General features: G+C 44.0%; 10 protein-coding genes and 1 long non-coding RNA gene across 19 annotated transcripts in view; 5 read left to right on the forward strand and 6 right to left on the reverse strand.

Moving 5' to 3' along the window:
* The window catches only part of dusp8a (dual specificity phosphatase 8a), a 46,291-nt gene extending 32,759 nt beyond the window's left edge, over positions 1 to 13,532 (forward strand). For 2 of the 4 annotated variants that reach the window (XM_030095565.1, XM_030095566.1), the window contains exons 4-7: positions 8,372 to 8,538; positions 8,652 to 8,811; positions 9,482 to 9,605; positions 9,872 to 11,102. In XM_030095565.1, the coding sequence (XP_029951425.1) occupies positions 8,372 to 8,538; positions 8,652 to 8,811; positions 9,482 to 9,605; positions 9,872 to 11,102 (1,682 nt within the window). Of the gene's footprint in view, positions 1 to 2,223; positions 3,063 to 8,371; positions 8,539 to 8,651; positions 8,812 to 9,481; positions 9,606 to 9,871 lie in introns of those variants that run through there. The other 2 variants (XM_030095568.1, XM_030095564.1) reach the window with 2 other exon arrangements.
* A 15,758-nt stretch (positions 13,533 to 29,290) lies between these two features.
* On the forward strand, positions 29,291 to 89,277 carry mob2a (MOB kinase activator 2a). Of its 4 annotated transcripts, none has more exons than XM_030095577.1 (5): positions 29,291 to 29,790; positions 82,104 to 82,264; positions 83,792 to 83,885; positions 86,636 to 86,760; positions 87,555 to 89,277. In XM_030095577.1, the coding sequence occupies exons 1-5, from the start codon at positions 29,774 to 29,776 to the stop codon at positions 87,866 to 87,868; spliced, it is 711 nt and encodes a 236-aa protein (XP_029951437.1). In that variant the 5' UTR covers positions 29,291 to 29,773; the 3' UTR covers positions 87,869 to 89,277. The 4 variants fall into 4 exon arrangements, with proteins under 4 accessions (XP_029951437.1, XP_029951436.1, XP_029951435.1 ...); XM_030095576.1 differs by lacking the exon at positions 29,291 to 29,790 and adding an exon at positions 53,834 to 53,999; XM_030095575.1 differs by lacking the exon at positions 29,291 to 29,790 and adding an exon at positions 56,709 to 57,067.
* Positions 61,088 to 62,545, reverse strand: LOC115391363 (uncharacterized). The gene is made up of 3 exons (XR_003931765.1): positions 62,459 to 62,545; positions 62,040 to 62,378; positions 61,088 to 61,793 (listed from the first exon to the last, which is right to left on the reverse strand). It is a non-coding gene; the product is annotated as an uncharacterized LOC115391363 (long non-coding RNA).
* Positions 89,278 to 90,435: 1,158 nt separating the features above from the next.
* kcnj11 (potassium inwardly rectifying channel subfamily J member 11) lies at positions 90,436 to 92,332 on the reverse strand. Its single transcript, XM_030095572.1, has one exon. The coding sequence runs from the start codon at positions 91,981 to 91,983 to the stop codon at positions 90,817 to 90,819; it is 1,167 nt and encodes a 388-aa protein (XP_029951432.1). The 5' UTR covers positions 91,984 to 92,332; the 3' UTR covers positions 90,436 to 90,816.
* Positions 92,333 to 92,875: 543 nt separating this feature from the next.
* Positions 92,876 to 150,609, reverse strand: abcc8 (ATP-binding cassette, sub-family C (CFTR/MRP), member 8). Its single transcript, XM_030095828.1, has 40 exons — positions 150,589 to 150,609; positions 147,409 to 147,571; positions 144,888 to 145,029; positions 142,339 to 142,460; positions 140,283 to 140,449; positions 137,704 to 137,946; positions 134,800 to 134,988; positions 133,379 to 133,543; positions 132,600 to 132,755; positions 127,988 to 128,122; positions 126,754 to 126,916; positions 125,787 to 125,827; positions 125,209 to 125,354; positions 121,747 to 121,861; positions 121,435 to 121,554; positions 120,304 to 120,376; positions 120,083 to 120,188; positions 114,232 to 114,264; positions 113,322 to 113,330; positions 112,770 to 112,796; positions 112,340 to 112,438; positions 109,704 to 109,788; positions 109,310 to 109,390; positions 108,743 to 108,880; positions 108,452 to 108,577; positions 108,136 to 108,232; positions 106,099 to 106,349; positions 102,972 to 103,138; positions 102,325 to 102,552; positions 100,878 to 100,970; positions 99,545 to 99,647; positions 99,135 to 99,248; positions 98,009 to 98,129; positions 97,463 to 97,593; positions 97,304 to 97,382; positions 97,055 to 97,163; positions 96,379 to 96,482; positions 94,773 to 94,906; positions 94,060 to 94,122; positions 92,876 to 93,112 (listed from the first exon to the last, which is right to left on the reverse strand). The coding sequence occupies exons 1-40, from the start codon at positions 150,607 to 150,609 to the stop codon at positions 92,975 to 92,977; spliced, it is 4,797 nt and encodes a 1,598-aa protein (XP_029951688.1). The 3' UTR covers positions 92,876 to 92,974.
* Positions 150,610 to 152,790: 2,181 nt separating this feature from the next.
* ush1c (Usher syndrome 1C) lies at positions 152,791 to 175,888 on the reverse strand. Of its 2 annotated transcripts, none has more exons than XM_030095825.1 (20): positions 175,791 to 175,888; positions 173,985 to 174,052; positions 172,325 to 172,468; positions 172,072 to 172,210; positions 170,809 to 170,917; positions 170,391 to 170,415; positions 169,553 to 169,610; positions 169,274 to 169,462; positions 169,130 to 169,189; positions 166,855 to 166,911; positions 164,411 to 164,553; positions 162,433 to 162,498; positions 162,188 to 162,345; positions 161,998 to 162,062; positions 156,085 to 156,126; positions 155,604 to 155,657; positions 155,402 to 155,501; positions 154,252 to 154,361; positions 154,081 to 154,136; positions 152,791 to 153,022 (listed from the first exon to the last, which is right to left on the reverse strand). In XM_030095825.1, exons 1-20 carry the CDS (start codon positions 175,824 to 175,826, stop codon positions 153,010 to 153,012), a joined length of 1,692 nt encoding a protein of 563 aa, XP_029951685.1. In that variant the 5' UTR covers positions 175,827 to 175,888; the 3' UTR covers positions 152,791 to 153,009. The 2 variants fall into 2 exon arrangements, with proteins under 2 accessions (XP_029951685.1, XP_029951686.1); XM_030095826.1 differs by lacking the exon at positions 152,791 to 153,022 and adding an exon at positions 153,843 to 153,933.
* Positions 175,889 to 177,615: 1,727 nt separating this feature from the next.
* On the forward strand, positions 177,616 to 182,706 carry ccdc77 (coiled-coil domain containing 77). Its single transcript, XM_030096422.1, has 12 exons — positions 177,616 to 177,666; positions 178,758 to 178,806; positions 179,159 to 179,339; positions 179,436 to 179,578; positions 179,773 to 179,869; positions 180,031 to 180,124; positions 180,307 to 180,398; positions 180,510 to 180,658; positions 180,818 to 181,088; positions 181,827 to 181,952; positions 182,048 to 182,200; positions 182,332 to 182,706. Exons 2-12 carry the CDS (start codon positions 178,772 to 178,774, stop codon positions 182,476 to 182,478), a joined length of 1,488 nt encoding a protein of 495 aa, XP_029952282.1. The 5' UTR covers positions 177,616 to 177,666; positions 178,758 to 178,771; the 3' UTR covers positions 182,479 to 182,706.
* Positions 182,707 to 183,656: 950 nt separating this feature from the next.
* Positions 183,657 to 187,837, forward strand: hdhd5 (haloacid dehalogenase like hydrolase domain containing 5). The gene is made up of 8 exons (XM_030096071.1): positions 183,657 to 183,915; positions 184,821 to 185,024; positions 185,112 to 185,224; positions 185,840 to 185,933; positions 186,012 to 186,045; positions 186,372 to 186,546; positions 186,631 to 186,819; positions 186,955 to 187,837. Exons 1-8 carry the CDS (start codon positions 183,805 to 183,807, stop codon positions 187,307 to 187,309), a joined length of 1,275 nt encoding a protein of 424 aa, XP_029951931.1. The 5' UTR covers positions 183,657 to 183,804; the 3' UTR covers positions 187,310 to 187,837.
* Positions 187,838 to 188,740: 903 nt separating this feature from the next.
* Positions 188,741 to 191,856, reverse strand: rab19 (RAB19, member RAS oncogene family). Its single transcript, XM_030097242.1, has 4 exons — positions 191,795 to 191,856; positions 191,049 to 191,237; positions 190,579 to 190,762; positions 188,741 to 189,609 (listed from the first exon to the last, which is right to left on the reverse strand). Exons 1-4 carry the CDS (start codon positions 191,843 to 191,845, stop codon positions 189,335 to 189,337), a joined length of 699 nt encoding a protein of 232 aa, XP_029953102.1. The 5' UTR covers positions 191,846 to 191,856; the 3' UTR covers positions 188,741 to 189,334.
* A 1,359-nt stretch (positions 191,857 to 193,215) lies between these two features.
* On the reverse strand, positions 193,216 to 196,145 carry ccdc34 (coiled-coil domain containing 34). 2 transcript variants are annotated; one of them, XM_030096406.1, is made up of 7 exons: positions 196,021 to 196,064; positions 195,261 to 195,482; positions 195,030 to 195,174; positions 194,825 to 194,932; positions 194,045 to 194,203; positions 193,819 to 193,948; positions 193,216 to 193,713 (listed from the first exon to the last, which is right to left on the reverse strand). In XM_030096406.1, the coding sequence occupies exons 1-7, from the start codon at positions 196,053 to 196,055 to the stop codon at positions 193,511 to 193,513; spliced, it is 1,002 nt and encodes a 333-aa protein (XP_029952266.1). In that variant the 5' UTR covers positions 196,056 to 196,064; the 3' UTR covers positions 193,216 to 193,510. The 2 variants fall into 2 exon arrangements, with proteins under 2 accessions (XP_029952266.1, XP_029952267.1); XM_030096407.1 differs by having other exon boundaries at positions 193,511 to 193,713; positions 195,261 to 195,498; positions 196,021 to 196,145.
* Positions 196,146 to 198,073: 1,928 nt separating this feature from the next.
* Positions 198,074 to 202,285, forward strand: slc15a5 (solute carrier family 15 member 5). Its single transcript, XM_030096824.1, is given in 10 exon segments — positions 198,074 to 198,422; positions 198,512 to 198,734; positions 199,234 to 199,403; positions 199,474 to 199,694; positions 200,036 to 200,226; positions 200,332 to 200,362; positions 200,365 to 200,563; positions 201,631 to 201,762; positions 201,848 to 201,956; positions 202,156 to 202,285. Coding segments are annotated over 10 exon segments (1,755 nt in total).
* The last annotated feature ends 918 nt before the right edge of the window (positions 202,286 to 203,203 follow it).

Here is a 203,203-nt window from a genome sequence, read left to right on the forward strand (position 1 = left end):
ATCTCTGAGGGCTTCGGGGTTGGAGAAGCGGTCTGCTCTGGTCCCTGAGTCCTCCTTCGGCTTCACACACCTTCTTCCTTCTCTCTTTCTACCTTATACCACTGTCTCATCCGCCTGCTTTGGCCCAGTGTCTTTCTGTGTGTGTGTGTGTAAACTGTGCGTTGTCCCGGTAACAACCCCTGTACTATAAAAGCATGCACTAAATCTAAACGGGGATGTCAGAGGAGGGGGTGCCCGGAGTGACCGTCCCACCTATTTCTGTCGCAGCAGGGCGCACATGTGCAGTCAATAAAAAAGGCCTGGCTGTCATTTATAGCATCTTGGCTGTAATCCTCTAATTAACACACCTACTATTCTGAGCCTTGTTACCCTGCTGAGGACTACAGGAGGCGGAGAGGAGTTTAAAGAGAGTCCCAGTCTGCCGTTTGCTTGAAGTCCCACCATTAAAACATCAGCAAGCAGCTACTTTGTTTTGTTGCTCTTGGCGCGAGCCACTGCGGGCTCGCAGGTGTTAGGAAGTGTCTCAAAACTGTTTTATGGCTTCGAGCCACACAGATAGAACAACGGAGCCAAGGCGTGGGTTCGAACCGGGGTGCCGATCGCTGCGTTTGAAGTGCAGGGAACCCAGCTGACCACTGCGGAGTGCCACACCTGCTCCGAGCGGCTGTAAAACGCTCAAAAATGTGCGTTCGTGTCTCGTTGTGGTGAGATAGCCTTCCAAAAAAAAAAAAAACTCCCCAAAAAAACCAATGTCTGCATTTTTCACAAAGCTCATCATGAGGCGAGGTGACCCGCTTCCTCCCGCTCCCTGTCCCGCTGTTGAACGGGGGGGTGACGTAAGGCTGTTCTCACCCGTCTGTGATCATTCAGGGGTCGACAGTGATGAGATGAGGTCAGTCAGCATGCAGCTGGCCCCCTCGCTACACATCTTGTATAAGCTTATTTGCTTTTTCTTGAATCTTGGGCAGTGACTTTATCCACTGGAAGCGCGTCTGACCTGGTTTGAATTTAATCGGTGAACCGTGGGGTCTCATTCTGAGCCCAGACAGACAGCAGCCACACCGGGTAATCTGACTGTCCTGCTCAGGGAAGGCGCTACTTTACTATTAATTTAAAAACTCAAATTAGAATAGCCATAATAATGGCTAAACAGGACCTTAATTGCAGTTATTTGTGCCGATTTAACATTCTACCAAAGAATTTACACAAATGTAATAGATGTCCACATCGGCTGAAGCTGCACTCGTTCACATTCAGTCTCCTGCCGTACTTTTATCCTGCACTGCTTTATTTCCATAGGCGGACTTGTGGCCTACATGTTTGGCATTCCATAGTAAAGTACCAGGAGCCTGTGGCCTGTCAAACGGATGATGGCCGCCGACCGCAAACTCGTTTGGGCTTCTCATCACCTCCAGTCCTCCCTTCCTCTTTTGTCTGCTTTCATTTCATTTTCTCCCCCACTTCTGCTGCACACTCTCTGGCTTTGGTCCTCTGCTCCCCTCCTCTCCTTGCCGGCCTTTACATCCTCAGAGATGAGAACACGGTGTCCAAACACAGGCGCGTTGGACGCGAAGCAGCCCAGGAAACGTTCACATTCCCCTCACCTTCAGACACAACTCAGCTGTCAACACACTGGCACGGTCTTAATCCCCCCTGCACTAAGTGTAAGATGCTTAGTAGCTACAGTACATTTAAGGCAATCAACTAACTGTCGGCTTTTTCTTACTGAGGCTACATTCTAGCTTTCTGTAGTGCATAGAGAAAATCATATTGATTCATTCTTTTAAATGATTTAATGCGATAACGGTGTTTCTAATTATAACATTCAATCCGTCTCGTTTGTGAGCCGAGAGGACACAATGACACCATCTTTCGTCATGCACCTCAACACAAGCCTCTTTTTGTGAGTCAAGTATTGTCCTTTCTACTCTGTAATTAAGCGCACAAACACTAATTGGGCTCGCAGCGAAGCGTATGTCACCGCTCGCGGCCTGATTGCCGCGTCTTCGCCTCCATCCTGTGCTGATAGAGGCCAGCTTCGGAGCTAGGCCCCTGAGGTGGCCGCATATTTGCTGGGTGAGTAAGGAATGTGGTTACATGCCTTAGACATTAGCTATGACGGAACGCTGGCTCCACAAGAGAGGGAGGTAGCAGGAGGAGGAGGAGGAGGAGGAGGGAGGGAGGGAGCGAGGGAGGGAGGGTAGAGTCTGAGCTCACGGCAAGTGAGCTCATTCACCCCCAGAGCTCGAGGAGAGAGTGCAGCTCCGTCATCGTCTTTTCAGAGAGCGAGAGAGAGAGAGAGAGAGAGAGAGAGAGAGGAGGGCGGGAGGGAGAGGGAGGAGTGTAAGCCAGTGACTGAGCGAATGAGCGACGCTGAGAGTGGAGCAGCACAACAATAGTGGGCTGCTCTTCTGGCTGTGGACTCACAGAGACAGAGCGAGCGCTGAGAGACACACACTGACGCTCTGTAAACCAGCTGCAGGCAGATTACAGCTGGCGTTTACATACAGCCGTTAAAGACTACTCACTTTTGTTTTCCCTCTCGCTCGCCCTGCGGACACCATTCTTCTGCGGACACCACAGAATTACCAAATATTGACGCAGGAGCATTTTGCCGTTGCATGGGATTTTTGGCCATATGCTGACTTGAGGAACATGTCTCCGGACATTTTGGACTAGTTTTTGTTGTACTTGGTCCATTCTGTTTTTGGTGAATCGTCTGGACACAGGGACAATTAAACTTGACCAGAGTGGAGTTTTGTGGACTTTGTGGATTTTTCTTTTTTTTTAGACTCAAGGGCTCACCTCAGGCTCCCCTCAGTGGAGCGCACATCTGCTTGTCTCTTCTGACTTCTGATCTTTTTGACTGGAGTCGCTCCATCTCTGAAGGCAGGAGCGTCAGAACATTTCCAGCATCGTTGTCAGACAGAGTGCGTTCTGGGGGATGCCTCTGGATGTGGTGATCGCCCCAGCGGAGGACTGTTTTTGGCCGGACCTGCAGGACACAGACATGAGGCTGAAGATCAGGGTCCGCCGTATGAAGGAGGGGAGAGAGCTCCGAGGTGTGTATCCACCTGGACCAGAAGGGATGTTTGATTTGTGTGTGTGTGTGTGTGTGTGTGTGTGTGTGAGTTCTCGGTGTGCAAGTTAATGAAGCTAGAACATCTTCGAGCAACATGTTGGGGATGAAGGCCTGTTTGTTGCATGTATGCAACAGAACATGGAGAATGAGTTCTGATTTTCAGTCGTGTAAACACAAAAGGCTGGACTTGCAGCATGCAGAGTGTGTGCAAGAGGAAGATCCTCTCTATCTGTTAGCGTGCTGCACATGAATACAAAAAAGACAGTGGACTCTCAGGTATTGATGTATTCCAGGCCAGGCTTGCCGCAAATAAAAGATAGATGTGAAGTGAATTTTAAGGGTCTGTACTGGATCGATAGCGAGATCCACATCGTTGGAGAACAAGCCGAAACCGCTAATTGTCTCCCTACCTTTTTGTTTATGCAGTTGATTTGTTTAGAGGGACAGAATAGGAAGAAGGGGGATTAAGAGGATGACATCATGAAGACGAGGAGCGATGAAGAGGAAAGAGAGGAGAGAAAAAGGGCTCAGGGGGGGAAGAATGAGAGCCGTGACCCACGGTATGACATAGTGCTCATGCTCTCTCAGCCTGTGGTCATTCAGATGTAAAAACTATCACAAAGCCTCTTTCTCTTTCTCTTTCTTCTCCTCTGCTCTTGGCTTTTCTCTCTCACTCTTGCTTGCTTTTCTTTCTGCAGAATGGTGTCTTGTGGAGATTATGTTATCAATATGTGTGCAGTGTGCACTGCAGGTGTTTAACATAACACCTTTTCACAGAGCGGTGAGGCAATGCAGGGCAACGGGTCTCCGGCACAAAGTCTTTTTGTACAACACGGACTCATGCATGCTGCACAAAACAGTTATGGTCACTTTGCTGGTCTGCGGCGGAGTATGGATGCGAAAGTAATAAAAGTTTCAGTGTAATATGCAGATTTGGCGGGTTTAAAGCAGTGTGCACAGCAGCTCTCCACACCTGCCAGCCTTCACACTGCTCCTGCACATGTGCTCTTTATCTCCACACTCTCAGCACACTCTCTGGAGTTCGCTGCTGGAAGTGTAAAATTCATAGGCTGACAAAAAAAAGAGAGAAAAAAAAATCACACATTTGCCATCAGCAAATGAAAATAGATGTGTGTGTCACAGGTACTCCGCCACTTTAACACATCTCTGTGGAAATAGACTTGCGAATGCAGACTAAATTATAGACGGGAATTATTGTCCCGTATTGCAATATTATCACGGCACTGCTGAAACGGCAGTTGATCAAAGTGACATGTTCCTGCTATCTGCTCGCCGAGATAGAGGAACAATAAACAGTTTAACCGTCAGCGGAGATGGCGTGTTAATCATACAGTCTGTCATAAAGATGACGTCCTGCGTGAAAAGCACTGACCTCATCCAGTTAATCTACACATTTCTGACAGATGCGGCCCGCTCTTCCCGCTAAAACACACACATACACACACACACACACACACACTCGGGCTGCTTCTTCAGGCTCCAGCGCAGCCTTTGTGGGGCTGAGTGGGACATGTGTGCAATGATGTCATGTTGGGGTGGTTGGTGGTGGAAGGGGAGCCACATTGAGATGCTAATGTCCCTCATAGTGGAGGGGACAGCTGGAGGGGCACAGAGGATGGCGTCATGTCTCCCCTGATATGAACCACGGAGGGGTGTGGGGCAGTCATTCAGGCAGATCAATGCCCCCGGGCTCTGTGTGTGTGTGTGTGTGTGTGTGTGTGTGTGTGTGTGTGTGTGTGTGTGTGTGTGTGTGTGTGTGTGTGTGTGTGTGTGTGTGTGTGTGTGTGTGTGTGTGTGTGTGTGTGTGTGTGTGCATCCCCTCTCTCCATTAACAGACGAGTTAAAGAGGGCAACTGAAAGCTCCGCACACACAGAGGCGAGAGGAAGGGGGGGGGCAGCGTTCGTATTGACAAGGCAGTCAATTGTACCAACAGCAGTGATGTAACAGCGCAGCTTCCATTAACCATAACTGTGGGGCAGGTGGTGTCCAGCGTCTCCCATCCCTCCACCCCCAGCCCATCCTCACCAGCTCCACGCAGCTCACTTCCACATCTGTGGGATAGAAAACCTACTTCTCCAAACCGAGATGTGGATCTTGGGTCAGATGTAGGAAATGAGTGACGAGGCGGAGATGGAACAAAGAAGGCCTGCGTACTCGGCTCTGACGGGGCAAGAGGGGAAAATGAGCAGTTGCATAAACCATGAAGTGGGCAGAGAAAAACGGAAAAAGGAAGTCAGCGCTGGCCTCAGTTGCCGATGGCGACACAGTGCCCTCTTTCCCGGTTGTGCGTGTTTTCCTTCGTTCTTTTTTTAATAGTTTGTGTTACTCACATCCCGTCCAAGTACATTTTCATGACCTCATTTTAATGTGTGACTAAAAGGTAATTTTTTTACTTTGCAGAGAATCCAATAATTGTCCTGATTATATCTCGATTGTTTAGTTTTTAAAATGTTTGTGTCCCTAATGTATGTTGTTTACACTCAATCTGAACAGATCGAGTTTGTCATGGAGAACTGAAGACACCAGAAAGCATTCAAACAGAAACAGACTCAGAACAAGTAATTGATTCTTGAAATATCTGATCAACTTTTTTTTTTTTTTTTTTTTATGTTAAACTAATCTGTGCTGCTCCAGTTTCTGAACAAAAGCTGCAGTCATCTCAGCTTATCTTTAGAGTCATGTTAGTCTGCTGGTTATCTGCACTGGAGCTGACTTCATCGCTCCCATTTCACTTTCCTGATGTCATCTTCATGGACAGCTGCCCCGCTCTGTGTGTGTGTGTGTGTGTGTGTGTGTGTGTGTGTCATGGGGTATTTTCAATGACCTCAGCGTGAGTGTATGGCGTCCTCATGCGTGTGCGCCGTGTCCTCAGATCGGAATGGACGGATGTGGATTTTTTTTTTGTGCGGTCACGTCTCTTTTAGTGTGTGTCATCTCTTCTTGACAGCATTTGGCGGGACAACTGTTGTAAACATCTCTGCTCTTGCTTGTTGCCGTGGCAGCCTTAAGTGGAGCCCCGGTCAGGTGATGAGGTGACGGTAACGCTCCGTCTCCGCCGCCCTGACGGTCGTCCATTCGACCACGTGAAGCTTTGACCACAGGGTGTTTATAATTGATGCAATGTTGCTGTAATGTAATCGCTCTCTGGAAGAAGCGGGCAGACACACTCGGGCCTGCTCTCTGGTCTGGAGGCTCGGTGTCGCTCTGTACCCGTAACCCCGTCCTCGCTGCTCCTCGCTGTTTATTTAACTTCAGATGAGGTCAGACACCGGAGTCATGGCGGTATGGCTGTTTAATAGAGGCACACATGACATCAAAGAGGAGAATATTTTTAGTAGTGTTTTCATTCATGCACTCGGACACACTTTCTCCCCCTTGTGTTACACAAACACACCGTCTCCGCTGTGGAACGTCCTGTCTTCTGTCCTTCTAACAACTCTCTAACAATGTCCTCTCACAGAAAGGGAAATGGTTTCTGCATGATGTGAGGCTTTTCCTGTTGATTTAACTGTCTCCAGGAACTTCCTCACACAGATACAGTATATACTATACGTAGCACTCCTGTGAAAGTGTGTGTGTGTGTGTGTACTTTCTCCAAAGGCAGCAGCCTGGGAACAGAGGAGCCAGGAAGAAACCCTTCAAAGAATCCTTCCTCGCTCTGTTTTATCAATCAGTAATGCTGTAGCATTACCTATAGGATCACTTAAAGACGGCGTGGAAACTGTGCTGGGTCTTAAAGCCAAGTGTGAACTACAGATGTCTGCTTAATCCTCCGAGGAAGCCAAAAACGTTTAGCTCATGGAGCCTCTCCTTTGCATTAAGCTTTCCCTCCTGTATCCTGCAAGTTATCTGATCGCTCTCTCCGCATCCATCCCTCCGTCGCCCTCCACTCCACCCCCCATGTCGAACACTGATGTCATCGCTCCGCCGGTTGCCATTAATAGCTGGAAACAGACGGGCCTTCTTCGCTTTGCTCTTAAAGGGACAGCGCACCCAGAATAGCACTGGGTCATGAGGATGCACCCAGCCAGCTTGCATGTTGGGAAATTGCTCCAAATACCAAAACTGCTCACGTCTTGCGCAACTTTTTAAATTTGTGCATCTCTCGAATATATATCCTTCATCTGCACACTGTGTGTGTGTGTGTGTGTGTGTGTGTGTGTGTGTGTGTGTGTGTGTGTGTGTGTGTGTGTGTGTGTGCGTGTTGGCCAGTTGTTGCTACTTGAGTAGTGCTGCTGGGTGTGTGTTTCAGCAGAAAGCCTGCACTGTGGTGTGTGTGCTACTTTAGAACAGTGATGTCATGTCTCACTCACTCTCACTCCGTGTGTGAGTGCATGTGCGTGTGTGTGTGTGTGTGAGTGTATGTAGTTGTGCGCGCCAGATTGGGTCAGGCAGTACTGACCCTAGATTTGGTTCTAATCTCCTTTCTGGGGCTCAGTGTTTCCTTGAAGCACTGCCCTCCTTTACCCAGGCTCCTTCACCCACTCCTCGCCCCCCTCTCCTCCTCCACCCTGCAGTTATACAACTGCGGTCTTGCAGAGTAATGATGGGTGAGAGTATTTATGTTTGTGTGCTGAGCGAATGGGGAATTAAAGACGGCGAGAGTGAATACTGCACACATGTTGACAGCAAGGTTGTGTGAGAATATCTTTTATCTTCAAGCTTGTTAATATGTCAGTGTTTGTGCGAGTGTGTGTGTGCATTTGTCCGTGTGAGTGTGTGTGTGTGTGTGTGTGTGTGTGCAGTGTGCGGTTGTCGGGGGGGATGTTACTGGGGCCTCTGTCCTGGCCCTGCACCTGTGGCCTCTCTCATTCCCTCAGCCTGACGCAATGCTCTGCTACAGGACATGAGCTCATGCAGGAAACAGAGCCACACACACACACACACACACACACACACACACACACACACACACACACACACACACACACACACACACACACACACACGCACGCATACACATTTGCCAAATGGGGAGCCGCCTGCCTCTTAAAGGGCCAGACACACATTCCTGGCCGCCCAGCAGTTAACCTTACTCGCACACAGAAGAACAGAGAGCCTCTTTTTTTTTTTGCTTCTGTTGCACTAATGGGGCCCAGACGCTGTACCCCAGATTCACCTCTGACAGCCCATCAGCCGTCCGTCTCCCCTGCTAATGGTGCTGCAATGTTCACCGGCATGTTTGCAGTGTGTTGTTTGACTACTTTGTGGAAAAACCATTAGAGTAGCTAACCGGTTTTCTTTTTTTCTCTCCTCTTGCCCCGCAGGAGGATTTGCAGCTTTCTCCTCCTGTTTCCCCGGCCTGTGCGAGGGGAAGCCTGCTACTGCTCTTCCTATGAGCTTGTCCCAGCCCTGTTTGCCCGTGGCGAATGTAGGGCCCACTCGCATCCTGCCGCACCTCTACCTGGGATCACAGAAAGACGTCCTCAACAAGGTATAATTTCATTTTTTTCTTTTTATGACCCCCTCTATAAAAGGCTGCTGACTTGTTGGTGTTACCAAGCAACAAAACATAACAGTGGAGTCCTTTTATCTCCACCTCTGCAGGACCTGATGGCGCAGAATGGTATCACGTATGTGCTGAATGCCAGCAACACCTGCCCCAAGCCAGACTTCATCAGCGAGAGCCATTTCATGCGCATCCCAGTAAATGACAACTACTGCGAGAAGCTGCTCCCTTGGCTGGACAAAACCAACGAATTCATAGGTAAGTAATGGAAACGCGTCTTGAAAAAGGGCTTTGCATTAGCATTTACCCCACCACAAAACACTATTTAGTTCCAGTTCACAGGGATTCTCAGTGAAAACACATAAGTTTTGCATTTTTCTTTCATAAAAGTTTCTACATGCACACAACCACTTTTTCTGCCGTCTACATGGAGATGGAGTGTGACAGAAAAGTTGCATTTACACAATGACAGAGTCGGAGCATTGTTATAAACTTTCACCTTTGAAGTCATTTCCAAAAAAGTTAATTTTTTCAGTGTTTCTGAGCAGTGATATTGTGTCGACGGACACCAAACCACAACAAAACTTTTGTATTTTCACTTGAAAACATTGTGTAAACTGAGTCTTAATCAGGAAGTGAATTCATTTCAAGCTATGTGTCTCAAGAATGCCATGACATTTAATACATCACATCCGCACATTATTACAGTTAGAAAGCATTCACGTGCAGCTTTGGTAACACTAGCATTAGGTATAACAAGTATATTCAGGTGGATGCTTTTACTCTTCCGGGTAACGGCACTTTGTTTTCAATAGGCACTCATTGTCTTTGAAGAATTTCCTCCACAGAGCACATCTGTCAGGGATCTGCAGTGTTGTGTTTTTGTGTACGGTATATTCATACTTGTCCATTTCCCTCCTCCCAACAGACAAAGCTAAGGTGTCAAACTGCAGAGTCATTGTGCACTGCCTGGCTGGAATCTCGCGTTCAGCAACCATCGCCATTGCATACATCATGAAGACAATGGGCTTGTCATCAGATGATGCCTACAGGTACGTTTGCTCCTCCCGTCCACCACCAGCTGAGCTAAGGTGTCAGTCCCACTCATGAGAAATGAAACGTTCAGATGGCTGCCAGGTAACACAGTCTGTACGAAAGGCTTTGTTTTGCCCTGTCAGGACAACACTGGGACAGTTTTGTGTGTTGTCCATCAGTTGAGCGATTTGCTCTCTATTTGTAGGTCATTCAGAGGTATTCTTGTGGATTTGAATTCCATTTCTTTTGAATTGCTCACTAAAACCTGTTCTCCTTGTGGCAGGTTTGTTAAGGACAGAAGACCATCCATATCCCCCAACTTTAACTTCCTGGGTCAGCTGCTGGAGTTCGAGAAAGGCCTGCGGCTACTGCAGGCTTTGACTTCTAATGAAGAGCTGTCTGAAAACAACACCAAGCAAAGCTCGGAGCTCAACGGGGTCAACGCCGGTTTAGAGATGAACGGCCACCACAGCAACTATGACTCATCTGTGGCGGACGCGCACATCCCACCAGAACCCAAGCTGCCGTCGCCCACCTCCCTCCAGCAGGGCTTCAACGGCCTGCACCTCTCTGCAGAGAGGATCATGGACACGAACCGCCTCAAACGCTCCTTCTCCCTGGACATTAAGTCCGTCTACTCTCCCAACAGTCCCCACTGCCCCAGCATGGCACCCACGCACTCTGAAGACGTCCCCAAACTGTGCAAGCTTGATAGTCCGGGAACAGGCACCTCCAACGGGGTCTGCTCTCAGTCTCCCGTCCTAGACAGCCCCGGGTCCTCCGACTCGCCGTTCCCCTCACCGGGCAGCGGGGGCAGCATAGGGGGCCTGGGGCTCGGGGGAAGTGAAGGAGTCCATCGGTCTGGTTCTTCCTCATCCAGACCACGGAGAAAAACCAAGCACAGCTGCAACAGTTCCCCAGTCCACTCCCATACACACCAACCTCCTCAGTCCCTCAACTTGTCGATGGACCACAAGAGCCCCGGCATGGACGAAAACCTGAAGGGCTCCTTGCTCCTTTCGCTCCCCTCCCTACCCACTGTAGGGTCCGGCGCCATGTGGACCAAACACAGAGACACTGTCCAGGCCACCACTCCAGTCACTCCAGTCACCCCAACCACAGATGCTCCCTGGCACTTTGGGGTGGAGGAAGGTCGTGAGGGAGAGATGGAGCTGGGAGGAGGAGACGGAGGGAGAGAGGAGTCGTCGGTGAGGTTCGGGAGCAGCTCGGCTTACGTCGCATTCGGGTGCAGTGAGGGCGTGCGGTTACGAGAAAAATCCCAGAGAGAGAAGCCCTCTGCACCTCAGACACAGAGAGACCGTCGGGACTCGACGTCGCCCCCGACGGGGAGCTCGAACAACAGCGGGACGGCATCAGAAAAGCAGTTCAAGCGACGCAGCTGTCAGATGGAGTTCGAGGAGGGCATCTCCGAGACGAGGTCCCGAGAAGAACTGGGTAAGATCGGGAAGCAGTCGAGCTTCTCCGGGAGCATGGAGATCATCGAGGTGTCCTGACAAATAATGGACATGATCAACACTGTCCCATGGGGACAAAAATGGACCTGGTTAGAGGGAGTGCAAGAAGAGGACATATGAGGGGAAGCAGAAGAAGTTTGTCACGCTCTCCTCACAGACAGTGTTAAAGACTCCTGCTGAGAGAAGGACAAAGACGACCTGAGAGTTCACGTCAGGAGGCTAGCAAGCGAACTAGCATTCGCACCTGGACAGACAGACCCTCGGTTGTGGTGCTTTGAAGAAGACGTGTGGGGCAGGGGGAGGCAAAGAGGGGGGACTGTAGGTACCGAAACTCTTTATGTTAATGAGCTCTGTCACGGATAAAAAGAAAACAACCCAAGGCACATGTCATGTTGCATCCTTAATATATAGAAATCCCTCATTTCGACAGAGTTCAGATGAAAACCGCTTGCCTGTGGTCAAATGTAGTGTGCTTCAGTGGGTGTATAGCTTGTGATTTGAACCGAGCCCTGTGTTTTTCTCCCAAAGCTTCACCCTCAGTGTCAGAAAAGCCTGAGAACCTCGCACGGCTACACCTGCCCCCCACCCCCCAACTCCCACGATCCTGTTTCCCAGCAGCTCCGCCTGCTACAGACTCTGAACATCAACAGCAGTAATGGAGTCCTTTATCGGCACCGTCTCCTCGCATCACTACAGCACAACGCAGAGAGATCCCAAGGACTTCACGAATCGGCGGTACTGCATCCAAACAATGAAGGACCCTCATCTTTTTTTGTTGATGACTTTAAGTTGAAGACTCTCAGCGATGGGCAGTGTTCCCCCGTAAAGCACAGTGTGTCTTTCCTGACTTTGGCGCCCTTGTTTCCAGTGTTAATGGGACTGAGGTCTTGGGATGCTGACGAGGGTCTGCTCCATTCACCCCTCAGCTCCCCTCTGGACCTCCACGAAGCCCCCCCCCCCCCCCCCCACTGCTCCCAGTCACCTCCTAAGGTCACCACTGAGCATGCACCTGAAAGGCTGACTGCAGACAGACGAATACTATATATACAATATGAATATATATAGCAATTTTAATGGACTTCTGTTCAGTTATAGTTTTAATTTATTGTATTTGTTCATTCTGGTAATGAGAAATAATATAATGTTTTGTGGATTTATTTCTTTTTTTTTCCCCTTTTGTTGAATTATTATTATTATTATTTGCTGTATGGTATTTATGAACACACACTCATACAAATACACACATTCGACAAATTCAAGCAAGCAATATGTGCTGTTCCTTCTTGGGGGAGAGTGATGTATGACTTTGAAATGCACTTTTCTGCTTTCTGGTAACAAAGTACAAATATCATTCACACGACACTAAAAGGTTAGTCTTGCCTCAGTTTAGAGGATCATGGGAGATCTTTGGGACAGGATCTCGGTTTGGCTCGACCACAGTGTGAGTTCAAGGATTTACCACAACTGAGGGCTCAAGCGGCGACTGTTTAGTGTTTGACTGTGCGCAGAGGAAGCCGGAGTGGCCACACACTCTGATCACTCATATACAGTGAAGCATTTTCTGCCTGTTCCACGAGGGCTCCTGTAACAACAGCTATATGCAAACAGACACACTCTTTCGGTCAGCATCACAGCGCGTCCCACCAAAGCTGAAACCCATACACACACACACACACACACACACACACTCATACAGTATGCACTTACTTCCATCCACACAGGCCCGACACACACCCTTTTGTTCATTCTCAGGGGATCTTTCAGTGAGCCAAGCCCACCACAGGGTACACAGCTGCTGGTACATCAGCACAATGCATGTCCATAAAGCTTCTGCGCTTTCGTTTTTTTTTTCTTTTCTTTTCTTCTTATTTTCCAAAGCTTTGATTAAAAACAGCATAACAAAATGGAAAGAATTAAAAAAAAAAAAGAGGATTCACATAATGAGGTGAAAAAGAAATGAAAACTTTGCTCTCCTGGTGCGAGATGGTTATTTATTTATGATGTAAAATGTGTTCATCTTTTCCTTTGACCCCGGATTAGCTTTACTCTCTGCCGATCTCTGACATTGACCTTATGCTGCTGCAGCTCCAGTAAGTTCAGATAGACCCCCACATTGCCCCCGGAGGCTAAAGAGACCTCCTCCCTCCTCGATATCCCCCCATATATTTTTAAGAAATGTTGTTAGAATTATTTATAACATGTAACAGGAATGATGCAGGCTGTCCCATTTGCTAAAACTGTTGTCATTGAATTATTATTATTATTATTATTATTATTATTATTATTATTATTATGTGTAAATAGCAACGCATCTAAGAACACTGATGACTTTAGATGATGAGTTTTTAAAAGAAAATCCTGATACCTTAGGCTGCTTGATGCAAAAATACCTCAGGTTCTATTGAAAGGCTTTTCCTTCCCCTGTACATGTTTTGTGAAAATGAGACAAAAATACAGACATGACAAAATACAACCTCCTCTCTGCTTCTTCTTCTTCTCCTCCTTCCACAATTTCTTTTTTTTTCTACTTCTTCCCCACCCCCCACCCCCCCCGGTTGGACGATGATGTGGAGGGAATCCCACCCAACAGACCAAACACATTACGACATCCGGAGTCCTGCTGGAGTCTTCATATCGATTTTTGTGTTTAACAAACTCCACTCTAACCACACAACACTGCCTCATTGATTTTTTTTGTCTGGTCTCTCAGGCTGAGCCTATGGCATAAGGTTCCATATGCTGGTGGAACCGTGAATTATTTAACAGAGAAGATGCTTTCAGGAGACGTTTCTGGATATGTGGCCGTTTCGAGCCGAACACTGCTTTACAGAGCGGAGGGAGAAAATGAAAAATACTAATTTGGATATTGTGACAACTTCAAAGAGACACTGTTGCTAAAGCTCATAGAATGTACACTTTTCAGTTTAATTTGTAAAACTGTTTTACATATCAATTCAGTCAGGCTCTTTAATATTAACTTAGATTAGATTGTATCATCTTATATTTATTCATCCCAAAATGGGAAACTTCCATTGTCCCAGCAGCAAGTGGACACTAATTAAAATAATATGAAAAACAAATAATACAAAAAATGTCAACAAAAGACAAACTAACCGCGTCAGTATTTCAAAATAACATTAAAGTGAAAATGATTGCACAGAATATCTAAATGAATATTGAATATTGCAGGGTGCAGACAGAACAGTAATGGTCGTTAAAAAGTGCAGTGACTCACGTTGTCCAGGTTGCTGGTAGTTGTGGCATTGCTGAGAAACGTATCAATAATTAAACATTAAGACTGAATTTTTGTATACAGCTTTCCCAAAATTACCATGTCTTGTTTTTAAAAGGTGAAAAATAGCAAGAGTTTAATTTTTTTAATTTTTAGATCTTAAATAAAATTTTTTGTTAAAACATAGAGGGCCCAAAATATAGTTTACACAACACCAGGAACTCAATCAACCAGTAACATTTGGACCATTAGCGGGTTCAGTAGCGCCAAGCTGTGCTACATGCTACATGCGAAAGAGTCTCACACATCAGCGATGCTTCTCATGATTAAAATATGACCAACACACTCATGCACATGCACCTTGACTTTTAGTCTTAATAAAGATTTTTTGGGGGGTGAAATTCATCTCATGGATGCATAAAAACAATAATAAAGTGCTGGAAGTTTACACATACCTCACTGGAAATTGTGGGCCTGTGCCGGTCGACTTGCCTCTACAGTATTGAATCAACCTCAGGTACTGGAGACTCAACCGAGCCTCGTTTCACCAGGTAAGGTAATCAAGTAAACTGATTCTCCTTCATAACGACCCGATGATGCACGTCAGCGCCTCAAAAACTTGTGTTTTCAGTGGCTCTGAAGATAGTCGTCGTCTAAACAGACATCAATAGTGCAACAAAATTTTTCTTTTTTCACATCATTGTGTCCATCCAGATACACATAGTTAAAATGTGTTTATTTTCATTCATGATCGAGCCTCCAGGTTGGATCTCATGATATTTTTCAGGTGTTTGATGAGACGATGAGGAAGGGACCCATCGGACCACGTCATCCCGCACGTCCTTCCCTGTTCTCTCCCCGATTGACTCATTGTCTGACATTATTCCTCTGCTTCCTCTTCTCACACACACACACACACACACACACACACACACACACACAGTCTTGTATTTCTATCCTTGTGGGGACCGTCCATTGACTCCCATTCATGTCTAGCCCCTAACCCTGACCCTTACCCTAACCCTAACCCACACCACAACAAAGCCTAACCCTGAAGAAATGTTTTTGCACTTTTACTTTTTTCAGTAACAACAACATGGTCAAGAAAACACTGTTTCTCCTACTTAGGACCGGAAAAAGGTCCCCACAAGGCACGTCGTTCCACGTTTTGCTATCCTTGTGGGGACATTTGGCCCCGACAAGGATAGAAATACAAGAACACACACACACACACACACACACACACACACACACACACACACACACACACACAACAGTTTTTCAGGTCTGTCTGCACTCCACCTCTTCCTGATCCGAGCGGTGAGGGTGCGGTGTTTGCCGATGATGTGATGTGTTTGAACAGTGCTCACCTTCAGGCGATGAGGTAGTGGTGTGTGTGTGTGTGTGTGTGTGTATGTGTGTGTGAGAAAGACGAGGACAAAGAGAGTTATTTGCCTCCTGTGGGATACAGCATGTCGTCCAACGTAAAGAAGAGACAAACAGCCTCCAAAACCAGAGTGAGGGTCGATTCACAGCCTTTCCTTTGGGGGGGTTGAGGACAAACATAGTTTTGGTTTCATGATGTCATGGAGGAATTTTCCCCCTCAAACAAACATCCCTCAAACAAAGCATTCAGTTTAATGTTGACTGATGTGTTGTGATTTGGGGAAGAAATGAAACACACACTGACACACTGACAGCATTTTCAGTGAACACAGTAAAGTCTAAATGAGGCGTCATTTATATGACATCGTTTCAAGGGTGAACGCATCAATTTAGTGTAGTTCGTTTCACAAAAATGCTCACGTTTACACTGCAGCACTTTGAAAACGATGTTTGTTGAGACAGAAATGTTGATTACAATGTAGTTTTCATGTTGGGCCACTAGTAGGTGCTGTCGTTTGCTCTTGTAATGAAACTAGATGCACACAGAGAACAATACACTCGGAACATCAGGCAGCCAAGTTGGATTGTTATTCCAGATGAATTTCAAAACTAAAATTACCAGTTCAGGAGAGTCTGGACTGGAGTCATGACACTCTGGAGGCTAATACTGTTTGTTGGGAATTGTTTTACAAAAAGTTTCTTTTTCAGTTGCTCTGAAAACCGTCGTGGTGTGAATGGAACCCTGAGTGCTACACAAGACAGGCAGAGGTAATGACATTACCAGCATCCCCAGCTGTCTGTGTGCATGTGTGTGTGTGTTTGCATCTTCATTTTACTGCCATTGTGGGGATTCCCCTTGTGACAATGCCACTACGATACAACAATACGCAAGAAAACCCTTTTTTTTTTTCTTTTAATTTAAGCTCTTTTTGTCATTCTGCATGTGTGTGTGTGCGCGTCTGTGTAAGTCCAGGATCATAACAGAACAGATAATCCTTTCATAAGATGTGTGTGTTTGTTTTCCAAGGTGCCCTCAGCTTGCATTATATGGATCTGCAGCTCAGGTAACCTGCAGTCTGCAGTCTCTGCCCCGTTTGTGCTGCAGTCTGCACTTCAGGTTCGGTTTCTCATTGCCTGATGCGTTCAGGGCCCTGAAATAGCTCTTTGATTTCATCGTTTATCATTATTTCTTCTTCTTTTTTTTTCCTATCCTAACTGCCTTCTCAGTGCTTCTCAAGTTCAAGTAATGTTTGTTTAGCAAAACAAATATATGAGAGGATCAAGGCCCGACAGGCAGAAGGAAACAATGCAAATATGTGCACGTGGATACAAAGTGTGAGTGTGTGTGTGTCTGCACCCACTGACATCTATTTGCATTTAAAAACAAAAAAACTATTGAAATGTTTTTGTGTTTCTTTATTTGATTCTCTTGGAGCAAGATGGCCGCAGAAAACAGACCAATAGGATTCCATACCTTTATTGACCTGCAGGGTGGAAAATAAGAACACAAACTGTGGTGTAGTGATTAGCACTCATCGAAACATGTTCCCTGGTTTGAGTCTGAGTCTGAATCTGCCTTTCTGTTTTGAGTTTGTATGTTGGATTCAGAAAAACATGCATGCTCTGTTCACACACACAAAACTATGCCGTTAGCATGTTGGGCCACAAGTAGGTGCTGTTGGCTGCTTTTTGCAATGAAACCACTCATGCTCACAGAGAATAATAACATTAACAATGGGAGAACACGGACCTTCATATGAACCAAGTTGGATCGTTATTATGGTGACTGTCAACTCCGAAGCCAACAAGTCCACGCTTGAAGGTTTTGCAGCGCCTCCCTGTGGGTTTTCTCTGGTTTAGAGATGTGAATATTTCTGTTCTGTAAACTAGTAGAATGGACATAAAAGGATGGAAGGAAATTAAAATTCAATTTGAACCTCTAGAAATATCTAAGATGGCACTGATAGTGTTCTGAAATGTGTGTTAAATTAGGTTACAACAGTTGAATTTTACACACACATTGTTTTGGGGTTTTTTTTTTTTGAATGAACAATAGAAAACAGTAAGAATGTGTCTTTTTAAAATCCCCCTAGGGAAGTTATTTTTCTGTATTCAAAGCATCCCGAAGCTGAACTTCACTCACTGGGAGCTGCGGGCTGCCACAGTGCGGCTGAAGGTCCTGCCGTGGAATTCAAACCTGCGGCCCCGTGAGCGCCCGCTGGCCTCTCTGACCTCCGGACCACCGCTGGATCGGCGCTCGAGTTGACAGCACTCACCAGTGTTTGTGACTCAGACGGAATCCACGTCATCTTCACTCCCACAAACCCCGTTGTGTGACCCGCTGCGGCCCACATGAAAGACTCCGCAGAGATCCGTGCGTGCCTGTCTCCTGGAGCGCGCACGGGGTTCCGTGCATGTGTCTGTGAAGTCTGTCGCATTTTCTGCAGGCCACACATTGTGCGAACGGAGCACAACATCTGTACTGGTGCATGGACGTGTAAGTGTTTGTGTGTGGGAGTGTTGCAGTGTGTATCCTGCCTCTCACGGTGGCTGATGGGTACCAGACGGGCGCTGAGGGCCAGCCTGGCGCCGGCTCTCGGGCCCTTCTATATGGAAACAGTTAGGAGCCGTTGCGTCAGCAGCAGTCCGCGGCGCGCTTTCCCCGCTTTTCCATCCAAAGCGGACTCACACGCACATTTTTTTATTTTCTTACATGAAACATGCCCACTTTCTCTTCCTCTCTTTCTTCTCAGTGGGCTGCGCGCTTTAATCTCAAACACACATTCATTACAGACGATTGCTGCTCGAAAGTTACGTCAGCACAGCATTCCTCACTTTTCCACGCGTCACCAAAAGGATGACTGACTCCGAACAGCATTTCTTGCCCTTTTTTTTCCCATGGAAAACTCTTGTCCTTATATAACCCTGCAGTCTGGCAGTCTGCTCGTCCTACTATTCCTCTCCGTCTGACCCCCCCCCTAATTCCAATCCATCTCTCACGCAAGCCGAGCCGGCGGTGGTAGTCCCCCTCTCCACCATGCCAGACCTGAAAACAACCTTGGTTCTCACATATGTGTTCAATGTTCTCATCCTGCTGCTGCCCTCTCGCAGCATTCATAAATCCAGCTTCATTTCTCCATGAATTACAGCCTTCTGCAACCAAGCGAGCCGAATAAGTTGATGATCGGTTTCTGGAGCGACGGGCGTGTGCGTGATGTGAATGTTTGTGTGTGTGTGTGAGGCCTGCGGCGAGGAGGAATCCCTCTGCAGGCGCAGCAGGCCTCAGGTAATCTGCTTTAATGCAGTTAGTGTTGTCATGGCCACCTGTGCTTTGCACAGCGCGGCGTTACAGCAGGGCCGGAGGGGGGTGTCTAGACTGGCAAAACCGCGAGGAAACAAAGACGAGCCGCGCCGTCTGCAGCGCAACAGAAATGGGTCAGAGGAGCCAATCGGGGAACCACCTGCGTGAGGGGCTTCAAACCATTCCCATTTCTGAAAGAGCTGCAGAGCATTGGCGCACACACACAAACACACACAGGTGTTGTGTAACTGACTGCTGCCACCTACTGCTGCCTCCCAATCAAGCCCGTCCTCTCTCGTTCGTCCCCTGACAGGAAGGTGAGAGCAGATCGATATTTCTGTTCCACCAGCAGCAGATTGAATGTACCTCGGCCCGCCGGGCCTCAGGTTTCGCCTCGCTTCTGTTTTCAGGAATGAAATCAGACGAGAATGAGACAGAAAGTGAGAGTGTCTCCGTTCCCTGTGTGCTTGGGGGTGGGGGTGGGGGGTGGGGGGGGCCCCGGGGGGTGGGGGGTGGGGGGGGCCCCGGCCCGGCGGCCCCCTCGTCGCTGTCAATGAGCGTGTGGCTGGACGTCCAAAGTGCTGACCCAGCCGGCCGCTGCTGCTGACATCTGTCTCTGTCTTTCTAATGGTGGAACAAACTGCAACTCTCACTCTCTTTCTCTCTCGCTCTCTCTTTCACCGCATCAGCCCCATCAGCACTCTGCTCAGGTCCAAACCCCATCAGCGTGTCCACACACACACACGCACACTGTTCCTGCTACTGTAGTCAGCAGCACACGGCAGCAGTGCATATCCCATATCTCAGCATCTCCACCTCCAGAAACCACATCCTGGACCACCGCAGAGGAGACGGGGCTTCAGGTGGACGCGGTGCGGCTCACGCCGGTTCAGACCAGGCTGGTCAACTGTTCTAACAGCCTCACACACACACACACACTAATCTGTATTTACTGGTGAAAGTGGTTCTAGATGTGAATGACTATGTGATTATTCCACATCCTGTAGTGCAGGATTTATGATTTATTGATCCATCTGTCTATATCTAAAGTCAGGGATGTAGTGGTGTAGAGGTTAGCAGGCTCACCTCACAGCAGGTTTGAGTCCAGGTTTGGGTTTCAGGACCTTTCTGCGCTGTTTGCATGTTCTTCCTGTGTTTCCTTTCCTCTCGCAATCCAAAAACATGCGTTTGAGATGAATTGGTGTCTCTCAAGTATGAATCTGGCTTTTCCTGGATCAGACGAAAAACTCAAAAGGTTTTCCTTTGACACTGAAGAACATTTCTGTATCTTTAGGTCACATGTGGAAATTCGGGGGACTTTCACAGCAAGCTGGGACTTTCCCCCATATTTTTCTATACCTTTAAACATTATAATCAGAAAACTAAAGGCGCGCCCGCGCCACTTATACAAAACAATGCGCCTGCAGAGCTATAAAACTGTACAGATCAAGTCTGTGGAAACTGTGTGATCTCCTCGGCACACCTCCCTGAAGCTGCTTTTGAGGAACTTTTGATTTATTGCCCCCCTGCAGCCGTTACAAGGAAATTCCACCCTTGCTCCAGGGCATCACGCCTTGTGACTGAGGCTTATGAAAGCACTGTGATTTACCTTTGTGGAGCAGTGGTATGTCCAGTTTTACTTTAAGACCTGCGTGGAGTTTTTTATTTGTTTTTTGGGTTTTTTTTGTCAGTTTTGGTGTGTTCATTTAACATTCTGGCATTTTTAGTGCAGTTTATAAAATTGTGCCTAATGCTACTGCCGTATACGTTTTTCAGGACATTTCACGAAACTAAAATATGTTTCATGCCTCTGCTGTAAAGGGTTAAATTATATTTTATTGAAGCATTAAAGCCTGTCATTAAAAATATTCAAAAATAAATGTTTAAATAAATATGTAAACTCTACAAGGGTTAAAGAACCCAGAGCAACATAAACAAAGCTGTGATCATATAAATATTTGCATGTAGTATGGTCAAAGGGGATTTCTGCTGATTGCAAAAAAAAAATCTGAAATCTGTTTCTCCTGTAAACATTTGCCCATAATTAGACTGGCTGTTTGCAGGACTGGCTCAGCAGTCACATGATGACTTGTATGTTGCAGACACAAAAGCCGGAGCGGCTCGCTGCTGACACACCGTGTCTGTGGCCGCCTGTGTTATCATTTCTCCTCCCTCTGCCCATGACCTCACTGCCACATGCCAGCTATTTCTGTTGACTTGCTTCTGGCTCAAAGTGACTTCATGTCTGATTTGCTTGAAACAGAAAAAAATAAAAAAGAGGAGGAGGAGGAGGAGGAGGAGGAGGAGGAGAGCTGCATCTCTGTGTTCATGGAAAATCCACTGCTGCTGCAGCTGCTCTGGAGACTCTCTTTTCTTTTTTTTGGCTTCGATGCACCGGAGGCAAAACTGTGCAGAAAAGTGTCGGGCCTCCTCTCCAACTTCCCTTTTTCAAAACGTGGGTTTTATTGTTGTCTGTCGATCCCACCGTCCTGGTTTCACTCCGCTGTCAATGTTAAAATCACAACAAGACTGAATTTACTCTGTGTTCATCTGCTTTATGCTTATGGGAGCTGTGGAGCCAGGTAGGTCTGCAGACATGAGTAATGTGGCTGCGACTGACTCATTCACTAAGACATCAGCCGTCAGCGTGGAGCCAGCAATGACACAAGCACACACACACACACACACACATTATGCACTGGATCGACACTCACTGGCAGACAGACTTGGTGGTGCCGATGATCTGAAACCCAGTCATGCAAAACAGCGATTATCATCACCTTATTTTATGTCATCATTATGGAGAAACAGAAAATTAATCCATCAGTGATGAGATCAGTCTGCTGACAGTAAACATGTCTGCAGCACACACGCACGCACACACACACTTTTCAAGAGACTTTAGCTTTCATAACTTCCCAGATGTTTTACTGTAAATATGTTTTTTTTTTTCCATTTAATAACCACGTGCTGATTTGATCTCCTAATTTCTGGACTTTATTTTCAGAATTCTAACTAACAGATCGAAAGCTACCTGACTGCTAATATGGCGTTCATCGTTTCAGTGTTTCAGTCACTTTCAAATGTGAATCATGGGTTGTTATTTTTTAGGTTTTTTTTTTCGTAATTTTACTTTTTTTAAATATAATTTTGAATAAAACTGCTTTGCTCACTTTTTTCATATTTTATAGCCTAAAACTGATTTTTTTCAAAATGTCTTGCTGGATTTTTTGTTAAGTTGATGAGACAAAATGACCTTATATAATTGTTTCCTTACAGATATATGGGGTCTGATGAATTATTATAGTGAAATGTTGATTTATTTGCCAAAAGTACAAAAATTATGTGATTATGGTGTGAAGTCAAAATGTAACATTTGCTATCCACTCAAGAGGAAATTGATCCGTTTGTGGTCCCTGAACTAAAATGTCTTTGACACACCTGGTTTAATCGGTTATTCTGTGACTGTCATCAACTTTATGTTGGTTTAGGCGAGCAGATGCAGAGAAGCGCTGGAGTTATGGCGTACCTTTATTTGTTAGAAATGTTCCGTTAAAGTTGAAGAACAAACATCTCTTCAACTTACTGCTTAATTTACGTAAACACATCTACACACGATCCTCCTTGCATCTATTAAACATTTATTATTCATGCAGGAGTAATGTGAGGTGTCTCCATTTTAATGTCTCCTAATGGCTTTTTGAGTTACCGCTGCCAGCTATGAATAAATCATATCAGTCACTGAGCAGCACTGAGCTGATCTGTGTGTGTGTGTGTGTGTGTGTGTGTGTGTGAGAGAGACAATATTTCTTATTTTGTCCTTTAGAAGATAAATTAAAGTCTATTTGCATTCACGATCAATCCATTATCTACATATTGGACATAATGAAGTTATTGTTGAAGTTTACGCTGATGACAGTGTTATATATCTCATCAACAACTTTGCTGTGATCAGGATGAATATTTTAGCATAGAGACAATTTCTCCTTTATGAATTGGTTTCTTTTACTGAGATTGTCCTTTGTAATGTTTTGCTTTGTCATAATCCAATCAAAAAATGCATCTTTTTCCACCCAGAGGCACTGATACCCTTCACATGGTCGCTATGATAACCATTCTGGACTGAGACATAGTATTGTTGACATTGCAGTTATTTTATTAAAATTCCAGGTTTATCATGTGCTGTAAAAGGATACTTCAAATATCAGCCCTTATTATTCAATGGTTTGGCCCACTGCAGATCAAATTGCGCTGTATGTGGCCCCTGAAATGAAACGGGTTCAACATCTCTACTCAAGGCATGTGATCAGACAGTTTCCACATGCAACCTCCACACGCAAAGACCCCCGAGATTAAAACCCAGCAAATTCTGCTCATCACTACACCACTGTGCGGCCCTCAGTGCAGTCTGAGACAGTGACCTTGGACTTTGACTTTCAGCTTCTAAGTGTCAATCGATTAATTTTGGAATGAAAACAGAGTTTGAATGTCTGCATACTGTTTTCTGTGCACATGTGATTTTATTGCATAAACAAACAGCAGCGCCCACTAGCGACCCAGGAAGCTAACAACATTGTTTTCATCATTATCTCCGCCAAGGAGGTTATGTAATCACGTCGGTTTGTTGGTTTGTTGGCAACTTTACGGAAAAAGTAATGGACGGATTGCAATGAAACTTTGTGGAAAGGTGGGTCTTGGGCTAACTTAGAATCCACTAAATTTTGGTGATGATCCGGATCACTGTCTGGATCCAGGATTTTTTTAAAGGAGTCTTTATCATTGAGAGATAGGGCAGTCTTTGACGTAGTTGGACATAACTCAACAATAAATGACAAGGGGGCTTAGCAAAAAAATTACAGTGTAAGTTCTTCAATGACTCTAAGAGATATCAGCTGATGATCCAGATCGCGGAAGTATTCCGGATACCAGGATCCAGAACAGACAAAAATAGGGTGATTCCGGAGTGTCAGTCACTGTGAGGAAACACAGTGAGATATGAACATGCAGCAAACAGCTTTCTCCCATACATTGTTTGTGTTGGGGAGAAATAAAATGTTCTTTATTATATATGGTGTTCTTATTGTTGTTGGTGACTGATTTGAGCTGTGGCGGAGGTCTGCGCTCTCTGAGTGCCAAATTCTAGTTTCTGCTGTTTTCTGGTAAACTGACATCGTTTTCTAAAAGTTGCTGTTTGAACGCAGAACTTTTCTGAAACTGAAACATGACACTGATGTGATTTCACTTGAAACGTTTCCTCAGTGGAGTCCAGGACAGTTCAGAGGAATCAATGAACGGAACTTACTACAAAGGTGACTGTCGCAGTATTAAATTGTTGGACTTCATTCCAGACTGAAGTTTCTATTGTTGCTATCAGTCCAACTGGGCTGATGCTGAAGGGAGGACTGATGCGGATCTGGCTCATGTGCTGCGACGGCCTGGAATGGAAACATATCGACCCCTGGATGGCTGCGTATCGACGAGCGGATGGATTTCAGGAAGTGACCTTGGATAACTCAGACGAGTACCTGAGCAGAGAGCGGCTCATTTTCTCCCAGAGCACATCTCTGGCACCGGCTGCCTCTCTGAAGTCACACTGCGGCTCGTATCCCCTGTTCGAGGTAAATATGCTCCGCTGGACTGATCTGAGGACATCTGTAGACTGATCTCCTGTCTCTGCAGTCTTCCTGTGATGGCAACGTGATGCAACCTGTCGCAGGTCGTTTCCAGAAGGACATAGAAGATTAGGAGAAGATTCTGTCTCTGAGCATCTGCTCATGAGCCAGGCAAAGTCACATCTTAATCAGTGTCAACATTAAAACTGATCAAACAGATTGCATGTGGATATAGTCTCAGTAAATGATTCAAGTACAGAGAAGTCATTGTATGAAGATTCTTTCACCTTAGAGAACCTTTACATTGGATTTAGTGACACCAAGTGGCATTGTTTCTCACTACAACCAACACTTGCAGAAGAATAGGAGAATCTATGGCAACCACAAAAAGCACAGTTCCTCTAAGTTGGAAAATATCCAACATGCAAATCACAGTATAAAATACTGGGTTTGGTGTAGATGAAAAAAAGATGATACTTATCCATCATCTTTCGAACTTGCAATTTACTCTGCAACAGAAAATGACCCAAAACATTCAGCCAACGCATCTTCACCATAAAGAACTGGAGTTGTGCAGATGTTGGGATGGCCTCCCTCCACATGTCTCCCATTAACTCCACTGAGATTATGTAATCCTACAGATTGAACTGACTCATCCTGTCGACACTGAAGACGTGTGGTTTGTTCTCGAACCAAACATTCCTGCTCATTTAATTCATGAACCGTGTGTGCACGCATATTTGTATTTCTGGAGTTTCTTTCTTGTTGTTTGACATACTTTCTTTTTAGTTTGTGTTATGTAACATCAAGATGCCGGATTTGTGCAGTTTGGGAGTTTTCTCCTTTCTGTTTAAACAGTCTTCAATACGTTTTTGGATTCAGAAATATAAACTGGGAGTATCTTGAGGGATTTCAGCTGTTTTGGGAATGTCACACTGAATAATGCTGAGTAATGATTTCCCGCCTCTGTTCATTCACACTGTTTGTTGTTAATTGGAAATATTTAAACTCTGGGCACCTCTATTTTTGTACATTTTCTCACATTGCTGTGTGTGTGTGTGTGTGTGTGTGTGTGTGTGTGTGTGTGTGTGTGTGTGTGTGTGTGTGTGTGTGTGTGTGTGTGTGTGTGTGTGTGTGTGTGTGTGTGTGTGATGCATCTTTTAAACGCTGTGTCCTTGAGAGAAAGACATCTCCAGCCAAAGACCTTCAACCCTCTGATCCGCTCTGTGTGGAGGAGAGACTGGTTCACACCGCCCCCGTGTGGCTCTGGCTGGTATTACAGCAGAACACCAGCGTTCTGTCAATCATCCATAAAACTCCGCCCCCAGATGGAGCTGATTGGTCGCCTGCAGGGCGCCGGAGTGTCAAGGAGCCAATCAGCCGCCTCTGCCTCCTGTTAACAGGGCTCCTGTTCTGAATGCCCCCTCTGTCGCCTGTGATGCTGTTATTTATAGATGCAGGAGGATGCATAGTGAAGCATGGCAGAGGAAGAGGAGGAGGAAGAGCAGAGATATGCTCTAATGATCCCTCCTAGACAAATAGGGAGGAGGAGGAGGAGGAGAGGAGCCCAGTCTTTTCTTCTTCCCCAGAGCAAAGAACATATTGATCCCTTCTTTTTAAACAGCATCTGTCTGATCAGTGCGTTCCTGAAAGAGGGTGAAGGAGTAGAAGGAGAGGAGAGCAAGCTATTAACAGCAGTTTGATGGAAAATTCTAAAATCTGCTGAAAACACCACAGGCTTTCTGGGAAATTAATTTGCACACATCTAATTGAATATGACACCTTATTCTGCTGTAGTTTGTTAATTTGGCTCCTGTCTTACTGTGAGATAATTAAAAGTTCTTGCTCTGGCTCACTCATTCACAATGAATTGTCTCCACACATGAAATATCATACAGTTTTGTTCCTGCAGTTACACTGGTGCATTTTTTTTATATTTGAGAAAACATCCTGCACATTGCTGCATTCGCCCTATGAAACATCTTAAAAGAATTAGCTATTACATTGAATTATAAACAAAGAGTCTTCTCGGAAGGTTTCCATATGAAAAAAGGCTTAAATGTGTTTCCTTTGTATCAGAAATTGTGTAGAAACTCTTAAAATTATTAAGTTTTAAATGAACTGAACCAAAGAGTATGACCAATTTTTCAGTGAAAACGTTTCATTGCTCTATATCACATTTTTTTGTGATCAATCTCAACATGAACTATCCACACAAAACAAAAAACTGCCTCATTCACGCTCTGACCCGTCAGATAGAGCCCGGGTCCCAGCTGGCCACCAGCTCCCCGAAAACTAATTGTTAATTTTGGGGTGAAAATGGGGTTAGTGAGCACAAAGGCTTTGAATTAGAAAGAAGAACAGATGTGGTTCCTGAAGAGCTTATTGTAAAAATAACAAGGAAATTTGAATGAAGAATCAAGACAAATGACAAATATCTGTTAAAACAACAACAACAACAACAATAAACATTGTGAATCAGAAGCATGAAAGCAAGACAGATTAATAGGGATAAGGAAACATCACCTACAAAGAATCAGTGGCGAAAGATCATGGAAGAAATCTTCTTCATAGAAAAGGTAACATACTTACTCAGGCTTTTAGGAGCAAAACTGAAAAGAAAAAAAGGACTGTATGCAAGACATAAAATGGACAACAATTAAGCTATAGACAATAATAATAAACCTGTCGTTCAGACTCATAGCATGAGGGTATGTCTCAATCGGCACTGTTTGCTTGGTTTGTATTCTTGTTTGTATATGGAAAATATCTTATAATAAAGGTTTAAGTGGAGAAAAAAAAAAACAACAGGACCAAATGAATAGATCAAATAATCTGTTTTGCATTTATAAATCTGTGAAGAGCAGGCTGGTCCTGGCATTGTGCTCCTGTGTTTCTGGCCAGAGCAGCAGCAGAGCTGACAGTATATAATAATTTCTCCATTAATATGGTGTCCATTGTAAGTGCCCCTCCTGGGCAGGTTCACTGCACCTGGGTGCTTCTCTGTTGAGAAATAAGTCCTCCTGTGAGGTCTTTCTCTAGCCGTGTGAAAACAGCAGTCTGCTTCAAGCCCAGGATTTGAACAGATCTCCGTGGCATTTTAAAACAGAGCTTCTACGCCCATGTTTTGGTGTGTGGAGCTGGAGCCTATCTCAACCAGCAGCAGGCCAGAGGCTGGACACACCCTGCACAAGCCGACAGTCAGATTCAACATGCTGGAGTAAAGCTATGCAGCTGAAAGCTTTCCCTCACACTTTCCCTCACACTTTCCCTCACCTGTCTTCAGCTCACACCTCACTCAGTCACAAACAATATCTTTCTCCTATATTATGTCAATACTGATACTGATACTTACCCTGTGTCATATACAATTAAGCAGTCCAAACCCACACAAACAAGGATAGACTGAACAGGATATCAAGGGAGTTGTCAACCCGGCACCTCCCTTCTGTCAAGTTAGATCCAACACATCTCTGAAAGCCTCGATGAGGCTCCACTGGCAGCATGTCTCTTCTACCTGAAACACTCATCTCAAAGCCACAATAAAATAACGTTCACAAACTGATGCAGGAAGTTTCAATACTTTGGTTAAAACTGTTTAGAATATATAAGTTACACTGGCAAACTGTGCAAAAGCACAGTACGTAGGACTGATGTGACGTTTGTCCATTGGGTGAGTGGTGAGTGTGGCTCTCAAAGTTTTATTGATTTCAGTTCCACGACACGTGTAGTTCATATGACGTTTTGAGTGAAAATGCGTTGTTATATTTTCATTTTAGAAACGTTTTGCATTTACACGGCAACATTTTGAAAATGATGTTTGCTCAAACAAAAATTCAAAAAATACTGAAAATGATGTAGTTTTCATGCCAGCCAGGCCACTAGTAGGTGCTGTTGTTTGTACTAGTGCTGAAAAAAACCCATATAAATTGATAAATAGAGAGCAATAGCTATAAACATAAACAATGCCAAGCATATGGACATTCATATGGGAGGATGATCTAGTCGGCTTGTTGCAAAATACATTTTCGTGGCAACAGTTGATTATATCAAGGGTACTCTTTCGTGTTTTTGGTCACTACAAAATTGTGTTTCATTCTTCAAAAATTGTATTTCATGACCAGGGCTCAAATAACTATTTCATGGCCGCAAAAACTATTTCAGGGCACAAACGACATGTTCACAGCCACAAATAATTTCTTGTGGCATCAAAAGAGTATTTCATTACTACATTTTTCCTTTTCATGGACGGAAAATATTATTTCAGGCCACAAACTACTATTTTTTAGCCACAAAATACTATATTTTGGCCACAAAACAAATGTCTTTTTCACCCACAAAAATTGTGTTTCATGGGTACAAATGAGTACCATTTACAATTTCATAGACACAAATTGGTAATTCAGGCCAGGCCGACAATGACTATTTCGTGGCTATTGATTACTGATTTGATCTCCACGGAATAACAATGTGTGGCCACAAATTTAAGTTATATGTGAGGTGGAATTTGTGGGGCTCTGAAGATGTCCGTCTTTTTATTCAAAGCAGCTGATTTGACACTTTTATTCTCCTCTAAACTTGTCAACTACATCTCCCACTGCGTCTGCGGCCGCACGCGCTTTACGCGCAGCACAGACGGAGTGGGTCGGGTCTGTGTTTACTTCCGGACTCCGATTTAGACTTCGCTCAGAAAGCAGCGGCAGCGGCTCCAGTGGAGATCCAGGCTGGCAGCTAGCTCGGCAGCCGTACGGGGCTTCATGACAGAGGTTACCGGGTTGGACCAGCAGCGGCATCCGGACACCAGAGCCTCGCTCGGCGCCACAGTGCAGGCTGGACTCCGGGCGGACCCGCACCGCCCGCCGCCTCTCTCTCCGCTTCTCCTTCTGCTCAAAGTCACCCGATGCTGCGCTCCTGCTACCAGCTAACACACTGATCTGACTGCCACTTCATGATCCGAGGCTAGGGGATCAAAACAAGGACAATCGCTCAAAGTTTACGCCTCGTTCTGCGCGTGACCGGCCGGGATCCAGCCGCAGGGAGGGACGCGGGCCCCCGGTGGGGAAGAGCGACGGGACTCGGGAGCCGGGTGGTGGCTGGATAAACGAGGGGGTTGCCTCCAGCTCCTGGTGGATTTATCCCCTGCCAGCTAACGTTAGCTCCGCTAGCTCCAGACGGCACCATGGATTGGTTCATGGGGTGAGTACGAGACGGCTAGCGTGTAGCTCCAACATGACAGCTCGGCTGCGCCGTGTTTCCGCTGCTGGCTGCAGATTCTCCCCTCGGTGGGTGACACCGCCGGAGCCAGCCTCAAACAGGTGCACCGGGGGCTGGACCGCTCCGGTTTCCACTTTAGGACATAAATCTGGCAGGCAGCGGGTAGCATGTTGCTTAGCTTAGCACGGCTAGCTCGGTAGCCTCCTGCAGCGGGTCAGCAGCCGCATGAACAGCCGCGGCCGGACGGACGGACGGACGGAGGGACGCGGCTTCCCGGCGTCCGTCCAGCCCGGCGACAGCCACATTGTGTGTTGATAAAACCGGGGGAATTCTCACGGTAACGAGTCAGCCGGCTGTCAGGCGTGCTAACGCGGCTCTGAGTTTATTTCCAGTGCAAGGTGCGCTGGCCCGCTTCCACCCAAACTAATGCTGATGAGCAACCTTTGGCCCACAGCGAGCCCCACACGCACCCTCACGAGCACAAACACACCACTTCTGCTCAATTTAGAGAGTAAAGACACTGAAATGCAACATGCATGGATGGTAATTCACTCCTGTAGTTTACAGGACAATTTCACAGGGGGACACAAATGATACTGAATTACAGCATATCAGTGATAAATTCCGCACTGTGTCCTTATCGTGTTTGGGTTTTGCTTTTTTTCCTGAAGTGAATAACTAATACAGCAGAAATACTTCATTATCAGAGGACAATTCTTTTTAAAGCATTGTTGGAAAACTGAATTACTAGAAAAGAAAGTTGACAGGGCCAAATTATAGTAGGGTGAGGGTTGGGCTGTTAAACCCTGTAAGTACAGACTGTAAGATGACTCAGGTAAGCACTAAAAGGGTGAGCTTAATAGAAAACACAACAAACACAGTTTACTAAATGAATTATGTTCACATGATGGAACAATCTCCTGTGACTCTGTAGTGCTGGTATTGGACTGTTTACAGGACGTTTCAAGTCACAATGAACCGTTTCTTTTTTCATTCCAGACAAAATTTTTCAGTCCACACAGCGACATTTTGAAAATAATGTCCGTTTACATGGAAATGATAGGAATACTGAAAACGATAATCATGCTCTCGGAGAACATTAGGCTATAAACATGGACATGTGTATGGAAGGACGACCAAGTTGAACTGACATTCTGAGTGACTTTCAACTCTAAAACTAACAAGTCGCAGCAGAATACGGACTGTCTGGGAGTCATGACATTCTGGAGGGAAATGTCGTTATTGTCCGTTTACCGAGTACGTGCAGAAGAATTATTTTCTGCAGCCGTGGCGCTGAAGTGCAGCAACGTCATTCCTGCCGTCTGTATGGAGACGAGTCCTGACTGTTTCCAGAAAGTTGCATTTTTGCCCGTCTACACCACGAGGGAAGCATTCTTGAAAAGATCTACCTTGGGAACTGTTCTTAAGATGATTTATTTCCAGTATCTCTGAGGACTATTCCCAAAACTCAACCGAAGGGTTGCATTTTCAGAGGACAGCGCTCACCACCGCAGACTCATAGAACACCTTCAGCACGGTGCGGCAGGTGTTGAAAGACCTTAGATGCCTCGAAAAATAGAGACGATCTGACCAAGAGGCAGAGAGGAGACACAAAGAAAAACATAGACACCACTATAGACATACATGCAATAAAACTGTCACAGTCTTAAAAGAAAGAAAGATTGACAGTGTTTATATTAAGAAACAAATCGATTAAAAGCTAAAAGCAAAGTGCAGTGATCTGTGATTTGTGTTGTGAGTATTGAGAAGGGACAGCAGGCATGGAGGAGTTTTGTAAATGGAATGAAACCAGTCTGTCGGACTGTCCAGTTTATGATCGAATCCAGCAGCAGTGGTCAGTTCTGAACAGAGCTCCAGTCTCCAAGCAGCTCGCAGCATGGTGAAGAACATCCAGCATGTGAAGGAGAATTTCTGTGTCAGAGCTATAGATTACATCGCTGTAATCTTATGACTGGGAGGAATGTCATTTTGACCATAAGTTGTTAGGCAGTATGTGTAAAGGACCATTTGTTTCGGTAAAGAAAAGCAAAACAGGCTTTGACCTTGGTGAGCAGTTCACTCTTGATGACAGGCCGTGGACACATGCAGCGTCAATTCATGTGCTGAGTTCTGGTGTCATATAAAACCCCTCAAGCTATTTCGGCTCAATTATTGAGCTGAAAAAGCGCAATCATAATCCGAATAGGCTGCCAGGAATTGAGTAAAACTAAGTCAGCTTTGTCTGAGTGGAGGCCTCCAGTCTCAGACTTTTATGATGATAAATAAGCTCAGTGTACTTTCTGCCTTAATGTAGCCAGCAGCACCTGACTGACGCTGGTCAATGCAGTGGGTTATGGTTGTGTATTTTTAGCCGGGGGCTGTCCCGGTCATGAGTTTGAGTGAAGCTTGTGATCACCGCGTTGGACACCTGCTCTCAGGCCGCAGTTCAAAGTCATGATGGCTGTGTTCAGGATTACCCTGTGACTTCAGTGCAGAGAAGCATCAGAACTTCACAATGGCCCGGTTCACTGCTGCAGCACCCTGATGTTTCAATCCTGTGGATTTGTAATGCAAACTGAAGTGGAGACTTGTTTGCCTGTATGCAAAAAAGCAGGGGGACTCCACCAAGTTAAAGTTTAAGGTGTGTCTGCAGCTTGAAAGTGGAGGATGTTTTCACGGGTGTTTCTTCTCGTGACGTTTGGATGTTTTCCTGTGAGATAACAGCACGGCCTGCTTCAGCACCACCGAGATAAATCTTCTCCGAAAGACACACGAAGAACTAAGACTCCTGTGGTGAGCCGAGTCCTGACAATAATATGGGCTCCACTTCTGTATTTTTGGGGCATTTTGTAATTTTTGAAGATGGTTAAATGCACACCATCAACCACATATACAGGAAAAAGAGAAAAAGAAATGAAACTGCAAAGTGGTTATATTGCATGCAGTGTGCACAGTGATCTTTATCTGATTCACCACTTCTGGTTACATGTGGCTCCTGGTCTGTGCTGCAGCCAGGAAGTTTGTGCTCTCACCTTAGTATCACTGTGTTGAACGTCTTCCTCTTACTCATTTATGCCCACACATGTTTCGATGATTTTTCCAAAGCACATTTTCTGTCACACAGACATCACACACTCTGGGTGTACAAACACATTTTATTAGCATGTGTTTCTTGATTTATGCCTCAAACTGAAAGGATGCTGCAGATTTATCCGACCTGTTCAGTCTCCAAGAGGTTTGCTTTGCGTTCTGTTTGAACTTTTCTGGTTTTGCTAGCCCACTGGTCTCGGGTTACTTTGCCTCTCCCAGTTCAGAATGTGATTTTCAGGTCTTAACCTTCTCTTGGTTTTTTTTCTCCTCTGATCTGAAATGATAGTTTTTGACCCAGCAGCTGGTGCTGTCAGACCTGATCTGGTTTGCTTGGTGACCTGTCAGGAATTCAAGAGCGACACCCTGCTGCAGCTCGGCTCCAGAAGAGATGAACGACTTCATGAATTCATGAAGAATAGGAGGGTGACCGCTCACCTTTCTGTCAGGACTGGGACAGATATCATCAAATTGTCCATCTTTGGAAGGTTGTTGCGTCGTTTATGTGAGTTAACGCCCTTTCAGTGAGCCTGTATCATTTCCTCTGAGAAAAATGAGTCATAGCTAGTTATGGAAACTGAAGTCAGGTGATGAAAACATGCAAGTGGAGTCAGGTGTGTCTGAAACCGCTGCAGAACCGTCCTCGCTGATGGTATGTGTTGCAGGAATGCTCTGTGTGTAAGGTGTGTGTGTGTGAGCTGAATGCGTCCACAGAGGAGTCCATGAATGAGTTAACCAAGCATGTAATCACTCTGAATACGGACCCGTGGTGAAGAACGCCACAGCCAAGACCGACGGAAGTGAAGAGAGAGAGAGGTGTAGTGGTGAGGAAGTGTTGAGCCGTCTTAAAGGATGCAGGAATGGGAAGTGACGTACCTCCTATTTTTTAATAATGGTGGACAGGAAGGCTGTAGGCAGAGGATATGAACGTGTTTGATGAAATGCTTGATTGGAGAATCAGACGATGGGGGAAGGGGGAGTTTGACGGTATAGACAGGATGAAGCTCCACAGGGAATCCAGTGGAGCAGATGACAAACCCACGATGGCTTCCTAATGCTGAATAGATGGACTGAAGGAAGGAGATCAAGAGACGGCAGCTTTTCTCTTATCCAGTGGCTCCAGCAGCTACAGATAACACCCACTTCTGTTTTAGACACATGCTAGTGTATCACCTGTGTGTTTTGTGAACCAGTCTATCCGCCGGTGTGTCATTTTGGACGGAGTGCATCATTCCCGAGCCGAATGACCTCGTCTGTGAACGGCTGGAGTCAGACAGGACGTTAAATCACCGGGGAGATGCGCGTCGCCTAAATGTGTCTTTTCCTGCTGGGTGAAGTGGGCAGGCTTTGACAGATGTTTAATCCCTTTTTGCTTTTGAGTGATGGCATGGTAATGCTGAGCGAAGAGCGAGAGAATGGAAACTACAGCGGGCTAAGTGGAGCTCCGCTTTCGGCTGCCTGACCCGAACGGGAGTCAGGTTTAATGTACACTTAGCTCGCGCTGCATCACCTGGAACCTAATGGCGTGCAGGCAGCGTATCGGCGTTCAGCGCTAATGCAGGTCATAATAAGAAAGATTCCAGTAAGAAAGTGCATCAGTGTTGTGTCCCATCACTTAGTGGAGAACAATATTTAGACCTGATATTGGTTTTAACTGGAATCACCAACATATGTTGCTTCTGTATTTAATCTAAATTTTATAAAAAATTTCCATGCCAGTATTTGACTACAGGGAATATTTCTAGTCTGCACTCTCTATTGCACTTCTTTTAAGGGAAAACGTGTCACTTAGCTGATGCTGGCATGCTGTCTGTATATTTTTTGGTATTCCTGCCATTTCAGTGTAAACAGACGTCTTCAAATCATTGCCGTGTAAAAGCAAAACTTTTCTGAAACGAAAATCCAAATACGATGTTTTCACTTGAAATGATATGTAAACAGTTCCTAAGTAAACTTAAGACGGCCACAAGGCCCTTTTTATTGGTGGTGGAGATAAAATGAAGCTGGCTACTTTTCTCTTTCATTCATCCACTGTACTGCAAAAGTCCTAAAAACATAATTTATCGACTCATTTTTTTTCTGCATTTTCTTGAAATTTTAAACAGTCTAGGATTTCTGGGTAAAGAACTCTTAGAAGTTTGTTGGGTAAAGTGCACTCCTGAACTCTGTCTTGTTTTTGCTGAAACTGTCAAAAGATGAAAGCTGAGAGTGAAGACGCTGTCAGGCCATGGAAGGTAGAAAAGGGGAATTCACATGAGCCGCTTTATACTTTGAACTTCCTCTTCAGCGGGAAGCGTCTGTCTATTTGTGCCGGTCCGTCTCAGCACGGCGGCTCTCGTCCAAAATAGACGTGTCTTTAGTGTCTCTGCCTCTCTGTAGCGTGGTGTAGTTTTTGTCACGTTGCTTGTGGTTTTCTATTCTCGCCACCACTTCTCCACCTGAGGACCTTCTTTCTCATGACTTCAGCAGTCAGTAAACATGACACAGCTCCAAGACAAATGTCTGATGCAGTGAGTTTTTATGGCATCGTGTGGCAATAAAAAAAAAAAAAAGATTTGACTGGCAAAACAACCGAGAGAAGTCATCTGACTCTGCTGACGTTTTTCTACATAAGTCAGCATACAGAGACAATTGGGAGAAGTCAGAGGTTTAAAAAACAGGCGTCCCTTTTGGGCTTTTCTGGCTGAGTTTGCAGCCACAGTGCGAGATGTTCTTCCTGATTTGCCCAAATAAGTCTGTCAGGCATCAGCTGTGCTTGTCACATCTGAGGGAGCTGATGATAGATCAGCTGTTTTGTGTGTTTGGTGTCACTGAGCAGCTCAGTAAGGAGTCGCAAAAAGATCAGACCTTTTAAAATGACATTTTCCCATATCTTAAACCAACCGGGGCGTCGAACATGTCTCCCGTGGGGGTTAAGACAGTTTAATCTGGCTCTCGGGTTGATTTTTATAGAAATGTAAAAACAGCAGATGAACTTTGTTGGGCCACTGCCGGATGATTTTGTTTTTGTCATGGAATCGCTCACACATCACGCTGTAAACATTAACAATGGGAGAGTGTGGGCATTCGCATGGAGAGACGACCAAGTTGGACTGCTAGATCAGATGACTCTCGGCTACAAATCGACCAAGCGCCTGGAGAATATGGACTAGGAGTCACTCTGGAGGCTAACCGTGTTGTTGTCCGTCCACTGGTGCGTGCACAGAAGTATTTACTATGGCCGTGGTGTGCGCACGCAGTCACAGCGTTTCAGAGGAATTGTGTTTTAGGACATTGTTGGACGTATGTGTCCACAGAACTAAATCAAACCCATTATCAGCTCAATACGACATGTGATGCTACACCTAAACAGGACGTGCTTTGATGAGTTTCCCTCAATCTGAGTGCGTTTAAGTTGCCTTACCTTTAATCTCTGTCTCTATGTGCCTGCACATGTTTTTTTTTTTTCTCTAGATCAACAGTATCCTCATTCAACCCCGAGGACCTTCCCGTCCCTGCTGCTCACACACACACACACACACACACATATATATAAAAACACATCCACTCGACAGCGCGCTGTCTCGGCCCAGGTGGCTGCTTCCGCTGCTGGCGCCGCAGATGCGGCGCTGATAATAGGCTGTGACAGATGTGCAGACATCATCTTGAAGCGTTCACCTGCTGGAGAACAGAGGCGCTGTCACTACGGTGTCTGGTCTAGACCGGGCTGCAGTCTGACTTTGCTGTCGAGCTTTTCCACTCATCTGCATTGTTTCGCTGCTACGCTGTCGTGTTCTTCTGTATGATGCGAGCGCTGCGCGGCTCTCAGCCTCTCACCAGAAGTGTGTGCTTGAGAAGCAGCTTTTCCCTGTCTTGGAGCTGTTCCGCTGAAGGGAGCTTCTGTTGGCTTTCTGTGAATCGGAGTACATAAAGACCCGCTCTGTTAACAATCAATTTATTGTCTTCGGCAATGAGGTTGCTTTATGGCCTCGCAGCCAGGGCCAGACTTTTAAGACCATACATCGCTGCCAAAACTACAGTAGCAGTTACACTGGGCTGTTTTACAAATCCCGTCGTCTTTGTAGCAGTCCGCCTGTTTCTTGATAATGACACACATCAGTCATCCTGCAACAGTGACAGTGTTAGGTGCATGATTTATTCATAAATCACTTCAAAGGCACAACAAGCAAGCTTCTTTTTGTTTTTTTGTTTTAGAAAGCATGAACAAAGAAACTATCTTTTAGATATGATCGAAAACTGTTTTAACGTTCATTTTCTTACCTTTTTGCACGTTTACACTTTCTGCTTCCAAAGTTCTCATAGCTTTCTATCAGGAAAGAAGAGTATTATTAATACCTTTCTGAGCTGGTATTACACAGACAGTAATTCACTGTGGTAAAGTCGACAGGTTTCTCTTGTAAATTAGTCTTGAGCATAAAAAATGAGTTTATCTGTTGTAACAAGCAGCAAAGATATTGTCAGATGACATGATTGACTTAATTGGCCTCCACTGTGTTTCCCGGGGCTTAACTATAGTGCATGCCACACTGTGGTGTCCACGCTTAAGCAATACATTCAGCTTCAGAAGATAATGACAGCCATATTCCTCTTTTTTTTATATTGATACTGCAAAAAATATTTTTATCAATCCAGCGAAGCGGTCAGCATCTTTCAACATTTTTCCAGTGTGCAGTCGACGCTGGAGCTCGGCATCGAGCTTCACGCTCCTGTGCCATCGTGTGCTTCCATGTCGAGGTTTGTTTACTCCCCAAAAAGAACATTTTTATTCACTTTCAACAGCGTGGGTCACTGCCAGGCTCAGTTTGTCTCCCTTGCCCTCCTCCTCCTCCTTTTTAATTCTCTCCCGGGACGCTGATGTGCAGAGACGTTTGCGTGCCGGGCGTTCAGCCGGAGAGGGCGAGGCCGAGGGCGGCTCAGCCCCTCTCCAGCAGGGCGCTGGCAGCATCGAGAGCCGGGCACGTTCGAGGCAACGCTGTATGCTTAGTAATGTTGTGCGAGCTTCATCAGGGCTGTTTATGTGCGTTTGGTGAGGAAAGGGAGCTGGAAGGACAGAGTCTGAACAAACAAGTCTCCCCTCGTCTCCTCTCCTGACATCGGCCAGTTGTCTCTGCTCTCCGAGGTTACGGTGATATTGTGGGTCAACGGTCGTCGATTCCTCCTCCTCATCATCAGCAGAGCAGAAAAAATAAGAGAGCTACACCATCAGAGCTTTGCCTCACGGACTGGAGCTTCACAGAAAGGTGACACTGAGAAGTTGCTGATCGTGTTTATATTTGCGACACAGCTTTCTGGCCCAGAGCAAAGTCAGGAGTCAAAAAGGAAAATTTACACTCGGTTTGCTTTTGTCCTCACTGTTACTTATTTTTCAGATGTCTTGTGAAAGTTGCTTTGATGTATACTCTGCAGCATAACTTGATTAAAAATATCACGGGGGGAAAAAAGGTGAAAATTACAAATAAAAATGTCTGAAAACAGCTTGAAATGGAAAAACAGTCATAATATCTAAATGGGTGAAAAAAAATTGCTCAAACGGGTAAAAGTCTAGTTAAAATATCTGAAATGACTAAAATCACAGAAAATGAAAAAAAAAACTCAAAAATAAATTAATTTGCAATATAATTTATATAACAATGAAAAACAATAGTTACAGTGACTAAAACTTGGTTAAATCCACTTGAAATGGACATGCTGTGAAGATCTAACGTAACTACTTGTTGGAAAAGGGGCAGAAATGACTCTTGTGGTTATGAAGCTTGCAGACTCCCGGCCTCGGAAATACAGAAAGAAAGGAGATCAAATTGTGTGTTGTGCATCGGCACGGACAAATGAGGAGGATACGGCAGCATTGAACTGTGATTTGTCCCCTGACTGAGCTTTGGGCTCTCCATTCAGCCACAGTAACACAGCAGGGTTCGTTTTGGCTCAACCAAATGTGAGAAATGTGAAAAACGATGACCGGTTGTAACACCGCTGTTCTGAATGTTTACAGTCAACACAGAATCTTCATCTTTACATCATCTGATGGTGGACGTCGCGAGCCATCGTCCAACCATATTTGTGTGAATTGTAAGTGAGCCTCGCAGTCACAGTACTGTATCGTAGTGTTTCACGGCATCAGTGTGCATCATTGAGGGAGACATAAAGACTCTATTCAATTCCTTTTGAGGAGGAGAAAATGGCCTTGCCACACACACCACACACACACACAGTGTTATGTACACACTGCTGCACTCTGATTCGTCTCTTAAGACAGCACTCCACTTCCTCATCCTCCCTTCCTGGTCTCTGAGACTGGGACAGGGAGAGGCTCACAGATGATGCCAGAGTGACTCTGCAGTTTGTCGTCTACTGACTCTGCAGAAGTGGATCACCACCGAATCCTCCAAATGCACCAATGGCTGTATTGGGCAGGTTCCTTTTTCTTTTTCTTTTTTTTAAATGAAATGGGAACTCATCCAAAGTTTGCTGCTTTTCTGACCTTTCTGATGTTTCAGAAAAAGCCCCTGCACAGTGTTGTATTGAGTCCAGGTGCAAACAGAAAGAGGCTTCAGTGAAAGCAGCCTCAGTACCTGGAGCGAACCGGGCTTGTGGTGCTTTTCCACCCACTCACACGGGTCCCGACCTGCTCAGCAGCTTTCACAGAGTCAACTGCTCAGATTGACGTTTAACCAGCAATAACAAGTCGGATCAAAATCCGCTTTATGGGGAGTGTTTGTATGCTGAGAGGTTTGTTTTGCAACGGTTAACTCTTGAGTCATAAATTTGGTGACGTTGTGTTGTTCAGCTTCTTGTTGTGGCACCGTGCTGCAAATGTGTTTACTGCTTCATACTGCTCTGGGCAGCCCGACCACTGCACACCACTGGCACTGCCAACTAACGGAGAGAGAGAGAGAGAGCGAGCGAGAGAGACAGTCGAGGGAAATGAGAGGATGACACGGGGCAGGGACAGTCGTGACTAATCAGCTGCCCCCCGCCCCTCCAGCTCTTGTTATTGGTCACAGCGGGACGCCGTCTCTCCAAACATGTTGTTTAATTTCAGGACGCAGACCCAGGACCCGACTGGCTCCTCCTCGTGCAGCTCTGACGGGCCGCCACAGGCTTCCGAGCTGCTACTGTTCTGTCACACAGTATCATGGTCACGGGCCGCTGCCGGTCAGAGCTGTCTCAAGATTAGCTAAAATAACTGGAGCCCCCCTGCAGCAGGATTTAGGGTTGTTGACGTTGCGGTCCACCCACACAGGACGCCCTGCTCAGCCAATCGCTTTTCTTTTCTTTTTTTTCAACAAATTGAAGTCTGTCAGATTAGTTTGTGGATAAAAACAACATTATATAATACCTTTTTTCTGACTAGAATAATACAGCCCCACTGATGGTGGAAAAAAGTGTGCAGCCCAAAATCAAAGGTGAGAGTGGATCTGCTCATGTCTCAGGCGACGTTTACACAGCAGCGGTGGGTCGAGCTGCTGAAATCACAACGGAAAGGCTGTTTCTGCTGTTTTTGTGTAATCGGGCTCCGTAACACCGAAACTTTTGTGAAACAAAATCAAAAAATCAAAGCATTTTCATGGAAATGGGGCCTCTCTTGTTACATAACAGGCTAATTTGCATGCAGAGTCTGAACTACGCCTTATTAGCTGTCATTTGGGTGTGGTTGGAGTCTAATCTCAGATTAGCTACAGGGTTGGACTGGCTATCTGTCCATGGTTTGAAGATCGTTGACTGGATATGTAGGAGTCTAAATGCGTAATTTGTGTTAATGTGATTTTTTCCAAAAAGAAGTCATCCATGTTCTGCTCATGAGCTAAAAAGTCAAAAAACAGTATGGAATAGATTAGCACTATCCTGATTCCAAATTGTCCAGATTTCCTCTGGCCAGCAAGGAAGCAGAACACAGCCGAACATCCTGTCATTGAGTCCGTTAATGAAATCAAAAGTGAGGAAGTGCAATAAAATGAAAATGATGGGGAGCAGTGGAGCAGAGCATATTGAAAACATCAGAGAAAAGTAAAAAAGGAGGGCGGCTGATAAGGAGGAGAGCTGCATGAGAGGCTGGGAAGAGTGAGGGATGGAGGGTGCACGGGCGATAGGTGAGATATTGAGATAAATGCGGAGCGGCGACGGGGGTCAGGGAGCTAGATTAGAAACAGCAGAGGTCTGCAATAGAGGACAGAGAGGGAGATTTAGCGGCATGGGGCCCCGGCTGCCAGTGACAAGAGAGAGAAATGCAGTGTGGGTCAGAAAATGCTCGCAGACCGAGGAATAAAAATGCTTTGTGTGATTGGATTCCCCGCACCTGGAAACCAAGACGTTACTGAGTGTCGGTCGTCACTCAACCAGTGACGCCTCATTTGTCTTTGAGGAGAAAGTTCTTTAATGCGGGTGGGCTGAGGAGGAGAGTGGTTTACTCCCTCGGGAAGGTTTTCCGCTGAGTGACGAGCTGCTGAATCCGTGCAGCAGAGCCGGTGGGCTCCCGGTGTCGGTGTAAGCCAGCCAGATTTGTCCTTGGTGGCTGAGGCGAGGCCGCCAGGCTGGTCCGAGCTCTAATTGGATTAGAGATCTCCATGTTGCATCAGGCAAGGCAAGACAAGTTTACGCACACGCTTTAAAAGCTTGCGATGCCTCAGGAAGCCGGGTTCATCTCAGTACTCGAGGCTGCGCTCCTCCTCTGCCTCACTCTCTTTTTTTTCTTTCTTTGAAACTTTCCTCTCTCTGCTGTTTTTCTATATCCATGTTAAATCAGCGAGCCCCGCTTTCCCCCCTGGCTGTGATGTAGGTGTGTGTCATTTATTTTTTTGTGTTTGTGTACATGTATATGCCTCATCCCTGTGTCATGGATACTCACTGCAAATAGGATTACAGGAACTGAAGGGAAAAAAGGTGGGACGGTACAGTGATGTACAACATGACTGACGATGAAACTGTCCCACTTGGAGAAAGGACTGAGCACGCCACTCTTGACCTTTTCTCTATTGAGAGCTTCCTGTTTGGCAGCAGCGGTCAGGAAGTCGACGCTGGTGTCAGAGGTGGCGTGCATCCTGATAGAATCCTTTGTCGCACTTTATCTACAAAGAGCTTCCTTTTGCTTTACCGACATTTCTGTCATCTTAAGCCCTGTTTGCTCAACATTTCAAGTGAAAACTCATTTGTGCAATTTTGTTTCAGAAAATTTTTGCATTTATATGTTACATTTTTTAAAAAGGATTTCCGCTGATCTTTATTTTGGTAATGAAACCAAACACAGGCGATGGAGTGACCACCTGACTGAAATTCAACTGAAAGCCTTAGGGAGCAGGAATCTGATATGACCTCCATCATATGAGACTTTGAAAGCATCACAGTGAAGGAATCTTAAGAAGGAGCAGCAAGCAGGTGCGAGAAGCTTCCAGATGCATGAGGGAAAGGAATTCTGCAAATATTAGTGATTTGAAGCAGGGATTGTGCCTATTTTTTCTTTAGCTATTATGATTTTTATACATATTATGTTACAAACTTATTCTTAATTGCAAAAATTAATGGTTAAGAATTCAAATTTCTCACAGTTGAGCTTAGCACTCAAGCATTGAACACTGTATTCTGTGCCTGATCTTGCTCAGCATTGCAAGCACTAGCAACTAAATAAAACAAGTGTATCCCTCAGAGTCCGAACAGTTTGTCCTGCAAAAGCGGAAGATGTCTGCCTGAACAGGTTTTGGGCGTTTGTCATCACTGTAACACGCTCACAGGGTGTGTTGTCTTAATCGGAGCACTTAAAGCGATGAGATGGGAAAAGTAAAGCGGAGCCGTCCCACTCAGTGGCTGCGCCCTTTATCTTCTACACATGTTCCTGTGCGTGCATGTTCGTGCTTTGATACTGCACATGTGGACGCATTCGAGGCGATAAATTAAACAGCGGAGAAGCAGTCGGTGAGATTAGAGGGAGCCGGTGACAGAGCGGGCTTAATGGCTGACAGGCCAGCACCGGCAGCCATATGTTTCATATGTGTCCGCTGACAGCCCCGCCGTATGGCTCTGATCAGCCCATATGCTCCGTACGTCTCTGCGACTTGTGAGGGAGGGATGGGACAGCATGTGGACAGAGATAGAGGGAGGAGAGGAAGGCGTCGCTCTGATGTGTTCAGAAACAAAACCTCCAGCGATATCCGGCCGAGCGTGGGCCTCCGCTTTACGCTCTGACATGAAGGGTGCTGCGGATTAATGTCGGGTTCAGGCCTGACTTTAAGCATGTGCAAAACATGAACACGTGAAGCCGGGACTGTGTTAAAAGCCCGGGGTGCTTTATTTTTCTCAAAAAGCATGTTGAAGAGGAGGGAATTGTTTTGTAGGGAAGGTTTGACTTGGAACAAATACAAAAAGCGAGAGATGAGGAAGGGAGCTGCGTGGTGCGTGGGGGGGGGGGGGGGGTCGTCTGATTTCCGCTGCTGGGTTGGGGTCAGTGTATGGGAGCTGCTGACAAGGCCTCCGAGGAGTGGGGAAGAAGAGCTTAATGCTGGACACAACACACAAACACCAGTACCTGGCTCTGGAAGGCCTCTGATATCCCCCGGAGGAAGCAGGTCCGCGCAGACGCAGATAACGCCGATGGGCTGAGGGCGGCGCTGCGGAGCAGACACACTGTGTACGTACATCATTATAACACGGTTAGAGTTTGCATGCACAGCTGTCTGACACCGTGTCAACACACTGCTCTTTTCTTCTCCGCGGTGTTTCCCGGTCGCAGACCTGTAAAACATGACCTTTCCTCAAAGCCTTGTTAATCACCGGTGGTCTGCGAGCCGGGCGGCTTGTGATAAATGCTCACGCTGAGCCGAGAGTCTGTTAGCACAGGGAGCTCGCTGCCGTGCTAACGACCAACCGAGGTGGTGTTGAGGGGGGGGGTTTGCAACAGTTTAATCCTTTATCCTGAAGCAGAGCAGGGAGGAATTGACTCTCAACTCTAAAACTACCAAGTCCAGGAGAATGTGGCCCTCTGTGGCCTTCTTCACGTGACAACTTTTTTGCTTTTGCGCTGCCAGTTCCTACGATAAAGGCATTGAGAGTCAATGAATTCGCTTTCAAAACCGATCTCAGATTTTTCTCACAATTTTTCTAACCATGCAGAGCTACAGTTGTCAAGATTTTCTGTGGCAGATTGTTTGCTTCTTGTGGACTGGTTTTGGGCCACGAGCCTGATGTCTGCCCCCCGTGGTAAACGGTCAAACTACCTTTTAACTTTCTGTTTTTAAAGAAGCTCGTTGCTAAAATTTTGAAAACATATCGCTTATTCAATTAAAAGACACCCGTCTTTTTTTTCCCCTTTTGGATTTACTGGTGGTTCTTTAAGGAACGTAAATGAGGTTAAGTAATACTGAAATAGATACTCATGAAAATTCACAGTTCAACTGAAGAAATACCGATGTTTCGGTCTCTTTTGCCCTCTTTTTGTCTTCATCCTTCTTCTTTATCTCCAGTTTTGCCCGCACTTCATCATTTCCTGCTTGCCGTCTAACCGGCTCCCAGCAGTGAGTTCCTACCTGCTGGAGCTGCACCGGCCCAGTCATATATCAGGGGGAGTGTGCCGAGCGGAGCAGGCTACTACAGATTAGAGGCGAGAGGAGTGTACCGCTGATTTATCACCAGCCGTTAGCTGGTTAAATGAGGCTAAGTGAGCCAGCCAGTTCAGGGAGGTGAGATGGAAGAGATTAGCCTACATAAGAGCAGTGAAGGGAGAAGGTCTGCGCAGCTCGCCGCTGACTCCTGACCTCTCACATCTTTATGCATTTTCTCCCTTCTTATCGTCTCCCTTTCCTGCTCTTTATGGTAATGTGTACTATATCCGCAATATTCTTGAGTTGCGCATTAATCGGCAAATCTGCAGCAGCACATTTTTGCATGAAGACTTGTCGGCTTTGACATGAGATATTAGATTCTAGTTTTTTTTATGCAACCTTGTCATATAAGCTTCTTTATGGCTGTGCTATGAAGACAGCTGAGATACAATCTGTTTGGATTGTTTGTGCTTCTGTGACATTGCTGTAAATATGTCTGGAAAGCTTCACGTATTTTTTTTTTGGTTTGTTTTTTTAAGCTTGACTCTCACATGCACTTGTTCATAGAGATGAACACATTACACATTTGTTTGTAGCAAAGAAAATGGCTCAAATCAACATACACTTTTTATCTCCCATGTGAATATCCTTCATGAGAAGATCTCCCCTCAGTCCTAACCTTAAACCTGTCCAGATGGAAGGAAGCCCCCCCCCGCCCGGTTATCATCAGGCTCCCATTCTGTTTGTGACCTCCAGGACTTCAAATGTGCAACAGATCTGAATTAAAAGCAGTTCTATGTACGGCTCTGGAAAGACTAGACTGTTATATGTGTTAAAACTCTTCTGAGCTGGACAGCTACTCTGTATTTCTTTACTGAATCTTGGAATGATGCGTCAGTTTGCACGTTTGCTTCGCGTGTGTGCGCGTACGCGTGCAAGAGGCATTCCCCACATCCGTTTCCTCTCGTGGAAGAACAGTAGGTCAGGGGTTTGGTTCGCGCTCGCTCTGGTGAGTTCATGTGTTGCTCAGGGCCGGAGAGCAGGCGGCTGGGTGGGTGTGTGTGTGTGTGTGTGTGTGTCTGTGTGTGTGTGTGCTGCAAACACCCACAGATGGGAGGCTTCTCATGACCACGGGGGATTTCAAGTAACCTTGACAAAGTGGCAGCCATTCGCTGAAGTGGGCAAAGTATTATTTTGGTTACATCCCGCTGTGTGACGTTTGTGTGTGTGTGTTTTTAATTTTTTGGGTTCTTTTTTGGAGGGAGTGTTTTTGCAGTCAGCATTCTAATCCTTTAAATGTTGTTTTTGATAAACTGGGTAATCATTTCGCATTGCTGGCCCCCACAGTTTGGTTTTTTTCATGGCCGTTATCGGCACCGTGCCTGTGCGCGCCTGTATGAGCAGGGTGTGTGTCCTCGTGCACACCTGTATCCGTGCACATGTTTACACACGTCGTCATGTTTTGGCTCCGACTTGTCACCGCTTTATCTGCTCTGCTGCTGGCCGCCTCCGCCCGCTGCGAGCAGCTCCCCTTTCCTTCCCATTGTTCGCTCTCGGGGCGAGGACGCCGAGTGCGCAGCAGGAGCTCGCAGGAAGCCTCGAAAGGAAGTACTGAGATGCAGAAGCACAGGAAGCGTAGCGTACCTTGCGCGGTGGGCTTTGGTTTGCCTGTTGTACGGCGGCTGTAGCCACTTGTCTGTTCTTTTAAACCTTTCGGTTTCGTGCATCTCGCTCGGTCAACTTCCTTTAATCACTTTGCGTTGGCTGATCAAATAGAACCAACGGGACATGAAAAATTCACCTTTCCAAAAACAATGAATGTATGAAACTGAATTTTTGATTTTAACCGAGTGACGCTGCCTTATTGGGGTCGTCTGTCTGGACCTCGGCTCTCACAGCTGCAAAGGGAGCAGATGTGTTGGGAGGCGGTGGCAGGTCAGGGATGCCCTTTAAAAACTGGCCTGCCTAGAAACGGCAAACACGCACGCCCCTGCTCGCTGTTACATAACCCCCCAATACTTCAGCTTGGTGTCACTGAACGCGACTGAGAGCAGTGAACCGCTTCCAGGGTGAGGATTTAGCTACCTGAGCAAGGCCTGTTCCAGGCATTAGCTCACAGCTCAACTCCAGATGCTCCATTTGCTCAGCAAATGCTTTCAGTGGGGTTTTCTCACATCCATCAGTCTGAAGATTTAAATACATTAATGGTGGAATTTGGATCTGGAGTCCCTCACAGAGCCTCCTGCTCAGCTCCGTGTTAATATGGATCAGGGTTGAATTTACATGAGAGAATTGAGTTTTTTAGCCTACTGGCTCTCAAACTGCTTTTAGTTGCGTTATATGAAATAGAATTTGAACTGAAATACATCAAGCTGTAGGAGAAGGTTTGGTCGAGGTGTCTGAATTGATTCAAAACCTGTCTCTAAACCAAACTGTAATACATCTTTACAGTCTCCTATTATTTGTTGCATTGGATTGGGGCCGAGAGGCGAGTCTCTCTTAACCATCAGGCATGTTTTTTTGTTTTTTAACAATTGCATGTGTTACTGACACTTTTTTAAACTTTTGAATTTTTTGGACAAACAGTCTGAGCTTGGTGTAGGATGTGGGAACGTGCTGCTTTTTAAAATAAATGAAACAAGCATTGAGAATCAGAATGTGTGACTGACTGTGGAGTAAAGAGATCTTTGCAGCATGTTCTTCCACCACTTTATCCAACTTACAGTGGCTGTGCAAATTATGGACAATGACAGGATACACCCTGGACAGGTTGTCGGTCCATGACAGCACACACACACTCACACACACTTGACAATGAACTGGCTCTAGATGTTTTTGGAGGAAATTGGAGGAAACGCCCATACTGCCCGTAATCAAATGAAATGAGCATTGACGGTTCACAGACTTCCCTTGAACTTGATAACTGTGAGAAATGTGAGTCAGTAAGAACACAAATCTGCTCCTTTGCCTGTTCAGTCTCTTGCGTGCAAAGCCTGTAATTTCAGCATTAAACCTTTGTAAACTTTCCGGTTTGACCAGTTTACCACACATTTTTTTTTCAGTCCTTTATCTAAACACTGCTGTAAGTGAGCCTCAAGAAGTTCTCTACAGAGCGAACACGGTGACAGCTCTCTGCAGACATGTCTGGTTCACTGTTTTGACAAGATGGATGTATTGTGTATTTATTCCACAAGAGGGCAGCACGTCTCCAGTTTCCCTGACTGTCAGAGCAGTGGGCAGGAACGTGCTGCAGGATCAGAAGTGATCACTCATCAGCAGTTGTGTAACTTTGTTTGGTCAATCATATTGATCTCAGCAGGTCAGAAGAGTTCGCCGCGTCCCGGGAGAGGATGTAGCGAGCGCCGCCTGCTCAGCAGGTCTGATGGAGGAGTGACGAGGCAAGGAGGAAGCAATCCAGTAGAAACGCAGAAGTGGAGATAATCAGAGGGAGAACAAGAAACGGGGAGAGATCCAGTGGGCATGAAATCGGATCTGGTTGCATAATCCTGGCCCCGAGGCCTTCCCAGCATACACCGGGCTCTTTCGGCTCTTTCCAGTCCGGTATCACATGACCGCATTAAACCAGCAATACCAGTCGACCAGCAGCCAGAGGCAGCCGCAGATCGATAGTTCGGCTCCGCTTTTATGCCGAGGCTTGATGATGTAGATCATCATCCTGTTTTTGCTATGCTGTTTTTTCGAATAGCAGAATCACCTCTGAGTGTTTATTTTTCTCATTTAGATAGTAAAAATGCCTGAAGCTCCTGATATGATGCTCTGATCTGAGGAGAGAACCAAGCCCTTGTTTTTCCCTCGCCTCCCGTCTTTCATGCCCTCACCGTGCGTCACATACCAGCAATACCAGATGTCACCAAGGCAACGATGCACCCATTACACCGCCGTCCTCATTCATCCTTTCTTTATTTGTCAGATCTCTCCTCGCCTGCTCCCCTGCATCAGTTACAAAGCCTTTATTCACATGCCAGCAATACCAGCCTGCATACCAGACATCAGCACATCGCCGCTGCCTGCAGGTTTCCTGCGGTCCTTCTCTCACCGCCCGAGGAATGACAAAGTCAAGATGCTGGACTTTTCCTGTGAGCGCTGCGTCTTTCTGTTTCTGTCAGCAGGTGGCATCAGAGACCCGCCGTCATTGGCCCCATGCAGCGCTCACTGGTCCTGGAAGACTGTATTTAGACATTCAGTTTAACAATTCTTTAGAATTGGGAGCAAACTTACAAAATGCAGTGATATGGTGTGAAGACATGAAGGGAATGGCATCATTTTTGAAAAGCCTAGTTAGAAAGCATTTAGTGGAAAGAAGTGAAATCATGTTTTATTTAGAAAATCACACAATTAGTTGTCTTTGTGTTTTGGCCTTCCTTGTAGCAGTGCTCTTTTATATGATCAACCAACCTTAGTCAGTGTCCACAGAGTGAAGAAAGACTGTAGTGTGAAAAATTAAGCAAAAACTGAGTAATAATCTAACTGCTGGAAGTGACATGTCTTTTGAAAGTGGGCTCTGAGCCTGACATTCTCAAAATGCTTGAGAAGTGATGAATGTATGGGTTGGGCTGCGTTTCATTTCCCCTATCAGGTGGAATTTCAATTGGAAAGCGAACCTGTCTGGACATCGAAAGATAGTAATGTTTAGGCACCAATGGAAAAATAGAGATGTGAGATTTTCAAATTAAAGAACATGTCAACATCGCTGTCATTTTACTGGCTTTTTTTACACTTTAGCACCTGATCAGAACATTTCAATGAGAGCTATATGACATGTTCGAAGCTCCACATTCTGCAGGAATTCACTGTAAAGGTGTCCTGTATTCATTCCTTGAATGTTACAGATGGACACAGACTGACTGACGGCTCGCTGGCGTCGCCCAGCCGGCCCGTATATATAGGCCCTTTCATACTGCAGCCCTTGGCTTTGCCCCAGCTCACATATACCTCTGGCTGTGCTCTGTGTGTTTGTTTGTGTGATGAAACATATTTAGATGTGAACCCACGGGTGTGAGAGAGAGAGGAAAACGGTATGCGCTTGGTTTCTGGCAGCATAGCCTCCTGTACATTAAATTGCATAATATGCACACATGCCAGTGGTTTCATAAGCTCATCTTTCTTTTTTTTTTTTTTTTTTTTTTTTTTAGGGCAGTGCAGCAGGGTGTGGTGTATTTGTGAGAGAAGAAGTGTCTGTGTGTGTGTGCTTTCTGTATGTCTGTGGTGGAGGACGTGGCATTTACAGTAGCATGGCCTTTTCACTTAGACACGCAGAGTTGGTGCAGTGAGCCTTTAAGTGTGTGTGTGTGTGTGTGTGTGTGTGTGTGTGTGTGTGTGTGTGTGTGTGTGTGTGTGTGTGTGTGTGTGTTTCCATTTTGGTGTGTGCGACATGGTCCAGCGTTGGACTCTGTGTTATGTATTCCTGGAAAGCTTTAGAAGTCGTTGTGGAGGGGCCAGGGCTCTTCTACTGTGGCACCACAGCAAATGATGACTGTTTTCTGGAAGCTTCCCTGTTGTTGGACACAATACAGTGAAGGTTTATTAGCAAAAAAAAAAAAAAAAAAAAACCTTCCTTGGTGGCAACTCTCCAGCATCATTTGTGGACAAAACAGAAGAGACCTCTTCCGTTAACTAGCATCATTGATATCATTAGTATGCATGGACACGCATGAAAGTCGTTGTGAGTTTGCACTGGGAATAGGAATGTGGGGAGAATCTGGCTGGACGGACAGAGGAGGAGGAGAAAAGGTCCGAGAGAGGTCTGCATGGGAAAAGAGGCCTGAATGGGACTCGGAATTGCGAAACAGGCAAGAAATTAGCTTAATGAAGGGGCTGCGGAGAGAGCAATAAAATCAGGGGCAGTTAAGGTACAGCCAGTGAATGAGTGTTGGAAGGAGGAATAGATTAAGCATGAATAGGAGGAGGAAATAAAAGAAGGGGGTTGTTTTGAGCTGCATCAGTAAAAGTTAACAGTGCCCCTATAGCTGTACTCACTTTTTTCTTCTTTCTTTTTTACTTCAAGCCTCTGTCTCTGCCCCATATGCATCCCGTTTTCTCCCTCCTCCGCCTCTCATTCCTCCACTGTCTGTTTTGTAACTCTGCAGTGAACTAGTGGAGGAGCAGCAGTGAGATTGATCAGCACTTTCAGTGCCAGGCTGCTCTTACTGTAATAAATGAGCTGCGAGCCATGAAACCATCCCAGTTTGCTTTTTTTTTTGTTTAAAATTGAGAAGTCTCTCACACCACACTCCCATTATGTCATGCAGAAAACCCCCCGAATGCTTCTAAACTTAACTCGTCTGGATTCATTGTTTATTGCTTTAATCCCTCAAGATGCAGATCTACAAAAGTTAATGAGACAATTAATTTCATACTGCTGTAGGCAGGCATGTATGTCTGTCTCAGAATTTCTGATATTTTTTTTTCTCCTGTTTCGCCGTACTTGTAGCGATGCGGTTGTGGCTTCCAGACCAAAACAGTAAAAATGTTGGCTTTTGTTCCAGTTCAGTTCACTGTCAGACTAACATTCAGGCAGATTTAATGCACATTTCGCAGCAATGCTGGGGCTAGACTGAATGTTCCCTGGGGATTATTGTCGCGGTGTCTTTACCAGCTGAAAACTCACCAACAGCTTATAAAGTGTTTAAATACTGAAGATCTGCTGCAGAGAGACGGCGCTTCTGACTGGCTCAGTCAAAAGTGAGAAAGTTTGTTGTTTACACATCGACATTTTGAAAACTATGTCCATTTACCCTGAATGGAGGAAAAGCTGAAAACAATGTAGCGTGTTCATGGTGGGCCATGAGTGCATGCTGGTGGTTGTTTTTGTAATGAGACCACACACACACACACACCTGCACAGAGAACAATACACTCTAAACATTAGCAATGGTGGGTACACAATCATTGGTATGGACAGACAACAAAGTGGGATTGTTATTACGGGTGATTACAAGGCGGAAAATGTTGGGGGTTTTTTTCTCTGTGAAAGTGCCTGGAAATGACTGTGCTGTGTTTGGCGCTGTATAAATAAGGTTGAATTGAAAGTGGTCTGGGTGTAGTTTGGGATGAAACAGAGGTGGTTGGAGAAAGTCCTGAGGGAACGGGCATATGGGCCTTTTAGCTCTCGATAATTCTGTCAAAAACCCCAAGACTATTGAGACAAGATGATGGCTAAATGGAGGGAGGTTGTCGGTTCACTTCAAACTGCTTCTGAGCTTGTTTAGTTTGCATGAACCACGCCTACAGAGCAACTTCACCAGTGGTGGCAATGAGCAGACCAAACCTGTAATATATGAACATAACATCATTATTAATGAGAAATTTATTACGTTAGTCCAGTGTAAGATCCCCTCTTGTTGACCTTGCTGTACATTAAAGCTTTAGAGCCAACTCTCTATTAGTCACTCTGTCCCTTCCCATAGTTTTCTTTCCACCAGCTCCTCCCAGCCAAACCTGATCATTTGTTAAAGCCATCCACATCCAAACTTGACAAAACAAGAGCTTAGACTCGCCTTAAGCTGTTGTGAGTGCATACACAGACACATCAGCTGATGGTAAAGGCGATCCAGCCGGGGCGCCCACCTTTCCACCCCGAGGACACGCATAAACACTTGAGGCCACCTCGGAGGGAGGTGAGTGGACGCTGTACACAGATCACATGTTCGAGTCATTTCACTGTCACCTCTGCGTCTGCTCAAAGTCACTTTAACTTATCCGGGCTGTCAGGTCTCTGCATTTTAACATTCATGTGACTCATTCCATCGTCTCCCCTCGACATCGTCCTCAGGGAAGGCTTCTGATCAATTCCGACCCAGCGGATTTCATTCCTCAGCAATTTCATACCTGAATTCACCGCATTTTCATACAGAATGCCATGAAGGACATGGACACATGAGCCAATCTTCTTTAAAGCACATGGTAAATTATTTATGGTATCCTTCAAAATAGGTTGTCTAAGACCTGTAATCCAGGACTGAACTTGTCTGTAATTGGTAAGATAACTTCTTAGTACATGTTGCCTGACTGGCGGCTGGGGATGGAGGGGACAAAAAGCAAACAGAACAGATGTTGAAATCCACTTTAAGGACTTGACATTTAGCGAATTACTCATATTGAAGGTAATAAATGACCTGTATTGGCTGAAAATGTTGCACTGATAATTCTTGCTGTTGACTTGAGTGGGTTGACTAATCTGAGGGCTGAAACGTTTTCCAAGATCTCTGACCAGGTCCAGCCGACCTGATGAAGTTGCTTTGAGATTCCTCATACCTGAACAAATTAGAGTATCACTGGATGGTTTTTCATTTTACTTCTTGTTTGCATGTGATTTATGGTATTGTTTAAATCTGTAAGGTTACATTCTTGGTGCTTTTAAACCCACATATCAATCTGATAATTTTATACACTTTTATACAGTTATTCTCCTGGAACTTGGTAGTTTGAAACTTGAATTCGCCTGTAATAGTAGTCCAATTTGGTCGTCTGTCCGTGCTCTCGTTAACTATTATAGCATATTGTTCTCTGCACACACGTGGTTTGGACTGTATTTTGCTGGCTGAGGAGTGACTCGTTTATCAACTAGTGGCCACAAGCGGTACTACAAGCGCTCTGTCCAGACGTCAATTTTATTATTTATTTCTACTGTACTAAACTGTAGATGGTTTATTTTTTTCAGTTTTTACTTTTAGGAGTTTTTCCGTACAAATGGGAGTGTGTGTGCGCACGAGAAAGACGCGCGTAAGGGCCACTTTGGATTTAAATGGCATTAATGGATCCTCAGCCCTATTCTTAGCCTCAAATCTGTCTCACCCTTCAAGCGTTGACAAGAGCCGTGCCGGCGTCTGGTTTGTGTTGGAGCTTATGGAGGGACAGAAATGTGTATATATAGCTCCTCGGAGAGGAAACGCGATTGAAACATGAGAGGCGCGTGAATGGAGGAGAGCAGGAAGCTGCGCGCATCGATAACTGTCCTCCATAAAGACACCGCAGCTTACTCTTTTCCATTTATTTCTGTTTTTTTGGGGGGGCGGCGATTGGAGCCCGAGATGTAGGGAAAGATCCAGACGCGATGAAAGGAGAAGGCGCAAGTTTCTGATTAGTGTTTTTTTTTTTTTTTCCTTCGTGGTGAAATACAAGGAAAAGAAAAGGAAAAAAGAAAAACGCGCGGAGGTTGCGTCAGCGGGTCTGTGGACAAAGCCGAGCGGAATCCAGCGGCAGACTCCGGCTTCACATCACCTGGTTTCTCCCAACTCACACACGTTTCCCGCTGCCGTTCTTTTTTTTTTTTTTTTTTCTTTTTTAAATTTCATTTGCTTGAATGGTGTGAAGACTCGCTAACCCTGCCCCAAAGGAAACTAGGAGGAGGAGGCGGAGGAGGAGAGGAGAGGGTGGAGGTCTGAGGGGACAATCGGTGTTTGTGTGTGGAGAGATCTGCAAAGAAGCAACTCCGGTATTTTGTTCCGCATCTGTTTGGTCTGCAGTCCTCCTGAACACGCCGTCAATTCTGGATTTCTTTATCCGACTCCTCTCGTCCAGGATGCGCTTTAAAAGAAACGGCTCCTATACGCTAAATAGGTAAGACTGTGCGTAAAAATAATAGTAATAATAAAAAAAAGCGTGCGCGCGTGCAACTTGGTACAGTGTGTCCGTGTGGAGGAGTGTGTGAGGTGAGGACTGCACGTTTTCCTCCCATCCCTGTCTCATAAATCACTTTCTCTCTGAGATTATTCCCATAAAGGGTTTTTTTTATCCAGTTTGTTCTGTTTGCTTTCTGAAATGAGTATTACAACATGACGCTTTATCAGCCTCTTATTTATAAACTTTAAAAATAAAATGTAATTTTTCTCGATTTATAAGTATTTATGTAAAACAACAAAAATAAAAGAAACAAACTTAGCACTGATTTCCCTTGAAATCCACCCTGAAGTCTAGTACAGATCATGCCATCGGTTTCCTTGTGCCCTTTCACCATCGTTGCACCCACATGTAATCCAATCTGTGTGGCCGGATCAAGAGAAACCTGTCTGTCTTGCTTTTAGAGGTTGGGCTCTTTCTTTTGTCTCCCCCCCCCCCCCCTTCCCTTCAGGAAAAACGGTAGAAATTGTAACAACTTTCTTTGTCTCCCTCTCCCTCATTGTTTTATCGCCCATCTTGAAATTTCATCATGCTGTAACTCGATATGTGTTCAGCATCTTCTCCCCTCCTAACCCACTTTCTCGCTGCGACCTCCATTCATGTCCCAGTGTTTTTAAACCTGGTCACGAGTCCGGACTTTCCCCCCCCCGACTTGCTGCTCGTCTCTTTTTCTCACCACATTGTGTCTGTCTACTCAAGTCACAAGTTCATATGAAAAATAGCCTCTTTGTTTTCGTCTGATTCAACCTTGTTTCTTGCGGATGTCTTGTTTTTGTGCTCGGTCTGGATATTCACGATAAGACTCACGGGATTGAGGAAGTTTCCAACAGGACCCGCAATAAATCTGGCTATATTGTTGAAAGTGACAGTTTGATTTAATGGCAGTTTGGCTTCTTCCACCTTTCCTCCGACACTCCCCTTCCCGTCCTGCCTCGTTACAGAGCGCACGGCTTTCCGCTGTACTTGACACACACACACACACAAAAAGCCCACATCCTGATTCGCAGGTACCACAACACAAAGGGAGCTGGCGAGTGCCAAACTTGGCTGGCTGACTCCAGCGCAGGCTTGAAAATGTGAGAATTGTGTTATCGCTGCGTACGCCCTCTTCCTGCCCTTTGTTTTCCCACTTAGGAAGCGTGCGCAGATGTATATATAAAAGAAAGAAAGAGTGTACGACAACACACCTCTGTGATCATTAAGTGTACATGAGGGAGTCGTGTGTCGTCTGCTCCTTTGATGGTGTGTGTGTGTGTGTGTGTATGCAGGTGAGAGATGAGGTAATTACACAGTGGAAGAGGAGGCCTGTTAGCTGGAGCTCCTGGTGACGGTCTGCTGGGGAGCAGCACCAGGAGGAGAGGAGGAGGTGGTGGTGTGGAGGGATGACGTCAGTGGATGTAGAAGAGGTTCGCTGCTGCTGCTGCTGCTGCTGCAGTTCTTCTTTGTCGTCTACAAACAAACAGCAGCAAAGAAGTAGCAGAGAGAGTTCATTGTGTGTGTCGTCCTGCAGATTAGGTGAGGATTTCTACCTGCTCAGGTTACTTTTAATAAACATAACTCGTTTCAGTGCTGCTTTGATGAGTCAGCAAAAAAAAAAAAAAAGATGGCAAAACTGTCCCCTTTGCAGCTGTTACATAACCATGATCCTCTGAAGGTGACTGTCGCCTCTGCGTCTGTTATCTCCGTCTTTTATTCCTGGCAAGCTGCAGTGATTTGTTGTCACTGAGCAGCTGAGTGGAGTTAGCCTCTTTGACATTGAACGCCGGTGTTTGGCGGACCCGGACGCTGCCTTCTTCTCGCTCCGTTAATCCTGCACGTGTGTGTGTGTGTGTGTGTGTGTAGTCCGGCAGTCCCTGCGGCACACATCGATCAGCACACTGCAGTCTCTTGTTTTGATGCGTGAGGAGGTGAATAGCAACGAGCAACAGAAAGTGATTGCTTTCGTTTAACGATGCAGGGAAAAGAAAGAGAGAAGTAATGAGGCCTGTCACTCACTTTGCCCTTCACCTTATTTGCCCACACTACGAGCGAAACGCTCTGCAGTGATTGGCTCACTTCCTGGGGGCTTGTCTCCGCGCTCACCCCTCCCTCGCCAAAGCTCTGCATCATTTGAGTGAATGAAGAGTCACGGATATTAAATATGAGGCTGCGTACATCCTGTCCTGCATGCTTATTCATGCATCTCGCTCCACCTCAGTGTTGACAGTTAGCCACCTGCGTCCGCACCTCAGAGGTTGCTGTCGCCTGACATTCACAAGAATGGAGAGATCGTCAACTGGCTGCCCCAAAGAACTTTTGGAAGAGGTTCGACAGGATTTGTCTGAGACTCAGATTTAGCCAACAGGGCATGTTTGGTCTGTGACTGATGGGTGGAGATAAGGATGTTTAGTCCTTGTTTCGAATGTATACAGATGGCTTAGATTGCTGTCTCTCAGGGATTGCTTCCTTCCCTCTCTCTCTCTCTTTCTCTCTATGTCCCTTGCTGTCTCTCCCCCCTGCAGTCCACTCCGGACTGCCCAGCAGTCAGCAGTTTGTTTATGGGACTCTGTTTGCCAAGCTAATCTTCCCGCCTTTCAAGTGGGAGCCAGCAAGTGAGAGAGTGAGGGAGAGCGAGCGAGCGAGGGAGGGAGGTAGGTAGGGAGAGAGCGAGAGAGAGAGCAAGAGTGTGAAAGTGAGGCAGCCGAGTTGCAGTAGTTGGAAGGGAGAGAGAAAGAGAAGCATGCTCAGAGAAGTGTGTCTGCTTTTGTGAATGATTTCTCAGCCTGCGCCGCGCCGAGTGCGTCGTCCGCTGTTAAAGTCGAAGGTTGTTCAAGCGGACGTGTGATTACTGCTATGCCGGAGCCGAGAGCGTTGGTCCCGGTGGTGCACCTGTAGAAGAGTTTCCAAGACAGGGAGCGAGCACGAGAGGGGAAGGAGAAGGTGCTGCGGGTCGGAGCATCGTCACCTGGGCTCGGCTTCATCACCTGCTGGATGGGGGTTCTGGTGTGCTGCGACTGCTTCTTCTATAGGTAGCCCCTCCGTCGACCTCTCCCTGCTCTTCCCTGCTGCTTGTTGACATTGTGCAGGTCGTTAACTTTCCGCGACTTCCATTTTCAGACTCTCGCAGACTTCTCCCTCTGCTGCTCGTTTGGCTGGCTCTCTGTTTATTGTGCTGCGGTTGGCAGGAGACATTTGAGGACAGCGCTGGTGTAGCAGGCAGCGATTCTGCTGTAGTCAGACTCACGGGGCGTCTTGAATGGTGGGAGGAGCGGAGGAGGCAGCGAGCTGCGGACACAGGGATGGCGATGGCGTTCAGCCAACCTCCTATAGGTGACCGGGAAGGAGGAGGAGGAGGAGGAGTGTGAGATCTAGTTGGTTACTGGGCTTGTTTTGATGGTTGGTTAGTACTAGTTTGGAATGAAATGGATTGCAGCCAAAAGGCAGCTGGTGGGTCAAGCTTGCTCAACTTTTCGCTTCACCCTGCTGTGTGCCCCTTTATTTGGACACTGTGTTCTCTTAGAAAATGACAAGGACGTTTTTTTGTTTTTTTTTTGTTCCCCCCCCACTTTTTTCAGTGTTTGCTGCTTGCAGAGCATCAGATTTAACTCTGAGAGACTGAACTCTTTTTAATAAACGTGTACTTTTCCATTTGGCTCTCTACAGATCGGCCTGACGGAGCCGTCCTGTGTTCCAGCTTGTTGGTATAAAGACCTGACAGTGCTACTGGCATCCAGTTAGCTGTTTGTTATGCTTGGGAGAAAGGCTGAGATGATTTAGGTTCGGCGCTCTGGCTGCAGGGATCCGGTTCCCCTCTCTTGTGGTTGTGGGGTTATCCAGTCTGAGCGTGACTTAAATGCTGTAAAGACTCTAAATATAACTTTTTGGTCCTAAAGGAGCATTTTGAGGGCGAGGGTAAAATTGTAGCCTTAGCGTAGATGCACACAGCACAGCTGGACTGGATTAGGCCTCACTGTGATTCAAGACTTTGTTTACACTTCACTGCTACTCTTCGTATGAGGAACAGCCTGCCGTTTGTGTGTGTGTCCTGTAAATCTGAGGCTCCACATGTGTTAAACTCTCGCCGAAACACACACAGAAGCCTTGTGAAGGCAGGACCTGTGCCAGAAGTACTGGTGTTTATTTCTCCCCCAGCTGCAATCAAGGCAGGGGTGGGACCTGGACCGACCGTTCACGGGCTCATTAAGCCAGAAGGGCCGTCAGGTCTATTTTTAGCATTCCCCCCCTCCCTCGCCGTCCGCGTCGGGCCAATCAGATTGCGCGGCGGTGATGTTGCATGTCTTAATTGATGTGCGTCTGTGGAGGCACACCCATCCCAGCGGGTCCCTCGCTGACCTCGGCTCGGACCTGCCCTCCGCCTCCCGAGCTCCGGTGTTTCGGCTTTCAGCAGCGGCATTGTGGGGAACAGAAAGTGCTGCCAGCAGTGCGTCACGCTCGGCCAACTCCAGCGTCCATCATCCCGTTCTGAACAGACTGCCTTCGTAGGATGCAAAGTCAAATCAAATGAAGTTGAATTTCTTTCAGTGACTTTTTTCCTCAGAGGTGAGTCTGAGGAGAACTGACTGGACGTTTACATTGGCAATCCCAAATCTTTTAAAAAAAAATGCATTGATATAATTAAAACACACTTCAGTTGATTGCCATTTTGAAAGACTAATTAACCTTGTACCTACATGACAATTTAGCTTCTGTGTATAGAGGACTTTAGGTTCTTTGGAAATATCTTTCTGGTTATATTACAAAAACATGGAAACACAAACAGATTTTGAATTTAATGGCGTTTAATCAACTTTGCAACAGAATTTCCTTCCTGGTATTCTGAGATTGTAGCCTTGAATGAACTCAATGCTTGTGGAAGTGGGTGGATTAGATGTTTTTGTTGACATATTTACAAATCTGGTTGGGATTTAAATGTCAGCAATTCCATATAAAGACTAAACATATTCTTCTCAGAATAAATAGTCTGAAGTTGAAATGACTGTAGGCTGTCGTCTTTCACTGCCTGTGTGTGAAAAAGAAAGCAGAAATAGCTTGTTCTCCTTGTTTTATTGACTACTGTGACTGGATGGAACATAGGTTGTTAGAGCAGAATTGGAATTTCACATGCAGTGTAGAGATAGAAATATATGAAGAGTGTGAAACAGACAGAATTTAATTGCATTAAATACGGTTAAATAAGTGCTTTGGTTGACCTTGATTGGTCCATAGAAGGGCGAACACAAATAACAAATCCAATGCAAAAGAATATCCATCAGACATGCAGTACAACTCCTTTACTTTCATTTTTTTCATTAGATAAATATTCTGTTTTTTAGTGAAAAAAGGAAAAATCATATGCTCATAGTTTTAAAAAGTCAAAATTGATGCAAAATGTTAATTTTTTTTCAGAAATTTGGAAATGAACGTTTTTTTTTTTAGTCAAGTTTGAATTATATTGAAAATTGTGTGTAAAAACCAGGGTCCTTTCGTAAGATCATCTAACAAACCGCTTATTCTGCAAAGAGATCTAGTTGCATTGAGCGGGACTGTAGTGAGTTCACTGTGTGACCCTAAAGCTCAAACTTTCTTTATCAGGAGGCCTCTTGGGAAAGTTATTTGCACACTCGGTTTCAAATGGACTTTCAGCCTTGTGACGCCATTGAGAGTTATCTCCGGGGATGTGCAGTGTCACGTGTGAACTCATTTCCACACACACACACACACACACACACACAGGCGCACACCACACACAGACTCACGAGATCGATTTTCCAGGATCTCCTCCAGCAGCTGCTGCAGTCAGGGTTGAATCTTGGGTCAGGTTTTCATTCAGCTTCAGTCTACAGGGCATGTCAAGACTTTAAAATCTGGCCATCCCTCCTCCGTACACGTGTGCTGCATTATGGGGAAAAGGGCCCTATTTTCCACTCATTTATGGAGTTTAATGTTTCCAGAAGATATATTGTTGTTGACATATTGCTGGAAAGCAGCCATATTCAGACTCGCATATACACGAGCTCACAGCGGCCCAGTGAGTAAACTTTATCCTGTGTGGTGTAGAACAATAGCTGTGAGTGTGTTTCTTGAGCAGAGCAGGCTCTGCTCGCTGCCATGTGTGTCTCATTAGGCTATCTTTGGCCTGGCCGAGATGTGCAACGCCATTCTCCACAGATGAACCCCACACTCCCTCCTCTTCCAACTGAATCGTGCTCAAATCCTCCAGGAAAATTTGGCCACACGGCACAGCGGCAATGACTTATTGCAGAGAAATCTCCCTAAACCATTATCTATTAAAAGCGTTGCCTGGAGGAATTGGATGACATGATTTCCTGTGGTGACTCTGCTGTACAGTAGCGCTGATTTGTCATTCTGGCTGCAGAAAAATTGCTTAGACATGAAACCAAACTGCAACTTTGGCTTTTAAATTTTAAATGAATTATTGATGGTCTAATGAGGACCATTTTCTGGGAAGATGCTCTTTTATTAATATTTTCTTTACTGTCATTCCATTTAACCACTTATTTTCCTCGCGGCCTAACTTGTGGTTGTTGTGCACAACTCCATCCAAACAAAGCACATGTTGCATTTTGAGTTCAGCAGGATCTTTTACACTTCTGTCAACATCAATATAATGGACACTGATTCTAAGGTGCTCAGACATGTCCAACGTGAAGCCAGTTTTATGCATTCTGCTGCAAAATGCATTGAGATGTCAAAGTATACTGTTGCATTCTGCATCTTTTTTCTTTTAAACTCTTGGCTTTGAGGTTAGTTTGCATTTTCACAACAAGTAGCTTGTATTCATTGCAACATCACCAATTTCAGTGTTGTGTCTGCTACTCTTAACAAATTTGTCTTTAAAAAAAAAAAAATATATATATATATATGTATATATATGTATATATATATATGTGTGTGTATGTATGTATGTGTATATGTATGTATATGTATGTGTGTGTGTGTGTATATATATATATATATACATATATATATATGCATATCATTGTTTACTTCAAAATTTTCACAGTTTGCTTGGTTAAAATTTGGTGGAGTGGATTGCAGCCTCTTGCTGGCTGGATTTGGTCCATGAACCTTATGTTAGACACTTCTGTTTTGGATCTTTCAGTGCTTTTTCGATCTTGTGAATACCAAATAGCAATGCAGCATAAAAAGTTATGCAAGTACATTAAAGACATTTTTTCAAGCTCGTTATTTTTTTTTTTTTTTTTAAAGGACACCCAGAAATAATTGTCAGATAAAATACACATAAGTGCTAGCCATGCATACATGGGTTTTAGTCTATTCTTCTCTCTGAATGAGACTATTTGTGAAGTTTTAAATAATATAATCAGAAGTACAGTGACAGCCCTGTCAGATGTCTCCGTTTACTCAGCATGTGCTTCATCAGACTCTGGCAGGTCGGTCGGTGCACACGTTTCGACGTCCCTCAGTCTTGCTTTGACTTTCCCGACCGTCCTTCTCGACTTTCACCTGCCGTGGAGCCACTGCGGAGGGCAGACCTCACACACGAGGCCAGTTGCATAACGCAGACGGCTGTGTGTGTGTGTGTGTGTGTGTGTGTTTTCAGGAGCGTCCTCCTTCTGCTGGCTCAGGAGGCGGCAAAAGAGATGGCCTTGCACTAACCTCACCTCCGTATTTAGATCCTCCCAGTCAGCACAGCCACAGTCAGGCTCACAGACCAATAGAAAGAGCGCTTGATCTTGTCTTTAATTAAGCAACTTCCATCAACTGAAATCTCTGCAGGAGAGAAACAGAAATTAAACTCTGCAGACACACTGCACGCCGGATCTGCGCTGCATAGCTGAGCATTAGTTGCCTGTGTGTGGCTGCAGGTGCCCTGTAGGCATGGAAAAGTGTGTTCCAGCTGTGTGGTGGCCTCTTTGGAACCTGGTTAATGGTTTCATTGTGTTTCTTTATAGTTGGAAGGTCAGTCAGGTGGCAGGAGAAAGGGTTTAGACAGACTCCGTGATCGAAACAACACACCTGGGGGCTTTGTGTGGATTGTGAAGGTGGCAGAGAAACCGGTCGCCGCTGCAGCCCGTCGCTTTACCCGTTCAACCTCTGGGAAACCAGAGGCCCGCTTGAAGGGAGCCAGGAAGTGCTCGGGCGCCTCACTTCCTGTTTATCAAATCCCAGGCCAGGGTAAGAGGCGAGGGGAGGGGTGCCTAATTAAACAGAGAAAGATGGTGGTGAGTAGGTAATGTTTCCTCACACACACACTTGCCTGCATAGTTGTGTAATTAGCTGTGTGCTGCAGTGCTTCTGGAAGCTGTGCCCCCCATCATTTATTTCCGCTATCTACCGTCTGACATGGCGCTGTTACTGAGGACAGAGGGGAGAGGAAGTTATAAGTAGCCTCCAGAAAACCAGCTTTTTAAAGTGCAGATTGGAATATTTCTCACCTTTTTTAAAAAGTGCAGCTGGATCTCACTTACGTCACGTTGAGTCGTGAGTCACACACACGCCGAACTCCATCTCTGTGAGCCTATATTTAATCAGAGAGGAGCGGTGGTGAACGTGTGGCTCAGGAGCGGTGCTGCAGAGCGCTGACTGCAGCATTCGGAACATTTATTACCATCGCTTGGAGAACTCGGAGGCTCTCGGCCAAATGAGGACGGACCTCGAATACCCTTTTGTACCACTGGAAGCCTTCTGCAAGCTGCCTGCCAGCTCCGAGGCTCAATTACATTTAGGAATGAACCGATTACCAGTTTGATGATAAATCACAGTAGAATTTGACTTTTTAGTATCACCACTTAAAGATTACTGCGCAGCTTCAGCTTGAGTTAACAAATATCTTCCAGATGCAGCAACACGAGCCCGTTTTGTGCCAGTGGAAACAAGACAGAAGGCAGAAACTTCTCCTGGTGCAGGGAGAGGCAGGAACACACAAACATGCACAGGTCCTCGGCTTTAAGAGCCGGTCATCTCATCAGCTCATGAAAGGATGAGATTATATTGGTCTCGCCACAGCTCATCCGTTAACGCAGGATCTGTGTGGAGCGGAAGAAGACGCCATCATCGGCTCTCGTGTCCCTGCTCTCTCTGCTCCCGGGACATGTATTGATTTGACCTCTCCTGTGTGTCCTTTTTGTCCACATCTCTTTTATTTTGCTATTGTTAGGCTGGCAGCAGCTGCCTCCGCCCACTTCCCTCGCTTCCACACTGACGTACCATCTGTGAACCTCATTCCTGCATTGTGTTTGGTTCCATATGTGTTGAGAGGAATGGTTTTCTAACAGGAGAGGAGTAGAAGTTACACTGTGTGAACTTAAAGGTTCTTCCAGTGTCGGGGTTTGCATTGCTTAGTACTTTCTTTGGACCATCTGCAGGCTAACAGAAGGTGTACTGTAAATGTAAGTCTAACTGAGGTTTCGCTGTCATTCCAGTAATGCCCCTGAGGAGTGAAACGTGGTTGGCTCAGGAATTTCCAAAACATTTGCTGCCCTTGTCTTCTTTGTCTTGAATCTTCGTTCCTCAGTCTTAGGGCCTTTTTACATGACGTTTTCAAGTGAAAACATCAAACCTTCAGGGCATTTTGGAGCTCCATTTCCACCACAACAATGCTCTGAGCCACTGAAAACGCAATTTTTTTGGGAACGACTAACAAGGTAGAATTTTTTGAAAATGCTCTGATTTTGTTGTTGTGCAAATGTGTCAACTTTCTGAAAACGCTCAGGCCCTAGAAGTGCGACGTAAGACGAAGATAGCCCTATAAATGGCTCTATTACAAAACACCAACTTGTGTTTTGCTAACTACATCCTATTCATTATTTTTGTAATTGGACATCTTTTTCTAAATGTTGCCTTGTAAACCTGAAACTTTTCTGAAAGCACGCAAAAATGAACTTTGTGTAAATGAAGACCTAGTTTGCTGTGGCTGAGCACACAGTTTTCCTCTTGATTAACCTCCTGAGACTTAAACACACTGACACCTTTACATGATCCGCCGTCGTCGCTAATTACTGGAAAAAGAAGAAGAACTCGGGTGTGAAGAAAATGCGAACCTCAGCTCATGTGTGACATAACCGCTCTCTGATCGCCGCTGCCTTCTGTTTTCGAGCTGTTGCTATGGGTGGATGTCGCCGGTGCTTCCAGCACGCCTTGCCTTCCTTCCCAGCGTCCTCCTCGGAGAGATCAGACTTCCTCTCTGGTCTCACAAACACACTCCTGCATTAACTTAGTCTGTACAGCTTTAAGCCGATTCGAGGTTAACGAGAGTTCGAGACTCGCGGAGCACGGTGTCCTTCAGGGACGGCCGACTCGCTCGTGATCACCGTCACCATCGGAGCCCGTTGCTCTTTTGACCTCCATCACTATCGCCTCTCCTCTCCTCTCCTCACCTCTGTGCATGTGCCTGGGTGTGACTGCTTCCTGTGCCTTCATCACCCTCGGAGTTAATCAAAAGCACACAATGGAGCAGAGTTTCCTCTGCTATCAGATGGCGGGCCGATCTCGTCTAGTCATCAGGGAGGTGGGTTTTTTGTTTTGTTTTTCTTGCTCCTGACTGAATTTCTGAGCGAGGGAACAATCTTTCAATACTGAGGAAGCTTTTTTTGTTCTTTGCCGTTGCTTGTTTGTCGCCACATCCACAAATGATTACTGATTCAATGAGAAAGAATGGTCTATTGAACTGTCTCGTTTTCATGCAAGCACCTTGTGAACTTAAAGAGCGTGTGTGTGTGTGCGTGGAGCAGTATTGACTGTACTGTTCTGATAATGTCCTTGCTCTTTCCTCCTTTGCCCGTACAGCAGCTGATGTGATAAGCAGTGCTGCAGATGTGAGGAGGAAGGTTTTTTTTAAGGATTCTTGTGGTGACAACTTGAAAGATGCTCCTGAAATAACTGCGAAGCTGGCGGATATGTAATGTTTTCACACTCTCATTCGTAGAGGACAGACACAGAATCCAACTGTGTGGGATTTTCTCAAACGCCCACATCGTTTGTGGCTCTAATGGTCAACAGAGGACGTGAGTGATGCATTTGAAGATTCACTTCTGAGGACACAAACAAATGTAATGACAATTCCTTTTATTATAGTATTCAGTTTGAAATGCAAGCATGTGAGATTGAGGTAATGCTGCATTTGCTGCATTGGGTGGCAGTCTTGTGCTGCGAGTCCGATTCTCTTCATTCATCCACCTTTCTTTGTCCAATTTAAGGTGTCGGAGTCCTGGGGCTGATTCTGATTATTGGAAGAAGACAAGATGCACGCAGAGATATTCACACCTTAAAAATAACATTTAAAGTAAATCAAGTAAACCGACTTTAGAAGCCAGACTGCATCCCATTTGTCAGATATGTTGACATGCAGAGTGCATGGAAACATCATTTCCTGCACATGTCGATATTGAGCTGAAGATAAGTTTCCAAAAGTCTTTGCAAATAATGGTTCTCAGCAAGAGTGTTGAACATTACACCACCGTGCAGTCCAGCTCCTTTATTTTTACTGAGAGATCCAGCTTCTGTTGTTCAGCCTTCACTGCTACAAACACATTACTTGTATGGTTCATTCAGTAGTTTTAATCAATATGTGCTGATCTGTGTTGAAGAAAATACAAAAAAGTTGAAATGTTGATAGTTAAATAATTGTGTACAGATTTTTTAAAGTAGCAGACGCAACACAACACTGAGGCCTGAGCTGAGCGGTGATGTTAGCATTTGCCTCAATGCCTCAAAAAAGGAAACCTCAAAACATAGTTCAGAGAAATGACGAAGTATGAATCTGATCTCCGTGTTTACAGTCAGTAGCTCCAGTTCAGAGACTTTGGACCAGGTCAGCTTGTTCCACGTTCTCGGGGTTGAAGAACTGCAGTGACGTGAAATGCTAAATCAAACATGCCAGAGAGTCAGATGGAGCCGAACTCTGTCGGCTGAAATGAAAACCCTTCCTCTGGGAATGATCTCCCCCCTTCAGTACCCCCTGTTCTTTGTCTCACATCTGTTTATTGTTGTTTCTGTCTCACAGGTGGAGGGAATGCAGCGTTATGTAATACACCCAGCACACACACTGATGTCTGCTCAGAATAATGCACACGGCAGTGCGTTGATGCTATCAGCTGCTTTTTAAATCGTTATTCGAGCCGAGCGACGTTCAGCCTGCCCTTGGGGGTGCAGCTCAGTCAGTTATGTTTTTATTTTGTTGGAGTTCTCAGCATTTTTCACACAGCTGTCGCATAACATGTCTTCCACTCTGTGACAGATGACATGTAGAACATATAGATGAACACCTTTCTCGACATCAGTCGTGTAGTATGACTTCTGAGCACCCATTAAATATCCACCTTGAGAGAACATTGTGTGTGTGTGCGCGCGCGCGCGTGTATGTGGGGTCGGTTATATAACCTCCGTTGGGTGGTGTATGTCTGTTCACGGAAACGCTATAAGGTTACATGTGTCCACATTCCCTTCAGTCGGAAATCTGTGACTAAATGCCCTCACTTAGGAGGTAATGATCTGGATCAGGGCGGGCAGGCACAGACTTAGAGTAGAAATGAAGAAAAAAAACTTTGCTGGAAGCCCCCAACCCCGAACCCTCTGCCTTATCTCGACATCATTCGCAAGTAAGACTCCGTCTGCAGATTTCTGTGCTATTTTGGGTTTTGTCTAAGTTTGTGAACAGAGGCTACATCTGTACTCTGCTTCAGCAGGACTGTTGTTTCACCCTTTAAAGCCCCGTTTACACAACGTTTCAGAAAGGTTTTACTTTTACACAGCAACGTTTTGAAAACTATGTCCGTTTACATGGGAACATGTAGCAACGTCTTTGCCATCCACACAGGGCAGAGCTCCAGTGTTACCAGAAAGTTGTGTTTTTGCCCATTTACACAACAGCGGGGAGCCACTGGAACCATTCTAAAAAGTTGCATTTTCAAGTGAAAATGCCAAACTTTCATAGTTTTTTTTCAGTGTCCGTTTACATGAGCCACTGAAACCTTTAGCCGTATAAACAGGGCCTAAGAATCTTTCCCCTTCTGTCATGCAGCCGAGTGCTGATGCTCATGAAGGCAACTCATTTTGTTTTTTGTATTTAATAACTTTTCTCTCCTCTCGCACCATGAAAAGAGAGCCCTGTTCAGCCTGCAGCCGCGCGCTCTTTCCCGTCAGGCTCCACCCTGCGCACGTACATCCTGCGCAAACAGAGGCTACGCTGAGCCTTTTCCATGATGCTGTTTCTTCTCCGTCCAGCTCCCTGCACCTCATTCGGTACAGGGCACACACACACACACACACACACACACACACACACACAGAGCCCCTCTTGTGCTCCTATGCAAACAGTAGCCCATGTCTGACCGCACTGCTTCCCCTCTTTCTCCTTGCACCTCCTCTTTACGTCACAAACTGGCCCTCAAACTTTGCGTATCCCTGTTTAGTGGTTTTAGCACACAGTGCACCATGGCTACACACTTGTGTCCCACTCTTGACATATTTTTTTTTTTTTTTTTTTTACTCAACTCCAACAGTAGTGGAAAGAAAACTCTCATTAAGTTTTACGTTCTTTGAAGGATGCCGGCGTGCGTGTCACAAACGCAGCACACATGGCCGAGCATCCACACCCTTATTATAGATGCTAGAGTGGAAAAGTGGAATGGAAAGTTGTGTAAGTTTCAGACAGTATTTGCACTGAGAGGGCCTTTTTCCAGCGAAGGAAGAAGAATCCTTAGTGCAGCTTTCTATGCAGCTCACCTGCATTTGCTGGCAGTAGATGGCGGTGTTGATCTCACACCTGAGTCATATCTGTGTCTGAAACCAGGAATGTTCCTCTTCCACAAGCCAGACTCCGGTGCCAGAGCGGCCCACATGTTGTTGTGCTGCAGTGCAGCTCTAATCTGCAGGTAATGTTTTCGTTCGCTTCAGAAATGTTCAGAATTTTATCTCCAGTTTGGGAAATCAGTAAGTTTAGTTTGTGTGTGTCCAAACATCGGCGCCAAGGTCATCGTGCTCTTCCCAGGAAAAGACGCATTCTTGTCCTCTTTTGAAGATTAGGAGAGATGCAGTTTGATGTGTAAGGTTGTCGACTTTCTCAGATGTTTTTTTTTTTTCAGTTTTATCGTTCACACAACACACACACACACACACGCCTTTCATAAATCTTTACAGACCCTTTACAGACAGTTACAGGCTGTACTCACATTCCCTCCGAGCTTCAGGTTCCCTGACTGATGGCCGCCTCTCTCCACTGTGACAGCTCAGATTTGCTCCTGCTCTGTTTCACCCCGTGTCAGATGATTATTTTCACATTGACTGAGTGTTTGTTAACGGGAAGAAACAAAAACCTCGTCGCTCTTGCTCGTTTCACCTGCAGGCCTGAGGGTGTATTCATCCTGCGACTGTTATGAACACCTGCAATGCAGCAGCGTGTCACAGGTTACGCCGCAGATCACCTTGTGTCTCCTGCACCTGGTCCATTAATCCCTGACCTTTCACCCCCGCCAGGCCGTTGAACCTCATATCGGAGCAGACCTTGCACTTGAGCAGGAGGTGCATACCTGCTCTGTGTCTTCAGGCTCTTACACTTGACTGGCAGGTGTTTGGCCGCCGAAATGGCGAAATATGGGATGGATAGAGACTCTCCCTGGCGGAGGAATGTAGGGAGGAGGAGTGCGGCGGGCGGCCAGGGCATGCTGTGACAACCTCCCACACCTATCCAAACGCTCTCTCTCCTCCTCTCGTCCAAAGTTATGTTTGGCTTTCTTTTACGATGCTTCTTCAGTTGTTTATTACTTCCCCGATGCTCCCTCTCTCAACTAACCTCGGCCGACGCCTCCTTTCTTATCTTTTTCACCTCATCTTCGGTTCATCCAGGATCATTCCTCTTGACATGATCTACGTGGCACCCAGAGTGAGAATCATACATTTGTGGATCTTGTCTTTCTAATTTCCTTTCTTCTTTCTGTCAAAGCCCTCCCTGACCACATGCTTCTTTTTTTTCTACTTTTGAGATCACCTCAGTGCAATGAAGTTTGCAGACACATTTCACAATCTGGCTTAACTTGACTCCTAATTGGATTGAGGATGCGGCACAGATTAGTCATTCAGGTATTTTCCCTCGATCCCATAGCTGCCGTCAAATGGAGCATGAGGCTGACGACAAATGTGCCCACTCATGAAGAGCAAGCCTTTACCTCCCCAACCAGTAAAACCCCGTCAAATCAAACTGAGATCTGTAACTCAGATCCCATGTTCTTGACCTGTTTTAGTTCGCTCTCTGTGTTGCTCTCGCTTCCCAGCACTCCTCATGTCTCCTTTTGTTTAGCCAGGCTGTGTGTTCAGAGAGCGGCAGCATGTCTTTGCATGCAGCCCTTCCCCGTCAGGAATGCCGAGCAAAGGGAAAATGAGAAAGGGAGTGAACCAGCAAAGTGAGAAACGCTGTAAAAGTGGGACGGAGAGGATAACCAGAATGTAGTGCAGCTTGCAGAAGTTGACTTTACTGACTTTTAATGTCTTTTTTTAATGACTTTTGCTGTGTGCACTGCAGTGTATTCCATATTAGCAGTTATATAAGCGCGGTAATAAGAGCTGGCACTTCATGCACTGTGCATATGCCAATCTGACGGAGGTAGGCGTGAATACATTTTATAGAGAAATGAAAGGGTTCATGAAGTCTCTGCAGGCAGCTGCTACTTTTTCAACAGAGAGAAGGCTTCTGCAACTTTAGCAAGTTTGAAGCTGTCTATTCATCTATTTTTTTTTCTTGCACAGACAGACACCCTGAAGGTGTTAATGGTCTACAGTTTATTCATCGGTTGTCTCTCTACGGTGCTTTTTATTTACCTTTTTAGGAGGATAATGTGAAACCACTTTCTTTTTTTGTCATATTTATATTTTTGTAGCTAATCCAAAACAAACACAACACAAACACAGCTCTGTTTTGTCTAATTTAGGAATTTGATAACACGACCGAGTTCGCTGGGTTCAGCGTTCTGGCCCTGCTGACCTTTATCAGGGCCTATAGAAAAAGCCCACAGACTCTAAAGACCTTCAGTCTGCACTGTTTTCTCTGGCTAAGACCTTACCTAAACACACTACACACTCCCACACACCCAGAATGCAATGCCAACAGGTCTTGCGGAGTGACTTGGAGCTGCTTTGATTTGTATTTATTCGTTTGGGCCTGCCCACAGTTGGGTGCCTGGCCCGTCGGTCACCGGGATCGCGGCTCGGATTGGCCGGGTGGTCGCTCCGGCGGGGTCCTGGGCTGGGCTGTTGCCAGGGCCCAAGGCGCATCTGCTCCGGTTGTGACTCATGTGCTGCCGGCCTGAAATCAGTGTTTTCTTTGTCTTAAATGGGTGGAATGTCCACTGACTTTCAGACTCAACCTGTCGGTCCAGTCATCAATCTCTCAGCACTGAGTCCAACAGATTTTTGTCCAAAATGTTGAACTGCTCTAACGAATGGTGTCTGCCTGCTTTTTTTTCTAATAGTTTTAATTGTTCGTTTGATTGCTAGATACGAACTTCCTCGTTCGCTCATCAAATCAAAATGACAAGTCACCCTGCTTGGCAGCGTCTCCTAACTCGTGAGCTGTGACGTCAATGCCGCAACGATATGAATTTCTGCAATTCTTCTTTAACCGCAGTGCTTATTTTACTCGTCTTATCACCGGGCGCGATCAGTTATTGCTTTGTTTATCCACCTTTATTGTCATTCCTCTCCTTCATCAAAACAAGGCTAAACGTGTCGACACTGCCACGGCCAATGAGGTCAGTGTTTCCCTGAACTACATTTGTAACCTTTAGTAACCTCTCTTAATGCACACCATGCTTTGTAAATAGATATTTAGCTATCAGCTTTTGAAATGGTTTAAACATTTGAAGTTCAAGGTGATGTTAATGTAGAATCTAAAATGTTCATTCTGTGTTTTTTACTTTCATGGTCGCGCTCTCTCTCTTTCTTTTTTTTTTTTTTTTTTGGTATGGAAAAAAATCCTTAATTTTCTCCAGAGCATCTTATGTAACATTGGTTTTCTATTTTAATTGTAGCTCTAAGTGAGTTTAGCCCACAGAGAAATGAGTATGTAAGAGGAAAGCAGGTTTAAAACTTGGTCATACTTTCGAGCCGGGCTCACTGCGAGCAGCCGAGCGTACGTACTGTAGCTCCACTAATATGCTTCTTGAGGTAACATCTGGTTTGGTGACAACAGGCAGTAAAGGAGTGATGCTCTGTCTTGTCTGCTCTTTGGAAAGAAAACTGTCTCTGACGTCAGCGGAGAAGAAAGGGTAAACCTCAGACTGCCAGACGAAGGAATCCGGCCGTTATTTTCCGTGAACGTCAGACGTTGTATAAGAAAGGTCCGACTTGTTGCAAGCCGAGTGGCTTCATCTCTCGTCTCCACCTACAGACATAACCGGACAAACCACAATGCAGGTGTGACTGCGTCCTGCCCATTTCATGGAAGAATTGTTCATTTTTAGGTTCGACATCACCTGCTCTCTAAGGCTCACGCTTGAGTCGCTCCAGCACTTTGTTCATGTTAATTTAGCTGCGATTCCAGAGGCCCGGGCCAGGCTCCAGTGATCTTGAATGGATGTTTTCTATTTTCAGTGACCACACGGATCCAATAGTGAGGAGCAAATTAATGGAAAGTTCCCTGAGCATGGGATTTCCATTACAGCAACACTCTGTTTTCTCGGGCATGCATGTAGCCACCTTAACAGCAGTGTAAGACTGAGCCGAAGACACAGGCCTTGCGTTGGAATGGCACTGGACTTGGTGATAAATCGGGGTTTTCCATTTTACCATCGTTTGCTCCACAACCTCTTATCAGCTTGGTTAAAATTAGTCACATTTGCAAAGCACCAAGACTATCTGAACTCAAGATCGAGTGCGTCAGAGAAGGAACAACTTACATTCCCCGAGTAAACAAATAGGCGCTATCAGCAGCGACAAGACTCAGGAACTTGGCTCTGGTCTTCAGGAGTTGTAGCATTTGCAGTAATCACACTGTGCGCTCTGTTAACAGAGCTGTCCTACTAATTTATATCCTCCTCCCGTCTTTGATGACTGGCCTCGGCGACACACCTTTTTTTCCCCCTGTCCTTTTGCTGCTGTGAAAACATCTGCGATTCTGTCACATGGATCATCCCTGGAAGTTTGTTTTCACACACATTTAAAAAGACATTTTACACTGTATTTACGTATTAGTTGAATTCTTAAAATCAATTAATCAACATTCAGGCCTGTGTTAGTGGATTGGGGGGAAAAAAAAACATCTTCAAAATCACTGACAGCAAATTTATTCAACTAATAACTTTTTATGTAAGTAGTGCAAAAATAATTAGGATGTATTTCATCTTCTTGCCCAATTTTTCAGCCAGTTTTGAGTTGAATACATGGCATGCACTGAATATTTAAATTAAATCTTAAGAATGAGGACAAAAGTCCCAGAGAGAAACCTGCAGGAAGGAACAGAAAGCAGGGTTATTCAGTCAGAGGCCCTGTTTACTTGTTTCCAAGTGATAACGCAAAACTTGTGTGGCGTTTTGAGTGTCTGTTTACAGTTTCCTTTGACAAATGAGCTTCATAACATCGTCCCCACAAAACACCCCCCACATCTGGCTGTGTGCTTTTACCTCCCCCTCACTATTCTCACCTATCTGTACATACCCATGAATGCACACACTGCGCGTTCTTCCGCCCCGCCCTCCTGTTGCTCTGTTTTTTTTAATTCTTTATGGCCAGGGCCAGGCGGGCTGATGCTATAATTAGCACCAGGGGAACAGTCGGTGCCCCATTCTGGTCTCACTTTCCCTCTATTCGCTCACTGCTGGTACAGCGGCGGCCCCCTCACTGGGGCCCCTCGCTCGTACATCTCCACCCACCACACTCCAGTTCAGCGTGCACCGTGCACGACGACCGTCAGTCATGCAGGATGAGGGTGCAGACAGGCGCCCGTCTGACGCTCCGTCCATTGCGTCTTGCTGTTTTTTTTTTCTCTCGCTCTCTCTCTTTAGATATAGTTATCCTACATGAACTATTAACATATCTGAAAATCCACTTTTCCGCGCGCATATTTCACTCCACGTGCACAAAACACCTCAGTCTTTTATCTCAGTCACACGACCACTCGCTCTCAGCAGTGCACATAGCTCTACAGATTCCACAGATTACTGTGTTTTTGCTCGCATCTACGCTTCTGTGCTTCACTACAGCTCTTCTTCGTGTTATGCCTTATGTATACTGCTGCACTTAACTTTCCTTAAAATGTGTAAATAATGCATATTGAATTTAGTAGTTCTTCTTATTTTGGAATAAGAAATGTTCTGTTATGTATTATATTCCATAGATTTAGAATTAAAAGTGCTCTCTGTATTGTTATTGTCAGTCTGGTGACTAACCTGCCTGTTTCTCTTGTTCTTGTCTTTCCTTTTTTGTTGCATGTGAGCTGCTGAAAACTTGAATTTCCCTCAGAATTAGTAATGTATTTGTCTATCTATGCTGCAGCTTGCTGCTAACTTGTGGTGATAACGATGCAAGGAAGAGTGAGACGACATGAGACAAAGCAGAAGAGGCCAGAGAAATGTGTGAAGCCAGAATAAGACGGGATGTTTGTTGAGAGGCAGTAATTAGAGGGCAGGACAGCCAGGGAATGACAATTGGGTAATACTCGTAATCTTCTCACGAGTGGAGCGTCTTCAAGTAGTCACTTTTTGCTTCCCCTTGTTCATTTTGAGACGTTTTGTTTTTTGTAAGCAGTTTAATTTGAATTGATAATGTTCTCAGTCAAGTACATCTCAGCTTATTACTCAAAGTGATTGGCTAGAAACCATTCCACGCTTTTAACAAATGCTCTTTTCGCCTCTCAAACAGGCTTTGGCAGTCATGTTTAAACACGCCTGACTGCTGCCAGCCTGTCATAACTGGACTCCAGGTGAAGTTCAGAAACAACTGGAGGAATGTGGCCTCGCAGTCCGTACTGCGTGGCACCGGTTCTCAAACAGACGCTCCCTGACAAGACAGCCATACTTGTTTTTCTCACCGTGATAATTTAACGAGCCACTTTTATTGTTGATTTTATAGCCCTTCCGATTAGCCATCAAATTAAATACTCACTTCTACATTGTTACCAAATGATAAAATGATAAGAGTTCAAGCTTTTTGTCCTTTTTTTTTTTTTTTTTTGTACTTTTAATCTTGTAAACCCAATACGATCCAGTTTGACGACAGACTGGTAGTTCCTTTTTAAATCCCACATTGAAGCATCTTAAGTGTTACTTCAATCTATTTCAAAGCAAGTTTCATTATATAGATAAGGGATCTCAAATATAAGGCTTATTTTTTTGAGGAAATATAGACATTTTCTTCAAACTTACAGGTGATTATGATGCTATTTTACCAATCCGGCTCTCACGGGATGAAATGAGGCTGATGTGGCCCCTGAACTAAAATGTTTTTGACACTGCTACTGTCGATCAAACAAAATCCCCTTCTCCTTATCTTTACTCTTCAGGAAAAGCCCTATAAAAGATTCCCGGATCTCCTGAGCTCACGGTCTCGTCATTGTCGTCACAGGTGGAGGATTAAGCTCAGGTGGATGAGTTGTTGTCAAATGAAAATCCTTTACAGTGTGTTTGTCCACGTTGGGTGTTACTCACGTGTCTTAATGCATTGAGTTAATGAGTAATTTGAGATTTATTTGTTTTGAACTGCTGGAGTCAAGGTCATGCGTGTTTAGGCCTGTAATATTGCAGCAGGATTATAAAATGTAGCAACACCTTTGTTTCATTGTTATTAGCTTGACCACCTGTTGCTACATTGTAACTACACCGGAGGGGGGGGGGGGAAGACGCCCCATGGCACGTCCACATGGACAGACTGTGACGTCACAAGGGTCCGCCCACTCCGCGCTTTTGACGTCTCTGATTGGACGAAAGTCGACGGTGGGGGCGGGACTCTGAGTGTGTAGCGTTTTCTTTTTCCCCGGTACAGTGAGCCAGAGCTCCACACAGACGGAGCCGCGGCGGTGTTTCTTACTTTTTTTTTCCCTGCGCAGACCGAAGAGGAGACGCACCGACACGGCTGCTCTTCGTGCTTTAAGCTATGGTCGGAGATTATAGCTCCTTTTCTGGAGATAAGACGGATATGCACTCTCAGAGAAACTCCAAAAACGGACTAAGTTGCAAAATGGTGCTCCAGGCAGTCGGAAAAGTACTGAGGTAACGCTTGAATGTGACTACGTGTTTGCTGTGATTGAGTTTGCAATGCGTGTGTTTGTGAAACTTTTTACAACGAGTCTCGTTAAAGTCTTTAGGTTCTGGAACTTTTACGCGCCACGGATGAATGTCGCTCCTTGTTTTTACGCACGCGCTTACGCATGCCAATGTGGATTTCTCCGAGTCTTATTTACTTTTTTTTAATCGAACCTACTGTATTAATACAGACCTAAGATATTTCGCTGCTTAGTTTTGTATCCTAGAAGTTGACACCCCGCGCTGAGATGTGATTAATGCGTGTGTAAAGACGCTGTAACTCCAGTCCGTCCGTGCCTTTCTCTCTCTCTCTCTGCAGTAATTTCCAAAGTGCTGCGAGCCTCTTTGATTCCGGGGTCACAGCACATTACCAGCTGGGGGTGAAGGGGGCAGTGTAGCCTGAAAACCTCATTCCTCCTCCTGCAGATCTATCGCTCTTTAACAAGACTCAACAGGAGCAGGAGAAACGTGACACTGTCTCGTCATCTCGCCTCTTAAATTATTTAGGAGCCTGTAAGCTTGGAAACTTAAAGCGGAAATTATCTGAAAATCACCGAGTATTTGGTACTGAAAAGTAGGTAGTAATTAGTTCTCCTTGTTGCAATTGCACAAGAACAGCACAGGTATAATCAGACCTTTCATACCTTCTCAGTGTTATTTTGAATTAAAGAAATTAAGATGGGATCTGTCTGATTCAACTTCTGCTTAATTGTAACCTACATTGCTAAATTGTTTCTCTGTATTTACAGAGAATTTGACCCAAATCTGCTGTGTAAATACTTTGACCACTATCTAAGCACTATAATATCTTAATTCTTAAAGAATGCATGACCCAAATCGAGACAGCGAGTTAGTTTGACACACAGAATGAGATAAATGGCTAACCCAGTCTTGATTTATCCCCGCGAAGGTTGAAATTCTTGCAGAAGTATGTCAGATGAAGGCAGTCTTGGTTCACACTTGTGCCTTGTGCGTTTTTCCTAGTCTGTAAAGAAGACATCCAGCCATTATGAGTGTGTTCCTTCAGGCGACACACTGCCTTGTTAATGCTGTGACGTGAGCTTACCTTTCAAGTGTGGGGACAGAGGTGTATTTTTCATGCCGAAGCCCAAGGGGCAGATGCCTTACACCCGATTGTTTTTTTTTGTTTTTTTTTTCCTTTGTGAAATGTGAACAGTGATGGTGAAGATCTTTAGACCTGTTAGCAGACTTCAAACAGGGTGTAACGGCTGAAACGTGCAGTGTTTTTATGCAGTACTTTGTCGTGTCTATTGCAAGATTTGCGACGAGTCGAGACAAGTTACCTCCTTCCTGGAGAGCTCAGCCTCACTACTTAAGAAATCAGCTGGTCACCAAGGAGATACGCCGTAAATGTGTTTGCCTGCGAGGGACGAAGAGGTTTGCATTCATGAGGAAAAACTGAGCAAAAAACACTTCATCAAAGTTAACAAGGATGCATAGTTTGGAGTTTTATGAGTGTGTTGGCGGTGTTGTGGACCTGTTTATTGCTTCACTTTTAACCTGTTTCCTCCTCTAGTGAACGGCTGAATACCCTTGGCTTGGAAGCAGGAATGAATACTTATACTCGACAGCTTGGATGGCTTCCTCAGTCCCTGAGTTTGAACATGCAACCTTGTATAATCTTAACCGTGCTTTCTGAGCAGGGTCCCTCATCTTGTTTCACACCTCTCTTTGTTTTCCCAATCTGATTCAGGAGACAATCAGATGGACTGATTGGATCGATCAGAGTGCAGAGGAATCTCATTCAGCTCTCCGGTCATATTGTCTGTGTCGTTCACCGCTTATCACGCCGCATCAGTGTGAGGACTAACCTTCTGTCTGCAAAGGTTACATTTGCGAAGTGCTTAGCCAGCAGCTTGGCCTTATCTCGCCCACCCCGCTTCCTGTCACACGTGCGTGTTGTCATGTTGATGAGACCCCGTTGGGGTGCTGGTGGGGGGGCTCTTTGATATTCTCCAGCCACTGAATGGGATTTAGCACAGAATGAAAAGAGGAAGGAGGAGAAAGGGAAGAATTGCGCGAAGCAGCGTCCGTTGTTGAATTACCTTCCTCATATGAAGGCATGCACTAATGGTACTCTTCCCTTTTCCATCTGATTAAGTGGTGTCAGCTGCACTTTCTTTGTGTTTATTATGCCCTCCTTATCTCTTCGCCCCAGATCTGAGACTGATGAGCAGTTCTGAACATGCACAGAAGCTTCGGAGTGTTTAGGCTTCAGTCTTGAGCAATGCTCGTCTGAACCTCAGGGTTTTAGTCCATCCTTAGCTCTGTCTCTTTTTAGCCCCGTAATGGCTGCTGTGGTTTAACTCTGGTGAGCTCAGACTGCCTGCTTGTGGTTTTTTGGGAAAAAGCGTCTCTGAGTCTGTTCATTTTGGTTCCTGAAATAGATCAGCGGCCTTGGAGAAAAACGACAAAGTGTCTGTCCTTACCAAATTGAAGCGCTTCTTTCACTGCGAACTTGTTGTTTATCTTTTTATGACACTCATCAGTGTGAATCCCACAATCAGTTGACTAAAGAGTGACTGATGACATTAAACAGTATTTTCTTCTAAGCTGTCGGGTTTGTTTGCAGGTCAGCGTGCAGCTTGTTGCTTCTAATCTCATACAATACACCCATATAGACTATTTTCCAATAAAAACGTGTTGTTAAATGGTCAAGTGGTGATAAGACGAACATATATTCCTCACTTTTAAGCAGTATAACAAACAAAAATATGTTGAAAAATCTCATTCTTTATATATCCTAGTTTTTCTTTCTCCATAATCCAGTTTGGTCTTATAAAGCCTGCAGTGTATGTGAATCCTCAAACAGCTGCGTGGAGAAAGATGCTGGGTATATTGCTTGTGCTGCAGCAGATTGCAGTAACTGCATCCATATGCCAAGAGCTAGATTCCCCTGCAATCCAGAGCACCAATTCAAACCACCGTTGTGCAATGTTTGGCTCGGCAGGAGCTACAGGCTTCAGGGGAAAGTCATTACATGGAGCTTTGTGCAACAGGTTTTAAAGCTGAGTAGTGTTCACATCACACAAAATGTTTTGAAGTTTATGCAATCTTATCTCCAATTGTTGAAACGACCAATTATGGAAGAAACATTCAGAGAAGCTGTCTTCAGGAAGGAAACGGGGAGAGCTATTTAGTAGCTAATTGTAGCATTTTAGAGAGAGCGGTTCAGCTAATTCTCGAGCATAGCTCAGTAATGTGGCCCCATGTGATTCCATGATGAATTGAAAGCAGGTTCTGGAAAAGAGACAGCATTGTGGCGTACCTGCTCCTCCTTAGACGAAGCTTATTTTAGGAGCGAGTGCGTTCGGCGCTCACTTGGCCCGCAGTCAACCTAACATACAGCAGCTAATATTTGCACCAGTCCGAAGCCAAAGGGAAGTGTGTTTGAACAGTCTTGTGTGGACACACACGTGCTTACGCAAACAGAGCCTCTCAGACCAGACAGAACTTGCTTCTTCTGGATTTTCTCGTGGTGGAATTGGACTCGTGACACAGCTGTTGTGACCAGCTGGGCTCGGAAAGGGAAAGGGGGCCCACAGTCAGAGACCAGCGTCTGTGTGTGTGTGTGTGTGCTTGCTTGAAGGCACAGGTGTGTGTGTGAGAGAGACAGTGTGTCTGCTGATGTCTTCTAATGCTGTACAGGGGGGGGGGAGAGGTAGTTAAGTCGGTTGGACGGTGGGGGAGGTGGTGTTGCTAGGAAAAGGGAAAGCGGACGAGCGTCCGGCAGACGGAGCTGAACAGCTGTGTGGTCAGTCACTCCACGGCTTCACTGACCTCGCTGTCGCCCAGCTATACAGCCCTGATAAACCCAGTCAGGCCTTCACGCTCCTCCATGTCCTCCACTAGTAATTAGTGCATCCAAACACATCAGATGTCCACATTTATTGTTTGCGGTTTGTCATGTTTTGCTAATTTGGAGGAAAACCTTGTGGTGCCAGGCAGGCTGCCCCCCAACCCTCACCAGCCCCCCTCATCCCATGCCTGGAGACATGTTTCAGCTCTCCTCATCTCCTGACGCTCAGCCTGTCCTGATCTGTCCTGATCTGGTGAGGAGAAAAAGGCTTCTGCTGCCTTTTATGGCAAAGACTTGCCTTGGAGAACTTTACCAAGAACAGACAAAGTTGTGTGTGTGCGCGTGCGTATCTGTGTGTGTGTGTGTATGTGTGTTGTAGTGAAGATGGATTATGTACGTCTGAGGGGAGGAGTGCTGGCATAGAGGAAGTTTTCTTTCTCCTAAAATAAACTAATGGCTGCAGATTTTCACCTCCCCTTACCACACAAATGTTCACGAGAAGTGGAGGAGGCTTTTTTTTTAATGGAAAATGATGAAATTACAGAGAGAGGCAGGAAATAGCTGACTGTTTTCAGAATGATCCTTTCACAGGAGGTTGTTTTTTTTTTTTCCAGTGGCAGCTTTGCAAAGCCTTTGAAAAGTTGTGAGAGCTGACGGTATCTTTAAGATGAAGCCCCCTTTTTTTTTCCTCTTGTAAAGCTCTTTCGCATGACAGAACATGTAGCCTGCTGCTTAAAACCACACAGACCGCATGAATCTGTCCGTGCACTCATGAACGGTGGGAAGGGAGGAAGCAGACGGAGATAAGGAGAAATGAAAAATGTTATTAAGCAAACACATGAAGGAAATTATAAATGTACGAGGAAAGAAGGAGCGATAATTAAAGCACAGCTAATAGGTTGAGGGGTGGTGGAGTGGACTTCAGGGTCTTACACGTGTTTTCAAGTGAAAATGCAAAACCTTCATTGCGTTTTGGGTGTCCGTTTAGACAACAACGGTGTGCAGAGCTCCTGAAATGCGACTTTTGAAAATACTCCATCTTTATGTCAACTTGGGAAAATAATACTTTCTGAAAAAATGCTGCAGTGTCTCCATGTAGACGGCAGAAACGCTGCCCCCGTGCACGTGCACCACAGCTGTAGTAAATACCTCTTCACGTGTGTGGTCTCCCAGTCCATATTCTCCTGGGACGTGGCAGTTTTTAAGTTGACAGTCACCATAATATCAGTCCAGCCTGGTCATCTGGCTCAACATGCTAACTACAACACGGCCATTTCTGTTGAAACAGACATCTTTTTCTTTTACTTTTTCTTATACGAAAACATAAATGATGTGATTCACTTGAAACGTTGTTGTGGAAAAAGGCCCTAGTAAGTAAATGTTTGAACTGGTCATCTTGTGTCCACAAAGTGGAAAGAAATATCTGCAAGTCCAAAGTAGGGCATGTTTTAGTAAAGAAAATACGAGCGTGAGCAGAGGAACCGGCTGAAACAGAAAGTGCCCAGTCATTAATAATTAGCCAGTCGTGTGATCCGCGGTGTCCTTGATTTTTATGAGGCCAAAACAAGCTCAGGTGCTGCTTGTTAGGACCAACCAATCAGCTGGATGAATCATTACCCAGCGAATGTTGTTGTGTGTTGTTGTCTGCGTCTTCATTTGCTTCTTTATATCAGCAGATTGCGGCCAAGTAATCCGATAAATTAGACAGTCTTCATGAAGGATCTTAAATATTTACAAAGTAAAACGCTGTGGGCTCTTTTGGCATCTGCATGTTGACATGCCTTCCCTTGTTTGCAGAGAAGGAAAGCCGAGCGACGCTTCCAGGAGAAGGGAATTAAACTGCGCTCAGGGTTTTGAACAGAGTGATCTGGCCAGGAGGCCTCGTGCCTCACAGTCCTGTCATGTTTTGAAAGTGTTTATTAGTTCCCATGGATATCAGCTGGGCCTGTGTGGATCCATCCCTGCTCCTCATTCCTTTCTGCCCCGCAGCTCTTTTTTCCCCCTTTCCATTCTCTTTCTCCTTAACAGTCTTTCTCACATTTCGGATTCTCGTTTAATACCGTTGTGCTGCAGAAAAAGTGTCTCTTCTTCCAATAAACTCTGCGAGCACCTCGTGAAAGTGCAGAGGGATTTGACTGTTTATGATCCTTTGTGTTGAACGCTGTTACGGCAGCTTCCCTCCATCCAGGAGCTGCTGTCGCTCTGCGATGGGAGTGCAAATAGGAAGGAAAAGGGTGGAAAGAGAGCCAAGAACACATGGCTGGATCATTGTGTTTAGACAGAGGGTGTGGAGAGAGGAGGATGAGAACGGCGGAGCGAGTGCTACAGAGGCCGGAAATGAGATTTACCAAAAGCACAATAAATGAAGGGTGCAAAGTGAAACTCCCTTGTCCTGAAACAAACCCAAACAACAGGAGCGGAGCCAAGCTGGGAGCGGAATAATGTGGGGGGGAAAAAAAATTTGGGAACAGAAACGAAGCCGTTTGAGGGTGAAGAAATGTTTGAACAGAATACAAATGAAGTCCTGTGTTGTTTGTCCAAACTCTGAACATTTGAGAGGGGAGGTTTCATCAAGCTCTTTGACTTTTGACTCACACTGCGAGCACTGATGGACGGGGAGCAGGAGTCTGGGTGGGGGGGGGGGTTGGAGAACTGGAAGTGCAGGATGAGTGCGATATGACATCCCTGTGCTAAATCTAGCAGTGGAAGTAGGAGGCTCCGGGGACGGCTGTCTGCGTGGAAGCTATAGACTTAACACTGGGTCAGGGGTCGGCGCTCCAGGTCAGGTGCCACAACTGAGGCCTCTTTGTTTGGCCCGTTAAGAGTGTTAGTCAAGTTTGTAACTTTGAGAAAATGCAGCAAAGCGTTCAATGCATACCAAAGAAAGACCGTTTGGTTTTTTTTCTTTCTGTTCTTCGGTGGAATTTTACTGCAGATCCAACTTGTGCTGCTTTGTCATCCTCAGCGTTTGGCTCCCGTTGGCATTACTTGGAGACTCCCTGCTAATAGCGTCTTCTCTTTAACTCTGTGTTGCAGGAAGTCGAAGACGAAGCCAAATGGAAAGAAGCCTCCGGCAGAAGAGAAGAAGCAGTACCTGGAGCCGGAGTTCACAAAAATCCGAGTGGTGGACTTTGACCTCAAGGAACTGGTGGTGCTGCCCAGAGAGATAGACCTCAATGAATGGCTCGCCAGCAACAGTGAGTAACCTCAGAGACACAGCAACCGCTTCAGTTTATGAATGTTTCCTCAGGAAACATTCATAAATTGTCCAAGTCTGCACGCTCTCGTCATTAGTAGATAAAAAGATGTTCCAGCTGGCCGAGCCCCTGAACACGGCCCAGACCTGGCACGGCACCCAGACCGCTTCTTTAAACACCATCGCTCACCGGACGCTGGTTTCACTCTCACAGAGACGTGTCGTCGTCACGATGAGCATCGTTCCCGGAGTTCAGTAAACTGACTTCTTGATCGATCTCGAGGGGAGCCTTTATTTGGTCCGTCTCCTTGACTTTGTTTTGGTTACGTATCCAAATGAGCCAGGTGTTTGCAAGGCGAAGGGGAAAAAAAAAAAAAAAAGGAAAGGAAGGAATCTTCTTTGGTTTTTTTTATGTTAAGCCAATAGATCAAACATGGTTACATAAGAACAGACAGGACATGCTTCAGCATGCCGCTGTGTTTTCCAGCTGGACGTTGGAAGCCACGCTCTCCGGCTTGTATCAACTTGCACACAACTACTACTTAGGTTTTATTTTCTGGGAGCGAAGAAGAATAAAAAAGCTTTGAGGTCTCCATCAATTTGTGTTTCATTAACTCTGTCAATGATTAATGGAGTTGTTTCTGTCAGTACCACCAAAGAAGACGTTTGCTAAAATGAAAGGCTTTCTTTATGAGCAGAAACGGTGTGTGAGGTCCAGTGGGACAGGGCAGCAGTCAGACCCCGCCCTCACCTTTCAGTAGTTTGTGTTCTAGCCTAACAAACTGCAGGATAAGAAAAGTCTCAAAACCTCCCCCGTTCCTCCATAATTATTTCATGTGAACATTAAATGAAAGACACCTGATGTGTCCTTTATTCCGCTCCTTTCCGAGAACCGGAGTCATCAATTCAGAAAACGTTTTCCCCGCAATGACTCCACTTATTCTATGAGGTCAGTCACTGGTAATTATACAACAAAATGCTTATTTTTGAACACAATCATTAAACTTGATATCTTTAAGTGCGTCTGATTGTCAAAAGGTGAACATTTAGTGGTTTTCTTTCTACTTTGGTCAAAGATGACATGGCAATCAAAGGAATCTTGCCTGACCCAAAAGAAGCCTCACATCGTCATACTTCTTGCTTTCCACCCTAAGCAAACATTTTTCCGTGTTAAACGTGTGTTTTCTGAATAAAGAATACATTTAATTTGTTTTACAGTGGAAAAAGACAGCAAAGGAGTTGTTGAAAAACCTGTTTCACTTTGATGACAAACCTGCTGCCGCCTCCTTTCTGTTTTTCTTTTCCCAAGCCCGCTGAAGGATGACTTGGTGGATTATCGTGTGCATGTGACTGACTGTCCATTGATTCTTGTATAAACTGCAGCAGAAGCAGCGCATGTGTGACGACAAACAGGCCGCCTGTTGTTTGACCGTGCTGTGTGTTAGTCCCGTGAGGCAGGTGACCCAAAACACACATCCTGATCTGAGACTCATGTCTTTTTGTTTTTTTTTGTTTTTTCTCTCCCCAGCGACAACATTCTTCAATCTCATCAACCTGCAGTACAGCACCATCTCAGAGTTCTGCACTGGGGACACCTGTCAAGCCATGACGGCCTGCAACACGTAAGCTATCTCCCACCGCGCTGGTTTATTCATCGATCACCTGCCCGAGCGCCACTAGTTAATTCATCAGAAATCCGCCGTCCCGTTGGTTAATTCATCAAAGGTCAGCAGCGGCCCGCTTTCAGAGGACGCCACTGATGTCAAACAGGTTTTAATGAGCTTTTCAGGTTTAGTCTGTGTCCACATCTGTCAGATTTGGTCCTGGTAAAGGAAATCCTGGTCCTGCTGCTGAAACGGGATCGCAGCTATTTGCACTCCAAACATGCAAACAGAGCAGACTTGAGAATTAGGTCTCCGCACGCTGGCAAACAAACCAAACGAGCACCCGACAGTCGTTTTTTTTTTTTTTTTAAATGTGTCACGATTAGTTACCTTAAAAAAACATGTCTACCGTGTGATCGAGAGCCTACACAGCTTTGTAACCATCGGAGCACATTCATCCCTTGTTGACAGAGAAGGTGGCTTAACTGTCGGTGTTTAACTAACTAGTTTGCCCTGTCGGGCCGGGGTGACGTCTTTATATGTGAGCTCTTGTCTCTGAAGGCCGGAAAAACCAGTAGAGCCACGCATTAAGAAGTCACAACAGCGGCTCACCCCCGCACTCACTCCGGGCAAGACACACACACACAAAAAAAAAAAAAAATATCACGATGACTTCAATGACGAACAGCACGGCCGTTGACAAACCACAGTAATCTGACATTTTCTGCTGTGAGAAAGAGGCAAGTCACGAGTTCACCTCTCACTCAGCGGTGGATTTTTTTTCCCACTTCGGTCACCTCGGGCTGTAAACCCACGCCCTGAGAAATGAGGAAACGAAGTGCTTTTCCTGCTCTGAGACAGCAGCTCATCAACATGCTCTCGGCAGAAAGCAGCTCACGTCACGATCAATAGGAAAGAGTGGCTTTATAGTTTGATTCCCCTCCGGATATACTCGCCCACCATTCATGATTGTACCTTTCCTGGCCGCCCGCTGCCCACCCTGCACTCCGCCCTTTCCTGCCGGTGCAGAAGCTGGCACCGGCGCCCCCCTCTGTGGTGAAGAGCGGCTGAGCCACAGTCGCAGCAGCGCCGCTGCCCCTGCCCAGGGGCAGAACGCCGCTCTATTTCTGGAAGGAAAAGTTTCCATGAGCTACGAGGGGACGGAGCCATTTGGTAGCTATTTAGACCCGTTTTGCGGAGGCGGGTGGAGCGCAGCATTCATTAGCGTTGGCTTCTGAAACACACATTCTTTATGAAGTCAGTTTTTTTCTTTTTTACAAGTATTTTAAAGGCTGTTCTCTCTCTTGTCTTGTCTTGGGGTTGAAACCCTGCAGCAGGAACCGCGTCCAGCCTGAAAACAGGACTGGCTGCGATGGTTTGAGAAACAGACCTGGGAAATTGGCCAATGTTTTTATCTTGAAGACTTGAGCTTCTTCGTCAGGCCTCATTCACAAGACAATGTTTACATGGAAACGGCAGAAATGCTGAAAGTGATTCGATTAATGAGGAATGGAAATTCGTCTGGTCAGACGGCCGACTTGGATTTTTATAACAGTGACTGTCAGCTTAATAACTGACTACAGCCGTGGTGAGCATGAACAGTAGCAGCATTTTACGAAATGTGCGTTTTCACTTTGGGAGCCATCTTCAAAAATGTGTGACGCCCAAAACGTGACGGAAGTTTTCACTTGAAATTGTCTTGTAAATGGGACTTTAGAGCGTTTTCTAGTTTGTCCACAGACTTCCTTTGGAAACGGAGTGAAAGGTTGTAAGAGCTTAATAAAACGGCTAAAAGCATTATCTCATTAAACATGGATGATGTTTGGGTGGAACAATCATCTGTAAATTTCAAGTTATCACAGAAATGGACTCAAGCGACAATCTGTTCTCGTGATAGCTGAGCTGAAAGCTTTTCTTTATCAAAGTGGTGTTTGCAGCTGGACCTCAGGCTATATATGGTCTGACTGCATCAGTGAAGCCATTTTTGTAGTTTCTCTCCCACACACACACACACACACACACACACACACACAGTGTGAGTCAGTGTTGTGAGATTCTGTCCGGGTTGTGGTCTCTAACTCCCTCCTACACAGTCACTTATGTGGACTTTTTGGCATTCCTCAGAATTTGTAATGTCTGCCCCCCCCCCGGCGGCGGCCCAGACAGCGACACCTGCACACACGGCTTCCATCAGCGGCCATGACTCGGCTCTTTGTGTCTGATGTCCGCCCGCCGCTCCGTCATCTCCCTCTGAGGTGTCTGCTGACCTGCTAGCCCCTCCCCTTTGACCTTTTGCTAAATGCGTTTTCAAGCCTTCCACTTAGTTTTCGGCCGTCTGGGTCAGACCCCCTGGAAATGTTTGGCCAAGTCGGTGATCAGTGTCCCGCGAGCAGCAGGGACCGTGGTTCTATCAGGAAATGAAGCGCTCAGGGGCATCGCGGTGGGGCGGGGGGGGATCTTGTTTGGACGTGTAGACGCAGAGTTTGAAGCATCGCCGGATGTTTGATGCAGACGCTGAGTTATCATCAGGGTTTTTCCCAGAATGAGGCCACAGCAGGTGTCGTTCCAAAGGTCACTCTGTGTGCTGTTTTCTTGTTTTAGATTTTCCAGGAAACACTTCCTTGTGAGATAAAAACATTCCTCTCAATACAATCTTCACAAATGATCTCAGTGGTGTGATTTGACCTTTATCTGCTGTGTCTCCATTATTTGGAAACAAAACCAAGCGCTGACATTCTCTCTCTCTCTCTCTCTGTTTCTCCTTCTAGAATATACTACTGGTATGACGAGAGGGGGAAGAAGACGAAGTGCACTGCTCCACAATACGTCGACTTTGTTATGAGTCTTTGTCAGAAACTGGTTACAGATGAGGAAATCTTTCCCACTAAATACGGTGAGTGTGTTCAGGTCTGCGAGGCGCTGCGCTGCCCCCTGCTGGCTCAGCTGCAGACTTCATATTTTTAACTTCAATGCATGTAGGAAGTCATAGGACATATTATGAAAGACAGAGAGGAATCTGTGAGATTTTGGTTTATTTCACACTTTGCTACAGGCTCTTCTTTAAAGTTGATTTCTTTCTCAAAACTTTTTCAACATGCTTGAACCAAAATTCCTTTATATTTCTTTGATTGCAGAATAAATTCTCCAAAATGAAGTACACCACTTGAAGTTTGGTGTCGATGTTGTAAAATAATGTATTTGTTTATATTTTAATGCTGTATGACCTTAAATAATATTTGATTAAGTTAAAAACACTTAACTGTCTGTACATTATTCTAATTTTTTTAGAAAAGGGTAAAACATATCCCACATTTTCCTATATTATGCATTGTGTGAAATAGTTTGACAGTACATTGAAAAAACTACTTCAAAATTTGTTTTATTCCCAAAAAACTGCAAAAGCATTAAATTGAAGTTTACATTGTTTTATGAACAACCTCCAAAAAGCTTACTTTCTTAATGATTCTTATTTATATGCTTCACTACATTCTGTATAATTTATAGTCTAAACTTTCTACTTCAAATTGAAATGTGTCTATAAATAAGAATGAAATATAAAAATTCATGAATAAATGAACAGGAGTCACTCCTACTGACTCAGTTTACAGTAACATTTGAAAGAAGGAAGCTGCGTCTCCAGCGGTATGTTTCCTCTTCTTTAACTCCTCCCTCCTCTCACTCCTTCAGGCAAAGAGTTCCCCAACTCCTTCGAGTCCTTGGTAAAGAAGATCTGCCGGTACCTGTTCCACGTGCTGGCTCACCTCTACTGGGCGCACTTTAAAGAGACGGTGGCTCTGGACCTGCAGGGCCACTTGAACACTCTGTATGCACATTTCATCGTTTTCGTAAGGGAATTCAACCTGGTCGACCCCAAGGAGACCTGTATCATGGACGACCTGTCCGAAATCCTCTGCACCCCGGCGCCGCCGCCCGCCCCGGCCCCCTCCGCCCCGGCCTCCGCCCCCTCCCCCTCTTCACAAAACCACGTGACGGAGAGATGAGCGGGCGGCGGCGGCGACCAGAGCGCGGCCCCGGGGGTGATAGAAGATCAGATAGAGGAGAGCAGGACCGCCGGCCTGGCCCCCTTCCTCGGTGCGAGCAGGACTTCAGAGACCTTCCACTACCCTTATATTTCGCTACGACACCAACCGACCAGCTGGAAGGAAACGGGGGCGGGGTTAGGGTTTTCAGGGGGGGTTTGGGGTGGCGGGGAGGGGTTTGTCACGCCAGCAGGAATTGGCGTGTGCGTTCCTCCCACGGGCAAATCCCTCCCGTCTTCTCTGCAATTTAAACTAGGAACAAAAAAACGTATGTGTATGTTTTTTTTTTTTGTTTTGTTTTTAATTTTCTTTTTCTTTTCGTTGAAGTTTTATTCAGTTTTCGTTTTGTTTTTCTTGGGCGGGCGCGCGGCGTGTCTGGCGCCTCCCCCCCCCCTCTATCCTCTACCTAACATACAGTACAGGAAGGGGGCTCTGCTTTGCTTCAACCTACTATTGTACAGTGTTGTTAACGTGTGGAGAAAAGAGGCGCCTCCGCTTGGCCGCGGGCGCCGAGCGGGGGCCTCGTTACTGCCTGGCGGGGCGATATTAGCCGATCACTGTTTGGGTTGTTCGTGTCGGGGGCGGGTGATTAAAGCGCTTCCTACTCAGGACCTGAGAGAAAACGTCACTGCTGCCAGAGAGGAGTCGCCTCTCCTGCCGCGATCTGTCCCGTCAGCCTCACGTTCACAACAGACGAGCCGACCTGCAGAGGGCAGCAAACCAGGGAAGGAAATCTGACGATTGTATGTTTAGACGTTTGAATCTGATCAGAGAATGGATAGTTTGAGACAGACTGAGGCGACTGCGAGCTGTTTCCGCCGGTGCTCAGCCCCTCGAACCGCCGCCGTCACTCACTCCAGCAGCACAGGAGGACAAAGACATGAGGTAATGTCTGCAGGCCCGGCGAGGAGGAAGAGGGGGGGGGGGGGGGGGGGGGCACTGCGAAGCTGCTCTGCGAAGCTGCTCTGCTGTTTCACAGCCACCAGTACTCCCAGTGCAGAACTAAAACTCTTCAGTTTTATTTTTCACCAGCCCTTTAAAGACAAAATTTTTTTGTTTGCTTTTTAAAAAGATTATCAGAGGAAAGTTAGTTTGGGAAATGATAACAGCGATATCATTACACATGTATAGAAAAATGCACAGTCTGCTTGGACTTTACTGTACAAAGAATCACAAGCGGGTTCTGTCAGACATAGCCTCTGTATGGAGGAGGATTGGATTTATAATTCTCCTTTTTATTTATTTTAATTTTTTGCAGGGTTCTTCAGTTCTGGCTCTTGTTTTTATGTATTTTAATTATTAACTAAGTTAAAAGCAATTTAATATTTTAAGCTCTGCGGATTATAATCTAATAAAAGAGAGAAATTCCACTCGGACTCCGTGTCTTCTGTATGATGGTGTGGAAGAAGCGTGAAGCATGAAGGACAATGAGGTGGAGATGAATGTCACTTTTCATATGAGGCCAGATCCCGTGCCAACAATAAGATTTTGTTTCTGCTTGATCAGTCTGTGACCTCTAACCTTAATTTGCAAAACGTCTGCGTGTTTGAGATAAGTCATTTTTACAGCTTTGTAAAAGGTTTTTTTTTCTCATTTAATCCTCATAGTTTAACTTAAAATCCTTTTGGATGGTTCAAACAAAGAACATTTCAGACTGGTGCCTTAAGAAATGCTGGTCAATACTTTACTGACATGTTAATGAAACTGAGCCAAATGACGCCGGATGGAACTGCTGAATCAATCATTGCATTCATGTGAATGTAAACGTGGAAAGATTTTAAACCGATGCCAAAAGGCTTTTTATCAGTAGTTATTAACACCACTTTCTAAAATCACTGAGTGTTGACCGGCTACACCAGGGTCTCAAACAGAAGGTCTGTGGGCCAAAACCGGCCTGCTAGAGACTACAGTCCGGCCCGTCAAGTCACCATGCAAATGATAAAACTTTCAAACAAAACTTTCTTTTTTTGTAACTGAAATCCTGAAGATTGGCGGACAACACAACACTGAGCCCAGAGCTGAGATATCCATGATCTTGCCATTAAAGATATGATTTAATTGCTCAAAGTCACACTGTCAGGGTGAGTTTGTACGAATACTGACAATGCAACAGCTTTAGGACAAGATTTCAGGACATTTTACTGTATTTTCCACCAGATGGTCTCATCAAAATAAGCTTTTTTTGAAGCTGTGACCATTTTCAGAAGTAATTATTCGGTTTGATCAACATTTTTATCACGTATACTCTGCACCACAAGAAAGAATTTTTCAAATTTGACTACGTGGGTTATCATGGCACTATTTTACCAGTCCAGCCCACACAACATGAAACTCTTCTGCATGTGGATCCTGAACTAAAATGTGTTAGACTGCTCTGGACTAGACTTTGCACTAAAGAAAGACTGACTGCATGGTCTCAGTGTGTCAAAGAGGTTTTATTTCCTTTACTGCAGACATCAGCGCTTGTATTGAGTTACTGCCATCCAGGGGGCAAATCAACTACCCACAGCTCTGCGGTTCATCCCACAAATGCATGCCCCTTAAAAATGTGTCCCAGTCTGAAAGGAAGATAATCAAGCGATCTGATCAACCAGATTAATAATCTCTCAAAAGCAACTGTCCTCTACTAGTGAGTGGTTTACGGTTCCCCTTGAACATTTTTAACTTACAGTAAAAATACTTTAAATATTCACCTTTCTATTTCAGCTGCATGCAAGTCACTCGTTAAAAACGGAACACGGGTGGAGCATGCTGTTCACAGCCACGTGCACCTCAGTGCTTTGTTTCTTTGTGCTTCTTCATAACTGACCCTGAGTTTTAAAGCATGTTGATGCGCGCGCACACTTTAGGACTATTAATTACAGCTCACCTACTGCGTATAGTAACCATAAAACGATTAGAGGAGTCCTTCAGGGGCTCAGGCTGTCCATCCTGGACCTGCGGAGCACCGAGGCGCCGCGCCGCCTTCTCACGGACGGCCGCGCGGCGGCGCCGTCGTTCAGCTTGAAGCGCGCGAGCCCACCTGCCTCGTCCAGCGTCTTGGCGCTGCAGCACGGCGTCGGGACCTTCACCGTGTTTCCAAACTTGGAGTAATCCACCGCGTACATGCCGTCCTCCTCGGACACGGTGGGCACGAAGCGCTGCCCCCACAGGATCTCCTCCGACACGTACGAGGTCCGGGCCTGCGTGGTGATGCCGGTGGTCTCCACCACGCCCTCCAGCACCACCACCACCTCGAGGTCGTCGTGCAGCAGGTCGGAGGCCGACAGCTCGTACAGCGGGCTGGCCCTGTCGATCACGTGGCTGATGATGAGGGGGGACACCAGGAAGATGCCGTTGGTGCCCACCGGGTTGTCGATGTGGACGTCGATCTGGTCCAGAGGCACCACCTCGCCCTCCTGCGTGCTGCTCCGCCTCACCACCTGCATCCGCACGGTGGCGCTGATGATCATGCTCTTCCGCAGGTCCCCGATGCGGACCATGAAGCACAGCTTGTTGTTCCGGACCGAGATGACCGCGTGCTTGCTGAAGATGAGCGTCTCCGCGCGCCGGTGTGCCTGCGCCGTTTTCATGAAGATGCAGCCCAGCATGATGGCGTTGATCACCAGGCCGACGATGTTCTGCACGATCAGGATGATGATGGCGGAGACGCATTCCTCCGTGATCACCCGCCCCCCGAAGCCGATGGTCACCTGGACCTCTATGGAGAAGAGGAAGGCGGAGGAGAAGGAGTGGATGTCCATTACGCACGGCACAAAGTCGTCTCCTCGCTGATCCAGGTCGCCGTGCGCAAAGGCAACGAGCCACCAGACCATCCCGAACAGCAGCCAGCTGCACAGGAAGGACATGGTGAAAATGATGATGGTGTGGAACCATTTTAGATCCACCAGCGTTGTAAACACGTCCTGTAGGAATCGGCCCTGCTCCCGGATGTTGGTGTGCGCCACATTGCAGGTGCCGTTCTTGGCCACGAACCGAGCCTTCCGGGCTTTCGCCTTGAACTTGGGCTGCAGGACATCCTCGGCCAAACGTGTCAGCAAGTAATCCTCAGGAATGAGTCCTTTTCTGGACAACATAGCGCTCCCATACTACGAGCGCGCAGCCTCCAGCCTTGCAGGATATGTCCGGGCCTGGAAGGCGGCCGGTTCACCTTCCTCTGGATGTGGACGCGCACCACCGTCAGCTGCTCGGCAGCTCTCTGGCGCAGGGCTCGCGGCCGTGTCGTCCCCGCGTTTCTGGAGGTATGCGTGCTCCTCGTGTGCCCCCCTGGTCAGTCCCATGAGATGATTCTTCTTTCCAGCCCTGCAGCTGCCGCTGTCACTCACAGCGCCGACCGAGCGCACACGGCCGGTCCCACGCTGCTCAGCTTCTTTGTGAACCGACCCCCCGGCGCGTGTGCGCTCCCCACCTCACCGTGCGTAAAACCGATTCGCATGACGCATAAAGCGGACCTGTCCTCGGACGTTCCTTCTTCTTTCTCTCTCCTTTTTTTTTTTTTTTTTATTAAATCGCGTTTTTACGTCCGTGGCGCGCGGATGACCTCTCCGCCACAGCGACGCTCGGTAACGTGAGATGGAGACGTGGTGAGGTGGAGAGGCAGCTCCTCCCTCCCTCCCTCCTCCCTCTGCTGCCCTCACTGAGGGGATGCAGCCTCGAACCACAAACAGTGGTCATGAATCTCAGGTTTTCTGCAGATCAGGAAACTTCCGACACTTTTTTATTGCCTTTTTATAACTGTTATTATTGGATGCAGCAGTGACTAGGTTGGTAGAGTTGGGTCTTCTCTAAATCGGAAGGTTGCAGGTTTGATTCCATCTTCTCCCCCTTTCCAAATGCTGAAGAGACCTTGAGCAAGATAATGAACCGCTCCCAAAAGCACTATTTAACAATTATCCTCAGTCAGCAACTCCACACACACTTTCATGATAATTTATGTTTTATTAACAAAGATTTGACATTTTTTTTATGTACAAATATATTACAACATGATCAAAAAATAAAAAGAAATATATATCTCATGGGACAATTGCACTTCGAATGTCTTCCTTCTGCTTTCCTCTTCTTGTGCTACTTGTCTGCCCGGACAAACGAGGCGAAGACGCTGTCCTCCTTGTCCAGCAGGGCCTGGGGCGTGTCGTACTCCAGGATGATCCCGCGCTTCATCACAATCACCAGGTCGGCATTCAGGATGGTGTGGACGCGATGCTGCGCGGCGGAGGGCGAGAAAGTCGTTACTGCACTGGAAGACGGGACGCTGGGGCAACAAAAGCTTTATTGGTGCGTCGCTGCAAACGGATGCAAGTCAGAGGCTCAAAACTGTAAAAAGCCATCTTGATTTCGGCTGTGGTTCCTGCTCTAAATATCAAAGGCTCTGCAGCATTTTGTCTGTTCGCTTCACTTGGCATTGAAGTTTTAAAGTGTTTTAGCTTGACTGGTCCTCTTGAATAATAAATCAGAGTCGCAGCTCATTCAGATCTGCTGCTCAAAATTCTGCCACATGAACCCAGTTTCTGAGGTCTACGAAGGTCTGAAGGGTTCAGGCCCAAAGTACATTTCTGATCGGTTCTGTTCTGACCCATCACCTCAGGATCAAGAGCAAACGCACTTGTTTTTTGTCTGAACGAAGCGTGCAAATTCTGCTTTGAGTTTTTATGCATCAAATATTTAGAACAAGCTCGGAGAGAATTACAGAATGGCTCCAACTGTAGGACTTTCCGTTTGCTTCCCATTTTCTAAAACAACTTCTGATTTCATGCTGCTCTATATTTACTTTTTAGCTTTCATTTGGAGCCTATTCTGCATTGTTTCTCTCCTCATTCACCGTTTATTGTTCATAAACCCATTACTCTTCATACGAATTCGTCCCAACATAATGGAGAGCAGTTAAACCTGCTGAAATGTGACACACAAACTAAAGCAGCCTTTGCCTTTTGACCACGATGTAATTTAATAAGAACAAGTCAGACACTGGATCCGATTTATCCTCTCTGTGGTTTTTTTTTTTTAGCAGCGTCTGCACATATCTGCTGGAGATGACAAGAAAAGCCTCGGCAGCGCAGAACAAAGGTCGGCGCTCTCAGGAGGAGCTGCGCTGCTCTGCATGTTTCCGTAATTTGCCCGAAGCTCTGGCACAGAAAAGAGGAGATACTCACTGCTATGATAACGACCGTTCGGTCCGCGAACGCAGTCATCACCACTTTCTGCAGGATGCTCTCCTGTCGGGGGGACAGACACAAGTTTGTCAAGTATAAGTTCATCTGGAGTCAAAACCTCGTGTAAAACAAAGACATCTTGGTAGCCAGCTATAAAACCACCGAACCGTTTCATTCAGACTGCCTTGCTATTCGTCTTGTTCTCTATTAAAACCCTGACTGGGTTTCCTGGAGGGTTATTGTAAGCTTCCACCAGCACTTCTTCTTTGTGACCGATCTTTCAGGATCGGCTCTCAAGTGAAAAAGCTTTTCGCTGACACTCGCCTCGGGCTTTCACTGCGCTCAATATTCTCCTCCTATTTCAGTCTTTCTCCTTCAGACCTGCTTTCGCCTCCTCTGGTGCTCTTTTCAGGGCAGTTAAAGGTGAAATCTGCATTCAACCTGCCGAAACCATTCAGAGTAAATAGGATTTAGATTTCTGCCCTATCAGGATTGCTTGAGTATCACAGAAAAGCATTTCGAAGCGTTTTCTGTTGTGGATTCCTGATGCGAACAATCAAATTACCATTTTTATCCCACACAAGGTCAAAAACTGTCTCTGTCTCTGTCTGGCTCCTCCTACATATTAAAATAACATTGTGATTGCTTCGCCTCTCGTCATCCTCTCGCCACTATTCCACCGCGCTTGCCACCCCCCCTCGCCGCACACTGACCGTTGCCATGTCGATGGAGGCCGTGGCTTCGTCCATGATGAGGATGCTGCTCTTCCTGACGAAGGCTCTGGCCAGGCAGAACAGCTGTCTCTGACCCTGGCTGAAGTTCTCGCCTCCCTCGGTCACCACCGCATCTGAAAACACACATTTCACCAGTTTGACGACAACATGGTTGAATGACGCTGCAGTTTTTTTTTCCTTCTAGTTTCTTAAAACATGTTTTGATTTCAGATCCTTCTAAATATTCCTTTGCCCTTTCTTTTTTGTCTTTCAGCCAGTTTTGTTAAAACAGTGTTAAACGAAGCCCAGCGGCTGCAGAATTGCTGCTCTGTTACTTGAGTAAAAAGGAAAAGTCAATCAGCCATTAGCACTTCGTTTAAAGATCAATATGATTGATTATTGATTAGAAGTCGACTGGGCTGCTCTCCAGAGGTTCATTGTTGCTGCTTTAAGTCACATTGAGTCAATATTTCAGCGATGCATCCCATCATGCATTTCAAGTTTATGTTTGGGAACATTTACAGCATAAAACAGTATAAATCAAGGCGAACTGCTGAGTCCTGCAGGAACCTGCTTACAGGTGCTGGATGTTAATGTTAATAAAACATTTATAGGCTTTAAAGTGACGCACGTCCAGCGCTTTGAAAAGCATGGAGGATGAGACGCGATGGGAGAAGACAGAGCTGCAGCGTGAGAGCAATTATAGCTGGGGTGAACCCAGCGAGGCCGGAGATGTGTGTTTTCAGGACTGACTGTAACGAGGACACGTCGGAGGAGCTGACGCTCTGCCACCAAGCGCACATCCGGGAATGTCGTCAGGAAAGTAATATCCAGTCTGCGAAATGCTTTCCGGACTACGAGGCCTGTTAAAGTGGAGTCGTTTTACATTCAGACAACACCCCAGATGTACATTGAGCTCCATAAATACACCATTTCTGCAGTAAGAGCAGCTCTTCAGGCTCCATCAATGCAATTTCGTTAATGTAACAAATGGTTACCTTCACTAAATTAAAAGACAGACCTCATTAGCTGTCAGCTCCCGCTTGCAGTTTAACCATAAAATGAAGCAGCTCAGCTTCAGCGTGTCACACCTCAGTCTGAGCACATTTGTCAGTGTCACAAGCAGAAATCCATCAGCTGGACGGAGTCTGTTATTCCACCGATGTTTCAGATGCTTCGTCGCTCTTCTCTCCTCAGACTGCAGAGGCCGGCCGGGCGATAAAACTCAAACCAGCAGCAGCTAAAGTAAGACGAGGCCCTGTGCATCAGCATGCCAGGCATTCATCATGTATGTGGCCGGCTGAAGAGGCTCTCAGCTCATATCTGATGTGTGTGTGTGTGTGTGTGTGTGTGTGTGTGTGTGTGTGTGTGTGTGTGTGTGTGTGTGTGTGTGTGTGTGTTTGCTGCAGCCCGTCAGCTTTCCAGTGTCAGATCCACAACTCCAAGAGAGCTCAGAGGAGAAAAAAAACGACCATCGCACCGTTTCCCCGGGGAGTTAAAAATGAATGGTCATGCAACCCGATACAGCAGCCCGATCTGTGTGTGGAGACACTCGATCAGCCGACAGACGCGACGATCAGCGTGTGTGTGTGTGTAAAGGTCTCACCCAGGCCTCCTGGAAGAGACTTGACGACCGGCTTCAGCTGAGCGATCTCCAGAGCCTCCCACAGCATTTCATCTGTCGCCTTCATCTCTGGGTCCAGGTTAAACCTGGACACACACACACACACACACACAAAATTAATTTGACACGTTTTCTTGAAAAATGACTGGCATTCACAGATTTCCAGCCATCAACACGCCCTGGCCTGATGTGAAACTAACTGAGCCAGCATGCGGTGCGGTCAGGATGTCTTTGAAGTCGGGTCTCTTCTGGTTATGTTATGAATATTTCAGTAAATAGAGTGAAAGCCTGCGGGCCGGTGCAGTCGGTCAGCTCCTCCTTTCATCACTCTGTTCATCCAAATCACTGGAAACATGTATGGAAAACTAAATATTGACATTAAAACAGGAAATGAGTTTCCTAAACCAACATCTTTGTTGGATTCGTCCTCCTCTGTTGTTCTCCAGAGCTTTAATAGTCAGAGCTGCTGACGTCTAAAAATAAAGCTCTCCACTGGACTTTTCACAGGAATGTCCTCTTATCTAAAACCAGCTTGTCTTCTGTTCAAGGTCGGCGTGTCACCGTCTGCTCATCTCACTCTAAATGCTTTCCAGCGTTTCGCGGGACAGTGAGGGGAATTCAAAGTGCCGTGGCTCCGGCGGAGAGACGTTTACGGTACCGGATGGTGCCGCTGAACAGGAAGGGATCCTGCAGGATGATGGACAGCCGAGAGCGCAGCGTCTGCAGAGGGAGCTTCGAGATGTCGATGTTATCGATCACAATCCTGCCTGTTGGGAAGCAGATCGAAAGATGCAAAAAAAAAAAAAAAAAATCAAAAAAAAATCAGTTTTTCTGTTTTTGATTCACTTATAGCCTGTCATCTTTATTTCACATTATTCTGCGGAAAAATCAAGGTGTGAAATTTTACCCTCGAACATGTCGACCATACGAAAGAAGGCCAGGGAGAAGGAGGATTTTCCGCTGCCAGTCCTGCCACAGATCCCCACCTGAACTCAGACACATTTATTATGAACCACTGCACCAACACTCGGACCTGTGGCGTCTTCAGTGCGTTTGTTTCGCTCACCTTCTGCCCAGGGCTGACTTGTGCGTTGACGTTTTTCAGCACAGGCTTCAGCGAGGGGTCGTAGCGGACGCTCAGGTTCTGGATCTTGATCTCTCCCTGCCGGGGCCAGCCGTCAGGGACCTGAGACACGGCTGAGACACACGGAGACAAGGCGGGGGCGCCACTTTCAAGAAGACGGAAACGGAAAAAACACTAACGCTGTCTGCTTCTGATTTAAATTTCTAGTATGTGAAGTTTAGAGTTTCTTCCTTTTGTTTTTATGGAGTACAAACAAGAAAACAACTCTGGTTTAAAGTTAAAATAAACGCGCATGTGAGGTGGATTAAAAGGTGTTAATGCATGAAGTGATGTGTATAAAAAGCCGGGGAGGGATGAGGATCCGTTTCCCCGGCTGACAGTGATGCATGTGAAATAAATGTGAGTTAAGCCTGAACCTCGCCGCGTGCGAAGCAGGGCTGCCTGAGGAGAGGCCGGACGTGATTTTCCTCTGACCCCCTGCTGAGTCAGTGAAAGACGCCCCGGCCCGGGGCGAATGAGAGCACTCACTGAGCAGCCCTTCGTAATTCTCCGGTTCAGTTTTGAGCAGGCCGTTAATCCTCTTGACCGAGCCAAGCTGTACTTCCATGTCTGCCAGGTTGCGCACCATCCAGTTCATGTAGTTGGAGACCTGATACACGAGAGGAGGAGGGCAGTCAGAGCCGTGAGCCTGGAAACCCTTTCAGAAATGTAGACGGAGTCCATGAAGACGCATCTCGTACTGACAGCGTGTCTCCAGAGAGGGGAACAGTGTGTGTGTTTTTCAGTGTTTATCAATCCCATAAGGGAACCAACACAGGGAATATAATATAAGAGAAAGTTTAAATATCAGAAAAAGGACAGAATGAAAATTAAATAAGTGATGTTCAACACTAATTAATATATGAAAGGATTAAGGGTCGGTGAGTAACAAGCATTGAAAGAATGAGACTGACAGAAACATTTAAAAATAGAATTTTTAAAAATCTCACATGAAATCATTTGTATTCTCTGTCCCGGTCTTATCATCTCTATTGTGTCATTTTTCATTTGTGGCTGGTTAAATGTTGACAAATTTCTTAATATTAAGATTCTTATTGCCTTGTGTTAATGTATTTCTTTGTGATTCACTGTGAATTGCCTTGTGTCTGATTTAAATTTTTTTATTTTTTATCACGTGCACTCTCCGCCACAACAAAAAAAACTTTAAACTTTCAATTTAAAGGTTATTCTTAAAAACTGCTTGATACCCCTGTCCCAAACAAAACACTTTTATTACTCAAACAGCCTGCAAACGGGTCTCATCTCTGCTGTAAAATGTAAAGCTAAAAGGCTGAAGCAAACACAAAACGATCAACACAAAATCTCTTCTTAACTTTTTGGATTGATGCAATAAAGACTGAGCAGTGTGAACAGCTGAACATCCAGTTTTGGACAGAGCATAAGGTGTTAAGTGGTCTGCCTTTAAATAGCTTTAAATGATTGTGTGAAAGTTTTCATTCATTTGAGACACTTCATCACGAGGTGTGAGTGTTGCTGCTAAATTCACTGTTAATTGTTATATTCTGCATTTCAATACTGAGCTACCATTTATGCATATTTATGCGCATTTTCAGGATACACTGTGTTGGATATTACGCGACACGCAGACTCTCACCATGAGCGCGTAAGTCAGGCCGAGTCCCACCAGGCCGGTGGACAGCTGGTTGTAGAGCGAGTTGGTGATGGAGGCTACAGCTGCCACCAGCACCACGCAGGCCCCGATGTACTCCTGCAGGGAGACACAGGCGTCGCTTCAGAATAACACCCAGGGATTACTGTCGCTCCTCCTGCACGCGTGCACGCTCATAAACAAGCCAGGTTTTCATCTCCCGCCGCTTCGACGTGAGAGAAGACGAATGCGTGATCCATGAAACATCGCATGAAAGATTGAATGTGAAAGCTACAGTCAGAGATTCAGTGTTTGGAGCATCCCAACAGAGGGAGCAGTTACCCAGCAACGTGCACGTATCAGAGAAGCAGGTGTCCGACAGTCGGCCCCAGTTAGGAGAACAGATGATTCATTACCATGCGGACCTCCAGCCAGCGGTTGGCGGCGGTCAGGAAGAGGGAGGCGATGTTGTTGGCGTCGGTGAACTGCAGTAACCTCTGTCTGAACCTCGGCTCGTATCTGGCATCGCAAAAAAAGAAGAGAAAAGACTGTTGTTCATATTTCAGTGAAACACATGCATGTTGGAGCTAAACAGCTGCTTCTGTTTTCCTCTCAGACCGTTTCAGATTGTTTTAATACACCTCATATTAAGCCGTTTTGTCCCATTCATTTCTTCTCAATATTACAATAAAACAGTTTAAAGGTGCTGTAGGCAGGATTTTGCTAGTCAATGCTAATTTTTCTGTGCTTTCTTTGGATTAAATGTTAGAGTATCCATTGATAATCCTTTAGGAGTGTAGCATAATTGCACTACCACGAGAGCGCAGCGTTTCCATCTGTCTCTGTTCTGAGCTGAAAAGGAATCTCGACAGCTCCAGGTATCTTTGACCAATCAGAAGAGCCCCTGAGGCTCTAACCATGATTGGTAGAGGGGCGTTTGTCGCACGTTCTTGTGGGAGGGGCTTAACTTGTGTAAGGGCGTGATGTCAGAGAAAACAGGACAGGATTGGCTATGCTGGGTTTCAAATCACCATCTTAGATGGGTCAAATCGCCATCTTGCTTAGGTAACCCTAAGCAAGATGGAGGAGATGTCGAATCCTGCCTGCAGCACCTTTAAATGCAACTGAAGGCATTAAATTATAAAAAAAAGAGAGGGAGTGATAAAAATGGCACCGTTCTATAATGTGAAATCACTCATGTTAAATGAATTTTCACCTGCAATTTTGTTGTTTTGTATGGACTTGGAAGATGACACTTTTGAGTTTCTTGGCCTTTTTTTTTTATAGCTACTTTCATTTATCTTTTATTTACTGAATATACCATTTCAAAGGAAAATGCCTGTAATAATACTGTACATCCAAAATACTGAGTCAGTGTTGTGAGTTCTTACAATTTCCCATAAAGCAGCAGGTGAGCAGTTCCAAGCCTGCGCGCTCTCTCACTTGATGACTGCCAAACACTTTGGGATCAATACAAATTTTTAGTGAGACATTCTGAGTCTTGAAGCCAACAGATCTCAGACAACAACCTTGAATTTCAACCGACACCTCGTCCTGCCACAACTTGGAGGGATAAATACTGTCGCTCCTCGCTGCTTTCTGTGACTAAAATTCTCACAAATCCTCAATTCATTAAGATTTAATAGTTCCATGTTGTGACATAGTGTGATTCTAATTTAATCCATCTTCCAAAAAGCTCAAACCGAAGCTGCGCTGTTCTGAACGGGCAGATCAAACCTCCGCCTTTACCTGAGGGCCCGGATGGTGGTGAGGCCTTCCACTGTCTCGGAGAAGTGGGAGAGTAACGGCAGCTGGGTGCTGTCCTCCAGCTGCTGCAGGTCCCTGACCCAAGGAGGGAAAACGCAACATGGGAAAAGTTAACTCGACATCTAGCTGCTCCTTCAGCAGGGGAAAGAACAGAATGACATTAAAAATGCTATGGAAACGGAGGTCCGTAGTAATCCTCTAATGTAAGACTGTAGGTTTAGAGAGGTGTACATTTAGAACGTCTAAGTATCCATTTAGTAATGAAATGAAAAGTTATTTGAAGGTGAAAAGAAATTTCTGAATGCATTCGATCAATGGACGTGCTTGGTTTAGTAAAGATAACTGGAATGTTCCAGATGATGCTTCACCTCATTTGTTAATTCTATTTTATTAGAAATAGCAATAAAATTGCCATGTAAAACGCTTCTGACTACACAGCTTTTCTTTTCATTTTAAACTCAAACAATTGTCAAAAATGTGTATCTTTAGTTTCCAACCCTCGTTTACACGACATTTAGAGGGAAGATGTCTGAAAATGCGTTGTTGCATCATGTTTGTGTGTTCATTTTTGAAAAGTTTCACATTTAGATAGCAACACTTTGAAAACTGTCTGTTGACTCAGAAAAAAAAAAGGACTTTTTATTTTGGGCCACTAGTCAGTGCTGTGGCCTATTTCTGTTAGAAAACACACATACGCACACACACGTGCAAATAACAGAGAATATCACACTATAAACATTAACAGTGGGAGAACACAGACGTTTGTATGAACAGACAGTCAAGTTTTTTCGTTATAACAGTGAGTGTAAAAGATAAAATGACCAAATCCAGGAGAATCTGGACTGGGAGTCATGACACTCTGGAGGAAACATGTTGTTATTGTTTGGGCCAAATGATCACATGAATATATTTAAAAATAAGGAAAGTCAAAAATTCTACCTTTATTCTAGTGCTAGAAATACCAGCATATTCTGAAAATGTCTACATTTGAGGACCTTCTTCACAATTGATGATGAACTACTTGACATCTGTTTGGAAAAAAATAATAATAAAGCTGAATCTGTCACCAAAAAAAACAAAAAAAAACATTGCATTTGAGAACACAAGACGTGATCAAGACGGATCAAGGCCTGCTGTCAAACTAACAATGAGGCTTTGATGAAAATGTCATTTCATTGTAATAAAGTAGCTGGCTTCCAACGCCATGTTTGCCTCCCGGTTAAGACTTTGTAGATTTTCCTCTCGCCTTGAGTCCATGTTGGGACTCTGGGAGGTCTTTCTGTGCAAAACTGTCCAAAAACATGAGACTAATGTTGATCCCAAACTGCCTGCAGGTGTGAAAATGATTCATCATTCTTCACGCTGACGAGTGAATCTCAGAGCGTCTGGATTTGTCCCGGGTGCAGAGCTGCGAAATGACCCCGCTCACCTGGAGGCCACGCGGAAGTATTTCTGGATGAAGTAGCAGGTGACGGCCAGCGGCAGCAGGGCGATGAGGAAGACGGGCGTCACGTAGGAGATGACCCCCAGGGCGGAGACGCACAGCAGGGTGGAGCGGCTCAGGCACTCCAGCGTGGTGGGGATGTGCTGGTCGATGGTGTTGGTGTCCGTGGAAAACCTGTTGAGGATGCTGCCGAGCGGCGTCGTCTCAAACAGCCTGGAGGCGGATCAACGAAAACAGTGCTCTGTATTCACAATGACGTTTTGCTGCGAAATTGTTCTGTAGTATGATAAAAAAAAAAAAAACTGTTAAATAATACTAATGTCTTGATTACATAATGAATCAGTGTAGATTTTGGTTGAGAGTTTTTCATGTGGTTCATCAGCTCGTACAGCTGCGTGCAGACGGAGTGAGCACGTGTTGGACGTGGAGCGTCTCCAGGTGAGACGTGTCTCCTGGGACCCAGTTAAGGAAGGCAGATGGTGCTTTGAGTAATGAGGCGGGAAAAGGTGCTTTTACCAGAGGTTCCTCTTATAAATGATTTGTTTTAGTGCGCACAGGCGGCATAAGCACTTGTTTTCACATGTCACGAGGCAAAAGCTGCAGTACACACACACACACACACACACACACACCTCATGGGGGCCAGGATGATCTTGCTGAGCAGGTTGTGGTGGAGCTCCTTGGCCACTCTGAGCCCGGTCCACTCCACCGCCACAGAGGTGGCGAGACAGAGCACGATGCCGAGGCAGCACAGAACGCTGAACACCGACAGGTACCACGAGTGGCTGAAGCCACAGTCCTGCAACACAGACAGGGCGACTAAACACATGACTGCAGCGCTGTGTGTGTGTGTGTGTGTGTGTGTGTGTGTGTGTGTGTGTGTGTGTGTGTGGGTGTGTGTCAGGGGGGAACTCCAGCATCTCAGCTTGCCTGCACTGTAATTATGAGCTAAATTAAACTGACCCCGGTTAAAAAAGTTCACGGTGTGATGTGACAGAAAGCAGTGAAGCATTCAAAGCTAATCTAACAACATGAGACCAACACATATTGAAAAAATAAATCCTTTTTAGGAATTAAACACTTCTCTATGTGCAGGTATTCTGCCACCAGTGTATGTGTCTTTACATCTTTAAAGACTATATGAGCTGCTTTGACAATCATTGGTAGAAAAATAACTTGAAAAAATCCCTGGAATGAAATAATGACTCCTCTGTACAGAAAACAAGACATCAAAATGAATAAATCATTTTATGAACAGCTCTCGTTGAAGAATGAGACCTAAACCATGCAGGACAGGAGAACTCCAGGGTCAGGATTAGATACTCCTGATAGGCAATAAGACTGCAGTCTCACATATATACTAGTTTCATTAACATTTCATGGACACATTAAAGTTAGTTTTCTGCTCACAAGACTGATCCTTCTCTTTATAAAGGAAGTAGATCCAACAATGAAAACGGGACATTCATCTCCAGATTAACTGTGTGGTGGAAGTACGCAGTATAAGGATTGAGGTGGAGGTAAAAATACGGTTTTATCTGCAATCACAGGCAAATACGGTAAATGCATTTTAAGTCGTTAACAGTTTCCTGCGTTTGGGTGAAGGGAGAAGGTTTATAAGTTAGCAAAATTATGTCAGGTTAAAAAGCAATAATCCTGAACTGGTGTTGGCTAATGCAGGGTGCAAAGATTAAAGCTAACATGTTAGTCTTCCTAAATCGGCACTTTGAAAATCTAGAAGCACCAGTTTAATCAAGCACCTAATATGAATGTTTCCATTATTCTCCCACTTTTCCTTTATTTCCAGATTAGATTCACAGAAACGGAATCTGTTCAATTTTACTTTACAGTGAAGTGGACAAGCGGTTTGAAAAGTTCTGCCTGTTTAAGTGCAGTAGACAAGTGTGTGTTTGATAGTAGAAAAGGACTCCTGAGTGTCCTCACATGGATTAAGTCAACAACACAAGACTGATTAGATAAAAGCAGCAGAGACGCCGAGGCTCGGCCGAATAAGATGTGCTCAGCAGAGCTAATTTATCTGGACCACTGTGGATCCAGAGTGTCTGTGTGTGTGTGTGTGTGTGTGTGTGTGTGTGTGTGAGGTGGAAAGGCCGTGTCTGTTTGTCTTTGACTTTCTCTTTTATCCCCAGTTGACTCTGTCTGCAGCCTTCAGATGACTGTGTGAAATGCGACCTGATGTTTCAGTACACAGGATTCGTGCATGGACGCGCGCTCGCTCACACACACACACACACACACACACACACACACATAAATAAACGCTTGATAGAACGGCTGCCTTACTGTTCCTGGAACACGATAACCTGCTAACAGCTGCTGTGACCTCAGAGTGTGAACAAAACAGCTTAACCTTCTTTAAAGCGTTCATATACATTCATATCTGCTCCCTCTCAATGCGCATGCATTGTGTGTTTGCATGCACGACTGTGCATGAACATGAGGGACTATTTTTGGTGGAAGGGGACATTGCAAAAAGTCACGGAAATATAATACCAGAGGTAAATCCCCCTTTGTGAATAGCACAAGGGGTCACTTCAGGTCTTGTTAGACGTGACGGCTCTCGGTTACATTTAAAAGATGCACAGAGGCTGTGATTTGAAACTTTCGCTGTCTTTTTTTAAACGCATTGCCACTGCTTTAATATGCAAATGAAGCTGTGCTGCGTGGCTCCTGGGAGCGTCAGTGAACGCTCCATCTGGAGTTGGCAGCGTCTGTGTTTGTGTTTCAGGTCAGCTCTGCTCGGCGGAGAATCACCGGAGATTTAGGGAGAAATCGCTTACGCAATTTCCACTCTGGCCTCATTTGATTTAACTTGGATGAAGATTTAATTCCTACTTTACTGGACTTGAGTTTTTTTCTCCCCCATGACCGATGATGCCAATGGTTTTTCGACGCTTCAATTCAAATAAACAGTAAAAAATACTTGTCACGATCATTTTATGGTCATTTCTTCCAAAGATTCTGTAAAGAAACTAGTAGAAAAACCCTCAGATTTGACCTGCAATCGATCGAAAAGTCATAACAAAGGTTACTGTGACCACCTCCTCTCTAAACCACTCTGGAGCTGCTACACGTGGTCAGCTCTGCCAGAACCTCAAACCATCACAGTCCTTGGAAAATAGAATCCAATGAGTTCAGACCGCTAAAGGGGAAACTCACAATATCACTGTCAAAGCAGGACTGTCAGTCCAGCCTTCCCTTTGTAACTCGAGCCCTGTCAAGCTGCTCTTTGTTTGGCGAGTGTTCTTGCATTGGGTGCCCGAGGATGTTCCTGAAGGAAACAGTCAGAAGAAATACATCCATCCATCTTCTGCACCATGTTATCCACCTGTTTCAGGGTGTTGGAGTAATCGATGAAATCAAATGATAAACTAATCAACTGATCCTACTTTGTTAGTTGATTGGTTTATTAATTGCTCTGTCCATCCAATGGGAGCAGTTTGGAGTTCAGCGTCTTGCTCAGTGACACTTCGACATGTAAACCAGAGGAGATGGGAAACTGAACCTGCAACCTTCCGACTGAAATACATCCTCTCTCTCATCTGAGCGACTCTTCATAAAACCTTCTAAGTGAGCGCTGTGAGCGCCGGAGGCGTCCAAAGCTGCCAAATATCACCGGCATTAGCAGCGGAAGAAATGAAAACTGTCCATCAAATATCTGGCTTCATCCATCATCCATACAAACGAGCCCTAACCACAGTGGGCGGAGCCAATCAGAAGAAAAACTCCTCCTCTCACCTGAACCACGGTGCAGTTATGAGCGCTCGCCTCCATCTTCGCCGTGATGACGTGCGACGTCCAGTGCGCCAGCCAGTAATCGATGGCGACCATGAGGGAGTGTTTGAGGAGCTGCGACAGCAGGAGCAGGGAGAGCAGCAGCAGCCCGGCGGAGGACAGGTAGGTGCCGCAGGAGCGCCAGGGGATGGTGGCTCGCTGCCTCATCACCTGCGACAGGTTGTCGTCGTCGTCGTCGCTCTCCAGTGATTCCTCTGCGGTCACAACAAAGAGCGCGTTTGGTAGATGACGGCCAAGTTTTTGAGGGAAGACAAGATTTAATTTTTTTATTTGAGCTAAACTGCACTGCTTCTACCTCCCTGTATTTATTCCTACTATTCTTTATTTTCTCTGTTTGACCTCTTCTCAGATTTTTTTGTCCCCTGCGTCTGTCTGATGAAGCACTTCTCGTCCAGAGGTCGAACAGAAGAGGAGAAACATGAAAGACAAAGGCTGCAGGCTGCACAGTCTACACTACACCACACCAAGCAGGACCAGTCACTCCGATGCTGTGCGTTTCAAGAGGCTCGAGGGGTGAGAAGGTAATGCCAACGAGCGCCCGTCTTCTCCCCACCCCTCAGTTAGATCTACAACGTCACACCATGCAGAAAGCCGTGGAGCATGAAGCTGCATGTGGGAGTCTGGGAGGCTCAGACATGCTGGAAGCAGAGAAGAAGAAGAGGCAGGGAGCGAAGGCGTGACTGTCACAGCGAGCCGCACTACTTCTATCATCACCTGTAACCATGCTCTAAACCGGGGGTGTCAAATCGAAGGCCCGTGGGCCAAAACCGGCCCACAAGAGGCTCCAGTCTGGACCAAGTAAATAGAATAAAATTCCAAAGAAGCCATTGACTTTTACAGTAGTTTTCTTCAGAGTAGCGGACTCAACACTCAAGATGCCGTTAGAGCTGAGATATCAGTGACGCTGCCATGAAAACTGTCTCACTGCTAGCAGAGTAGCATCAGCCTCAACCCGTCAGCAGTTGATGCAAAAGTTGCGTTCAACATTTCACTGTATTTGGCACAAGGAAGAATCATTTAGAGCCCGTTTACGTGACGTCTTCAAGTGAAAACAGAAAAGGCTCGGAGCATTTTGCGGGTCAGTACTGAAAACGCCACTTTGCTGAGACGCTGCTACATGCTAAGATAGTTTTTATGTTGAAATTGAAGCAACTTTCAATACTACTTGTTTGGTTTTATGAAAACATTGACTTTTTTAAAGTTGCACTCGGCACCACAACAAAGAAAAATTTAACTGCAAACTTTATCATGGTTCTATTTTACCGGTCCGGCCCACTCCAGAGGAACGGGTGCTGTTTGTGGCCCCTGAACTAAACTGAGTTTGACACCCCAGATCTAAACACTCTCAGGAGCAGGAGGGGAAAATGTCTGAGGACGGAAAGAAACAATAAACAGACTAAATGGCTGATGAGACTCTAAAATGATGGGAGCAGCTGGCACACCTGCAACCTGCTGCAGCCTCACAAAGCCACAAGCAACTTTTAACGGCTTTTTTTTTTTTTTTTTTGCTTTCTTTTCGTTGGATCACACCATGCTTTCTGGCCACACCTGCTCGATCGAACGCGAGGACAGCACCTGGTGCTGAAGTCCACTCTGGGGTGCCACCAGCGCGCGGGAAACAACACACAACACACATCAATAACACAGCCACCGCACCTCCGCACCGCCCACTACAGCTGCACCATCAACAGCAGAGACGGACAGATCGAGAGATGTGAAACAAAAGTGACAGAACAAGAAGGTCAATAATATTTGAACTGCGCAGACGGGAATAAATTAAAGACAGAGAATCTGGAGTCATTTCAACACAGAGAAAGCGATATGCTTTATAACCTGAAGCTTGAACATATGAGATGTGGCTTCTTCAGCAAACAAACACATGAAAACAAAGTGGGAACAGCATCCTCTTTTCACAGATTTGCACAGATTTGATCAAGCCGCCTGCTTCCTGTCGTCACGGCTGGCTCTGCAGCCTCTCACCTTCCTCGTCCTCTTCGGTCCGGGCGGCCTCTCTGGAGTACATGGCCCGGCGCAGGTTCTTCCTCTCCAGATCTGTCATGCTCTCTGCCACCGTCTCCTGAGGGAGGAATTAGAAAACGCTGCTTATTGGGGTTTTTTTTTTTTTTTTTATCCTCTGGAGCCTTAAAAACGACAAGCTGTTAATGAAACACTCCTTCCTAAATCATCATTTGCGCTTCCCTCGCCTGAATATAAACGCTTTCAAAACAATTAAAGATTATTAGGTGCTGTTTGAAGGTCATTAAAGGCTCATTAGTGCCGGCTGGATATTAATTACCTTCTCAAACTCCTGGTCCTGTCTGTGCATCAAGGTTTTCCACTGCTCGAAGAGCTCGGGCTCGGTGTTCTGGATGTCCTTCAGAGTCCCTTCAGTCTGGATGGTCCCATCTTTCATGGCAATGATCTAATGATGATCACAGACAAACAGAAAAACAAGACTGGCGATAAATCCCAAAGTCCTTTGGAACAAAGATAATCTGCCTGAATGTGTAGTATATCAGTGTCACACATGGACAGCCATCAATTACACACACACACACAAACACACACACCAAGACGCTCGTCTTACCCAGTCAGCGTGTGGCAGATACTGGAGTTTGTGCGTGACGAGCACCACCGTCCTCTTCTCCTCTCTCAGGAGCTTCAGGATGCCGTCCTGCATCAGGTGGTCACTCAGGTGGATGTCTAAGGCAGAAAATGGGTCATCCTACAAAAACACATATTAACAAGTGAAAGAGGTCTACACACCAGCATGAACAAGTCAATCCACCGGCAACGCCGTCACCGGGCTTCCTCTGGTCAACATCACACCCACCCACCATCACTCACTACTGGTGTCCGTCAAGACTAATAATCTTGTGTCCTTTCAGTTTTTGTCATTACTGAAATCCAAATCATGGCACAGTTCAGCCAAGGTGTTGAAAAAACATTTATCTAATAGTCCTAAAATAAGATAATCTGAATCGATAAGATGTAAAAGTCTCAAAAACGACACATTCACTCAGACTTTCTTGGATGCTGTCAGTTCTGTTTGGAGAATCAGTTTCAGAGGGATTCCCACTAAACCTGAGTTGTGTTCCGATAACTAAAGCCATTGTTTTCTGGCCGTGTGGGCGGTTTTTGCGTGCAGGCTCACCAGGAACACCACGTTGGTCTGCTGGTACAAGGCTCTGGCCACACTGATCCGCTGTTTCTGCCCGCCCGACAGGATGATGCCCTGCACCAGATGACAGACGAGCGTGAGAGGGAGAAACGATTTGACACGAAGAGGAGACTGAATAGCACGAAGACATCTAAAGCTCTGCCCTCAGAAGAACAAAGGAGATCACATTTTATTTCCCGCATTAAAAGAAATCCAACGTGACAGTTTCTGGACTGAACAAGGTCAGCGAGGCTCCCTGCACGCAACATATCGAATCCTCGTTGCACAGTAACGTGGACAAAACACTCCGCAGTATAAAGTAAAGAGCCGCAGCGGGAGCCGCAGCCAGATGTAGGAACTAAATCATAGATGTTGCTGCGGTACGAACCCGCTCCCCGACTTCTGTCTGGTCCCCCTGTGGAAGGATGTCAATGTCAGGCTGGAGAGAGCAGGCCTCGATGACGGTTTTGTATCTGCAGGGAACAAAAGAGACGTAGAATACCGATGAGAAGCAGCGCTTAATGCTCCACAGAAGGTCTCCATAACAACTCCCATTCTAAACTTATTGGCAAAAATTACAGATTTTACTTCAGTTCAGTCATGTCATGTCTATCATGTATGCACGGCACCGTCTGCAGAAAAGGAAAGCATTTCAGCAGCCTTGATGATTCACTTTAAAAGATTTTATGCAGAGAGGCCAATCAGACTTCAAAATCAGACGGAATGAGGAGGTAAAAGATTCACAGAAACAATCTGGAAACTAATTTGAGTTGCCCACAAAGTTCTGAATTAAATTAATGCCAATGCTGTGATTTAATTGTCTCTGGATTTCTACATTCAGGACACTCTGTGGCTTTGAGAAGGTCGTGCTGAAGGAGCTTTGACTTCTTTAGAAAGTTCTTCATTGCTTGTCTGAGTCGTAGCAGCTTATCGTGGAACAATGCAGATAAAACATTTTGCAGAGTCTGAACCAGGAAACATGATGCCAATAGAATGAAGCTGAGAGGACATTTCTAATCCATTTGATAATCACTCTTAGTAAACCTTTTAACCCATAGTATACCCAGACCTTCCCATTCCTGTCTGGTATTCACTGTTTTCTTGTCTCAGGTGTTCCAGTCTCATCAATATGTTTTCATTCATCGTTGAAGCACTTTTAATTATCCTAACCTGCACAAAATGTGCTGCATAAATAAAGCCAGTAAGAGCAGAGGGTCCATTTTAGAAGAGCATCTCCACAGAAACAAAGCCCCGAGATCCATTAGACCCGTCGAAGAGCGCGCCTGTTACTATAAATGCAGGCAACTGGCCTCTCGGGAGGACGGTTCGATGTGCGTGCATCACACTCTGTTTGTGCTCACACATCTGAAACACTCGGCACGGCGAAGCAGCAGCTTCACAGTAACAGTCTGAACGCCGACTGGAGCTGCTTCTTTATTTACAGGCTCACTAATTGTCTTCTTAGTCTCGACTCCAACTAGTTAATCAGAGGTAAGCTCATCTAATTTACAGCGGTGGCCCCGGGGAAAACAGGGTCGTTGCTTTTTTGTCTTTGCACTTTAGCCCGAGAAGCAGTTGGATTACCTTGTTGTAATGAAGGAAAGCTGCCAGGCATTTCAAACCAGCTATTTCATTGTGATAATTATCAACACAAAAAAACCAAGACCACCGAATCAAAGTCAATAATTGATGCCAGGGAGTGAATGCTAACGAACAGGTCCACGTCTAGTACGTGCAAGGAAAATAAAGAGGGAGGCATGATGTTGCCAAATAGACTCAAAACATGAAAAGAACACACTCCGTTCAGAGATTTTATGGTAATTCTGAGATACCGTTTAAAACAGGCATTTAGTTTTCAACATTAAAGTCAAGTAGAGTGGACTGAAAGGTCCTGCAGTATTTTATCAACTTCTAAAAACTGCTCTTCATTGTTCATTGGGGATAAAAGTCAGAGTTAAAAAGCCTGTCTGTGCCACACGATGCCCTTTCCTCCATTAACAGGAAAGCATCAGCAGTCTGTCTGAATAATAATGTAATGTATTTTAGGTTCCTTCTTCATGGTACCACCAGCCTCCTGTTTGAATAAATCACTTCTAATGCCACTTCTGTAGGATTTTTCTCTTTTAGGGACTTTTAGGGAGTCACTGAAGATGTAACACACAGCTGTCAAACACTTGTGACCTGATCAGCGAATAACGGCATAATAATCTGGAAGTAACTGGAAATCTAAATCTGTGTCTTTGTTTTAGTGCAACAAAGTATCGATATATCACTAAAAAAGTTCACATTTATTGAACTATCCTTTTACAACACATGAAAAAAACCTGAAATATACATGAAAGAAATACAATTTCGACTATACCATGCATCAGTTCACCATGTGCTTTAAAACTTACAGATCACAGTGGATTTTAATAACATTATTTACATTTTCAAGGGAAGAAAACATATAGCTGAAAATCAAAACTATAGCAGGATAGTTCATGTTATGATCAGAATAACCTGCCAAATTTAGAAATTATCTTTACTGTCGACACATCTGTGTAGTAATCCTGAATATCTGAACTGACTCACCATATAATACAAAAGTGGAAGGAAAGTAAGTTATAACCCTGCTGGTCGTATAAATAAATTGTTCTTCGTGTCTTAATTTCTCACTGCTGACAAATTTCATCTTATGATCGGACTGGACTCTCTCACATCCAACAAAACAACAGCTTCAAATTCAACAAAAACAGAGAAAACTACAGCGATACTTCAAAATCTGTGAGGATGAAGACAGTCAGGGTGTTTTAAAATAAGGAAATAAAGACGTTTTGAGACAGTGGCGGGACGTAATAGATCTCAGAGAAGAGATGATTTCATTCCAGTCAGATGAAGATCTATATTTTAAAGCTCTGGGTCCAGTTTCAAAATTCTAATTTGTAAATCGATATTAAAGTCTGGGAGATAGTTATAGAGATATATTTGAAGATGAAACTAATAAAATCCAGAGGGAATAATACTAAACTATGCATGAGTTACCTGGATTTTATCATGGGCATCTCGAAGGTGATGTTCTCCACCACGCTGGCGTTCAGCAGCCAGGGCTTCTGGGAAGCGTAGGCCACAGCGCCTCTCTTCCTACCAAACATTCACAACACAGGCAGAGGGATCAAACGCACGCAACGACCCTGACGTTCAAATTCTGCTGTCTAAAGAAGTGTTTATTGACACGTGTGGACTGTTGGGGTCACAGACTGAGGAGCCGGCGCTGCACACGACGGGCGAAGGCCTATAAAGAGTCACTTCATGGATCATTAAAGGCTCGGGTGTATTTGTGAAGTCAATATGCAGCGCAGGGTCAGAGCAGACAGATTAACTCACGCTTGAATTCTAGTTAACTACAAAACAAAAAAAACAGTGTCTCTGCTGGTGATGGTGATGTATCGCCATGGAAACCACCTGGACTCACCTGATCTGTCCGTCACCGGCCGCATCTCTGTCTGTGGGGCTGCACACAAAACATGAAACAGCACATGTCAGACACACACACACACACACCCACAGCGTGACACCTAACCTGTCAGAAAGAGAGCTGACTCCACCACAGTCTCATAATGATTAACAGAAGACAAACATCCACACAGAGCCGGATACTGTTCCCTCACTATGGCAATCACGCCTCCGCCCAGCAGCCCCAAAAACAAGCAGGCCCTGCACTGCCCTACATGAGCACAGCCATCATGAGGCGGGATCCTATCCCCCCTCCTAAAAATAACCCATCCATCCCGCATCCTCCCCCGTTACTCTTCCTGTAATTTGCTGATATGGAAATCAACACGAAGGCGCTCGCAGCGTGACGCATGCGGTCCTCTGAGGATCTCGTTCCTCGGGCTGAGATTAGTACGTCAAGACGAGCTCTGTGGCTGTCGGGATGTTCGCTGCTGTACGTCGGTATCTTGCTCATCTTGTGAATGTCTTTCACTTTTTTTTTTTTTTTTTAGATGCATAGAAACTTGCAGACGGAGGCAGACTGACGTGGAACGGAACTAATGCAGAATTGTAATTGTGCATGAAAAATACAGTTCATAGGTTTCTCTGAGAGGCAAATGGATGATTAATCACATCTGGGGGTCATTTAAATCAGTGTGGTTTGCTTGATCGGTTCCAGTGCATAAAGCATGAAGCGAGAGGCAATTTAAATTTTTTACAGTCTTACTTTTGATCAACATATTTTAGCCTCAAAGGAGAGATGAAAGTGGAACATAAAAATAGTCTAGCGGCGGTTAATCAGAGTTCAAAATAAGATGAATGGTTACAGGGGGTCGTATTAGTCTGCGTGTTCATTTGTGTGTCTGGTGTGTAGCAATAAATAAATCAGAGCATCATCTAATATTCACCGTAATAGTTTGGTTCACTTGTTCACATCTAAACGGTCTTGCATGCTTGTGCAGAGACGCTGAAGTGTGCAAAAAGCAGAGCGTGCGTGCAGCTCTGCGAATAATGTGCATGAGAATAAAGGTTTCATTAACTCAGGCAGTGAACCGCGTTTGTTCAATAAAGCAACATAATTTTTCCTTTTTCTCTGATTGTGTCTGCAGCAGGAAACATGAAATCTGGGCTGTCCTTGTGTTTTTTTATTTCATACCCGCAGGGACAGATATATCTCATATTATCTGAGTTAAACCAAGACAGAAACATCAAAAAGTTATTCTAAATGCATGAAATTTCAAAAATAAATAAACTTTAACAGAAGACAATCAACAGTAATACACCACAATGAAAATATCTTTCCTACTGAGAGTGTATGGAACGTCAGCTGCAAATATTTTCAAAGATTTGTCGTTTTATAAGAAAAAAAAAAATCCCAGAGTTGGTCAAATACACATAAATGGGTTTGTTAACATGTTTAGGTTGTTGTTTGCAGCACTTACCTTTCGTCTCCCTCAGACTCCGGGTTTGGTAAGCTGTAAATAAAACAACAGATATTTACATGATCAGTTCTAAAGTTGCACCAGAGAAAAGAAACAAAAAAAATTTAACCTGTGGTTTTTTTTTACTGTAATTCAAAACTTACATGCAGCCATATTTCTTGACTAATTAATGACTTTGAAGCTTCACACGTTCACACTGACTGCCCCGACTCTCAAAATTCATTCGGCTCTCATTGGTTATTTGTGACTGTGGGCACGTGCTCGGAAAAGGCTGCAGAGTATTTTTAGGATTAGTTGACACCGGGCTGGTCGTCTTGAGAAGGTGACTCAGATCTCATGTGAGGATGAGTGGAGAAGGAAGGACGTGTCCAGACCGCTTCAGCGCAGCACATTTACACTGCAGCCATCGCAAGAGAAATGGAGCAACTCTGAATCTCATGCATGTAAACACGGCTGCTACGGACTGCTTCAAAAGACACGGAAGAACGCAAAATTCAAATTTAAGAGGATGAATGCCAACAGAAATATACACACATGATTAAGACGGTTTGTTTTCAACATACAATGTTTGCTGCATTGCTACTTTTCAAAACACAAAATGAATGAGAAGTAGAGGTGACCATAACATTTCAAAAAAGTTGCGTACAGACAGCTTAGTAAAGATTCATGGGGTCCTGAACCTCTCTTGATTTTTTTGAGGTATTACATTTCATTTATGTCTTAAAAATATGTCAGGCAGCATTTAAAGTAATTTATGCCATAAAACTACAAATATTTACGTGTTTACACTAAAAATTTAAAATTTAAAAGCAATATATGCAACGGAGGAAGCTGAAGGAAAAAATGGCGGAATGATAGAATAAAGAGAAGCTAAATGCATCATTTGTGGTTAAAAACTGGAGGAGGAACGTTTGAAACTGTAAATGAAAGTGCAGATGTCACAACTTTAGGTCTGAAGGAGGAAAACAATGTTAACCTGTGTTATGTTCACACAATAAACGTGAGCAGAGAAAAAAACCTGCAGAAATGATGTTCAAAAGGTCGTTTTAGTTCCTCAGCTGCCAACCTTGACGTAATACGTTTATCTGAAAACTACTTCAGCAAAGAACCTCATCAGGCAAATGGCACTTGACCAGGCTGAAGCCTGAACAGACGTCTGATTGTGTGTTTGTCCTCAGGCTGTCACAACAACACCGTGATTACCAGCAGCTTTCACGTGTGATTGAAGATTAAAGATTGAAGATTTCCCCTTCAGGTCGGTCAGTGACTGGGTGGACTCAAGGTCATGATGGAGGGTTTTCAGCAGAGCGCTGTTCGGGTCTCATCTACAAATCCTGATGAGAGCGAGTGCCGCTGCACATCTGGTAATGGCCGTTTCACTGTTTATTTTCTACCCTGCCTTTGAATCAATAATTGGAACCAAGCGACGAACCACACACTTCATCGATCCCTCGGAGCATCGATCCTCCTCCCTCCATGCCGCCACTCAAAACAAAAGGGTCACTCGGCTAACATGTCGCTTCGCCTCATCTTTCTGCCGATTCTTCAGAGACTCTGGATTTTACTGCGCAAGAGATCTCTGACCTGCGACACTGACTGGATGCTGAGGTCAACACACAAATAGTCTTTCACTGTAGGGACGGAGAAATCTCAGACGTGTCCTTCTCTGCGCCGTATGTGGGGCAGGACAGCCGAGAGCCGATCAGGGAAGATGGGATTCAAGCCTGCTATAGATTTTTTTTTTAAAATGTGAATCCAATTTGACATTATTAAACATTAAACACAGCCATCAGCGGCTGAGATCCATTTACACGACAACATGTCAAGTGAAACTGAATCGTTTTTGCATTTTCGTGTCAGAAAAGTTTCATGTTTACACGACAACAATCTGACAACGACCTCCGTTTACACAGAAATGTAAGCAACGCAGAAAACAATGTAGTTTTCATGTTGGGCCACTAGTGGGTGCTGTTTATCTTTGCAATGAAACCACACACACAGGTGCAGAACAACACGCTATAAACATTAACAATGGGTCAACACGGACAAGTTGGATTGTTATTATGGTGACTGTCAACTCTAAAACTACCAAGTCCTGGAGAATCTGGACTGGAAGTCATGACACTTTGGAGGAAAACATTTTTAACACTGTCCATCTCCTGAGCGTGTACAGAAGAACTATTTACTGAAGCCATAGTGTGCATGCACAGCGGCAGCGTTTTCACCATCAAGGAGAGGGAGGCCTGAGAGTTTCCAGAAGGTTGAGTTTTCCCCTGTTTACACAATGTTTTCAAAAAGTTCTACCTTAGGAGCCTTTCGCAATAAAGCTTTTCTGTTTTCACTTGTACAAACGAGCCCTAAGAGAGCAGATCATGACTTATCTCCTGATAGTTTAATCATGCCATAACATTAGCACTGATCGCCATTTCTAAGTCGCACACTGCTTCAAAGCTTTGAGAAAAACTCCAATTCAAAATGTCACAATGACCATAAATGTTTCTAAATACTGCATACTAACCAAAGGGTAGCATTACATTTCTAGCTGTAAGCCAACCGTATTAAAGCTTGCAACATAAGATCATGCAAAGTTCCACAACAGCTGCTGAACAGCTGTTTGTGCTCATCGCCTGATGAAAGACGCACATGGACGAGCGGCCTGGCTGGAGACGGCTGACTCTGGATCACCGTCACCATTCAGCTAACAAACTAGACGCTCTCTATATTTCTGACAAGCTTGCTCGCTCATTCTTGTGATTCGTGTCACTTTCTCCTCCTGCCAGGCGCACATAGCCTTTTTCCTTTAAGGTGGTGGTAAGCTGTTAAGAAATAATTGGGAAACAATCCCGAAAAGCTCCGTCTTCCTCTCACAAACAACTGCTAATCCGCGTTAAATGCACCCATAAATATCTGGGACAGAGACACATCACAATAACAGACATGGTGGAAACCCAAAGACAAACTCCGCTAAAAGTCTGTTCGAATACTTAAGGAGGGCAAAGTCGAAATGACAGCTCCTCTAAGTCCCACTTGGACACATGATAGGTGAGATACACTGCTGCTGGACGGGGTATCAGACGCAGTGCCAGCCAGATCCTGGCATGGCTGGAGGGGGGAGTGTGTGAGCGAGTGTGCGGCGGCCAGGGGACAACGTGATAATGGAGCAGGGGAGTCCAAACTGTCGACAAATGGAGACCGATAGCAGTGCTATCCTGGGGAGGTGGCGAGATATCATGATGCAGGAAATAGAGGCTAATGACTCCCAGAATGCATCTGGCAGGATCTGAACATTCAGCTGTGCTCTAGATCTGCTGGGTTTTTAGCTCCGCCGACGTCAGAAATAGACTTTTTTCAGAAATGCTCCAGAGGCTTTGAAATGCAAGAGGAACTGACTCCCGATTCAGAAAACACGGCCTGCTGTCTGACTCTTTATTGCACTGGACAACTGGGTCACTGTAGAATCTGAAATGGTGGAAAAGAAGGTGGTAAAGATGCAGAAAGGGACATAAAGTCACTGACCTCCTAACCTGGTGAAATAAGGCTGTGAATTATACCAAACAGTATCTTAGTGTTAATTTGATCTGTTTAGAAGTTCAAGATACTGAAAATGAATCATTAAATTAATAATCACCCGAGAATAGCCGGATGCGGTTACTGCAGTTAGATTTTAGATTTCAGTTTTCTCGCATAAAAAATTCATGAATTCATGAAGACGAAGCAAAGGAACTGACCGAGATGAGCTGCTGACGTGCAGACAGCCTCTCTTCAGGTGATTTAACCTCTATTTAAAGAGGCTATTTCATAACAGATACAGTGGCTGCCGGCTCATGTAAATCCAGCGACAGTCATGCATATTTTATGCTGCTGTTTGATTCAGTGCAGCATTAATGAGACGCTTTTCACTGTAGACAGCAGCGACATCGAATACTAAAGCTATAACTTCATAATTTCCTTTCACGTACTGTTTCCTTGCAGCGAGGAGCGGTTGATGTTTGAATTCAGTGTTTTTTTGGAAAGGCACACACACACACAAGAAGTAGTGCAAACACCAGTTGTCTGAAACATTTATGGGAGTTCAGAGTTTTGTGAAAAATCATACTTTAAGATAATTAATTAAGGATCTCTTATAAATGGGTGTTCAGAGGAGTGAATTACGTTCAGCATAAAATAAAATCAATGTGACTATTGAGATGAAAAGAGGAAACACCTGCACAGAAGGGAATGTTGTGCCACAAAGCCAAACTCAGCTGCTTTCTGCCTGCGGCCACAGCGTCCTGCTGGGTTCCCCTCATGCAGCGAACTAAATGTGGGTCAGTGGTACATAAAATAACTCCCACATCACTGCACACTGCATCCCCTAACACTGAAAAATCTGCTCACGCGCCCACAAATCACTACATTTGCTTTTTTATTTATTGCTGTGTGTTTGTAAGAAGGTACTTATAGGTCCAAGTTTGTTGGGAATTGCATTTCGCTGTCAAGAACGCTGAATTCATGGCTGCACTCACACACATAAATAAACTGGCTGCTGCAGCTGACAGATCAATTATGGGAAAGGTTTGGAAAAATAGAAGTAAGATGGCCGCACAGGCTGGAAGAGAAAAGAAAACGATCAACGGAATACAAGCGAGAGGCCTGAATCCGTGGGGAGCAGTTCACTTTAAATTCAGTTCCTGCTCTGGACTGAATCTGGAATGGACTAAGTGACTTTATAATCTGATGTATAAGAGGGGTGGCTTATATACTAGAGTGTTATTTCCTGTTCATTGGATCTGCTCTTCCAGGTTGAATCAGGCACAAGAGACGTATAATCACCATTATTAATACGACGACAGCGCTGCATGATTGTTTGAGCAACGCTAAACCAAAGCGATCGCTCATATTGCAGATATTGTTCCCACCATACCAGGCGTCTGTATCAGCTCTTCACTGGAGATTAAGGTCCTGGATAAAGCTTGCTAAATAGTACGCTGACACCGATCGTGAGGGCTCTCAGCTTACATCTGTATCAGCTGAAAATATCACAGGTGACATCAGGAAAATACAGGAATATTCAAATGAGTCTCCGTTTACATGACGACGCTTCAGGTGAAAATGCATCGTTTCCGTGTTTTTGTTTCAGAAAAGTTTAGAGTTTACATTACGGAAATGCTGAAAAAGATGCGGTAAAATGCCATGCATGCAGACATTTTGAACATTGTAAATCGCTCTGCACATTCTGCCTGCTGTCAGGTAGCGTAAAATCTTCACAAAGTTTTTAAGTCAATGTCAGCATTAACGTTAATTTTGCACACGCACGCACGCACGCACGCACGCACACACACACACACACACACACACACACACACCGCATTAATGAATGTGTGTCATCCTGTTAGCGGCTCAGATTCCGCGTGTGTGCCTGCCGTATCAAGTTTGTTGTCATGAGTATAAATATTCAGTCCATCATGCCCTAACTGTGGACTCTCGTCACATGCCAACTAAAAACGGAGCAGTAAGATCTATTGCAGGAGGTATCAAAATACATTTCAGTTCAGGGGCCAAAGACGGTAATATTTCATCCTGAGTGGGACAGATTGGTAAAATATTTCCATAATAACTTTTGAATTTAAACTTGAAAGTTTTTTTGATGTGGTGCAGAGTATGCATGGTGAAAATGTCAACATTTTCACAAAACCAAACAATTGCGATGGCAAATGCATTGGAATTTGTTGTTACCAGTGCTAAATAAATGAAAAAAAAAGGTATTTTGTTTTAGATTACCGATGCATGTGGAGATGAATAAAAAAAACAGTCAGACAATCTGAATCAGCAGTGGATTTTGTAACAAACTGGATTTAATAAAAATAACTACCTGTTCCAGATGACGGATCCTGACACTCTCTGCATCTCACCCAGTGCTGCCAGCAGCAGAGATGATTTCCCACAACCCACCTGGCCCACGATCATGGTCAGTTTACCTGAGTGATTTGGAAATGGACAGTCACACTGGGAGCGATTGATCAAATGGCTGCACTGAGACAGACGCACGGCGTCCGGAGACACAGAGGAGCGACGGCGCTGCGTTCTGCTCACCAAAAGGAATCTTGATGTCCACATTAGCAAGTGTTGGTGGTCCGTCAGTCCATGTGAAATATCCACAAGTGATCTGAGAAAAATGCAGATGGGAGACGTGAAATTCCAAACACCACGAGGATTTAATGAGAGCAGACATGAAAAAAGAACAATGTGACATATTGAAATAAGTCCTGCTTGTATATGATTGAGAATTTCTGTAAACAATAATAAAGAATGGCACTTCTGCTTTAAACTCATTGCTATAAATACTGATGTATAATGCACAACTTGACACCAAAGTAAACACAGTATGGATAAAACAAGCTACAAAAGACACATTGCAGGGGTGCATTTAGAGACTTTTATTGTAAATAACAAATTATGTTGTAGGATGAAACTTTATAACCTCTGAGAAATACGTCCCATGAGGTATCTGAATGAATTCACTGCCTTTAAGAAGTTTGAAAAAATGTGACATAACTCTACAAATAATGAACTCCAGAGGGCATCAAACACATACGTCACTCCAAGTTTAATCAAAACGATCAGTGAAGTGTAAAATATTGTGCAGGATGTGCCAACTCTGCTGTGATAAAGACACTTCAGGCCAATTAGTTCAACGTTAAAATCGGTCCTGAAGCTTCACTCAGGAGCCTCAGTCAGTGTGGACGACAACTGTGAACAAGCAAAATGAAAAAAAAAAAACAAAAAAAAGCCCCCAGTCCCGTCCTCTGGAGCAGCATTTAACACCTGAAGTCTCGAGCAGTGAACTCATGAAAAGCTTCATCCAGTGCGGCTATAAATACAGAAGCAGCACATGGAAGTCAGTGTCTAATTAAAAACTCTTCTTATCACACGGCGCCGTTTTTCTTTCACAACCTTTCATTATCTTGCAGAGGAATCGCTGATAACAGAAGCTCCTGCAGGATTAGGAACCATGAATGGAAACCACGTTCTATTCTAACAGGCTCAGAAAGGATTCCTTCAGACATCTGACCTTTAGCAGAAAGTAAAATGCGGAGCTCAATTTGTCAGGTCACTGATCAGGTTTGGATAAAGTCTGTATCTGGTTACCGACTGGCTCAGGACTGAAGCGGATCTCTTGCGTCCAGCCTGAAGGACGAAGCACTGCTGTTCTCCCTCTCGTACCTTGATGCAGATGTCCTGGTCCACTTCTTGGGACGGTCCATCCCCTTCATGGTCTCCCTGGGAGCTGTAGTTGTTCCAGTCGTCCCTCGGAGGGCGCTTCCGGTTCACTACCTTCAGGGGCTGGAGGTATCGGAACAGAGAGGAGGAGGAGGGTGAAGGGGTAGGCTTAGGTGACGACTAGGATTGTGGGATTGTGTCAAAACGAGCACAGAGGGTAGGAAAGGGGCAACGGTGATATCAAAAAGATGTTGAATACAAAGAAAACATTCCCTTGTTACCACAGTCAGATGAAGCGAGCGTGCAGGAACTCACCACAGCCTGGTAGCGGTTCTGGTTGTGGTTGCTGGAGCCGGAGGTCACCGTGGCTCTGGGCTCCTGCTCCTCTCCAATCTCATCGCTTGAGAAAAACTCACTGAGCTTCTGGACGCTGCAGATCCAACAGAGAACACACACAATTCACCCGTCTTCTAAACACCTCACCATCCAGTTTAAACACACAGCGGGATGAAACCGATCCCAGCTGGCGAAAGCTAAAAGCCAGAACACACCCATGATGTCTCCCACACACACACACACACACACACATTCACAGATATCTGGAAACAACTAAGTTCGACCGTTCATCCATCCACCTGCTGATTACCAGAGCTGAGCTCAGCTCACTTTAAGTTATGTCAGGGTACATCCTGTCTCCTCCTTCAGGGGACACAGAGACAAAGGAGGAACAGTGACTTCTTGCCATGAGACAAGAGTAATAAATATACTTTACAGAGTGTGAACCGTACAGTGGAGGAGCAGCACATCATGACTTTATAAAGGACACTTTTCTGTTTGAACTGTGACTGTGAGGCACAAAGCATGAAGATGAAAAAAGACTCAAAAAAATATCAAACAGCGATAATTCAATATATATAAAGAGATGTCATCTATTATCTAATTATCTTGGTTGCACTTTGTATGAATGCAATGACAGCAAAGAATTGTATTGGCTTATTTAATTGAAGCAATCAGCAGAATACATGGTCGCTCAGAATTAAAAAAAAAACAAAACTCCAATCTATACATTTGCGCTTGAAAGGGAGAGGGAAGAAGAAAAAGCAGTATTTAATCCAACTCCCATTTCACCTCATTAGAAAAATGAACATAATGAATGTAAATACTCACTCCGGTCTGTTTAACTTCAAAACCAGGACAGCGAGCAATTTGGCCTCCAGATAATCTCATTCGACAATATTAAATCATATAATCAAAGTACAAATGAAAGTAGAGAGAAAATACATTCACGGTGGTGTTTCTAATGGGCAACATAATAAGACAAAAGCAACAATAATAATTATATAATATTGATAATAATAATGATAGTAATAATGTCCATGCTGAGATTATAATGTCAATAATGGTATTGAGCAGCACATAACAGCAAAGGTAAGAAGAAAAACACAAACGGAGAGAATCCATTGATCCATCCAGTCGCTCATTTAGTTACCAGTTACAGCTTTCAGTCTCTGTCTCGGATTGAAAAATCAATAGAAAATGGTTCACGGCAAATGAGCTTCATCAGTTTCCCTCCATATCTCTGCATCTTTGAATTACAGCCTTTATCTTTAATCTACCCTCCCAAATGGGTGCAAATGCCTCTCCTCACCAATCACATCCTTCTTCAACCTAATAACTACCTCTTCGCAAAATAATAGACTGAAAACTGATTCAAACCGGCTCACATTTCCTCCATTTCATCCGTCTATGAATGTCATGTGATGAGAAAAGCACAGTAACCTGAACGACTGAACTAGACTGCAATGATAACATCAGCATGGCGAGCGTCACACTGTTCACCAATAACACCTGCTGCATTATGGGAACAGATGCATTTCTGCACAGTGACATTAGCTGCACGTCTCAATATCATCAAATGTCCCTTTCCTCCGGAAGAAAAACCTGAAAAAGAAAAGCTGCTAGTCTTGAACCCACGGACGACATGTCGTTCTTAGTTCCTGCTGATGAAGCTCGTCAGGCCACAGTCCTGAAATAGACGTGCGGATGATCACATGCTCCTTCCACACCAATGTTCATTAAAAAAAAGCTGTCTAAGTGCTGCTTGCAACAACAACTTGAAGCCACAGACAGCCTCTAAACTAAGCCAGTGTGTGACGTGCTGCCTGTCACCTCTGGTCTAATTCTTCACATCTGTGGTCGTCTCCAGCAGACTCAGACAGAGATAATGGGATGTCAAGTAACTCGATCTCCTCACATCCTGCTTCAAAGTAATATAGAGGAAACGTTGAGTCTTTAACAGTTAATCCATTCACTCAGTGAAAGCAGTGTGTGTGGGTGCTACTAACCACATTTGCATGTGTGCATATATCACAATTTTAACACAGTTCACACACTGTATCCCTAAAGCTGCTGCATAAATAAAGTCACTCGAACCAGACAAGCCAACAAATGAAAATCATGTCTGAAAAGGGGCTGGAAGAAGCAAAACTTATTTGATCCGACGCCTTTTTGAAAATCTCAGTTACAGTTTAAAATGTTCTTGATTAAAGCCTCTCTACCTGTAAAAGATCAATTAAATGCAGTTGAGTGAAAGCGAGCTGCCAGCTCTCATCACTGAGTAAAACTGGCACTTCACTCTCGAAGCTCAGGCTCTCTTTCCACATTTGTCACACGATGAGTAGAAATCCTCATTAAATGAGTACAATTCTATTTATTTTTTTCCACATCAAAATGAAGCCTGGGACTTTAACGTAATTATTTCATTTTTCTCCGAACAAACAGCCAAAGTTCCCCAAAGTACCTGAGGAAGTTTCTTTCAGTTCCTGGCAATGGGAATTGTGAAACAGTTTGAAAACTGTCAGATGTGAATGTGGACAGGAGCACAGCTGTGTGCAAAATATGTAACATGAGTTTGCACGCCACTAAGCAATTTAAGTCTTTGGTATGAGCTCAATGCTAAACACGTAGCCTGGAATACCAGGGAGAGCGGTAATGGTTTTTCCCAGCGTTTAACATTTACAGGACACACAGGTCTCTTCTCAGCTTTGGAAGTTTGACACACACACAAACACACACACAAAGGAAATGAAATGATATGATTTTGCTGTTCAAACATGTGCAAAGCTATCTATGGACTCAGTCATTCTCAGTAATCAGTAGATGCTTGCTGAGTTCAATACGGACGCTAATTGTAAATACTTACTTGCAAAGCCTTTAATTATGTTATTTCCATTGAGTCCTGTCACTAATTGAAATATATTATCACTATAATGGCTGTTAAGATCCGTTAAATTGAACTTGGAAACATCACACTTACAGCGTTCTTTCAATTTATTTATTTATTTATTTATTTATTTATTTATTTATTTCACATTCAGGTCTATAATCCTTCGCCTACAAATCCTTCGTTTCCTCTGGTTCAATCAAAACCCACTACCATAGATCGAAGGTGTTACCTTTCACCGATGATGTTATGTTGATATCACGTTTCCTATTCTGTCCATTTCCGTCCAATTGTTCCTTCAAAGATGTGTTATAAATGACTCATCAATAAAGAGAATGCAGAAGGTGATCTTTAGGTGAGAGGAAAGCTTTCAGCTGTACGAACAAAAGCAGATCGAGTAGCACAGTTCTTCTCTCCACTGCAGGAAATTGTCAGGTGCTTCATTTAGAATTTACTCTCAATCCTGTTTGTCGCCTCAGCTAACGCTCCATAAAACTCAGACTGGGCAGTTGCGCATGCAGATCATGACTTGTTGATTGCATTTGGCCGCTCACCTGACGAGGGCCTTGACGGTGGAGCGCACCACGCTGGAGAGCAGGAAGAGCGGCGTGACCAGGATGTGAAAGAGGGACAGAGAGGCGAAGGCCACTGCCGGGGACAGATCGGCGTCTTCGGAAATGTGGACATGAACCACAAACGTCTGCGAGTTCAGGAGGACGAGACAGGAGGAAAAAGACGAGGTTATTAATCCCAAAACCTCTGAGCTCCTAACTTTTGATTTGTAACAGTCAGTCCAAAGTCTTTCAAGGTTAAAACATAAAAAGTATCATAATTGAAACTTTAAAGTTGTGGGATTAAATCAAACATGAATCACTTGTCTGCATTTCTCTTTTCTGCTCGCTGGTGTCGGTGTCGACTACCTCATGCATCAACACGTCAAGTCTGCGGCCCTGAAAGACTTCTATAAATACAGACAGGATTTAGTGTGACGCTGTCAGAAAGTCACTGCAAAATGTCAGCGGGCGGTCATGAAGCCACACACAAAGCCGAGCTCTGTCCTTCACACCAGGAGAAGACCGGCAGAGGTTAACAGTCCGACAATCATAAATATTTCCCTTTCAATCGGACTCACCGTCAGCACAGCGGCGATGGGGATTGCTGCATTCATGAAAACTGGAAGCAGAGAAGAAAACCAAGTCAACACGTGGAGGCTTTTGGATAAACTGGGTTTTCAGTGATGTTGTGCAGTTTAAGAAATTTAAAATCACATCCATGTTATTTTTTTCAACGGCTCTGAAGCAAAATAAGCACAAGGCAAGAGTATCGAGTTTTGTTTGGAAAATGGTTCCAGGGAGTTTTGTCAGTTCTCATTTTTGCTTAAGTTTCTTGTTAATAATTCATCACATTTTCAAAGATGATTATTCTTTGACATTCTTATTTTTTCATGTATTTGTACAACATGGAGTTACTGTGATAACCACGCCACTGGGAATGAATAAAACGTCATCTTGTTCTTGTGTTTTCTCGTCTTCTCTGGTCTCATTTTCCCTCATCTCGTCTTCTCTCGTCTCATCCCGTTCTGTCCTTCCCTGCCTTGTCTCGTCTTGTCCTGCCTTGTCATGACCTGCCTCAACTCCTCTTGTGTGCCATATATCTAAACGCTACATAAATAAAGCTAAATTGAACTAAATGTCACATTAAAGACATACTGAAATGCTGTGAGGTTTGAATGATTGTCACCCAAGCAGTTTCTGTTAGATTCTTTTAACTTTGTCCTGAATGGTCGGTGAGAAAGTTACAGTATAGATTTTATATTGGAGTCTGTTTCCGGACCAGAGCCGTGCAGACTGCTGAAGAGAACAAGAAAACTGCAGGAGTTCAATCAATAGCGAGAGACCAGACTGTGCATTGTGGTCTCAGCTAAATGTCAAATAAAAAGTAGCAGAATAATTTTATTACTCAAGCATGAATAGAAGTTATCATGATACCAATTCAGGTTGATACAACAGAGGCAATGCGAGGTCTTCCTATGGCTTGACTCTTAATACGTCGTGTCACAAAGGTCAAAGGTCACGAGTGCAAAGGGGGCCGTGCCGTACTGGATATGGACGTGTAAAGAGCGAAGGCCTGGAGGCTGGTGAGCTCCTTGCCCCTGGTCTCCTCCACGCTGTCGCAGAAGATGCGCTCCCAGGCGTACAGCTTCAGCAGCTTGATGCCGCGCAGCAGCTCGTTGGTTTTCTTCAGGCGTTCACTGGAGTACTCCTGAAAGCAGAGAGCTTTGATTACAGCCGCCGCACATCAATACGTGGAGGTCACGCACAACAATGTCAGTGCAGGAGTAATCACCGCTCAGGCTGCCCGCCATCTGGGCTGTGATCAAACCGAAAAACTTCATTTTTTCCACTATATATTTTTTTTGAAAAATCAATGGATCCTCTGACAGACTGGCAGCCAGAGCAGAGACTGAAGCTCAGGTGTGTTGTGCTCCACCTAGAACTCTAGATGAGCTGCAGCTGTCTAACACTATTTTCACTGAAGAAACACATCATTACAGTGATCCATCCTACTGAAAGTAAATGCATGAACAAGTTTCTTTGGATCCTGTTCCATCATAAATCCTGCTTGCAATATTTTTCAGGCAGTAGTGAGCTGATTACTGTTATTGTCTCATCGTGGTTGCTGAATTTCCATAATTACACCCAGATTTCCAGCTTGAGTTGATCGAGCTTGTCCTTTTCTGGAATAAAAGTGTATTAAATGCTACAATAAATCAGAGCATGTCTGTCGAGCGATGCAAGCATCTACCAGAAGAAAATCTCATTGCAGCTTATTGTAGAAAAACAATGCCATTAACTTCCACTAGTGCCACTGAAATGTTTTACTGAGAGCAGCAGAAAAAAGCTGGAGGCTGTAATTCTTTCCATCCAGTGCACTGGATAAGAATGGCCGCCTCGCACGGCAACACCAGAGCGTTCACTCACCGAAGAGATAATGAGTGTTTTTGCAGGATGAGCAGCCAAAAAAGTAATTTCCAGCTTTCGACTAAAAGCAACATTCTTGACAGAAATTCAATCTGAGCCACTTTCAGCTCCAGTACGGTGAAAGTGAAGGAAAGGTCAGAGGACGACCAGAGGCACCTGGAGTCTAGAATATCTGTGTGAAATTACTCAGCAATGCATCCATAAATGGCATAAATATCACAGTTTGAAGCACAGACTGCACTCTGAGCTGCCAGCACGACTAAAAATACATTTTTAAAAAAAATCACAAGCGGTGCTGCTCCTCTTTAAAAATAAATAAATAAATAACTCAAGAAACAAAGACAATACTCACCAGAGTGTTCTTTTGTGTTTGAGACAGCTTTGTGGCCACAAAGTACTGTACAGGAGCTAACACCGCGATGACAGTCGCTCCAATCAAGGCACTGATTCCCAAGAGGTAGTAAAGCAGGATGACTCCCACAATGATCTGATCAGAGGAGGGGGGTGGGGTGGGGTGGGGGTGGGGGGCACAGAGGAAAAACAGAGGCAATTTTCATCTATTCCACATTCATCAGTGACCTTAAGCAGCGGTGTGCTTTATGAGAGGCTGCGACCTTCAGCGTAATGAGGACAGCAGCATGCAGACAAAGGAGTGTCATACAAGCAGCTTACGACATGCAGCTGAGAGCAGGTGAACGCACCAGGAAGACCTATTTTAACAGAGATATTCACAGATTTATGATTAAACTGATATTTTTCACAACCCTGATTAATAACCGTTGCGTTTCAATCACAATCATGGAAGCTGGTTTTTCAGTATCGAAGCAGACGATCCACGTTCGCACCTGTCCTTGGCTCCCCGCCAATCTCTGCCCTCGGCTTCATACCGAACACCAGATTCAGGCATCTCCAGGACACAAGCACAACCAGATGGAGACGGATAGCACATCTCACAAGCTTTTTTTTTTTCCCCCCACCCCCACATCAATCAGAGGACAGCACGAGCCACCGGGGACGAGGTGGGTGATGGGTAATAGAAGTGCAGGATGAGCTTTTCCTTTTTACTGCAGCTGATGGAGTCAGGTGTAAACTCAGCATGCTGCGGAGGAAGCGGGCATTAACGAGAGCGCCGGCCCCCACCCAGTTTCTCACATCGATCACACCTTTCAGCAGAGCGATGTGAAACGTTTGGCGCTGCTTCACATGCAGCTTCACATGCGGCTCGCGAATTACTAAATCGCTTAGCAACTCCAGCATTTGACTGAGCATTTCAAGAGCCACGGCACAGTGATGAAACATACTTCAACGTGATTGAAGAGCCACATAATATGAGGCACTGACAGATTGCAGATTATCCTGAAAAAGGTCAATTATGTTTACAGCGAATTTCATGATAATCCATCGTTATCATGCACGTAGTTATCCAGGAATGAGAGTACCGGTCCAACCGGTGAGTCGGTGTGACTCAAATCACCATCAGTAAAGCAACCAATACGATTCAAAACGTGACAGGCACATAAACCCGGAGTGACAGCAATGTGATTGGTGTAATACAAACATGACAAAATCAATTTCTCCTCTGAAAGCAAATTCTGACATGAAAATACACAACCTTTGTTCACACAGCTGAATTATTTACAGGCTGAAATCCACTAAGTCTTTGATCTATAAGAGATAAAACAAGCAGGAATTAATCTATATAAAATATTTCCGAACCCATGTAGGTGAGCTTAGTAGAGGTCAACAGACATAGTGCATGCTGGGTGTTCGAAATAACAGGATTAGCGCGAAATGAGGAATTTCTTCAGGCATGAGAAGCCAGCTAACTTTTCCCTTTAATGCTTGATGATTAACCACATTAAGAGGATCTGTGCTGGGTGGGTTAACAAATGGTAATATGATGGGATCTGCATGGAAAATAAGACACGAGAGTCAATAAATATCAGCATATTCGGTCAAGGTCAAAAATTGTGGGTCTCGAATAAGAAACTCTTCCAGCTGAGCTTTTTCTTCCAACTAAAGTCAATATGTTTCCTGAAGTAAAACCTGGACGACAGTAGGCCAAACGATTTCCAACATCATGTGTTAAAGTGAGGTGGCAAATAAGACAATAACCTAAAATGTAAGTATAGTCACGTATTTAAAACAGGGCTCGCCAGACGCTGCAACGAGGGTGCAGAGCTGCAGCAGACAGCCGACATGCTGCAGATCACTGCGTACCTTCCAGCTCCAGTGATTCGTCCCATAAAGAGAGTCGGCAGTAAATATGAAGCACAATAGATCCATTCACAGTTTGGGGCAGACAAGCAGCTACACAGTGAATACTAATGCTGCGAAATCCTCCGAGATAGCTGCAGGCATGCAGTGGTGCTGAAACAGTAATCCATTCTGACTTTATTTGAAATCCTGTTTCATTATTACAGCATGCATGCATGCATATCCTGGCAGAGCATCAATACTTTATCAATCACTGTATCAATAAAGAGTAATTTCAAAGAAATTAAAATTCAAAGCACATGAAGCGGTGGATTTGTTGATGCACGGCATTTATAATTGTAAACTGTTGGCAGAAATGAATAGTCAATAGGTTACATCACCAACTGGAGAAATTATGCACGCAGGCTAAGAAATATTATGCAAATTTCATTCCTGGCACTTTCTAATCTCTCTTAGCACTTCATGTCTTCTGAGAGCCTTTTTGCAAAGCTGAGCTGGTTTTCTTCATTTTCTATTGTAAACACATGACAGGAATGTTTTTTTGTTGTTGTTGAAACAATCAAGCCCAAACAGCAGAAAATAATTGTACAGCATTAAAACATCAGAACTCCAAAAAGAGCAGTATATTTAGCTAAAGTTCATGTCTATAGTCTATTACAGGGGTGTCAAAAATAAGGCCTGTGGGCCAAAACCAGCCCTCAAGAGGCTGAAATCTGGCCTGCCAAACCATCAAGGAAATTGCAACGAAGAATGCATGGAACTTCCAACACAGTTTTCTTAAGCAAAATGCAACACTGAGACCCGAGCTGAGATGTCTGTGACGCTGCAATGGAAGCTAGCTAACTCGTTGCTACAGAGCTAGCATTAGCCTCAAAGTCATCAGGGTGAGGTGGTAAAAACATACAAGCAATAGGCTGTCAAATGTAACAGTTATAGATATTATTGGACATTTACTGTGTTTTTCATCATTAAAACTGGCTTCATGTCGGCTGTACAGTAATTTTTTTATACTAATTGCTGAGATTTGGAAAAACATGGACTATTGTCGGAATGCATACTCTGTGCCACAACAAAGAAAAACATTGGAATGTACATTTAAATGTTCTTATGGCACCATTTCACCAGTCTGGCCCACTTGAGATGAAACTGCACTGTATCTGGCCTGAATTTGACATCCGTAGTTGATTATAAATCCATTATTTGTACCACTTTGTCCTGCTTAAATTCACAAGGGGCTGCAGCTGATCCCACTGCCTACAGGCGAAGGCGGGTTACATCCCAGACACATCACCAGGCAATCATGGCAGGCACGAAGAAACACAGAAATATAAACACTCATATTCACACTGAAGCGACAATTTTGGACCCTGAAAAAAAAGCCATGCATGCACAGGGAAAACATGCAATTATGTAAACTCCGCATAGAAAAGCCGTCTGAGTCCAGCCCACAATCATCATGACGCCACTCTGTATGCATCACTGTATGTTTATCTCTAAATTCTGCAGTTTCTTGTGTGAACAACAGTCTTTTGGTGCATGAATCAACAAAACACTTCTGAAGTCACATTATATTCACAGCCACCGTCGTCTCGCTTTCAGTGTTTACATCGGTGTTTTTTTTAACAATCTGTGGACTTTCAAAGCTTTAATGTACTTAACAAATGAGTAATATCTGAATACTGTGATTATTTCTCAGAAAAAGCTATGTAAACATCCCATACAGCCGAATATTACAGGTCATAGAAGGCATACACTGAGCAGGTGTCTGGAGAGATGCTTGTATTGAAAAAATACATCAGTTTTTCACGTGACGCTAATGGATCTCCAGAGCTTGTAGAAACGTTGCTTCTATTATGTACTACAATGGCTGTTTTCATATTCAGTTTCTCTTGAGAACATAATGAGACAGGAATGATCACGCTGCTTACACAGCGGTATGTGTCATGGATTATATAAGCCACTTATGGGCCAGCATTTCAAAGCATGAAGGTCAAAGGCTGGCAATCGACTGCATGCATCTACAGTGGATGTATTTCTATTGGAGTTTCCAGCTGATACCTGAAGTTCAGTTCTCAGCCTTCACATCCCTGCATATAATGTTATTTCTCCTACGATAGAGAAAGCTGCACATTATATACTACAAATCCAGTGAGATTACAGGCAATACAGTTCAGAGTTAAACATGCAGAAGAACAAATACCACTTTAGTTAGGGTTCACCACATCGGTGCATGCAGAGAGCAGTGCAGCATTCCACAATAGAAGAAAAAATAGCAATGAAACAACACTATGAAACACTATACTCTGCAAACCACCGTGACACGGTGTGAAAGTTAATTCATAGCTCTGTGTTACGGGATTACAGAGTTCCTTTGTGTCTTGCACAAGAGTATCCCAAAGGAACAACAACTGAGGCCTTAAGCTCTTGGTTTGTTTACTGATATGGCTGTAAAGCCGGTAAGCAACATTAAAGATTAAGCGAGGAAGTTTTAGTTTTATCTAAAATATAACAGAGTCTGCCAACACTAGCGTAAACAACAAGCTGCAAAGCCTGCTTTGGTCGAGATCATACCTAAAAAGTCAGTGACTGCACCTGTTGTGTTTTTATTGAACTGCCTGCCCTGGATGAAGCTTGTGTTGCATAAGAACCGAAGCAGCCCACGCAGCTTTCAGAAAAGTTTTCAAAAGATGATACAGCCTGCCGATCTCTCCAAGAGGCAGAGCACAGCGGGTGAACGTTCTCCTCACCTGTACCGGCATGGCCCACAGGTTCGGACACAGGAAGAAGAACCACATCAGCTGGTTGGTGTCTATGGCAACCAGGTTGCAGATCTGAGCCACAGTGAGCTCGCCCATGGACATGTTGGAGGTGCACAGGCGCATGATTTTGTTGTAGATTTTCGTCTGAAGAAGAGACAAAATGGAACAATAAGGACCCAGACACCCAAACAGGCGGAATAAAGAAAAACATTGTGTTTACTTCAAAATGACAAAATGATTGTCGTCTTTCAGTTTCACAGATGAGAGCTTCTTTGTGATTTTCTAAAAGTGGTGTAATAACCTGAGCAAGCTGGAATCCAATATGAAAACAAAATTCCGAATGAATTTAACAATCCTGGTCTGTTTACATGCAGTTTGAATTTATGAACCATTGCACGTTTGCATTACTTCTCCTACGATTCACAGGCAGTCGGTCCCTCTCAAGAGGCTTCAGGTGCGTGAGTGCATGAACGTCTGTTTTTCTGATAGTCCTGTGATTGACTGGTGACCTTTGCAGGGTGCGACCTGTCTTTCATCATGCGGTAGTTCAGCCTCCTGCCTCCTCGCCAGATGTGAGTGAAGTGAAGACGATACAGATCATGCAAGTACTAAACAATTCATGTGGTTCAAGCGTCACATATAAATGATTAATGCTTCCCAACAATGTCCAATAAAGACAGGATGATGAAGACATCAATAAATAAACGACTTGTAATTAAAAATATTTTCACATTTTTAACAGCTTGGGTAGAATCTCAGCAGGATACCTGAATGGCTCCGCGCAGGTTGATGCCCGTTTCAATGGCCACATAGTATGAAGCCTGGAGGAAGGTCCTTTGGAGGAGCAGAGCAAAGAAGAGCAGCACGGCCAACACGTACGCGTTCTCCAGGAACTCCTTGGAGGAGATGAAATAGATGCCGAGCAGCCTCATCTGGAAACGCAGGCAGGCAGAGCAGGGGGAGGGGGACGGAAAACATTGACGGATTTATCATTGTTAGGCAGGAGTGGAGGTCAATAACCCCTGCTGATCCCCTCGACGTGTCATTTGAATTGAAGAGATTCTGTTGACAAATTGAATCGCTGCCTCGGTCAGTCCTCCTCATCAACTGAAGTATTGAAATGCTAACAACATGGATAAGAAATGCATCGTTTCCAGGAGGCTCCGATGTCATATGTGAAACTCAATTAGGCCAAAAATCAAGTGGAGCGCGCAGCTGATACACGCAGGCAAGAAACCGAAGAAGAAGGCGGTTCAGCTCGAGCAGAGAGAAACAGTAGCTCCCTCACAGGATAATTAATCTGGCATCAGGTGCAGTTTATTCCCCTGTGGTGAATCGCAAATTATTGATTGGAAATGAGCTTCAAATCCACAGAAACACATCCTATGAATGTCTTCACTCGATGCGTCATATTGCAAATATATCCTGTAGTAAGTAAAAAAAACAAACAAAACTGCCATTTCCTTATAATTTTACTCTTTTTGCTCTTGTTAATATAATGACCAGAAAAAATATTCACTTTATCTCAAAAAACTCTGATGGTGGAAAACAGTTGCTCATATAGGGGGTGGTCTGAGTGTTTCCGTCTGCCCTGAGCGGAATTTAAGAAACCCAGACAGCCCCCGTCATTATAACTGTCATAAATAGTTGATGGGGCCTAAATTAGTGCACCGCCAAGCAGGTGCACAGAAGACAGATGGCACCATAAATGTCTCCTAAAAACTGTAAACTGTGACCTTTGAGAAGCAGGAAGCCACATGATGTTTCTGTCATCACCAAAATGTTCCAAATAATGAGAATGATATTAATCCTGAACTCGTGATGCCCTCATCAATCTGATTAATTGGAAAAATACTGTTCCAAAGTGAAGACAGACAGGTTGACAGTGGAGTATCCACCCAGGTAGACAGACATTCGAAAGGAAGTAACACTATGGAGAGCAGAGATGAGACTAATTTATGAACTGCGACAGGAAAATCCAAAGTCTAATGTTAGAAGCTTGGTGTGCATGCGCAGTTTTCGGCAATTCACATGGTGACGGAGCCCAGGCATCCTCCAAAAGTTACATTTTCTGCGCTGTTTTCAAAAAGCTGTGTTTCTCGTGGCTCCGAGCACCGCTGTCATGTAAGCGGACGAGTGAAAAAGTCGCCGTCTCTCATTCACGTTGGCGGAACGGCGGAAGTCTCACCGGCTGCTGGATGGTCCGATTGTCTTTGCTGATGTGGTGGACGATGCCGGAGATGCAGAGGGGGCCGGCGAAGCCCAGCAGGTCGGCCAGGAAGCGAAACGTGATGCTGAGAATGAGAGGCCTGCCGAACGCTTTCCTCAAGGCCTGCCAGATCCACTTGGGCCCCTGGGGCGCCGTGCCCTGAGGCCTCTGAGGCGAGACAGAGGAGGAAAAACATGGAAGAGAAATGAGTCAAATTCAGATGATGAGAGCAATTTCCAGGAAGCTGCTAAACTACAGGGGCTGGAAAAAAATTCAGGCTTCTTGTACAGGATTATTAAAATGCAGAATTACAAACATTCATCCCCATCTATTAGTGAAACATTCACGGTGCCCTACTAGTGCAATGAAGATGGCTGTTTGTGAAGATAGGGCTAAATTGTACCGGTGGGTCTTTGGAGCGGCTACCGGCACAATTCTCAGAGGAATCAAATAAACTGGGTTGGACCGTGACAAGCCTCCTCGCAGACCAAGAAGAATTAATTGCTCGATCATAAAAGCTGAATCAACAGCATCAACTCAAGAGTCGGTCCACCACTGTGACAGAAACCTTTCAAAATGAGGTCAGGTTCAGTGCTCCCATCCTCCAATCCTCCACAATCCTGCTGATGTGGTGATTAACTGTGAATTTCACAGTGAATCGCAGCACGTCGCATGTATTACTGCTCGGGTCGAGATGAAACTGCAAGTGTGGAAAAAAAAAAACCCTCTTTCACATTTAAAGAATGAATCTTACTTCAAGAGAAAAACTGAAATTCAAAGGCAGACGGGAAGAGTTCATTCATATTCATCGATGTAATATTCAAAACTTCAGCAGCTGGGTGGCGGCGCGCGTCAGTTAGCAGCGATCAGAGGAAAACATCTGGACTGTCACGAAGCAATAAACAGTCCCACAGCGCGTCCAGAGCCGGCTGACTCATTCTCATAACTGTGAGAACAGACGTGACCGTCGTCATGAGTCCCTCCGCCCGAGCGCCCATTGAACCCACGGAACATGTGTCACTGTGCGCATCACACGAGCGCACGCAAAGCACATCCTTTCTTCCTACCTTGGGTTCAAACGACAGCGAGGGCAGGAGGTTTCATTCTCACACACTCTCGAGTAAAACTAGCTTCCCATGAAGAGCAGAGCTTTCACCCCCGCAGGGGTCGGGATGTCGCCCCGTTCACAGTACAATGGGAATGACCCCGCGCCTCCTGGTCCTCCTCTCAATGCCCCGCCGCCGCCGCCGCCGCCGCCCGTCCCCAGCGCTCCGCAGGGATCCCTCAGTCTCTCTCATCCCCCGCTCCTGCAGGAAGGAAGTGGGGCCGCGTTCACACCGGACGCACACGCAGCAGTGACGGAGCTGTGCGACCTTACAAACACTGGAAAACAATGACCCTGGAGAGGAGGCCCTTCACCTCTGACCCCTGACACGTGCACTGAAGGCGAGAGGGAGAGACAGACGCAGTACCTTCCTGAACTTCCTCAGAGGCAGAAGAATCACAGGAGGAGGAGAAGCTATGAAGCCTCAGCCAAACCGTTCATTATTACTGTTCTCATCATTCACACATGCTGCTGCTTATTTGTGCTTTCACTGAAAAAGAACTGAGTTCAAGCTGAAAAAAGAAAATGATTAAACCAAAATTTCGGTAGCCGTCAAAATAAATGGTCATGAAACCAGAAGAAGTAGATGCATTTGGCAATGTCACATTTTAGAGTTTACACTACTACTGTAATCAAACTACGACGTCTGATTGGACTTCATGGGTCCCAGTTCAACCGAGGGTGAATCATCACAGGAAAAAGACGTTTTCTTTTTTTTTTTTTTTTTCCGTTATGAGAGCAAAACCATAAAAACAGAGATTCCCAGATTGCTACATGTACACGCAAGATTGACGTCAAGAAACATATTTTATCGGAAACAATAAAAATATAATATGATCGCGCTGACAAGTGAGATACACAGGAGCAAGAGCCATAAGGAGCGGAAAAATTCTTCCTTCTGAGAAGTTATGTAAACGCTTAAAACCTTATTTGTGTCTGAGTGGAAGATTGAAGTTCATCCCTGGCCGATATTCTCAACCATGTTCTAATCTGGTTTGTTCAAAAAGAAGGACTGTTAACAGGCAGACGTTTGCTTTTCTCTTTTTTGATAAAAAAGTGTAATTTAGGAGAATATTTTAGCCGTTTCTTCCAGCTGATTTTCACACTCTGTTTTAATATATTCAGCTACAGTCACACAGGGAAGGCAGTGATACTTACATCAGGGCACAATGTAGCCAAGTCTTATATAAAATACAGAGAAAACATGGCTAACATTTATTTACCAAGCTCTTTACCACGGTTTGTCAAAACCAGCATTGGCGAAACTCCGCCTGTGGGCCACATGAAGCAAGACAATTTTCCAAAAATAGATAAAAAACATTTACAGCCATGCAGTCAGACCTTTCAAGGCTCAAAATTCACACTCATCTGCTCATTTCAACGAGTAAAACTGCCCCCTGGACCAGCTGAAAGCTGTCATTATTTTATAGCATAACAGATCTGGATATTAGTGTCAGAATCTCAGTTAAAGCTGAAAACAATTGAGATGAACAGAAATTCATCTGAAATTCATGCAGGCGGCATTTTAAATGACATCATGAATCTCCCATGATTCTCGGTTCACCTTTTTGATTATTTTGAGGTGCTAGGTTGCATATTCATGACTGGGATCCATTTATTTTTATTAAGTTTAAACAAAAAAAATGGCAGTTCAAATATTCTGAATACCACTCCAATCCTCAGACTTGCCCCTCCGGTAGAGACGTTAACCTTTTCGAGGCTCTTCATCTGATCAAAGTTTCCCATCTTTGCTCTTTTGATCTTTAACATCCACTGACCTTCTGCTCCTCGAAAGCTTTGCGCAGTTTAATGTAGTTGGTGAGCGCCCTCATGGCGATGGGCAGCTTGCCAATGACCTTGAGGTCGATGGGCCGGCGGTGGGCGGAGGTGATGAAGGTGTTCATCCACCAGTAGGTGGCTTTGGACAACAGGTTGACGAACGGCTGCAGGAAGCGGACCCCGAGGTCCTGCAGGTCCTCGGGGGGCTTCACCTCTGTCGGATTGGCGAAACACACGTAGCGCTGCGTGAGAGAAGGAAAACGTTTGATTCATTAAGCCTCTGCAGTGATTCCAACTGAAAAGAAGATAAATCACCCATTAGACTGAAACATCAACTCATCTTTGCAGATGTTAATTACAAAGAATGCTTAAGAAAAGCTACAGCAGAACAGATTTTTCAGTGGAGCACACTCGTATTAGTCATCTTAATTATAGCTGCTGTTAGATGACATGTCTGGGATAATTACAGGTTGTCTGATATCAAAGTGGAAATTGCTGAATTTTGGCAAAGCAGCCGGGACTTATAAAGCTGTCAAAAATAAAGAAAGAAGACAAATAGATTGAAGATAGAAAATACGTATAGAGCAGAGACTTTACTTCCAAAATATACTGGATGATGACAAAATTCTAGAATACAGTTGGGTTATTCATAAAAATATAAAAATAAAATATAAATAAAATACAGCGGAAGCCTGGAAGAAGAAATATTGCACAACAGAAAACATTCACACAGTGTATTCTTTACGCACACACAATGGAGACAGGAATAACTCTTAGCTACTGTGAGCTGTCAGTGTATTCCTCATTGTTCATTAATTTATAAAACAAGGAGCAGCAATCGATTATGAAAGCAGCCAATCAAAACCGAGGCCTTTCTAGATTATGACACAAGCTTTGCAAGCTGTTAATAACAAACACTTTGGGCAAATCCAATGAATTTTCAGCTGTAGTGCTCTAACAATAACAGGCTGGGTCCAGTGCATGCTGGGAAAATCACTTTGCTCTGCTGTTGACCCAGGGGAGTTGATCCAGTAACAGATGTGCACTCAAAGCAGAGGTTAACAGAGAAAAACACCCCCCGAACTGTCCACAGGAAAAGTGCACACTGCCTGGAAATTTCCTCTCTTTTGCTTGAAAAGACTTTGTGTGCACAGGCAGAGTTGTGAAGTGGTTAGTACTGTCAGCTCACAGCAAGAATACCAAGGTTTGATTCCAAGACAACAGGAAGGACTGTGAGAACTCTGTTAAAGCCATTTCTTAAGTTTTTTTAAATCACATTTTTGTCTTTGAACCACATTCATGTGGACATCAGAGCAGGAGTGCTATTTCCTTTTAAATAAGAGTGGCTTTTTAATTTGTCTAAAAAACTTTTTTTATTATTATTATTTTTGACCTTCCCTTCTGTTTCAATCTCCCTTTTTAGCTAGCTTTCTATTGCATTTTCTCTTCTTTTAGGATGCTTTAAGATAGCGTGCGTCTGACAGGCAGAGATTGCTATCAGGAGTTCAGCTTGTGTCGTCCTCAGGTCAAAGCCTCCATCTGTCCGGTACTTTAGTTAATGAATAAATATCCAGAGAGCCAACAGCTATTCAGCCTCGGCTGGGGGAAACTTTCTTTGTAGTGGTGATTAGTGAAGGGACAAATGTATGAATTTAGGAACTTGAAGGGCATCAAACTGCATCGCAAACTTTTGCTCTAAATCACTGTCATGAAAATGTCACATTTTTCTGAAATGAAAACATAAAAATGTTGCAAGGTAAGGTAAGGTAAACATTATAAATGTATTGGTCAATATTAAATATAATCATTTGTACAGTATGATCGTTTAATAATTTCAGTGACAGCATGTGTTTCATTTATGTGAGAATAGATTGACAAAGAGGTACAAAACTACACTTCAGTCTGCAAAAACAACTTTGTTACCCAGGCTGCAGAGTTTTTTTCAGTTGTATCAGAATGAATACTGAAAAAGCATTTCTGGAATTTCTGTCAACTATTCCAATTGTGAGCATGTCTCCATGCTGACAAACAAATCATGCCTTTGTAAAACGTTAGAATAGCAACCAGTCCAACTTTAGAAACATCCATCCAACACAGGGGAAACACAGACTGAGCCAAAGTCGTGTACCTTTGAATAGTGGGAGGGGAGCTGGAGTATCTGGACAAAACCAACACAGGCACAGGGAGAAGATGTAAACTCCACACAGAAAGGTAAAGTGAAGGTGCAAAACCACCACGTCACCCTGCCTCAAATCCTAAATCTCTTTCACTTTTCTGTTTATTTATAGATAGAAAAAAGTTGTCTGTTTCCATTAAAAACAAAAACTGCAGAGCAAAGTGACCTGACTGTCAGACGAGCCGGTATCACAACACCTTTTCAACAGCTCCGACAACAAAGCAAGCAGCGTCACTGCATTCAACCTATTTTTAACTCGCCTCACTGATCACTGAGCTCCGCGGCCATGAGGATTTCAGACTGAAAGAATCAGCGGTGACTGCAGCTAAAAACCGGATATAATCAGAGGACTATACATGCCTGCACACACGTGATAACACACAGTGAGAGATGCACACTCACCCGGCCCAGGATGACATTGATCTCCACAGCCAGCAGGAGCCCGTAGAGCAGCACCAGCAGTCCCGTGATGCAGTAGCGCAGCTGCCTGGGGCCGATGCCATGCTCGGTGTATTTGGCGAACTTGACCGTCTTCATGATGAAGGCCAGTACCCAGTAGATGAGCAGGGCTGAAGAGATTTAGCAGGGATCAAGAGGTGCACGGCAAATCACCAGACAAGCCCAAAACATAAACAAGCTGAGTGCAGACTCGCTGGACATCGAAATCAGGGCCTGGGTTGAATCTCGCCATCAAATCAAATTACTGTGCCTGATACTGCAATTATGCACATTTATATTAATTATAGCGGAAGTGATGCATTAATGGGATTTTCTTTCCAGTGCATTTCATGTTTTTTAATGTCTTTTTTGCCACAATTGCACCCCTAACAGATTACTTCTATATATATCTGCTTCTATTTTTTCCTGATCTCACTCCTCTCTCTTTCAGCTCTCCTTAAAATCAACAACACTTCAGAAATGTGTGTCTGGGTCTCTGTCAATGTCAACACCTATAGATGAGCAGACAGAAGGTAAATCTGTGGAGATCTCTGACAGTATCACTCAGAGTCAGTCAAGCAAGTTTATTGTGCATAACAATGTAAACTGAGCACATGTAAAGTGTTAATTCTTTTATAAAAGGAGAAGCATCAGCACGAGCGGCAGAATCCCTCCTAAGAAGAATATTTTCTGCATGCCTGTTATATGAAACCCTCAAATTCGGTTCATTTGATTGGAGCAGAGAGAAAATGGATGAGTTTCCATTGCATGAGAAGTAAAAGGAAAACAGCATGAACGGCAGAGACGTAACGATAGAAGGGTCGTTTCAGACAGCAGTGTCGGAAGGTATTATTACCTGAGAGGTGACTGAGAATATTAAATGACAAAAACTTATTATTCAGACACTGAAACTCATTTTCTTAATGAAAAGGCGTTATTATCCACCCAGAAGGAAACTATTTCACTCTTTGATATTGCCCTCAATCGTTTCTCAATCATATCTGGAGGTAATGAAGCGTTCATCTGTGAATGGCTGCACTGACCCTGTTTCCCTGTCTTACCACTGCATCATCCCAGTGGAAATTTAATGAGCTGCTATCCTGTATTAGAAGGTGAAATAGTGAAGGATTATTACATCCTATAGCTTTACAGGACGTGATCACAGGAGTGAACATTTGACTGAAATAGTCTGTTTCTACAAAATTCATGCTTGTGTTCAGAAAGACTTTCATCCGATGCAAAATCAAAGGAAGCAGGATAATTCTAAAATCTGATGCTTGAATATTGGAGACGGGATAGGATTAAGTATGTTTTGTTTCTTCCAAGCTGCTTTTCAGACACGTTGAACTAGATATGTGTGTTACACTGTATGTGTATTTCTGTGTGTATTTACTTTTTTACCTGTGTACTGTCATGAAATACACAAAGGCCATCTCCAAGGATAACGTGGAAGCATATTGAGCCCTACACTATTTGGCATCTGTATCAATAACAATGTCCTTGGTGCATGTGACTCCCAGCGACTATATGCTGATGACACCATTATTTACACAGCTCATCCCTTCACCGTCTTCATTACAATCCATCTTCAATACCATCTAATCTGCTTTTTGTAGGCTGCATTTTGTTTTAAAAAGTAAAACCAAATTAAGCACGCGCTTTTCAACAGAAATATGCCACATCTACTGAGTCCAGTCAAAATGTCCTACTCATCTGTAGCGGACCTTCAAACTTTCTAAATTTATTCCACAAATAGATCACTGCATTTTCTTTTAGCATTTGTTGATTTCTTATTTTAATATAATTCATTGTAAACACTTTAAATCCTTCTTTCCTTCTTTCATAATTGTGTGACATTGTTTTAATGGATGTTTCGATTTGTTTCTGTTTTTCCTTATGGCGCCTCACTGCCTCTTGACCTGATCCTCATTATAACTGAGAACTGGATCTCAATTCACAACATTGAATAAATGAATAAATAAACAACCCAATGCAGGCAGCTTTGCGAGGAATACGTTACCTAAGAGTAGTTTAGGGAAGTTAGATGTCTCGATGTTGTGATAGTAGATGATAGAGGTGATGCCGGCCATGAAGGCCAGAGCTGCAGGCATGTAGAGGTGAAGATGATGCGACTGGCTGAACCTGGAAATTGAAGATCACACAAAGAGAAAGAAGTTCCATTACACACAAAATATCAAACTTGATCAAGCATATGGTGGCATAAAAGAACCTTCTGCTTTGGCTAAAACTGAGCAAGTTAAACTGCACATTATTGTCTGTGTTGTATTTATAAGTAAGCTTGTAAAAATGCAATGAACATGAAACCTACAGGCTCATATAAACACAGACTAAAGCAACCATCTCAGGTTTGTCGGTGCACCACTGAAGTCAGCGTTAAAAAGCCAGTGAAGCATTCAGCAGACTCCAAGCTCTTCTGCACACCTCAATAACAATCACTCATCCAGTGTTTGCTGAGTGTTGTTACAGATGAGCCCACTGCACTGAACAGCAGCAGAGAACAGAGCCTTCAGACAGAGACCAGAGAACGAGGAGCAGAGAAGAATTCTCCGTCCAGCTGGAGCTCCTTGACTGTTTTCATGCAATTAACATCTGACATTTACCTCAAGCTCAAGGTTTAATGGCCCGGAGCAGTGTGCTGCAGAGATTCATTTTTTAGCCATTATTTTTGTGTCTGACTTCAAATGGAGCATGTTCACTGGATATTTTCTATTTGTTGTTGATTTTTGCTTCCTGGAGACTCTGTGGCTTCTGTAATCACAGAGCAGACAGCTACATCTCTCATTACACACACACACACACACACGCGCGCGCGCACACACACTCAGTGCACTGACTGGATTAACGTTCCTGTTGTTTTACCTACTATAAAACTGTGTCGTAGTGTCAGCAGTCCAGGCCTTATTGACTTGTTTTCTGTTGGCACCAGTACACAAATACAAACATTTGGCTCCTGATAGTTTTGTCTATAACAGCCTTGCCGGTCATGAAGCTGCAGGGTGGCAGGCTGACTGTCCAAAATGTTCCAGCTGCTCTCAGGATGGGGATTATTCAGTGTGCATGCTAAAATAAGCATGAGATGTTATTATATGCGTACAGCGACAGGAAACGTCCTCCTATTTCCATCTAATTTTGTGTCTGAGTAGTTCATAATAATATCTGTGACTGAATCGCTGTGTTAAAGCATTTCAAAGACCAGGTGTTTGTTGGCAACAACAAATCATATGCTTTGAAAAACATATGTTTTCAACCAGATATTACAGAGACTTGCAGTTTGTTTTTACTGAACGCTAACAGCTGCGCCGTTCAGAGTGATTGTACCTCTTTCTTGGCCTGAGATACATCTCCTGGAATATTGGTATCATATCTAGACTGATGTCCAACTTGTTCACGAGCAAAGACCCCAAATTGAGGTCTGCTGTTATGATTTCTACCCATTTTTCTGCTCAAAGGATGTTAGCAATACGATGGCAGCCATTTTTATAACACCCGGTTGCCGTTTGCTGTTTCCTGTGTCTTTTTACCAAAATCAAAAACAAAACCATTTTATGTGCGTTTGGGTTTGGGTTGTGCTCTATTGACTTGTTTTATTTTTATTTTTTAATTGTTTGTAAATAGTTACCTGAGTGTGTGATAGACTTTATTTGTTTTAACTTGTAAAGACGAGTTGAAAGAACATTTTTCTGTTGTAAGAAGTATTTTTTCCTAATCTGCAGGATGTTTATGGGATGAATTCAGTCTGATTCAATTTCCTTGTTCTGAAAAAAGCAGAGTCTAATCCATGATTCTGCATCACAGGGTTCAGGTTTTACATGTATTTTTGCAAAAGTTCAGGTACTCCAAAAACACAGAAACATGGCTTAGACCTGAGAGGATTAAATATGCTGCTGTACTTTCCCATAAAGTTAAAAAAACAAAAGTATCATGTGCTGGCATGATTTCCTTCCTTGTAGCACACCGGCTTACACCGACATGTCATAATATGAAGCCCTCTGTTATTTTTCTGTTTGTTTGGTTTTTTTTTTTTTTCAATTTAAAAAAGACAGATCTAAGCTTTAATCTACAAAACAAAAGACGTGATACTGGTTGTCAGTTTCTTTTGTTAAAACCTGACATTGATTCATGTCTGTAACCACATGATAACTGCCTGTCACATGATCAATGCATTAAAGTTCCTTTAAACTAAAAAAAAAAAATAGATTTCAAGCAGGGAACTTCTATAATTTTTGGCTAGCAGTTCAGTTCAAATTTAATATTTGACTTTTTTGGGGGGAAAAGGCTTACATATATATAAGGAGCTCATATTTAATGTCATATTTAATATCTGTCCAAAGAAATGTAGAAGAGCACTGCATGATAATTAATACTGTTTCAAAGTAATTATTATCAATTATGGAGAAATGTTGGACAGAAAACATTCAGAGGTGAGAAAATGAGCTCAGGCATAATGATAATAATTATATCTAAGGGCATGTAATCAGTGGATGCTGCAGGTTTCTATGACAACTTTCTCATTAAGTCTTGACCAGGCGGTCGGTATGCGAAGCGTACCCATCGGAAACGATGCCCTCTGCAATCTCACAGACGAGGATGAAGAGCAGGATGAAGGTGAGGAGCCAGCGCAGGTTGTGTCCAGGAAAGTGAAGCCAGGTACTGTGGTGGATGTGGACCTTTGAACTCTGGCTGCCCCAACCTAAAACCGAAAGGACACGGAAGAAAGGATTCTTAAAAACCACCAAATGTCAGAGTCAAAAGGTTTCAGAGAGTAAAAAGTGTTTTGACAGCAGTTGCCTCTCTTGTTCGTGTGAGTAAATATTTGAGAATAAGAAGCTGAATCACAGTGTGCTCACATCACTTTTCTTTGTTTTACTTGAGCATTTATTGTCCTACTGTTTATTTTTGATCCCCACTTTTTAACACAAATATCTGCACTGAGCATATATTTCAGAAATATAGTTTTTTAAGTTTCAGTTAAGCAACGGAGTTGAATCAGTTCTTCATTAAAGCAGTGTTTTTTCGTCCTGAGATTAGAGAAACTGATAACGCTGGGCCACTGTGCCCTGCATTACAGGGAGGCAGAGAGATGGCAGCCTGCCACAGGTAACTTTCAGGAGTTCAGGAAACTTATTATTGCTGTAATTATATCGCTTCAGCCTTGGCAGGCAGTGTGGCGGGTTGCTCAGTGGCTGCTGATTTAAGACTTTATTACCGGGACTGCACTTCCCTTTGTCCTTCATCCAGTGTTCTTTCACCTAAACAGATGTTTGGCTCAACTCAGACTATAAGAAGCCAATAATTTGATCATCAAAGGGCAATTTACTTTCACTTTGAGTCAGTACAGTTTGAAAAAGATCCTCTCGATGTGAATGACTCCTCCGTTTCTGGCACCTTGGTGGATTTTCTCACTGATGAGCGTTGGCACAGACGGACGTGTCCTTCATCGCCTCATCGCTTTGTCACTTCTTCACAGAAAATCATTAATTTTGGTCAATTTAACATGGCCATGTGGCAATATTTTTACAGAGTAACGCAGAGGAATGGAAAATGTCTTCTCTTGAAGCTGTTGTATCGTAAACACTGTGTGTATTCAGACTATTCTTGATGTACAATCCAGGCTGCAGGCCACAAGGCAGTGCAATATATCCCATATCACCTAGAGAGGTGTTTTCAAGTGGCTCAAGGTGAACAGAAAATTGCTCACACTCCCGAGGTTTGTCTTCAGCAGTGAAGCTGTTAGTGGAATCACTTCAGCTCAAGGCCAAGGTATCCTGTTGTTTATTGTTTTCCTTTCAGGTCAAATGGTTACATTTCTCATTTTTTACCTTAAAAAGGAGTGGAAATCAAATTATAGACCAATTGCCAAGCAATGCATATAAGTTTAAATAGAAGCAGTTTGGAAAGTTCTAAGCACTGCGCTTTTAGGCTGAATGTATGACCATCGTAAATGGAGTAATTTGATAACTGTTGTTTTTTTACTCTTTTAATCAGAGAACAACAGAGTTCTTCTACATTATATGTGCAGCACAAGACTTAGGATTTATTAATAAAATCAAAGTTGGTGCACATGAAACATGCATTCAGGAGAATGTGGATTCAGTCAAAAAGGAAAGATGAATAAAGAATGTAGATCAGTTATAATGTGTTCGATTGGTGGAGAGCATATTATTGTGTGAAAGGATTAAAATTTGTTCTGGGGGATTCGACACTGAGGCAGAGCAGGAAGAGTAGCTTTTATAAACCCTGTATTTCGGTGCCGGGTTTTATGTGGCCCCTCAGGAAAAATAAATGCATCCCTTCTCTACGTGGGCAAACACACATACGACATGTATGTATGACTTTAAAAGGCATTACGCCGACTTGCTTTCTTCTCCTGGAGGTTCAAGCAGAAATCTTGTGATCACTATAGAAAGTAAATATTTTGGAATACAAGATATTTAATCGTTTATTTATTCATTTATTTATTTAAATCAACTCTATAATCTGACTGTGCAAACAGATTTGGGTGGCAGTCATCCCTGAGTCATACCTGGACTGAGATGAGAAGCCGGACGATGTGGGCCAAGAGCACATGTGACTAAAGCAGCAGAGTGTGTGCGCACCGGCGCAGAGCAGGTCTGTTACACACCCGGGCAATGACACAAATTGACTGGCCAGCAGCCAGGTAGGGAGAGCCAACGATGTGCAACCTGCACGGGTTGTGCTCAGGGTTTCACTCTGGCTGAAAACGTTACACCTCAACAGTTATGTCATTATGGTCAAAAGGCATTTTCTTTCTTTTTGCTGAGAGAGTTTTAAATCTACATTTATGTGAAATGAAATGTAATCTGAGGCTCTCATTAATTGCATCCAAATGTCTGGAGTCCATGCACAATCAGACAGCAGTTCATTGATCACCAGTCAAACTAAACATGCTGATGGAGTGAAAACTGAGAAGGGCAAATAAAGAGCATGTTGAAGTCCATCAGTCCTGTGCTGACACAACATCCGAGCATGTGATGTGCTGAGTGTGTGGTCCCTGCAGGAAGCTGCTGGGTGAATGGGGTTGAGGCTCTCACCTCCCCGTGACACTCACCGATGAAGAGGATGGGAAAGGTGATGAAGAGGAGGAAGACATGTGGGACCACATTGAGCGCGTCCAGGAAACAGCCGTTGTTCAGAACACCCCCGTCCACATTGTAGGCCACCGAGTTGTTCTCGTTCCCACAGAACGCCAAGGACATGGTGGAACCGGGACTCTGCAGGGAACCGGTCGCAGGAAAAGGAGGAGGAGGAGTAGACAGAGGAGGGGGGGGGACCAGAAACAGAGGCAGGACTCAGAGATTTAAAAGAGGATCCTTTCAGAGCATGTTGGCTTTTCGAAGCTCACTACGCCTCCAGTAGAACAAGGTAATTCCCAAAAAGTGACCCCCCTCTCCGTTCCCTCTCCAATCCAGCTCCCAAAGATGGGCTCCAGTGAAAGAGAGGAGAAAGAGAAACGGAGGGAGAGAAGAAAAGGGTCAGGAGCAGTCACAGTCGGGTGCAGCAGCAGCTCCCTCTCCGCTCAGATAGTCTCAGCAGCTTTCCCGTCCATGCTGGTGAGAAACATCTGCATCCCGTTCGTCTGCAGTCTGCAGACATCCTCTAAGGCTGAAGCGTCACTTCTGCACCGGGCTGCACGGCTCCACTGGAATACATTCAGTATGCTCGCACACACATACACAGAAACATGCACAGAGCTAAAGCACCGACGGCATTCTGCAGCGCTCCGGCTATTCCTGTCTCTTTGCGAACGGGCTCAAAGTCGACCTTGGAAGACGAGAGCAGAGAGGGCAGAGTGTGCAGGCGAGCTGGAGGAATGAGAGAGGAGCCTCTAAAGGTAGGAGGGAGAGGCAGGGAGGGAGGGAGGGAAGGAAAGATGAAGACCGGGAGACAGAGCGAAAAGAGAGAGACGGCTGGATGAATGGTGCAAAACGTCACACTGAAGTACGTGTGAAGCATGAGCAAGCGCTTAGAGTCTAAATCCCAACAACGCGTTTTCTGGAATTACATAATTCGACCCACTTATTGAATTTACATCCTAACCAAAAAGGAGGTCAGTGAATGAATAACTGAGCTGCACACATAAAAAGGGACGTGATAAAATATTTAGGAGTCCCTGGGACAGACTCATTGTGCCGTCCGGTTCGGTGGGGAGAGATCCCCCGCTGCCACTGACAGCTGACGTGTGCAGAAGGGATCAACTGAAACCCACCAGAGAGCAGATTTCAATAATCCACCCATAGGAAGGGGGCAGACAAATGGTCTTCTCTTAGTGGTTAAAAAAAAAATTATGGTTAATGTAATCCATACAAAGCTGACCTTTACATAATAACAGCAAAAATAAAGCTTAAATGTAATGAGGACATGTATATACACAAATAGTTGTTGCATGCAAATCAGCTCTTTTGTTATGAGCCATGAAATGAAAAGATTCAAAGTGAAAATATCATAAAGTGTCGATTTAACTGCTGGTTTACATCTACAATTGCATGGTATTTCCTAGAAAGTCCATCAACAGCAGGAAGAGATGCTCGTCCTCTATATCAGCTTCCAAAGAACTGCACAAGTGTAGTAAATGTCTGCCACATGCTCATTTCATAGTTTTTGCATACTGTTATTAGTGCGTGTATGAAATAAAGCATGAGATTTCTAGATGTTAGCTCAAGCACAAATATAACATTTTGATTTGATTGTAACTGCGTGGACGTTATGTAAGGAAAGCTGACAATACAGGCTAATTAAAGTCTTAGATTGTCTGTCTAGATGCAGCCATGTCTCTTTGCAAACTGTGGTTTAAACAACCAGAGTCTGACACGCTGCTGAAACAGTGCCAAGTTGCATTCAGAGGACTCGGCTCTGCTTTATGACTGCCGGTACATAAATGGTTTCAAAGCAGGTTTTCAAAACATCCTTCAAGTTTCATTTAAGCCGCCATTTCGATACCAACAAAGACTCAGCAGTTATTTTGGAATGAGCATCGAATGGTTCAGGGACACCAGGCATAGCTTCAAATAAAGAAATGTCAGTTGCTTGGTTGTTTCAACACTCAGGATGAGAAGTTTACAGCAACCGCAGCTCCTCAGACTCTCTTTCCACGCACATCAATCGTCCCTTTAGATAGGAGTTTAACAATTTATCCGTGAGCATTAAGATCTGCACAAATCACTTGCTTAAATGAGACCGAGATGTGTTTTTACAGCCATGATCAGTCAATCAAAGAATGAATATCATGTCATGCATGGTTCACTATTTCTTCTGCAATGACTTCAATCAGTGCCGATTGAAGTCACTTTCCTTCACGATGCAGTGACTTTATTATGATTCTTCCCCGCAGCCTAAATATACTGGCTGTGTTATTGTATGGAGCGCCACACATCAGACATTAGTTCTGGCCTTCACTCCATAGCCTGCAGAAAGTCCAGGCATCAGAGTGTGATAGAGAGAGAGAGAGAGAGAGAGAGAGAGAGAGAGAGAGAGAGAGAGAGAGAGAGAGAGAGAGAGAGAGAGAGAGTAAGTTATTTTGCTGGAGTCCCATGGCTGACAGTTCCTCTAAAGAACAACCCATTCCTAAAAATCATTAAATATCAGAGTAGTCCAGGAATAGAGACCTTGTCACAGCTGTGTGGTCATAAAACCCTTCATGCAGACAGATGCCAACCAAATATATCCTCCTCAAGTGTGTGTGTGTGCTAACTGAGGTGGTGTGATGAACTGGGTGTGTTCCAGTGAAGTGATTGCAGGAGGTGAGGCTGTCTGACTCTTCCCACAACAAAGAAAAAAAAATGGGGGGTTGGGGGGGGGGGTCCTTACTCCAATAAAACAGTCTCCATCTGGCTGCCTAGTCCTGCTGTAAAAAAGAAAGGAAGAAAGAAAGAAAGAAAGCAAGAAAAAAGGCACATCCACTATTGCACGAGTTGTCATCATTTGCAGCTCCAAAATTCATACTAACACCAATTCAGAAGACAAACGATCCAATTAGAGTGCGTCGACCGGATGTGACCTAAAATAACTGGAAACAAAAGGCTGAATGCGCAGCTCTGCAGTTTAATAATGATCATATATTAGAAATGGTAAAAAAAAAAAAACAGGGTCATTTATCGAGCAATCTAGGAAGACCTCACGTAGCCCAGTGGCAGAGCATAACCCCTCTCTGTCCACTCGGTGCATGCTCCCACAGCTGTTCAGACCACGGTATCGATCAAGGAGAGTAAACGACGCCTCCAGCGGCACTCACCGGTTTGTATCGGGAAATCATGGCCTCAGCCTCGTTTCTCTGTCTGCAGGAGAGGAAAAGCCCCCGGTCCGCTGTCTCTCATGCGTCCACGGTGCGCCCGGCTCTTCTCTGCTCCACTCGTGTTTGACCGCCCGACCGCAGGCGGCGGTTTACGCGCGGAGCTGTCCACGGTGCTGAACCCGGGAACCTCCGAGGAGGCGGGGGAGGAGGAGGAGTTCAGGAGGAGGAAGAGACGCGAGGAGGCAGATCCTCGAACCGAGGCCACCTTTGGACCCTGGCGTGCACCGTGCACTTGCGGTTGCACCCTGCAGCACAAGTCACGTAATCCACAAATAACACGAGCGCGCCCAGACTCGATGTTACATAAGAGAGAAGTGGAACGATCCCATCAACACACATGAAGCATTACATGGCTGACTGCACGTTTAGCAGTTTGTTTTCTAAACCTCACATTCACACCCACCACAGGTAACTCTCCCACACTGATAACCCCAGTTTTAATTTCATTTTTAAATGATAAGTTGGCTGATCTTCCCACATTAAATTATGAGCACACTTGGGATTCCCTCATTCTTTCAATGTCCAAAAAGAGCAATATTGCCCCCTGTGGACATTTAATTACAGCACTATTTTAGTCACTGTGGTCGACCTAAAAAAATCAATCCAGAGTTTCAGAAAATGGAGTGAAGAAGCAGGAGGCTGGCTGCACAGCTTTTGAAAGGAAAAGCTTTATTCTCTTTGAAACGCATTAAAATGTAAAACGTCAAAATTTCAAGTGTCACTATCAACTAAAGACATTTTTATTCATACGACAAAGAATCATTAGATCATGAATGATATTTTATATACTATTCTATTCCTTTAATCAAAGTTGAGCATAGTTTCCTGGCAGAAAATACAGCAGTGTGTGAGTTAGCACTCTTGCTTCACAGCATGGAAACCCCAGTTCAAGTCCAACCTCTCTGTGGAGTTTCCATTTTCACTGATACTCTGGTTTCTTCCCACAGTTTCAATATATTTATATTATACCAAAGAAACCTACAGAACCAGACTCAGAGATGGAGGCTTTCTGCTCTGCGGGTTGGAGTTAGAGGACTAGAAAAGGACAGAGCCAGAGACGGAGAGCAACAAACACACATAAATACACTCACTGAAGACAGATGAGACATCAGGCTCAGGCTATGAATTTCCACTGTCTGAGATTAGACAGACAGAGAGATGGAGATATCAAATGATGGAGAGACACAACAGATAACAGGAGAGAGACTGGGGTGACTGTGGAATTGGTGTGAATGTGAGTAAGCGTGACTGTCTGTCTCTCTGTTTGCCCCATGATGACTGCTGTCTCATGCAAAATGGATTGTTTGATGCTTATCTTTTGTTGCTACACGTTTCTTTAAAGATATTTAGAAATGGTGCCGATGGTGGCTTTCTGTGTTATTTTTACATTCTTATGGTGCCTTTTCTATATATACTAAAATACCCACAGAAATAGCAGCTGTGGCTCAGTTGGTGGAGCTGCCTTCCAGTCCCAAGATTGGTGCATCATTTTGTGACTGCTGCAGCTCAATTTAAGCAAAGCTGAACTGTTATTTGTTACCAAAAACATGTTTTTAATCGTGTCTTCGCTTGTTATTCTGTAGCTCTTTTGCCATCGATTGTTTGAGATGGCCTTCACTGCATCTTCAGTACTTATCTCTTGAAAATGAAGTGTTCTTGGTTGGTTGTTATTTGTGGCATTTCAGTAGTTTCCCAGATGATTCATAATGCTCTTGAGAGTTAAGGATAAGAAAAATGTTTCCTCCTTTCAAGGTTTTTCAATGGGGGAAAAAAAGCAGTGGCAATTTGAAATCTGGATTACACTTGAAAATGTTTTCTCATGTAATCTGATTACAAATAAGAATACAAACCTACACCCAACATAAGACATGACAGTAGGTAATGGCACATTATGCTGATAGCAGTTCACTGTTTATCTTTCTTTACATTATAAACCTCGTAGCTGCAACTCAAATGTGAACATACGACAGACAACAGAACCATGTTTGAAGTCGGCACAGCAGTTTATTGAGATTTGGAGAAGAAGAAGATTACAGGTGCTATTGATCACGTTTGTGTGTTGTCAATGATTCTTTGCTTCTGTATCCTCAGACGCTCTGAATGAGGTCAACCATTTCCAGGCTTGAAAGAGGTGAGGAAGATTACTACAGATAACTAAATATTGACTGAACACAAGAGCAAAGCAAGACAGTGAAAACAGCATCTCACAGTATCGACAGGAGGCTCAATCTCAAAGACAAACAGAGAGATCATCTCAAATGGGATGGATCACATGTGAGTGTGTTCATTAAAAAAAAAAGAATTAGGTTTCAAAGTTTCTTCTTCACAAGTCCGGCTTTCTTGGCTGAAATGTTGATGAAACTAGAAGAACGTCCTGCAGGAGAAGAGCAAACATTTGGTGTATATCATGAAATCTTGTCAGATCTACTTTCTTCTGACAGTATCACACAAAAAGCAAATACGTTTTTATTTTATTTTTTATTGTGCTGCTTTTTAATCTTACACTTTGTTTTCGTCACAGCACACTGAACACCACAAACATGCAGCAGGATGACAGTCCAGATTTATGAGAAAATTCCTCATCTTTCCACTCGTTGTTGCTGATAAGCAGCGAGACATTAGCGTCCTGTTTCAAATCTCAGAACATGTAACAGTCCCGCAGCGCAACATCAATCAGAACAACTGCTGAAGGCTGGCAGGAGTCCTACGCTGCTTTTACAAGTGACCATGACCTGACAGCCTGCAACAATACCGCAGAGGCCACGGATGTACATAAGTGCTTAAAAATGGCTCACTGGGTCAGGACTTGGCAGATATATGGTGGTTTGGGTCACTGATTGCATTAGTTACAAATGTCTTCACTCGACCGGCACAACTGTATCACTGAAGGATTGCCTAGAGGCGGTTTTATACAGAAAAGAAGAAAGTAACAGAATGTATAAAGAAGATACAGTCATGTCAGCTTTAGTAGCTGTAACTTCAACAGTTTGACACAAACACAACCGTGAATGAAAACAGCGGTCCACTGCTTTCTTAGGGGGGATTTTTCTGATTGACAGGGGAGACTGTGACATGTCCTCAAGAATAAAAATGAGACCCACCAAAAAAAGACACAGCAAGCATCCCCTCTAACGTGCAAGTAAAGACGAGGGGCTGTGAAGGCCAGTTTGATTACCCAGGGAGGAGAGGGAGGGCTAGTGCTGAAGCTGGTAGCCATGTCTGTACAGTGTTGCACTGCCTTCAAACACCTTTCTGTTCACAGTGGGACTGACTGATGCTGATTTACTGCCGCATACACATGCACATACACACACACACACATACACACACACAGATAAACCATCCACAAGCCATAAACTACTGAGCAACTTTCTAATATTGTTAAATCATGAAAAGAGTGCATCTATAAACAGCAACAACAGGAATGCTTACACTTCATCTTCGTACTCCTTCGGGGGGGACACGGCGATCACAACATCGATCCAGTCCTGGAGGGGAAAGCAGTTTAATTAGCTCGCAGCTGAATCAATAGAATACATAAATTCAAGAAGCCACAAAGCAAACAAAGCTTCTTTCTTTTTAAATTTCAGATGCGATTCATACCCCTCCGCTATTCCAGGCTCGAGCCAGAGAGTTCTGCCCCTCATCCAGTGTCGCATCAAGCAGGATCTTTCCATTCACAGCCATAAGTTCATCCCCAGAGACAATCCCACCTACAAACATTCAAACAACTTCACAGTCAGCAGTAAAACAGCAGTATAACAACTCTGCATGAATACAGATATGATGTGAATGTATATGAACTGTGATTTGCTCTAGTTAGTTTCTGGTCTTTTTGAATACATTACAATAACAATTACAGCTGACTTCAAACTGATTTTTCCAATAAATGTCCATATTTGCGGTATTATGGCAAGTACTCTTACTTTTCTCCTCAGGTCCTTCTGTGTATATTGTGCATATTTTCCATGTGCATGCAAACATTTTTTGTTTTATGTCAAATGAAATCAATAAAAAACAACCCACTGTTGTATCTTTATTACTTATTATATCCTTCAGAAGAGGCAGGATGAAGCAAAAAGCTTGACTCATCATGTCTCATACAAATTAATTTATATAAACAAGATATTTATTGTTATATGCAAAAAAACATGTTTAAAGTCATAACACTGAATAAGTACAAAACTGACATGAGTGCACTTAATTCTACTACGAAGTAATGTTAGCATGTGGCTCTTCAATTGGATTCTTTAATCACTCTGAACCTTCAACCTCACCGTCCACATCCAATCGAAATGTCGTCGCTTTTACTGCTCTAATCGCTAGAAGACTGATTTCAATTAATTGAAAATCCAAAGTAGCCCCCATCAAATGGTCACTGGAAGGAGAATGTTTTATATTTCTTCAAGTCGGAAAAAATTAGGCTATCTGTAGCACCGCTACTAAATTCTGGAAAATCTGAGGCCCCTTCATAGAGCTGCTTAAAAAGGGAGAATCCTTGTGGATTTCTCACTGAGGACTGTGTTTAGCACTAACGGATCAAAGCATGGCTGCAGTGACAGCACACTATTCACTATACAATCAAGATCCACGTTTTTTGCTTGAGTTTCACTTTCATATATTTATATTTCACTTCTTTTTTGTAATATTTCTAATCACTGTTATTGTAACTATAACTGTGAATATTAAAAAGAGGTCGCATGGTTGTTGAATTTTCATGAATACAAAGCATGACGGTGAAAAATGAACTAACCGTGTTTATCTGCTGCGCCGCCCTCATACACTGACGATATCACCAGCTTCCCCAGAGGAGAGTCGGCTCCTCCCTCCAGAGCCACGTCAAGCTGTCCAGTCTGAAGGGCGAGAAAGGAAAAAACACCATCAGTCTCGGTTTACACGTTCCTCCATCAGAAGGTATCATTTACAACAGAAAACTGAGTTATATGCTGTTTTACCTTTTTAATTCTCAGAAGTCTCACATCTCGGCCAGCGATCTGATCTGAGGAGAACTATGAACCAAGAGAGGTTTGAAGACGGGGAAAGTAGAAAAGAGGTCGATAGAGGTAAAAACAGAGTAAATGGCTTCAGTCCGCCTGAAAATGTATATCATGAAAGGAATAACCAATGGGAGAGTGGTTATAAATCACGGGCTGGTTATCTCAGAGATATTACAGTTACAGAAATAGTCCGTTAATCTCTCCAGTCCTGGCTTATTTTGAGGCTGGTTTTAATTAGGTGTAAAGCCTGAAAAATACAATAAGAACACAGTTAATGCTGAAATTGAGAACAGTCAGTGTGTTACACTGCTGAAAAACTAAAGATCATCACATTTCTGTATATTTAAATGACTTTTGTAGATAATTATGCAGGAGCAGCGGGTCCGTTTTTATTTTAATTTCTGTTTTACTGCAGTGCTGAAAAGACGTCATACAATACCATTGAATGCGGATCGAAGTCCTCCACGTATTTCTGAAAGCCCTGAAAGAGAGGTGAAATGTCGTTCATGAACATAAACAATACAAAGCAACAAGCAGCGGAGTGTGCTGGTCAGATTTCCTTTGACAACCAGCCCTATAATCAATATTTATCTGAAGTAAGGGAAACCATGGCGATGCTTTCAGGCATTAATCCAAAAAGCACCATAATTCAATGCAAGCAACAATAATTCACAACACACAGAGAGAGATGGGCCCTCATTATTCCTTGTGAAAATAACTTGTATTTATTTTAATGGGAGGTGGAAGGAAACAGAATTACGCTCACAGAAAAAGGACAACACGGCTGAGATTTTTTCCCCTGTAGACACACATTTGTCTCAAAATGAATTTCCTGTCCTTGCACAGATGCTCTAAGTTGACCATAAGGAATGAACCCACTTGTAATTTTATTTGCCAGCATCTCATCTAAGCAGCGTACCATTTGTAACAATAGAGCATCTAATGAAACGGATCTTTTTCTGTCTCAGAGGACCTCTTTTAATACCGCACACTGCACTAACACGTGCAGACGGATAAATTATACCCACTGCGACTCATCAATTAACCTTTATCAGACTGCAGTCGATGTACAAACCAGCAAAAATCAAAACTAATCAAGACCACAACGCTGTGACATGTATTCCCACACTGTGAGTTCGCTCTACTACTGTCTGCTATAAATCAATTCAAATGCAGTCATGCATGAGATACACAACCGGATCAAAAGTCAGTGATGGAGTCACCACAGAGGGTGCATCATGAAAAAAAAACTAGAGGAAACCATCAGTGAGGTTCCAGTGAAGCGTGGGGAACCCTGATGCAGGAGTAGGAAACCACAAAATAGAAAGAACAACAGAAGAGAAGCACTCCAATGTAATAACAGAGTCAGAGAGCAGGTGAATGGATGGATTACTTGTTGCTTGTTCTTTGATTTAAAAGATGAGTTGAAAGGCACCATCCGTTTTAGCATTTCCGGAGGCTGTAACACAAAACCAGGTAATAAACAAATACAAACATCATTTCTATGAGGTGGGTTTATCGATAGCTTTTAAAGAGAACAGAGCAGAACTGAATCATCCCTCAATTTAACTCTAACTTTTGAAAGCAAGTGACAATGGGAGGAATCAGATCAAAACCTGCTCTGCCACACAATCACTACAATTAATGTTCTGTAGCTATATATTGCATATTCAGGGGTCATTTCAGTTTTTTAACTTCTACATTAACATTTTTCTGCATTCATTTTCTTTCCTATATTCTCTGTTCTCTTTTTTTTTTTTTTTATCCTATCTTGGGTGATCTGTTATGTCTATATTCTTTAAATTTTCATTTTCTGTGATATTCCTCTACACTGAGGAAGGGCAAGTGAGATGAAATTTCAATTCCACAGTGCATATCACTGAAGCACAACCAGTGGCTCAGCAGAACATACTGAGTCACCTGTAGCTACAATCAATGATTATGTTCTGTGATCACGTGACTAAAAATGATGCAAACGTTTTTAGTTTGATTTTTATATAACTAAATTCTTTGGAAAATAACTTTTCACAACTTATAGTTAAAAAAGAATGGGATGAATTCTCCATGGATGTCTTTAAAAAGCTTACACGCTGAAGGAAGTCTTCTCTTCTTTTACACAAATATTGCATTCCAACATACAGTCCAAAAGAAACCCCCCAAAAAATCCATTACTATATGGTCACTCATATCATTGATTTGTCTCTGATTGTTATTCTACTGAGTATTCTGCTTTAAGATATAATTATTCTAAATGTGTATTCAGATTTAACAGAATGTCTTCTACCTTTCACCATTTCATGGTAGATTTATGAATCATTTTATGAGAGTGGTATTTCAGAGCTGGAGGACTGATCCCTTTGTAGATCAGAAGTCTGTACTACATGCTACGTCTTCGCGTTCTTTAATGGCTGCCAGACTCGACTGAGCAATGAAGTTCAGAAACAGTGCACAAGGCTTATAAAGATAATACATGGCAGTAAATTTATCAAGACAGAAAAGAACAGGAACTAACCAAAATCAAATAGATGGGAGAGTACGTTGAGAATAAACTATTAATAAGACATATTGTGGTTTAATCACCAGCATTTTCTCTTTGTCACTCAAAACTTGAATTTATCTCATGAAATCCAGTGAAGAAAAATGTATAACAACACATTAATTCAGACTCTGTGAGCAGCTGAGCTTCATAGAAATGCAATTTGCCATCTCATGTAGTCATTAAAAGTAAATAATTTCCCAATACAACCATTAAGCTTCCTCTGAGCGCAGCTCCTCAGCATCCAGCTGTGGAGGTACAGATGTTGGGTTGTTCTGGGGGCCTGGCTGTGACTGTTTTCATGTGGGGCAAAAAGCTATTAGAAACAAGTTTTCCTCAGATGGTTGTCTGGGGTAATTGATCTGTTTTATTAAAGTTTCTGAGAGGAGGGAAAATTGGTTGTCTTGTTTAAAAACCAACAGATTGAAGAGTGTTGTAAATCCAAGGCTGGAAAACAAGGTGGAGATTAATCCCGCAGCCCGTGTCAGACGTGTGAATGCTTTACGACTCTATCATGCTGGATCCAGGTTGAGAGGATTGCGTTGCGGCGTGTTTTCGTACCAGGCCATCGGAGCGGAGTGCAGGTCTGTGCGGCTCCGGTCGGTGAGTCTGTGACTGCGGCAGCATCACCGGTTTGGACATGACAGGAACCATCTGGCGCCTCTGGTTTGGCGGGCTGGGAGCCAGTTGCTATTGGCGAAACGCCGAGCAGCCGAGGAAATGTTTGTGTTTTATAACATTTGCAATCAATTCAGAATCAAAATATCTTCTTGGGATAGTAATTTTGCAAAACATGTTGGCAAAAGTCGACATGTTTTCCTGATGAACAGACTCACCAGCAGGCTGCTCGAATTGGAAATACGACTGGCATGGGAGGTGTTTCTCATCACCTGCACCACAGCGATACACAATGAACTGTTCAGCTTCCTCAAACACACACAGAGCAGCGATCGATATAAGAGCGACACACGCTGCAACCCACTCTAAATTTCAAAAGATTCCATTTGTAAGCTGCTGTTATGAAATGTAACTGCAGAGCACCACAAAAACCATGCAACGACGTAAGAAACTCAACAGCCGCAAAGTTCAGCACTCTTTCCATGCATAAAACATGTGGAAAAATTAAACACACCATTAGACAGCTGAGTATTAACGCTGTTAATGAAATGTGTTTTCCTAACAGATTAATTGCTCACAACATAAACCGAGACTAATCCACAGTGAAGTGCGCCTGACTCACTTCCCACATGCGTTTCTGACCTTTGGACTCGGGGGGTAGGACATCTCACTGGTGTTGGAGGAGTAAATGCCGCCTCTGGGGAGATATCCGCCCGACTCCCACTCGCTCCTGTGCTCTGGAGGGCTGGGGGGGTGTTGGGGGTGGTGGTGGTGGTGGTGGTGGTGGGCGTGCTGGCGGTACCCACCGAGGGTGCCCACCCGCTCCTCTGCGTGCTGCGGCGGTGGGGGCGGAGGGGGAGGCGGTGGCGGCGGAGGGGGAGGCGGTGGCGGAGGCGGGGGCCGTGGGGCCGGCTGCGGGGACGACGGAGGCCGGGACGACTGAGACGGAGCAGGGGGATGGAATGAGGAGGGAGGCCTCGTCGGGTGTGGCTGCGCCGGGGGCCGGCGCCCCCTGTTGTTCAGAGTGGACGGGGCGGATGGCGGTTTCCTGCCGTTGGCGGGAGAGGGAGGCCGGCGCTGTGGAGGCGCCCGGGGGGCCGGAGGAGAGTAGTTGGGGATGGTGGGGTTCAGTTTGGGTGAGGGCGGAGGGAGGGGTAAGGGAGGCGGGGGCTGGGTGGTGCTTGGCTGGGTGGGAGCCAGTCTCTTCAGGGGGCCGCGCAGGCTCTGATCCACCTCATCCAGGTTGATATCGTCCAGGTCAGTGGTGGCCAGATGGAGGCCTCCGGGGAAACGCTTCACTTTTGGCTCGGAAGCAGGGGAGAGCGGCGGGGACAGCTTCAAAGAATTAATACACAACAAACGCTTCATATCGTCGCTTATGTTCATTTCTGTCCTATAGTCTAAACCTTCACGTAAACCAATCAATCTGTTTTCACTGATTCAAAAAAGTGAAACACTAGCAGTCCCATTTTGTGTTGTCTGGTTAAAAATCAATAAATATACTCACAAAATATTCAGCAACTGTCTGATACTTCGGGTACTTTGTTTCAACAAAATTAATTTGAAAAATTTATTAAGAGTTTCTTACTAAATTATAGTGCAATTTCCTTTGCTTGAGGCAAACGAAAGAACTCATAATTGAAAGTGAAAAAAATTTAAGCATATTGAGGAAAAATAGCAGACTAAGAACTGTAAGGTTGCATCTTGGCCCATTTTCCCAACAGTTTTGTTACTCCGCATGAGCCTTAAGCCTTCACAACTCTGTTTTCGTCCTTGAAACCACAACAAACCCACTGTGACACACGGCAACTGGAACAATAGCTGGAGTGTGGAGAGATCCTGACCGCTCAGTACCTCCGGGGATTCATTCTCCACACACGAGATCTGCTCCAGCCGAGTCTGACAAAGACGCTCGACCCAGTGCTGCACTTTCTCTGACTCCTCCAGATCTTCCCTTTCTGTCTCTGACACCTGGCACAGAGGCAGAATCAGCAAACAGCAGCCATCCTTTCACACAGACAACTGAACAAAAGGGCTGCGGTGAAAAGAAAGCCCCAAAACACGTGTAAATAAATAAGAATCCACGTTTGGAAAACGTTCGGTTGTTCCTCATCACTCTTTTCATACCTCCTGGACAAGCCGGCTGATCTTGAGCTGCTTCTCCCGTTCATACATCTCTTCTTTCTCTTTGGCCAGTTTCAGCTCAAACTCCATCTCCTTCTTGCTTTTTCTCTGCTCGTGCAGTGTGTCTGTGTTCGACACTTTCTTCTTCTTCTTCTTCTTTTCTCCTTTCTGAGGTTTCATCGGTTAGTTAAAATAATAAATCTACCGACCTACACCACACAGCATGCGAGAACAGCTGGACACACCCCAGCAAAAACCTGGGATTTAATGAAAACCTTCTGAGAACAAGAACTGTAATACTAAAAAAATGAAAAACAGAACTTTTTTCACAGCAAACTGAACACACACAGCCGACAGTACCTTACGCAACGATGGCAGTTTCCCTTCATATCGATAAAACCAGCCAAACGCTGAGGACAGAAATGCACACCGGTCACTTCAACTGTCAAATGAAACCAAAGAGAGACTAACTGAATTCTTTTTGAATATATTTATATTTTATATATTATTATACTTATATATGATATGCACGTATAGCTTATATATAATGTGCATTGGTATATTCTGTGCTGCACCATTGTTCTATTTATGCATTTTAGACTTACGTATGTTTGCACAGCCTCTTGATGTCTGAATTTTTCTGTCCAGTGTGTGTGTGTGTGTGTGTGTGTGTGTGTTTACACACCACTGCTGGCAACACTGAATTTCTCCACCAGAAGACCAATAAAGGCTGATCTTTTCTTATCACGATCGACAGCGATATGACAAAAGGAGCCACACAAAGAAAAGAAAGCACTTGTTCCATTCAAGCACTGATTTACAGCCACAGCACATCTGAGACTATAAATCCAAACTGCACTTGAATGACACAACAAGAAGCTGCCTCTGGCAAATGAAAATTACTCTCCCTCATTAACTTCAAGCTGTGTGTGTAGTAATAACAACAGGTTAAATAATTCACTTTGTTCACATCTGATTGTCAAAGGAAATCTGGCAGGTGTTGTGGAGCACGCCTGCTTGTATGGATGCTCTCCTACAAACAGCTGCCACGGCGCAGCGGAGGCTCCCACTCACTTGTCTGTCCTCTTCATGCTCATCATCATCATCATCATCGTCTGTGAAAGCCCTGGCTTGGTCAGCTGAGAGGAGAGGCCAGGGCAGAGGGAGGAGGAGAGTCGAGGAGCATGCAGAGAGGAACGAGTGAAACACAGCAACAAACGCAGGATTCATGCATTTCGGGACGGAAGCCAAACCGTGTCCTTACGAGAGTGCTTGGCTTTGGGAGTAGAGGGACGTTTCATCTCAGCAGGGGTGGGTGACGGGGTCTTTGGAGGCCGTGGGCTTTTCGGGCTCTTGGGTCGGCTCTTGGTTCCCCAGTCCTCTTCCCATTCTCTGTTGTGTTTCCTCTCCGCGGCTTCAATCCTAAAACACACATATTCATTTATACACTTGCTTAACAACACTCAATTTATGCTCTACTGTTACTGAATGCACTAATTAGTTATGTACTTTTCCATCTCTTGCTTGTAGCGCTCCTCTTCCTCTGCAGTTTTCTGAGAGATATCCAGTTTTCTCCTGTGGAGCACATGAAAGCACTTCAACATGCTGGTGCACAGAGCTATAATTCCAGGATGTATGACTTTAATCCAGTTTATGGCATCCATTGAGAGCAGCATCCTCACAGAGATGATATGCAGCCCTATTATTCATCCCCGTATGTTGCTGACACCAGAGGATGAAGGGAATTGAGCGGGCGCGCTCTGAATTTACACACATGTAGGAAACCTGCACATAATTTTGCGGAGTAAAAATAAATCTATGTGATCTACTGACCAATAAAAGCCAAAAACTTTTTTTTTTTTTTTTTTTTGAAATCATGTCTCATACTGCTACATATCTATTTAGTAAGTGGAGACAACAACTTCTCCCTTTTTCTAGCAGTGTGTGTGTATGTATATTTGTTTTTTCTTTAAACTAAACATCGCTGAAGGTGAGATTAAGGTTTCCCTGTAACCTGTGCCAAACGTTTTGGGAATTGGGTTCCCAACAAAAGCCTCATGACTCACTGCTCCACCGTCAGCATCCTTTTCTCGAAAGGTTATCATGGCACTATTTTACTGGTCCAACCCACTCAAGATGGAATTGGACCGCACATGGCCCCTGAACTAAAGCAGCAAGCGTCTTGGCAAATATTCTTCTTCAACGGAAAGATCAGGAATCATAGCAAGAGACTTTGCAGGAAGGTAACTGGCCTCCACTGCTGCTTCACCTGCTCCTCTGCTTCAGCCTCAGTGTTACATGAGCTTTCACTAAAAACTGTGTGATGCCCAGAGATTTCAGCCTGCATGCTGCATTTTAGTTGTTGTTATTTTAGCTATATTCAACATTTAATGTTTTGTCGATTAAAATGAGAAAACATGCCAGTTTTGTTGCGAGTATGGAAATAGTTTTGGCCCTGAGGGTCAGGATGATAATAATTTTTCCTTTTCATGTGGTGCTCAGTTTGCCCCGAGGCCAGGCCTAACACACTTTAAATGCTGAATTTGCTCCTGACAGACAGCTGCCTTTGATGCTGCTGATTGTTAAAATGCACATGAAATTTTGTGGGAAGACTTTTTTTTGCTGCCGGTTAATAATTTCCAGCATTTCACAAACTGCGTGTTTATTTTCCTTCTCTGCATGATCACAAAGAGATGCTTTCGAGGTAATAAAGAAAAAAGGTACTGGGAATAATTTGCAGCGCTCTCTCATCTTGGAAATGTAGCACAAACACAATTTTGTTTTTATATATTTCGACAAATTCTCATATTGGATTCATGTTGGATGCATAATATTTGCAGAGGGGCATCAAAACATTTATTACACTACAAATACTCCCTGCATGCAGCCCAGTTTCATCCTGAGTGGGCTGGACTGGTAAAATAGTGCCTTAATAAGATTTAAATAGACTTTAATGGTTTTCTCTGTCATGGCGTAGAGTATTCATGATGAGAATGACTATATTTCTGCAAAACCAAACAATTACTACTCAAAATGACTGCAATGTGAACATACTGTAGACATCATTTAAAAGAAAACCTTTTCTGGTGCAAAAGACAGAAACGTAAAAAAAAAAAAAAAAACCTTCTCCTACAGCTGTTAGAATCTCTCGCTGCTAGAATCCAGAATGGCACTGAGGGAAACATACATACACCACATTGATTGCTCATATTAATTCACTTTTGTGTATTGGACAGATACTGATTTTTTTTTTCATGTTTAGAATTGGTCAATTCCAATGACGCCCAATAAATCATACATCCCTATAATTCAAAGGTACTTTTCTGCTACGACCCAAAAATCAACTGGCAATACTTTTCAAACTGAATCTGATCACGGAATTCAGTGAAGGAGACAACAATCTTACTAACTTTACAGTCACTCGCTGCACAGGCTGCATCGTTTGTTAAAACATGGATCAGTTAGAAGTTTTACGTCGCTGACTCACTGTCTCTCCTTCTCCTGCTGCTCCTTAAGGATTTTGTTGGTCTCCAGTGCCACCCTCTTCTTGTGCATCAGCTCCTGCCGCTCCAGCTCCCGGCGGGCCTCCAGTGCCAGACGCTCCTCGTCCGTCATGAACAGCTCGCTGCCCTGAGAGAACAGCCAGACGATAATCAGCGACAGACTGCACGTGCCGCGGACGTCCTCAAATGAGTTTAACTCTGGAGACCCGCAGGCAAGTCCAGACCGATCTGAGAACCCACCGAGAGGAAGGGGCTGTCAATTTTAGTTTGGGGACATCTTTGAGGGCTCAAACAATCACTGGTGAAGAACACGTAAGCAGTTTGGTGTACACATAATTTACATATTGTGGTTCTTCTAGTTTTTATAGTTAAATCAAGTTTTTCATATAAAAATATTATTGGGAATAGCAGTTGGGCTCCATTAACAATAAAATGCTACATCTTTACATTTATTCAACAAAAAGTTATTACAAAGCTTGATCATTTATATTGATAAAAAACATGTGATTGAAATATTATCCTGGACCATAGATTTATTATGACAAAGTAGCTTGAACTTTGTCTGTTTCTTAAAATATTTGTTCTTAATTCAGCTTTTTAAGATTTTCTTAATCCTAAAACTGTTTGTTTACTGCAAATACACAGAAAAATATGGCATGATGAAACAAAGCCTGCAAAATACACACCAGAAAAATGTTGGAAACTTCATACAAAGCATAAATCTGGATTTTATTCTAGTGGAGTCCCCTGTTTTTGCAGAAAACATACTGAAATCTTTGTATTGTATATTAAGAAAAAGTCACAAACTGTTTTTCGGAACATTTACAACCACACTACGCAAACCAAGACCAGCTTATTGGAAAAAAAAAAAAAACTAAACAGTAAATAAAAGGGGGTTGCCTGTCTCATGTAAGCAGTCTTCAGATTAAAAAACAAAATTGCCCGCAGAGATATTTGACAGATGATCAGTGTTGCTCCAGCAGAAACCAGGCTGAGGCCTGGGTGGAATATAACGAGACGTCTCACAAACAAATCACCACATTAATATGTGCAATGCAGGAAAGGGGAGAGAAGGAGGAGAGATTTAAGTATGTTTACCTACACTCATGACAAATGGTCCATAAATTATTCTACCTTCTGACGATTTGTCAGGAGGTAATTGAACAGCTTTCACACAGACGTTGCTCATATTATAATATAATATCCATATTCAGAAATACTGTGTTCATGCATCATTATGTGTTTTCCTCTCCACAAAAAGGCATTAGCAGTGTGTGATTCTTCATATTTCATTCATATTGGACAGATTTAGGCTTGAGGCAACATTTCTGTATGACCTTCATGGCCTTCTCTATTTCTTCAGGGCTAATACTTTGTAATTCCAACAACTCCTGAAGCCTTCAATTGCTCAGTGGCCATGAAAACAACATCCATCCTTCCATCCAGATCTGTGTTCACTAAGGCCTGTTTTATATTTGATTTCACAGAAACTGAAGAATCAGAGAATCATATTAAATCGAGACTTATCATTCGTCAGCAAAACACATTCACTTATCGAAAAAGATTCAACCTTTCATACGGGGATGAATTAAATCAAGTTGTAGAACCCGTGTTGTCACACATAAGGTCCGTGGACCAAAACAAGCGCCCGCAAGAGGCTCCAATTCGACCAAAACCAGCAAGCAAATATTAACTATTTCTAAGAGAACACTGAGTCTGTTAAAGAAGGATGAGAGACAAGATTTTCTGAACAGTCGCAGAAACAACACAACACTGAGACCCAATGTGGCCCCTGAACTAAAATGTGTTTGACGCTCCTGTTATAGAAAGCAAGATATATAGGCTAAGACTAAATGCTGTGAACGTCTGACCATTTTCCCCAGCACATTACTCACAGTGCAGTGTACATTAAATTTTCACCAGATGTTTATAACAATACATGCAAATGAAACATGCAAAATAAATAAGAAAGCTACCCATAAACGTCCATTAAAGAATTGATGTGAAATAGCAAAAATAGCAAAAGTGTTGAGCAAAAGAAAAAGAGATGCAAAAACACAAGAGAAGCCATGACAATTAGCTGAAATAAATCAGTAATTGGAAAGTTCTCCTGTCCCCTGTGAGTGAAAACTCAAGTCAGCTGGTTCAGTTCTGACTAATGGCCTATTATAAGGTGCCTCATCTGCTAGATGTCAGAAAACCAACATCTCATGATGAGCAAAGGCAAAGATCTAGATCACTGCAACCTTACTGTGACAAAATATACTGATGTTCAAAATCCAACCTGAGCAATGCATGCCACTAGCTTTGTAAATACATTTCAATATGTTCAATACTTTTCCCAGCATCTTTTAATAATGCCTTTAGGAATGTACTTATTGATAAAAATGGTGATGCAGCTTTACACACACATTTAGAGTGTACTTACAGCTCCTGTCAACACAGTGATGGTCAGGCTCCTGCTGCTCTTCAGGACTCTCACAGCCTGTAAATATTAAAAAAAAAAAAAAAAAAAGTTATTCATTGATTGGAAAATCTTCTAAAAATTAGCACGGACTGGTTCGCATGCTTGCATTACAGCGAGAATCCCCCCTCCGCCCTGTAGATTTCTGTGATGAGTTTTTGTAGCCTCCCTTTGGGTTTTCTCCCACAGTCTGAAGGAGCCACAGGTCAGGTTGATTGGTGGGAATGTAAGTGCAGATGATGATGTCTCTCCAGGTTAGTTTCTTCCTCACCTGGGCAAGTCTGGGAGAATGATGTATTTCTTACTTCTCTACAGAGAAATAACCCAGGACTTAAGCCGGCCACACACTACAGGATTTTTTCAATCTTCCCCGATTCAGACACCACACACTACACGACAGCAGAGGACAGATCGTACCCGATCTTCCTCTCCTGATCTTCTAGTGTGCGGTGTCACTCCGGAGCAGACCACACACCAGCAGATTCTTCAGCCGAGAATCGGCTCCTCACTCCTCCAAATCTCACGTCGTCCGACGTGACTTTGTGCCGTTTCCCTTCATTGCTGTTTTTACATTCATCTCCACTTTCAATAATAAGTGGAGAACGCATTCGTTCCCTCAGTTCATTCATTCACATTGGTATCACTCCTTCAGTGCAGACCCCCACCCGCCGTGCGCACAGAGCACGGACTGTCAGCACCTCGTTAGAAAATTTAAATGTTCCAGTACAGAAGAGGGAAACATAGTTTCAGATCATTTTATTATAATTTACATTTAATAATAATTCAGCTTATTAGCTAATCTGTTTGTGTGTTTTTTTTTGTTTTTTTTTTTACTTTTGAGTCCCGAGTGCAGCAGTAGAATAAAGTTATTAGCAGACCGTGTCAAATAAAAGCTACTTTTTTAAATCATCAAATATCTTAAATCATTCTTTATGTCCACAGATTTGATAGTTTAAATCAGAGTAAAAATACATTGAGCTTTGATTAGAAAAGTTTCATTATAGTCCGCTCTGTCTCTGGAAAGTTTTTTTTTCTTTTATTATTATTTTTTTCTTCCCCATTCTTCCGTGATGGTTAATAACGGAGATTAATTAAAACATTGGGATTATTGCAGGACTGGCGGAGATACAGATATTAGATCGGAGTTTGGGTCTGAATGGAGGATCCAGTTCATCCAGGAGCGACAGGATTAACCATCACTTTCTGCACGGCTGAATTTAGAGCTCTGGCTTTTCTGTTTCACTGTCATATATAGTGAATATATTTCACAGACATATATTCATCATCCAGCTCTGACAGCTGTGAGTGGATGTTTTTAATCAGCGGCACCTTGGTGAGACGGAGCTGTTCATCCAATCAGAGAGCTTTATTTCGAGGGTGTGGACAGCTCTACTCAGAGCTGATCGGCGCCTCTCGGAGCGCACCACACACTACAGGATTTGCGATCGGAAATATTGAACATGTTCATTATCTCCGATCTCCCCTTCCGACGCCTCCCGAGAGGCTCCGACCGGAAAAAATCTCTCGGAACACACCGCACACTACACGAAGATCGGACCCGAACTCATTTGCATACTCCCGACAATCGGACCCTGTCGGCTTCGATCGGGAGGAGAGGATCGGGGCAAAATTCGGCCCGATTATCCTGTAGTGTGTGGAGGCCCTTAGCGGACTGGAGCAAGCAAATCTCTCTGAGAAACAGGTGGCTGTGAATTTTCTGCAGGTTCAGTCGCTCCACCCTGACACCGTTAGCATACAGAACTTCTATAAATATCAGGGTTTTCACTGGAACAATAAAAATCTGTCCTGGTCTGACAACAGTACACCCGACAGCAGCAGCAGCTGAGGAGATACAGCGCTGTGACACTGGTGCCATCAGACATTTTCTCTGGTTGGAAAGAGAAGAGTGATGAAAAAAACCAAACTGTCATCGCTGACGGAGAACAGATCCCACCCCACCTCCATCTGCAACGGACTCCTTTAACCCAAGTGTGTGAAAGAGAGATACAGTTTATATTCTTACACAAATAGCTTGCCTCTGTACCGTCAGCACATTTAAATGCCACAAGCTGTCGTACAAATAATGGAATATCTAATCGAAGACAATCTCAGTGCCCTTTATAGCGGGCCGATAGACACGATCACCAACAGCAACGCAAGATAATTCCACAACACGAGGAGCTATTTGAGCGTTCTGCCATGTGGTCAGGGAAACACAGGGCTGAAACCACCAGTTCACCTCTTTGTGATCCACGTTGGTAAAGTCCACGCTGTTCACCTCCACGATCTGGTCTCCAATCTGTACGTCAATTAGAGACAGAGATGCGGTTCAGCGGAAGGACAACAATAAACATCGACATCTGCAGCGTTGTCTTTTCTTCACCTGAAGTCCAACTTCTGAAGCGAGGGAGCCCGGCTTCACGTTGCTGATGTATATTCCAGGCTTCTGGGTCGGCCCGCTGGAGATGCTGATGCCCATGCCCGTCGTGCCCACGAGGCTGAGGAACACTTTCTTCTCCTTGATCTCCTTCCCGCCAATTGACGCCAAGCCAGCCACACTGCTCTTCTTCTCCTGGTACAGCACGGAAGAGAAAGGGATGAAAATCCCACAAACTGGCTGCAGTGCAAATGGCCAAAAGGAAGAATTAAAACTAAGTCTCACCCCTGATTCAGACACAAACTGGTCCACAAACTGCCACTTCAGCGGCTCATCTGATGAGCTGGAGGACGGACAAAAAGCCGTAAGAACGCTAGAATCTCAGAGAGAGAAGATTCTAGAGCAGTGGTTCACTTTGTTGTTTTTCATGAAATCCTCCAAAAAAGGCTTGTGGTAAATCAACACAAACTCTGACAAACATAAACACTCTCACCAACAGGTCTGCTTCAGGTTATTCTGTTTTTCACTGAAATGTGTGAATATTTTTAAAAACCTTTTGACAACCTCCAGCAAGCTTCTACAGCAAGGGTGTCAAACACTTTATAGTTCATGCAGAACAATTTCATCTTGGGTGGGCTGGACCAGTAAAATAGTGCAATAATTACCGTTAAAATTAAACTCCACAGCTATTTTTTGTCGCAGTGCAGAGCATACTTGATAAAAATGTCAGTGTTTTTACAAAACCAAACCATTACAACAATTTCAACATAAAGCTGTCCAAAAACAGTGTTGTTGAAAAGCATGACAGCATGGCTTTGACAAATGAGGTAGCTAACTTTCAAGGCAGCATCACTTTTTTCTCAGCCCAGGTCTCAGTGTTTTCTCCACTACTGTTTAGAAATCTGTTAAAATATCAATATTTTCTTTGTTTTTTTTTTTTTGCAATTTGCTTGGAGTTTTGGTGGGAAAAGAAATGGGAGGCTCTTGCGTTGCTGCTTTTGGCCCACAGGCCTTATATTTGGCACCCTGCTGTAGCAGTTATCCCAGATCCTAAATTAGGAACCATTAATCTTGTGAATGACTTCTGTCCATCAAACAACAAATGAAAAATAACAAATTTTACCTTTTAACTGGGATCATCCCAACATCTGCATTTAAAGAAGAAAAAGGTACATTATTGCAGAATAAATAAAACTTTTCTCAAACCAGAATGCTGTGTTAAGGTTATGGCAGCTGTGACGTGATGCAAATCATCTGTCACGTAACACCAACAGGAAGTTGTCAGATTGATTCCAATTTTATTCTGCAGCAAAGGCAAACAACACAGAACATAAAGCTACAGGAAAGTTACTAGCAAGTTCCAGCATAAAGAGGAACCAACATGAGTGTCAATCAAACCAAATATTCTAGAAATGTTACTGTGCTATTTTTTTAATAACCCTTCTTATCGTCTGCACCGTAGGCTACTGTGTATTCAGGTTCATGAGAGTCACTCATTGATCATTCAGAAGAAAAAAAAAGGAAAGTGGTGTCAGACGTACGTCGAACTTTGAGTGACACGGTCTTGTTCGACTTGATGAGGCTGATGACTTCCTCGTGGATGCAGGAGGAGATGGAGTACCCGTTAATACGCACAATCTCATCGCCAACCTAGAAATCAACACAGGAGCAGAAATTACACTTCTGATTCAACATATGACCCACAATAACCTTTAAATCTTAACTTAAAGTTTTTCTTTGCTGTGGTGTTGCGTGTACATGATCAACATCTCAATAATTATACATCAAGCAAACAATTGATACAGAAAATTAAGACAAGCTCAACATAAAGTCAGTTTTAATGATACACATTGGTGCCAAATACAGTGAAATGTCAAAAAAAAAAAAACTGTTGCATTTTGCATGCTTTTACAAACTGACAGCATGACTGAGGTTATTTCAATCGCAATGATCTCAGGCTCCCAGTGTTGTGTTTTGTCTGCTTTCATTTTTTTTATATTTTTAAATGGTGTTTTCTTGGAAATGTTTATTTTCTTGGTGGTTTGGCATGGCCAGATTGGAGCATCCTGAGGGCCAGTTTTGGCCCCTTGGCCTCATGTTTGACACCCTTTTTCTAACCTATTAAAAAAGAGAAGTGCAGAATTTGAGCCTCTTCAACACAGGATTTTGAAGGCAAAAAATATATTCTGACAATAGAAGCGTTAACAGCAACAGCTCATCTATCATATAAGTATAAGTAAAATCATGAAACACTCAGTATCAAATTTTTCAAAATCTGTCATCAAACATCGTGGTTCATGTTTACTTTTTGTTTCCTAAAAGGCTGAATGTCTCATATTGATCTGACTCATCAGTGACTGTGTACAACCGGAGTTAAACTATCACAGCACTTTAGCCCACCTAGTGGTAGTCCAGGGTTAGGACCGACACAGACATGAAATGTCACCAAAAAAAAAAAAAAGCAATTTCTCTGATAAAGATGAAGGTGTGCATCTGTCTCTCTGAGTTTACCCTGAGATTAACCAACTATCTAAACCAAGTGTAGCCAGATTTTCCCCCACATTGAGCTGGGACTGACTCCAGCTATCTAGACAGTACATGGATAGAATTTGTCTCGCTATAATGTATAATCCAGACTTCATAAATTATATTATTGTATATAAATCTGTGTATGGGCAGTGTAGCATAACTCAAACGGTGTAACTGTATAAGACATTTAAAGCAGCACAATCGAACAGTAATTCCTTTGTACAGAAAGCTATTTATAAGGTTCTACACCGAATAAGAAAAACTACAATACTCACCTGAAGGCCGACGTTATCAGCCTGTCCATCTTTGACGATCTGTGATATATAAAGACCGGAGCCAAACTCGAGGCCTCCTCGGACGCTCAGGCCCAGGCCGTCACGTTGTGTCCGATCCAAACGCACCTCCTTCAGCTTCCTGCACATTTAGAAGGGAAAGCGAGGGAAATATGACGCAGCCTGTCGAGCCCACAAAGAAGTGTGCTTTAAAATGGAAAAAAAAAAGATGAACGCGATGCCAGACTGAACTCACCGTGACCTCTTGGGGGTGAACATGTCGTACTCCACCTGGTGTTTGAGCGGGATGAGAGGCCGGATGGCATCAAACAGGGGGAGGCGCTTCGGTTCATTGATGACCAGCTTCAGGTCTCCCACCAGCACTCGCAGATCCATGGACCTCAGAGAGACACAGAGAGGATGAGGGACCATTTAACATCAATATAAATGCTGACTGCAGCCACACACACACAAAAAAAAGTTATGGTATATCATGTAAAATGAAAGTTACACACACACTAAGCACAGTACAAATTCTAATGTCTTTCTAACTTACCTAAACTTTATTTAAAGTGATGCCTACTGACATTATATGTGTGATGAAGTTAAGAAAAAGACTGTTCAATATGCATTTAATCAATAATAAATAAGAAAATGTTGCTATTCGCAAGTAACTGTCAATGTAATAAGCACATTGCACAATTTAAAATACAATCCAATATGATACAGCAACACTTAAATTAAAAAAAAAACAACCAAAAAGTCTCCAGTGCCTTTCAGTGCTCCGTTTTCTAACGATGTGAGCTTACTCTTCCTGGGAGTTCAATACTCCCTGTGAGCTTAAGCACACACATAAGCTCCTTCTCAAGCTTTTCTCCTGAAACCAGAATATCTTACTAAAGGAGACGAAGCCCCAGTGTCTTCTTATAAGACTGTTTCCTCAGAATGCTTGAAAGGGATGCAAGTGAACCAACACTCTTTTTCCATATAATCTTAATCTTAATCTTTAAAAGTATCCTCCGCTCTTTAGATGTTTGGAAAGCTTGGTTATTTATATCATTTATATCTCTACAGTCCTTTCTTTCTGTTATTTAACCTTATACACATCTACAGACAAGGCTGGTAAACAAAGCTTTCTGAAAAAATATAAACCAATATATAAACCAATGACATGCAAACTGCCTATTTTTTAGGAACAGAATGAGTACAAGTCTGCAATGTCAAGATGCTGATGAAAAATACAGTGTAATCATCTCAGCAACTAGAAGAGCTCTGAAAGCAGCAAAGTAAAAGCTAAAGGCTAAAATCTGCCCATGTGACCTGCTTGTTGAATTATTTATACCTGCCATTTCAGCCTTGTTTGGAGGATGCACATAAAAAGAGCTTTTGTTGGTAACTGGCCAGGCTTGTCGGGGCTCAGTGGAAACTGAGCGGAGGCTTAACCAGTATGGCCACAGGGCTCTCTGCCTCTGTGCAAAGATTAATTGAAAACAAGACCTGGACCTTCCCTGGATTCCACCCACTCGCCCGGCTCTTTGAGGCCAGGCTGTTGATGGAGAGCGCGGTTTGAACTGTGCATCAAACATGACCGGGGGCTGGATTAAAGGTTGGAGGCATTCAATTACAGAAATGTTCAGAGAATTCCAAAGGTGAAAACCCACATTACACTGGCAAGTAATAGCAAGAAAGGTTTGCCAGAAACATTTTAATCAAATTACCATCATCACCTTGGAATTTACTCTCATTTTTCTGTCACTGGAGGCAGGATGGGGCACAGAGATTTATAGCAATCCAGTTTTATCCATTCTATTTCAATTCAGGAATCGCTACAAAGTGCAATCTATTCAAAAACTGTTATTGGAAATTCAACACACATGCACTGTGCCCCCGCTGAAGCAGTGACAGATGTGACTCACTGGTGATACATGCGGAGAACATCATACAAGTAATCCTTCTCTGCTTCATTTTCAATCAGCAGCTCCACCTGCAAGAAAACAAACACATCTGGTACCATCCTCCATCAGGGAGCCCAGCGGCCGCTCCGCTCCCCTGTCGTCCTGTCAGCACCTCGGGGGGATCTGGAGCTGTCTGCAGGATTCATACAGACCTGATGACGGCTCAGCTGCTGCAGCACCGGCTTGAGGAACCGCTTCGGCCAGTCGCTGATATAACACATTTCTAACCAACACCTATCCTCAAGTCTACTCAAGACTTAAAAATGTGTTGGGGGTAAAATCCTGTAGGTCCCTGGACTGCAGCAGGTGCAAGAAAAAAACAGCTGCCTGTGTCCAACCATCAAACTACTGGGTGGTGATAATGGCAGCAGGGCTGAAGAGAGGCTGCAGCGGGGAGGTCAGCAGTGTCACCTTACATCTCAGACACAAACGGAGATGAACGTTCACACCCAACAATCACACGCACACCTTATCTTGAAAACCTTTATCAATTAAATGGCTATAACTGTGAATTTTTACATCAGTTTATTTCAATGGTGAGGCTTAGCCAAATGACAAAGTGCGTGCGTGCCTGTGTGTGTATGTCATAGTGGTTATGGCTGTCATAAATTTCTCCTGCACAGGGCAGTGAAAACACACTCAGCCACTCCTCCAGAATGAACTGCAAGCAGACTTTGGCACCATAAACCAGGAAGGCTGGAGCTCAGTCAGTCAGAAAAGCACTCTGGGATGCACTGTGTGGTTCCAGTAATGAAGACTGTTTTCACACGGAAGAATGAACTAAAAAAATGTATACTTTTGTTTTTATCCTGATCAAAATCAGGCAAGTAAACACGGGACACAAACACTTCTCACAGAATTCATGGTCTATAATGTTCAATGTCCCTGAAAGATACAAAGCCTGATTGTGCCCTCAGCCTCTAATTAAACCAGTAAAGTGTCTCACCTCTTCCGCTCAGCTGCACATATCTGACACATTACCTAATGCCAAGTTGCCCTTTGTAAGAAGCCTGCAATATGGGACTCTATCTGCCTGCAACACAGATGGCCGAGTGGTGATCCCTGGTGGACTGCAGCAAGAAACAAATGCCCCTGAGCAGATCATGTTGCCCTCCTCTGTTGTCTTTTGCTCACAGTTATCATCTCAGGGCTTTGCCTCATGTATTGACGACCACCACAAACCATACAGTACCAAACTCTACTTTCAAATCCTCACAGGGTGACCTCAGGTGTGTGGTGTTTCTCACAGTAAGATTCCAGTAGGAAAATAGAAATTACGCTCACAGGAAGTCTTTGTACTGCATGTTGAACAAATATATTTAATCATCCTTAGACTGCATGCTTATAGATATTAGTCTGAGAATAGAATAGAATAGAATAGAATAGAATAGAATAGAATAGCTTTATCCATCCTAGAATGAAATTGTTTCAATATTTAAGATAAATAGATTAAAGCTGTTGTCGCAAGACTATTACATTCATAAACAAAAATAAAAAAATGATATATTTAGAATTAATTAAAACCATAAAGCTTTAAACTATACCTGTGTAAATACAACTGTTTTATCAGGATTGGACATAAATTATGAGGAAAAAAAAATTTAATCTTGAGTGTTTCTGTCGGACTGGCCGATCTGTCTGCGTAACATCCCCCCGAGAGACACCTGAGCGGCGCGGCGACGCACAGGTAGACCAAGAGCTCCAGTTTAACAAATGTATAACAAAAACTCCGACAACGAATGTACATATTTCACATCTTTATCTTACCTTGTGCCGAAATTCCCGAGCTACTTTCCGCTCCATGGCTGAGAGAGTCCAGAAAGCAGACCGACGTGAAGCCCCGCTGCTGGATCCGACTGACCGGAGGTAACCTCTGCGGGGTCAGCGCGTGAAGACGCAACAGTTTCCTGTTTCAGGGAAATGGGTTTAACTTATACGCAAGCAGAATTTTTCATTACATAGCTACGGAATTTGGATTAACAAAGACAAGGAAACATTAAAAATAAAATCTGCTTTGGAAACAACATTACATGTGCAGTAAAGTTTTTTTTTTTTTTAAGTTTTGTTCTGAAATGATTTGAAGAGTTTTTTAGAAGACATGACATCCCAGTATCTCCAGGAGTTTAGAGCCATCCCCTATCACGCATGGATGCTTTTTAAATGTAAAAAGAGACTTGGTGTCCACAAATCTGTTAGGTCCCAACACCTGAAAGGAAAATATGTCTATATTTTATTCTCAAAATAACAATGAGTGTATTAGAGTAATGCTAAAAAAAGTTTACAACTTTGCCCTGTGATGATCCATATTGGAAATGATTAGCTGATTAAAGATGGGAAAAGATTTGACTTCTCCCTACTAGGTTGAATAAATAAGGAAACATATTTTATGTTTATCCATAAAACCCATTTTGCTGAAACTTATAGAAAGCACAGACTCAAAAAGGACAGTGATGGAAAGTGTAGCTTTTGTATTGAATGCCCTAAAGCAATTATTCATTTATTTTCAAATTGAAAATAATTTTACCCTTTATTTTTTGAGAATGTGAACTATTTAATGAATGTATAACATTCACTGTCGCAGGTACTTTTATGTTTTTATTGACATTTTAAAAAGATGCATTTTAGATTAAAGATTGATCATGAACACATTGCTACAATTACAGTAGTATGAGTTCAGGTCTGGCCTGGATGTGGAGTTTGCATGTTCTCTACCATGTAGTCCAAACCTCTTGACTTCTAACTCCAGATTGTTTCCAGTACCTGGTGTCCTATCAAGGATCATATTTCTGGTTTCCCTGAAAAAATAGAAAGCTTCAATTCCATCCATTTGCACTCCTATCTCAATCGTTTCATGATAAACCAGAGAGAAGGAGCAAAGGCCAGCTGATAATGTTTGTACAAGCACTTACAATAACCAATATTATATATTGAAAGTAAAAGTACCATTGCTAAAAATACTCGGGTAAAAGTAAAAGGTGCTCCTCTCAAACACTAACTTGGTTTCACTTTTAAATGCATTCAACTGGTTGGGTACAAACAACTTAACCAAGTTTAATTTGGAAATATAATCAAAGTACAATACAAAGGCAATCAAAACAAAAGAAACAATACAAATACAGAGCAAAAAACAACCAAAGATTGCTTCTGCTGCAAACATTGTTAAATTTTCACACATGACAAGATGGAGAAAAAGTGTAAAACACAGATCCACCAAAAGCAAAGTAAATCACATAGGCTGATGTATCAACAGATGGAGCAATCACTCTGAAATAACATTAAACACCTCTCAGCATGAGCAAAGAAAGGCATCAATGTTATGAAGAATTTTCTCAGTGAACCATTGATTTTTCTCCAGATTAATAAAGTATTTTATCCGGGAGGAGTAGGAGGGGGCACAGGTGATTTCCACCACAGTGGAATTAATTTGTGCTGATATGGTGACAACAGCTACAAGAAATCTGCCTGATTCTTTGACAATGGTAGAGATTTCAATTGTACAGTATCTAAAGGTTTTTCATACCTGCGGCAGTACTGCTACCTGCCTGTAGGGGGCAGAATAATTGAAGCGTGCTCCAGAACAAGAGGGTTTACTTCCGGCTTACAAACGGCTGCAGCTCCACAGACAGGAGTAAAAGTGTGCAGGGTATGTAAAAACTTCACAGAAAATGCAGAAACTCTCTTGCTTTATGTAAAAAAAAAAAAATACATCTTTGCTGTCGCTTTACCTTGATTTTGTTTTAGATCGGTAAATCTGGTGTTGCTTTCACATCATGAGCCGTAGCAACATGTTTTTGTGTTTTCAAATGACCCCTTTCTTTTATTTCGTTTTACATATGCTGTACTACTGTAGTATTTGGATGCCGTTGTAGCTAAACTAGTATTAAAGATGTAAAAGTATGAATGTAGCTGGATTTTTCATACCAGACTAGTTTAATCGTCCCGCTACCCCTGCCGCCCGATGTGGTGTTTCAAATTAGCTGGTTTCCGTGTTGATTGTTGACCGATTCCTTTAACATCCCCCGTGGCTCTCTAGTAACATTTGTTATTAAATTAGAAGTCACAGAAGGAGCGACACTTCTAAGCTTTTCCGTAAATGTGTTTTAAATGCGTTGCGTTCGCCAGGAAAGCTACGACCTTCTGTCGTCGGGTTTTTAACATTTGATGTGAGGAAGTCGATCACCAGTTATCATGGAAACCAATTAAACCGAAACATCCTGTCTGTTGTTGTGCTTACTACATCCAGGGGGCTTCATGTGTGACAGTGCCTTTAAAGGTACTACAGTGTGTGGAATGTATATCAAAATCTGAATTTGCTTCATTTACACAAAATAATAATAATAATAAAAAACTTTACCTTCAAGATTTCTTTTGAATCCAATTGGTGAATGGCATGCATGCATGTATGTATGTGTTCTAGCCTCAGTCTACATTTGCTTGTAGTGTCATGGTTTACCCATTAAAATGTTGTTTTATTTGTAATCATTCAATTCAGCAAAGTTGCTTGGTTTCTATAGTTATAAAGATAATTAAATGCATTAATTAGGCTGTAGCTGTATTTGTCTTTCTACAAGTTATTAAAGATTACTAATGCCAGGCACAATTAATGGACTGTGACAGTTTTTGCATGTTAAAACCTCAATAATTAAAGATTTTTTACATACAGTTTAATAAAGCTGTGTTCACCTTGTGCAATGCTGGAACAAGTCACATTTAATTTTTCATTCATGTTTTCAGGATTTTGCATCAGGATGGGGTCACCAGTAAAGCATGCAACACCTCATAGGTGAGAATATTGAATTACGACACAGTACAAAGTTTTTTCATGTTCCTCTGCAGAAGAAATCTTCCTTGAGCACAGAAAGATGGAGCGAATGCATTAAGCCATAATCTTCCTCAATAGATTTATTGCCCTGACTCTGTCCCCTGCTGTTCCAATCCCATATGGATTTAGTCTTACTTCTTAAATGGGCTTTATCGCCTGAGTAATCCATGTTTTTATTCCTTAATGCGGCTTTACAATGTACATGCATTCTACATCCAATAGTTGAATGATTAGACAAAAATGAAAAAAAAATAAAGTTAAGTCTGTGAGTGAGTATGTTATCATGAGATTGAAACTTTACTTCTTCCTGCAGAGTTAACGTTCACACCCCGGGTCAGGACTCGCCTCTCCCCCCGATCCATGAGCGTCTGGCATACCTGCGCCCGTCCAGAGAGCTGCTGGAGTTCTACCGGCAGAAGATCGCCCAGTTTGACACTGAACACGAAGAACTGCTGCAGATGCTGGAGAAACATCGAGGCATCACTGACGACCAGGTGAGAACGAGAAGCCATTGAATCTCACATCGTCCGCCGTACCAGACGAAACTTGTGGCTGCTCTCTCTAAGCTTTATTCCCTTGATGCCACTCAGCACAAGCTTCAGTGGGAGGTTCGACAGCGGGAGGGAGAGATCGCAGAGCTTCAGAACGCTCTGAGCGACATGCAGGTTTTCCTTTTCCAAGAGAGAGAGCAGTCTCTGCGGCTTTATGCAGAAAATGACCGACTGAAGATCAGGTAGGGGCACGCCTGATTTTAAAATCATTCAACCATTCTTATAAAGTGGTTGCTGTTACAAATTACACTTGTGCTTTTCAAAAAAGAGTATCCAAATGGACAACCTGCTCTCAGGCATTCAGAAGCTGCACTGTATTATTCTTCTCCCTTGCTTGCACCAAGAAGAGCATGACCGTGTCGATAATGCCTTACAGAGAATTGGAGGACAGGAAGAAAATCCACCACCTTCTTGCCCTTGTGGGTCCTGATGCAGGAGAGATCACATACTTTCATCGGGAACCTCCTCACAAGGTGAATGTTCAACTGTTGTGTAAGATAATAGTTTAATAGTTAATAGTTTTTGTGTAAGATAAAAGTTTATTTTCTACTGTTCAGTTCATTCCATGTTTAATTGAGTTCATGACTGCTAAATCTTCTCCTTTTTAATCATGTATTTGATGAATTTATTTCAGGTCACAATCACACAGAGGAGCATCGAATCCAAGGAAGAAGAAAATCTCAGTCTGCGACCAGCAAGGCTCAGACCTGCTGCAACCAGCAGGAAAGGTTTGAAAACAACTTGTTCCTCTTCTGACAGTTTTTCAAAATTTGGACGTAATTATAGGACGATAACAGGGGTGTCAAAAGTCCGGCCCACTCGAGATGAAATTGGGCCGTTTGTGGCCCCTGAAGTAAAATCTGTTTGATTCCCCTGTATTATAATGTGTCTGTGTGGTTTCATGTTTAAGGAGATGGTACCAGGAGAACCAAGTCATCAGATGGGATAAACAGAGAAAGCTTGGAGCAGTACAAGAATGACAATCAGACATTGTTGCTGCAGGTAGGTGTCCTCAAACACTACACCACCGTATACGTTCATCATGTCGGTAGAAATTCTTTGTCTTCTTCAGGATTTGGAGGTCACATTAAATCGTGTGGCTCATGCTTCTAGGTGGAGGCGCTGCAGGCTCAGATGGAGGAGCAGACCCGTCTGGCCAAAGAGCAGGTGGAGGCTCTGCTGGAGGATCGGAGAATTAAAACGGAGGAAGCACAAGTACAGCAACAGAGAGACCAGGAGCGCATCGCTTCTCTCACTGACAAGTGGGTCTGATTTTCTTAATGTTTGTATTTTCCACATGTGCCACACACCCACTCTTGTAGTCCCTCAATTTTTTTCTTCTTTTGAGTTGGACTGCTTTGCCTGGTTGATATTTTAAATCCTCACTCTTCTTCTTGTTTTAATCTCCATTAACACATTAGGCTCAAGCAGACTCAGAACCTGCTGCATGAGAGCACCAGGGATTTCTTGCAGCTTAAGTTTGACACACGGAATCAGGAGAAGAGCTGGATGGTGGAGAAGGATCGGCTGCTCAGGGAATTAGATTCCTGCCACGACCGTTTGAGAAAGGCTGGACCCTCCGGCAGTGAGGCGGGCCGGCCGCGGCAGCCCGGCAGCAGCACCGCCGTGCTCCACCCGCGGCCACAGCCACAGCCAGAAGCGCAGCAGCAGCAGCAAAAAGAGGAGCTGAAGGTAATATTTGGATTCAGAGAGAATTTATTATGATGCCAGCCATGAATTAGCAATAAGAGTTCATGTCCCGTTTAAGACAAGAGCAAATTATACAATAATATAGGAAAGTACATTGTAAAAGCATTGCACTTAAAATGCAATAGGAGATCAGTTAAGTTTAATTTACTTATAGGTCTGTATTACACCTGATTATGTCTATAGAGGGCCACAGGAAGTTTTTTATTTCTATTTTAAAAGTGTTGAGACCAGGGTTGCCAAACACATTAAGTTCAGAGGCCCGATTTTCTTTGTTGTGGCACTTGGCATACGCAATGAAAATGTCAATATTTTGGAAAAATGAACCAATTTCAACTGATATATACTTAAATTCCAGAATAAAGCCAATTTCAATAAACTCTTCTGGTGTAAAATACAGTGGAATGTCTAACAACTTCTCCTATAGCTGTTGCACTATCCATGTTTTTACAAACTCACCCTGACAGCATGGTTTTCATGCTAATGCCAGTTATTTCTCATTGCAACATCACTGATATCTCAGCTCAGAGGTCAAGGTTTTGTCCATTACTCTGAAGAAATTTGTTTAAAAGAAAAAAATCAAATGTTTTCTTTAAAATTTTTACCATTTGCTTGGTGGTTTGGAGAGGTTTTGACCCACTGGCCTTATATTTGACACCCCTGTTTAGATGCTCCTGAGTGATTAATATTGACTGTCCGTGTCTGTACCTGTGCTGTTTTCAGCTAATGCAGGAGGATCTGAAGCAAGCCCACCGTCTGGCTGAGATGTACCGAGAGCAGTGCATTACAATGGAGACAGAACTGTCTCAGATCAGAGAGGAGGGCGACGTTGGCAGAGAAATATTCAAGGTATCCAAGCTAGTTCGATGTATGTAAAATCCTAATTTCTATGCCCTTGTTATATCCTGTGATGGTCACCAAGTGTCCTGTATTTTTGTTAACAGGAGCGCTCTGAAAAAATGGCCAAACGTCTCCAGTTGATGACCCAGCGTTATGAAGCGCTGGAGAAGAGGAGGGTCATGGAGGTGGAGGGCTTCAAGACGGACCTCAAACATCTCAGGCAGAAACTGAAGGATGTAGAAAAGCAGCTTGTTAAGGTGTTATTTCTTGTATGATTTTACTTACCAACAATAAATCATTCGGTTTTATTGCAAAGCACCTCTGATGGTTCATGTTGAAGTGGTTTTACTTTATATGAATAATCACTGACGGATGCTTTGTTCTTCAGGTTACTTTGAATGTGGGGCCCAACCAGGACCTCGCCATCCTGCACGAGGTACGCCAGACCAACGCAAGGACGAAAAAGGTTCAGGGCGAACTGATGGCACTGAAGGCTAAAATCTACGGACTGGAAAACGAGCTGAGGTTCAGCTGAGGAACGTTGTGTGATGCATTGATTAGGTATAGATGTTTGTTCTAATGTGATTGTTGAAGGTTAGGCTGGACATGATGTTTGTATTTTGACCAATAAAATCATTATTTTAAATTAAGAGACTCTATTATATTTCTGAATGCTTCTTATTGTTTTAATTTTTGTTGACAAGCAACCAGTTATGCACAGTGTAAAATTGTAAATGGAGTATTTAGATAATAAATTCATTGAAATGCAGTGGACATAATCCTGTTTTCTGTTTCACGTTCATTTCTGAAATTCAAAAAACAATATGGTGTGATGTGAAAATGCATCCATAAAGTTGTTTCAGTCACATCAGACATTTATTTTCTGTTTCTATTCTTGGCAGTACTCACAGTCAGAGGTGGAAAGAAGAACAGTATTTGTCCCTAATGCTAGAGTAAACTTTTCAGATATCTGTACTTAAGTATTTATTTTTCTGATTACTTTTTATTTGTAATTCCAATATTTCTGTTTTCAATATTAGGCTCTAATCTGGCTCACCAATCCACCAAGCAAATTGTAAAAATTTGAAAGAATTATTTTTTTTCAATGTGGCAGACATCACTGACACTTGAGCTGAGATATCGACATAGAAACCAGGTACATGTTTGCGTCAAGCCATGCTGTCAGGGTGCGCTTGAAAAGCATTCATAATGCAACAGTGATAAACGGTTTTTAGACGTTTCACTGTATTTTGCACCAGAAGACAGTAACTTTTTTGAGAACATATAGACATTTCATCTCTTGAACTTGATGACACAACCAAAAAACATTTTAAGTGTATACTTATACTCATATAGGGGGAAATGTAAGTCTATTTATTTATTTATTTATTTATTTATTTATTTATTTATTTTTGCTTTTTTTGTGGCCTTATTTCTCTTCTGTGCCTATCTATGCATTTTAAACAGTCATGTACAGGTGTGATTTATTTTTTTAAAACGTGCAACAGGAGCCATTAAAACAAACATGATAAACAGATAAAATATGAAGACAAGTTTTCATTCCATTCTTCAAAATTCAGAGTTTATCACTTTAGTTTGTGCAGAAACGAAACTCGTGCGTTTCCTGTTCGCTGTCGAGTGACGTCACCTCAACCAGGAAGTATTTGGTCTTCAGCGCATGCGCACAGACTTTTTTTAAATGTTGAATGGTGACAGACAAGCTGAGCAGCATGCAGAGGTAGCAGAGAGTAGAGTTTCACTGCTGGGAATATCATGACCTACAGGTCCAGCCCTCTGGTTTGCTGAGTGTCGGACCGTCTCTGTTCACCCTCCGGGATTTTACACACAAGTGCCTGCAGAAATGCAAAGAGTCAGAGCTTTCAGAAGAGTCTGGCAGCTCCTGAAACCAAGCTGCGAGGGAGCTTCAAAACAAGCAAACAGCTCGTCCTGCATCAGAAGAAACTACAGCCAAGTAAGTGCATGATCTGCTCCATCTCCTTTTGAAATCGCATATGTTTTCGGAGATTTATTTCAGCTCGAACTGGTTGGAGTTGGGAGTAATAAGAGAGGAAAGAAAACACACCAGTCTGCTTCCCATGCTGCTGACCTGACTGAGATCCTGACGGGAATTTTTAGATGGAGGGGACAGAACAGAGAGAATCGATGGAAAAACCTGATTAACTCAAAAGGAAGTTATTTAAAGTCAGAGACTACAGACTAAATGGGAGATTTTTTTAGTTTTCAATTTAAAAATATGTAAAATGAGTGTTTCCATCCTTATTTTAAGCTTTAAATGTGAATATATGGCAAGTATTCAGCAACACACCATGTGCTCTTCAAAGTTCAGGCTACTAATGTGTGCCAAATAGGTGAATCCTGTCAGTGACTGGAAGGTCAAACGGAGGAGCACAATAAGTACACAAAGCTCAATCTCTCTGCTTTCTAGTAATATTCTGAATGTCATAAATGGGAACTATGGCTATACTAAATCCTGGATATGGTGGCAAGATAGGACTAGACAGGGCTTTAAGCAGTTAATATATCTTTAATCTATATCAAATGGAGAAATTAAGTTTTAAGCCATAATTGTAAACGAGAGGTTTTGATTCACCAACTTATGTTTAACTGAGAAAACAATGACAGTGTGTTGATGATGCTGTTAAGTTAATCACATCACATGATTACTACCCGTACATACTTCTGTTATTATTAAATAAAGCTTTGTGCTGTGCGCCCCCCCCCCCCCCCCCTTCATATTGGCTTAGCTGGGAACAAAGTCTCAATTCATCTGTGCTCTCTCTGTTTTACCTACACAAGTTAATGAATAACTTTGTGTTTTCACATCACACAAAATCCACTGGCCGACTGTCTCCCCAGGGCCCCGGCTCCTTCGGGCTCCTCTTTGACATCGATGGGGTGCTGGTGCGAGGTAAAACGCTGATCCCTGCAGCCAAGCAGTGCTTCGAGAACTTGGTCGACCGCAATGGGAACTACAGAGTCCCCGTGGTGTTTGTCACCAATGCTGGGAACTGCATGAGGCAGGCCAAAGCTGAACATCTGTCACATCTGCTGGAGGTGGAGGTATGGTGAACATCTTTTAAATCTGTATGTCTTTGCTTTGTCTTTCTTTGACACCAATACTTTCCTCGCTACACCTTTTCATTTCAGGTATCTCCAGATCAAGTGATGCTGTCCCACAGTCCATTGCGGATGTTTACCCAGTTTCACAAAATGCGTGTGCTGGTCTCAGGACAGGGTCCAATTGAAGAAGTTGCTCACAAGTATCCTGTTTCTGCTAGGGAACTCTTGGTCCCTGCACTCCCACTAGATGTTGACTTTGAAGAATACATGCTCTGCTTATTCAGACTAATTTATTTTCACGCTCCACTTTCTTATCATGACATAATCTTTGTGCCTTTTAGTCCTTTTTCTGCTTCTCAGTCTGACTCGAGCCCTCACACAATAAATACAGTTTAGGTTTATTTTACCTTTAGTTCTATAAGTATTTTCTTCTCTTCTGTTCAGGCAAGTAGCCCCTTTTCAACATACCATTTTCACACAATTCAGCGGTGGTGGATGACGCGTCTTTATACCAGCCGATGACAGATCCACCAGACAGCAGGAGACGTGGCCGATCTATCAAAAGTGACGGGTCGGTCAAGCGTCCGTAACACCAGCTGATGTAGAAACACATCCTCCATCGGCGGATGACTTGATTGATGAAGACGGGAGAACACTGTCAAGCTTGAAAAGGTTATGTTGAAAAAAGCCTACTTGACTGAAGAGAAGAAAAGAGGATTCTGAGAATCACAGTGACGTAGACTCTAAAGATGTGAGGTTCTTACAATTAGATTTTTTTTTGTCTTACAACTACACTTTAACTCATCAAACTCCAGCCTGGGTTTTGAAGATGTTGTGACCATCGATATGCTCAGAGATGCATACCCAGTTCTAGATGTTGTGGACCACGAGCGAAGGCCTAAAGACGGTGTAAGTAGTTTAAAAGAAACTGGCATGACGTTCAGTTAGAGTTAGTGGATATTAATAGTTATTTACATTGTCTTCCAGATCCCTCCCAGTAAAGGCTTACGGCCTATAGACGGTATGTTTACACACGGTTACATCAATTTTGTGACAAAAACCCTCTGAAACAGCTTCTACCCCAGAGCTGTGGCCTCCATCACATCTCACTCCCTGTCTAGACACACAGCACACACACTGCAGACTGTATGGAATCACACTAACTGAAGGACTGACCCACACATCAACGTAAACTGTCACACAATGAGCTGTCTATTTATACTTTTTTACTCTCTATTATTTACATATTTCCTGTTTATATTTATCTGTATATAAGGACAAATCATGGGCAGTTTCATTATACATTGTATTGTAACAATAGAACTTATAAAAAAAAATGTCTTCCAGCCGTTATCTTGTTTGGAGAGCCAATCAGATGGGAGACCAACCTCCAGCTCATCGTCGATGTGCTCTTAACCAGTGGAAACCCCGACAACAACTGGAACTCCATGCAAACTCGTCACATCCCAGTGCTGGCCTGCAACATGGACCTGCTCTGGATGGCCGAGGCAAAGAACCCAAGGTAGATGTTCTGTGCAACTCTCAGAATTTATTATTTTTAATGTGACAGCAGTGGTTCTATGATTTTTTTTTTTTTAATTGGTAGGTTTGGCCATGGTATGTTCCTGGTGTGTTTGGAGAGTCTGTACAAGAAGGTGACCGGCTACGAGCTGAAGTATGAGGCTCTGATCGGTAAACCCAGCGTGGTGACGTACAACTACGCCGAGCTGCTGATTCGACAGCAGGCCGAGAGACTCGGGTGGACGACACCCGTGAAGAGATTGTATGCTATAGGGTGAGTGATTCAGCTCGGACTTCCTTCCATTCATATCTTTTCTCTAAAGATATTTAAAATCAGTTTGTAATTTGCTTGAAATGTTATTTAAATATTGACAAAAACACTAAGATGTAGATTGTCATGTCTTCACAGCGACAACCCCATGGCCGACGTCTATGGTGCCAACCTCTACAACCACTACCTCCAGGCTTCCCATCGTGAGCAGCCTGACAGCAGCACGGGAGTAGAACGTCCAGCTGACAGCGCTGGAGACGCGTCCAAAATAACGAGGGCAAAGGGGAACCTCCCCGAGCGGTGCAGCTCCATCTTGGTGTGCACGGGGGTGTACAGCAGAGACCAGCAGGAAACGGTCACAGAGCAACGCATTTTCCACGGCCACAGGGACTTCCGGTTCGACCCCAGCCTCTTGCAGCCGTCCTTCGTGGTGCAGGACGTGAAGGAGGCTGTGGATCTGGTGTTCCAGGAAGAAGGCTGGCCCCTGCAATAGACTCTCAGTCTCTTCTGTTTAACTCCGGCTTTGTGTTTCGGTAGTTTGATGTTCCTGGTACTCTGCTGAAGGGAAGCGTTGCTGTTACTGCATTACAGTGCCATAGAAGCGTCTGCAATAAGCAGTTTTAACACAGAATATATTTCAATTTTAAGTGGGCTCTGCTTAGCAGTGGCTTAGATTGTTGCAGCTTTTTAAAAAATACTCATCACTGTGTCGATACTTAAAGTGTATACTGTTGATTCATCCAGCGCAATGTCCGTCCGTCCTGCCTTCAAAAAAAACAAAAAAAAACTTCTTTAGCTGCACATTTCACTACATTCAGATGTTAAGAATCTGTCGGGTCACAGATAAGAGTTCAGTAGACAGTAAACACAATGTCACTAGGTATTGATCCAGAAATAGCTTTACACAGCTGTTTCACAGTGAGAATACCACTTGCAGTCCAGAGGAAGGAGGACTTTATTTTGCACAGTAGTCCACTTGTCCAGAGTCACGTTGCCTTTCTAAAATAAACAACCTCATCTGCTGGTGGGTGTTTAGTAGTCTTGCGGTTATATTTTGGCTTTGTTTCAGATGCAGGCTGTGTATATATGTCTGTATATATAATTAATGCCTATAGGATTAAAATTACCTCAGATTAAATTTCAACTTAAAGCTAGGGTTGGCGATTTGAATGAGATACGTTTTTTTAAATACTGGTTTAAATGATCTTTATGACCCGATTGGAAACAATTCATAGAGTGTTCTTAAAGTAGTTTGGAAAATATCCGCTATCTACAGCAGGAGTAAAACGGGAAAAACAGCAACCAATCGTCTTGACGGGACACCTTTTTTTAAACCAATCAAATCCCTTCGCCGTTCGACCTGCCCCCTGCGCGTACATGTCAATGGCGACCCTGATTCAGTGCGCGCGTAGAAGGACGGAGCGTCGTTGCAGAATGGCGGAGAAGAATGTTTGGGGCTTTACTTACCGGTGAGTGCGCCATACTTGGCATAGTGCAAATAAAGACAAACGAAGAAACGAAGCGCTGAGGACAGGTTACGCCAGGAACACACAGGACGCGGAAGTGCTGCGCGCACAACGGAGCTCCTCCAATGGGGTGGGAGCTGGGCGGAGCCTTGGGGAGATGCTTCATTCGTGCTACATGCTAGTTTTCCAAGATCGCCAACCCTAGCTTTAAATATTTTTATTTTTTTTTATGTCAACTTGCTTTATTTAGTGAGATTGAATTGAAGAGGAATGGTAACCCAGCCGTGATTTAACATCAGGAGTAAAACTGATACTCACAGCACAAGTAAAAACGACATATGCCGGTTTGTTCGACAACAAACGATGCATAATTTTTCAGTTATACACTGTTGTGGTGGCTATTTGTCTTCAAAGAAAGCTTAAACTTTAAAAGGTCGTTAATGTACTGTGGGTATGTAGTTTACATGGGAAGAAAAAGTCACTGTCCACAAAAAATCCTTTACACTTTGTCTTGATTTATTTTTCCTGATGCAAGCAGACAAAAGGAGCCATTATTTTCTGCTGCCTCTCTTCTTCTGTTAGAAAACCTTAGGCCCGTCCAGGTGCATGCTGGTGCTATGCCTGCTATCCACCTAAACAAACTTCAGGTTCCCAGAACTGTCTAAATCTACAAAAATTAGGCCCACAGAAAATTATGTTTAAGCCAAACATGCACAACAAATAGCAGAATAAACACTATAAAATATTACAAAACAAATCCAAATGAATATTTATAAAATCTACAAAGACTACAAAATAGCTCCCACAACATAAAAGCCATACTGTGTGACAGAAGACACAGTTGTGTGTGTCATGGGAATATTGTATTCACTGTTCAGGTTCCTCCAGTTCCTGTTACAGATAAACTTAAAATTTATAAATAATACAAACAATAAAAAACCTAACTGCACCAAAACTGCATAACAGAATGTTTCTCTTTAAAGACTCTTCCCTCTGCAGGAAAACCTTTCCGACACACATTGAATATTCAGTCTAAGTCCTAATCGGTCTGCCTAGCACCCACATTTCCCATCTGCAGGCGCTGTGCCTTCAACGGGGCGCGAGCTGTTACTCAGCATCAGCTGGGGCGATTCTTGAGATTCCCCGTCCGTCATGGTCATGCCGTTTCGAGCCAGCAGCTCCCGGGCCATCAGGATGAAGGCGGCCTCCACGTTTTGGGCCTCCTTGGCGGAGGTTTCCAGAGCTGCCAGCACATTGTTGTTTTCTGCCAAAGTGCAGGCGTCCTCAAACAGCACCTGCCGCTGAGCGTCCAGGTCGCATTTGTTACCTGCAGCGGTGAGGAATTTAAAAAAAAAAAAAAAAAGAATAGCATGAAAATTTAAGCTTTTAAGTGTTTTTTTTGTTGTTGTGACAGTGCATATATGAAAAGAAAGTCTCATATTTTTGGAAAACCAATACAGTGAAATGTTTAATATCGCTGTGAGGCGAGAGCATTAACCACTATAACCCCATGCCACCCTTCTGTTAATCTGCCACGGAGATGATTTTATGTGCAAATAGCACTGTAAAGATGACTATGAGGCAGAAGTGCCAAATCCTACACACCACTGTGCATCCCTATAAAGATGTCTACAGTTTAAATTTTCTCTTACATTTCATATTGTGCTTTTTTTCCAAGTTATGTAATAGAAGAAGGTTCAAGTTCTGACCAAAAATCAAAGGTGGTCATAAATCAATGGAGTGTTTTCACGGTTCTGCTGATACTGCAAATTTCATGCAGTCATCACCTGTACAGACTCCGTCTAGAGTAGATTTATGGATACCTGGAGCCAATCTCACTGTCTATCATAGAGCTGACTCAGACAGACCTCTCATCAACATCAGAGCAAAAACATAGAAACTACTGTGCAAATTAATCACCAAGTTGAAAAAATAGTCTTTGTTGCTTAAAAAAGCAGTATTTAAGAGGAAAACTTGGAAGAAACTGAGGAGACAAGTTTATAGTCAGATTTAAAGTTGAAAGCTGGTGGCGTCAGGAAGGGGTGTTTGGCTGCTCTTTATAGTGTCTTCTACACCGTAAAGTTGTTTATGGGTTGACTGATGAGGCAGTGTGAAGCACGTTCACATCACAGGGTGAATATTTCCGGTCCAAGTCCAGCTCTGGGACGATTCCTGTTTTCCTCCTGTCCATGGACGTGGATTTGTCGCGTGTTGGGTGAACCGATTATTCCTGCAGGTGTGAGTGTGTGACTGTGTGTAATGGGCTGTCAGCATGTGAAGCAGACACTGTACACACCAATGAGTATGAGCACCACACCGGCAGCTCCGTACTGCTCCACCTCCCTGATCCAGTGGGGGACGGATTCAAAGGTGGTGCGGCGGGTGATGTCGTAGGCCACCATGGCCCCGTGGGCACTGCGGTAGTAGCTCTGGGTTATCGTCCGGAAGCGCTCCTGTCCTGCTGTGTCCCACACCTGCATCTACAACAACAGTGCAAATGACTGACTGAGTGTGCTCTGAACTGGACAGGGCTTCAGTGAAGAGTCTCAAACTGATCACTCTACGGTTGTTAAATGAACACACCCAGAAAACTAACACAGTAACGGATGTAGGAGGGAGTCAAGCACACCTCTTTCTTGGAAGACAACCTCACTGATTAACTGAAACAAGCAGTAACATTATGTACTTCAACTTGCAGGTACACAGAGACAGGTTTCACAGTTGAATGGATGTCAAGTGAAAGAGCAGGCTGGCAGAAATACTTACTTTCACCTTCTTCCCATCAATATCCAGGGTACGGACAGTGAAGTCCACTCCGATGGTGTTCTGCTGTTTCTCAATGAATATGCCAGACTTGAAGCTCTGCACCACGCAGGTCTTTCCAACATCCGAGTCCCCGACCAGGATGATTTTAAAGAGAAAGTCAAAGGAGTCCTCAGTCTCTGGCACTGCAGACTGCATGGTGACCAAGGGGAAAACACACAGCAACTTTAAGACAAACACTGAGGTGGACACTCTAAATCCCACTCCTCTGCGCCTCGATGCAACAGAACTGGTTTCTCCCAAGTTGTGTCAATAAGAAGTGAGACTGTCTGCAGACACAGGAGCCACATCTTTGTTAGGAGGGAAAAAAAAAGAATCAGCTGCAGCAAATTAGCCAATTAGGGCCCATGAGCATCTGTGCAATTTCAATATTGAGTAAGTAAGAAAAATTTTACATAATCTTCAGCATGTTCTTCGTTTTTCTCGCCATCCTTTCATAGGCTGCACTCTCCAAAAAACAAAAACCCATGACGGAGACACACAGCAGAGAACTCAAAGTCTCCTTTTCTCCTCTGGCAACGTGGAAAAATCAGCTTGTTCATCCTGAGAAGGTTCTGATATCTTGATTACGCCATCAGACATGTTCTCCCAGGCTAAACACAAGTGGAACGCGTCCTCCTGCCCTTTAGACTGGCCCTCCCTCACCACACTCCCTTCCACTGTGTGGACGTGGAAGACACGCCTCTTACCTGTGCTGGGAGGTGTGACCTCCAGTTGCTGGCCCACCTGCACCACTGCATCTTGGGATATGGATTTTTGTACTCCGACTGAGAAGTTGAATGCAGGACCTGAAGGAGGCAGAGAGAGGAAACATGAATGACCAGAGTCACTGAAAACATAACTACATCACCTTTGTTGAAATGCAGGTGTGAAAGCACTTCACTTCAAAGTATTAGTTACTTTTCCTCAATCAAAATTTTCAAAATTAAGATTTATACTTTATACCTTTATTTTAAAGCATGTTTTCAGTGTGGATGAGAGTAAATTTGATGAAAATGTCAACATTTTCAGAAAATCAAGTAATTTATCCAGAAAATTACAACAATCGACTTTTGTATTTACATCTACAAAATGAATCAATGCTGGCATGAAGGTCATGTCAAGTAAAATGGCATAATCATATATGACTAGATGTGAGGGCTGTGTACAACCGCACTCACTGTCACATCAGGGTCAACAGTTAACCTCACATTCATGTTTTTGGATTGTGGGAGGAAAGCAGAACCTGAACACAGTGACAAGGACCAAATGGCTGTCGAATACTTTGATTAAAGACTTCAGATGGTTCTGATTATACACATGCAGTTATATAAGATAACGACGAACAAACAGCTATAAATCATTCCATTTTTTTCTGGATGACAATCAACATTTTGTTTTATTTGAGAAATTCGACTCAAGGAGAGCCAGAGAGTGAGGAGCTTGTCTTTGTGGGAGAGAGATTTACTCAAACAGCCTTAAACAAACAGCTTGGACCACACCTGCCATGTACATATTCTTTACAAACTGTAAGCACATTAAAAATCTGTTCTGGCAGCTCTTCACTAAACCACACACTAGTTTTTTTAATTACCTCTTATAAGATGCCCTACATTATGAGCCGCCTCACTGGGTGCTGTCAAGCAACACATTCCACAGCAGTCAGCAGCAGATAGAACAAGCTGAAGCACAACACACACACACACACATACACACAAATACACAACAGATGGTTAGTAACACTCATTCTCACATAAAATAAAAAAAAAAACAAGTATTTTACCTCAGGCTTCACACATTGTCATCACAGAGAGTCGCTAACACAGAATGAGAGCACAGCTTTGAGTGTTTCTCTCTCTATCTCTCTCTCTCTCTCTCCACCCCCTCACTCGTTTCTGTCGTCATCTCAGCCCACAGAAGAACAAGGCACAGCTGGACGCAGAACAATACGCGAGTGTGAGGGGCACTTGGCCGAGCCGGGTCTATCTTTGGCTGTGACCACCAGCCACACTCTTTCTGTGCTGTGGTTGGCGTCTGATTCATTAATTACCGTGAGCTGGAAGTTTTTCCTCAGCGTTCAATGGGTGGGGTAAATACAGTCAGAATGAAACACAGTTTGTTTTTTCAAACCTAATCTCAAAAAATTTATTAAGAAAAATGTACAAAATAAATATATATATGAATGTTAACATTTTAAAAACCTAAATGAATCATCGGAATAAATCATAATCCAAGGAAAATCCTACCAGCAATCAAACACATCATGAAATGCAGACATTACAAAATGCAACAAATCAGACGACGGGAGCATGTTTTGGTCGTTGTGGCTGCATCGGAAGACAGGAATGCTTCAGTGACTCAGCAGAGCCTCAGTCTGTTGTACATGAGTGGTGGTGGAATCACACAGAGCTGTCACTAGGCTATAGTCATCTCCTCTGCAGCATGTGTGCAGCGCTCACACTGTTTCTCAGTCTGACAGTGCTGCCGGAGCTCTGCTGGCTTCTCCTCTGCTTTTGAGGTTTCTTTTCAGATGTCTTGATCACGCGCGTCTCTGGAGGAGGGACGTGAATCGGCTTCCACGGAATCGGATTGTAGAAGCTGGGAGATGGGTAGGATTTATCGTAGGGACCTGAAAGAAATAAAAAAACAACATATTTAACATATCATTGGTGACAAAACAAATCAGTTTGAGGTAAACTTCTTAACAACTCCCTGATTACTCAAATGACCTTACTTCTTGGGTGAGCAGGTGACTGAGGACTCGCTCTGTCTTTTTCGTTCGCCTTTGCCAGCCATTCTTTAAACTTCTCTTCTGCTTTCCTGCGGCGCTCCTTCTCCTGCTCCTCCTTGAGGGCAGCATCCTCCTGCCAGATACAGAAAATTCTTAGAAATCTGTTCACTCATCCAACAATTTCACATCGAAGTGTTTTTTTTTTTTTTGGTAAAAGAATATAAATTACTTTTTCTTTCTTTTCTTTTTCATTCTTTTCTTGGTTCTTTTTCTGCAGCCAGTCTTTATACTTCTGCTGAGCTTTTTGTTCAATCTCCCTTTGTTTCTCCTGCTGCCTCTGGATTTCCTCCAGCTCTTTATTCTTCTTCAGAAGTTGTTCATTCCTCTCCTGACAAAAAGATAAATACAGATTGGTTCAAGCAGGACGAGACGAGACAGCTTCATATGTACAAGACATTTTGTGTTTATATCCACACACATGCATCACAACAAAAGCTGAATTAAGACAATAACATACATGATTTTACAGTGTGAATAATACCAAGCCTCTTATTAGAAAGGCCAGTGATGTGGGGGGGAGGAGAGGGACTCAGGTGGTCTCAGAGAGGAGGATCCAGTCCAAACTGAGCTCCATCCTGATCAAAGGGACTCCAAGTCAAGCCACTGAGAAACAAGCGAAGGTGGTTTGAGCATCTGATGAGGATGACCCATGGTTGCATCCCATTACAGGTTTACGAGGCATGTCCGATTGGGCCCTATTGGCCTGGGGCCCGGGGACTGAGCCCTGGGGTCAGACCACGACTCACTGACTGGACAGATTATATCTCTGATTAGCGGAGCGACTCGGGGTCCCGTCCGAGGAGCTGGAGGAAGTTGCAAGGGAAGAAATGTCTGAGCTTTTAACTCTCTATACTGCCTGCAACCACAACCAGATATGGACTAAGGGGGATGAATGAATGAATTATTGAATGATTGAATGAATGAATGAATGAAAGACGCAGTCCTATACCTTTTCTCTTTTCATCCTCAGCCATTCATGAATCTTCTCCTCCACGACAATACTTTTCTCTTTTCGCTCTCTTTCTTGCTGCTCTTGTTTTTCTTTGAATAACCGCTCCTAAATCATGGGATGAAAAAGTGTTCAGAGAAAGTCCAATAACATGAAATAATATATTCAGTTTCAATATTACAAAGTGTAAAATTAGGAGACTCACCTCCTCTGCTTTCTGTTCCAGTTTCAGTCTGTCCTCTTTGGCTTTGTTTACCAGCCACATTTCCCATGCACCTAGTGTCGGTGAGGCTGGAGGCTGCAAAACTGCACATAGCATCTGCTCCGAGGGCGTCTTTGGTAGCTCACATCTATAAAAGAGAATCTACAGAAATCAGTACCACATCATGTGCGGGGCAGGCAGACGACTGATTCAGGTGTAACAGTGCAGCAGCACCTGAGTCCGGGTGAAGCTCCTCGAGCAGGGATGGACTCCGGGTCTTCCTCGTCTGTATCAAAGCTGTCGTGGTAGATGGGGGAGAGCAGGGAAAACGTGTCTTCGTCATCAGATAGGACGTCGCCTTGAAAGTCCTTGGCTGCAGCGGAATCCTTCCCCACGTCCGTCTTGATCGGGGTCGAGCTGAAGCCTTCGGACGCAGACGCAGGGCGGGTGGGCATCCTGGCTCCAGACATGACTACAAATCACACAGAATCTACTTAATCTAACCGATTGCTGTATTGTACTCACTAGCATTGTGATTAACAAACTGAAGTTGTTAATCCGGTGTGGATAATGAGGCTATCGATTAGCCATGTTGGGCTAAAGTTAGCGTTGGTGTTTTGGATTAACTGGTTTCCCTGACGACTGGTGACTGGCTTCCCCTCGCGTCCCTAGTTGCTGCTTGTATCAGCTGTGAAAAACCCGACAGAAATCCACTGTTGCGGTAGCGAACGCAGTCAAAGGGCATTAAAAATCCATTTTTAAATTGTCGTACGCTTTGTGAGTCTGAGTTTAACAGATGCTAGCGGCAATGACGAACAATAAAGGAAGCCAGTCACCAGATAAGAGGGAAACCATTTAATCCGAAACACGGAACGTACCAGCTAGTTAGCAAACTTTACGATAAATTTCTTTTCCAATAATACTACAAACAGTTGAATCCTAGCAGGTTACTGGAGGGTAATATGTTCGAAGTGAGCTGTTAATGGTTGCATACCTCCCTTGTGTTGCAGTTTTAAAAGTCTCCGACATGCAGCGCTGACAAACAACAGATTTACACGCAACTTTTTTTTCCCATGATACACCACGCCCTCAAGCTGCACAGGACGCTGTTACCAAGGAGACGCACGGATGGTTTCGACCTGACTATTTTTGCAGTTTATGATAAAAATAAAACAAAAACTGTCCTGCTCCTGTATCCATGCACAGTTCATAAAAATTTAACTATACAGTGTTCAAAACATAGTTTGATATTGTGACATTTTATTACTGGCTGCTCTTGCTTTTCTGTTATTTCCATTACAAGTTCTCCTTTCAGAAGTGTTTTTGAGATGAATAGAAAGGTGCAACTTGTAACAAGTGTGATTAAAAGCAAGCGTGTATTTATCATAAATAAAATGAAGCTTTTCAAAACATTTGATTGTTATGGTAAATGTAGATTTTGTGTCAAACTATGCATATTTCTAATGCATGATAATGAACTTCGCATATGACATGCAGGCCAATACAAGACAATCTAGGGTTTCAATTCATAATCAAGACTTGCCAAGTTCAACCTTTCTGGTGTGTAAATACAAAATCTGTGATTGGGCCATCAGTAGTGACAATTAGAGAGTAGCATAATGGAAATCTAAGGCAGCAAGATGTCTTTTCAAAGCACACTTTTTGAAAAAAAAAAAACCCCAACCCTATAATAATATACAACACAATTCATCGTCACATTCTGATTTATTTTTTTTTTTCATTAATAAAAGGAAGGCTCAGTTTGTAAACTTGTAAAACATGAATATTTTTGTCTTTGATAAGATGTAGTTGTTGTCTAACTCACAGCTGTGACCTAGCTGAAGTTAATCTGGCTGTGGACTCTGTCATTTAACACCATCAGTCTAATTGCCAGCAGCAAAGCCAAAATGAACTCTTACTGTGAATCGTTGCTTTCACAAAGACATGAGGCATTTTGTGTGTGTCTGCAGCAGACTGCAGCTTTCACTTATATTTTATAGTGCTCTATGTAAACAGGAACCACAGTAATCAGATTTTTATCATTTGAACTTTCAGTTTAGTTTTTTTTTTTTTTTATTGAACATCAAACTCAAGTGCCATAGACAGTTTACTGGCACTATTAATGACCTTCAAATTCTTTATGGGTGTAGCTGTTTCACAATGTTACCTAAGAAAACCAGTCTGTGTAGTTGTTACCTGCTGATTCAAACTGAGGTGACCATTAATCAGAAAAATCCAAAGTACATAAATGGATTTCCCTTATAAAGTACTTATCCACCACTTGAGCAATTCACAACATGTTCCACTTTAAATCAGATGGGGGCTCGAACCTGCAACATTTCAATTGAGGAATGATTGCTCTGCCAACCAACTTAAGTGATGTAAACTGATGCTCCTGCTTTGCTTTTCAATTCTGAAATTGCATTATTTTCCAAGCTAACGAGTTGGTTGGAACACAGAAAAGTTTATGAAAGTCATCACCACACAACCACAACATGAATTAAAAGTCTTCAGATCTTTAGACTAGGTTTTGACACAAAGGGTTATAGAATAGATACTGGAGGACCAATCAGCAGCTCTTTTTTTTTTTTTTAACCAAAGGAGCAAACTAATGATACAATGGTGCATGGAGGTCTCTTTCTTATGTTTGAAAGGGACTCTGCACAAAACAATGACAACTTCTGTATTTTATTTTCTCTATTGCAGATGTTTGTTTTGTGTGAATTTCGACATATCTAAAAAGAATTATATAAAATAAAAGTCAATAAACTGCTCTTGTCAACCACTCAAGCTTTGCATGATGTGTCTGACCCTTGTCAGACACCCACAGTTCTTGGTAAGTTAATGACGCAGAGGCGTTAGTCACCCAGTGCACGTGCAGAATGCACGTCTGCTTCCCTGTGTCTGTTGTTCAGCTCCAGCATCACACCAGGGTGCCGGATGTTTGGCGTGCTCGCCCATAACGCTTCCCCACAGGGGCAGGACTTGTCATTTAGAGCTTTATTACTGGAAGCATCACGCAGCCGGCTTCATACGGGCCCAGAGGAATGGTGGCAGAAGGCCTTCGCAGACTGCCGGAGGGCAGGAGCCAGCCACGGCGAGCCTCACACACTCTTTCAGACCAGAGACCGCCAAGAAAGTCCCGCAAGAAGCTGCAAGTCATCATCTGCGTTCTGCTCGTGGAGCTGTGTGAAAGATTCACTTTCTTTGGGATTGTGTGTAACATGATTCTCTTCTGCACGGTGAAGCTGGGCTACGACAACTACCTGGCCGCAACCGTCAACCTGTGCTTCATCGGCGCCAGCACCTTGACCCCTGTGCTGGTCGGGTGGTTTGCAGAGACCTGCTTAGGACGGGCTAAAGTGCTCTACTTGTGTGCTTTACTTCACTTCTTCGGTAAGACGCGGCATGGCTCTGCCTGCTGTACACTAATTGAAGTTCTGTTCATTTCTTCATTCGTTCCCACGTGTGTCTGTCTCCTGTAGGCACTGCCATGCTGCCTGTGGTGGCATTTCCCTTTGAGGATTTCTACATTGACACCCATCACATGACTCACCAGCTGGAGCCCCGGGAGCAGCAGATCTTGTTTTACACCGGCCTCCTCGCTGCTGCGCTGGGCATCGGCGGCATCCGGGCCATCCTCTGTCCCATGGGGGCCTACAGCCTGCAGGGTTACAACCAGCACCAGCTCCTCGCCTTCTTCAACTGGTAGGTGGACGCAGTCGGTCAGATCTGAAAACTGCCCATTGATTGTCGATACTGGGGCGATCACAGGTGTGTCTGGGAACACGGCAGCTCAAAGGAACCGTGTGATGGTCCAAAAAACTAAAAATGAAATAAAATTCTCATTCAGTCAAATCCATGAGGAAAAATACAAAATAATCAGAGATGTGTTCACTGAGAAATGTTGAAAGAGATTGAGATAAGATAAGCATGTTAAAATTCATGTTTCCTAATTCCTACCATTGTAAATAACAGAGGTTTATAATAGTTTTCTTTTCATGTACACTCATAGCAGCTCTCAGTTTTAAAGAAATATGAAGCTCCCCAGTGTAGAAGAGTAAATATCACTGAGTGGAGTAACATCACATTAGCTACCTTTGTTTTAGATTACACTGTTTTAGTTTCAACTTTTTTTATGCGAACATGTTGGGTTCCTGCAACTTGGTCAAAGACTTGCTCTTTATATTTTTTCATCTATTTTTAGGTTTTACTGGCTGGTGAACCTGAACTCCACTATCGTATTTCTGGGTATTGCTTACATCCAGCAGTCTGTGGCCAAAAATCTGGGCTTCCTCATTCCCTTCACGTCTGTGCTGCTGGCTCTCATTGCCATACACATGATGCGCAACAAACTCACCTACAAACCCAAGAAAGGTCAACTGCACACTGTAAAGAAGCAGAAACACTGATCAGATACCACACTGATTAAAGTGATTGTTTGCAGGGGGGTCATTACTGACCACACTGGGAGTCTTCTTGAACTCACTCAAGATGTGTTGCCTCTACTATCGCCACCTGAGTGGAGACGTAGCATCGTGGCTGGACCGGGCCAAAGAGAACAATGGCGGCCGGTACAGCGAGATCCACGTGGAGAACGTCAAAGTCTTGGCCAAACTCTTCCCGCTCTACGGGCTTCAGCTGCTTTACAGAGCCTGCGTCACTCAGGCAGGTCAAGGGGGAAACAACCACAAAGCACAAAGTGTTGATGTGGAGTTTACTTGTTACTTTCAGCGAAGAGTTGTACATGTACAGCCAAGCTAGCGCAGAGACGACTGAAAGACACACACTGCTGCAGGGAGTTTATCTCTGAGTTCATACTTCAAAGATATTTTCTTGACAGCATCCTGAGATAAGGGCTCATGAAACCTGTTATCAGTGCAATCCCACATGTTTCATTGTGAGGGAGTTTGTGGCCAATTATTGGAGGAAGGGAGTACAAGAGGAAGTTTCACTATTTTCCCATCAGCATGCAGGTTTTCATGCTCATGAATGCTCGTTCCCCACAGATTCCATCAGGTTACTACATCCAGACCATGAACTCCAACCTTCACCTGAACAACCTCCTGCTGCCCATCGGTGCCATGAATGTCGTCAGCATCCTGCCTCTGCTGCTGTTGGCCCCTCTGATCGAGTGTGTCACCACCTGCTGCCTGTCCGTGGGGAAAACCCCCCTGGCTCCTGTCAAACTCATCAGTGAGTGCTCCAGCACAAACACACCCACATCGTCCGCACATCCTTTAAATGTATTCACCTAAACACCCCTGTGTCTCTCCCACTCCCCCTCCCCCTCCTGTAATCACAGCCCCCTCTCTCATCACCCCACCCTGTCCGTCCTCCCCTTCCAGCTCTGGGCCATGTGTGTGCCACTCTCTCCGTCCTGGTGGCAGGTTTGTCGGAGCTGCAGAGGAAAACCTTCCCCCTGGTGGAGCAGACTCTGTCCGGCAAGGTCCTGCAGGTGTCGTCCATGCCGTGTTTCCAGCTGGCGCCTCAGTACGTCCTGCTCGGCTTGGCTGAGGCTCTTGTCACCCCTGCGTGTGAGTAGGATAACCAGAACCTCCACGACTGCATGGAGCGGGTTTCATCTTCTGTGTATTTTAAGTGGCATCGATGTTGGGATGGCATGAAATGAAGCAAAACAATTCAAGAAATGGCCATTGCTCCAATTCTACTTCACATTTCTTGAACAAAATTGCTGGAATTATTTTTGTGCTTAGGGCAAAATAGACTGCATCGTTAATTCAACAGATTATTTTACCCAAATATTATGTCAAGAGAGGGACTTCATTCATTATATTGCACCCAGTTCCCAAGAAACAAAACTGTGCTGACAAAATAAGGAATTTGCTTTAAAATTTAGGAGTAAAAACCTAAATCTGTTCTATGAAGTCATATGAAGTATAAAAAATGATCATATCATTGAATGTTCAGTTATTTAGTCTCCACTGGCAACATATAAGCTAAATTTTTTTATTTTTTTATTTTATGAGATGTTAAAAAACATGGCATTTGTTAATGTGTTCATTTCCATGGCTTATAAGATGAACTCATGAACACAAAGGCTTATTTTTCAGGTCAATAATTTGTAATTAATAATAATAATGCATTGGTTTTATATAGCGCTTTTCAGGACACTCAAAGACGCTTTAGGTGGTGGTAAGCTACTGCTGTAGCCACAGCTGCCCTGGGGCAGACTGACGGAAGCGAGGCTGCCAATCTGCGCCATCGGCCCCTCCGACCACCACCAACCATTCACTCTCACAACTATCACACTTGGCAACGTGGGTTTAGTGCCTTGCCCAAGGACACAACGACAGTTTTACACCTGCGGGAGCGGGGATGGAACCGCCAACCTTCCGGTTATAAGACGACCTGCTCTACCAACTGAGCTACTGTCGCAAGAAATTGTGTTCTCAAAGATTTAATCAACTTTGTGGGAAAAAAAGCTTTAATTCCATATTTAGTAGATGTGCCTATAGATAGCTAAAACACAAAACAAAAAAACACTCTCTGTCTCTCTTTTTCACTGTGATATAATGTGCTTTATGTGCATTTACTAGGCATCTTTATGAAATCAGTTCACAGTCTCTCTGCTCTCTGGCAGGTTCCCTCATCCCGTTCCAGCTGACTCCAAACCACATCAGAGGGATCTCTTTGCACTTCCTCACCCTGTCTTATGGAGGGGGCTGTTTTTTAGGGGCTTTTATTATCCAGCTAGTATACTATAGCTCTGGAGGTAAAAAATAAATAAATAAATAAATATCGATCATACTCACTGTTTAACTCACCTACTGGCCCACTCACCCACCTGTTTATTACAGGAAACTTCTATCCGAACATGCTGCATGATGGGAACCTGGAGAGATTTTTCTTCTTCTTGGCCACACTGATGGCCATAAACACTTTGGTGTTTTGGAGTGTGTCCTACAGGTATAGTAATATCTCTGACAAAAAAAAAAAAGTGATGCACAGGAAAAAAAATGTTGAATTTAACAAACAGTAATCCTGATCAGCTGAACTGACTCACCGCATGATTTGCGCCCCTGGGGTCAAATCACTGTATTTATTTACAAGCATGACTAAAGTTGTTATTGATGAGTTATACATGACCACATTTGATCCTTCCCAGGTACATTGACCTCAGCGTTCAGGGGAGAGCCCTGACCGTCAGCCCTCTGACTGAGAAGCTGCTGTACTATAAAGCCACTCTGCGCTTCTACGACACAGTGGATCACGCCTCCATCGACTCCGTACTGTAACAGCTTGATTCCTGTCAGTGGTGCTGGCGCTGCTGTCAACTAAGAAACTATGAGAATGGGTGGAAAATATGCAGATGATCATGTTTTATAATGTCATTCATCAAATCTTTGCAGTGTTTTACATAAAACATGAGTGGATGCATGAGTGAGTTCGGGTTGAAATTACAAATCAAGGTAAAAGAGTACATATTCAGCATGCATTTATTTGAGTATATATGACATTTTATCAAGCATTTTACTTGTTTTTACAATCAAAACAAAATCAAAATAAAGCCCAACATAATAGTGAATGACATGTTTACAACAACTAGGATTAAGACACAGTAACATGTAGTCCAGGGGTGTCAAACACATTTCAGTTCAGGGAAAAATTCTGCCCAATTTCATCTCAAATGTGCCAGACCGGTAAAATAGTGCCATAATAACCTTTACATTTAAACTTTCAAGTTTTTCTTTGTTGTGGCTCAGAGTATACATTTTGAAAAAGTTCATATTTTTCCAAATCAGAACAATTAGTAACAAAAATTACTGTAAGCTCAAAGTAAAACAAATCACAACAATGTGAAAAACAGTGAAATGTCTGAAAAAATACATCACTGCAGCCCTTTTTATGCATGTTTTTAACAAATTCACACGGACAGCATGGCTTTAAGGCTACTGCTGGCTGTCCTGCCCACATCTCAGCTCAGGTCTCAGAATTTCAATGTTTTCTTTGAATTTTTTTCCATTTGCTTGGTGGCCTTGGTGGGCCAGATCAAAGGGCCCACGGGCCTTTTGTTTGACACCCCTGATTTTGTCCATCAAACAGCAACAGATTTTAAGCAAGATGTAAAACCAACCAGTTTGTAAATACGTGTAAATATCTTAATGCACTGAAAAGTCCCCATAACATACAAAGAAACTGGTTTTAGATTTTTA

The sequence above is a fragment of the Salarias fasciatus genome, chromosome 7 (genome assembly GCF_902148845.1).
Source record: "Salarias fasciatus chromosome 7, fSalaFa1.1, whole genome shotgun sequence".
Lineage (NCBI taxonomy): Eukaryota > Metazoa > Chordata > Actinopteri > Blenniiformes > Blenniidae > Salarias > Salarias fasciatus.

Excerpts from the sequence above, each read along its gene's own strand:
- mob2a (XM_030095574.1), top strand. The coding sequence starts at position 75,099 with ATGGTCGGAGATTATAGCTCCTTTTCTGGAGATAAGACGGATATGCAC. Across the intron at positions 82,265-83,791 it reads TGAATGGCTCGCCAGCAACA|CGACAACATTCTTCAATCTC; the intron begins GTGAGTAACCTC and ends TTCTCTCCCCAG. Across the intron at positions 86,761-87,554 it reads AATCTTTCCCACTAAATACG|GCAAAGAGTTCCCCAACTCC; the intron begins GTGAGTGTGTTC and ends TCACTCCTTCAG.
- ush1c (XM_030095826.1), bottom strand. The coding sequence starts at position 175,826 with ATGGAGCGGAAAGTAGCTCGGGAATTTCGGCACAAG. Across the intron at positions 162,063-162,187 it reads TCCCAAAGCCAAGCACTCTC|CTGACCAAGCCAGGGCTTTC; the intron begins GTAAGGACACGG and ends CTCTCCTCTCAG. Across the intron at positions 153,934-154,080 it reads AAGGAGTACGAAGATGAAGT|TAAATCAGCATCAGTCAGTC; the intron begins GTAAGCATTCCT and ends TGTATGCGGCAG.
- ccdc34 (XM_030096406.1), bottom strand. The coding sequence starts at position 196,055 with ATGTCGGAGACTTTTAAAACTGCAACACAAGGGAG. Across the intron at positions 195,483-196,020 it reads AAAACTGCAACACAAGGGAG|GATGCCCACCCGCCCTGCGT; the intron begins GTATGCAACCAT and ends GTCTGGAGCCAG. Across the intron at positions 193,949-194,044 it reads AAAAAGAAAAGAAAGAAAAA|GAGGATGCTGCCCTCAAGGA; the intron begins GTAATTTATATT and ends TGTATCTGGCAG.
- ccdc77 (XM_030096422.1), top strand. The coding sequence starts at position 178,772 with ATGGGGTCACCAGTAAAGCATGCAACACCTCATAG. Across the intron at positions 179,340-179,435 it reads GAGGCATCACTGACGACCAG|CACAAGCTTCAGTGGGAGGT; the intron begins GTGAGAACGAGA and ends GATGCCACTCAG. Across the intron at positions 180,125-180,306 it reads TGCTGCAACCAGCAGGAAAG|GAGATGGTACCAGGAGAACC; the intron begins GTTTGAAAACAA and ends TTCATGTTTAAG.
- hdhd5 (XM_030096071.1), top strand. The coding sequence starts at position 183,805 with ATGCAAAGAGTCAGAGCTTTCAGAAGAGTCTGGCAGCTCCTGAAACCA. Across the intron at positions 185,225-185,839 it reads ATTGAAGAAGTTGCTCACAA|CCTGGGTTTTGAAGATGTTG; the intron begins GTATCCTGTTTC and ends ATCAAACTCCAG. Across the intron at positions 186,046-186,371 it reads AGGCTTACGGCCTATAGACG|CCGTTATCTTGTTTGGAGAG; the intron begins GTATGTTTACAC and ends AATGTCTTCCAG.
- kcnj11 (XM_030095572.1), bottom strand. The coding sequence starts at position 91,983 with ATGTTGTCCAGAAAAGGACTCATTCCTGAGGATTACTTGCTGACACGT.
- abcc8 (XM_030095828.1), bottom strand. The coding sequence starts at position 150,609 with ATGATTTCCCGATACAAACCG. Across the intron at positions 99,648-100,877 it reads ACCACCATCCGGGCCCTCAG|ATACGAGCCGAGGTTCAGAC; the intron begins GTAAAGGCGGAG and ends TTGCGATGCCAG. Across the intron at positions 99,249-99,544 it reads GCTGGCTGGAGGTCCGCATG|GAGTACATCGGGGCCTGCGT; the intron begins GTAATGAATCAT and ends GTCTCCCTGCAG.
- rab19 (XM_030097242.1), bottom strand. The coding sequence starts at position 191,845 with ATGCAGTGGTGCAGGTGGGCCAGCAACTGGAGGTCACACCTCCCAGCA. Across the intron at positions 190,763-191,048 it reads TTGATGGGAAGAAGGTGAAA|ATGCAGGTGTGGGACACAGC; the intron begins GTAAGTATTTCT and ends CTGTTGTTGTAG. Across the intron at positions 189,610-190,578 it reads TGTGGTGCTCATACTCATTG|GTAACAAATGCGACCTGGAC; the intron begins GTGTGTACAGTG and ends TCACCGCTGCAG.